Source organism: Vulpes lagopus, chromosome 18 (assembly GCF_018345385.1).
Source record: "Vulpes lagopus strain Blue_001 chromosome 18, ASM1834538v1, whole genome shotgun sequence".
NCBI lineage: Eukaryota > Metazoa > Chordata > Mammalia > Carnivora > Canidae > Vulpes > Vulpes lagopus.
In genome coordinates this window covers 4,986,184-5,266,673 of record NC_054841.1, presented here as the reverse complement: position 1 = coordinate 5,266,673, position 280,490 = coordinate 4,986,184, and the positions used below count along the sequence as shown (strand labels likewise).

The window sequence follows — 280,490 nt, the reverse complement described above, 5'->3', positions numbered from 1 at the left end:
GAGGCCTCCGCACCGTGTATTCCCAAGGAAATAAGAGTTAATTGTAACATGAAAGAATGCACAGACTTGTAGACAAAGAAAGAAAGAAATGCGGACAAAGCCCCTCTCCACTTTGATCAAATTAGGAAACAGTTATAAAGTGGTAAAACCCAGTGCTGGCAGGGATGTGGAGAAAATGACACAATCGGCTCTTGCTGTAAACACATTCCGACGTGGAAGGTCAATCTCCGTGCAAGGAACAAGGGCCGTGGAACCGCCCGTGCCCTCTGATCCAGCATTCTGTTGTTTGGCAAAATGTTTTGATCCTCGGGGACAAAAACATTTACAGTTGCCTTATTTAAAAGTGGGAGAGGGTGGAAAACAAAAACCAAAAACCCCAGATGCCCTGGGCCAGCCTTTGTGGAGGGGTCACACTATCTGAAACGCAGAACGTGTTTTACTTCTTTAGTCCTCGGAGAGTGGTGTGTTTTATGAGCCCCCAAGTCACAGACGAGGACCTGGGGGTGCAGGGAGCCGCCCCCTGTCTCTGCGGTCACTCGGGCAGTTCTCAGCCGAGCTGAGGTGTGAGCGCAGGCTGCCGGGCCTCACCTGGCTGCGGGGCGGGGTCGGGGGCGTCCCGACTCCACACTACGGTTCTCTAACCCGAGGGCAGAATTGTCCCCCAAAGAGAAGGTGACATACAACTCCGTGGGGGCGTCTGTCACCGGGATGCCACCTGAAGACAGAAGGGCTTCTTTCTGCTTTTGCCCGGTGATAAACGCAAGCCCGCTGCCTGGCAGGCAAGCTCCGGCCTGCGGTTCTGGAATGTGGGCGAGCCACCCCCCCGGAGGCCGGCCTGGTCGGCTGCTCTCAAGACGGAGGGTCCCAGCCCATGGACCCGGCCGGCAGCCCCACCGCATGTTGAACCCCCTGGGGAACCAAGCCAACACCCTTCACGCTGCCGCCTTCCTGGGACTTGAGCCGTTGAGCCGCTGCCTAGAACCTTTCAGGGTTGCTGCTGGGCAGAAATGCCAGCGGCCTCGTGGGCGGAAAATGCTGGAAGCAGAGTGACAGTCTAGGCACCTGCGGCGTCAGGGAGGGCACGACATTTTGGAGATGTACTTGGCACAGGGCAGAGCTTGGAGACCCTGGGCCTCCTGAGCAGGGGACAGGAGGGGACACATCCTGGTGGCACATTTGAGGCTGCTGTGGGTGTGGACGTGCCCCAAACTCTCAGGGAACAGTGGCTCCTGCTCTAGGGGCCCGGCCGCCCCATCTCTAAAGGATGGGGCCGGCCCAGATGGGTGTGTGATAAATGTGGCACGCAGGCTGCCACGGGGTGGGCATGGGGCCCGGGGACGAGGCCATTCCCTTTCTTTCTTTCTTTCTTTCTTTCTTTCTTTCTTTCTTTCTTTCTTTTTTTTTTTTTTCAAGATTTTATTTATTCATGAGAGACACAGAGAGAGGCAGAGACACAGGCAGAGGGAGAAGCAGGCTCCCTGCAGCGAGCCCAATGTGGGACTGGGATCATGCCCTGAGCCCCCCAGGAACCCCCAGGCCATCCCCTCTCACGGTTTTTCTATCCTTCTTAGTTCAGCTTGAGGCTCCGTGCGTCTTCACGGCCAGCAGCCCCTTCCGAACCCCCTTTGTGGCAGAGAAAGAGCAGCCTCAGGCTCAGGGCCATGGGCAAACAACAGTATTTAGCGACCCGGTTCTGCACCGTGCTCATGTTCAGGGGCATCTTCCCTTAGTGGCAGGTAATAGTGGTTTTCCATTGACCTCAGTGATAGAGAATTTCCTTTTGAAATAAACTTATTTAGGTAAAAAAAGAAAAATAATAAGGTGAGTCATTCTAAATACAGATATGAAGCAGCTGAAGGTCAGAGGGAGGTGGTCAGAGTCATAGAACCTGCCTCTGAAGGTCACAAGTTCGGGACCCACCGACAAGACCCCTTCCTGACCGCCGCCCCCCAAGATCAGCCCGGATGGTGTGGGTCTCGACAGCCTGGCCCCTCCTGGCCTCCCCTCAGTCCCGGTGTCCGGGGAGCCAATTCTTGGGCCTAGGGTCAAGCCCCTTAGCTCCCCACCTCTGCAGAGCACTGTCTGCCGCGCTGGGCCTGGGTCTGAAGCCAGATGGTCCCCGGCTCACATCCCTGCTCCAGTTCCCCGCTGTGTGGCCTGGGGTGGCTGTGTCAGTGCCTCTGGGCTTTGCTGTTTGTCTGCACAGAGTGAACAGCCCTTCCTTCCGAGGACGGCTCGAGCGTTCCAGGAGGTGCCGCCTGGCACGGGGCCTGCATTCAGCAAACCTCCAGCCGTGCCTGCTGTCCTGCGTTCCCATTTAATAAACAGGCCGACTGAGGCCCAGAAGATGCTCGAGGTCACAGAACCTCTGGGTTCACCGCAGGCCTCCTTGACTCTGAGTCTTCCCCTGGGGGGACCAGCCTGCCCTGCTAGGCCGGTTCCCGGGCCTGCTCCCGCGCTCCGCGTCCCTGGCCCGCAGCCCCAGCCCTCCTTTTGTCCTCCTGCCGCCCGCTGTCGGGGAGCAGGTGGTGTTGCCCTGGCGCCGGTGGGAGGCCGCGGCCTGCGAACACACCGGTTGCTATTTGCTTTCCTCTCTGCGGCCCCTTCCTGGTCTGGGCGGGGTGGGCGTGGGGCCAGGTGTGTGGGCGCGGCGGCCCTGGATGTCTGCGCCCCAGTCTAAGCAGCCAGTGGGGCCCCGAGCCCCCGAGGACAGGTGACCGACCATCCCATTGTGCCTGCAACCGAGGGATTTCCTGGGAAACAAGCGGGGTCCCCGGCTCTGCAAGGGGGCAGCGGGAGGGATGGCAGGTGGGAGGAGGTGGGGTCGGCCCCCCCTCAGGCTCTGCTGCCTTGCCGGGTGGGCATGTGGGAGGGTCTGTACTGCCCTGGCTAAGATGGAAGGCAGGATTCCTGTCCCATCCCGTATTAAGGACCCAGCGAGTCATTTCAGCTCTCAGAGCCTCAACCCACATCTGTAAAATGGGGGTAAGGATTCCACTCTCCTCGCAGGGATGTGGGGGGATCAGATGAGAAAATGAACATACAGCACTTAGCCAAGCGCAGACTCTCATGCACGGTAGCACATGTGATTATATTAGATCTCTACTTAAAACACAGCTTCCCACTGCTCGGGGGGTAAAACCCACCCCCCTCCTGACATGAACCTTTGAAGCTCCTGTGATTGCGACCTGTGACTGCACCTTCTGCCCCAACCACCCTGGCATCCTGGCTGGCCCAGGCCTGACCATGCTTCTCCCTGCCTCAGGGCCTTTGCACGTGCTATTTCCTCCGCCTGCGACACCACCTCTGTTACTCCCAGGACTGACTCCGTGTCGTCTTTGGGCCTCAGTTTAAAGATCATCTGCACAGAGAGACCTTCTCTGTGTACCTTACTTGACAGGATGTTTCTCTTGGGGACAAGCATTTCTTAGCTGGTTCACCTGTGGTTGCCCCAAGCCTGGGATGATGCCCCGCCCAGAGCCGAGCTCAGGACACGCTTGTGAACGTGTTTGTGAACAACGAGCATTGGCCTGATGAGGTCCCCACAGGGTTGGAGGAAGAGCCCAGAGTCCTGAATCCCCTTCCTTCTCTGGGCCTTGGCTTCCTCGTCCATCAGCAGGGACGACAGGAGCATCTGACTCCTTGGGGCCTGAGAGGCGTGGACCCGTCCTCTCGCTGCAGCCACACGCAGTGGGACCCCGGGCCCGGCAGCTCCCCGGTGGCGACATACCGGGCGCCCCTCCACGCCCCACCCCCCCATCCTCGGGGCTCCACTATACCCGCTGCACGTCCTCCCCGCCCCGAGCCCCGAGTGGGGCAGCCCCAGGCCCGCCGCTGGAGCTCACCCGCCCGGTGATGGGCCGTGTGCCCTCGGCCCTCGGGGCCAGGCTCCTCATGGAGACTCCAGAACACCAACACCGTCAAAACTGTCAAACAATTTCCCTGCCAGGATTGTACAAGAATCCAAGCCTCCCTGCCCGATGCCAAACACCCTCTTAAGACAATACCTCCGGGGCCCGGGGGCCCGGCCGAGCGCTGCCGCCTCTCCTCGGCCATATATAGGCAAAAGCCGGGGAAACCCTGTCCCCTCCCGGCTGGGAGCCCGGGGAGGCCGTGGTGGCCTGGGCCTGACCCTCGCCACCCCACACCCCCCGAGTGCCCGCCTCCGGCCAGGGGGCCCGGTGGGGAGGCGGCGCGGGGCCTCCCCGGTGCCCCCAGCAGCTCGGCCAGCGGCCGGCGTGGCCTCTGACCAAATAAGGCTGGGGCCGCGGGGCCTGGACAGGCTCACTGGGGGCGGCGGGCCTCCCCGTCCGCCCTCCCCGCCGTCCTGGCCACGCAGCCGGCCCGCAGGCTGATCCCCACGCTGTCCCCGGGCACAGGAGAGCCCGGCCTGAGCGGAGCCGGGGGTGCCCCCGGCGTCACCCAGGAGAGGAGGTCCACTAGGTCCCTTGGAATGTTCCATTTGGAACCTTCAGAAGCTCCATTTAGGATCTCGAGAGGAAGATTCCTGCAATTCCTGGGCAGCTACAGGGGGCCCCCCACTCCCCCTTCCCAGCTTGGCCAGAGCCGCGGCCTGCCCTCCCCTCCCTGCTCTGCACGTGCACACCTGCCCCTGCACCCTGTGGGGGGGGGTCTGCTGCTTCCCCTCCCCTGTGGCTCACCAGGCACACCCGTCAGCCCTTTCTGGGGCCTGGTCCATGAGGTCCGAGGGCGAGGCCAGCCAAAGGGCTATAGGGTGGGGGCAGCCGGGAACCCTGGGAAAAACTGACCCCTGCTTCCCCGGTCCCACCTGTGCCCATGGTGAGGTGGGAGTGGAGCCCCGGAGGGAGGACTCCATCCGTACGACCCAGCTTGAGCAACCCCCTGAGGAACAGGCACCCTGCAGACAGGGACCTGGAAGAGGGGATACACCTGCCAGAGGCACAGAGGAGGGCAGGGAGGCTTGTCCTATTTCAGGAGTCACTACGTGGCATGGAGCTCCTGAGCCTGCCCGCCTTGGTTCTAGCAAGCAACTTCTTCTCTTCTTGGAACCTCAGTTTTTCCATCCTGGAAATGGGTATAATGCACACCCTACATCAGGGGCGGCTGCAGGGATTCAATGGGATAAGGTGCAAAGGGCTTGAGTGGGATCCTGGGCCAGGGAGGGGGTGCCTCCTCTCCTGGGAGACTGGGGGAGGCAGGAGCTCTCTCCCTCTGTCCCCGATGCCCCCTCCCCAGCTTTGCACTGCCCTATCTGCTTTCTGGGTGTGCTCGAGTGGCACTTTGAGGTCCCCCGAGCAGGAAGCTTGTGCCTTGGTGTGACCTGCTGTTGCACATGTGGGCACACATGGGTGCGGGTGAGTGTGTGAGCCCCCATGAGCCCAGTTGTGCACTCAAGGAGGTTTGCAGAAATAGGGGTGGGGGGCACCTGGATCTCTAATCATGGAGAGCCTGTGTCTGAAGCCTCTGCATAAAATCTGAGAATCTCAGGAGGAAGGAGCTCACCTGCTAGGTCCCTGAGCCCCCTCTTCCGGGACTGGCTACAGAATTGGGGGCCTAGTGCAAAATTAAAATGTGCAGCTCCTATTCAGAGAGAAAGAAGCAAGATGCTCAAGACGGCAAGGGCAGAGCATTAAACTAAGGGTGGGGCCCTCCTGAGCATGAGTGGGCCTGTGTGACCGCTGGCCCCTGTCCCCTCCCTCTCCCTGGCAGCTTGGGCGTGTGGCCTTGACCAGGCCTGCTAGCCCCTTGAGCCTGGCAGCGCTGGTAGGATCAGCAGGAAGGGTCTGTAAAGTCTGTAAAAGTGCCCCTCGTTCCCACAGTCGTGGCAGCAGCCAGGAGCTGCACACCAGGGCATGGCACCCCACACAACGCACCCTCCCCACTGTCCTGTTTGAGCCCAGAGTGAGGCTCGCTCCCACAGACTGCAGGCAGGTGGGTGTGTGCGGTGCCTGCTTTCAGCCGGCCCGGCAGGTGCTGGCCAGGAAGCTGCGGGCACGGCTGTCCGTGAGCTGCACACCCTCTGGGTGCCCAGGGTGGGCTCCACTGGACGGTGCAGCTTAGCCGAGCTGGGGAGCCCTGGAAAGTGGAGGGCAGGGGGCCCCAGATGTCCTGAGAGTCCGCAGCCTCCCTCCTTGGTGTAGGAAGAGGAGGCTGCCATCTGTGAGTTCCTGCAAGGGACTTGGGGCCCCCCTGGTGGGTGCCACCTTTGATGCTGGCCCTGGGGGTGCAGTCTGCTGCAGGCACCCCCACCTCTCTGGAAAGCACTCTGGGATCTCCCGAAAGCACCCACCTTGGTGCTTGAACGTGCTCACTGGGAACTCGTGGCTGTTCTGTTGGAACCTCAGGAATTCCACTCAGATCCTTCTGGATTGCTGCCTCAGGGTCGGGGGAGTGGGCTCAGCTTGTCTCCGGAGTCTCTCAGAGCCTGGCGCTGTGCTGGCGCACAAGGGAGGAGCGACCGGCCTCCAGTGGAGGAGGATGGTGGGACCTTGCTCAGCCAGCCCCACAGAGCCGGGAGCTGGGATCACAACCAACGTGGCATCTAGTCCTTCAATGTTTCATTTTAAAGAAAGCTTCTCACGCACTTGCCTACTTTTCGATTAGAAAAGTCGGGTCTGGGGGGTCTGCACACAAGGGATCCCCCTTGTCCTTCCCCCATAAACCGCAGGCCCAGTGGCTCTCCTACCATTTGCCGTTTCTCTTTCTTTAACGTGGAGAGAGAAGAAATATGTTCCCGGAGACCATCAGCCCCAAGCTTCTGGGCAGACTCCTGTGCTCTAAAGTAAACTTGTCTTTTCAATTAATTAATTAATCAACAGAGATTTATTTGGCCCCGACTGCATGCCACAGCCAGCCCCAGGTACCGAGAAACCAGATGAAAAATGAGCTGAGGGAAATCCTGCCTGGGTGCGGCTAGGTTGGTTTCCCGTTTCACAAATGCAGAGTCCAAGGCTCAGAGAGGTTGCGGAGTTACCTAAGGCCACACTGCGCGTGCACGACTGTCTGGATTGGAGGACGTTGAACTGGAGACGTCAGCTAGGAGAGGTAGGAGAACGGGCAAATCATCGGCCGTTAAGACTCAGGCTTTGGTGCCAGTGAAACTGGGTTCGAATCCTGCCCGTGGGAGCTTTCACCCACCCAAGCCTGGGTTCCCTCAGCCTCCGAGGGTTGTGCTTTGCTACATGCTGGCCGCCCTCTCGGAGCCTCAGTTGCTCATCTGTAAAATGGGAATGGTGAGAATACGGCTGGATCCTCTGGTCCCTCAAGAAACACTCCTGGAGCACCTACTATGTGCCACACTTCACTCTGGGTACCGGGATTTGGCCAGGAACCAAACGGCCCCCCAGGGGTTGTTGTGAGAGTTGACAGGGTGGCGGGGGGGTGGCAGCGTGCCTGCCCGGGCTCCCCCTGCGAGCCGGACACGGGGCGAGTCCCAGCATCAGGGCTGGGCTGCAGGTGGAATTCAGTAAGACCGGCCCCGGCTCTGAGCCTGCCGGGCGGGGGGCAGGACAGGTGCCCGAGGGCAGCAGCCGGAGGACTGGGGGCCAAAAGGAGGGTAAGGATTAGGGAGAGAAAGAAAGGAGGGGTCACCATCATTGCCACCCTTCTCAGAAGGAGCAACATCTGCCAGGCACTGGCTCATTGGCCAGTCGCTGCGCCTGCCCTGTCTTCTGGACCCTGAGGACCACGCAGCGAGGCGTGGGCTCTGGGTGGCCAAGGAGGCTGAGGCTCCTGGGGTGAAGCCTCAGCTCGTGAGGATGGACCTGGGTGGCATCCCTCCACAGCCTGATCTTTAATTTATGGAGGCAATGAAGTGGGAAGAGAAGAGCAGAAGGGGAGAGAGAGCCTTGATGGGGGGCAAGATGAGGCCCCTGCTCTGGAGGACTCTCTGGGCCCTGCCTCGACTTCCCTGAGGAGAGGGCCTGGCTCCCTGTGCATGCCTCTCGGAGGGGTGTTGCTCCCAGGGACTTGGGCTCTGCTAGGCCCACCCGTGGGCAGGTTTTTGGGCCTGGCCCAGGGCTCTCCTGGGCATCTGACAGGTGTTATTCTCCCCAGAAGACGGTGCCCCCACCTTGGGGGTGATTCTTCTCCGCAGCCAAGAACCTGGCATCTCTGGCAACTTGGGGAGGCTATTTTTAGACCTTACAGCTGGTTTTTATCGCAGCTGCTGATATGTACGTGTAGAAGCCCTGGGTTCATTCTGCCAACACTCCGAATGAGCTTTGCAGAAGAGCAGGGGTGGTGTTCATCAAGCGGGAGCTCGGGGAGGTGGGGGGTGGGGGCGGAGGATGCAGGGCTGAAAGGAATGCTCTGTCCCCACCTGAACTCTGGGAAGAGGAGGAGGCAAAAGGGCCGGACCCAGCCAGGAGGTCTTGAGGCGGGTGACAGCAGGGATGAGGCATGTTCCAAAGAAGGTGTAGACTGACATTTGGGAAGCCAGAGTGGGATTTTTAGCAGCTTTGGGTTTTCTTACTTATTTCCCTTCTGGGGGAGGTGGCTGAGTATAGGGGTTGAGATCATAGAGCTTGGAGTCAAACAAACCTGGCTTTGGGTCCTGACTCTACCTTTAACAGCTGTACAATTATGAGCATGTCAGGTAGCTATTGCTGTGTAACGAGTGATCCCCAATTTTTTTTTAAAGATTTTATTTACTTATGCATTAGAGACACAGATAGAGAGGCAGAGACACAGGCAGAAGGAGAAGCAGGTTCCCTGCGGGGAGCCCGATGTGGGTCTGGATCCCAGGACCCTGGGATCACGACCTGAGCCAAAGGCAGATGCTAAACCACTGAGCCACCAAGGGGCCCCTGATTCTTAAACTTAGTTGTTTAAAATAACATGACTTGGTGAGTCAACAGTTTAGCTTGAACCATCACCTGGGTGGTCCTTGTGGCCTGAGCTGGTATCTCTCATGCACTTGTAGTCAGCTGCTGGGTCTGCTGGAGGCTCTGTTTCTGGGGAGTGGCTGACCATCATCCAGGGTGATGGAGACAGCTGGGTAGTGTGTCTCTCATTCTCCGGCAGGCTTGTTCTTCTGATGGAGACAAGAGTCCGAGAGAGAGAGAGAGAGAGAGAGAGAGAGAGAGAGCAGAGGCATGCTGTTTGAACCCTAAGCTGAGGTATGGTGCAACACCATTTCCAGAAATGATGGAATCCAAAGCAAGTCACAAGACCAACCCAGATTCCAGAAGTGGGGACATAAACACTACCTTTTTTTTTTTTTTTTTAAGATTTATTTATTTACTTATTTGAGAGAGAGAATGCAAGCGAGGGGAGGGGTGGAAGGAAAGGGAGAGAGAGAGAGAATCTTAAGCAGACTCCCAGTAAGCACAAAGCCTGATGTAGAACCTGATCCCATGACCCTGAGATCATGACTTGAGCCAAGACCAAGGATGGGATGCTCAATCAACTGAGCCCCTCAGGTGTCCCTAAACACTACCTTTTGATGGGGGCAGCTGCCAAGTCACTTGCCAAGTGTTCTGAATACAGAGAGGCCTGGATAATCACAGTGTTCTTTTTCAAAACAGTATATCACACCAAGCCCCGTGCAGCTCCTTGAGCCTCAGTTCTGTTACTTGTAAAGCGAACGACATGGCTGTTGGGTGAATTATGCGCGTGAAGTCAGTAGCATCGTGCCCAGTGGAGAGTGAATGCTCGGGGCTGGAGCCACCACAAGCCCTTGGAGGGAAGGATTGCTCCCTCCCCTCCCCACCATCTCTGTGAAGCATGCCTGGAGGGTGAGCTGCTTTCTGGAAGAACACTGTGCAAAATGAGAACCTATGGTTGCAAGAAACCCACCAGGGCCGGGAGCCTTTTGTTAACTCTTTCTTCCACTTCCCTTGTTCAGCTGGACTGAAGTTATTCAGACATAAGGACTCACTGGCCTCTGTCTGTCTGTCCCCCAAGCCATGTAGGTGTCCTCACTTTTCCATTCAACACCGCCAAGCACATTTGCACACGTACACTCCTATTCATGTGTGTGCATTCACATACACACTCACCTGCACATGCACATGTGCACACACACACTCGCAGGCACACACACCTGTTTACATGCAGACACAATTGCCATCTCTCACACTCACCCTTGCCCATGTACACCCTCCTGTACACTCACACTTGCAGGCACACTCATGTGCACATTTGCACACATGCATTCTGTAGCACACCCCCATGCTCTTGCAACACATGTGCTACACACACTCACACTCACACAGCTCTCTGGGTTTGAGTGTCCCAGCCTCAGTTGGCTGTAGCCCTGCAGGCAGAGAAGCTGTGCAGGTCCAAGGCCAGGGTCAGGAGACTCGTTTCCATCCAGCTCAGCCACCAGGGCGTGTGACCTTGAGCACATTCCTCTCCAGCTCTGGCCCGCAGTCTCCTAACAATGACACCCAGTGTTTGTTGAGCGTGCCTGACACATTCTTATCTAAAACTCACAGCAGCCTGACAGATGGAGAAACTAAGGCTCAGAGAGGGGAACAGTCTGCCAAGGTCACCCAGGCTGTAACCAGAAGACTTAGGGTTTGAACCAGTTCTGGTTTATCTGCAGAGCCCATCCTTCCAGCTACTTCACTACAAGGCCCCCGGGCCCAGTTCATCATCACAGTAAGTGAATGCCATTGTAATCTCACTTCACAGGTGAGGAATCTGGGGTTCCAAAGGCTTGGTGACGCCCCAAGTGCTCTGCCCTCCAATCACACTGGCCTTCGTTTGCTTCCTCCCTTCCTCAGACCAGGTCCCCTCTGGCCCCAGGGCCCTTGCATCTCTGCCTCCTCCCTTCCTGGGCCGATGTTTATTCATTCTGTGGGTCTCAGCTCAAACTCCACTCCTTTGGCAACCTCCTTCCCTGACCCCCAAACCACACTACACTATACACACTTTCTACTTCCCATCACAACACATTACCATGGTTTACATGTGTCACAGGTGCAGAGTCTCACCTGGCTCTGCGCAGGGTCTCACAAAGCCAGATGCGAGGAGCTGGCCGGCTGCACTCCCGTCTGGAGGCTCTGGGGAGCACCTGTTTCCTGCTCATTTGGGTTGTTGGCAGGATGCGGTGCCATGGCTCCCGGCCCCTTCCTCTGTCCTCAGGCCGGCAACTTTGAGGAGGTCCTCACTTGGCTGTCTCTCTGCTTTTAATTCTCTCTTCCCCGTCTTTTTCCTTGAGGCATAACTGACGTTTAACATTAAATATATGCTATCTTCCACTTTGAAGGCTCTTTGTGGTTCCATCAGACCCACCTGGATAATCCAGGGGAATGTCTTCACCTCTGGGTCAGCTGTTTAGATAAGTCCTGGGGATGTAATGCCCAGCACGGTGGCCAGAGTTAACAATACCACATTGCATATTGCTAAGTCGCTAAGGGAGCAGACCTTAGAGTCCTCATCACGGAAAAAAAAAGAAAAAACATTTTTTTGTAACAATGTATAGCCAGGGCCATTAACCAGACTATTATCGTGATTGCTTTGGGTGCACACGTGCATCGAATCATCACGTCACACACCTGAACCTCACATAATGTTACATGCCAATCATACCTCAGTAGATAGATGAATAAATACATAATTTTAATAATTAGATATATTTAAAACAATAGAGATTTCCTCAGTGTAGACTGAAAACGTAAAAGAAAATAAGGATTAGGAATGTAAAATTGAAAAGGAGGCGAACACCGTCTTTAACTTGCTCCCTTAGAAGTGGATTCATTCTAATTTGCCTAGATGTTCTCACTCTGTCATTCCCCGTGCCTTTCTTTATCCTGTCTGCTGCCTCAGTGACCCCGCAGCTTTAAGGCCTTCTAATCTATGCATATGGAATCGTCACAGATTGGGGCACCCGTGTGGCTCAGCGGTTGAGCACCTGCCTTCGGCCCAGGGCGTGATCCCGGGGTCCCGGGATCTAGTCCTGCATCGGGCTCCCCTGCATGGAGCCTGCTTCTCCCTCTGCCTGTGTCTCTGCCTCTCTCTCTCTCCCTCTGTGTCTCTCATGAATAAATAAATAAAATCTTTAAAAATTATCACATATTTAAACTGTACCTTATGTTTAAAATCAAGAAAAAAGAATCTAGTTGATACATAAAAAAATAAAAATAAATAAAGGTCAGCTGTTCAGTGACCTTACTTCCACGTGCAGCCCTAATTCCCTCATGCCACACAACCTAGGGTGTTCACAGGGTCTGGGGATTGGGGCGTGGACGGGTTTGGGAGACCATTATTCTGTCTTCCACACTCACCTTATTGATATTTTCCATCCCGTGCATGTGTCAAACTTGTTATTATATATTCATTTGTGAGATTCTTTGTTTTCCGTCTGTCTCCTTCCTGAGACCATCAGGCTCCATGCCTGGTGGTTGGAGGAACTGAGCACAAATTTCCTGAACGGACAGTGGGACCAGGAGTCGAACCTGCACCTTTGCATAGTTCTCAACAAAGGAGGTTGGATGCTCGTTCTCTCCCATGCTCCCATCAGGGCTGCTGGGTCCAGTTGCACACCTTAAGGACTGCACAACTGCAGGGCTCTGCTCACTCCCTCAGGCCGTGTGATCCTTGCAGTGAATGGGGCCCAGCCTTCAAGCCTGTGGGCCTCGGCTCTGCTCCTGAACCTGGAGCTTGTGTTCCCAACCTCTGCTGCCCCTGGAGTCATCCAAAGGGCTTCCAAAATCCTGATGCCTGGGCCATACCTAGAACCTCTGGAGATTCTAAGGCAATTTTTTGTAGGCTCCCGGGGTGACTCCAAGTGAGGGCCGAGGTGGGAGCTCCGTCCAGAAGGGCCGGAGAGAGAGTCATGTAGCACAGAGGGACGGGAGCGTCACAGAGGCCCGGCAGCTGCGATGACACGTGGGCCTCCCCCTACTGGCCCGGTTCCCCCACCCCGTGTGGCTGTGACCTGGCTCGGGGTCCCTGGGTCGGGCAGCCATAGGGCTGACGTACGACCGGCCAACACGTGGCTGTCAGGGAACAGGGGCACCCCTTGCCCATCAGCCCTGCTCCATCGAGGGTGGCGCTCCTTCCTCCTGGGCAACAAGCGGGCTGCAGAGACGGCGGGGGCACCCAGCGCCTGGCAGAGAGACCCCGGCGCCCGGGGACCAGGGCACCCTCACGGCCGTACTTGGGGGCCGCTGGCAGGTCGCCTAATCCCGACTGTACTTGGCTGCTGTCAGCCTGCTGGCAGGTCCCCCGGGAATCCGGGATCCATGGGCAGCTGCCTCTGGGGCCCATGGGGCGGGAAGGCAGCAGGGGCTGCCGGGGGCAGTGCGCCGTCCAAGGCTTCCAGGTCACCTCTGGTCTGCCCTGTGCTCCCACCAGCTGGAAGGAGCAAGGAAGGGGTGGCACAGCCGGGCCTGGGGTGGAAGCCAGCGAGGGACGGGCGCGGCTCAAAGGCCTCTGCTGTGGGACATGCACACGCTCCTCTTGCCCTCCCGTGACGCTGTGGCTCTCGCCGCCCCCCACCCCCGACAGCTCTGGGGTCACCACTTGGACCAGTGCGGTGTCGCACCAGCGCCACACAGTCCGTCTGCCCGGGGCCCAGCCACCGCAGCCCGTGGCCCGGGCCGTCTTCTTCTGGAACTCACGGCTTTGTCCTCCCCGAAGGGCTGCCGTCCCCTCGCCTCTTGGCTGGGGGCTGGGCATTCAGTCTCTGGCGGTGTCTTCCAGGCTGCAACAGGCAGTGGGGATGGAGAGACTCGGGGTCTGCTCGGGGCAGGAAAGGGGGTGCGCTGTGGCTTTGTCTGGGCAACTCCCCCCACAGAGGTGAGGCGGCAACATGATGAACCAACTCCCTCGACTGCTGACACGGCCCCTCTACCCGTGGCCTTGGACATCAGCGTGCTGAGCGTCTGTCGTGTGCCCTGCTCTGGCCTGGCCGCGCCCTCATCAGGCCAATCTCATGCCACACCTTGCCCCAAGGAGGCGGGCAGGGGAGGCATTGGTGGGAAACCACTCTCCTCCATGGCGCTGCACGCTTGTGTCTGTGCCAACGCCTGCTGGCTGGACACTTGCTGGAGCTGTTCTCAGCCTGCACGCTGATGTAGGGACCCTCCATCAGTCCTGCAGCAGCCGTGGGAGCCAGGTGGACCCTTGCTGTACCCATTTTGTAGATAAGAAGACCAAGGCACGGGGAGATCGGTAAACAAGCCCAGGGTGCAGAGCGGGGGCAGCGGGGGCCTCCGCTCGCCCGGGGCTTCTGGGGAGAAGGCCGCCGAGCCTCCTGTGGGCCTGCGCCGTGAGAGGAGGAGTCGTGGGGCCCTGGCCACAGGGGTCATGGGGAGTGCCTCAGCTGCTCAAGAGGAACCGGAACTTTGGAAACCGCAGCCTTATCTGCTCCCCACAAGAGCTGCAACTTGGCAGCACTCGTGGGCAATTGAGATGGTGGCTCTTCATTCACTTCCTTGTTCACTCACTCACTCACTCACTCACTCACTCATTTGTTCAGCCAGGGTTCACCGAGGCCGTCTCATGGCCTGTTTCTGGGCACCAGGGCACGGACAGGGCAAGGCCCCTTCCCTCGAGTTCCCGATCCCAAGGGGAGCTGGCATGGAATCAGCAAGCACGTGGTGTAGACGTGGTGGTGGGTGGTAGGGCCATGAAGGGTGTCGAGGCGGTTAACAGGGCGGTGGGTAACGAGACAGGATCCCCCCTGACACAGGGAGGTCGAGGAGGGCCTCTGGGGAGGTGACATTTGAGCAGAGACCTGCGTCGGGAGAGAGAGCCAGGCGAGGAGAGGTGTGTTCGTTTTTAATGCTGCATACTCCTCCCCTCCAGTCCTCTTCTCTTTTTTTTTCTTCGTTCTTTCTCTTCCTTCCTTTCTTTCACAGAATTTTCTTTAGTTTTCACACTCAGTGCCCCACACGGGGCCGGATCGCACCACTCTGCGGTCATGACGTGAGCCGAAAACGAAGAGTCAGACGCTCGACCTACTGAACCATCCAGGCGCCCTGGGTGCTGTGAAGCTTCACGAGCTCAGAGGCTCACACAACACCCATTTATTTTCCTAAGATCACCCAGGAGTCAGCACTGTTTTAGCTGGGTTCTCTGCTTCGGGTCTGACAAGGCTACAGACAAGTTGCGGGCTGGGTGGTGTTCTCACCTGGAGACTCAACGGGGGAAGGACCCACCTCCAAGCTCCGTCGGGCTGTTGCTGATTCAGGAGCGAGACCCCGTCGTCCCGCTTGCTCTTGGCTGGGGAAGGCGCTCAGCTTCTCGAGGCCGCTCGTAGGTCTTTACCAGGTGGCTGCCCTCCTCGGGCTCCCTCATGCTTTCAGCCTCTGATTTCAGGAGGGCCTGGCTCCTTTTAGGAGCTCACCTGATTTGGTCAGGCCCATCCAGGATAATCTCCGTTTTGGTGCGTTCCATGTCGCTGAATCAGTACCTTACTGGTGGGAGTGACCTTCAGTTATATCCACAGTCCTGCTCACATTCAAGGGAAGGGAATTCTGCAAGGGGCCCGCACCCGGGGCCCAGAGTCTCCCTGCTACGAGGGATGTAGCCTCTTCTGCGCTGCAAGAGAACACGAGAGCGCTCTTTGGAAGGACTGTGGGCCGAGCCACCTTAGAAAGAAAAACCAGTGTGAGGCACAGACTACTTTCCAAAGCATTCCTCTGGCCAGCTTTAGGAATTTCTGCAAGTCCTGGAAACTGTGTTGGGGAGCCAATTGTGGGTTCTAGTCATGCACAGCTGTGTCCTTCACAACAGAGGGAAGCTCTTTTTGGCATGAGTGGCACAAGACTTGACTCAACTGACTCAAGAAAAACAATGTTTGCATAACTGAAATGGTCTGTTCTAGCTTCAGGCATGGCTGGATCCAGGGGCTGTTATCAGGACTTGATTTCTCTCCAGCCCTGGCTCTGTCTTCTTCTCCAGTTGGCCCCTGATGGCTCAAGGTTTACATCTCCCCCCTTCCCTTTCCAATAGAAAGTCAGATTCCTTCTTCCCAACACTTCCACAGAATTAACTCAGATCCTATCAACTTGGGTCCCACTCTTCACCCTGAACCAGTCGTGGAGGTCCAAAGGGTAGAATGAGCTAATTGGCCAGGCCTGGCTGCATATCCACCCTTGGATTCTGGGAGGGGGGTTTTCTCTGCCCAGGCCACAGGGATTCAAGTGGGGTTGGCATCGTGTAAGAACATTCTAAGTGCTCTTTCCAGAAGATGTGGGAATGCACACTGTGGGAGATGGGAAGGAGGGCAGACAGTGGTGGCAAAGGTGACAGTTGTCTCTGCATTTGGTGAGACAAATGGAGGAGTGTAAATACCTCCCAGGGGCAAGCAGCCACCGTGGGAACTTCTATAGCCTGAGCATGTGCGTGCTCACATGCAGAGGGAGATGGGTGGGACCTCCCGGAGATGGATGGGTCAAGGGAGAAGCCTGGCGGGCAAAGGAGGTGCAGACATCCCTGAGAGAGCAACACTGCCTCAAGCCTGAGAAGGGGAGGGTGACTGGCCTCCCCTTGAAGTGGGGGGCTGAGGGGTAGACAGCAGGATGTTTGGGGGGACCATCATCCTGGGGCACCTAGTAAGGCTCAACTCATCTTGGGGAGCTCAGGCTGCAGCCAAGTTCCCAGCTCCGGCGCGGCCAGAGGCTGCAGATCCACCCCACTGGGGTGATTTGGGCTCCAATAATGAGCCCACCCAGGCACTGAATGTGGTCTGGCCAACCAGCACCTGGAATGTTCCACCTGGGCAGGACCCTGCCTTTGCACGACACCCGGGACAGTGGGGCAGGATGGGCAGCTGAATTTGTAGGGCCCAGTGCAAAATGAAGATGCAGGCCTGCTTTCAGAAACCATTAACAATTTCCACAGGTGCTTGGTGGCTCAGTCAGTGAAGCGTCTGCCTTTGGCTCAAGTGGTTGACCTCGGGGTCCTGGGATGGAGCCCCATGTCGGGCTCTCTGCTCAGTGGAGAGTCTGCTTCTCCCTCTGACCCTCACTCTGCTTGTCCTCTCTCTCTCTCTCTCAAATAAATAAATAAAATCTTTAAAAAAAGAAACCCACCCAAATTCTTAAAAGAAAAAAGAAAAATTCCCAGATGCTGACAGCAGAGCATTAAACCCAAGGGCAGGCCCTTCTGGGTGCACACGGTGGGGGGGGCATGTGATCCCCCCACGACAGCCCACCTTGGAAGCCCACCTGCGGTGGGGGAGGGAGCCCAGCATTTCCCTCCAAAACCCAAATGTCATTTGACTCCGAAGAATTGAGTCGAGTGATGCCTCCTGCCCCCACTGCTGCGTCCTTGTCACCCCAGGCTCTGCCCTGGACCCTGTCTCCTCTGGCTGCAGTAGGAAGAGGGACTCTGCTGTGTACGCTGGGGGCAGCTGGAGGGGGAAAGTGAGTGTGATTCAATCTGGGCGATTATACTGCTGCTGCCGTTGGCCAGCTGTGTGAGCCCAGAGAGCAGGTTCCTCTCTGACCCTAGTCTCCGCCTCTGTAGGGCATGGCTTTGATAGTGGCATGTCACAGAGCTGCTGCCAGCTTAGTTGAGCCCATGCGGGACAGCATCGGGGGTGGCTCTGTGGTTGGTCTCCGTGCCCGTGGGGAGAACCGTTGCATGGCATGGAGCATGCTTGGAGGGGGGTTGCTGCTGTCTGTAATCGCCCCAGAGTCTGGACACTCTGAGAACGGGGCCTGGTCTCTGTCTGTGACCACCTCTGCTGGCGCCGCTTCCAGTGTGAGGTGAGGAGTTGATCCCTGGGCCTGCACTCCCATGTTCCTCCTGTCACCTGGCCTCCGCACCCACAGGCCCTTGCCCGCTGCTGTGGTGACACCTCTACCAGAATCCTTCTTTTTCTTTTTTTCTTTTTAAAGATCTTATTATTTTATTTTATTTTATTTTTTTAAAGATTTATTTATTTACTTATGATATATATATATATATATATATATATATATATATATATATGTAGAGAGAGAGAGAGAGAGAGAGAGAGAGAGAGAGATTGAGAGAGAGAGAGAGAGAGAGGCAGAGACACAGGAGGAGGGAGAAGCAGGCTCCATGCCGGGAGCCTGACATGGGACTCGATCCCAGGTCTCCAGTCCAGGATCGTGCCCTGGGCCAAAGGCAGGCGCTAAACTGCTGAGCCACCCAGGGATCCCTTATTATTTTTTAAAGTAATCTTTACATCCACCGTGGGGCTCGAACCTACAGCCCTGAGCGTAAGAGTCACATGCTCCCCCGACTGAGCCAGCCCGGCACCCCCAGAACCTTTTTGCTTTGTTTCCTTCCCTTCCCCGTGTGCCCCCCCTCCGAAGGCCTCCAGAAGGTCCCAGGGCCTCAGGCAGGGGCCCTTGCCCGTGTGGATCCCCCCAGTCTGCAGGCTCAAGGCGTGTTCTCCTGGCTGCCACCCGCCAGAGGCCTCCCAGGGGGGCGGTTCCGGGAAGGTCCCCTGGGCAGTGTTGGGCTCCACGCAGCAGGGTGCCTAAGGGCCCGAATCCCGGGGGCCCCCACATTCGGTTCGTGCTCTGCACTCATGGTCTTGAAATTCTCAGAACTTTTCAAACAAGTGCCCTGAATTTCCTTTTTGTCACTGGGCCCTGCCCTTGGATTCGGGAGCTGTCGGCGGCCCTGGGGGTTGTCCCCACGGTGGGAAGAGCACTTGTCTCCACTTGTCTCCCCAGACCCTTGCCTGAAGCTTCCCCGCCCTCAAAGGGCAGGGGTCACAGGAGAGAGGGAGGGTCCACACCCTCCTCCCCAGCCGGCTCCGTCCCAGGGCTTGCTCTGTGCTGGAGGTGGCATAAATCCCCGAAGCCCTGGGTGTCTGTGGCTGCATCCCTGGGAAGGTGGGGGGCTGGGGGCGGGGAATCAGCCGCCCACGGGACTCACATGGGAGCCATGTGTGGTAGTACCAGAGGCAGCCCGGGGCCTCTGCATGCACACGTCCTCCGGCCCTGCCCGGCCTGGCAGAGTGGCCTCCCCAGGGACTCGAGCCACTGGCCATGCCAGGGTTCCCAGGGCTGGGTTCTAAGGGAGCTTTTTAAAGGCATTTCCTGGGCCGGAAAGAGGAAGATGCCAATTAAGTGCCTGGCTGAAGCGTGAGACCCGAACGTCCTTGAGCCGAGTCACAGAGCTCCTGGCACGGCTGTCCCCGCTCTCAGCACGTGTCCTGGAGTCCCAGAGCCTCTCACTGGAGTCCCTTTCAAGGGGAGAGGGTTCGAGTGGACTTCTCAGACTCTATGTGCCCACCAGTGCTCCAGAAGCTCCTCTGGAGGCAAGCCTGGGGCAGCTGGAGGCATTTGTAGCCAGCTCCCAGGTGCCACTGATGCTGCTGGTGTGTGGGCACCTGGAGGGGGAGGGGGGCATGTACCCCGGTGGGAAAGAAGCCCCAGGAGGTGCTGCAATGTGTGGGTTTGGCTACCAGGCTCTAGGCCCGAATCCCAGCTCCATCCAGGCTGGCTGTGACTCTGGCCCTCAGTCTCCTCTTCTTGGAAATGGGGCTAAGGACAGGCTCTGCTTGATGGGGTGGCGTGAGGAGGCAGAGGGCCTGGCGCCAGGGGGAGTCTCACACCACGTGGGTTTTATGTTATTTGAAATGTGACCAAGTGTGGATCTTTCCAGAGACACCTCCCACCCCACTTTAGGACTCTTCCACAAGGATAGGTCATCCGCCATTGGAAGAGTCTTTTAAAAGAACTCCTGGGAGCGACTGGGCGGCTCAGTGGGTAAGCATCTGCCTTCGGCTCAGGGCCATGATCTCAGGGTCCTGGGATCGAGCCCCATGTTGGGCTCCCTGCTCAGCGGGGAGCCTGTTTCTCCCTCTTCCTCTGCCCCTCTGCCCCCATCTCATGCTCTCTCTCTCTCTCTGTGTCTCTCTCAAATGCATAAAAAAATCTTTAAAGAAATTAAAAAGAAGGAAAAGAACTCCCAAAGGCAAGGAAAAACCACACGTCACATTTGAGCTACTAGAGAGGGGATTTGGGGCAGAAGGGCTGAAAAGGACGTTTGAATTTTTTGTTTTGCACATTTCTGTATATCCAAGCTCCCCGGGGCTCTCTGTGCACTTCAAGGATGCCCTTGAACTTTGAAGAAAAGTTGCAAAGACAGTACAGAGAGTTCCCATCTATTCCTCAGTCAGTTTGGATTTCCCGTAGTGTTATCCTCCATGACCAGAGGACATTTGTCCCAGCTAAGAACCTGACACTGGCACATTATTATCCACTAAATTCTAGGCTTTGTTTGCAGCTCACCGGCCTGTCCCTGCTTTTCTGCTCCGGGGCCTGGTCCAGGATGCGGTGCATCTAAGCCCCCGAGTCCTTGTTCCTCTGGGTCCTGACACTTTCTCCGTTATTCCCTGTTTTTGGTGATCTGGCCGTTTTGGGGGGAGCACAGCTCGGGAATTTGGTGACACATTGTGCAATCAGGGTCTGCCTGAAGGTTTTTCATGGCTGGACCAGGGCTTTGGGGTTTTGGAAAAAGACCATAGAGGTGAGGTGGTCTTTGTCACATGATCTCCATGTGGCATTGCTTGTACGTTCAAGTAAAATTCTGGAAGAATGTCCAGACTGCATGTCGGCTGTAGGAGATGTATCTTCAGAGATACGCAGAGGCATATTTCAACCACAAGTGTGGGAGGTATGTCGCACCTTCCTCCCCACCTCCCTTGCTACATGATTTTTGAGGAACTTTCCCGGACATCCTGCAATCTGACTTGGCCAATTTCCTTGCTGAAATCAGACCTCATCAGGCCGACTTCCCGGAGGCCGCGCCTCCCCGCCGGGGGCTCTTTGGGAAGCCGGTGGGTTCGGGTGGACGGATGGGCAGAAGGCTGGTTGGTGGGTGGAGGTGTGTTGTCCCGGGGGAAGCAATGTCTTCCGATTCCAAGGAGCCCTGAGGCCTGGGTCTTCCCTCACGACAGCCTCCAGCTCTCACAGACCTTTGGAGGAGCATCTTTTGAGAGGAATTTGGCCAAAAATGAGTCCTCTGGGGAAAAGGCCAGTGGGGAGGGAGCCGTTTGTTCTGGAATGGGCCAGAGCTGGCTGTTGGCGCCCCTCTACGGTGTATGGCTGGTGACCAATGCGCAGGTTGCGCCACCTGTCACCTCTCCGACCCCTACCCTACTCACCTGCCAGAGGGGCTAATCCTGGCGCTGACGGCACAGATCAAGGTGGGAAGCCGACATTCTACGGATGCCACAGGTTGCTGCCTCAGTGGCTGTGCCGTATGGCTCCAGACACCAAAGGAATGTGTGCGAAGGTGATGCCTGTGAGCTGGGGTGACTTGCTATGGTATAGGGGACCCCCCCCTGGGGACCTTTGGGGCATAATCACCTGGACCAGACTCTGCTTCTCCTGGAGGAATCTGCTGCTGTCCAGGCCAGAGAATGACTTGGCCATTCCTGGCTCCGTCCTGCTGCTCACCAGGACCTGCATGGGATCCCCATGGATCCGGAAACTCAGCATGTCGGAAGCCGAAATCTCTGAGGTTGCTCGCCGCTGGCTGCTTGTCCCCCACCCGCCCCCCCATGCCCATCACCAAATCCTCTGCTTCCTATTTTCAATTTGGTTTCCTGCGTCCAGGCCACCCTGCAGTCAGTACCTGCCTCCCCCCAGGCCTGGACCACCCTACGTGTAGATTGTCACCTCCAAAACGGCATGTGGCATGGGTGCCAGAGGAAGGGGTGCTGGGAAGCCTGGGGAGGGGGCTGCTGGAGGGGTGACTGCTCTCAGCTGCTCTCCCTGCTGGGCTGGGGCTTCTCTCTCACCGGAGTGGTGACAGGGGAGCTCCGTGCTGTGGTGCAGGCACACGGCCTCCCCAGCCAGGGCCTCTGCACTCTCAGCCACACTGCGTGGGCTGTCTGCTTCCAGAGCTCCTTCCTCCTTCCTCCAAGCCTTGCCCTCCAGGGGCTCCTGCACCTGAGCATCATGGATTTTCTCAGCCCATCCCTATCCTCCAGACGCACTGCAGAGTCATGGGCAACAACCCCACCTGGCCCGTCCCTGGCTGTCCCCTCATCTCCTCGGCCTCCGCACCACGGATCTGAATATGACTTTGCTTTCTAGTTGACCATAACTATTATTTACCAACCCTCCCTAAAGCTTCTGTGTATATCATCTCACTTAATTCCCACAATACCCCTGCCAGCTGGCGGTATGAGAACCATCGGCCCCATTTTGCAGTGGGGAGACTGAGGTCCCACAGAGCTCAGGCTGCTGCCCAAAGCCACGGAGCCAAGAGGAAACAGAAGTGGGGTGTAGACTCAGGGCAGTGTCATTTCTGGGCTCATACTTTTTACATGTGGCCACACGGAGCCCATCTGGCCCTTCCAGCAGGGCTGAGACTAGGGTGAGGCCAGGGAGGCACTCCCTCGGGCCCAGAAAATACTCATGGAGACAAATACTATTCTAGTGCAATTTTTAAAAAATCAAAATGCAAAAAAAAAAAAACCCCACAAAAACCAAGCTCTACTTTCTCCCCACGATGTAGAAAAAAGGAAGACATAAAACAAAGCCAGGCTACAGATGTGCCCTGGCCCAGTGCTGCCTCACCCACGGTGCCCTAAACCTGACGGTGCCAGTAAACGTCATCAGCACAAACAGAAGGCAGCCAGGGGCTATAGTTCATCGATTTGAATTTACAGAGAGAAGGTTCTGGTGGATGTGCTGCTTCCGACTCCACCTGCCAGTTTTTATTATGTAAATTTCCCAGCATGCAGAAAAGGTGAAAGAATTTAATGCAGTGAAAACCTGTGTGGCCTGGGCCTTTTTTTCTCTCCCTCTGGACCAGAAGCACCTCAAGGACTCAGGCACTGCAGGGGTCGGGGGGAACCCCAGGTGCAGGGGTGCAGTCCCCCCACCCCCGATGCGCCCCTCAGAACCTGCACTCCAACAGGCCCTGGCCTTCCGAGCATGCAGTGAGGCTTCGAAGCAAGTCCTGGCGTGAGGTCGGATGGCCCTGAGTTCGAATCCTCGCCCCAGCATTCTTGCCTGCTCAGTTTGACAGGGATTGTTAAGTGCTGGGGCTCGTGCCGAGTCCTTCACGGACATCAGCCCATCCCCTTAGTCTTCATTACAACCCAGGGGCCCTCAAACCAGCCTTCTGTCCCCCCCGGGGGTGCTTGGTGATGTCTGGAGACGGTCAGCTGTTGCACCTGGGAGGGGCGTGCTGCTGGCCTCTGTGGGTAGGGGCCGGGGAGGCCGCTGCTGCACCCCGTCCAGCGTGGGGCAGCCCCACAAGTAGAGTCAGTCAGCCCAAGGCGCTGTTGGCGAGGCTGAGACACCTGCCTGGTCGTCACCTGTTGTGCAGAGAAGGAACAAGGCTGAGGGGAGGCTGCTGCAGCCAGGCCCGTGTGGTATGTGGCGCCTGTGACAGCCCCGCTGACCACAGCCGAGGCCCGCGACCCTGCGGAGCACTCAGGCCCTCTCCTGGCCGTCCCACGACACCGTGTGTCATCCCCGTTTGACATTTCCTCGGGAGGCAGCAAGGTCCTCGGGGGGCGGCGCTGGGCTGGGCTTTTCTGCTCCCTGTCCCTAAGCTCTAGGTGTCTGCGCAGAGCCGGGCTGCCCCGGGCCCCCGGAAGCCCTGGGGTCCATGGGCAGCACCCCAGGCGGCCCCTCTGGGGAACAGACGTGCTGTTTGCAAACCTCCGCCCAGAGGCTGCGAGATGGGCTGGAGGGGCCCCGTTTGGGGACACGCTCCTCGCCCACGCACAGGCCTGCCGGGTCTGGCGACACTCGGGACATCCTTATGCTGAGAATTGATCCCTCGTTTACCTGAAATTCAAATGTCTTGTGTCTTATCTCAGCGCTACTTCCTGGACCCCCCCACCCCGCCCCCCGCTTTATTATTTCGTGTAAACGTTTTATCGAGGCGTGAAATACACGGACAGAAAGGGGCGCAAATCGTAACCGACCGGATGCGTGGGATTTCACAAAGCACGCACCCCGGGTAGCCAGCACCCAGATCTAGAGATGGGATGTGACCCCGGATGACCCCTGTGCCCCTCCGGGCCTCGCACCCCCCCAGAGCTAAGCACCTTCTTTATTCCCAGCCCCATACATGGCCCGAACTGCTTTGGGGGATCGGTGTGAGGAAGCACATAGTATGCTCTCGTGGCCTGGCTGCTTTCTCTTGACACCACGTCCCGAGCCGCATCCCTGTGGCCGGGTGCCTCATCTGTTCTCAGCGATCTAGAATATTCCATCACGATAGGGCACCCTTTGTTTCCCCATCCCAGGCTGATGGGCATTTCTAGTCTGAGGGTCTTATGAATAAAGCTGCACAGAATATTCTGGCACGATCCTGCTTTGGATTTTACCCTCACATTTGACAGACATCACCAGTTACTGCGAGGGGCACCGACTGTTCTGTACGGCCGTCCCCCGTGGGTGTAGGGGCCCGAGCCGTCCTGCCCTCTCTGGCCATCCAGCACGGCCGCCCCTGTTGCCCGCGCAAAGCCGGGGCTTAGTTTGCTTTGAGGGGTTGGAAGAACACCAGCTCCCTCTCCCTGGAGCGATCAGTTCAGGGCATCTCAGAGACAATGCCCGTCAAGGATTAACTTTGGGGCGCAGCACTTGGATTTGCATGCATTTTGACTGAGGACCCAGGCAACTGCCATGCAAATGTTTAGGGAAATGTCTCCCTTGGGCCCCGGGAGAGGATCAGATTGAGTGGATGTGGAGCAGGGACCTGCTGGGCTCCGCCCGTGTGGGGTGTCCTCGTTATAGCCACCAAAGGCTGCCTGGACCCCCCACCCCAGCAGTCACGAGTGGGACCATTCCTGGGCTCCTTGAATGACTCCAGCACCCCAACCCCGAGTCCCCGCAGTGCTGGATGAAAGCGGATAATAAAGGATTCCTGCCCTGGCCCCGGCCTGGCTCCTGGGCCCATCAGATCTGTGCTGTCAGAGTCCTGGAAAAAATAGCCTGCCTGTGGCTCTTTTGGGTCATGGGAAGCCTCGGGGAGATGCCGTGTTCTGAGGAGGACCAAGAGGGCACCCAGAGCAGCCAGCCGAGAGGGGAGGACGAAGGTCTACAGGCAGAGCTAGCGCACATGACGCTTCTAGCAAACAGGGATGTTTCTAAAAACTGCAAATTAGCGGCCGGCGTGTGAGGCTCCTCGGCGATGTTGACATGACAACGCGGGCTGCCGCTCTCTGCTGCGCATCCTGGTTGCCTCCCGGCCTGGAAGGTATGTGAACTGTGGCCCCGGGAGGGCTCGATCCCGGGCTGTCCAGGGGGCGGCCCTCGTCGTAGCCGGAGGACAAGCCCCGCCGCAGCCCCTCTGAGAGCTCTCCCTCCTGTTCATATGCCTCTCCTTCAAATGGACTCTGTCTCTCAAGTCTTTTTCTCCGTGGAACTAATGTTAGAATGTTTTTTGGAAAGTGAAAAAAAAAAAAAATTCAATCTGGCCGCTTCTCTGCACCGGCCCATACATGCTTTATTTCTTCCCATGCCACGACCACCACCCGCCCCACCGGGCAGGCCCCTGGCTTCTTTCTTTGGGGTCTGTTCCTGCCATTAGGCTGTAAGCTCTGTCCCGGGGTCAGATCTCAGCCTGTCTTGTCCCCAGACTGCATGCAGTAGGTGCTCCATAAATGTCTGTGGACACAATTGCCCCACCTGATAAATGGTGTGCTTCTTTGTCGTTGCTAATGACGAAAACACCCTCTGATCTTGCCTGTGGGGCTTTGAGATATCAGCATCTCCCCAGAACGGGCAAGGAAGCAGCAGCCCCGGGGTTTCCCACCCCCAGAACGAGGAGCAGAAAGGACCCGTAATCACTGGGAAAGCAGCCAGAACGGGCCTCCGGGGGTGTCAGGGGCCCATGCCCAGGCTCTAACATCTAGGGGGTCGGTGATGAGGACAGAAAGGAGCTACAGGGTCTGGAGTCCGCCCCTCACTGGTCTGAGGAGTCCACCCCAGTCACTTTGAAGGGCTGCGTGCCTGAGTGCTGGAAGCTTCCAGAAGCTTCCAGCCAGCCTTCAGGTATCTGTAGCAGGAAGTCGATGCTCAGGCAGCAAAGGCTCATTGTTAGAGCTCAGGCATTTCGTGAATGGTTTCGCAATGCTCACATTTGCCCTCTTTTTCTCTCTGAGAGGGACAGCTGGGGAGAGAGGTCTGCTCTGTGGCAGCACCGGGGACCATTGGAGGTCGCCTGAGCTGTGACAGCCAGTGTAGGTCTGAAAATGGCCTGGTTTTCTGACCCGGCTGCTGGCTGGAGTCCCTGGGGAGCTGTAGCAATACTGAGCTGGGCCCCACCCCAGAGGTTCTGGTGCAATTGGTCTGGACTCGAAGAATTTAAAAAATTCCCTTGGGAATTCTGATGCACATCCAAACAGAGAGGCAACATGTTAATGCATCTTTGCCAATAGGGGTAATATTAACTGCCCTTTATTGGGCATCTTCTGCATACTAGATTTTTGTTTTAAGATTTTATTTATTTATTTGAGGGAGAGATACAGAGTGAGTACAAGCAGGGGGAGCAGCAGGCCGAGGGAGGTGGAGAAGCAGGCTCCCCGCTGAGCAGGGAGCCCGATGTGGGGCTCAATCCTGGGACCCTGGGATCACAACCTGAGCTGAAGGCAGACGCTTAACCGACTAAGCCACCCATGCACCCCTTGTTGTTTTTTTTTAATGTTATGAACTGCAGACCCTGCAGGGAGCCCTCGTGATGGAAGCAGCAGACTGGGTGACAGGCGCTAGGGAATGGTGGGGCCTGTGGAGAGCTGTGGCTCAGTGCAGCCCACGTCAGCGTCCTAGGGAGCAGACCCAGTGTGCAGGAGCTTCTGTTGAGTCGAAAGAAACAGGAACTGTGAATTTTCATGCGGAAGTATGTCAGCGACTGATTCAGATGAAAGAGTGTGGGGAGGACCAGTCGTGTCCAGAGGTTGGATGGAGCCAGCAGGTGGCGGGGTTGGTGCCTTTCTTCATTGCAATATCCATGGGAGTTAGGGGGTTGGGGAGATTATTCCGGATTATTTGGATGAGCCCAGAGTCATCACAAGGGTCTTTTAAATGTGGAAGGGAGAGGCAGGAGGGCCAATGTCGGAGTGAGGAAGATAAGACAGGCCTCTCCTGCCTTTGAAAATGGGAGAAGAGACCATGCATCAGGGGGTTTGGGTGGCCTCTAGATGCCAGGAAAGGCAAGAAAACAGATTTTTCCCTAGAGCCTCCAGGAGGAACGCAGCCCTGTTGACACCTTGACTTTAGCCCAGTGAGACCTGTTCCAGATGTCTGACCCCGAGAACTGGGAGGGGACAGTTGTGGGCTGTGTTAAGTCACTGAAGTTGTGGCGCTTTGTTATAGCAGCCGTAGGAACCTCGTGCCAGCTGAGCAAGGGGTGGCGGTGCCGCGCTCTGAACCCAGGCAGCCTGACTCTGCAGCCTCAGAAGGCATGGACTCAACCCCAGAGCCTGGATTTCCTGCGACAGCCCTGATTTCAGTATTTGTCTCTGCATAAGAGATCGAGTTTGGGACAACCCAGCTCTGTCTGCAGGACAAGCAGGGACTTCTTCTCCCACAAACATTTTCCTCAATAGCTTTCAAACCCCCGTGTGGCAAGGACCTCAGTAACCCTAACATCCTTTCCCCCCATAGTAACAGACCCCTGACTATGAGCAGAGGCTGCCCCAATATGCCCCATGCTTCCTAGCCTCCCTGGGGCTAGGCATGGTCATGTGACTGGCATAGGCCAGTGGGAGGCACTCTTAGAGGCGAGAGATACACCGAGCTGAGCCATCCTGGACCAAGCAGACAGGGTGTCGCCTTAGGAAAGGGACCCAGAGTCTTCTCCCCAGGGCGGGAATTTGGAAGGGTCAGCAGTAGGCGTGGAGGGCACCAGAGGCCTTTACTAAAAAGCTCTCTGTGAAAGATCATGTTTTCATCTCCCAGAAAATCTGCTAATTGAATCCCCCCCCCCTTATCAGTTGACTTAGCTTTGGCTAGAGAGGCTTCACAAAGTTTTGGGGGTCTTAGATTTTTTGAGCTTGCAACTCTGCCATCCTCGTGCGCCAAAATCGTTGCTTGAGCTCCAGCCATCGATGTTCTTTCCAGCTGGGGTGTGTGGGGGGAGGAGGAGGAGAAAGGAGCAGATAAGGGTGTCCTCTGCTCCTTTTAAGAACACTTTCCGCACCGCTGTGTCACATGGCCACATCTCACTGCAAGGAAAACGTGTCTTTATCCTGGGTGGTGCTGTGACCAGCTGAAATTACAGCTGGGATGAGAGAGGAGCACAGGTACCACAGACAACCCACCCTCTCTGCTGTGTTCTTCCCAAATCAGATCTGTTCAGGAGGACCATCTGAGGATGGGGGGGAGTTTGACGTCACAGTGTTGCTCCATTTAAGTTGATTGGCCGTGTGGCCTTAGACAAGCCCAGGACCCCTCTGGGCCTCTTTTGCTCATCTTCAAAATAACTAAAGTGGAATAACATGGTGTTGAGCATGTCTTTCGGCAGAATCCTTGTCTACAAGGCTAAGAATCGTCTCCTTTTTAGGCACAGGATATATCATGATACACAAATAAAATGAGGGTAAGGCATGTGTGGTGCATCTTTGGTGTCCGGCCGCCCAGGCCTCCTCTCTTGGCCTTCCTGGCTTCACGCCCCCCACTGGCCCCCCGCTTCCTGGCCAGACTCAGATGCAGGTTTTGGACTGCAAAGTATGCAGCAAACCACACACTAACACCGGCTCTACCGGCCGATTAACATTTTGTTTGTTTTAAAGATTTTATTTATTTTTATTTGAGAGAGAGAGTGAGCAAGAGAGAGCACGAGCAGGGAGGAGGAGCGGAGGCAGGGAGAGAAGCAGACTCCCCGCCGAGCAGGGAGCCCAACGTGGGGCTCGATCCCAGGACCCCCGGAATCATGATCAGAGCTGGAGGCAGATGCGTCAGCCACCCAGCCACCCGGACGCCCCCCGCAGTGGTGACCATTTTAACAGGAATAAGGTAAGAACTGTGCCTGTTTCCTCTTGCTGCTGTAACAAGTGACCATGCACGTGGAGGCTCGAGCAGCACAGATTTCTTCTCCTGCAGATCTGGAGGCCAGAAGTTCCACACGGGCCTGAGGGGCTGCGTTCCTTCTGGAGGCTCCGGGGGACGGGGAGAACCCATTTCCTGCTCATCTGGGTTGTGGGCAGAGTCCAGAGCCACGTGGCTGGAGGCCTGACGCCTTTGGAAGGCAACAGTCTGCCTACCACAGGAATGAAGTCCTGGGTGTCCGAGAGTGGTGCGTAACAAATGGGGGCGTTTCCAGAAACCGAACTGTCACTTAGCAATGAGGGTTGCGTTCGGTCTGAGGGCTGTCAGCAGCTAGGTGGAGGCCAGGTGTGGGCAGGGTGGCCGGGAGGCCCTGGCCAAGCCGCAGGCCACGGTGTCATTCCCCCCCCCCCTCCCCCCGCTTCTGAGCTGTCCTGGACAAGTGTTTGTTATTTCTGGCCCCGGGGGTTTCCTGCCTCCCCGGCCAGCTCCTGCCCCCACGCACAGCTCGGGAGGCCAGCTCACTCTTTCGGGCACACGCTGCCCCATCCAACGATACCTCCTGAAATGCTGGGCCCGAGGCAGAGGGTCTCTCCTGTCGCCACCCACGGCCCGGCTCCACCAGGGGACAGCTCCCCTTTGGAGAGGTTAAGGACCGAGTGGCCACAGGTGGTCGTTTCATTGAGGCCCAGATTGTGGGGTGCTCACATCAGCACCCAGCTCTGGGGCTAGGGAGGCAGGCCGGGGAGGGGGTGGTGCTTGAGCGCCTGGGCTGCAGGGTCCCACTGCCCGGGTTCAGATCCAGGCTCTACCTGTGAGCTGTGGAGACTGGAGCGTGTTTCTTAACTTCTCTGTGCCTTGCTTTCCTCTCTTATGAAAGGTGAATAATGATGGCATTTCCCTCAAGGGATGGTGGATTAAGTGAGATAATCAGTGCCAACTGCTTGCTCTGGGGAGAGCCTGGGTTGGTAATCCCACTGCTATTACTGCCGTGGGGGCAGCACCTGCTCCAGCTGTGGGCTGGGTGGGCGACCCCTATCAGCTGAGGCTCTGTCTGGGCATCGTGCGTGCAGGGGCCTGGGGTGCTCGTGGGGGGGCAGGGAGCTGCCACGGGGTCCTCCCAGGTTTGTGCTTCCTGCAAAGTTCTAAAAGCAGCAATTCACCCTTTTTACTCTGGATTCTGTTACACTTTTATAGTTGGTGTGAGGCGGCTTTGACCTTGGATCTCACCCCGCTCAGCACCAGGGGTGTCTAGGCACAGCTCTGCCCAAATTTCTTTCTTTTTTTTTTTTTTTTTATTTATGATAGTCACAGAGAGAGAGAGAGAGAGGCAGAGACACAGGCAGAGGGAGAAGCAGGCTCCATGCACCAGGAGCCCGACGTGGGATTCGATCCCGGGTCTCCAGGATCGCGCCCTGGGCCAAAGGCAGGCGCCAAACTGCTGCGCCACCCAGGGATCCCTCTTTCTTCTTTTTTTAAAAGATTTTATTTATTTATTCATGAGAGACACAGAGAGAGGCAGAGACACAGGCAGAGGGAGAAGCAGGCTCCCTGCAGGGAGCTTGACGTGGGACTCGATCCCGGGACCCCGGGATCATGACCTGAGCCAAAGGCTGGTGCTTAACCACTGAGCCACCCAGACGTCCCTCTAAGGCTGTTTCTAAAGGGCAGATGCCATCCAGGACTACCCCTTGTGATCCTCAATGTCCCTTGCAGAAAAGGGGGGATTACCTGCAGTCTATATAGACAGTAATAACAGGAGATCCTCGCTTAGCACTTCCTGGGGACCAGGGTCCGTGCCAAGTATGATCTCAAGAATCCAAGAGGAAGGTGCACCTGGGTAGGACGCCTCAGCAGTTGAGCGTCTGCCTTCAGCCCAGGGCGTGACCCTGGGGTCCTGGGATCAAGTCCCGTATTGGGCTCCCTGCAGGGAGTCTGCTTCTCCCTCTGCGTGTGTCTCTGCCTCTGTCTCTGTGTGTCTCTCAGGAATAAATAAATAAAATCTTAAAAAAACAAAAACAGGGATCCCTGGGTGGTGCAGCGGTTTGGCGCCTGCCTTTGGCCCAGGGCGCGATCCTGGAGACCCGGGATCGAATCCCACGTCGAGCTCCCGGTGCATGGAGCCTGCTTCTCCCTCTGCCTGTGTCTCTGCCTCTCTCTCTATCTCTCTGTGACTATCATAAATAAATAAAAAAAAATTAAAAAACCAAAACAAACAAACAAACAAAAAAACAAAAACCAAAACAAAAACAAAAACAAAAAAGAATCTAAGAGGTAGCCTGTCCTGCAGAGAGGGAACTAGCTCAGCGTCCCTTACAAATGGGAGGAGGTAGCAGGAATCCCAACATCAGGCTGGTCTCACTCAGCCTGCACTCTTTCTTCTGTCGCCTGATTAAACAATAATTCCAGTTTTTTAATTTCCCCTGAAATGCCATCTTCCTCCGTGACACCGTGCTGAGCACATTTGGACGTGGGAAGACAAGGGGAAAAGTCACTGCTTCCTAGTCGAGGGTTGCTTGTTCTGATAGATGTCCTTGCAAAGCCACATCGCTTTGCAAAGAGAAGCATCGGTTGTACAAGATGAATGTTGTGCCCGTCTAGATCAGATTTAGAAAGCCCCACGCTGAGAGTTGTGCTACTTAGAAATATTGCTCATTATTAGCTTGCTTTTACCATTTGGTAAGAAATTGAAATCCCCCATCAAGTAAATGAATTGCTCTTAGTTTAAAAGAATAGCCTCGGATTTCCACTTTTTTCTTTTTCTTTCTAAATAAAGCCTCAGGAAGAGAAGAGGGACATGTGGACATTACGGGTTAATTTTGTTGTGTGCTTGTAAAATTCCAAGGGGTGTGCAAATGAGAACAAACTCGGGGATGCGGATATTAGCTTCAACTTGCCGCGCACGTGCCACTTCTTAACTCACTTTGAAAAATCCAATGACATTAAAAAAAAAAAAAATCTCTAGCACGCTGCTAGGGTAAATAGAAAACACTGTTACTTGCCAGAAGCAATAATCATCATTGTCGTTATTAGCTGGGACATTTTGAGCATTTACTCTGTGGCAGGAAGCGCCGGAATGCTTTCCAGACTGTGTGACGTGTTCCTCCTCGTGGATGTTACCCTGCGAGGCTGGCTCCATTATTCCCATTTTACAGATGAAGAAACTGAGGTCCAAGTGATCCAACAGGGGTGTCAATGAAGACATGCAACCTACTTCAATCCACCTTTTTAATGGACCTGAATTGCCATGTTCCCTTCTCCTCGACCCTGACTTCAACTCACCTAGCTTCTATCGTCCTTCAGAGCTGAGAAACGTCGCCCAGCATCACCCCTCCACCTGCAGCCCAGGCTGGAGAATGCCCTCGCCCCTCCCAGCTCTGTAGCTCAGAGGCACCCACGGGGGCCTGTGCATATGCACCCTTGTCCTCGAGTGCAGGCCGGCTCCTCCAGGGCAGGGACAGAGTCCCACCGCCCCCTCTCCCCAGCCAGGGCACGTGGTGGGTGCTCAGGGAACACTTGCTGAGTAGATGAGTGAAGGAAGCAAAAGCAGAGAGCAGGTCAAAGTCCGGCAGAGCTGCGGTGCCCACCCACGGGCGCAAGGGTGCTCGCGGTGATCCTTGCCTTGGGTTTCAGTGATGATGTGTCTGTTTTCAGGGCCGCTGCTCTGAGCCTCTTCCCTCACATACAAAATGGGATGATACAGGAAGGGAACCACACTATTGCAACTCATTATGTGAGTTAATACTCTAGAGTCCGGAGCCTCTCCTGGCGCAGAACAAATGCTCAAAAATCTCAATAACAGTAACGTGAGTTATTATCATGATATCTATTATCTGTCTACGTGTGATTTCTATTTACGGCAGGTGGTGTTGGTTTTCCATTTACTGTAGTGTTGTGAGGTTTTATTTAAAAATGAACTATTTGGCTTTTATTTTTTTATTTTATTTTTTAAAGATTTTATTTATTTATTCATGAGAGACACAGAGAGAGAGACACACACACACACACACAGAGGCAGAGACACAGGCAGAGGGAGAAGCAGGCTCCATGAGGGGGGCCCGATGTGGGACTCGATCCCGGGACCCCGGGATCACAACCCAAGCTGAAGACAGATGCTCAACCGCTGAGCCCCCCAGGAGTCCCAGTATTTGGTTTTAAAAAGTGAGTTGAAAAGAAGTAAGTATCAGTGGAGTGGTCCAAGTCCTGCAGTGGTATTGAGCGATGGGGTAACAAGACCACAGGGGAAGTAACTCAGTTTGGGGCAGCTTTTATAATCGCCCCCGGTCACCTGGAGGCCAGTGCCAGGCTGCCCTCTGCGCGGCCCAGGGGCGCTGGGTTGGCGGAAAGGCCAAAGGTCGGAGGAGGAGACTGAACAAACCTGTCCAGGATCTTGGATGTGCTGCCACGCAGGGCAGCCTCCACCCCAGACCGGGGCTGGTATTTTTAGCACACAGGCACCCTGCACAGCCTCCTACACTCTGACCAAATTTAGAAATCTCAAGAGGTCTTTCCACTTCCACGCCCTCAGTAGGAGCAATGAATGAAAAGGCCTCCAGCTGCCAGTCTGGCTAGAGCCAACCCTCACGTTTGCAGGGCTCTCTCTCTCTGTTGACTGGTAGGGAAGCCCCAAGATTTACCCGGCAGTGACAGAAAGCGAGCTGCAGGGTCACGTGTGTGGTCTGGGTGTACTTCCGCAAAAGCACAACAAAACCCCCCACGTGCGAGTGTGTCTGGGCTGTAGCACCAGGAGAGAAGTGGGGGAGGCAGCCCCCCTCTGCACAGGCTGCTAACCACGGGAATGGGGGTAGAGTGGGGTAGGGGGTGGCGCTGGGGGCTGGGGAGAGGAGGAACTGTGCTCTTATCAACGGTTTATATGTACTGGTTCCTTTGTAAAAACAAGTATGTGTTACTTCTGAAATGGGAAAACCCCGAGCATCAAAAGTCTAAAAACATCCCAAGGCTGAAAAGCCTCAACTTGAACGCTCCTAAGGAATTTCAGCTCATTGCTTCCCAGGCTTCCCAGCGGAGGACCCTCGGTGACTCTGACACCTGCACCCCCGCCCGCACCCCCGCTCTTTCCTGGTCACCCAGATGTTCCTGGGAGGCTCTGGCTCTGGGCTCTGGTCCCCTGGGGCTTACTCCACCCCCACCCCCCCAACCAGGCCCCAGGAGGGGGCATGGCCAGGGCTGGCCAATCAGAGCACGGCCTGTCTCTGGCTCCCTGGGGTTGGGCCTGGCCCCTTGCAGGGAGATAACTGCAGACGTTGCTGGAAACAGAAGACCCAAAACCCTTTGCTGCAGTTACTGTGGAAGCTCCCATCCCACGAACCAATTCATTCCCTGTTGGCAGAACTTGTCTGAGGCTTGTCTGAGTTGGGATTGGGCCTCTGTGAGCAAAGGAGGCAGTGCACCCACGAACCCACATGGCTGATGGCCAAACGCTCAGGAGTGCTGCTTGTCGGTTGTTAGACATGGCCAATGTTAAAGTTAAGTAATAGAAGTTTATAATTAAATGAGTTATATTAAAGCCAAAGGCAGTAAATACTCAGAACATATCCCTCCTTGGCTTATTTTGAGACACTGTACGGTTATCTATGCCCTTGGGGTTACTTACCTCTGTTGTCTCTCTATAGTGGAAATGCCACATGGTGATGTGCACCTGGTGGGGGTCTCTTCCCAACTCCACGCCCAGGGAGCCACGCTGGTGGCTTGGAACCTGCCATAGAGGGAGAACCAGCGCGGTTCTCCCAGCCAAAGCTCCCAAAACACTTACAAGCTGAAAGGAGGCCAGGCAACACAGCAGGGGCTCGTCTGTTCTTCAGGAACCAGAGAGATCAAGAGCGTAAGCATCTTCAGGGCGAGAACCATGCTTTATCTCATTTGGTTTTCCCAGCATCTAGTGGAGACATTTGATTTATGTGTGATGATTGACTTGAGGAAATGAGCATCCAAGAAGTCAAGGGCTTCGCCCGAGGTCACCGGAGGGGGTAAGGCCCTGGGCACAGCTACTCAAGATCCTGAGCCCCATCTTGGGATCTTTCGTACAGTGCTCTCCGACACCTCCCTGACTGAAGGGCCCCCACGGGGTGGCTTGGCCAAAATGCTCTGCCGCCAGCCACGGAGGACAGTCTGCTCCTCCCAGGGGTCCTGATGTTCAAGGCCTCTGTTTCCAGCGCTCACGTCTTGGCAGCTTGCAACTTTGCAAGGTGATTTCAGCAAGTTCCTGGGCACAGCATGTAATAACACGGAGTCCCAAGGTAGAGAGGGGAGCATGGCTTTTCAAAATACATGCAGCAGAAACCAAAAGGACAAATAGACAAATCCACAATTATAGTTGAAGACCTCAGCACTCTCCTCTCTAAGCTGTTGAAAGAACAAAAAGACAGAAAACCAGTAGGGATATAAAAGACTCAGATAACACGAATAAGTTGACTTAACTGACGCTTTAGGACATTAACCCAACAGCCGGACACGCATTTTTCCCAAGGGCACACTGTACCTTGAACCAGGTAGACCTTCCTCCGGATAATAACAAATCCTAACAAATTGAAGAGAATGACATCAAAGTATTCTTTGCTCATAATGTAATAAATCTGGAAATCACTAATGGAAAGGTTATCTGGGAAATTCCCAAAGATTTGAAAGTTAAACATACTTCTAAATAACCCATGGATCCAAGTGGGAATCTCAAGGGAAAGTAGAAAATATTTTGAACTGACTAAAAATAAAAAACACAACATATCAAGATTTATAAGATGCAAATAAAGCAGTCCTGAGAGAGAATTTTATAACATCAAGTGCTTAGGTTAGAAAATAAAAAGTAGTTTCGAGTGAATTACCCAATCTTCCACCTTAAGAAATTGGAAGAAGAGGGATCCCTGGGTGGCTCAGCTATTGAGCGCCTGCCTTTGGCCCAGGGTGTGATCCTGGGGACCTGGGATCGAGTCCCTCATGAGGCTCCCCACAGCGAGTCTGCTTCTCCCTCTGCCTATGTCTCTACCTCTCACTCTGTGTCTCTCATGAATAAATAAATAAAATCTTTAAGAAATATATTAAAAAAAAGAAACTGGAAAAAAGAGTTGCAAGTTTAATCTGCAGGAATGAAATGATAAGGATAAGAACAGAAATCAATAGAATTAAATCAGGAAAACGAGAGAGAAAATTAATGAAAAAAAAGATGCTTATTTGAAAAGATAAACAAAATTGATAAACCTCCAGCCAGACTGACCATGGCAGAGAGAAGACAAAATCTGCAGTGTTAGGAAGGAAGGAAGGAATTGCTATAGACTCTCCAGACATGACAAAGATAATAAAGGAATATCTCAAACAACTTTATTCCCTAGAATCTGACAGGTGAGATGAAATGGGCAAATGCCTGAAAGACATGAACTACCAAAGCTACTCATGCAAAAATACTCAGCCATAAAAAAGAATGATATTTTGCCATTTGTGATGGCATGGATGGATCTGGAGGGTATAATGCTAAGTGAAATAAGTTAGAAAGATAAATGCCATGTGATTTTACTTATATGTGAAATTTAAGATACAAAACAAATGAACAACAAAAAAAAAAGAGACAAACACCAGACTCTTAAATAAATACAGAGAACAAACTCTGTTGCCAGAAGGGATGTGAGTGGGGGAATGGGTAGGAAAAAAAAAAAGAATAGATAACCGGAATAATCCCATAGTTATCAAAGAAATGGAATTCACAGTTACAATGTTCTAATTAAGAAAACTGGGGATCCCTGGGTGGCTCAGTGGTTTGGCACCTGCCTTCGGCCCAGGGCGTGATCCTGGAGTCCTGGGATTGAATCCCACGTTGGGCTTCCTGCGTGGAGCCTGCTTCTCCTCTGTCTGTGTCTCTCTGCCTCTCTGTCTCTATCTGTGTCTCTCAAGAAAATAAAATAAAATCTTAAAAAAAAAAGAAAACCCCAGGCCAGGTGTCTTCACTGATAAATACTACCATACAAGGAGGAAATAATCTTAATTTCACACAAACTCTTCTAGAAAACAGGAAAGGAGGGAACACTTCCTAATTCATTTTATGAGGCTAGCATTACCCTAATACCAAACATATTACAAGGAAACTATAGACCAATATTGCTTGTGAACATAAATGAAATAATGCTCAACAAAATATTATCAAATCAACTCTGGCAAAACTTAAAAAAGATAATACATCATGACCAAGTCAGGTTTATCCTGAAAGGCAAAGCTGAGTCAACAGTAGAAAACCAGCCAATGCCATCCATCATATACTAGACACAGAGAAAGCATATAATCATCTTAATTGATGCAGAAGAAGCACTTGACAAAATTCAACATTCATTCATGATGAATTCTCAGCAAACTGGTAACAGAAAGAAATGGCCTCAACCCAATAAAGGGCATTTACAAAAAACTTATAGCTAACATAATGGCCTAAAACTCAATGTTCTTCCCCCAAATTGGGAGCAAGGCAAAAATGTCTATTCTCACAACTCCTGTTTGGGGTCATACTGGAGGTCCTAGCCAGTGTAATATGGCAGGAAAATAAAAAACATACAGATTGGAGAGGGAGAAATAAAATTGTCTCTATTTGCAGATGGCATGATTGTCTACAAAACATAAAGGGGTCTACAAACAGACCACCAGAACTGATTTTAAGTGAGTTTAGCAAGGTTGCGGGATACAAGGTCAATATGCAAAACTCAGCTGCACATTTCTATACTAGCAATGAATGATGAGAAATCAGAATTTCAGAAACGGTACAATTTACAATAGAATCAAAGCCCAAAACAAACCAGACAACCATGAAGAACTTTGGTATAAATCCAACATCTGTGCAAGATTTATATGCTGAAGATTACAAACAGTGATGAAAGAAACCAAAGACCTCACTAAATGGAGAGATATACTGTGTTCGTGGATTGAAAGACCATATTGTTAAAATGTTAAATTCCTTCCAAAAGGATCTATAAATGTATATCCTCCCCCCCACCACCAAATGTCTCAGCCACATTTTCTTGTACAAATCAACAAGTGTATTTGATGGTTTCTAGGGAAAGGGAAAAGATCAAAATTTAGGAAAAGAAGAACAGTGTTGGAGGACTCACATTTTCTGTTTTGATGCTTACGCTAAAGTTAGAATAATCAAGGCAGCCTGGTACTGTTGAAAAACTGGATCAGTGGAACAGAATGGAGTCCAGAAATAGATCCCCACATGTGTGGCCAATTTGCTTTGGGCACAGCTGCAAGGAGAATTCAATGGACAAAGGATAGCTTTTTCAGTAAGTGGCACTGTGACAATTGGGCATCCACGGTGAAAAAAAATGAACCTGGATCTACACCTTGCAAATTTGACTCAAAATGGATCACAGACTTGAACGCAAAGCATAGAATTACACAACTTCTAGAAATAAGCCTAGGAAAATATCCCGTGGCCTTGAGTTATGCAAAGCTTACACATGCCACTCACAGAACGATCCATCAAAGATAGGATAAATCGGATTAAATAAGATAAAAGGTTTTTAAAAAGTCTGCTCTTTTGAAAATTCCATTAAGAGAATGAAAAAACAAGACCATGAGAAAGTATCTGCAAAACATATATCTGATAAAGAACTTGTGTCCCGAGTCCGTGAATAACTCTCCAACAACCCAATTTTTAAAAATAGTTAAAAGGTTTGACCATTTTACCCAAGAAGATACGCAGATGACAAAGAAGCCCATGGGAGCATTTTCAAAATCACTAGTTATTGGTGAAATGCAAATTAAAACCACCAGGAGATATCACTGCATACCCACCCACGAGGATGGCTAAAAACAAAACAGAGCAAACTCTGACAAAACGAAGGATGGTGAGGCTGAGGAGCACTTGGAATGCTCATCCCCGGCTGGCGGGAGGCCAGAATGGGACACTCACTTGGGGAAACAGTTTGGCAGTTTGTGAGGAAGTTCGACATACATCTACCTTATGACCCAGAACTCTCACCTTGAGAGCAACGAAAATACATGTTTATGCACCAGTGTTTATAATGGCTTCATTCATAATCTTCCCGGACTGGGAACAACTTGCATGTCCTTGAGCTGGTGCACGGATAAGAAATTGCAGAGTGTCGTACAATGGAATGTGACTCAGAAATCAAAAGGAAGGAACAGTGATCCACACAGGAGCAGGGCTGAATCTCAGAGGCATTCTGTTGAACAAGAGAAGCCAGACCCAAATACGTAGTGTACGCTCCTTCTCTGTGACACGCGGGGAATGAAACCAGCAGTTGCTAGGGGCGCGGAGTAGGGTGTGGCTGGCTACGAAGCCAGATGGAGTGACAGACGTGATCTGAGTCTTGACCGTGATGATTTGTCAAAACTTCATCGAATTGTACACAAAAGGAGAATTACACGGTATGTAAGTTATACCTCAAAAAAAAAATACGTAAGAAAAAGGAAAAAAAGTGTCCTTGGACAATGGCACTAAGAAATCTGGTATCCATTTCACTTAGATAAAAAGTGTGATTGGTAAACGGATTTGCATTTGGCCGACATTTGAAGGCCCCACCTTCCCGTGACTAATTTCTGATTTTTCATGGAATTTTTTTTTAAACAAAAAAATTGAAAACCATGAGCAAGTATCTATCTATAGTACCCATCCATCCATCCATCCATCCATGCTGGGATCACCCTACCTGGCTAAATAAAAAGTAGGAATAATTTCTTTTAGAAGATTTTATGTACTTATTTGAGAATGAAGGAGCACTAGAGAGAGCAGAGAGCCTGATGGCCAGGGGCGGGGGGTGGGGGGGAGGGTGGGTACTCGATCCCAGGACCCTGGGATCACGACCTGAACTGCAGGCAGATGATTAACCGACTGAGCCACCCAGGCGCCCCTGAAAGGTAGGAATAATTTTTAAGAAGACCCAGCTGGTCTCTTTCTGAAATGGGTCTGTATGACTCAGAGCGGAACATTGCCCTGACATAGGACAGGAAAGCTTGCCAGGTCAGACAAATGCATTTTCCAGCGGTCAATTAGTCTTGTTCGTGCTCTACATGATACATGTCCTGTCAGCCTGCAAGAGTAACTCGTTGCCGACGGCAGATCCTGAATCTTCTGGCCATCTCCCTCCCCTTCCCACGGATTATGCTCTGTCACTGTAAAACAGCTGTCACACTCTCAGGTCACCTGAGTGTGTGATCTCAGTGCTAAACCATGGAGGAGGCCCAGCAAATTCCACAACACGGGTCACATGTCACTTCCAGAGCTCTGCCTTCTTCCATTCCTTCTGGAACAAAACCAGTTGACAGGTCACCAGAGAGATGCTGAGTCGCTCTTTTGGGGTAGAATCACCTAGAATGAGATGCTTAGGGCCTGGCTCCTTAAAGCATCTTCAGTTTTTCCAACATTTGTGCAGACAGGGAAGACACCAGCCTGGAGAGCAGGTGGCCGCCTCCCCATGTCCCCCCAGGGCTGGCTTTGCACCAGAACTGCTTATGGAAAATGCTCATTCTCAGGTGACAGCCTTGCAAGATTCTAATTCTGTGGGTCTTCAGGGGTCTGGTCCTGGAGTCTGTACTTTTCACAAGCTCCCTGGATAACACCCCCCCCTCAACCCAGAGATTCCTGAACTACTGTCACTTGAGGGCCTTGGGACAGCTGGAAATTCCCCCCAAGGTGATGGCATCAGGTGAAGGTCAGGTGTGTTGTGTGGCCAGACACAGGCAGAGCTGCACTTCAGGAGGAGCCCTGCTAAGCCAAAGCAGATGGAGTGACCAGGTGACCGGCACAATGACAAGGACATATCCAAGTGCCAGGTGACGCTGCTGCGAGCAAGACCCAGGCACTCGGTACAGGCTGCCGCCCACGCAGGAAGCCCCCCCACCAGACTGGGGAGCCCCTGTAGACCACGTGGGCGTGCCACCCCCTGACTCCTGCTGCCCGACAGACAGCAGGACAGACAGCAGCCCCCGCGACTCCTTCCTCTCTACCCCACGCTCCCACCTCCTCCAGCAAAGGCACCAGGCTGCAACCTGGCAGCGTGTGAACAATAGGGCTCTTTGCAGTTTCTTGAAAAACTACTTGCATTTAGATTTGGTTTGGACATTCAGCAGTCAAGACAGGGGTCATTCGTGCGGGATCGTGTGTCAACATTTTGGGGATCATGTTCTAAATTCCAGGCTGACAAAGTCAAAAAAAGATGGAGGTCACCCGTTGTGGCCACTTCCAGGGAAGGTCATGCAGGGCTGACCCCGTGGCCTCCAGTGTTGGCCCCGGGGGGCAAGTGTTCCAGGGGTCTCACTGCTAAGTGGGACGTGTCTGCCGGTGAAGTCTGATTTTCTCCACCTCCTCCAAAAGTGTCCTACTTTCAAATACTAGCTTTTTGAAGGAGGTGGCATCAGAACTGGAGGCTGGTTTAATGCTGCTCCATGGCTGGGACAGAACCAGCATGTTTATTCTTGGATTTCCCTTTTTTTTTTTTTTTTAAGATTTTATTTATTTATGCATGAGAGACAGAGAGAGACAGAGACACAGGCAGACGGAGAAGCAGACTCCCTGTGGGGAGCCTGATGCGGGACTCGATCCCCGGACCCTGGGATCACGCCCTGGGCTGAAGGCAGACACTCGACCACCGAGCCACCCAGGTGCCCCTTGGATTTCCTTTAAAATCAATTTTTGAACTCCTGAGGGCAGCTGTGTTTGAATCTTCCTGTACCAGCCGCAAACCCGGGCAGCATGCCTCTGCAGTGAAACTGGTTTCTTTTTCTGCTTAAGACAAATTATTTAACTGACAAAATGGTTGTTTTTATCTAATAGAGAAATCCTAGAATCTCTTTAAAAATGGTTTTGTCAGTATTCCTGGATAATTTCAACGCTGCCAGCAGGTTGCTCTCATTTTGGCAGGGGGAAAAGTTGTTCTCATGCGGAGCTTCTCCCCGCAAACGAGTGCATGCTTCCAGTCTTCGGGTGGCTGGCAAGGGACAGGGCTGCCTCAGGAAAGGTTAAACAGCCTTTTCTACCAATTTAGTGACTGCTGCTGATTGACTTAAGGTGATTCATTGTCTAGCATGATATTTGCCGCTGTTATTTGACCAATTCTGCTAGTCCAGGCCTCGGGATGTAATTATAGTCACTATCAGGATGAGTCTTTTAATCAGCGACCTCTGGACTCATATACAAACTGTCATATTTCATTAGCAGGAAGTGACAGCCACGTGCTGTTTCAGCTCATTTGCTTGCTCCTTTGGGGAATATTTCACCATGACAGCTATTTGCAGCCTCCCTATATGGTCTCCTGTGGCTGGCTTCCAGCCACGGTGACTCAGTTAAGAGGGGTTTTATTGTTGTTTTACCAAATTTTTGATCCTCGCAAGTGCAGTGAGCGTCCCACGCAGGATTCTCCCTGCGACCCCGTGGAAAAACCGGCATGTGAGTCTTTTGAAATCCCAAACCATGTATACTGGAGGACAATGATTTAATGAGACGAGGCTCATAATCATAGCTATGGCTTGGAAGTGACACCGAAGTGACCACAGTGGCATCATCAACTGAGCAGCCACTTTGAATCTGCATTTTGTCTGATACACTCAATTAATAATCAACTGCCAGAAGAAGATGGGGGGCACGTGGAAACAGTCGATTATTTGAGGCTTTGACCAGACGTGCTTAGTAGCACTGCCCATTAACGCTGGATCGGCACAGAGAGAATACGTTTGTAGGGGTTGTTTGCTGAGCTTCTCAGTGGTTATCAAGAAGTGTTAATGTTTCTGGGGCACCTGGGTGGCTCAGTGGTTGAGCCTCTGCCTTGGTCTCAGCTCATGATCCCGGGGTCCTGGGATCGAGTCCCGCATCGGGCTCCCTGCATGGAGCCTGCTTCTCCCTCTGCCTGTGTCTCTGCTTCTCTCTGTGTGTCTCTCATGAATAAATAAAATCTTAAAAAACAAAAAAACAGTGTTAACATTTCTAAAGGAGACACCACCTGGAAAATAAGCATCCCTTGGCATTTTCAGGAGGTGGGCACTTCATAATATGAACCGCTCCCTGCCCCGTCCCCAAGCCGTTCAGTAACTGACTTTGAACAATAAATGGCATCCTGTCAGGCCTTAGGTTTGTTTGAAAAGCATCCTTTGGACAGTAAAGCTGTTGTCAAACAATGTTGTAATCTAAGCACCCTTCCTCCTAGACAGAGACGTTAAATTGTGCAAGAGATGTACATTCCAGAATGGTTTCCTGCTGGATCTCAGAACCGTTTCGAGGTGCTCTGAAACGCAGAGCCGAGGGATGATGTGAAGGCCCCTTTCTGCGCCGCCCCGGGTGCGAGAAGCCTTCCTGTTCTTCTAGAAGGCGGATCGCTTTCTGTTCATCTTTCTGTACCGCACAGAACTGACCAAACTAACCGCCGAGACTTTGTTATACCTCCGTGTTCTGCTCAGTCTCCAGTAGCTGCCGGGGCTGTCCGATGTTGGAAAAGAAAGAAATGCCTGCCCTCTTGTGGGGACTGTTGTCCTGGCTCCTGTCACGGAAATCCCACGTACTCCTGGAGCACTTGAGGCCTCGTGCACTTGAGGAGGAACAGATGAGTCTCCCTTTCCCCCCGGGGTGTCTGTCTGGTGGGAGCCTGGGCACGACTGCATCAAAGCTGAGCGTGTGCATTTGGTCCTATGTAATATCTCCTCCAGGTGTGCCGCATGCAAAAAACCCCCCACAAAAAACCCACCGTAAATTACCTATAAAATACTTACCCCTCTTTTTAGTTTCTAGTAATTAAATATCCACAAAAGGTTATAAAATAATTTCAGTACATCATACCTGCATATCAATAAAAGGTTATAAAATAATTAACAAGCACAGCAATGACTAATATTCACTAATATTAATTAATTAATATTAATTCACGAATATTCAGAGCTCTTGGTGGAGTAGAGATACACACTGGGCTTGCATTTTTCAAACACGCTTCTTTTTAAATTAAAAGAATTTAATTGTAGTAAAATACACAGTAAAAAAATATTTGCTCTCTTCACCATTTCTGTGCATACAGTCCAGTGCATACAGTCCATTACATTGTTGTGCCACCAGTCTCCAGAGCTTTCACTGTCTTGCAAAACTGAAACTCTACCCCCATTCAACACTGACTCCCCATTCCCTCCCCCCAGCGCCTGGTAACCACTGGGCTACTTTCTGTAGCTTTGAATCAGATGAACTCCAAGCACCCCAGGTAAGTGGAATCCTATGGTGGTATTTGCCCTCTGGGCCTGGCTTATCTCATTGGGCATAATGTCTTCAATCTTCATCCCTCATCAGAGCTTCCTTTTTTTTTTTTTTTTAAAGATTTTATTTATTTATTCATGAGAGACACAGAGAGAGACAGAGAGAGGCAGGCAGAGACACAGGCAGAGGAAGAAGCAGGCTCCATGCAGGGAGCCTGATGTGGGACTCGATCCCAGGACTCCAGGATCACACCCTGGGGCAAGGGCAGTGCTGAACCGCTGAGCCACCCGGGCTGCCTGCTTCCTTCCTTTTTAAGGCTGAATTATGTTCTCCCATATGGAGAGAGCACATTTTATTTATCCATTCATCCAGTGACGGACATTTGGGTTCATTCCACCTTTTGGCTGTTGTGACTATTGTGCTATTGCCACATGCATGGGTGTGCAAGTAACTCTTGAGACCCTCCTTGCAATTGTTTTGGGTATATAACCAAATTGCTGGATCATGCGGTGATTCTATTTTTCATTTTTTGATCAATGACACTATTTTCCACAGTTTACATTTGGCTGCACCACTTTACATTTCCACCACCAGTGCACAAGGCTCCAATTTCTCCACATCCTCACCAGGCAAAGGTGAAGATTTATTTTTTATTTTCTATTAATTAATTAATTAATTACTTTTTAAAAAAGACTTTATTTATTCAAGAGAGACAGAGAAAGGGAGGCAGAGACACAGGCAGAGGGAGAAGCAGGCTCCCTGCTTCTGGATAGATCCAGAAGCAGGACTGGATCCCAGGTCTCTAGGATCACACCCTGGGCTGCAGGCGGCGCTAAACTGCTGCGCCCCCGGGGCTGCCCAGATTTTTTTTTTTAGAACCATCATTCATATAAAACAAAGAGCAACTTTAAGTCATTTCATTTTATTAAGTTATGCAAAATATCCTTAAACAACAAATAAGGTGTTATAAAAATTCAAATAGTCACAATAATAGCTTACAATAGGCTACAGAATTTAAGCCTCATTACGTGAACTCAATTAATATGCTGTCATGAAAAGAATATAATCCCCTTCCAGCTGGAAAGTGCTTCTACGTGTTCACTTTATACAGGGCTTTTGGACTTGGAAGACTGGCAGGCCAGCATTTTAAGAATATGAGAGATGGGGGGGGGGGGAGTCCTTACACAAGGTACCTGTGTAGCAAATCATCGTGAAGCATGTTTTTAATATCTCACAACTTTATTTGCCAAATAGATTTCAATAAAGCTGAAAAAGTGAAATGTGGGACCTATGGGTGATTTTATACCAGGAGGAGGAAAGTTCAGAGCAAAAACAACTGCTGAGGTAAGAGGAAAAGTATGAAAAAGATATCATTATAAACATGGGTACTAGTTAATTAGTTACTAGTTAATTAGTTACTAGTTAATTAGGTAATTGCTTAACTAGTTAATTAGGCACTAGTTAATTAGTACCAAAGAGGCATTTCGCAGGCTTCTCGACGCTGAGGAAAGTCTCTTCCACTGGCAAAGGAGAAATACTCACCAATTCTAGGGCATGACACACGAAGCACATTTCATTATCAGTACACATTTCATTATGTTTCTTCTCACTCTGCTAATTATTTAAAAAAGTATCAACAAAGTAGTTTTAACAAAACAAAAGAGTGATGAACTGTATAGTAGTAGGTGACAGTAGCTCACCAGGGAAATTTCACACCTGCCAGAAAACATAATTTAGGAAGAATACAAACTCAAAGTGAGCCTTGCCATACATCAAAGTAAAATAACTATGCATTACCATCTAATCTAGAAGATTCCATCTTCTACTCATTCCCACCCCCCACACTACTAAGATCTTTTTGTTGAATTTAGGACGAATTAAACGCATTACAGTAACTTTAAACTATGGAAAATCCATTTGTATTAAAAAGGATATAATATCAGTTTTTTAGGTCTAAAAAATGCTATTTGGAATAGAAAGGGTGTGTACAATTTAACATATAGTCTCCCAGCTTTGGCTGTTTGCACTGAAGCACTAAATAGTCTGTACGACAACTGAAATAACTAGTATCCCCCTCAAATCACTGCCCATTCATTGCAGGCCACCTTGCCAGTATCAAGTGAATGAATTCATAGGTTTGAGGTTTTATCCTCCAATTTAAGATCTAGGCCTTTTATAAAATACCTGCAATGTTTTTTTTGAAATATCCAGTGAAAAACACATGCAAACAATTCCTGGCACTAACCTCAAACTTTGGAAAAACTGAGACCATCCATTGTCATGAACTTAATTGTTTCACAGAGATTCTATGAAACTTCTAACTTGCTGAAGAGCTGACCCCTATAAACACGGGCTCTGAATCTCTGTCACTTATCCATCACAGGTCACTTTGTTCAGGCCCTGGTTTCCGGCCGTGACGCCCCTGCAGCCGACAGGAGCCACCTCTCCCGGGGACTGTTGCACTCTCACAGCGGACACCTCCTTCGCGGCATCTTCTTGGAGAAAAGGAACAGGGTTTGGGCAAATTGAAAATAAAGTCAAGGAATCAGTGCATATACACTTCGGAAATAATCACTTGGTTTTTAAACACAGCAAATGTCTTAGAAAAGGATTTTTTCCATTTATAAGACATTCATATAAGTATTCTGATGGCACCTATGTGCTTCAGGGGATTTTGCACCTCAGCCCTCTAGCTTTTAGGGCTGGATAATCTGCTGGGGGCTGTCCTGTGCATTGCACAGTGTTGGGAGCACACCCGGCCACTACCAGGGATGGGTGGATGCCAGAAGAATGTTCCTCCTCACTTGTGACAACCAAAAAATGTTTCCAGGCACTGCCATATGTTCGCTGGGAAGCAGGATCGCCCCCGGTTGAGCGGGCTGAACGCGGATCCTGCGGACCTATATGGTGGCTGAGCTGCTCGCCCGTCTTGTTTTGGTGCTCACGGAAGGACACCACCAGCCTGAAAAAAAGGCAGCTGCTCGCAGGGCACTTGTCCCTACTGCCAGCGAACACATGCAGAGTCAGTTCGGGGTTACGCGTTGTGCTAGGCACCCAGCGCGAGCCACTCCCAGATCCAGAACCATCCCTGCCCACCCTCCAGCGGCTTATAAAATAGTCAGCTCCACTTTGGGAGTTTAAAAATAGGTCACTGTAAATCTGATGACAGTCATCCCTCTACCCACTTCCCAAATTACTCCCCAGGAACACCCACGGGACTTCACCGCCTGCCCGGGAGCCCACCCTCCCCAGAGCTCCACCTCCTGTCGGGGCAAGGTTGGAAGATATGTTTGCTGGTGGTTTCCTGAAGCATCCTGCGGGGCGTCCGGGGAGAGCACTAAGCTGCGTCTCATGGATGCAAAGGCTGAGGCACTGACACAGCAAAGTAGAAGCCAGACCATTATCTGGATAATACAGGTCAAAAACCCTTGAAATGCAAATTAAGTATTTTTTGCCAACATAAGCCGGTGTACTCTTTCCATTCATGCTTTGTCTGGGGTGCGACAGCTGACCATCCCACATGCAAGATATGTTTTAATGCACCCAGTCTGATTGCTGTCCGTTTTTAAACCTCCGAGGCTTGCCCACCTCTGCCCTCTGGAAGGCGAGCAGCAGGGCAGGCTGCCTCCTGGGTGCTCTGCATGACCTGGTCCGAGCGTCGCTCCTGTTTCAGACACCGGTGTAGGTCCAGCGGGAGGGGGTGTAAACGTGGGTCCACTTTCATCCCTTTGATTTTGTTCATCATTAACTTCAGCGCCACTGTCTTGGAAGCTCAGGGTTGGCTTGGCTGAGGAGTCGTCACCCCGCCGCGGAGGCCCATGGCCAGCGTGGAGGCCCCTATGCTTTAACTCTGCTGCACTGCAAACAGGTCACCAACCAAGGGCGACACCTTCAAAAACTTTTCCGTCGTCCCCTATCATTCGGTCTCCTAGTGAAGGCTAGTCTTATTCAGACAGAATTTGGCCCAAGGTTTTTAGAGGCTTTAATAGATAATTAAAAGAAAACACTGCATTTAGATGTCAAGCGAGAGCCATCAGGTGCCTAATTAACCGGGAAGTCACACATTTGTAGGGACATTATAGGGTCCAGTTAGAGCATGGATCCCAGTAGCCTGGCCTCTGGATCCCGTTATGGTGGTTGGAAGATTTGAGGTGGATCGCACCTGTTTATTATCTTCTCCAATAAAGGGCTGTGTTCATTATTTGCTTGTTTGTTTTAGTGGGAATGAATGAACCCTGCTAACGCCAGGCCTGGTGTGGACTCGAGGGCCAGGCCCGCCTTGGACAGGAGCTCAGTGTGGGCGGAGCTGGCACTTACTGAAGAATCAGATAAATGTGACGCCGAGCACCAGGTGGGGATGTGCAAAGCAGAGGCACAGCCTTAGGGTGTATGTGAGATGGGGCTGACCGGTTCAGGGGTCAGAGCTGAGATCTCTGGGATCCAGAGGTGAGATCCTAGGGATCTGTGGGTGAGTCAGCAGGAATTCCAGGCAAAGATAAGGGTGAATCTCACCTGGCTGGGACGGGTGGGATGCTGCTAGCCACGCCCAAGGTCCCAGTCCTCAGAGCCCTGGGTGCACAGGGAAGGTGTTCAGGTGGTTGGGTAGCAGGGACAGAGGAGAGAGGTGCTGAGATGGGGTCCTGGGCTTTGGGGAGACAGGGTGGATCCTGTCCCGTGTCTGTGGCCTTGAGAAGTGGGCGAGGGTGCTGCCAGTGTGTCACATCTTCAAACACCAGCATGGATCAGGGTGGTGGGAGAGAATGAGGCTGAGGGTCGGAGCGAAGGAGAGAGGTGTCAAGACTTCAGTTGTAAATGGACTGAGATTGAGAGAGCGGAGAGGGGACACTCACCAGGCAGCGGGACACTCGCTCCCAGCCTGTGGGGGGTGCCTGGGGGCTGCAGTCCCAGATCACCAGGGACCTGCCACGGAGAAGGTGAGGGTCACCCAGGCAGGTATGGAAGTGGGTGCAGGTATGGACACGGGGCCAGGTGTGGCAGTGGTTACAGGTGTGGAGGTGGTGCTGCTGTGGATGCAAGGTGAGGTGAGAACAGCTGTGGGTAGGACAGGACAAGGTGAGGTGGCTGGGGAAGCCAGTGAAAACACCAGGAGGCTGGATGCATGCTGGGCAAGCGAGAGGGCAGAGGGTCAAGAGGGTGACCAGTCCAGGGTGCCACAGCGGCGGAACGTCATAACAGGGAGCTTCTGGTGAGCTCAGTGGTGTGATGGAGCAGAGTAGACGGAGGGGCCCAGCAGGGGCAGGACTGAGTCTGCCACGAACACGGTGGCAGTTTCATGGGCCAGGTGGGGTGGGCGTCGTGCAGGGGTTCATCTTTTCTTAGGACACTTGAGTGTGTTTAAGGCTGGCGGGCAGGAGAGGCTGGGTGCGGGCCACAGGCCAGCGGGAGAGGGAGGGGAAATGTGGGGTTAGGGACAGGAAGGCAGTGCCAGGCAGCGTCACCACAGGCCTCAGACCTCAGACGGGAACGGCAGGGGGGGCTCCTCCATAAAACTATGAAGAGTGGTATTTGATGACATCGTCAATGCAAAGACAAATAGGGTCCAGGCCGGAGTCGTCATTTTTATATGCGTATTGTCACATTCATTTCTCTTCTGGCTTCACCCCACACCCCGCAGGCTGACCTGTGCCTGGGGATGGGGAAGCCTGGGAGCTGGTGGAGGAAGGTCTGAACAGCTCATAGTGGCCCGTTCAGGAGAACTCCAAAATATGGGGGATTTAAGAATGAGGATGTCATGCACACATTTTCCATTTGTTTTCGAGGTAACGTCGAGTGGTTTCCAATCATGCTTTCCAGTTCTGAGACTCTCATATGACAGGAATGGAAAACACAGCACAATGCCTGCCTAAGAGTTAGGTCTGTCCCCTCATGGCGCAGAACCTTTCACAGGGCAGTGGGGATGCAGGCTTTTTGCCCTAATCTGGGAACCCACATCTGCCCCCTGCCCCCTGAGGCCGAGGATAAAGACTGTGATGCCCGTAGCGGCCCCCAAAGAGATATGTCCACATCCTAACCCCGTAACACCTGTGAACGTAACTTCCTGTGGAATAAGGATCTTTGAATATATATAATTAGGTTAAGGATCTCAAGATGAGACATCCTGGATCTTGCAGGCACTACGACCAGGGACAAGTGTCTTTGGAAAGAAGAGGAGAGACAAAATAGGGAGGGAGGCTCGGGTGATGTGTCCACAAGCCAAGAGATGCTTGGAGCCACCAGAAACTGGAAGAGGCAGGAGGGCATCTCCCCAAAACCTTCAGAGGGAGGTTTGACCCCCTGATGTAGGACGTCGGGGACCCAGAACTGCTGCAGCAGCCCCCAGGACACGCACATGGCACCGGGTGCAGGCAACAGTCCACGGGCTTCCAGAGAGGGCAGCCTTCAGCCTTGCTAGACCCTCCCACCAGGACTGTCCCCATCCCATGATGGGGGGTGTGGACGCCCCCTGGGGCTCTTGGCAGTTCTGGGAGGTGCAGAAACAATCGTCCCCGCTGTGCCAGTGCCCCGAGGTGGCAGGGGGCAGCAACAGAGCGGGGCCCAGGCCCAGGCCCAGGCCCAGGCCCAGGCCCAGGCCCAGGCCCAGGCACCTGTCGGGGCCCCGCACTTCGGGTGTCTGGGTGGGTGCCCTGCGCAGTAACACTCAGCACCCGGGGGGAGACACGGGCAAAATCACTCTCAAATTAAAATGTAGTTTGTTTAAAATGAGTTACCGTCTTTCTTTACTGCCGCCTCTCTCGGGACGGCCGGCTTGCTCTTCATCCTTCCTGTTTTCCCCGAGGCAGCCGGCTTCCCTGGCCCCGCACTGCACTTCGCCAAGTGTCTCTGCATATTACTCTGTCGGAGAAATGACACAGAGCACGCGGTGGAGTCAGCAGCACCGATGGAATGTCATTTAGAACCCCACAGGGACAGGCCCGGGTGCAGGAAAGCAGGGGACGTGGGCCTGGTACACTCTTTCTTTTTTTTTTCTTTATTTCTTTCTTTCTTTTTGATTCTTATTTATTTTAGATCGAGAGAGAAAGAGAGAGAAAGAGTGCTCCCGACAGCGAGGAGAGGAGCAGAGAGAGGGACGAGCAGGCTCCCCGCTGAGTGCGGAGCCCAATGCTGGGCTCAATCTCATGCCCCTGAGATCATGACCTGAACTGAAGTCAGGAGTTGAACACTTAACTGACTGAACCCCCCAGGGGCCCCATGCCTGGTATATTCTTAAACAAAAAACATGGCTTTTTATTTTTAAAAAATTTTTGAATTTATCTGAGAGAGAAAGAGAGGGTGCTGAGCAGAAAGAGAGTGGGCTGAGCAGAAAGAGTGGGCCAACGCGGGGCTCGAACCCAGGACCCCGGGATCATGACCAGAGCCAAAGGCAGATGCTCAACCACTGAGCCACCCAGGTGCCCCCAAAAGGTAGCTTTTTAAAAAGGGGGGGCCCTCTCTGTTGTGTTTAGGTCTAGCCAAAAGTGAGCTTATTTTGAATATATATATATATATGTTATTTTTTTATCATAAAAGTCAACGAAAAGACAACATTTATTCTTCTAGAATGCATCTACTTTCCAAAGTGAGGCTTGATATTGAACCAGAAATTCAACAGATTGTCAATTTTAAGAAAATCAATAATATACCATATGAATTTTCCTGCCCTGCCAGCCTGCCAGCTTCTCTCCTGACCTACCATGCATGGGGTTACTGACCGGATATTCAATATTCTGAATTTAACAGCAAAGTCAGAGGTTCCCTGGTCAAGCCTATTAACCACGCATTCTTACATAGGAACACTTGGGATGATTTAAACGAAGCTAGAAATGTTTCACCATTTGGAAAATTCAGATGATACAGTGAGAAAGTGGTGATGTGTCATTCAACTTGCTGAAGATAGAAGGTCTCCCACCTAACTTCCACTCTGGCTCCAGTGTGATGCTCTGTGGGCCTGTCCTGGTTCATGGGTAGAAGCGGAAGGATTCACATGAAAGTGGAGGGGAGGATGTTGTAAGTTATTGAAACTTGTTCCATTTGGGGTTGGCAAACAATGGCCCAGGGGTCAAATCCAGCCGGCCAATGATTTCGAAAAACAAGTCTTCTGGAACGCTGCTGTGTCTGTACATTTAGGAACTGTCTACGCCTGCTTTTGTGCTACAACATCACGCTTGAGTAGTTGGGTCAGAAACGGGTCTGCGAAGCTGAAAATATTACTACCTGGCCTTATACGGAAGAAAATTTGCCAACCCCTGATTTATATGATGATTATGCACAAACTAAACCTTTCGGGGCCAAGGATTCCTTGGAGGATATGATGATCGCAGTGGCTCCTTCCAGCAAACCACAGACTTATGCACACGGATACACAATCTCCCTCCAAATTCACAGAGCTCATGGCTAATGACTCCGGACGTCGGCTTTGGGTTAATAAACAAACAACCCTCCCCACCCCCCCCCCCACACACACATTCAGCCTTTAAAAAGTAAGTGTGTTAAGATCTTAAGTAACTGATGCGACATTTAGGTTGTTTGGGGTGCAGGAGCAGAGCTGTATGGCAGACATGTGTGTCGGAGGGACGCTTCTCAAGAGAGGAGGGACCCAGCACTCAGAATCCCGAGCAGGAGTCCTCACCAGGGAGGAAGGACGGCCCGACGACCTGGTATGGAGACACACTTGACAACTGTGTGTTAAAGAATGGGAGTTTGTGAATGATGTGCTTTCTAAGAATTTAAATTGGATTCAAGTATCCAGAAGGGCACGTATTTCTCTATGTTTCAAGGCTTCGTATTTTGGGGCAGTTTCAGGTTCAGAGCATAATCGGGAGGGAGGGACGGACTTCCCTTGTGCCCCCTGCCCCCCTGCCCCCGCCACGCACAGCGTCCCCCATCATCACATCCCCACCAGAACAGGGGGCACTTTTGTTACATTCGATGAACCGATGTGGACACATCACGATCACGAGCGCTCCTGCCGCTCCAGCATCCAGTGTCATCAGCGCTCTGGATTTTGGCCATTTTTGCTAGGTGTGTGGTGGCGTCTCGTTTTACTTGCATTTCCCTGCTGATGTACCATGTGGGGCATCCTTTCATGTGCTTACTGGCCGCCTGGACCTCTTCTCTGGTGCGGGGTCTGTAAAAGTCCCGAGCCCATTTTGGCATCGGGTTACGTGTATGTGTTTTCTTAGGTTTGCCTTGTAAGGGTTGTGTCTTCTGGACGACCGTCCTGTACCAGGGGGGACCTCCGTGTGTCTTTTCTTCCTGTCTGTACCTTGCCTTCTCAGGTCAGAAGCTGTGCATTTTAGCGAAGGCCAGCTTGTCAATGATTTCTACAGAACTTTGTTCTCCTCCCTCACTACTGTGTTGGCTATGCTGGGTTTTTTGTGTCTCCACGTAAACTCTAAAATCATTCTCTCGGTATTGGCAAAATCGTGTGCTGAGATTTTTTTAAAAGACTGATTTATGGGGGGGGCATGGGAGGGGCTGGGGGAGGGAGAGAGCTGCTCCAGCAGACTCCTCGCTGAGCGCAGATTCCCATGACCCTGAGATCACGACGTGAGTAGAAATCAAGGCCCAGTCACTTCCCCCATCTGAGCCACCCAGGTGCCCCCAACGTGCTGAGATTTTGATAGGAATCGCCCTGAATCTATAGACCCAGTTGTAAAGGAGTGACACCTCGACATTATTTTCTTACCCATAAACATGGACTCTTTCTCCATTTATCCAGGTTTTCTTTGATTCCATTCACCAGGGCATCTTTCATTTCCATTGTAGTAATTTTTTTGTGGTTCTTTCACAGGATTTCCATCTCTGCTGATGTCTGTTCTCGCGTGCCATCTGCTGTAGTCATTAGCGCCCTTAGCACATTAATCAGTTTTTTTTTAAAGATTTTATTTATTTATTCATGAGAGACACTGAGAGAGAGGCAGAGACACAGGGAGAGGGAGAAGCAGGCCCCACGCAGGGAGCCCGATGTGGGACTCGATCCCGGGACTCCAGGATCACGCCCTGGGCCGAAGGCAGGTGCCAAACCGCTGAGCCACTCAGGGATCCCCAATCAGGGTTATTTTAAATTCCTCGTCGGATGATCCCAGCGTCCCTGCCACACCTGGTTTTACTGTTCCCTCCCTTCCAATTGTGATTTTGCCTTTTGGTGTGCCGGGTCACGTTTTCCTGGTAGCTGGACCTGACGCAAGCTGCTGTGAACCAGGCTTTGGTTAGTGGAGGGGAGGCGCGGGGAGGGCGTGATCTGTGGGCCGTGGCCTGGTCTCACTGTTTCCGTGGCCAGGCCTCTGGACTGCGAGCCTCACAAGTGTTTCCCACTCGGTGGGACCGGATGGCTCTTGTGGGCTGGAGTTGGGTGTCTTCCTTCTGCCAGGTCTGTTAGGCTCTGATGACACCCCAGGGGGTTAGACTCAGGTGAACTGGTTTCCCCAGCGGGAGACGTTGTTAGGGAGAATGGAGTGTTCTGGGCTGTTTCAGATGGCCTCCTCCCCGTCCCCTGCTGGAAGGAAGCAGGAGGGATCCTTCTTCAGACACTCACCGTGGGAACCTGGTCGAGCTCCTGGTGGTAAAACTCACAGTACTGCGGGGGCCCCTCTGACTGGGCCCCGTTTTAACTCTCACACTTGTCCACCTGAGCCTCCAGCAAGTCCTCAATTCCGCTCAGGTTTCCCACCCCGGTGCTGGCCCCCTGGAGGCCTCCGCCCACCGAGTGTCTGCCCTGGGCAGCCGTGACTCTGTGTCCGCCTGTCTGTCTCCGTTCTTAGGGGCAGTGGTTGGCCCTGTGTCCTCTCCTCTCCCACAGATCCTAGAAGAGTTGATTTCTCAATCTATTCAGGTTTTTACTTGCTCTTAGGACAGACTGGAGACTTCCAAGTGGAACTGGAAACGGGTTCTTTAATTTTTTTTAACAGCTTCATTGAGACTGAATTTGAAAACTATATAATGCGTCCATGTAAATTGGATAATTCTGTTTTATTCGCAGAGTCGTAAAACTACCACCACAATCAATTTTCGAACATTTCAAAAAGAAATCCTATTCTCTTAGGAGGCACTCTCCGTGTTCTCCTCCCCCAGCCCCTGGTAACCACTAAGCTACTTTCTGCCTCTATGAACACTCTGGACATTTCCTAGAAAGGGAATCATATATGACTTCTTTTAAGGTTCACCACGCTGTTGAATGTACCTGTACCTCATTCCTTTTAATGGCGGAGTGACATTTCGTTGTATGGACACACAATGTTTTATCTGTTTATCAGCTGACGTACATCTGGGTAGTTTCTACTTTTTGGAGTTGTTATGAATAAGGCTGCTATGAAAATTTACGTACAAGTTTTCGTGTAGTCCTGTGTTTTCAGTTCTTTTGACTATATGCCTAGGAGAGGAATTGCTGGATCATACGCCTACGGTATGTGCCACTTTTTGAAAACCAGCCAGTCTTCCGAGGTGGCATCACCATTTTAAAATCCAACTGGCGATGTTAGGGGGCTCCGATTTTTCCACATCTTTTGTTGTTACGTGTCTTCTTTGATTGTAGCCACCCTCATGGCTGGCCCTAGGTGTTCTTCTTCTTCTTTTTTTTTTTTTTTAAAGATTTTATTTATTTATTGACACAGAAAGAGATGCAGAGACACAGAGGGAGAAGCAGGCTCCATGCAGGGAGCCCGATGTGGGACTCGATCCCGGGTCTCCAGGATCACACCCCAGGCTGCAGGCCGCGCCAAACCACTGCGCCACCGGGGCTGCCCGGCCCTAGGTGTTCTTGCCATGATTCCACTTTGCATCTTCTCCTCAGCAACTAACGATGCTAAGTACCTTTTCGTGTGTTTACAGGCCATCTGTATGTCTTGTTTGAGGAAGTGTCTATTTAGATCCTTTGCCCATTTTTCATTGGATATTTATCTTTTTATCATGAAGTTGTCAGAAGTTTTATATATAGCTCACCTCATTATACTGTACTCTGCTTTCCTGCACTTTGTAGGTATTGCATTTTTTTTTTTTTTTACAAATTGAAGGTCTATAGCAATGTTGCATCGAGCAAGTCTACTGATGCTGTTTCCAGAAAAGCTTACACAATGTCTCTGCATCACACTTTGATAATTCTTGCACTATTTCAAACTTTTTCATTATTATTATATTTGTTACGGTGATTTGTGATCAGAGATTACAGCTTCCTAAAAGCTCAAATGATGCTTAGCATTTTTTAGTTATAAGGTAATTTTAAATTAAAGTATATACTTGTTTTTAAGACATAACTCGACTGCACACTTAATAGACTAGAGCATAGTGTAAATGTAACTTTTATATGCACTGAGAAACCAAAACGTTCCTCTGACTCACTTTATTGCAACATGTGCTTTACGGTAGAACTAAGATGCACAGTATTTCCAAGGTATGCCTGAATTCTAGATGCAAGTCGAAACACACTTTCGTGAACGCAGGAAAAAGTTTCAAAACTACTGATTGGATGTTCCGAGGGATTCTATGAGGTGGATTCATTCTTTTTCTCCGTTTTCTGGCTCTTCACACCCAAGGGCACGTTCTTGGCCATGTTGACTCTTTGCAATGTTAACTCAGTAGGAACACGACCGTGTCTGGAGTGTTGCCACTACTTGTATTTGAAATGGTGAACTTCAGAGTATTGACGCTCCAGGACGACCCCACTACGCGACCCGGAAAAACCACAAAGAGGAAAGATAAAGTGTTCCCCCCAGAAAAAGTGTCACTTTCAGATAATTCAAAACTTGCATAAAGCCAGCAAGGAGCATGGACATCGTCTGGGGAGCATGGACATCGTCTAGGGACCTGGCTCATCATCTGTGGTGGTTTTTCTACAAGTTCTTCCACACGAAGAAGAACCTCGTGTGGTTCTTCCTTTAAAAAGGAACCTCGATCCCCGGCCTCTTGAATGTTGGCTGGACTTAGTGATTCGTTCGTAATGAATAGAAGTAAGGGGTCACTTTTAAAACTAGGTGACAAAAGGCACAGCGGCTTCCCCCTCGCTCTGTCTCACTTGCTCTGGCTCATGAGGTCACTGGAGCAGCCCAACGGAGAGGTCTATGTGGTGAGAATATGGCCAACAGCCATGGGAGGGGGCGTCATCTTGGGACTGGAGCCCCCACCCCCACCAGGCCTGGGGTGATGCAGCCCCCAGTGGACAACATGTGGACTGTAACCTCGTGAGACAGCGGGCCAGACCCACTCAGCTAAGTCCCTCCCAAATTCTTGCCCGAGAAAAAAAAATGTGTGCTAATAAATGTTTAAGTTACTACGTTTTGAGGTCGTTTTGTTATACAGCAATAGAGAACTAATACAGCGCCTAAAAAAAAAAAAAATAACACAGAAGACTAAACGTATTTCTTAGCAGAGTTCCAACAACGCTGTTCTAAGAACATCTCTGAGATGTTCCGAAAATTGCATTCTCTCTGTGAAGCAGCCTAAATCTAATTCACAGGAACAATGTTAAAATGTTACACTCAAAGCAGGGGTTCTTGCAGATTCTGGGGAATATGAGAATTCCTAAAACTGTTTGCGAGGTTTTGTTTGTAGAGTCGTTTTTTTTTTTTTTTTCACGGAAGGAGAGACCACACTTTCATAAGATTTTCAAGAGCTTTGTGACTCCAAAAAACTAATAAGCACTTCCCTGAGGCAGGGTAGATGCCATCTTCGGCCCCGGCAAGTTTCTATAATTGGGTTTGAACTCCCCGAGTGTGTCAGCGCCTGTGAAGCAGAGGAACCTCTTGGAGGAGGATTTCCTGTGACTTAAGTAAGCTTACCCAGCGGGAGAAGCCTTTGCCACACTTGGGGCATTCGTAAACGGTCGGGATGAAATTTGTATCATGGTATTTCTTGAAGTGCACGTTTAGAAGTTGCTTCTGTCGGAAACATTTATTGCAGGAGAGGCAGGTAAATGGTTTCTCGCCGGTGTGGGTACGTATGTGGACGGTCATATGACGTTCCTGGGAGGGAAGGGAGGGAACACAAGCAGTTTAGCTACTTACGGGGATTTTTTTTAGTCCTTGACATTTTCTATTATATGCCTTTCCTCCCTCTCCAAAGACGAGTATGTGATTAAGAAAAATGACAGCACATACACTGTCAGCCTGGGGCTGCTACGGTGACAGCAGTCTGGCCAGCTGTGACACAGACTTGCGCACCGTCCCTGCCATCAGGCCAACAGCGGGTCGTGCAGCCCCTCGGGGCACGTGGTGGAATGTTCCTTGGGGAGTGAAATGATAAACCTCTGTCGCTCCAAGAGAGCTCATGGATTTGCAGCCCGACTTCTATAACTATTTGCAATGACCTGAGTTTACGTAGGGCAGATAGAACCTGCACACTTAAAATTTAATGTCAGAGGGGCACTGGGGTGGCTTGATTAACATCCGACTCTTGGTTTCGGCTCAGGTCATGATCTCGGGGTCGTGGGATCCAGCCCTGCATTAGGCTCCCTGCTCAGTGGGGAGTCTCCTGCTGCCCCTCATCCTGCTCACGCTCTCTCTCTTGAATAAATACATCTTTTTTTTTTTTTTTAATAAATACATCTTTAAAAACTTTTTAAACAAATCCAATGTCAGAGTTTCAATTCAGTGGCTATTTGGGGCTGGAAGTACATTAAGCATTTAAACATTTCCCCTCCTGCTTCCTGATAAATATTAAGACGCATCTTAATATCTCTTTTAAAAGCTTAAAAGTGATAACAACTGTTCTTAGCAAAGAAATAACCAGAAGTTTTAACTAATATTTACATGAGTTAATAATTTAGAAAAAGCCGGGCGCAGATATATAAGATATATATATATATATATATATATATATATATATATATATATATATAAAGTCAAGCAAAAGTACTAATTTTATCTGTTTTACTTAAATGTTATGATCACACAAGGGAGACACACACTCAAGTTGACATCACTGTTCACAGTGGACTCGACCGTGATTCTCCAAGGCTCTCTCTCAAGAGCACCCTCTTCCCCAAACGCCTGTCCTCTCTCCCTCCTTCCAGGACAGCGTGGTGCCCCGTGGGACCGTGATGAACTCATACCAGGGAGGTATGAGCCACATTGTCCTGGGAGGAGGGGGAGAGGACAGGTGTGGCGGGGGGGAAGAAGGTTCTTTTTGTATTCCATCACATTAAAAATCCCCTGATCTGATACTTTGCATGAATCTTTTACCTACACGTGATTTTGTGATATAAGAGACCGATCGGTCATTTGGCAAACATCAGTTTACTGAGTTATGGAGAGCTTCTAAATGCTGACACATTTCATAACGCTCTATTAAAAAAAAAATGCTTTCTTAAAATCACTCCAATCTCATGAAAAAAGCCTTAAAGTGTTAGAAAGCTGTCGAACTCATGGTGGTGGCTACACAAATTTCTAATTGTTAGTTTTCTCTTGACAGCTGAAATCATATCCTCGGCAACACATTTTCCTCGAAGTGACGGACTCGCTGTATTTATTTTCAAGAAAAAGGCACGGAGTCCTGCCAAATGTCTCAGACTGAAGCAGTAGAGTCCATCACTTGCATTTTCAAGTGAAAACAGTGGTTAGTGAAAGAGTGGCTAGTTGAGCTGGCAACTCCAACAATGCCACTTGAGCTTCCCTCCAGACAACTGCTGACATTCTTAAATAAAACTGTCTTTTATCTTTGGTCCAGCACAGGACGGTGAGAAGAACACAGCCCAGACTAGTCCTGCCTGGTGTCTCTGCTCTGCTTTGTTCTGAGGCGCCTCTGCTGCTTTGGCACCATCAGGGCCCATGTCAACATAGTGAAAAGGGCAAATAATGCCCTGGTGTTAATTTATTAGCTAAAGATAACTTTGATCTTAGGGCCCTGACTGGTTTCAAGGACATGCAGAGGTCTGTAAGCTATACTTTCTTTTAAAAAGTATTTTATTTAAAAAAAAAAAAGTATTTTATTTAATTATTTTAGAGAGGAAGAGAAAGAGAGTGATGCACATGTGGATGGAGGGGCAGAGGGAGAGGGGAAATCCTGAAGCCAACTCCTCGCTGAGTATGGAGCCTGACATGGGGCTCGACCTCAGGACTCTTAAGATCATGACCTGAGCTTAAGCCAAAAGTCAGATGCTTAATCAACTGAGCCACCCAGGTGCCCCTGTAAACTACACTTTTAGGAACCGTAGCTTTGAAATATTGGCCCCAGACTGCTTACTGCTTTCTGGTTATTCTGAATACACTCTTTCAGGAAAGCATGACTTTTATCAGTATTTTTTATTTCTTTCTTTTCTTTTTTCTTTTCTTTTCTTCTTCCTTTCCTTTTCCTTTCCTTTTTCTTTCCTTTTTCTTTCCTTTCCTTCTTCTTTCCTTTCTCTATTTATTCATGAGAGACACACAGAGAGAGGCAGAGACACAGGCAGAGAGAGAAGCAGGCTCCTGTGGGGAGCCTAATGTAGGACTTGATCCCGGAACTCTGGGATCACGCCTGAGCCAAAGGCAGACGCTCAACCACTGAGCCACCTGGGTGCCCCTTTTTTTTCAGTATTTTCAAAATGACAGAGAATCCCCTTCCAACCACCCCTGCTTCCATATACCACTGCCTTCCTCCATCTCCCAAACCCCCTGAAATGTAGTACCTGCTTGCAGGCATAACTGCAGTGTTCACATTTGAATCTTTTCTCATTTTTATGGGTTTTCTGGTGCTGAATGAGGGCATAGCGTTCATGGAAGACAGAAGAACAGTAGTGGCACTTCATCTCCATGGCTTTGTAAGTATGCAAGTTGCTCAAGTGGACACCTAAAACCAGTGATAGAACGTTAGGCACTGAGACGGTATTATTTCTCTCCCGGGCCCTCTGTGTCAGGGCTTCTCCATCTCAGCACTATTAGCACTTGGAGCTGATTTCTTTTGGGGTGGGCTGTCCTGTGCCCTGGAGAAGTGTAGCGGCATCCCTGGGTTCCACCCACTAGATACCAGCAGCATCCTTTCCTCCCCAGCTGTGACAACCAGAATGCCTCCAGATAGTGTCAACTGTCTCCTAGGGAATGAAACCATTCCCTGCTGGGTGCTGCTCAAAATGTACCTCACGCTGACAACTCAACTGAATCCCCTTTCACTACAGAGTGAGACGGCATTGAAGGTGAGGCATGTTGCATTTTTGACCTAACGTGTTCATTTAACGAAGTGCCCTGAGAGCTTTATCACGGTGTGGGCAGGTCTTTAGGATGATGTTAAGGTGGTTTTGCATAACAGAGCTATAACGTCTCTATTTTTACTTAAAAAAATTCCAGATGTTCTGTTAGAATCAGTGCCCTGTTTGTTTGTTTTTCCTGTGTTGTAACTGACCTAGGACCCGTCATAATACGCATCAGGACCCGTCATAATACGCATCATAATACGCATCATACGGGGTATGCGGAGTGGGCCGCCTACCAGGGTGAGGTGTAACCTCCATCACTTTGTCCTGTTGTCAAAGTCTTGTTTCTTTTTTGGGCAACAGTCCTGTGGCCCTTGAGTCCTACAAGGTCCCACTGGGCTATGTTTTGTGGCATGCAGGCAACTATAGGAACATTGACAGAATGTTCCAAGTTAGAAAAAAAAATGTTAAGGCTTCATCAAACACCCTCACTCTTTCAGAAATGTTCTCAGAATGACGCACCTTGTCGCCAGGCTTTCTCCGGGCAAATTGGTGACTTGTATTTGGGCCACCGTGTTCTGAGCATCACGTGTTCCACACTTTGGAAAGAGATATAAGATCATGGAACATGGGAGGCCCGGGAAACCCCAAAACCAAGAGGCTCATTCATTCATGGTTGCTGCCACTGCTAGATCCTGCCTGGCTTTCCTGGAGGGCAGGATAAAACCCCAAACTCCTAAATCTGCCCTTCAGAGTCACTCACAGTTAGTGCCATTCTTGCTCCGTGCCATTGACGTGGCGTGCCATTAAGAGGGCGTACGATGTCACTGCAAGGATGTCAGGCCAGAGGCTGACCTTTTATCCAGGTTGAGTTCCTTAAGGGGAGGGCTGTTTTGGTGCTTCTTTTTGTAACCTCAGCTCCCTGAACTCTTTAGCAAGAGTCTAAGGAAGGTTTGCAGTGATAACTGGTGAGAAGATTCATAGTGTCGGAACTACTACCTGGCACCCGGGCACCTCCTAGCTTGCCTTGAGGCAGCTCACTCTGTGTCTCTAAGCCCCTTCATCATCAGTAAAAACGGGCCCGGTACGGAATAAACCAGTATCTGTGGACGCGTCTTAGGAGCTGAACTACCTGTGTGATTGCTTAGCAGGTGCACCCAGAACTGAGCGGCTCCGAAAACAAGCCATGAGACGGCACTTCTGCAATCTCGCCACTAGATGGGGCCACAAGACCTCTGGAAAAACCCACCCTTTCCTGTTGCTGGTCCCGCAGGCCAGCTGCCTCCTGGTCACCAGCCCCGGGATCCACAGGTTTCCAGGCTGTGCCCCGCCCCGAGAGATAACAGATACCGTAATTAAAAGAAGTTCATTAAGCCAGACACTCACGCAGGTCACTCTTCCTGGCGATGATGGTGTCACAGTGTGGACACTGGTATTTGGGGACATTCTCACTGTGCTTCTGTAGAATGTGTATTTTCATGGTGCCACTCTGGGTGAAGCGTGCGTGGCACACGTGGCATTCGTAGGGCTTCTCCCCTGTGACACGGATGAACAAAAGTGACCCTCTGCACGGTGGCTGCGCCCAGCAAGCCCTGATCCTCTCCAAAGTTCATGAGAGCCGAAAGCTTTTCTTTTATTCCCAGGGTCCTTTCTCAGTGCCTTCCCTGTACACTTAGCTCCATAATTAGTGCCAGATGCCTACATCAAGCCCAGACACCGTGACAGCAGGTACAGCCATGTGGACAGTCGTCCAAACAGGCAGCTCCCCGAACATCTCATGGCTACTGCTCTGTTAGCTACCCAGTTCCCTGGTATAAAGAACCGAGACACACACCTAAACATACTATATATATATATATATACACACACACACACACAGTAAAAGCTATATTATATAAAAATATAAAGTAAATGGCATATAGTCCACTAATTCCACTTCTGGGTATTTATGCAAAGGAAAGAAAAACAGTACTTTGGAAAGATATATGCCCCCTATGTTGACTGCAGCATTATTGACAAGACTTGAAATACGGAAGCAGCCCAACTCTCCAGCGGTAGGTGAATGGATAAAAAAGATGTGAGATTTTATATCTATCTATCTATCTATATGAGATATATGAGATATATATATACATATATATATAAATGTATATACACGCACACACACAAAGGAATATTGCTCAGCCATAAAAAAAGAATGAAATCTTGCCACTTGCAATGATATGGATGGACCTGGAGAGGATTTTGCTGAGTGAAAAAGTCAGGCAGGGAAAGACACCCTATGGTTTCACTTAGATGTGGGATCTACATAACAAAACCAACGAAACAGACTAATAAATACAGACAACTGGTGGTTGCCACAGGAGATGGGAGTTGAGGGACAGGCTGTCGGATGCAGGGGATTAGGAAGTATGAACTTTCCGTTAGATAACAAATAAGTCCTGGGGATGAACAGCACAGCACGGGGAATGTGGTCAATAGTACCGTAATCGTGTGGTAGGTGTCACCTCGTACGGTGGCAGAAGGTGACTTATCACGGCGAGCATCGCGTCAAGTATGTGACAATACCGTCACCATGTGGTACCCCTGAAGCTAGTGTCTATGTCAGCTTCAGGTCCACTAAAAATAAATAAAAAGTAAAGTAAGCGCATCACGAAAGCAGCACGCTTTACGTCTTGCCTTGCAATTGGAGGTCCCGTGAAGCAGGTGACTTTTAAAACCCCGACAACCCTACAGAGGCAAACACGTGGCAGCGTTCCACCTCTCCCCGTGGGGTCACAGCCGGGCATTCACGTGGGCTCCCCCAGTGCTAAGTACATGCAAAGGTGCAGACCCAAATCCCCACCTTGGAAAGGATGGAGAAACGCGCTTCGACATCGGAGCTTTAACTGTGCCGCGAGGAACCTTCTGCATGGCTCGCTTGAACCTGGGGGAGCCTGTGCTGCCGTCGCGGGGCCTGGGGCGTGTGTTACCTGAGTGCGTCCTCATGTGGCGCTTCAGCTTGTAGGTGTCCTTGCTGGCGTAGCTGCATAGGAGGCACTGGAAGGGACGCTCCCCGGTGTGCGAGCGGATGTGGCGCTTCAGCTTACTCGCCTGGCGGACAAATGAAGGGCATTGAGGGCCATCGGCACTTAAAAGTCCTAAGAGCCTGCAATTAATCAGCGTGATCAAAGATCTGGAAATTGGTCAGATGTTAACGTCAGGGCGGATTTCACACACTGAAAACTGGGAACCCGTCATTACTTTTTATTTTCCGCGGTGGATGTTGTTCTTCATTTGATGTGCGTGTATAAGGCCCTTTGTGGATAACGAGCAGTAATTTCGAGAGACTCTCAGACTCAACTTCCCTTTACAAAGGGAGAATTGAGGTCTAGCCGCTCGGAGCCGTACACGCGCTGATTTTCATTTCCAAGGCAACATACATTCAATAGTGCAAAGTTGGGATCACGCAGCAGCGCGCGGAGGCCAGGAGACTTCTGTTCGCATAAATAAAGCCGGGGCCTTGAAACGGCGGGTCTTTAATGGACCAGCATCCTTAAGAGGTGCTTCACAGTTCTGTGGACCCTAAATGGCCCATGAATGGAGGAAGGCCCTCGCCGTCAACTAAGGACAAGTTCTAGGTGTTAGGGGTTTCTTTAGAAGAAGAAACTTCAAAGTAAAAGGGAGCAAAGTCTAATTTGATTAATTACATATCCCAGGCAATTAATTAAAAGGCAAACCACATATTCCCTCTCGTTTGATCATTTTCTGCCTGCCTGTCTGATCACCTTCTAGAACTTGTTCTTCTTCTGTAAACACTTACAGCAGGCCCTTATCTGCCTGCAGCAGAACACAGGGCAATCAGCCACACTTGGGCGACAGATGTCGGAAAGCCTGCGTCAGCCCTGCCTTCGATCTCAGGAAGGCTACGCTTCGTCTGACTCCCCAGTATGGGACAAGCATACGTAAGCCTGGAGAACATTCAAGAACTGCAGAAGTCTTAGAATGGACGATGAGGTCCACACCGAAAACTTCGGCTTAGATTTTTAGAAGGAAACTGGAAGTCTTTGAGTATATAAAAAGACAAAATAAAAAGTTTTAACAACTCTAGCACAAAAGGCGTGATGAGCAGTGGGAGCAGCAAAGGCAGCTGTGCACAGATGTCCTCTGTGGCTCCGAAGGGAGCAGGGGACGAGGGGTGTTCACAAGCTTCCAGGAGTGTTGTGAGGTTCCCACAGCCTCTCTGCATCCCTGCTGGCCCCAGTGTCGAGAGATGGTGCTGGGGGAGCTTAGGCTATTTCCCCCTCTTAAAACAGCAACAGGGCAGGGCTTGGAAACTGTACAGAAAGGATGATGGCAGTGGCAGAGGGTCCCTACGCTGAGGCCGACCACCCCTCGGGTTGTGTGCCGGCTGCCCACCCCCCGAGGAGGGTCTCCGCCAACATGCAAGCCAGGCACCAACATGGGGGCCTCTTGGGGCCTAGGATTCTCAGGTGGCTTTGTACTTTGAAACCTTCACTGTGTGTTTCTATCCAGAGCCATCACCTTTAACTCCGAAGACAATTTTTAAAAATAGTAATAGTGGGAAAAAATTCTTGGAACCCAATCCTGACCCTGTCCGTGAGCTTCCCTCATTTGCGAAATATGGTTGCATCATGACTGCATTTAAACTTCAACCCTCCCCTTTAACTCCATTCGTGGGAGTGTGCGATTCCTTTCTCAACTGGGCTCGGACTCAGGACCCAGCAAGCGTGCTGACGGAGCTGTTCATTGTAGACAAGTGGCTTTGTAAAGTTAAGTGTCGCATTCGGCTGTCATTTCATTTGGGGCAGGGCCGAGCTTGCCTGAAGGTATAAATAAAACGTTGAAATGACCTTGTCACATCACTGACATTTAAGAAAGGTGGTCTTTCTGTAATTAAGGAGGAAATGGGCCCTGTCTGAACCTTCAAACAAGCTTTGTATCTGACCAGGTGCTGCTGAGGTAAGATCCAAACCTGCAGCAAAAACTCAGATTGGATCTGGGTTCTACGTTAGAGCAAATGCCTTTGGATTTTGTAGACCTGAGTACATTCCATAAAACGCCATACAGAACTTTTTAACACACTTGAGAGTTATTTCTCAAGTAGAAATGATTTTATTTATAATTTGTACACCTTTAAGTGTTGCTTTCGCTAATTGATAATCAAAGAAAAAAATCCAATTTTCTTTTCTTCTTCTTCTTTCTTCTTCTTCTTTTTTTCTGAGAGAGAGAGTGTGTATGTGAGTGGTGGAGAAGAGGGAGGGAGGATCTTAAGCAGACTCCACACCCAGCACAGAGCCTGACACGGGGCTCAATCTCATGACCCCAAGACCATGACCTGAGCGGAAATCCAGAGTCGGATGCTTAACTGACAGAGCTACCCAGGTGCCCCTCCAACTTTCTATGTTAAATTCAGAAACTAGAATGAGTTTTATTTCCTGCATAGATTTTGTACCAATAATACCTTTAGTAAAACCTACTTGGTAAGAGATTCTATGACGTAACTTAACTTATATGTCAACTTCTTAATAACTCCATGAAGCTTTAAGTACAAGAGTGAACTTACTTCGACACTGGCATACTTGCACATGGAACATTTAAAGGGTTTCTCGTGAGTGTGTTTATAACGTCTGTGTCGGACAAGTTCTCCACTGGTGACAAACGCCATATCACAGTCACCACACTTGTAGGGCCTGGTTCCTGTAAAATCCCATATTTATCCTATTAAACGAGACTTAACCACAAGTTTTCCTAGGAATTTATAACCTATAAATGAGCCTCAGTTTCAGAACACTTTAAAAAATTAAGAGGCCCTTTAGAGCATAAATATCCTAGACATAAACAAGAAAAATCCTTATAACATTTGATGTTTTTAGGCAAAATTGAAGACAAAACTAAAGTCATTAAACCAAACACATTATTTTGATGTGCAAACAGGTGGACTCACATTTATGTATAAACCTTAATACTCATCCTTAATGGCAAATATCCTTCTCAGCTGGCTTACCTGTGTGGGTATTGACATGATTCCTCAGTAGAGTGACAGTGCGGAAAGCTTTCAGGCAAAGGTGGCACATATGGGGCTTTTCAGCCGTGTGAATTTTCATATGACGATTAAAACTTGAAATTCGAGAAGAGGTGTACATGCAGATATCACAGCGGAAGGTTCGTTTTACTTCTGCAGGAAGAAAATACAGAGTTCACATGTTGATAAAAATCTTCTTTGAGATGTTTAAATTCCACTTCGATACATCAAAGTAACTCAGCACTTCTTTCTTTTTTAGCATAATGTGCTAATCCAATGAAAGACATTCCATGCAAATGGTACCTGGAAAAGCTGGGGCAGCTCTAGTAATAGATAATAAAACAGATGTAAGACAATAATTGTTACAAGAGACACAGGATGGTTACTCAATCCATCACATAAGTAGAACAATTATAAACATATATGCGCCTAATAACAGAGCCCCAAAATACCTGAAGCAAACAGAACTGAAGGTAGAAAGAGGCACTTCAGTAACAGCAGGAGACTTTAATACTCTATTATTTTTTTTAGAAGATTTATTTATTTATTTCTTCATGAGGGACACAAGAGAAAGAGGCAGAGACATAGGCAGAGGGAGAAGCAGGCTTCCCATGGGGAGCCTGATGCAGGACTTGATCCTAGGACCCTGGGATCATGATCTGAGCCAAAGGCTGATGCTCAACCACTGAACCACCCAGATGCCCCTCAATACTCTACTTTTAACAATGGAGAGGACAACTAGACATCAAAGAAACATAAGACTTAACACTATAAGCCAAACAGATATAACAGACATCTACAGAACATTCCACTGAACAACAGCACAATGGACATTCTTCACAGGTGAGTATGTTTTTCTTCAGGAAAAACCATGTGTTAGGCCACAAAACAAATGTTGATAAATTAGGGGCAGCTTCGTGGCTCAGTCAGTTGAGCATCTGCCTTTGGCTCAGGTCATGATCCTTTGGGCTCCCTGCTTCTCCCTCTCCCTGCCCCCTGTTCATGCTCTCCTCATCTCTCTTTCTCAAATAAGTATGAAATCTTTTAAAAAAATGTTGATGAATCAAAAAACATAAATCATATGCTCTCTGACCATCATGACATGAAATCAGGAATCAACAACAGAAGGGAATTTGGAAAATTCATAAATACATGGAAATTAAACCACACACTTACAAATGACCAATGGGTAAAAGAAGAAATCACAAAGACGTGGAATACTCAAGTTGAATGAAAGTGAAACAACAAAGCTTACTGAGTGTAGCTAAAGTAGTGCTCAGAGGGAAATTTTTAGCTGCAAACAGCTACGTTAAAAGAGAAAAAGCATTTCAGATCAATAACCTAACTTTACATCTAGAGGAACTAGGAAAATAAGAGAAATCTAAACACAAACCTAGCAGAAGGAAGGAAATCATGAAGACTGGAGTGGACATCAGTAAGATTGAAACAGAAAAACAACAGAACCAATGAAAGCAAAAGTGGTTCTTTTATTTTTTTTTTTTATTTTATTTTTTTTATTTTTTTTTAAAGTGGTTCTTTTAAAAGATCACCATTGACAAATCTTTACCTAGACTTGTAACCAAGAAACAAGAGAAAAGTCAGATGAGCAAAATCAGGAAGGGAAGGGAAGTGGGGGACAGTACTACCAACTGTAAAGGGTGAAGGAGCTTATAAGAGAAACCTTTGAACAACTTGGAGCAAGCCAATAAACCAAATGACCCAGATGAAATGGAAAATTTCTAGAAACACTCAAACTACCAAAACTGGCTCAAGAAGAAATAGAAAATCTGAATAGCCCTATTGTAAATCAAGAGATTGAGTCATGAATCAGAAACTACTCACAAATAAATCCCTAGCACCAGAAGGCTTCACTGGAGAATTCTTCCAAATGCTTAAAGAACTAACATCGATTCTTTTCAAAGTTCACACACGAAAAAGTAGGACACTTCCTAATTCTGGCCAAATTGGCCGGTATTACTCAGATACTAAAGCCAAAGACCCCAAAGGAAAACTATGAAGCAACATCCCTTATATATATATTTTTAATTTTTTTTTCAAGATCCCTTATAGATGAAAAAATCTCCACTAGAATATTAGCAAACCAAACTCAGGAGCTTATTAAAAAGATTGTGCACCGAGACCAAATAGAACTTATCCCAGGAATGGGAGGGTGGTTCAACATACGAAAACCAATCAGTGCAACACACCCTATTAGCCAAAGGAAGGGGAGGAAAAGCACCATCATCTCAATAGAGTAAAAAAACCGCTTCACAAATTCCAGCAGTCTTCACAATGCCACACCCAACAAACTTGAAATGGAAGGTTTATGGGTTGAATTGTGATCCCCAAAGAGATACACTGAAATCCTAAGGGTAAGTATCTGTAATTGGGACCTTACTTGCAAATAGGGTCTTTGCAGATGTCATTAAGTTTAGATGATCATATTGCATGAGGGTGGGTATGACTGGTGCCCTCAGAAGAGAAGAAACACAGGTAGAGACACACAGGGAGGGAGAATTTTATGTGACAACAGAGACAGAGACCAGAGATACATCTGTAAGCCAAAAATGCCACGACTGTGACAAGGCCTGAAGCTAAGAAAAAGCCCAGAATTCATTCCTTCCTAGAGCCTTCCAACACCAGGATCTCAGACTTCCAGCCTTTGGGACTGTGAAAGAACATATTCCTGTTGTCTAAGCCACCCAGTTTGTGGCATTTTGTTGGGGGCGGTGCCAGGAAATGAATACAGGTACCCATTAAAAAAAAAAAAAAAAAACAGGCAAAGGATTTCAACAGACCTTTCTCCAAAGACTTACAAACGGCCAATAAGCACATGAAAATATACCATCCTGCAGTTAATTTTTCACCACCTTCCTACATCATTATTAGCATCAGGGAAAAATGCAAATCAAAATCGCAATGGGATAGCTCTTTATAGGCACCGGGATGGCTCTAATATTTTTTTAATGGGAAATAAGTGCTGTAAGGGCTTGGGGACACTGGAACCCTCCCACATTGCTGGTGGGAGTTTAAGTTGGTGCAGCTGCTGGGGGAAACCGTGAGTTCCTCAAAAAGTCAAATATAGATTGACCACATGACTCGGCAGTTCCATTCCATTCCTAGGCACACACTCAAAAGAAGAGAAAAGAAGTGTGCAAACAAAAACTTGTCCATGAGGGCTCACAGCAGCATTACTCACACTGAGTAAAATGTAGAAACAGCCCAAATGGTGATGGATGGCTCGGAGCATAAACAAAACCTGCTATATCCACATGACGACTGACCACTCAGGGATGAAGGCATGAAGCTCTGATAAATGCTAAGTGAAGAAATGTGAAGGCCACATTTTATGTGTACGAGTCCATTTAGATGAAACGTCCAGAAACGACTGCTACGTGGGTACACTTCTCTCTCTCTCTCTCTCTCTTTTTTTTTTTTTAGATTTTACTTATTTATTTGAGAGAGAGAGAGAGAGAGAGAGAGAGAGAATGAGCACAAGCAGGGGGTGCAGCAGAGGGAGAGGAAGAAGCAGGCTCTCCACTGAGCAGGAAGCCCTACTCAGGGTTCGATACCAGGACCCCGGGATCATGACCTGAGCCGAAGGCAGATGCTTCACCAGCATCTGAGGGCGACTCAGATGAGCACTCCAGGCGCCCCATGGGTACACTTATCTTTGGGGGATGAAAGGAGCCTGGAATTAGTGGGGATGGTTGCATAAAACTGTGAATAGATTAAAAATAAAATGAACAGGAACTGGGAGTTTGGGGGGTATGTTCTCTCGATTTAAATATATGAGAGGCATCATATATACACATACATATTAGAGCAAAGATTGCAAACTCAGCCACCTGAAGCCAGACACCATAAACCTAAATTAATGACTCGAACCACATGTAAGAGCAGTCAGTGGTGGTGTGACTTTCGAAACTGAGTCACCTTCCAGCCCCAGCTACCTGTTGCTGGGAGGAAACAGCTGGGTGTTGCCGGGTGGGACTTTGTACCAATGAGCTGGAAATGGAGACCTGGGGGGGGGGGGGGGGGTTTGAAACTAGGATTTTCTAAGAAGCTAAACAAGTGATTTTTGAGGGTCACCTTCACCCCGTGGCTGCTGTGATGCAATCTCAATTTTAATATGACTTTGATTGAGCTTCACGGTCCTTGCAAACCTGGCCTCATCTCCCTCTTTGAGCACCCATCCTCGGGGCTCTCCCGATGCCGGAGAGCTGCCCACCCTCTCTGAGAAGCCACACACTGCCGGGGCTGCCCCCACAGGCCACTTCCTGCTGCCTGGAATGGTGATCCCCAGGCTTAATGGCTTCTAAGTCCTCTTCCCTGGCTTCACCTAAGCATCGCCTCCCTGGAAGATGCCTCTGCTGCCTTCTGGACTTCACTCCTTCTCCTGGCCCCGAGGCCTCGCTCTGGCCTCCATCAGCCTCACACCATCCCTCCACCCCAGGGGGCTGCAAACCCGGGGCAGATCAGGGGCCCACCTTCTACGTTCCTACACAGCACTTTGTAGGAATGTTTTTCCTCTGTTTTAAAACCCCTTGTGTCTGAGACACAAACTCTTTCAGATTTGACTCACAACACAGGACACTACTTTAAAATTTCTCCCATTTTCTGGCATTTTGAAAGCAACTAAAAGTCAACCACATAAAATTTCAACCACCATCTCGTTCCCCTAAAGGGAAACAGCAGCCCCCTCATACCCATGGTTGCCTAACGCTAAACAAACTGGCCTACCCTTCGCCTTTTTTTGGATTTTTGTAGAATTGGCTTTTTCAACATGTCCTTGACCGGATGCTGGTTTTTCTTCTTCTTCTTCCACGTTTAAGTTTGAAATGGTCAGAACAATTTCGTCTCTTCCTTCATCTCCCGGCTTCGCCTCCACAAAAAAGAGCTGCTCTCCTGCTTGTGCATCGAATCTTCCTTCGGCTGGCTGCTGGTCCTCCTCCTGACCTTTCTCGAGCTAATGGACAAAAGTGAGTATTCAGACAAATCCTCTATTAATGACAATCGACGAGACTCTGCCTTGATGAAACCATGGAATACATAAAGAAAGACAAGAATGAAGGAAGCTCTCTCTTCCTTCAGATGAACAGAAGATCATCTCTTGCACCCAAACACCATAATTATTAAGTAGCCAGGGTTTTGGGAACGAAACTTAACACTGTTCTTTTAAAAACGCAATGCACCTTGCAGCCTTCTGACTGGTATAACTTTTTAGACTCTTGGAAAAGAACATGAGGTCTCCCAAGATTTTCCTAGGGCAGTCTCTTTACTCTTTACTGTTTACTCTTTACTTACTTTTATTTCAAAGGCCATTTTTAAACCACTTGTTCATACCTAATATCACAAAGGGCAACTAAAAAACAAAAGCAGTCTGAGCTTTTTTTCTCCATGGAAAGGGTCTGTTTATTAAAACCCACCATACCTTGACCAATCCGGTGCTTTCAGCCGGGTTCACCACAAGCTTACTTTCTTCATTGGCCACGGCCACACTGCCCTCCAGAAGGTGCAGCTTCATCACCTCTATCTCCTGCAGGGAGTACACCTCCTGCTGGATGCTAAAGGCCATGCACTGCTGGGAGCCCTCGCCCAGCCACAGCAGAGACTGCAGCCCACCGCTGGCCTGCTGCACCATCACCTGCACCCCTTCCTGGTGCTGCGGGGTCAGCCAGCTGATGTCTTGCTGCTCCACATCTTCGGAGAAGTGTACCGTCTGCAGGGTCAGAATGTGCTTCTCGCTCTCCTCCGTGGTGACCGGCAGCTCCTGCTCGGCCTCCAGCACCTTGGCCTGGAGTGGCCCGTAGGGGCACTGGGCTTCCACAGCCCCATCTCTGGGGCTCAGGTGCTCCCTCCCCCTGCACACTCCACCTTCTTCCTCCTCTAACAGGATTTTTTCTGGTATCAGCTCCAGTTCTTTGATTTGGGTAAACTGCTCAGGAAGGACAGAGATCTCAGTCCCCGCCATTGTGAAGTGGCCTGTTTGAGAGAGAAGAGAGCAGTCTTGGTAGGGCACAGTGCGATTTCGTTAAGGAATGACAAGGTCCTGACCTCCTAGGAGTCAGGACTAAGTTGATTTGACCTAGGCTTAGGAGGGACTGGGGCTAAGTAGAGTTTAGGCAAAAGCAGGAGTTAGTCCAGAAGATTCTAGAAATAATAGGTTTGAGCCTGAATAAGCTTCTGGGAAATACACATTCTAGGCTTAGCAAGGTGGGACCCCAGCAGGGTCTGGGCCAGTACACACTGCCAGGTCTGAAAAGCTGGGGCCTGAGTGGGCTTGCAGCAAATGCACTAGGACTACCAAGGGGGCGCCTCTGCAGGGCCTGGGCCAGTGCACATAGCCAGGCCTAAAAAGCTGGGGTCTGAGTGGGCTTGCAGCAAAGGCACTAGGACTAGCAAGGGGGCGCCCCTGCAGGATCTGGGCCAGTGCACACTGTCAGGCCTGAAAAGCTGGGGCCTGAGTGGGCTTGCAGCAAAGGCACTAGGACTAGCAAGGGGGCGCCTCTGCAGGGTCTGGGCCAGTGCACATAGCCAGGCCTAAAAAGCTGGGGCCTGAGGGGGTTTTCAACAAATGCACTAGGACTAGCAAGGGGGCGCCCCTGCAGGATCTGGGCCAGTGCACACTGTCAGGCCTGAAAAGCTGGGGCCTGAGTGGGCTTGCGGCAAAGGCACTAGGACTAGCAAGGGGGCGCCTCTGCAGGATCTGGGCCAGTGCACACGGCCAGGCCTAAAAAGCTGGGGCCTGAGGGGGTTTTCAGCAAATGCACTAGGACTAGCAAGGGGGTGCCCCTGCAGGGCCTGGGCCAGTGCATATGGCCAGGCCTGCAAAGCTGGGGCTTGAGGGGGTTTTCAGCAAATGCACCAGGACTAGGACTAGTAAGGGGCGCCCCAGCAGGGTCTGGGCCAGTGCACATGGCCAGGCCTAAAAAGCTGGGGCCTGAGGGCGTTTTCAGCAAATGCACCAGGACTAGGACTAGCAAGGGGGCGCCCCAGCAGGGTCTGGGCCAGTGCACATGGCCAGGCCAAAAAAGCTGGGGCCTGAGGGGGTTTTCAGCAAATGCACCAGGACTAGGACTAGCAAGGGGGCGCCCCTGCAGGGTCTGGGCCAGTGCACATGGCCAGGCCTGCAAAGCTGGGGCCTGAGGGGGTTTTCAACAAATGCACTAGGACTAGCAAGGGGGCGCCCCTGCAGGATCTGGGCCAGTGCACACTGTCAGGCCTGAAAAGCTGGGGCCTGAGTGGGCTTGCAGCAAAAGCACTGGGACTAGCAAGGGGGCGCCCCAGCAGGGTCTGGGCCAGTGCACATGGCCAGGCCTGCAAAGCTGGGGCCTGAGGGGGTTTTCAGCAAATGCACTAGGACTAACAAGGGGTCGCCCCTGCAGGGTCTGGGCCAATGGGTATGGCCAGGCCTGCAAAGCTGGGGCCTGAGTGGGCTTGCAGCAAAGGCACTAGGACTAGCAAGGGGGCGCCTCTGCAGGATCTGGGCCAGTGCACACTGCCAGGCCTAAAAAACTGCAGCCTGAGGGGGTTTTCAGCAAATGCACTAGGACTAGCAAGGGGGCGCCCCAGCAGGGTCTGGGCCAGTGCACATGGCCAGGCCTAAAAAGCTGGGGCCTGAGGCGGTTTTCAGCAAGTGCACCAGGACTAGGACTAGCAAGGGGGCGCCCCAGCAGGGTCTGGGCCACTGCACATGGCCAGGCCTAAAAAGCTGGGGCTGAGTGGGCTTGCAGCAAAGGCACTAGGACTAGCAAGGGGGCGCCTCTGCAGGGTCTGGGCCAGTGCACATGGCCAGGCCTAAAAAACTGGGGCCTGAGGGGGTTTTCAGCAAGTGCACCAGGACTAGGACTAGCAAGGGGGCGCCCCTGCAGGGTCTGGGCCAGTGCACCCTGCCAGGCCTAAAAAGCTGGGGCCTGAGTGGGCTTGCAGCACATGCACTAGGGTAGGACTAGCATGTAGGGCCTCTGCAAGCTTCCCACCATTACGTGACTCTAGATTGCGCACCCTCTGCGCCACGCGGCCTTGGGCCCATGGCCTCCAGCTCATGCAAACTTGGCTGAGCACCCTTGCAACGCGGATGGCGCACCCTCAGAGCCCGGGGCACCCCCACTCCCGGTTCCTCCCCGGCCCGCCTCTCCACACCAAGCCGGGGCCTCTCCCACCCGCCCAGCCGCCCGCCCACGCCCACGGGAGCGGCCTGAGTTCTGCAGGGGGCTGGAGTCTAGTCCCTGGGGCGGCCCCTCACCCGGGAGGCGTGGCCTGGGCGCCCAGCCCACCGGGTCTTGGTGGCCTCCGCCTCGCGCCGCGTGCTGCCCGCCGCTGCCTGTCGCCCGTGAGCCGCCTGGGTGCGAGGGTTAAGCGCAGCAGTGCGCAGGCGCGGGGTGGGAGAGCTGGGGGTCCACGTGCAAGGGGCGGAGCCCGGGAGAGGGGGTAATGGGCGATGGGGGAGCTCAAGGGGGTGGGGCACCCTCGGGGGGAGCTGAGACCTGAGGAGGATGGCTATGGAGGGGAAATGGGGGGGCCCTGCGGGGTGCACAGGGACCTAGGGGATGGATGTGGAGGGAGTGTAGGGGCGCCCGCAGGGGGTGCTGAGATGGAGGGGGATGCCTGCGGAGGGGACCTGCAGGGGGCGCTTAGAGACCCTGGGGGCAGATGGAGGAGGGGAAGCAGAGGGGCACGTGCGAGGGCGGACAAGGTGGGGGAAGTGCCAAAGGAGTTTGAAGGGTGGAGGGGCGGAGGGGCAGGGGGGTGGAGAGGAGGGAGCCCTGGAGAGGCCCGTGGGCGTGAGAATGGCAGGGAGCCCAGGACACGGGTGGGGGTGGGAGTGGAGAGGAGAAGTGGGGAGGCGGACAGGGCGCAGGGCTGAGTGGAGCAGGGGAGGAGCAGGGCGCGGAGGGCAAGGAGGGTGGGGCGGGGTGGGGGGGCTGCAGTCCAGCTTTGGTCTTTCCCAGAGCTTTATTTTTTTTTAGTATTTGGATGTCTTTCTTTCTTTCTTTCTTTTTTTTAAATAATAAATTTATTTTTTTTATTGGTGTTTAATTTGCCAGCATACAGAATAGCACCCTTGCAATGCCCTTCCCCAAACATCCGCAGCGGGGTGGGAGAAAGGGGTTGGGGGGCACACCGCGGGACTGGTCACAGGCCCTGCCTCTTGTGCCGGTTGCACCTCTGTGCATGCTTTTTCATGGAAACTAATAATTTTGATGGTCTCTGGGAGGAGTTGGGTTGGTGTTTCCAGCTAGATGCAACATAAAATACAAGTTCAGAGAGCTAAGAGGGGATTCAAATCATTTGCAGGTCACTGATTTTTTTTTTTTTTAAGGTTTACAGGTTTACGGTTTTACAACATCCCAGCCAATCGCTCTATTCTGTTTTTACTTTTTTTTTTTTCCAAAATTGCAATGTAATTTTAATAGAATTTTCTTGTTTGATGATTGTGAATAGATTTATTTGGAAGATGGGGGGGGGGGAGAGGAGGAACCCCTCCAGGCAACTCGAGGAGAAAACAGAGTGTGAGGAGGAAGCTGTGATGGGGTTTCCCATAGGTTGATGGAGAGCTGGCTTTTGTTTGGTCTGAGCGTGTCTTCCAGCAGCTTGGGATGGGTTTCTCTCTGGGTCCACAAAAGTGCTTTCCACCTGCCAGGCCTTCTCTCCCTCACGTTTGCTTCGTGTAGCTCTCTGGATTCACATCCTTGTGCAGAGTGTGGATGCCTTTTTTTCCCCCCATTTTCAATGATACAAAGAACTAAATTCACTTTTTAAAAGAGCCTCATGTACCCGCAGTAATGCATTTGTTAGCTAGATGGTTGGATCTGTGTCTGGGGTTTCTATTACAATCTGTGTACTATATGGGAGAAGATAACTATTTGAAGGTCACTGGGAAAATAGTGTGTTCTAATAACTTCTTTTAAATCATTTAAATGAGTTTTTCTGCTTGAACAATCACCACCTATTTAGTGCCTTCTCTGGTAATTTTGCATTTATTGCTCCAACACGCATGCAGCTGGAAAGTTCTGCTGCTATTTATGTTATAAATTTGTGATTAGAAATTTGAACTACCGATTAAAAACAAATGTGTTAAAGGTGATATAAGGCCAACGGGAGAGGCTGGAGAGGGGAACCGAGGTGCACTATGAGGGGAAAGGTAGGGGATTAAGGGGAGAGAGGGGGATGTGAGAGGGGAGTGCCCAGAATGAGGGGTTGGGGGGGAGAGGGACATGGATGAAGGAGACTGGCAGGAGGAAAAGCAGATTTCCTAAACTTTGCTCCTGAGGTGGGAGGTTGCACTAAAGATTGTTATGCTTACTCTTGGCAGATGTTCCTGGGAGTGATTTTGGGACGCAGCCATCTCGGGACCCACTAGGGGGCCTGCCCGTGAAAGATGTGTCCCTTTGGAGCCTCTGAGGGGCCCTGTTTGAGCAGGTGGGGGTGGTGGGGACACCCCAGAAGGTCATCTTCCCTCGAGAGTGTCCAGGCAGCCCCACTGACTGGGGAAAGGAGAACATTTATGAGTGGATCATGAAGAAAAGCCATCCTCAAGGCTGTGAGGCAGCCCATGTGGCAGCAGCATTCCCGGGCCAGGCTGCCAGCCTAGTTGTGCCTGTGGATGGCTTTTTTTTTTTTTTTAAGATTTTATTTATTTATTCATGAGAGACACAGAGATGGAGAGAGAGGCAGAGACACAGGCAGAGGGAGAAGCAGGTTCCATGCCGGGAGCCGATGCGGGACTCGATCCTGGGACTCCAGGATCACTCTATGGGCTGAAGGCTTAGTGCTTAACCGCTGAGCCACCCAGGCGTCCCTGTGAATGGCTTTAAAAGATCTGGGTGAGTGGCAGTATTTGGAGCCCTCATGTAGGCTGGCCTCGATCCCAAGGCAGCTGGCATGTCTGACAGTTTCTGGAAGAATCTGGAAAGTCAGGGCTTCGTTTCAGCAGTGCTGCCTGCCCAGCGGGTTCCTTGAAGGTTCTCACAACCCTCTAGCATCGTCATCTTAGCGTTTAAGGCGGTGTGGTGTTCCTTGGTGCTTCCATGTCACCAGCTTTTGATCAGCCAAAGTGGCTCAAAGTAGAGAAGGGCCCTGGCCAAGTATATGGATGGTGCATACCACACAAAAGGGAATGACTGGGAAGGCCATTCTAGTGCTTGGCTGCCGAAAACAAATGTTCTAGTACCTTCTACTCAGCCCACTTGGCTACCAGCCTTCCCTCGGGGCTCCGGGGCATGGTTTTGACCACGTAGGCATAGGTTTTGTGTGGGACAGATAGGATCTATAATACCACTCAGAAATGTGATGGATTTAGGAACACCTGGGTGGTTCATTGGTTGAGCATCTGGCTTTGGCTCAGTGTGTGATCCCGGGGTCCTGGGATCGAGTCCTGCATCGGGCTCCCTGCAGGGAGCCTGCTTCTCCCTCTGCCTGTGTCTCTGCCTCTCTCTCTGTGTCTTCATGAATAAATAAATAAAATCTTAAAAAAAAAGAAATGGAATAGATTTAAACAGCGATAGATACATGGCCAATATAAAACTAGTTTGAAACTTAAAGATAGGTGAGGGTTTTGCAGGGCAGCAGGGAACGAGGTAGGCCAGCAGGTGCTACTGCCATCTTTTCAAAAATCCTTCTGACTACTCAGTGCTTCCAGAGTGAAGTGTCACGAGCCTTAGCACTTCATAGTACCCTGACCCCCTAACTTGAGTGCAGAATCATTCCAAGGCACGTGGTAAGCACATCAGTGTTTGAAGCTCCCAAGTGGGAAAAGAGTTCAATAGTGAAATGGTGCGAGAAGGCCGGAATTGTCAGCAGGTCTGCATCAGGAAGCGGGTGCGAGCTGAGCATGCTAAGCACTTGGTGTGAGTTCTCTCTCGCAGCGTCCAGAGAGCCTCGGGAGGGGGCAGTGTCATAATCCCCTGTTCACAGAAAGAAACAGAAGAGCTAAGAAACTTGCTCAAGTGATGGGAACTGTGATTCAGGGCATCTCTACCTTAAATACTGTGTAATTGGCTCCTTTCATCTGTGTATTTATTGCCACATGAGGGTTGACCGATCTGTCTTCCATCTGTCTGTCTACCTATCTACCTATGATGTTCAAAGACAGGAGATCTTTGTTTTGCTGGCCCTTGTACCCAAGTGCCTCGGACAGAGAGGGGCCTTGACAGCTCTTTGTGGCCTCACTGGATGTTGGAGTCCATAGCCCTTAACTATTCTTTTTCTTTTTCATTTTTAATTTTTTTAGTGAGAGAGAGAGAGGGAGAGGAAGAGAGAGAGAATCTTAAGCAGCTCCACGCTCAGCTCAGAGCCCGATGCAGAGCTCGATCTCACGACCCTGAGATCGTGACCTGAGCCGCAATCAAGAGTCAGATGCTTAACAGAGTGAGCCACCCAGGCGCCCTTTAACTATTCTTTTTCAGAGCCTCTGTAGCATTCAGGAAGGGTGAAGTTGATTTTTATATCCTAGAGTCTTAAGTAAATGTCATGGTGTTTTCCTCTGCTGCTCTACAGTGATATTTACCCAAACGGTATCTTTGACCTCTTCATTTCAAGAAACCTTCCCGAAACTTTTTTTAACTCACACAAAAATTGTTTGTTCATGCTGTACGTATTTGTAACGAACTCAGTTGTCTCCCCTGTTGGAAAATAGGTTGCTCAGAGGGCCTTTCTAAAGACGGGATGAGCACTGGGTGTTGTTATTCTGTATGTTGGCGAATTGAACACCAATAAAAAAATAAATTTATTATAAAAAAAAATAAAAGTAATCCAGTGCCCAGGATTTCCAGCTTGTGCACTGGATGTGGCCTTTCCCAAAACGGACTGGGCCTGCTCGGAGTTAGAGAGAGTGGAACATAGACTAGGTAGTGCTCTATGGTACCGGGGCAGTACTAAGGCCCCGTGGTACTCCCCAAGTACCCGGGCTGCCGTAATCAGCTCAATCCCAAGGAACGGAGCCGAAAGTTAAACACTACTTTGTCCAATGTTAGGATCAGAGAGGAGGCAGCGGGTTTTTCTTCTGCATGGCTGGTTGTTCTGTATTTATTTATATTGCTCCGGGGCACGATAGCAACCGGCACAGAAACCGAGATTTAATCCACTCTTAATGATTAATTGGACTTCCCCAAGTGTCATAAAGATAACTTGTTCCAAAAAAGTATGTAAACAGGCCAGCTCTTTTTGCTTAAGGCATGATTGCTGTCACTGATTTCAACCGATGGGTTGCAAAGGAGTGTCCATTTTCAAACACGCCTAGTTAGTCTGTTAGGCAAACAATTTTTTTTTTATACAGATCATTATACTTTGAACTTTGGTATGAACACAGAGTGTATGTACTTATATTGAATGAACAATTCAGAATTGCTCATGGACTTGGCCACAGGCGTGAGGCATCTGGGGACAAAGGAGGCACAGGGGGGTATTCTTAAAATCATTTGGAATGTTTATGAGAAGGGAAGAGGCAGGGTCCACACATGGGAATTTGACTATTGTGCAAAAGTGGACCAGGTGTTCTGGAACTTTCGAGAATGTTATCACTATAACCTCTTCGTTGTCCTGCTTATACAAGAAGAAGCGTTTGGAAAATAAATAGATCATAAATAAAAGCTTTATTACAGTTCATCTGGAGTCCAGAAACAAGCATCTGGGGGGAGAAATCTGGGTCTGTGTACTCCAACCTATTGATGGTGGTTCATTTGGGGGCTGGAGAGCCAAAGGAGCCAATTTGGAGGATTTCTATCGCTCTACATAATTTCTTTCGGTAGTACATATAGCTAGTGCAACAGGAAAGGTGATCTATCTTTATGTTGTTGGGAAAGAAATCTTGGAGGATCAAGTGTCTACGATAAATCCTGATGGTTTATGGACTGTATTCCATTTGTCCCTACTTCCCGAGCTTGCAGCTGCCATTTGGCCGCAGGAGACAGCCTGCCAGGTCAGAAAAATGATTTCACCTTCCCAGCTGTGTGGCCGTCAGCGGGCCACTCACCCTCTGTGAGTTTTTCTTTTCTCATCTGTAATTTGAACCTAGCAATAGTACCTCCCTAATGTTATTATTGTGAAGAATAAATGCAATAATCCGTGTCAAGTGCCTAAAAATAACACATTGCCTGGGATATAGTAGGTGCAGAGTAAATGTTAACTATTTTATTATTATTTGCAGTCAGGTATATAGCAATTGTTTCTTAGAATAGAATTATTTAGCATCACTGAAATCCTACAAATCTGAATTTCGCTTTCTAGATTTCTTTTGCCGGCTCCAAAATTAAATCATCCTTAAAAAAAAAATGGCTTCCCTTGATCTTCTGGCATAGGACAGGTCAGGAGGTATTATTTTACATTATTTTACATTTTTGTATTTCTCAAATGGGGCTAGCGTTAGGGAACAGTATGGATTCGGTGGCATAGTTAGATCACATCTAATTATATGCTAACCAGAGGATACGCCGAGAACTTGAGAAGGATGATGCTCGACGTTGTCCAGTGCTGAGGACGGTTTGGGAATGTCCTGCTTTTCCGCAGAAGCTGGTCTATTCTTGCTCTTGCCGAGGTCAAAGGTGACTCCAAACTCATGGATCCATGTTCAGTTCCCAGGACTCACCTTACTCGACCTTTTGGGGCATTTGATACTGTTGGCCGCTTGCTCCTTTTTTTTTCTTTTCTTTTTTTTTGCAGAGCGTGCATGCACGAATTGGGGAGGTGCAGGTGGAGAGGGAGAGAGAGAATTTCCGGCAGACTCCATGCACAGCAGAGAACCCAACGTGGGGCTCGATCTCATGATCCTGAGCCAAAATCAAGAGTCAGACGCCTCATAGACTGAGCTGCCCAGGTGCCTCAGTCACGCTTCTCTCATGCACTTCCTCCGCTTGTGCAAATAGGTTACATGGCGAAGGGGACTTTGCAGACGGTGAAGGCAAGGATGTTGAGACGGGGAGATGGCCCTCGTCTCTGGGTGGGCCCCGTGTGGCCGCAAGGATCCTTGTAAGAACAAGGCCGGAGGGGCCCAGCCAGAGAAAGGGACATGTGGTGACGGGAGCAGAGAGAGGTGGGTGGGTGCCGCACTGCTGGCTTTGACGGAGGAAGGGGCCCGAGCTAAGGCATGCCGGCGCCCCGGGAAGCTGGGGGAGGCCAGGAGACAGATCCTGCTCTGGAGCCTCCAGAAGGGGCGTGGTTCTGCTGACTCATTTTAGACTTCGGACGTCCAGGGCTGTAAGAGAACACATGGGTGTTGCTTTAGGCCACTCGGTTTGTGACAATGTGTTCCAGCAGCAGGGAGAAGCTAATACTCCTTGTACCCAGGATACCCCACCCCTCCAGGCCTCTCCCCACTCAGGGCTGCCCCTTGGTCTACCGGGCTGCTCTCCTGACCTCCTAGTGAGAGTCGGGGTCCCAGGGCGCAGTCCTTGGTCTTTTCCTCTCCGTGTCTTCTGCCTCGGGGGGTACCAACATTTTCAATGCGCCGCTAGTGCAAGATGTCTCCCAAGTGTGCGTGTGCAGACAGGAGACTCCTTCGCCCACCTGCCCACCTTCCGTCCCCATCACGGCAAACCTGACGGGCAAACCTAACTTGTCCAAAGCAGAACTCTGGAGCCCCTTCATCCGTTCCCGTTTTCCTTGCCTTCCCACCGCAGTTAATGGGATCCTCTTCTAGGTGCTCCAGCCAAACACCTTGGGGGGCGGAGGGGATCATCCTCTTTCTCTCACAGCTGCATGTAGTCATCAGCAGATCCTGTTGGCTCTACGTGAGAATATTCCCAGAACTGGCCCCCCCGCCTGTCTCCGCAGCCCGCACCCCAACACAGGCCGCTGCTGTGGCATCACACCTCCCCTCAGAGCGCCACCAGGCCCCACGCAGGACCCTCCGGGCCCCACGAGGGCTGGTGCGCCCACCCTGCTTTCTCCTCTCAGACGTCGGGCCACCACCATCCCTTCCACCCTGCTCCCATCACATGGCCCCTTGCTGCTCCTCACCTGCCAGGCAGGCTGGTGCCTCAGGGACTTTGGACTCTGAAGGGCAGCGGAATGTGTCACCCCAAATGACGCCACCTTGGCAAGCGGATTCTTTTGAGGCGAAGGCAGTTGAAGAAGAGCAGAAGAGCAGTCTGACCTCTCCCTATCGTCCTGAAAGTGGGAGGTGAGAGCCTGCACGGATGATGGGCTCCAGGGACCAGGGAGAGAGTGACGTTCCTGTCACCAAGGACGGGTCGTCGAGGCCAAGAGAAATCCGCCCACACAGGCCTTGCTAAGATCACTCCAGTCTGCCTGCCGTCTCCTGAGTCTATCGCTGCTTTGCACCGGGGCTTCCCTCTTCGCTCAGCTTGGCCTGGAGACGCTCGGGCCGGGCCCGTCTCCCCTCTGGGGCGGGCACCTGCGCTGCACACGAGCCTCCTGTTCCTCTGCCTCGGGTCGGCTTCATGCTTAGGCCCTGCCGGAGGCCCTGTGAGGGCAAAGGAAACGTATCGCCTCCCCGTGCCTCCGTGTTCCCTTCCCGTGGAATGTTCTGGAAGTGGAAAGTAGGATGGCTGTTCTTGCAGCCCCGGCAAATCTCCCTTCAACCCTCCCTTCTCCGGGGCCTTCCTGACTTCCCTGATGAAAACCGAAGCCCCCTTTCCCCCCCAGCCCTCCGTCAGCGTAATTTTCCTCTGCATGTGAAGGCGGCTGGGCCCTCGGCCCCGAAGAGCGCTCGGGGTCTGCCGACAACACGTGTTTCTAGAACGCAGCTCCCCTAGGGCAAGGGTCCTCTCCGTGTCACCTTCGGCCTGTTTGTTCCCTCCCCGGGGACGGGATCAATGCCCGACGGCTTCCGAATGAACGAATGCGAGTGAGCGGTTGTGCCATCCCTGGACGCAACAGTTTCACCCGGTTCCAGGAGCCGAGCGTTCAAAGTGGACGCGTTTGGTTGTCTATGGTGTCGGACGTCACGGGCGTCTGACGCTTCTTCACGTCCTCCGTGTCTGAAACTCCGAAGGCCGCGGGCCGGGGTAACGCAGCGTAAGCGGCATCCGGGCGGCTGACAGGGCTTCAGCCTTTCCTTGCCCACAGTGGCTCTGGCCTCATCCGCACGGTCCAGAACGCGTCGTCTACGGAATTAAACGTCAGGATCGTTCCTCTGGCCGCGGGGAGGGACGCCGCTCATCTGGAAGGAAGCTCCCCGTCGAGGGTGACCGAGGACGCAGGACGCGCGGCTTTGTCCTCCGTGCCTGTGGGCGCCGGCCCCCTCCACGTTGGGGTCCTCAGGCCTGCGCTTGGCATCTGTGGGGGGAGGGGGGGGCCGCAGCTTGGAAAGCAGACTCGGGGCTCTGGATGTGGGGGGCTGGCAGGAAAAGCGGGGTTCCTGGCCCCGGAGGGTGACGACTCTGAGGAGCGGCTCCTCTCGTACTTCTCCTGAGGGTGGAGCCGAGCTGACGGGGCGCCCCCCCCAGCTGCCGGTGGCGGGAAGGGAGACCCCGACCACGCTGGAGCGGGCCTGCTCTGCTTAGGAAGGGAGAATCCACTTGCTTTCGTTTTGGTTTTTGTTGGTTGGTTGGTTGGTTTGGAAGGTGGGCGAGGGAGGGAGAGGACGGAGAGGAAGGGCGCAGAGGCACGGCCAGCAGCGCCGCGAAAGGGCTCCGACATGGCCTACGGGGCTGTGTCCGCAAACCAAAGGTCCTGGGACTCTCCTCCAACCTCCAGGGAGCTCCGTGTGCACACCGAGACCTTGGAGCGTGCTGTGCGCGTTGCGTGGAGTGTGTGTGTGTGGTATGTGTGTGTGTGTGTGTGTGTGTGTGCTGTGTGCGTGTGTGGTGTGTGTGGCACGTGTGGTACGATGGAGCACACGTGTTGGGTGTGTTGTAGGTTGTGTGTGAGGTGTGTGTGGTGCGTGTGAGGTGCGTGTGTGTGTCTGTGGTGTATGGTGCTATGTATGGGGTGTGTGTGTGAGGTGAATGCGCATGTGGTGTGGGTGTGTGTGGTGTGTGTGAGGTGAATGTGTGTGTCTGTGGTGTGTGGTGTGTGTGTGTGAGGTAAACGTGTATGTGGTATGTTGGTGTGTGTGGTGTGTGTGAGATAAATGTGTGTGTCTGTGGTGTGTGGGTGTGTGTGGTGTGTAAGGTGAATGTGTGTATGTGGTGTATGGTGCTGTGTGTGGCGTGTGTGTGAGGTAACTGTGTGTGTGTGTGTCTGTGGTGTGTGGTGCTGTGTATGGTGTATGTGTGAGGTAAACGTGTGTGACTGTGGTGTGTGGGTGTGTGTGGTGCGTGTGAGGTAAACGTGTGTGACTGTGGTGTGTGGGTGTGTGGGTGTGTGTGAGGTAAACGTGTGTGACTGTGGTGTGTGGGTGTGTGTGGGTGTGTGAGGTGAATGTGTGTGAGTCACAGAGCAGGCTGGGCTCCACGCGTGTGAGCGCCGTGCAGCATCTGCAGGGTTGGGAGAATGATCCAGACATGAAATCAACCTGCAACCGGGCGCCTGGACGCAGAGACCCCCACACGGACTTTGGTTTTGTTTTGAATTTCTTTTCTGTCGAAAATAATCGTAGCTGCACAGAACGCTGCCAAGAAGCGGCCCCTTCAGCACCCGCCCTCCGTGGTGACGTCCTCCGGCCCGACTGTGCGCTCTCGGGCCCAGCGGCTGACAGAGGGGCCGCTCAGTCGTCCCGACGGTCGCCGTCACAGGCGCTCCGTGGGTCCCACGTGAGGACCTGCGCGAGCATCGGGACCCCAGGGGATCGCGTGTGCTCCCGCCCGGCGCCGCCGGCCTCCTGCGGGGCGCTGGACCTTTCCACAGGCCGCTGGGCTGGCGGAGGCTCCCGCCGGCTCATCTGGCTACGAAGGCCGCCGGGCCCCGGGGCGCAAGCCGGCAGCTCGCGGGGTTACTGAGCCGACACCGATTTGGACCCCAAGAGGCTCAGGCTCCCAAGGCCTCTGGGCTCACAGAGTCCGTCACGCCGGGAGCGGCCTCTGGCCCCGGAGCGGGGGCGGCACAAGGGCCAGGGTCTGAGCCCGGGATCCCTGCCGACTGGGAACCGAGGCTTCGGGGTGCTGAGACCCCCCGAGGCTCCACTTGGTCAGATTCGTGTCCCTGCGCCCCAGAACCCGACTTGCTGGCCCATGGCGGCGACCGCTCACGTCAGGCGCCCCAAGACTGTGGGTACGTTGTAGGTCAAGCATGTCTATTGACACGTAGGGAGGGGGCTGCAAAGCCTGGGCCCTTGGGGACCGGCGAGTCACTGGCCCTCAGCAGCCGGAGGTGGGGTGCGGGTGGCGCTCCCGGCTCCGCGGCCGCCAGCGGCCGGTGCGCACTTGTCTTCTTTTTCTGCAGAAGCCGAGACGGAGTCGGGGAAGTAAATTCTCCTGATTTTTTTTCTTTTAATTTTTATTTATTTACTTATGATAGTCACAGAGAGAGAGGCAGAGACACAGGCGGAGGGAGAAGCAGGCTCCATGCACCGGGAGCCCGACGTGGGACTCGATCCCGGGTCTCCAGGATCGCGCCCTGGGCCAAAGGCAGGCGCCAAACCGCTGCGCCACCCAGGGATCCCAATTCTCCTGATTTTTAAACGGCGGCAACTAATTTAAAGACCATGTGAAGTCCTCTTGTCAACCGAACAACAGGGATGCTGGAACCTGACTTGGCCCAAGCCGGCCGGTGCCCCCGACTCTGGGACATCTTCACAGAACGAGAAAACACAGAAAGAGGAATTGGCTGGTTGGCGCCTTGGTGGCCCTTGGTGGCACTTGATTAACTCATGAAGTCGTTGTGTTTCCCAAATGAGAGCTCTGGAAGGACAGTGATCATCGTGTGTGTAGTGCCCGACAACTCACCAAAGCCACGCGTGGGATCCTGTCCCGGGGGGCCGGGGGGGACGGGGCACGGATAGCTCGTCCGAGGGCGCAGGCCCGGGGGGAGGCACAGCCCGCACTGCCACGGCAGGAGTGGCCGGGATCAGGGTGGCGCAGGGCACCCGGGGGCGCCCACCCGAGCCCCCACCACTCCAGCAGCCAACCGAAGACGCAGTGAGCTTTTCCCACTTGAGAGGAAGCGTTGGCGATGCCGGCCCTGCCCTGTAGACGTGAGGTCAAGAGGCTGTCGGAGCTGCTTGAGGGGCTCTTGCATGGAATTTATTTATTTACTTATTTACTTATTTATTTATTTATTTATAATTTCTTTTTCTTGTCTTGCATGGAATTTAGACGACCGTGTCAGCTACCGAGCCTGGGCGCTCTCCTAGAGCAAACTTCTCAGCACCCTCAAACAAGCCTCGTAGCAGCCATTGCCCTCCGTGCACGCCCATAACTCGCCCACAGGTGAATTTACATTTTACAAAGTCCTTTCCTCGCTTTAATTCTTGTCTCGTGGCTTTGTCTCCTCTGGAGAGCCCAGGACAAGTGCTTTAGACTTCAAAATTGTAATTGCGATCCCCGCGGATTTCCATCTGCTTTGAGGGATGATGGACGGCAAAGTGTCGCCCCGCGGAGGGTGATAGCCGGACTGGCCAAGTGGAGGCGACGCAAGCCGCCGTCCGCGTCTGCAGTTCTGAGGCGCCCCCACTGCTTTCCCATCCGTCGGGCTACGCTTTGTGGGATCGATTTAGCCTTGACTGTCTGAAGCAGCGCGGGCCGAAGCGGAAGGATGTTAGTCTTTGGTTCGTTGACCTGGAACATTTGATCTAGAAGGAGGCCAGGATGTTGGCTCCTTCTTTTCGGTTGGCTTCCCTTTGGGATATGGCCCTGGGAGAGCAGGGGCCCCATCATCCTTGTCCCACACAGCCTTGAACCATACCCGGCATTCATTGGCCGAATGAACCGGAAGAGTCCAAATACCAACGTGCTTTTAACTCCGGGTTCCTGCGGTGAACTGGAGTCAAGGCACGGTTGATGCTCTTGACCTCGACAACAGTCTAACAGGCCCAGCTCACTCTTCCCCTCGTTATCCCTGTGTGAGCATTTCGCTCGGGCAAGCGAACCCTCTCCGACGTGCAGCTTCCCAGAGCCCATAGTTAACGTGGACCTACACGTCTTCTGTCCCTTCTGTCCCTACAGTGCCCGAGTCCTGCTTTCTTCCTGAAAGTTGTCTCTGGCCTGCCTCCAGCGATCTGCCAGGAAGTTACAGGCTACGCACCCCTTCAGCAATGCGACTGAACTTCCGTTGTTTCTGGAAGATGAATTTAGAGGTGCTTTTCCAATTACCAGCGGTGGTCAGGGAGACGGAGACAAAAGACTGCTGACTCTTCGCCTTGGCACGCACGGGCCCTCGCGCCAGCAGGAGCTGGTTGTTGTGTCTTAGTGATGAATGCAGGGAATCAGCAGCTTAAAAACCAATTAGCTTTCTGCTTCTTTCGCTCATGCGGGACGGCGCTGCGCGGGGTTTGGCTGCTTGAGAGTGGAGTTCAAACCGGGCCAGGCGTGGAAGTTAAGCTAGCAGAACTGATGAAAGGAGCCGGTTTCAAGGACGTCCGTGCTCTTAGCGCCATCAAAATGTTCATCTCATTTCATGGAACGCTTCTGAGTCGGAATCGTCAGTACAGACGTTAAGGATGCAGCAGCTATTGACGCCTGTTCTAGGTCATCACGCCTGAAGACACCCTGGGGCTTTAATCTGAGAGTGGAAGTTTTTCTGTATAGTTGTTGCTATCTGCAAAAGTGTCAAACGTATACGTGCTAATATTTATAAGGTGGCGTTTGTGTTTTTTCTGCAGTTGTTTGGGTGACATTCGGCTTTGTTAATTGCTGTGTTTTGTCATGGGTGGATGTCCTGGGGTGACTGATGGCACAGGGTGATGGGGGCGGGGGAGGGGGGTCACCCTGGACCTGTTGGGCTGGCTCAGGATCTGACTCGTAGCCTTGAATGTCCAGAAATTTGATTGTTAGGACTCCATAGTGGAACAATCTAGACTCAAAAACTATTAGGGTATGGATCAGGATGCCAAGGTCTTTATTCACAATAAACACTCCTTTTCTAGGGGGACAGGCCTCAGGGCGCCCGATTCATCTCAGCTGTTAGGGTGAAGAGACAGACTTAGAACAGAAGCCCAGCTCCGCGAACGGCTTGGGGTGAGCCAGACCTTTCTGAGCCTCAGTTTCCATAGTTGTAAGGTAGCCACGTGCATCCCATCCTCAGAGCAGGGGGCGGAGATTAGTGGAGAATAGGTGTTAACGCACAGGGTCCAGGAAGAAGCATGGGAAGGTTTTGATGAGACAGCCGGATGCGGTGGTGATGAGCATAGACGCGGAGCCGGTGTGTGGACTCCTAGCCCAGCTGCAGTCCCCTGAAATACGCTGCTTCATATTTCTGAGATTCAGTTTCCTCATCTAGACATTGGGAGCAGAATGTTACGTCCCTCGTAGACTTGCTGTTGCGTTGAATGAGACACCGTGTGGAAAGCAGGTGGCATGTTGACCATGGCGAGGGCTCTGTTGAATGGAGGCCATTGTCATCAGGAACATGAGTAGCTGGGGCAGTAGAAATCGTAGCAGCTGTGTAGCACCACCGGCAACAAAAGCAAAGCGTCCCAGAGATGAAGGTCACTCAGTGAGAACAAAACCGAATGGAGGGGTGGACAGTCTAGGGCAGAGCTCTCCAACCCTGGCACTCCTGATGTTTGGGCTGGAGGATTCTCTTGGGGGAGGCCGTCCCATGCATTACAGACAGCTTAGCAGCATCCCTGACCTCTGCCCACATGCAGCCAGCAGCACCACCCAGCTGTGACCACCAAAGATGTCTCCAGACACTGCCAAATGTCACTCTGCTTGAAAAGCACTGAGCTAGGTGACCACTTCACCCAGACCCTGGAGAAGCCTGTGGTCCTCCATGGATGCTGCATCGCCCACACCCGTACAGACTCCCACCTGCCGGTGTTTTGCTTTGCTTCTCCTGTTCGAGACTTAACCTGTCCTCTCCTTTGTCCACTTTTGCTTCTCCTGTTCGAGACTTAACCTGTCATCTCCTTTGTCCACTTTATGACAAATTCCAAATGCCTATTATGAGCCAAGGATCTGGGGAACAGGCTCAGCCTCCACCCTCAGGGACATGCCCACAGACCTCTTACCTCTACTGGCTTCCGTCAGCACTGCCCTTGCTCACGTGCCACAGACTAGACCACAGCTTTCTGAGGCTCACTGCAGTCTGGGCAGGACACCTCTGGGCCCCATGGTGACAAACCTTCTCTGCGTGGATTCATTTTCTTTAGAGGATTCATCGTTTTCCTTGTGTAGATGGCCACTACAGGTACTGGCGTTGTAATCTCAGGGACGTGACTTAACCATACTGGATCACAGATTCCCGCGCAAAATGGGGACGATGACAGATCACCCGAGTTGGATGCTTGCAAGCCAATTAACTGAGATTCCATGGTTTCTTACCTCTTTTCTCTCCTTTCCAATGATAATCTTATTCTAAATTGCAGCAGCACCTCATCTGGCCTCTTGATATTTACCACAAAATGGTTTTTAAGGATAGAGTCTAACTTAATGTGTCTAGGCTTCGGTTTTTTTTTTGTTGTTGTTCTATTATCCCAGTGCCTATATTTGTCTGCATTACTGTCCAATTTAAAATGTTCCTTACCAGCGGAACTCAGTGGTTTGTAAATCTCTATATCATGACTGGAAGAGTTTGTCCCATTGTAATTTGGATTAATGTCTGAGCAGGCCTGGCTCAATGAGTAAAATTTTAAATTATTTTCCAATTAAAAGAAGATATTTTATTACCTTCAAACCAAGCAAGAATTGGCCTAGGAAACCATGACAATAAAATTCTTTAGGGAAGTATTAAGTAAACAGATAAGAATGACTCAGAACTTCATTTTGCGAGCTCTATATCAATTGCTCATTTTATGTCCAGCTACAATACCCACCAAGAGATAAGTGCCTATGTGATCCCTGCTGTGCTTTAATGTGTTTGGAAACAGCTTGTGCTCTTAAGTAGTTTCAACAGTCAATAGGAATCTTGTTGACACTTTTCATTTGCTTACCAAAACCTTTCTTAAAAGATCTTAAGAGGTAAACTTTAACCCAGCGCCTGTCAGAATGACTAGCAGAGGTCTAGAGCTGATGTGGTCTGCTAGCTCACTGCTCACTAGGGGCGATCACTCCACATGCGTGAGCTGGGCAACGTTCGTATCATGACACCGTCTTTATAGATGCTTCCCATCACTTAGTTTGGGGTATCCAATGTTATTTATGTCCCATTTTACCTATTGATTTTTCACTGGAAAAGAAATGAATTTTTAAAAAGAGTTATTTATTTGAGAGAGAGAGAGAGAGAGAGAGAGAGAGAGAGATTGAGAGCATGAGCAGGAGAGGCAGAAGGAGAGGGCAGAGGGAGAGACAGAAAATCAAGCAGACTCTGAGCTGAGCGCAGAGCCTGACACGGGGCTCGATCCCATGACTCTGGGATCATGACCTGAACTGTAACTAAGAGTTGGATGCTTAGCCAACAGTACCACCCAGGCACTCCTGGAAAAGGAATGATTTTATTTTTATTTTATTTATTTTTTTAAGATTTATTTATTAAAAAAAAAAGATTTATTTATTTATTCATTATACACACACACACACACACACACACACAGAGGCAGAGACACAGGCAGAGGGAGAAGCAGGCTTCGTGCTGGGAGCCTGATGTGGGACTCGATCCCGGGACTCCAGGATCGCGCCCTGAGCCAAAGGCAGGCGCTAAACCGCTGAGCCACCCAGGGATCGCCAAGGAATGATTTTAAAATGAAATGTTAATTCCCTTTCACACGTACCAGCACTCTATTGGTTCCTAGTGAGTTGAATCATCGCTGCGGGGTCTACTGGAAAGCTCGCGGGAACTGAACACTAACAGACCCTGGCAAGGACCAGGTTTTGTCTCTAATAAGCTATGTTCATGTCTTCGATATTCAGCTTCATTATTTTTGCACAGTCTTTGATTTTCCTGGCTTTCACTGTTGTGAAGATTGGCTTCAGGAAGCGAGGGGATCTGAAGACCGAAAGCAGAAATGTTCCATACAAAACCCTGTCAACAGGGTCTCACGGATCTGCGAAATGAAAATGGATGGGTTGGCATATCAGAATTTTAAAAAGATCTTTAAGCAAGTGTACAGAAAGGGAGCTGTAGAGAAAAACAGAAATGTCACAAGGGACATTTCACAAAGCACATTGCCATTTAGAGATAATGTCAAGTTTAAGACAGGAGACGCAGCGCCTGCTAAGGAGGACGGAGTGGGGAGGGGGTCAGCCCAACGATATTTGGTCTCTGGTCACATCATGACTTAGTGCCAGACAGGCAAGATTAGGAGAAGGCTGGGCCAGCTGCAGTTACTAAGTAAGTTTATGGAGCATCAATAAAAGATAAAAAGAAATGGTCAGTGGCATGATCCATAACAGCTCCCAATGGAAGCCACCCTAGTGTCCACCAGCAGAGGAACGGATAAACGAAATGTGGCACATCCACACAATGGAATACTATCTGGTCATAAAAAAGTTGAAATACTGATAATGTTTTACAACATGGATGAACCTGGAAAATATGATGCCGAGGGAAAGAAACCAATCACAAAAGACCATGTATTATGGGATTCCATGTACATGAAATCTCCAGAATAGGTGAAAGTCTCCATAGAGACGAAAAGTGGATTGGTGGTTGCCAGGGACCTGGGGGGAGATGACTGGGAAGCAACTGCTATTGGGGAAATGTTTTCTTCTTGGGGGATGAAATGTTCTAAAAGTGGTTGGGGTGATGGTTGCAGAATTCTGGGAATATAGTAAAAACCACCGACTTGTATACTTTTAATGAATTTCAGGGTGTATGAATTGCGTCCCAACAAAGCTGTTATGGAGAGGGAGGGAGAGGGGAGAGGCACCCCATGGACAAATAAATGAGAGAAAGCAAAGAGAGTGTGTGTCATAGGATGTTATGATCATAAAAACTTGAGATGGGAATTAAAGGAAATCAATAGAAATTCTGCTTCCAGGTACTGAATTGCTGGGAAGAGTTTGGGTTTTGGAGCTCAGAGATCTGGCTTCAGTCTTCAGGCAAGCTTCTCAACCACCCGGGACCTGTTTCCTCATCTGAACATTGGGGAGCTGGGGGAGATGATTCATGTGCTCCTTTCCAGCCTTTACCACCCGTCGACTTCCAAGGATCTCTTGCTGTCTGTCCTCTTTCTTTCTTAGCATCCCCCTGGAACATCCCACCCGACACCTTGTTGCTGGCACCCGTAGGAACAGAACGCACTGCCTTATGTAACTGTGATGTTTTATATTTGGGGTCTGCTTTGGGTGGGGCATCCTTAAACCAACAAGATTCCTCTTTTTTCTTAACCTGTCACATTCAATTCTAAAAATAGTTAGAAGCCCCAAGTGGCGGATCATCAGGATGATGATCCTGGACCTACACTTGTGTGACCCTCTGGATGCACCTTTGAGCAAGTTCAGGGGAAAAGCAGGAGTGTCTTGACTTTTGTCTTGGGTCCAATAGGTGCCTGTGGGACCAATTGATCACCTTATTTTCCTTCTTGATTCCTGTTTATCTCTTCCGATCTTATTCAAAAGGACTTGAAAGCATTAAGTACAGCACTTCATTTGATTAAACTGATTGCTCAGTGAAAAACAAGACTGTCAGCTGGGAGCTGCAGATAAGAGTGTTTTTCCAGGCCTTAACTGAAGCTGTCATCTGAAAGTTAAAGGTTGAGGGGGCTGGTGAGGAGGAAAGAAAGAACACCAAAGGAGTTACGTTATAGTCAGTAAAGGTTAGAAATGAATCACAAGATCAGGGTAGGAAACCAAATAATAAAATAAGTGCATAATAGTGGGTTGCCAGGCAGACAGTGGGCTAATACTGAAGTGACAAGTGAATACAGCGGGGGCTGAGCCATGGAGAAAAGCAGGCGAGATGGAAAACCAGAGGGAAAAAGGCTAAAAGCCAACACAGAGTGCGAGAGCAGGGGAGGCTGTCACTCTGTCTTAGGAGAAACGAAGAAGCCAGACAAATTATAAGTGTACTTTCCTTTGGAAACGTGATCGGAGAGCCTGAGATCAGCACTGCTGGGAGGGTGGGTGGCGGGACGTGGTGGGTGGGGTCCTGTGGGTGCCCACCCCTCGACTCAGCTCGGGGACAGTCCGGACTTGCCAGTTTGCAGGTGTCCATGATGCAGGACCAGGGTGATGTCTGAGGTTTTGCTGGATCTCCTGGCTTCTCCACTGGGAAAGAGATGCTAACGTGATGGAGGGCCTCTGTACACCTGGCATTGGCTGCCACGGGTGACCTCCCGCCTGGGCCCTGGGCAGTAGGTACTATTCTTATTCCTCTATTTCAGACCAGGACACTGAGGCAGCTTGCTTGCTCACACAGCAGGGACTGTGCTTCTCGCCTCCCTGACAGCTCCCCCGCTGGGCATCCTTCTGAAGCCACTGCATGAATGGTTAGACCTGCCTTTCCCCATGAGGTATGGAGCATGGTTTCCAGACCCAGGGAGGGGTTTTCATGGACCACCCAGCCTTGGACAACATTGATTTCGTTTGTCATGTCACCAAAAGGGAAATGGGCAGGGCCGTTCTGAGCACTTTACCTTCTTGGCATTTGGTTGCCTCTGGCCTCCCTTCATGGACAGTGGCTTCATCAAGCTCTTGGTCAAAATAATGCCTTGCAAAAAGCGTGCCCCAGTGCGTCACGGAAACAAGTTGCACAAAGAACCCTGTACGCTCAAACACTGGCACTGCCCAACCAGCTGGGTGGATCTGGCAAAGACCTGCAGTCCAGATGGGCGTTGGGTTCACAGAGCAGTTCAGCTCTCATGTCCTGGCAAGAGTGGGGGTGGGTCTGGAGAGACTGGGGCTCCTCTGTCAACCTGCCCTCAGGCCCACACCGGGATGTGCAGCCATCGTCAGCCACGGTGGCCTCTGCTGATGGAGGAGGAACTCAATCTCCTTCTCGAAGTTTCTCTGCAGTTCTCAAAGATCGTGATCAAATGAAGAAAGGAATGCTGACTTCAAAATTATTGCCAGCCTCTTGGCCAGCATCCTCAGAGGGTGGGTCTGCGGGACCCAGCTCAGACCCCTCACTTATTCCTCTCTACCCCCAAGCAGGACCTCTGAGCAATTCTGTGGCAAGTCCCCACTAAAGGAGACTCACGGCAGAATGAAGGAAGTTTCCAACGGACTGCCCAGGCCGAGCTAATGTTTCATGAGGATAATAGAAGGGATAATTTGTTTCCGAGTATAATTTTATTATATCTTAATGCAAAAAAGGTAAGATAGATTCCCTATGATTTTATAATAACCCTATTATTTTTATAATACCATGCTATTATCATAACTATTTTACTGCAAATGATGAAGTAACTGCATTTCTTGTATATTATCACATTATCATTTACCACCAAAACTTGGCTTTCTCCCCCACCCTTAATTTTTAAGCTTTGACTATTGAAAAACTTAAAAATATTTTCTAAAGTGGCTCATTCAGGTCTTATCCTGTAGACTTTCTACAACACACCTATACTTCTGCTGTCATCTCTCTTTTCAGATGGTAAATTACCCTGAAAGTTTTAATGAATAAATGAATAAATTAATTAATGATGACCAGAAAAAGGTCCTATTAAAACAGTGTGCGTTTGGGGTGCTCAGCTGACATCTGGTGAGCAGTGACTGATCATCTTATGATAAAAGGTGAACTCAAGGACCCCCCCCTCCCCACTTCCTGACTCATAAGAGTTTTTACCAGCACGGTTATATAAAAGAACAGAGCATAAGGGAAATTATTGTTTAATTTCAAAAACACAAATGAATCACTAATACAAAGTGCGCTTCTGCTTCACGCTTTCATGCCTGAGGTGACTCATGGCACAGGGCTGTGTTTTCAAAGAGATGAGCTCAGAACAAGTTTGCATGTCAGGGATTCGGCAATGTAACAGGTAGACAAATGAAGACACAAATGTCACACAGTTCTCAGTGCCAGGAAGGAAACACAATTAGGGGACCGCGTGTTGGTGGGTGCCGGGAAGCGCCGAGCCCCTACCGACGAGGAGGCCCAACCACGCACCAGCCACGTGCAGTGCTCCAGGCAGAAGTGATAACAGTTGCAAAGGCCCCGAGGTCCGAACAAAGGTTGCTCGAGAATGGGACCAAGTTTGCCATACAGAAGGGAAGCTGGGTTTGAAGGGATGATCCTTGCAGCTCCCGAGGACTGAGCCAACTGGCCGGCCGCAATCTGATACCGACGACGACGGTGGGGTCAGCAGCCGGAGCAGGTCACTGAAACAATAGACTAGAATGTTCAGGATTCTTCTGGTTGCTCTGTTGCCTTCCCACGCCCTTGTCGCTCCTCTCAAGTCAGCCAGCACAGCGCCTGGCCCTGCGCAGTGAGCTCACATACGTAGCAACTAGTGTCCCAGGCACCGCAGAAGGTACAGTGGAGCTGTGGTGGGGGAGCCTGCAACGAGTAAGTGGCTTTTGGTGAAAATGCCTGCAGCCAGAGGTCATGAGGTCTCTGTGCTTGCGGAGATGCTGTTCAGGCCTCCCTTCCCGCGGTAGGTTTCACCTCCAGTCTTGAACTTTCTTTTCCCGAGGAACAACATATGTCACACGCAACCTTCTTTTGACATGACAATACCTGGAATAATGAGATACGTAAAGAATAATGAAGAGCTAAGCGTTTCTAAGTGTATTTTGAGCAGGCATTACCTTCCATCGATGCTTTTCAAATGTCACTCGCGCAGTGTTCTGTTTGTAGTGAAGCACGAAACTTCTTGGCTGATCGTCTTCAAAGTACCTGAGAATCTTTTAACTCTGTGTTGAACTCTGGCAAGTCGCTCCAAAATTAAAGTGCTCAAAACCTTTATTTTGAAAAGCCCAAGAGGTGCCCATCAAAGAGGCGAGGCCATTCCCTTTCCAGTACTTACCGAGTACGCTCCTCTGGAAATGTCAGACATGCCCTCATTTAAATAATGTGACAGCTCACAAGAAGACATCTGACGAGCATCGCATTCAATTGTTAAAAGTACAACAAAGAAAGTCCAAGAAGTTTTTTCCCAAAGAATTCATCATTAATAATTCACATGAGCTACTTTATATGTGGTCGCCTACTGAATGCAATTATTTCCTTCCCGTCTCTCTGCAAATGGAGGGAGGCTGTGAAGACTCATTGGAACATGAAGGACACCTGGGATTTTCACCTGAAAGAAAAAAACAAAGCTTTAAGACTGCTTGAATAGGCTCCACACATCCCAAAACGTATGCAGAAATGTCTAAACGCAGAGGTACTTGATATAAATCATCAAACACACGTATTTTAAAAACGTGTTTTGACCCAAAGCGCCTGAATTTTTCATTTACCACCACAGGGCAGCTCACTGAAAATCCAATCTCGCTGGCTGATGGTGCCTCACGATTTTTTTTTTTTTTTTTTGACAAATGCTCCATGCTCAGTATGCTTCTGGAGCTCTTTGAACTTTCATCCTGAGGTTGTAGGTTGCTGGGTAGAAATAAACATTGATGTAGGAAAGACGGTAGGGTTCGAAGCCGACGGCCAAGAAAGAATTCTTGAGACATCTGTGGTGCAAAAAGGTGGTTTGATTAAAACACAGGGACAGGACTCATGGGCACAAAGAGCTGGCCTGGGGTCGTGAGGTGATGAGCAGTGGCCCCTTCTATGCTTTCAAGTTGGGAGGCCGTTGGGGGGAGCATAAGCCTCCCAGGTATTTTGGAAGCAAGGTTTCTAGGGTCCTGAGGGGGCTGACCATTGTTAGGAAAAGCTCAGTCCTGAGACCCTTCAGATGTAGATCAGTGGGTCCTATGCTTGGGGGATGATTGCCAACATGTATCTTGGAGGGGTAGAGATAAAGGAAGTTCCCAAAGGAATTTTTATGTGTTAAAGTAGACTCGCAGGATCCTGGGGGTTGAGCTAAGATTGCCTTCGACTACAAGGCAGTTGAGTCCCTAAGGGAAGGTCACTCTGCCTGTTTCAAGGACTTGTCAGTGGGCTGTAGATGGTAAGGAAATTTGATAATTTTTTTCCGCCTTTGTTTTCCATATCAAACAGGATCCTCCAGAGGGCTGCTCCGTGGCCATCGTCTTATTCCCAAGATCTGGGTAGACGAACATCAGGCTTTTCAGTCGGCACTGTTCAGGTTGGGTTGGCGTGGCGGGTCTCAGGGAAGGGTCCCCGAGGAATCTGCTAGGGTGCCTGGAGGTGAGCCTTTCCCTGCATCCAGATCTTTCCATTCCTTTGCTCTTCCCCCTTGGGCAAGAACGTAGAGGTCACCTTGCAAATGGCTCACCTTGGTGTCAAGTGCATTTTTGAGACCGTGGCAGCTGAATTTCGCCCATAGACCATCCCCACCCCACAGCTCGGCTCCCACATCACCAGGGCCTGCGGCCACTGCCACGCTCCTGGGGGATGAGGTGGGGTATGGAGAAACCTGTGCTAGCAGGTTGATTAAGGTTAAGCCTTAATTAAGCAGCCTTGGTGCAGCCCCTAGTAGAGGAAGCGGCTCTCTGAAGGAGAAAGTGTCCTCTGTGGGAGGAAGTCAAGTCGGGCCGGGCTGAGTCACTGTGCATATTTGTGATGCAGTGAGTGCTGCAGAAGCCATCGGGGAGGGGACTTGTAATGAGCTGCCATGTTTCCTCTCGCCAGGCTTAAATTAATTTCTTCAAATGTTCCCGTTAGTTAACAATGATTGATAGAGTGAAGATATTATTAATAAAAATTAGGTACCCAGCTCGGGAATGGACTTTTGTTCGTGCCTCAGCACTTAGCAAAGGGCAAGTGAAAAAGGGTATTTTCAGCATCTTGTGGTTGGAATGAGTCGGGCAGGTGGAAAATGATTCGAGCCATTCATCAAAGCTGTCAAGACCCGTCTCCCACCAGAAGTGTTTACCACTATTCACAATGAGCTCCCGCGTCCTGCTAATAGGAGCCTGTTCGGCCGTAACTCAGGACTTTTAGGACGGCTCGGGCTACGTAGCACACCTATTTCATTGAATGTGGGTACGTCTTGCGGCTCTTGATGCTGGCAATTATGAGAAAGCACCGTGGGACTTCCGGAAAAGTAAACAACACAGCTCAGAACAACGCCTGTTCGGGGTGGCTTCGAATAAGGCCAAGCGGTACGTGCTCTGGGGAGCCGATGAGTGGGGGAACAGCAGCGTCGGGAGTGAAAAATGAGCCGGTTATTCCACACACATAATAACATAAATCTGATTCAAGGAAATGAGAGCGAAGACGAGTAGACAGGAAGGCATATGGAAAAAGTTAAATAGAAACCCGAGGTGATACTGCCATCACTCTATGGTTAGGGATTTATCGGGGAGCGGGTACATTTATTGATTGGGTGTATTTACTGTCTGCACACCACACTCGGTGCTTAGTCGTCTGTGCCTCCAATGTTTGCAGAACCTGTCTCCCCAGCGGTGGGGGAGGGGCTTCCTTAGTGCATGTTTGCTGAGCACCTACTACATGCCAGGTGTGGTTTGAGGTGTGGAGGATGGTGAAAGGAGGGAGAACCCAGATGACTAGAAGTCGAGGACTTTGCTTTTGCTTTTTTTGTCCCTTCCCTCCTGTGCCTAGTATGAACCCATAGGACTCAATGGTCGAGCAAATAAAAGAATTTGCACGCATAGAGAACGGCGCTTTTTTCCTTCCAGTACTTCTGAGCCTCGGCTTGTCAAGTTACCAGATCTGATCCTCATAACTTCCCTAGGAAGCAAGTACCGTAATTGTCCTCAGCTAACAGCAGGGAGACCTGAGCAAGCAAAGAGAGGGCATGAGCTGACTAGGGCCACACGGTCAAGACACAAAGGCAAGTATTTGCCTGTGGCGTGCATGTCTTCGGCTACCTTTCGCTGCCTCCCCTAAGGACACCGTGGGCCCTATCTGCAGATCTGAGGGTGGGGCCAGTCCCTGTTTCAGATGACCTTAATGGCCAGATAGAAACAATTGCTCGGTGAGGTTGATTTGCCTCTGTACAGAAGTTGGGGTCTGAAGGCCCAGCCCGTCCCTGCTCCCCAGCCTGGAACAGAGTGGGCCCATGGGGCTTGGCAGCTGAAGCCAGCCCCTGAGACGTGTCCAGCCCTGGATCCTGCCGGCACTGGCCGTGCCAGCTCTGCACAAGGCAGACAAGGGTTCCGAAAGAGGACTCTTACCTCACAGCTTCTTTGCGCAAGGCAGGGAAAGAAAATGGGCATAATCTCGCCCGCTTTCAGCAGAAGAACTGCAGGACGGAAGCCAACCTGGTTGGAAATGAAAGAATCACAGAGCCTCCTGCGTGTGAGGGTATGGAGGGGGCCCCCAGTCACTGCTTCCCATGCTCCTTCCCCAGACACCCACCTCCTGACACCGTGAATTGTCCCGACCCATGTTGGCTTGGGACTCCGTGTGCCCATAGCAGGTTTCTCATGCCTCCAACCATCACGCTTTTACTTTAAATATCTAAAACACAAAAACAAAAATTTATTTTCCCCTTCACCACTTATCTCACTTGGTTGTCTCCTCAGAGCAATGCAGGCCAGTTTGGGAAAGGGGGCCTCCGGGTAAACCTCTTTTGCCACCGGACTCTGTGGTCCTTGTTCAGACCAACTGGATTTTCTGCATGTGTGATGTCGGGCTTTGCTTCTGTGCCAGGCTATGAGAACAGCAGTCCTGAGGGGCCTCAATTTTGATATAATTCAATGTGGAAAGACTTTAGGGTTCCACGGCTAAGTTAGAAGCCCCCAAGCTCCTGATGAGACATGCTGGCTAGACCCCCACCCCAGGGGGCTGTGTCTTTGAGCCTCCCTGGTACGAATCCTACCCCCTACCCCCACCCCGTGTGAGAAGCTGAGAGTGTATTAAGATTTACTGAGTTCAGGAGTTATTCCCAGCACGGACTAAAAAAGGCATTTGTGTTCTGAGCCGCCACATTATAGGCAAGGGGAAGAGTTTGCATAGTTATCAGTGAGCATCGGGGGGTGGGGGGGCTGTTCAGTTCCAGAGGGACTACCATTATTTCCAATAGAGTTAACTGCGTCGCAAAGTGGATCCATTTTCTTGCTGCAAAATAAGTGCGTTGGATTGTTTTTGTGGTAACTATGCAATTAGTTCTCTTTGCCCCGTGCTTTGCCGGGTGCGGCTGTCTTTCCTCGGTGAGTGTGTTTGGAGCCGTATTTCATGGCAAACCTGTTCTCACTCTGCGTGCTGCAAACTCAGAACATGGGCTGGCTTCCTCTGCGGGACCTGAAATCAAGGCCCTGGGGAGTCAGAAGGGCCACCTCAGTCTAGAAATGAGGAAACTGAGATTGTAGAGGATGAGCCACCTGTCTGGGGACCGCTGAGGGCCGGGCCTGGGGGCAGCTGTATCCTCGGGGCATCTAGAATGAGCTCTTACATGGGTCAGTCTGGAGAATGCACGAGAGTACACAGGGCCCCGGGGCCTTGCCGCACCTCTAGCACTTTCAACACCAAAAGTCTGATGCAAACAAAGCTTTGGAACAAAGGGAATGGTGGGACGTTGGTGGTTTGGGCCACAATGTGGGTCCCCTCCATCTACAGCATGGGGGGAGAGCTAAGGCAGGGTTGTAAAAACTTAGGGCCAATGTGAGTTTTTAATTTTGTTTTGTCTCATCTTGATTAGCTCTTTTTCCCACCCAACATAGTTGTGCTCCTACGTCACCTGGCCCCTGACTCAGACTTCACATTCTAATGGCAATAAAGCCCTCCTTGGTCTCCGACAAGAAGAGAGGCTTAGCAAACACACTCTCACCAGTCTTCCAAGGCAGGCGAGAGAGAACTACTATGACACCAAAGCCACCACGGATGGTGCAGTGGATGTGAGCAGCGATAAACGCGCAGGACTTTATGGATGAAAACAGCCTTGGCTTGTATCTTATCTACCTCCACCCTGTGCAGGTAAAGAGAGTGGGATCGGGTCAGGTTTCCAGAGAATCTGGGACTGGAATCAACCCAGGGTTCCTGAGTCTGGGTCCTGTGCCGACTGGGTGTGGGATCCTTGTCTCACTTAGGAGTGTGTTTGGCTGCAAACTACAGGCCCCCCCACCCCAAATGGCTTAGGCAAACTGGTGTCATTATGTCACATTGCCCCCGCTAAAAAGCAGGGCTGGGCGCATAATGTGAGCAGTTCTCGAATCTGCTTGTCCTGACTTTGAGGGCGACTCTCTTGTCATGGCCCAATGCCGCAGCCTCCCTATAAGCTGCCGGCATCCCACAGAGGTGACACTGCTCTCTGAAGGGTGAAGTCATTCACGGGATGGATGTGGCATGTAACGCTGGAGTCCACCAACTGCATCATTTCTGCATGGCCAGAGCTCCTTTATGCCTCTCCATAAACCTGACAGAGAAATCTCCAAAGAAAATAAACAAGATTTTATGGAGTCACTATTTCCATGGGTCACTAATGATTGAAACAGGAGATAACCAGCCCTCTAGAAAGGTTCTAACACCTGGTTATTAACATTCATTTTAACACGTCTCATGTGCACATCTTTGCAGCAAAAATCATGCTTTATTAACATGCACCGAGCAAAGTGTCTTACTTCTAGATTCATTTTTATTTCTTCACTGTGGAAAGAATACGCAAACAAAATCGAGACCCCCTCTCCCCGCCAGGGAAGATTCCCAAATGATATAAATTGTCCTCTCTGATGGGTGAGTGCACATTCAGCCCACAATCAAGGTCTTAAGACATCGCACGGCCATTGAGAGAAGTGGAAAGGATTAGGTCAGGCTGGTGGAGGGTGTTGATACCTGCCTGTATCCTAGAGAAGGTTTCTGATAAGCCTCCCCTGTACACCTGCTCCCTACAACTTTCATTGTTCCCACATCTTCAAAATAAAAGATTGTACTACAGAATCTTTTTTTGTTTCTTAATTGGGGTAAAATGCACATAACATGAACCCACCCATCTTAAAATGTACAATTCAGTGGCGTTTAGTACATTCACAGTGCAGTGCAACCAGCACCTCTGTCTAGTTCTAAGACATTGTCATCACCCCCAAAGGAGACCCCCTACCCATTAAGCTGGATTAACCTAGTATTTTAAGGACCCTTTCAATTACACGACGCTACAGCTCCAAAATAGAAACTCAACTCATTCAACTCTGTAAGAATACCCTCCAGACTGCAAAGATATTAGGATTACCCCATAAATGTAGAACATATAAATATTTGTCCTTAACAAACACAACTGGGATTGCCCTGGCAAATGATTTCATGGCAGATCCTTGCACAGCTGAACATGTTTTCTTGCTGTTTGGAAACTTCCATGGCGGGGCCAGTCCATGCCCATGGAGCGGCATCCTGGCAGTGGAGACCAGGATTGACTTGCGCACATACCTTTAGCTCCAGAATGATATATAGGATTTACACAGCTAGTTTCTTATCACCTTCTGGAAAACAACTGTCCCTTTCCATCTTTACCAAGAAAGGGTCATGCTTTCCTATGAGTTCAGATGCCCGAACTGAGGGGCATTTTTGTGGGCACCCCTATCACTGGTGGGGTGGAGAGAGGAGGCCACGATCTTGTAGTTAAGAGCCTCAGCTCGGGAAAATGTCGCTTGCACCCTCAGGGTCTCAGCTGTTTCACAGCTCCAAGGAAGGAATGGGTTGTGATTGGTGGATTCCCAATGCGTTGTGGCTGTCCAATTCCTTATTTAAACAAAGATCCAAAATGGAAGCCTAAGATATACCACAGATGAAGTCAGGAATGTTGTGTGTGAGAAGGCTCTGAGCCCGTCTCACTGGGCCTTCCCCACTGTGCTGTGAAGTGGCTCAGTGGAATCCCCCTGAATCCCTCAGAGCACAGCACCTGAAACCATCTCTTGACTCTGTAGTAGGTCCACACACTGGTGTTGATGGTCTTTGGAATTTCTGCTTTGTTTTTTTTTTTTTTAATTGGTTCTCAGGAAACCAAGAAACCATCAATATATCTCTCAATCAAACTGTCTTCAGTACCCTTTTTGAGATCCCACCTAAGTTCATGGCTTCCTTTCCACTGTTTACCTGGAAGGCAGCTGTTCCTTGCCCCCACTCTCACCTGCTCACACCTTTTGAGTCTTGGCCATTCTAGACTGCCCTGCGGTTTCCATGGTGCCTTCTCAGCTTCCCTGCTCCACACAGGCTTTCCAGAGTCCTGCTCCCTCCCTCCCTCGGATCCTGAGGACACCCAGCCTGCAGCTTCAACAGCAACAAATGTGCGTGGAACCTCACAAGGAGAAGTGAAGACATTAATTTTGGAGTTGGAAACTATTTTTTTCTGTGTCTACTGCCTCCTTCTCCTTCTTTCAGCAAAAACAATTTTGTCTGGGTTCAACTTTGTATACGGTGTTAAAAAGAGGAGCAGTCTTACATCTTAAGCCAGCCTTGAGAAGTTAGGAGGTCCCTATGGCATTTATTGCAGAAGTGACAAATGCAGCCCATACTGGGAGACCATTACCATTATGATTTACGCAGTCCCCGTTGGGCCCTAAAACACTGGGATAGGAACGCCGGGGTAGTTCAGCGCCGGCCTTTGGCTCAGGTTGTGATCCTGGGGTCCAGGATCGAGTCCCACATCGGGCTCCCTGCAAGGAGCCTGTTTCTCCCTTTACCTATGTCTCTGCCTCTCTCTCTCTGTGTCTCTCATGAATAAGTGAATAAAATCTTTAAAAAACAAAACACTGGGATAAGCGAACTTTGTCCATACTTCTGCTGTGTGTCCTCAACATCCTGGCTTCTGTCTGCATCACTCTTTTCCAACGGACTCAGTACTTTCAGGTAAATCTGCAACCCGATGTTTACCTTTTCATGTTATTTTGAGGGACAGTTGCAAAGGAATAATGCCAGCCTTCCCTGGGGTCAGTGTGAATAATTAAGCAATTGGCGGGGGGCAGTGGTAGCCTCCTGCTCCTACATTTTAATCGAGCTGGCTATTTCTCTCCAGGAAGACTCCAAACATAAACACCTTGAATTTATGGGTAGCATTTAGAACCACAGATAAGTTCTGGTTTCTCATTTTTGTTTTCAATCTATGTGCTCTTCGAGGGAATGAAACCTATCACAGTTTTATCAGCAAAATGGGAATCTCTACCCATTTGGTGAGATGGGCCGCACTGGCATAAATGTGTGTGTTGCGTGTTTATGGCTGTGCATTTGAATGGCTAATTTCACTGGTGTCAGATGCTAAGACATTGTCCCTCAGCAACTGAACATTACGTCGTAGTTGAATTTCGACATGACACAAACTTATATGGTTGGCAGCGCCACTAAGAATGAAATCTGGGGACCTAAATGGGAAATAATTTTAAACTAAATGAAAACCTCTGTTTATACTGAAAGATTCAATTGGTTAAATACGAATCCGGGTAAATGAGACATTGGAATGGGTTGGCGATTTTGGTGGAAGTTGGTGATGTGTGTATACCTAATGTCGCAATGGGAACCAAGGCTTAAGGGGTAGTCCTTCAGATATTCTTGGTCTGAGATTGCCATTCCCAAAGCTTTGTATTCCTATAGCTCCTTACGGACACAGTCACAGAATTATCTCTGCACACCCCATGTGGGAGGCAGGCAAATCCCTACCCACTGTCCTCCAAAGCACAGGGTGCCCACTGGCTGCACTGTTGGGTTGCCTGTGAAGAGTGGGAGCCTGGCCCCAAGCTCCTGACTTCTCACCCAGTGCTCTCAAAATGCCAGCAAGTAGCTCCAGAGTTCACTGAATTGGACTGAAATTCTTATGGCTTGCAAAGCGAATTCTTTACAGCTGGCATAAAGGTCTCATTGCTCAAGTGTAATCTAGCAAAACCACCAAGCCCCCTCCCCTCCCCAGACGCTCAGACTCTCAAGGGCATTGAGAAGTGTGCAGTCATCTTTTTGGGTAGCTGCATCCAGCCCAGAACTACTTGGAGAATATATGGAAAGTTCCAGAAAAGAGAATGGCGCCTCACAAGGGACAGCATGGTGAAGTGCTCCAGATCCTCAGTGGCTTATGTTCCAATCTTCCCTCTATCACTCTACAACCAGGAGTTGGGAGTAGCCGCTTGGCCTGCACGCATTCAGTGCCTACCGTGTGCTAGGAACCGTACAGACAGAAAATAACAGGACGGGCAGAGATTCTTGCCCTTGTAGAGTTTATATTTGGGGTGGTGGGCACACAGGGGAGACTCAGTAAGGTTATTAGCCCTCCGTGAGGTCTGGACTTTTGCTAATGAGCCAAATGTTTATTTATATTTGGGCACATCCTTCCTATAGGCCTTGGCTGTGTGGTGACACCTCACCACTGCTGTGTTTTGTCAGCCAGCAGCCATCAGTACACAGAATGTGCTGCCAATAACCCTTGATGTCCGGAAGGTGTTCCCGCCAGCCTTGCAGGATCCCACCTGCCTGTCAGTGGAAGGACGGAGTGTTTTACATCAGCAGTGAACTGGGTCAAAGTTTAGTCAATCACAGGTTGTGTAAGAACTTGCTGTGGCTGGTCTAAGGACAAAGGCCTCCCAGCACTCATTAACAACTATCTGTTCAATGATTATCTCCCTGGGGCTTATTGTGGTGAGCCCGTCCAGAAGCATGACGGACAGTGGCCATGATCCAAAGTCCTGCCCCTGACGTCAGAGACGAGCCTCCCCGGGTGTAGCCGAGGGGTGGGGCCTTTCTCCTCAATGGGATTTAAGACCAGGAGGCTCTGGGACCCAACAGCGAGCACGGCCTTCCCACTGGGAACGCACGGCTACCAGCAGGAAGAACCGCGAAAGAAACCCTTGGATCTCTCATTGAGGTCATCCCAAAACAAGAACAGTAGGTAGAGATTTTTAATTTACGTTTCTAAAAATTACAGAGGTAACACCAACCCGTTTCCTTTTCTCCTTAGACCTTCGGCTGTCTCGTGATGTGTCACCCGAAGAAGCATGTTGAGTTTCTTTGAGGGTGTCTGTCATTTTGTTCAAGGAGCCTGTGTTTTCTGTTTCAGGAAGCCTTGGTGTCCGTGGCCCTTAGCACAACCCTGCAGAAATGCCTCCTCAGCTCCAGAATGGCCTCAACTTCTCAGCCAAAGTCATCCAGGGCACCCTAGACAGCCTGCCCCAGGCGGTGAGAACATTCGTGGAGAACAGCGTGAAGCTGTGCCAGCCTGAGCACATCCACATCTGTGATGGCTCCGAGGAGGAGAACCAGCAGCTGCTGGAGCACATGGAGGGACAGGGCATGATCAAGAGGCTGCGGAAGCTCAACAACTGGTAAGCCGGCGCCCAGCCCTAGCATTCACAGCCTCCCCTCAGCTCCTGCAGTGCTACTGGCAAGAGGTGGATGGAGACCCAGCAGCGGCTGGGGTGGGTTGTAGACTCTTTTTTTTTTTTTTTTTTTTAAGAGTCTTAAGTCTTTTTCACTTAACGAAGTGGCTGGAATCATACAGACTTCAATTTAATGATATTCATAGAGTGACTCAAGTCTGCAATGAGATGGTACATACAGACACTTTTTGCCAGCTAAATCCCTGATAAGAATGACAGACAGACCTGCCCTGTCCTAAAAGACAAGCTCATAGCCTAGTAAATGTCTCCTTGACTTTGCCCCAGCTGGTGTGGTTGTCCACAGTCACGGAGAACCGTCAGTATGGTCGGCATCAGCGAGGTGTGCAAAGAGCACGACAATGAATGGGACTGGCCCATTCCTACATGATGCTTGACTGAAGGGAATCCAAGGTACAGATGCAATGCGCAATGGTGGCACTTCCCTCTCCATTCCTAACTTGTGTATTTTTTTTTTAATTTTTATTTTTGCAGCTGGTTGGCTCTCACTGACCCCAAGGATGTGGCCAGAATTGAAAGCAAGACAGTCATCATTACCCAAGAGCAAAGAGATACTGTGCCCATCCCCAAAACAGGCCTCAGCCAACTAGGTCGCTGGATGTCAGAGGAGGACTTTGAGAAAGCATTCAATGCCCGATTTCCAGGGTGCATGAAAGGTGAATGAGACATTTGTTTGACCAGGAAAAATCAAATAGAGGCAAAGGCAAACCTCTCATTATTATATCTTCCCAATGGTAATTGTGACAGCACTGAACACTCCCGTGGCCTCAGATAGCTTTAAATTCATGTATGAAACTGGCAGCGGATTGAAAATGTATAGCTCACTTCTGAGATTGAGGATAGCTCAGCAGAACCCAGTGGCACATTTACGAAAACTTTCATTTTGGCATTCTGTTCACTTTTCAGTGCAGTCTTCAAAATTAGGGGGGGTGCTGGTAGCCAGGGCCTGATGTTGCTAGCGGGGACCGTGAGAACCAGCTCACCTGGTCTGTGGTTGTGGGGTCATTTCTCACCAGTTCCCACTGACTGGCTCCCCCAGGTCGCACCATGTACGTCATCCCATTCAGCATGGGGCCCCTGGGCTCGCCTCTGTCAAAGATCGGCATCGAGCTGACGGATTCGCCCTACGTGGTGGCCAGTATGCGCATCATGACGCGGATGGGCACATCTGTCCTGGAAGCGCTGGGTGACGGGGAATTCGTCAAGTGCCTCCATTCTGTGGGATGTCCTTTGCCTTTAAAAAGTAAGTGTATTATTTCAGAATCAGAAGTTCGAACAACAAATCAGGTTGGCCTTAAACCCTGGGCCTTTGCTCTGGGGATCCCCAGGTGGGGACAGGGCCCACTCACCCTGGATGTGTCCTCCTGCGCAGAGCCTTTGGTGAACAACTGGCCGTGTAACCCGGAGCTGACACTCATTGCGCACCTGCCCGACCGCAGAGAAATCATCTCCTTCGGGAGTGGGTACGGCGGGAACTCACTCCTCGGGAAGAAGTGCTTTGCCCTCAGGATGGCCAGCCGGCTGGCTAAGGAAGAAGGCTGGTTGGCAGAGCATATGCTGGTAAGGGGCCAGGAAGTTCTGCACGCACACGGTGGGATGTGGAGGTGGGAGCATGGAGGCCCGAACATGTGTGGAAGGGCATCTCCCATCGGGCAAGACCTGACCAGGGAGGACAGATTTAGAAATTCCACCAATGATTGTCAATGCTCTTTTGAATGCAATGGAACCAATAGAGCTCCTTTAGACTTTATTATGTAAAATGTACCTTTTGCTACCAAAAGACATAGATCTTGGGAACCTTCTCTTTGGGGGGAGGTGGGCACTCTCCTAGACTGAGCCACTGACCACCAGGAGGACAGGAAGGAACAGATTAAGGAGGAATCTTGTTCCCAACAGATCCTGGGCATAACCAACCCCAAGGGCCAGAAGAAGTACTTTGCAGCAGCCTTTCCCAGTGCCTGCGGGAAGACCAACCTGGCCATGATGAACCCCAGCCTCCCCGGGTGGAAAATAGAGTGCGTGGGCGATGACATCGCCTGGATGAAGTTTGACCAACAAGGTGACTCTTTTAGGCCTAACTGTTGACAATAAGAATTGGACCCAAGTGAGCTTTTGGCTTTCAAGGCGTGCCAAATCCTCCCAAATCCAGTGTTTGGATTTTTCAGTTAGTTATTTCACATCTTGCAAAGCCTTAGGAATATGTATTCTGTAAGCATTCTTTAATTTAATATAGAATCTGGATTGAAATGGGGCCATATGTTGCTGCTTGTTGACACAATAAATTTGTTAAAATAGTACTGGAGGAAAACGGACAAGGAAGAAAGGGTTGTAAAAGTGTCAAAGTGGAAAATAATGCTCAGATGAGACAAGAGAAATCTCTTTTAGGAAGGAGGGGGGAGAAAAAAAGGACTTGAGAATTTGGTGCAAAAATTAGACTGGCCAGAGCTAAGAGTATTTGCTGGGTTTTGCTCGACATTCACTTCTACTTCTCTGCTTTAAAACTTTCCAGGCAATTTAAGAGCTATCAACCCAGAAAATGGCTTTTTTGGTGTGGCTCCTGGAACCTCCGTGAAGACCAACCCCAACGCCATCAAGACCATCCAGAAGAACACCATCTTCACCAACGTGGCCGAGACCAGTGATGGGGGCATTTACTGGGAAGGTATCGACCAGGCACTGGCCCCAGGCATCAGGATCACTTCGTGGAAGAACAAGGAGTGGACCCCCCAGGATGGTGAGCCCCCTCCGGAGGCCCCAGGGCTCTAGCCTGCAAGCACTGCTTGTTTGGGCCAGATGCTGAGGGGCCTCTCCTCTCTTGCTGTTGTAGGGGAGCCTTGTGCCCATCCCAACTCACGCTTCTGCACCCCTGCCAGCCAGTGCCCTATCATCGACCCTGCCTGGGAGTCTCCGGAAGGGGTGCCCATTGAGGGCATTATCTTTGGAGGCCGCCGACCTACTGGTGAGCCTCTCCTTTGTTCAGGTTGGGGACGTGGGTGTGTTGCCTAGCAGAGGACATCCCTGGAATCTCTTCTTTTTCATGACCTTGTCAGAGGGTGCCAAAGAGCTCCAGTTTCCAAAAATCCCGGATAATTGGCAAGGCACCTGGACCCTTTCTGGATCCTTGACCTAACGTAGCTTTATCCAGTTTACCTTTCTGTGGCACAGCCTTGGTGATGTAACTCTGACGACAGTTTTGCGCACTTCTGCTTTAGGGGGACAAAATTAGCTCAGTTAGAAAGATACCGTCCTGCCCTGTCTTTCCATTTTGTGGGATGCCATCGGCAGCCAACGGGTCTGGACCAAAGCCTTTAAGGGACAATTCTTTTCTCCTGCTACAGGTGTCCCTCTGGTCTACGAAGCTCTCAGCTGGCAGCATGGAGTTTTTGTGGGGGCGGCCATGCGATCAGAAGCCACAGCGGCTGCGGAGCACAAAGGTAAATCAAATGGAGGATCCGAAGCCACAAAGGGGGATGGTGTGCTCTGTGACTCTCTGTCTCTGTCTCTCTCTGTCTCTGCCTATCTGTATGTGCAGTGAGAGAGAGAGACGACACCCAGCATGCTGATGTCAACGATATATGGTACCAACATCATCCTATGAGAGCACTTACCAACCCAATTCTCACCCCCCTCCCCCGCTCTGTCCATAGGCAAGGTCATCATGCATGACCCCTTCGCCATGCGGCCCTTCTTTGGCTACAACTTTGGTAAATACCTGGCTCACTGGCTCAGCATGGCCCAGCGCCCAGCAGCCAAGCTGCCCAAAATCTTCCACGTGAACTGGTTCCGGAAAGACAAGGAAGGCAAGTTCCTCTGGCCGGGCTTTGGTGAGAACTCCAGGGTGCTGGAGTGGATGTTCAATCGCATCAACGGGGAGGCGGGCGCCAAGCTCACACCCATAGGCTATGTCCCTGAGGACGGCGGCCTGAATCTGAAAGGCCTAGGTGAGATCAACACAAAGGAGCTTTTCCACATCTCCAAGGAGTTCTGGGAGAAGGAGGTGGAAGACATCCAGAAGTACCTGGACGAGCAGGTTAACACCGACCTCCCCTACGAAATCGAGAGAGAGGTCCTTGCCCTGAAGCAAAGAATCAGCCAGATGTGATCAGACCCGAGAGCGTCATCTTTCCAATCATCCCCTTTTCTAGTCCTTGAGATGTACCGGGAGCAGGAGGGAGCGCGATGTCCCGAGCGGACGCAGCCTATCCCACCGTGATGACCACACTGATGAGCCGATTCATTTTCAAATGAAAAATGCTTTCATTTTTCAGATCAGACTGCAGATTCCAGGCTCGTAACTATGAGATCAGGAAGGGAAATCATAGCAGGTCTCCAAAATTCACTACCTGATGCACATTTGTTCAATCCTGAGGACACTAGGCAGTTAGGCTTTCCCATTCTTATCACTTCAGCTCTATCAGTTAGCCGGAATGCACAGATAAAATACTTGAGCTGTATATATGGGTGTGTGAGTGTGTGTGTGTGTGTGTGTGTGTACTTCTCGTTATCTGAGGTGTATATAGTACCTTCGGAAAAATCTTGGGCAAGACGACCTAGTTGTTGCTAGAAAGAAATGTTGCTTTATTATTAATATGTGTGTTTAAATTATTTTTATATACTCCTGTTACTTGCCTTTACGTAATTTCAGTGTTTTCCCTGACACTTCTTGGAAAAATTGCAAAATAAACTTTTGTAGAAAAGATGAATTCATTTGCTTGGTTTTTCTCATCCGAACCGCCGAGAAGCAAGGAGCCCTCTGATGGAACATCTTGTGGTCCGAATCGCCTCCAAAGGAGGTCGGGGGCATCAGGATCGTCCCTAAGGATGGAGTGAGCTGGGGGAGGGGGTGTGGAGGAACAGAAAGGAGCCGGACGGGAGGTATGAGCAGAGAGGATGTCACCCCGGGGTGACGTGGCACCACAGTTTGGGTTTCTGAGTTAACCACCAGTTACTGTCTAGAAGCCACTAGTGAGTGTCTTTAAACGATAAGTCCTGTGTAACCGAGTGGGAGAATTTCAAATGTGCTTTTTGTCAGACAAAAGTTTGGGTCTGGGGGCTCAGCTTCCACATTACACTGAGGCCAATTTCACGGGCTTTGGTCAGTCAACACTTCCTGGCCAGCACTTTTCTCATCTGTCATCCACGACGGAGGAGAATAGAGAGAAAGCCAAGCGGAGTTCCATGGCGCAAGCATTAATGGAGCGCCTTCTGTATACAGAGCAGTGCGCCAACAGTGGGCTGCCCTGATGAGAGCAGGTGGAGTGATTTGGCCTCAAGCCCTCACCTGATCCCTGGGCTCACAGCGTTGATTGGGTGTTTGGGAACAAGGCAAAGAAACCCGGAGCTGGGCAGGGCACATGCATTCAGCAGATAAGCGCGGCATCTGGGCTTGCTGTGTCCCCGTCTGCGCACAGGCGGTAGAACGGCTTTACCCCTCACCCCTCTGTGAGCTGCGTGTTCTCGGATTAATCATCACACCCCAGCACCTCAGCTTTCCTTGATTTCACCACCTGCAAACTGGCTCCTTCCCCTAAACTCCTTTGTGCCTTGCTCCACGTGGAAGGCGAAGCCGAGATCACCCCAGTCTCGCAGCTGGGGAAACTGAGGCCAGGGGCGTCCATCGGAGCTGGGAAATGGCAACCAGAGTCTTCTTTCCCTTTAAAGAGCTGAGAGCTGACCCAGCTCTCCCGCAAAGTGTCATGTTCTACTGTCAAAACCACTGAGGGGGAAAAGCCGTTTAATGGAATTAAATGTTATCTGCTGTATTAATTTAAATCGGTGGCTTTCGAACCTGTTTTTTTCTTTTCGCTACAGAGCCCTTGCTTGACATGTGCTCTGACTCAGAAACCGAATGTCTGAGGGAGACAAAGCAGGGGAGCGTCCACGCCAGGCTGGGGAGAGCGGGGACCCGGGCACCGGGCTTCTGTTTCTCTGCCCCTGCCCCCTGCACTGGCTTCCGAGGCGGTTGCCTGGATCCCTGAGAGGGGCTCCCAGGTAGTTTGGGCCCCGGTGTTAAGATGCAGGCCCCAGGTGTCCTGTTCTAGGCCATCGGCAGGCAAAGCTGGCCATTCCAGAGGTTTTTACGCTCCTATGCGGCATCATCCATGCGCCCGGTGGCCTGGTGTATGTATGACCGTGTGGCCTCCAGGCCCTGGAAGTCTGGGGAGCAGCCTAGAGGAAATGCCTTGAACAGAATAAATGTCTCCAGGGAACTGCAAACCCTTGCCTTTGGTCCTTGACTCATTTTCCTCAAACTACACCAACAGAGTGCTCCCTCCACCTCCAAGTCCTGCCTTCTGTGCCGGGACTGTGGATGCAGTAATCAGGACACTCTGCCCTGAGTTGCCCACAGTACCGTGTGGTGCCTCAGTCTCTGCGAGGCAGAAGCACTGACAAGGCCAAGTTGGTTTGCAGGTGCGACTCCTGCTCAGCTCCCCCCCAGCACACATGAGCCCGGGGCCGCCTCGGGCTGAGATCTCCCACTGGATCCCAGCGTGGGTGCCACCCTCAGGCCCCCAGAGCAGTGCTGGAGCCTGGGTTAGAGCCCAGAACACAGTAGGTACACAGCAAATATTGAAAAAGGAAAATAAACCTGCCTTTAAGCTCACTCGAGGCATCCAGGGGCAGCGGGGCAGGCAGGCGGGGTGAGGCAGGGGTGCGTTTGGGGGTTGCAGGTGCTTACACGTTTTGCCCTCTCTCCTCAGGCCCAGCAGCCCCGAGGTCCCCAGGCTGCCCACTCACCCCTCTGGGTGCCACACAGCATGTTCCTCCCAGAGCTTTAAGACCACTGGGCACAGGCTCCGGAGGCTCCCTTGACCTCTCCCCTGCAAAGGGCACCGGATCAGTGACCTCTGCCATCACGGTCAGCAATTGCAGTAAATAGGGCACCAGGTTCCATCATCTATGGGAAAGGGCCTGCCTCACCCCACCTGCCCCTGCCCTCCTGCCTTTCCCAGGGGGCAGTAAACACTGGCGACCTTGGACACATCCCAGCTCTGCCTCTGGCCAGCAGTGTCACCCGAAGGGACACTTATCTGTGTCGTAGGGCAATAACATGCCTGCTGGGGTCTGATGAGGATAAAACAAAACAGCCCAGCTCGGCATAGGCTCTGGGGTCCCGGGATCCGGGTGCGAGTCATCACCCTGTGCCTTCCTAGGAGCATACTCTTGGGTGATTGCACAAAACTGGGAGCCTCATTTCCTCAAGTGTAAAATGGGCATAACAGCCATATCTTCTCAGGGGGTTGAGAAAGTCAATCGGGATGATGTGAGTAAGGAGCCTGGCACACAGCAGGACACGGTTGCAAGGTCTGGGTCTTTAATGCGACTATGCTTGCACGACATGGGGGGCGAGGAGCTCACTGTCCCTCAGGGCAGCTGGCCCACCGATGACCACCCTGGGCTCCCAAGAGGCTCTGGGGTGCTGTGCCTGGGAGGGACACAGGGTAGAGGGGGGCAGGGTAGGGGGAGCACACACTGACCCAAGCAGCTCTCCCATGAGGACGAGGGCACACAGTCACCCAGACCAAGGTGGGAAGAGCACCAGCCCTCCCCTCCACTTGGGGCTGATATTACCATGGCCGGCCTGAGGTGAGAAGCTGAAATCACACCACCTGGCCCCCCAACTACCCCCGGCTCAGGCATTTGGGATGATGGCATCCACCAGACCTTGTTCCACAGCTGAGGGGCTCCCAAACATGAGTCTGGATCGCCTCTGGCAGTCATTGCCCCTACTGGTGGCCCCTGTCCTCCCCCAGCACTGATGCCTTCCAGCTGCATAAGCACCACCCAGAACTTTCCTCCAAACCACGGAGCTGGGTGGGGGCGGGGGGCAGGTACCCTCCAGTTGAGAAGACCCTGAGTCAGCCCATGTTACCCCGGTGAACTACAAGGAAGTTTTCTGCTTGGGGTGGAATGGGAGCTTGAGATGGTGACAAAGTCCTGACTTTCTTCTGCTTTTCTAGAGTTTTGCCTTGAGTTTTCCTGCCCCGGCGTGGACAGGAAACTGAACACAGTGGGGCCCCTGGGGGAGGCTGCACCCCGGGGTTCTTGTCAAGGACCGCCCCCCAGGACCACCGCACAGAGGCCAGAAGAACGACAGGTGCATGATGGACGTGGAGCTGCTCCACGCATGGTGCTCCCTCTGCCTTGGGCACCCCCCCCACGCCCAGCAGCGGGACAGAGCCCAGAGGTTTCTCTGATGCCGCAGAGCTGGGCTTTAGGGCTGCCGCAGAGGAACAGCGGACGTCATTGGTCCGCGGCAGCACCGTGGCGGGGCCAGGAACACATTTGCTTGGCTGACACCTGTCACCGTTTTCGCACGACGTGCGTTCCTGGGGGCTGGCTTGTCTGGCACCTGCTCGGCGCCGAGGGCCCCCTGGTAATGGGCTATGTAAATGTGGGAACGCGCGCCAGGCGCGCCAGCCCGCTCGGCAGAACCTTTCTCCAGGCGAAGCAATTTGCAGCAAAATATGCTGTAAATATTTGTTCAGCCCAGGAAAATGACTTTAATTGCATAATTAAACTCGTTGTAGATGCTGCTTCTGGACAAAACGACCGGAGAGAAGCTGAGACCACAGCTGTCCCTCTGAGTTTGTTGAATGGAGGGGACTGAACATTTGTTTGCAAAGACTTTGCTCTGCGCCCTCCCCCCACTGCCTTCGTGCAGTGGGGGTTTTTAAAGCAGTCAGGGCGGATGGAGGAAGGGGCTTGGTGGCTGTGGGAGGGGCAGGTAAAGTTCCCCCAATCTGAGAACCAACAGCAAAGGTGCCCCCAGCGCACCCACCTCCCCCCCAACAGGATTTGCACTGTGTTTTCCAAAAGTTCTAGTGAACGGCCCACCTCCCATGGATAACTGGTAGTAGCTGGAGCAAATGATCAATTCCCTTAGTTGGAAAAAAAAGACTAGATCGAAAGGCGTTTGTTTTAGAAGAAATCATTGCATTCCAGCCATTAGTTAAAAAAAAAAAACCAGGCATTCCTGGCTAAAGCAACCATGCCAGCACGACATGAAGTGAAAGAAACTAGCCACAAAAGACATGTCCGTTGTGCAATTCCCTTTATGGTAAGTGTCCAGAATGGGCAAAACCACAACAAGGAATTAGATTTGCAGTTGCCAGGGGTCGGGTGGGGAGAGGCATCGAGGAGCGAGGAGCGGTTGCTAACGGGGATGGGGTTTCTTTTCGGGGTGCCGAAACCACTCTCCAATTAGATTGTGGTGAAGGTCGTACAACTCTGCGAACATATTGAAAACCATTGAACGGAGGATTTTAAGCAGATGGATTTGACGATATGCGAGTTATAGCTCTTAAAGTGGTTGGAAAAGGGAATAAATTCAACAAAAACAAAAGTATCTCTTCACTGGCTTTAGAAACCTGTCGTCTGCCAAAGGCTCTGAGCTGGACGCCTGCGCTCGCCTTGTCGAGAAGGCAGCGCGAACTGAGGGGTGAGGGAGGTGGCGGGGCAGGTGCAGCCCCCTTGAGATTCCCTCCCAGAGACAACCAGAAGGCTTCGGAGAAGATGGAAGAAGGACAGACCTTCTTATTACGGGGTTCAAAGTCGTCTAACGGCAGGCCCGTGAACCTCTCCCAGTCGTCATGAGCAGCACCATAAAAAACATCTCAACCAACTGCTGGGAGAATCAGGCCTGAGAGAAGAGACACCTGCAAAAGTCGTGAGCCCAGCAGGTGGCAGCGCTGGGACCACCCGGAGCCTGGGACTCCAGGCCGGCTTGCATTGGCATCGAGTCTGGTGCTACAATCCCAACCTGGTCCTCAGCAGAGAGAGAAACCCGGGAGTCAGGAGGCCAGAGACCATCCCAGCTCTGACACTGGGTTGGGAAATGCACACACACTGGCTCAGCCGTGGAAGGGAGGGTTGGGCTCATGACACCACATAAGGGCGGGTCTGGACACGGGTGCTCTAAACAGCAAGGGCTCCCGCCGTGCAGGGGGGTCCACTTCCCTATCCCCCATCACCCTGTAGCAGAAGCCTGGGGAGTGGGATCGGGGATATGAAACTAGTATCCCCTGCAACCACTAGAATCCTGGCAGGGTCCGGGGACGGGCTCTTCCTCTCTGAGCCTCAGTTTACCCAGTGGTACCCGAGTGCCCTGCCTTGCCCCCTGGAAGTCTTTTCACCTCCAACCTGCCATGAAGTTGGAACCATGTGGCTCTTCGGTGAGACCCTTAGGTCCAGGTGCAGGGAGAAGGACGAGGTGGAGAGGGTGAGCTTCATTCAGGGCCGCGAGAACACACTCCACTCACGAACAGCTCACCTGCTGCTCCTCAGCATGCCTGCGACCACCCCGGAACGCCCCCCACCCATGTGTGTCCCACCTGATGACACCATCCGCCGCTCACATATTGCTCAATTCCGTCAGTGCCATGTCCCCAGGAAGGACGGTGTGGGACGGAACAGGATGCTCTCCCACCCCGACACGTCCCCAGTTCCCCTCCATCCTCCATCTGGGACCAGAGCCTGGCTTCCCTGCAGGCCAGGAAGGAGAGAGAGAGGGAGAGAGACTCCTGACCTGTGGCTGCTTTGGTCTTTAAGGACACGGGCAGTGGGGTACTCAGCTGGCCTTGAGAGAGGCCCTCCCATCTCCTGGGAAGATGAAAGGCACCTGCTCCATGGCCCAGGGCAGCTCCAGGCCCGCAGCAGCCACGGGAAGCCAGCCCCTAAAGGCCTTGGCTGCCATTCAAGTGCTGGCTCCTGCAGGGCTCAAGGCTGCTGTTGGGGTCTGGGTGAAGGCCGCTCCCTGAACCCAGTGGGGCCCCCTGGCTGGCGGTGAAGCTCTCCACCAGGGCCTGAGGCTCTCGCATCTGGGCGAGGGGGCACACGCATCTCACGGCCCCAGGGGACCGACCAGTCTGGCCAAACTTCCCCCGCCGGTTTGGCATAGGCCCCGCACCCCGTGGTCCCCTGGGTGAGCAGCACACCCCGCCCTCAGAGGTGAACTCCGGTCTGGCCTCAGTGGGCACAGGGGCTGTGGCTGTCGGAGGCTCAGCGAGGGCTTCATCACCATTAAGAGCAGAGACCAGGGAGCCAGAGGCCCCGGTGACTCATGCGGCAGCTGCTCCCCGTTATGTAAAGCGGAGCTCAGAGCCATTAGCCGATAGGAGACGGAATTTACATTTTGAATTAACTTGGATCATCAGAATGTTTCCTCTCGACCCGAGGAAATTAAACATAAAGTCAGAGGGGCCGTGGGCTGGGGAGGTAGAGGCTCGGCCAAGCATGCCACATTGGCTGTTTCTTTTTCTTTTCTTCAACAGGCTGCAGACAAAAGGGGACGAGAGGGCACTGCCACAGAGCCAGCCTCAGAGGCAGAGGGAGATGGGAGCTGAGATACTCTTTCCCTCTTTCTCCCCGGACAGAAGCACAATAGATCCGTGCAGCAGAATTAAATTCTGATCTGTCCGATTGCCTCCGTCTCTTCCTCCCCTAATAATGGTTATTTATCGAGCACTTACTATGTGCCTGGCACTTAGCTAAGCACTTTAAGAGATAAGGGAGGGTGAATTCGTCTTCCCCCTGCACCCCCTTTTCTGGTCCCCTCCCCACGTCCCTCATGGGGAGGGAGTCGGAGGGAAGAAGTAAAGAGGGTTTTATTAACAACCCAAGGCTCCCTAGATAGGTTAGGAAGTTTGTTTGTCTTGCAGATTCACTGCTCAGGAACAGGAGGCCCGCTCGGCTGCCCTCCCCGTGTCTATGCAAGAGCACCCCCTGGGGTCGCACAGTGCCCCTTCCCTATGAGTGTCCAAGACCGAATAGACCTTGCGGGCTGAGATGAAGACTCAGCGGGAAAGCTGAAGACGCTTGCACCTTCCTGTGGCCTCTGAGTGTGTCTGTGACCAACGCCCCGTGAGATTTGTCCTTCCCCAGAAAGGGACGTTTTCCAGATGTCCTTCTTGCTTCATGCTAGCCCCCCAACAGCTCCGGGGAGTAGGGCCCTTATCTATAGGGTCTTCCTGGGTGAATTGGGTGGATTGACTCCCAGAATGGACCTGTAAACCAAGTGGCTTTGGGTTGACTAGCTCCAATCTGATCTTCCTTGCGTCCCCAACCCCGATGGGTTAGAGGAAGTTTGGCCTCCCCTGTACCACGGGTGTGTTGGTGCTTTTAGGGAGGCATGTGCCCCGGGCCCCTCTCTGGTGTGGGTTCTGTCACCGGGCAAACATGGAAGCAAGCCTGAAGACTGGAGGCCGGGCGGCTTACAGCAGGGTCAGCTTTTCCTGCTGCGGAATATGAGAGAGAGAGAGCGTGCCTCTGATGAGCAAAACGCCTGTGTGCTTCCCAGCTGGCCATGCCTCCCTAGAATGGCAGGCCTCCAAATCAATCCGTCACTTTCCAATGAATAGTTATTGAACGCCCTCTGACTGCCTGGCACTTAGAGTCGGCCCAAGTGCTTAGGTGAGCTGATCAGGACTGTCCTTCCTAATGAATTGGTCCCACAGGAGCCTCTGTCCTTTTCCCAGGGTCATGGAAAAACTTCAAGCCTCAAGTTATCAGAAGCAATATTTCCTGTGGACAAGAATCCACTTTCCGCCCCTTCCAGAATTCCCCGGTGGTCAGCCGAGTGGTCAGATTTTGTAATTGCTCCTGGGCAGCTGGAGGCGTTTGCAATCTACCTCCACCCCCCCCGCCCCCGCCGCATCTCCCCTCTCCCTGCTTATTTGCATCCATCAATCCGACCCCATACCCTTCCACTTAATTATCCATTCCTTTATCTTCCAACCATCTATGCTTCCACATGCCCTCCATCCATCCACACATCTCCCCAGTCGACCTTCCAGCCTCCACTTAGGGGCGCATCTCACCGCCATAGGGCCCATCTATGTAAACCCTTCACTGACCCTCAATCTGCCCTTCCATCTTCTCACCAGGGCAACGCAGCTACCAACTATGAGGGCCAGAATCCGAATCAGCTCCCCCTGATTTCCCACTCTACCGAGTACCTTCAAGGCAAAATAACCCCTAAGCTGGGCAGAGCAAGAAGCTGGATGTTCTCGGAGGTGTAGACAGATCACTACAAAGGTTCAGAGGAAGTGGCGTGTGAGCAGTGCTTGTAAAATGACGTCAAATTTGGAAAGCCAGGACCTAGAGGGCAGAGGTTAGAGATTGCGGGTGTAGTAAGGGGCGTGAGCCAGGATCAAGGTGAGCTGAGGGTGGAGTGTTTAGGGTGGGAGTAGGTGTTGTCTAAGATGGTTGGAGGCTGAGCCGGTGGGAGGCTGGCTCGGTCAGAGGACAGCGTGGGGCTCGTGGGAAGAGGGCAGAGTTGGAGTAGGTGCCCCAGGTTGGAGCAGATTATGAAAAGCCAAGTCATGAGCTGGGATTCATTTTGTCGGCACAGAGAGGAGTCAGGGAGCTTCCAGATGAGGGAAGTTTTGAGTGAGAGAAGCTTTGATGGAGAGCAGACCCTGACATGGTGTGCTTCCCGCTTTGGGGTGCGTGTTGGTGCCATCCTTCTCCAGCTGGGGGGTCGGGGGTGGGCCCAGACCACTTGGCTGTCCCAGGGGCCTGTCCATCGAGCCCATGGTGCAGAACTCAGCCGGCAGGGATCTCGAACAACATGAGTCCAGAGAACAGGTTGGTTGGCGTGGGGAGTGCGACGGGCCACAGGTCAGAAAATGTCACTCCCCACGGTCACTCCCTAATGGCCACGGCCGTCTCTGCTTATCCACCAAGAACAAAGTGACACAGGAAATTGAACAACTTCCCAGGCTCTTGCCTCTGGCAGGGGAGAAATCTAGGTCTTTTATGGTTTTAGACATAAGTGCTAGCCTGCTGTTATGCTAAAAATTTCAGCATCTGAAAAGTTCCAAGCTAATTTTCAGGGGGGAAATTAGATGAGAAGTGGCTTTAAAACTCAGAGAATCTTGTGTTTAAAAACTTGGTTGCCAAGGAAACTCTTTCTCCAATACTTCCTCGCCACTATGTTATAAATGAAACCCCCTAACTGAAGGGTAATTAAGGTAATTGGTAGCACTGCTGCAGAGCGACAGTGTGGCAAGGAGGTTGAGGGGGGGTCGGAAGGGGGCCCCCAACTTTTTTAGGGCACACCGCCCCCCCCCGAGCCCCGGGGAAGCTGGGCCCATTACTGCACCCGGGGGGCTTGAAGGCACCTTTGGAGCAGAATATAAGCCAGCGAACAGCTGCACGCTGTGTTCTGTGAAAGGCCAAGCAAGTGATTGCTGAAAGGAAATCTTAAATGTCACGCTGCTACCCCGTCGGTTTCGAATAGGTGAAAAGCACCGTGAGTCAGTTAATGAGCAGATTGTGGCGGCTGCAGTGTTCCGGCCCCCCGTGGCCGTGGTAATGTATGTGGTACCAGGCAGGAGCTGAAGCAATTGTTATCTGCCACCTTCGGGAGGGAGGCAATTTAGCATTTAGTTTCTGGTCCCAGCCATCCAGCAATCCATCTGTCCATTCATCTATCTCTCCATCTGTTCATTCATCCAGTTGTCCACTGGAACATCCATGCACCCACCATCCATCCATCCATCAGGCCAGCCAGCCCCCCGTTTATTCACTCTTCTACCCACCCGTCTGCGTATCTGTCTTTCTATCTGTCCCTCTCTCCATCCACCTAGCCATGTGCGTATGCACACATCCACTGAGATAGTAGGAAGGAAGGAGGATGGAAGGATGGATGGATGGATGGATGGATGGATGGATGGATGACGGGATGTACAGATGGACCAATAGATAAATCAATGGATGGATGGTGACTGCACATCCACTATCCACGTATCTGCCTTTTTCTATTTGCCTATCTAGGTATCTGTTCACTTATACATCCATCTGTCTGTCCTCCACTCACCCACCCATTTATCCTCTCCTCCCTCCATCCGTCTAGTTAGTAAACGTTTACTGAGCACCCATATGGCTGGGGACAGCACGTGCCACTTCCTGAGTGCTTGTGTGTGCAGGCACATTCCAGGAACCTTTCCTTAGTTCCTCCTCTCAACCTAAACACGTGGGTGTTACTATGATCCCCACTCTATAGATGAGGCAGCAGGGGAGTTCTTCTAGCTAGCGAGGGTGGGAGCTTGGATTTTTTAGCCCTTGTCTCCATCCTGGGTGCAAATCCTCAGAAAGGTGGCTGTGGGTTTGGCATCTTCCAGCCACCAGCGTTTCAGCCCTAAGAGCAAGAGTTGAAGGAGGAGAGGGGCAGAGCAAGGATGAAAGACCAGAAGGGGAACCTACACCCGAGATTCTGGGGGCTCCAGAAGGCCTGGGGCCCGCTGTCCTGGCTCTGCCCTTCTGCTCCAGTGCACATGCACACATACCCACACCACCTATGTGGCTGCTTCTTCCTCCCTCAGGGTAAATACTGCCAACGTGGTCAGGGAGCTGGTGCCAAGGTGAAAAGTCCATAGATCAGAAACTCTAGCAGTGGAGGCTGAACCCCCCGGGAAATGTTGTTCTCAGAAGCTGAGACCTTTTCCCCAGTGAGCTTCAGGCTCCTCCACCCTCCACCCTCCACCCCTCTGCAGGCAATGCCAAGTAGGCAAGCTGTGCCCCCAGCTTTGGCCTCTGCCTCCCCCTTCACCTCCTTCCAAAGTACCCTTCTCCCAGAGTTGGGCTGGCTGTTGGTGGACTTCTGACACAGGGTGTGTACCAGAGTGGCGGGAAGTGGAGAGCGGGTGTGTTTGTGGGGCTCTACCCACGGCCCCGCACCATGCTGGTGCTTTAGGTGCCTCTTCACAGTGGGCCTGGCGAACGAACATTCCAGCTGGGAGTGGGCTCACTTGTTCTCATTTTGCAGAAGAGGAGCCTGAGGTTCAGAGTGTTGCCGTGACTCCCCAGGTCAGATAGTTGTTTTCAAGGAGCGGAGTCTCACTACATCCTGACACTGCCACGCACACTTCCTGGGGCAAGGAGCCGCTGCAGGGGGTGAGAGTATAGACTCCGGCGTCAGCCACTTCTGGGTCTGTGTGACCTTGAGCGAGCCACCTCACCTCTCTACGCCTCTGCTCCCTCTTTGGTACAAGAGAGATAATAACAAAGCCTGCCTCTTGGTGAGGGCTCAAAGAAGGGGATGCGTGTCAGGTGTTTGGAGTGTAAGTGCCCAATAAATGTCAGCTCGTTTCGATGGTTGCCTCCTTTGTGTACGGGGGCTCCGCCGGGGAGAGTGTGTTGGACGAAGGAGCTGAGCTGTGCAGCCTGCGCTGGGATGCTGCAGTGCACGCGGCAGGACCTCCCGCGCCCGCGGAGCCGCAGCACCCTGCGGAGGGGAGGACCCATCTGCTGTCATGTTGATCTGCGAGGGGCGCCTTGGAGGCCGCTGCGGCGAGCCTCAGTCCCCGGGGACGCTGCCACTTTGCAGGGACTGGTGGGAGCCGGGACTCGGGGAAGGGCCGCCCCTCAGTGTGTCAGTGTGTCCTTGGGGACAGGCATTACGAGCTTCTTGTGGTCTGAAGGGACTGATGAACATCTGTTGATGGAGCCACCGAGGAACAGGGCTGATCCGTACTGACTTCCCCCACCCCCACCCACTGGTGCCCCGCGCGGTGCCCAGTGCCGAGCAGATGTTGGGGGACACCCCCTGGAGCCGACACTCCCACGGGCTCCCCTGTGGCAGAGAAGGCGCTTGCAGCAGGCCGCCCCCCTGAGCCCCCAGCCGCCATGCCAAGGCAGCCACGACACCAAGGTCGGGCTTATGGGTCACAGGGGATAGTGACTTGCGAGGTCACTGGATGCAGGGCAGGGCTTGAACCCCAAGGAGTCCGAGCCCAGAGGGGTTGCATCCATCACTCTGCCCTCCAGCCGTCTATCGGCCCAGGTGGAACCAGGGCTTTGCAGACGTTACCAATGATGGAGTGAAAGTTGGAGCAACCGGGGAGCATTTGCTCAGGGCTATCCCCACGGGGGACTCGGGGGGCTCCTGGGCAAGCAGCCCGGCGGGCCCTAGGCTTCGGGCAGCAGGCCTGTGCCAGGGGTCCGAGCCGCTGGGTGGGCTGTGCCAGCACTTCGGAGCTGCCTCCTGGCCCAGAGCTAAGCCTGTGACATTTGCTCCTTCCCCAGACAAACCATCCTCACCCGCCGCCACCCCCTCAAGTGCTTGCCGGGTGCACAGTCCCGAGCGGAGTCCTTTCTCGGTGGCCTCCTGGGGTCCCCTCCCTCCCGGAAGGCCTGGAGGGAAACGCCGCCTTCATTCTCCCGCCGTGGACGCGCACGAGAGATGGAGGGGGCTTTGCTGTGAGCCCCACGGCGTCTCTGGTTCCCGCAGACCCGGCCAGACGCCGGGCCACCGCCCGGCCACCGCCCGGCCACCGCCCGGCTCACACGCACCCCCGGAGCCGGGGACGCGGGCAGAGGCGCTGCCGCCACCCCGCCCCGTCTCTCCAGGTGGGGAAACTGAGGCTCGCAGGGGGGAAGCGGCGGATCTGAAGGCTCCCAAGTTTCCCTTGCTGGCCGCAGACTCGGAGCGAGTCATCCAAGGTCACCCAGAGCCGCCGCTGCCGCAAGACGACAGCCGTGTTTTGACTTCTGGTCAGGCCCCGCTCCATCCCGCCGCCGCGCGGGGAGGGGGGCCTGGGGGCCGCCGGGGGCCTCTTTAATTCATGAGTTACTGGCAGAAGCACAATCTCGGGGGAAGATTGATGACCGGCTGCAGGTATTGGTGGGCGGATTCATAAAGCTGTCGGCAGCGGGCCGTAAATCAGATGAATATTCAAGATTCGGCCCCGGGAGCAATTCTCGGGCTCCGGCAGCAGCAAGATGGATGTGCCGCGGGAAGGCGGGCGCCGTGGCCTCAGGAGCCCCCGCGCGGCTCTTTCCACTCGCCCAGGACTTGTGCTTTGCCTGGGGAGCTCGGGCGGCTCCAGGGGGCGCAGATCGCCCACCCGAGCCCGGAGCAGACCCCCTCTTAAACACGGGCCTTTATTAGCGGATATTTACATGCAGTGAAATACACACGTCTTCGGTGGCCGGTGGGACGGGGTCTGGAACCCCGTGTGTAACCACCTCCCAGGTCAAGGTCTAGAACATTCTATCATCACCCCCAGAAAGTTCCCCAGTGCCCTGCCCTATTAATCTCACCTCCCCGAGCCCCAGGCAACCACTGATCTTCTTTCCATCACTAGGGGAGACGTGCCTTATCCAAGAGAGGCGGACTGCTGTGACGGACACGGTTCATCCTCCTAGGCTGTGCTGCCACGACCCTCTTCCGCGTGGCCGTGTGCCTCCCCCCCGCCCCCGGAAACCTGGAGCACCGTGGGTTGAGCTCGTCCCCCATCGTGGCCAGCTGGCCTGTTTACAGCTCTGCCAGTTGGGGGAAGGAGACTGGGAATGCCTGTTCTGGTTCTGGGTACTTCCTCTGGGTAAATACCTCTGCCTGGAGCGGCTGGGTCCAGGGCAGATGTCTGCTGAACTCCGCAAGGATCTGCCACCAGATTTCCAGGCGCCTGTGCTGTGGGCACGCGCCAGCCCAGACCAGCGGCCCCTCCCCAGTCTCGCCAGCCCTCGATGGGCTACTGGATTTGTTGTAGCTGCTTGGGCAGGTGTGTGGTGGCACCCGCACGGGGAAAGCCCCCCACCCCCACCCTCTGTTTCATTCAGAGTCCCCGCTGGTCCTGCAACAGGACAGCTTTCTCCTTCCCTTCCCAGCTGCTGGGGAAGGCAGCTCAGCTCTGGCCGAGCTCAGGAGCTGCATGCCTACGATCTACCTTGCAAATGAGGCTGAGGCTTGTTCCCAGGGCTGCTGAGGCTCAGCTCAGATATGTCCCTCCCAAAGCTCCCCGGTGGCTGCCCCCTGCCCCCAGGCTACAGCCCCAATACCTCCTGTGGGTGGCCACGAGGTCCTGTGGGATCCGACCCTGGCCAACCCTCTGCCCTCATCTCGGACCACAGTCCCTGCAAACCTGGCTCTGGCCTACCGGCTGGGGTCAACCACACTGGCTGCTCCTTCTGCCTGCAGAATAGTAGAGGGGAGGTCTGTGTTTCTTCCTCTCTCACCCCTGCATCCTCGGTAGCTGCACCATTTTGGGGCCCCACAGGCTCATTTGGGGAAACCCCCTGAAGGTGCAAAGGCTTCAGAGAGTCCCATTGCCCTCCCATCGACCAGTCGCATCCATCAGTAGAGGGGGGCTCCTGTGGGAGGGGTCACCACTGCCTTCTGCAGCAGGGAGCTTGCTGGCTGTGGGTCAGGCGCTGGGTGCTGTCACTGTGAGTGTCACCACCATGAGCCTCATCTGACAGACCGGGAGGCTGAGGTCACTGTAATGCCGAAGGCCCCCTCAGTCTCCAGCCTGTGGGATCGGCCTCTCTGGGGGGGGGGGGTGCAAAGTGGGATGCTCTGAGGGGTCTGGCACCTTGCCTGGTAGGAGCCCTGCGCTGGCTTTGGGCAGAGGCCAGTCTCCATGAAATGCCTCCCTCTTGGGCTTCACCTCTTCCCAGTAAGGCAAAAGGAAAGCTCTTGCCTTTTCTTCTGGAGAACATTTCCTCACTCCCCGGCTCCTGAGATGAACTTCTCTGCTAATTCTGGGCTCTGTTGCTTCATTGGTATCAGTTGGCACCACAGGGAAATATTCCATGGAGTTGGGAACCTTTAGAAGTTAATACACGAGGGACCTCTGCAGACACACTCTGCGTCTCCCCACGTGTCCATTCCCCCCTCCACCCTGGTGCAAAGCCAGCCCCAAGGACCCATCCATCAACATCCCAGAGGTCAGAGCCCCGGGGTGGGAAAAGCCAACAGGCACTCTGTCCACAGGACCTGCACCCGCTATTCCCCACCGTTCCGTCCTGGGGCAGGGGTGTTGACAGAGGACCCGGTCCCCCACCTCCCCTGCCCCAGGGAGCTCTGCCTCCGGTCCCCAGCGCTGAGAGCACCAACAGCCTAGTCCTTGGGGAAGGGGACGGTCCCACCTTATCCCTCAGTGGTCTTGCCGGTGGCCCCTATTTCTGTTCCTGAACCCAGGTGCCATCCACCAACCCCTCAAATCAGCTCCCCCAAAGGCAGTCACCCCAGATTTTCCCCCACCCCGTTGAGTTAAAAGTTTCTTGTTCTAGACTTTCAAAGTCCGAGAAAGAGCCTTAGCAACACAGGCACGTCCGCTGGCAGACATGTGCGTCATGGAAAGCCTGGAGCCTGGTGATTGGATCGTCTTTGCTGCAGCGAGTCAGGCCCCCGAACGCTTGAAAAACAACATAATGTATTCCTGTCTGCAGCTCGGAGCAAAAGCTCATTTCGTGTCTTGTGTTTCCATTTCCTGAGGATTAATAAGTGTGGAGGGGGACTCGGGCTTCGTGCCGAATATTTATTTAGTCAATATACACATCAATTTAGCAAATTAGAGATTGCAAGCCATTTCTAAGCAATGCTGTAAAAATAACAGCTGTACTTTAAACTGGTAATGGATTTTGGTGTGGGGGGCGGCGGCTACGTGCCTGGTACTTTACAAGCACATAGTTTAGTTCCCCTTAAACTTTAGCAAATGTCTGAGTCATTGTGGCTGTTTGTTAAGAAAGCAGACATCTAAACCCCGTCGTCTGGGGTACACGGAAGGGGCCTGGGGTGGCGGTTCTGGAACACGTTTGGAGGAGACCGAGGGGGCTTTGGGTGGAGGGACCCCTCGCGTGTAGACCCAGACCCCGTTCCTTCTGGCTGGGTGGCCGCAGAGGGCAGGTTTGGGGCTGGATGACTTGCTGTTCTGGGCCTTGTAGGATGTTTCCGGCAGCCCCCCCACCACCCCGGCCTCCCCCCACTGGGTGCCCACAGCAGCAGCCCCCTCCCCAGTTGTGATGATCACAAACGTCTCCGGAAATGGACACTCTCCCCCCGGTTGAGAACTACCGGTGTAGAGCAACGTCCTCGGACCCTCTGGGCCTCAGTTTCTCCACGAAGACCCCGTTCTGCAGCCGAGTGAGTGAGTGGCTGCTGCCCCCGAACTGTGGGTGACGGAGGGGGCTCGGGGAGGCACGGAGACCCACCCGGGGGCACTTGGCGGCACTGGGGTGTGCAAGCCACTCCCTGCTGCTTGGAAGGGTCCATGGCTCCTTCTCAATCCTTGAGCCTCTATGCCAATGCTCCTCCCCGGAAAGGCCTGCCCCGTGTCCCGTGGCCAGGGTAGTTTCCACCCCTCTGCCCCCGAGGCCCTTTCTCAGCACTGCCACCCTCTTCCCAGGGCCTCGCAGGTGATGAGGGCTCGGCTGTCTCCCTGGGAGCCAACCCTTGGGGCTCTTCTCTCTCTCTCTCTCTCTCTCTCTCTCTCTCTCTCTCTCTCTCCAGGTCCTTGCTCTTTCACCAGCACCTGGCACAGGGCACATGGTCAGAATGATGGAATGGTTCCCCCTGAAAAGTTGCCAGGGTGGAGCTGCTGACTGCCCCCCCTCATCTGCACTCCCCATCTTCTCCAGGAACAAGTACCCTCATTTTTAGCATCTTGATGATATGGATCCAGACTGAGGGCTGGCCAATGGGATGTGAGTGCAAGTCTGGTGTGGGGCCTTCTAGGAAGTATCCTTACCGAGAGTGAGCAAGCCCTTCCTCACTCCTTGACCCTTCCTGATGGCTGGAATGGAGATGTGATGGCTGGAGCACCAGGCAGCCACCTTAGTCCATGAAGTAGAAACTCTGTGTTGATGAAGGGGCAGGATGAAGGGGCAACGAGGTAGAAGGCACCTGGGCTCTGGGGACTTCTGGTTTTATTTCTCTGTTCCATGTACCACACCGAATCCTAAGCAATGTTCTAGGCTTTTGGGGAGTGCCCAGGATGGAGGAGGGAGCCCACGCTATTCATTCTGTTCAGGCTGCTCCCACCTGCACCATCAATCAGTTCCCCAGCTCCCACGGTCAGAAGGGTTTTTGTGGCCCTGGGACAGAGGCAAAGCATTGAGGAGCAGAGGGAGGACCTGGGAGTGAGAAATGATCTGGGCTTCCGGCTTTACCATCCCAGTGTTTCCTAGATGACATTGCTGCTTCTCTGCCTCCCACTCAAGTACTTCATTCATTCATTCATTCATTCATTCATTCAGTGAATGCCACTCTATGCCTGCTAGAGGCTGGAGCCTGGATGATAAACATTATAGCTTCTGGAATCCTGGAGCAGAGCCAGCAAGCTGGGGGAGACAGACCAGACCACGAGCCATTGAACGGGGAAGCGCACGTGCAGATCAGCGTGGCCTGCTTGGCTGGGAATGAAGGGAGGTGCAGTTGAGAGCAGCTGAGCACGGTGGCATCGGGTGGGAGAGACAGGAAAGTGCTCTCTGAGGGCTGAGCGAGAGGGGAGTGAGGGCTGCGAGGGGCCAGCCTGTGCAAAGGCGCACCCACGGGGTGTGTGTGGTGGGGACAGGAAGCTAGGGGTCCGGGGGTGTGGGCTGGGATGGGAGGGCCAGACTTGCAGGTGGTTCGGTGAGGGGCTCAGGTGTAGTGGGCCCATGCCAGGGAATCAGCCAGGGGTCTGGAGCCGCACAAGCTCTTACCCGGTGCTTTGCATGCTGGGGCTGGTTTTCTCCATAGCTCCTTAGGTGCCCCGGGCACTTGCCCATGGCTCTGGAGGACCGCTGGAGTGGCCCTGCTCCATGTGGGGCGGGCTGTCTGCACTCTGCTTGCCCCCAGCGGGCGCAGTCCTCAACCCGTGACTGCCGAGGCAGGAGGATAACTACCCCCTGTCCCCTGCCTCCCAGCTGGAACAGACTCGATGTCAGGGTTATTGATGGTGTGTCCTGCACCGGCTCCCGGAGCTCGGGCTGCTGCCCGGGGGGACAGCGTGCCCTCCTCAGGCCCCTCCCACAGGGCTTCCTGGGGTCACGCACACCCCTGCCTCCCCACCTGCTCCTGGGAGACCCCAGACTCAGTCGCAGCATCAGCTTGTTTCATCCTCATGACAAACCGGAAAGGAGACACAGTCATCGCTCCCATGTTACCAAGAGGAAAATCGAACTGAGACACAGAGAAGCGAAGTCATTTGATCCAGGACACACAGGCAGTGGCAGAGCCAGGACTTGAATCCAGACAGCCCGTGTGTCAGCACCTGCCTGTGGCACAGTTTATGTTCGGTTCTGATTTTGACTTGAAGGCAGCACAAAGCCCAGTGTAGACCTGCATCCTTCAGCTACGGCCTCATGCTCGCCGCAGCCCTGGGAACTTGTTGCAAAGCCTGCGTTTGGGGCCCTACTCCAGAGGAGCTGAGTCAGAAGCTCTGGGGATGTTCCCCCCCGGGGATTCCGGGGCACACTCCTCTTTGAGAACCACTGGTGTAGACCCATGGTGTAGACATGACCTGACCTAGAGTTTTAAAGGCTCCCTCTAGCTGCCATGCAGGAATGGATGGGAGGCAGCAGCGGGGTGGGGGTGGTCTCCATCTCAGGGAAGAGGGGCTTCGGGGGAAAGCTGTGCACCACGGGGGTGGAAGGAGGTGTGAGATTCAGGCCACATTGAGGGGTGGGGCCCACAGACCTAGAGATGGATGGTATGTTGTGAGGCAGAGAGGACGCAAAGAGCCCCTTTGTGTCTGGCTTCAAGCAGCAGGTGGGAATAGGTGTCGGTGTGGGGACCTCTGCCGGGAAGCGAGGTAGGCGGAGTGTGAGTGGGGTCCTTGTCAGGACGCCTCTGAGGGGGCTTCACCTTGCAGTTGTGTCCCCCTCCTGACCTGGCATCTTCCAGAATCCAGGCTCTCTCTGGGAACCTGGGTGCTTGGGAGAGAGAGCTAGATGGAGCAGCCTTGGGGAGGGGGACAGGGAGGGACGGGAGGCTGCAGCTGGGCTGCGGAGGAGGGTGGGTGGATGGTACTCTCACCCCCAAGTCCAGCCCGAGGCCTGCGACAGGCAGAGATTGGGGTGCCTGCAGCTCTGCCCACAGAGGCTCAGCTCCCAGCACATAGGGCTGAGATCCAGCAGGAAGGGGCAGCTGGAGCTGGGCCACCCCCCCCGCCCCCTGCCACGGAAGGGTCTTGGTTCTGATACTGTAACTACAAAACACGAAGTCCCCCGGGAGTCACTAGCCATGTTCCACTCTAGCATTCGAAGCTTTAGAACAACAGTTGCTTCCCTGAGCCTGGAACTCTCCAAGGATGCCACATCCTGGTGTTGCCACAGGGGCCTGGCGGGGGGCGCCCGTGGGTTCACCGCGAGCGTCCGCAGGAGGGAACGGCTATGCTCACACCAGAAACGGACTTTTAAATGAACGATCAGTTTTAAAAAGCAATTTCAAATAATGCCCTTGTGTGCACGCAGTATTTGGGTGCTCAGGGAAGCAGGCTTCAACGCGGCCCAAAGATGCTCATGCAGGATGGGGTGGGTGGGGGGAGAAAGGAGGATGTTTAGGGCTTTTGGAAGTTGGGAATGAAGTGGGAGCTGAGGAGGGAAAGGGCTTGGAGAGAGCATGCCGGGGCGGGGGGATCGATGTAGACGAAGGGCTGGAGGTGGGGTGACCATGTCTGGTTACTGGCCGGTGAGGTGTCTCTCTGAGCTCCCCTAGAAGATGCCCTGGGAGGGGGTGCCGAGGTAGAAGCCAATCAGGCCGGGACAGGAAATACGGGTTCGCGGAATGCAGAAGCATGATTCCTCAGGGATGACAGGTAGGGAATGAAAACCGATGCTTACCTCTCAAAGGGGCTTTGATTTTATTAAATGTGATCCAACACATGGTAATCGAGGACCCATCACGGACAGGAACTTTGCACACGTGAAGGCACGATGGGGAACCAGACGTGACATGGCCCCTGCCCGTGGGACCCACCCAAAGGGCACATGCTCTGGTGGGGCGGCCAAGGGACCATCATGTGAGGTCATCCTTGAGCAGACACTTCTGGGAAGCAGGCTGAGGGGCCCTGGGGTGCACCTCCATCCAGCAAAGGGCAGTGAAGTGGTTTTCCCCCTCTCCCCCCACTCCCCAACATGGATTCTTCTGGAAGGAAGACAGACACATTCTTGCTGCCATAGGAACCTGTTTGTCTCCTATCCTTCTCCATCCAGAAGGGGATTCCTCAGTTTGGGATTGACTCTCAGAGGACAGAGGGGCCCCAGGCAGCGCCCCCCCCTTGGGTGTCCCTCTGCATGCAGAAGGCAGCTGCCAGGACCTAACCTCCTTCTTCATCCTCGGACTCCAGCCCAACCCGCTCAGCTGAACCTCGGGAGCAAGGCTGCACTTCCCTAGAGGGCGCGTAGGGGGAGCCTTGGGCCTCGCGAGCTTGTCTTTGGGGACGAGGTCTCATCCCCAGAGCAGGTGGCTTGTCCAGAGATTTCTTGCAATCACAGACACACTCTCCCCAAGAGGAGCTCTAATAAATATGAATTTCTCCAATTTGTCACATTTCCACGGGTACTCCGCCGCTGGAGCAGCTGGGGCTCACGAATGCATGCAGACTCGCTCCTTAATTGGCCTCTAACTTAATTCTTAACCCTTCAGCAACTTCTCGCCTGGTGCTCTTCCTTCATGCCGTGCACATGGGCATACAGACAAAGCCACAGGCTGCCGCAGCTTAGGACCGGGAGGGGCCTTCACAGCGTAACCGGCGAGCGTTGGGTTCCGTGAGCCAGACACTGTTCTCAGTGTTTGACCTGGACTCACTCACTCCCCACCCCCTTGTCCAGCTGTCCACCCTGCAGCCGGTGGGGGGGGGGCAAGCGTCCCCAGGACCCCAGATCAGGGGATGCCCACACCCACTTGATTTCCTCCAACAATGGGGAGCTCACTTGCCTCATGCAGCTGCGGAATTCCTCTGCCCGACGGTGCCGACAGCATGAGCCTCTGTCTGAGTCATCATGGGCTTTGAGTTTGTCTCAGAAAACACTTGAAGGGACCCTCCACGTGATAAAAACAGCCCAGCATTCTTTTGTGGGTCCTGCAGTGCTGGGACGTGTTGCTCCACACTGGCTTTACCTAACCTGGTGCCTGCAACAGATGTGCTGTTCCAAGGAGGGTCCTGGGGTTTCGCCTCCAGAACTCCTGACGTTGCTCAGTATTAAGCAGGGAGAGAGAAGAAGCAGGAAGGAGGGAAGAGTGCTTCCCCCAGGGGGCCTGGACCCTCGGGCTGGCTCTGCAGATGCCAGGATGTCCTGGGGAGGCTCCAAGCGTCATGGTCCCACGTGGGAGTGGTGATGAAGCTGCCCATGCACGGTGGTCCCTGTGGGCCAAGGGTGCTGCTGTGTTCTTCCCTGGAGCCCGGGGAGGACTGAACCAGCTGCCCCACCCCTGCACCTGACTCATGGGGAGTAAATGAGCGGACACACATGAAGAGCTTAGAACAGGGCCCAGTACTTGGTAAACACCTGAGAAAGGCAGCCTGTTGTCAGTCCCCCATTTAACAGATGGGGACATCGAGGCTGGGGAGGATGAGTGATCAATCTGGGAGTGATGATGGGCCCCCTGGCCCTGGTCCAAACCCTGGATGTTAACCCTGGATACCAACCCTGACCCTCTGGGGAATCAGGTAAATGATGCGAATGATAAAAAAGAGATGCTCCTGGAGGCCTGCCCTCTGGAGGTGCTTTTTGAGCACCCTCCGTTAATGACTGGCTGTCTCTGTTCTCCTTATGGATGGGGACAGTCTGACCAGAGAGACGAGACCTTGCCTGAGGCCACACGGGGGAGCAGGATTTGAACTCGGATCTCTCAAACAGTAGAGTATGAGTGTTAGCAACCACACAGTACCATCCTTACTGCTTCTGCCTCGTGGGCAGAAAAGGCAGGCTCTGACCCTTTGCCCTGACACCTCGTGACATGCCCGGAGGCGACAGTAGCTCAAGCAGCATCACCAGACAGGACAGGGCCAGCGGGGGTGGGAGCCACAGGGAAGTGCGGGGACCCCAATCCTGCAGCGCTGCTCTCCAGCCAAGTGACAGTGACCAGTCGCCTACCTGGCCTGAGCTCAGCTCCCCAATTGGATGACTGTGCCTATTGTGCGGAGACCCCCGTGGGTGAGGCTGAACCCAGCCCGTGAGGCTCCCAGGCAGTCCCCGCTCCCTCTCCCCACCCCACCATCCCCCTGCGGCTGTCGGCTGTCGGGAAGAGGAGCGGGGCGATGCCGGCACCGCTCCCGGCCCAGCTGGGCATACAGTAGGCGGTGGCCGGCTCCTGACCCTGCAGGGAGTTCTGACGGGGGCCTGGACCGGGACAAGAGCCTCAGCTCACGGGAGGTCTGTCTAGGGCAGAGGTCTGAGCTGGGGCCACTGGCCTCCGTGCGCTGGGGCCTCGGGCTCCCTGGGCTCCCAGGCTTGCCTGGCGCGAGCAGCCACTTCTCCAGGAATGCCTCCAGGTCCAAAACCAGCCAGGAAGCAAGGCCAGGACAGGGATAAATGGCACACTTGACAGGAGCACCGCCCGCACTTGCACTTGGCCTCGGGGAGCTTTGGGCAGTTTTGCTGTCCTGGCAAGTGGCGGGGAGGGTCAGCCCGGTTTCCCCTTCGCTGCCCTCCTCCCTGCTTGGACAGGGCTTTCCAGGGCCTGGCTTTTCTTTCCCAAAGTCATGAGCGGTGGGGCCAGAGCTCGGACAGGGTGGGGCTGCCCCCGCTAACCCAAAGCCAGTGTCTCTGGCAGCTTGGAAGTTTCTAGCAAGAGATCCAGCCTGAGCTGGCCCTGTTAATCATTCCCTGTGGAGCTGACTCTCTGTCTGAGTGAATTTTCCAGGCCACAGGAGAGCCCAGACCCTGGCCGTGAACATTACAATGAGGGCGCCTTGGTGACCTGCCCGAGGGAGGAGGAGGTGCCAGGTCTGTGGGGCAGGGGTGAGCTCTCCTGCCTGTAAAGCAGACTGGGGTCTCCTCGGAGCCCTGGGTGCCGCCGTTTATTAACCAAACATTTACTGAGCACCCGGCGGTATGGGAAGTGCTGGTTGCAGACACAGTAAAAAATAAAATAAAACCATGATATAGGATGGTGAGATAAAGAGAGAAGTGCTCGTGCTCACGGAGGGAATTGGCACCCACCTGCTGGTTAGTCCCTCAGGCAGCATCCTGAGTGCTCAGCACCTTCCAATGTAGTGCTCGGCCCATCTGAGTGCTAAACACAATCGTCACCTCCACGTCAGAGCAGGGGGCATGGAGGCTCAGCAGGGTTAGCTCCTTGCCCAGGGCCCACACTAACAATGGCAGAGCAGGCTTGCACCAGGTGTCTAGCTCCAGGGCCTGAGCTCTGAGCCCTTCAGCCACCTCGAAGCCAGGCGTGGGACAGGCTTGTGATGCAGATGGGGAAGGACATGTGGCCCTCAGCAACCCCAGGCCTATGACCGGTTCCCCCATGATGTGGTGCATGGGATGGCTGGGGACCCTTGGGGATGTGCAGAACCTAGAGGCCACCTGGGGGCCAGGACCCAGCTGGAGAGGACAGGGGTGGGGCTTCCCAGGGAGGGGCTGCTGGGCAGCAGGTGGGATATGCCCCGAGGAGAGCTAACTGGGGAGCTGGACCCACCTGCTGCCACAGCCTCGGTCACCCCAGGCCCACGATGGCCCGACATGGCAGTCTCCCATGGGGACTAACCAGCAGGTGGGTGCCAATTCCAAAGCCACAGGCTGTGGGGGTTCGAGCCAGTGTCAGGGGAACGAGAGGTGTGAGCCTCCTGCCGGGAAGAGGGACACCTGGGCTGCACGCTGGAGCCCCCCAAAGAAGCGGGAAGGGCGTCCCATGAGAGGAAATGTGTAGAAGCCCTGGGGGCCAGGGCAGGGCCGAAGCACACCCAACAGCAGAGGAGCAGCGCAGTCTGATGTGCAGAACTAGGTGCGGAGAGCAGGGAAAAGGCCGGGTTTGGCTGGTCCTGGGGTCAACGGTGAGCTCCTGCGGGATGCAGCGGGGGGGTGCCTGGAAGTGCATTTTTTCCCCAATGCCCAGGATGCTGTGGAGACTGGAAAGGGGGTCAGGGGAGGCTGCTTCAGTGTCCAGGGAAGGATGGTCGTGGCCAGACCGGGCGTGGCTTTGGAGGTGGGGAGGCTCTAACGAGTGACCATTAAGCACCCTCCCCGGGAGACTCCTCCAAGGAGATCTGCCTGAGTCCTGGGGAGGACGGGGATGAGCAGGTGTTGGGGATGCCCAGAGCCACCTGGTCAGGCCCTCCCCTGCTCCTGGGCTAAGGCCCAGACCTGGTTCTCGCTTCTGAGGACTTCTTGTCTCACCCAGGAGGGCAGCGGGAGGGCAGCGGGAGGTGGGGGGCCGGGCTAGCAGAGGGCGGGGGGCGTGCTTGGCGCGTGCTGACGGCGAACCTGCAGTTGGGACCTGGGGGCTGAGGGCACACAGGACGTTTGGTCTGGGCCTCGAGCGTCAGCAAGGGAGAGGGCAGGGCAGGGCCAGGAGGGCAGCCCCCAGCTGCGGCAGGAAAACCTCTGGACCTGGCAGTTCCCCTGGATGTGCCCTGCCTGGAATCCAGAATCCGCCGGAAAAATCAATGCTTAACCTGGTGACTCCTACAGGGACATTGGCCACCACGTCAGCATGTGGACTGAGACCCGGGTCTTTGTAAATACCCCGGCCCGGAGTGAGGTCCCTGCCCGTCCACTCGCAAGGCCGTGCGCCTGTCTCCGTGTGGGGCACTTGGCAGTGGCCCGAGGGAAGGCGGTGAGGACAGTGAGGGGCCCGACCGGGGCCCTGGGGGAGTCCGAGATGCAGGCCGGCTGAGGGGGCTGCACCAGGGGGGTGACAGTCCCCTCTCACAGGAGGAAGGGGACCGGGGGACGAGGGGGCAGGGCCAACGTCCTGGAGCCCCAGAATGAGGGCGCAGGGGTGACGGCACAGCCAGGACACTTAGGAGCTCACAGTGGGATGGCAGGGACGGGCCGTGAGCCGGGTCCCTCACCTCTGCCTGCGTGTGAGGCTGGATGGACCAGACCCCGTTAGTAAGCGGGAGGCCGAGGGTCACCTGCATAGCCGCCAGCTCTCCCGACACCCCTGTACCTGCTGAGGGGGTACAGCGCCCGGCTCACGCGCTCCCTCTCGGCTCCAAGGCCGACTTCTCCGACAGACGAGCAATTCTCACTTCTGCAGGGCCTATCCAAGGGCGTCAGGTGTCAGGGTCCCTGAACAACCCCCCGGGCCCCAGCAGCCCACAAGGTCAGGGTGCAGGTGGGAAAGGAGGCACAGGGAAGGTGCAGACTTGCCCACAGCGGCGCCGCCTGGGGAAGGGTTTGAACCACCACCGAGGCAGCTCTGGGGCAAAGCCTCTGCCCTCAGGACGAGGTGGACCAGGACACCTCGAGCTGCGCCTTCTCGGTTCCGGGCCTGCCAGCCTGCATGGGCCCTGGGCTCAGGTGAGTCAGAGTCCAGCCCCTGCAGCCTGCATCAGTGGGCCGGGGTGGGGAAGGGGCTGCAGAATGCCGATTCCCGGGCTACATCAGTCCCTACGGCCATGGCATCCCTGGGCCAGGGGCCCTGGAGCCGGCCGGTGTCTTTGGGAGTCCACTCTGGCATCTGGGAACGGTAGGGACAGGCTGGGTCCCAGCGTGGCACTGCCCTTGGAGAAGACAGCAATGGCCTTGGGCTGAACCCTGAGGGACCCATCAAGCACAGGGTGGAATTTATAGGACAGAGAGGTAAATGTTGACTCAGGGAGGGGACTCGGAAGGCTTCATGCAAAGACGGAGTTTGGGTGAGGCCTTAACATAGGGTTGTGGGCAGAGTTGGTGGGGGGCATCCAGGGGGAGGCCACTACCCAAGCTAAGGCCCACAGGCTGGAACAGGGATGTTCCTGGACTGGAGTAAGCACATCTGGGGGACCATAGGGGGTGGGGGGAAGGTGGAGCCAGACCTTGAAAGGGTCGGAATGATAGGCTACTTGTCCAGGTCTCCAGCCCTACTGGACCTCGGTCACCTCTGGGAGCTCACTCATTCATTCATTCATGAAACATATACTATGTCTCTACTTGCTGGCCAGACCTCGCTCAGGTGGCTGAAGAGACAACGGACAGATGAACAGAGGACACACACCTCTGGAGCCTCGTGTCATCCAGGGAGAGAGATGAATTAAGGGAAGGAAACGATATATTGGCAGATTGCTCGGGTGCTCAGGATGTAGCTCAGGAGCTGTGACAGGTAGCGCCTGGGTGACAGGGAGGGCTTCTCTGACAAGGAAGCATTTGAAAGGAGACCCTGAAAATGAGCCAGCCAGAAAAGACAGAGAAAGGAAGCCACAGGGAGTACATGTGCAAAGGTCCTGGGACAGGAGGACGTTAGACACTGGACACTGGTGTGTCTAGGGCTAGGGAGGGAGGCAGGAAGGTCGGGAGGTGAGGAAGGCCAGCAAAGCTAGGCCAGTCCTCCATCCCAGCTTAGGAGCGATTCTGGGCTGTGAACTAACCACATAGAGTTTTCAGCAGGGGAGAGTCTGCTGAGGTTTACATGAAATGCAGACCTCCAGGGCCCTACCCAGACCCATTGGATTGAATTCTGCAGGGGAGGTGCCTGAGAATCTGCCTATGCAAACACATGGGTATTTGGGACTTTGTTGGAACAAAGATGTCATCCTGTAGGAGGGGATGGTGAGGGGGAGACAGAGACAGAGAAAACCAGAGAGACGTAGAGTGACAGGCAGCAAGAGACAAGAGCTGTCAGGGTCCCAGGCGCTGCCCTGGGGTGAGGGGGTGGTAGGAAGAGTCAGGAGCCCCATGGGAGCAAGGGTTTCCCCAGGACAGAAGGAGCCTGGGCAGGTAGACGCCAGTGACCCCTGCAGGGACTGGACAAGAAGGCACCCAAAGGTCTTCTCGAGGGCGCCTACCTCTGGGCTGGGGGTGACAGATGTGCAGCGTGGTCACCACCACACTGTCCACAGAGACAGGGTGGGGATGGGGTGGAGGGGTCTTCACATGCAAAGTTCCAGCCCTGGAAAGGACTCCAGGAGCTGACCCTTGCCCCAGGGGCCCTGGGCCCAGTTGAGGCAGAGACGTGGATCCTGTGACCCCCTGTCCCACCGCCCAGTTAGTTCCAAGCTTGAGCTCTGTTTGCAAAAAAAAAAAGAAAGAAAAGAGAAAAAAAAAGATCGGGAGTGCCACCTGGTGGCCAGAGCCATGGCCCCGGCCCTGGCCTGGGCCTGGCACTTCTGGGGTGCAGGAGGCCCGTCTCCACCCGCGTCTCTACTCCTGTGGGTGTTTGTGGTCACCCACGCAGCACACGCGCCCTGCAGGTGAAGTCTGAGACCCGGTAGCGCCCGGAGAAGCTGACCACGTGGAATCCCACACCCAGAGCGAGCCGTTCCCGGCCGTGCCCGGCCGCCCCCCAGCGTGTTCTCCAGCCGCCAGCCAGACTCCCGTCCAAGAAGTGAACCGGCCCTCCCCGCCACGGAAGGTTCGCGGCCTGCTCGGCTTGCTCCCCGTGAACGGCTGGGCGGTGGGTCTCATGCTGCGTCAGTGAATATTCTCGTACAACAGAATCCGAGCAGCCGCGCACACCCTTTGGGAGTGGCCCCGGCTGACTCAGGGCTGCTGAGCGGGTGCGTTTATAGGAGCAAACCGATTTTTCTAGAATTTGTTTGGTTTTGCCTTGCCTCCCTCAAAGAAGGCTGAAACCGCAAAGCCTTTGGTGCTCTGATGCAAAGGGGGCCTTGATAAACCCATGTTTGGAGGCAAAGGTCATGGCGCTGGGGACCGAGCCCAGTTTGGCCTCCTGGTGTCGGCTTGAAGTCGCCCCGTGACCCACCCCAGGCCCCCTTTGGAATCGGAGGGCCCTGACTACCCGTAATGGGCACACAGGGGTTGGACGCACAGTGGGGGCCAGTCAGATCTCCCTTTAATCCTGGGTGCCAGGATTACTCCCCACCCCGAGCCTCAGTCTCCTTGTCTGTGAAATGGGCAAAATCTCGGCTGGTCCATGTCACAGGGCCATGACGAGGGTAAACAGGCGACCTCCGTAAAGCACTGCCTGCAGGCCCAGAGGGGGCAGCCGCTGCCCGCCAGGCCCGGACGGGCCTCACAGGGGGCAGGGTGGCTCCCCGTTTCATCCCTTCCCGGCCGACTGTCAGGGAAACTTAGCAGCTATAGGGGGACTCGGAGGAGGAAGAAGGGGTCTGGGAGAGCAAGGTGGGGGCGGAGCTCCAAGGTGGGGGCGGCTGGGAACGTGGTGACCAAAGCACACAGTGAGCGGGGACACTGGTACGGGGTCTCCTGTGAGCCAGGTTTCACCCCAAGGTCACCTGGCTGAGAGCGCGGGGCTGGCTCTGACCCCAGAGTGGCCCTGGGCTGCTTCACTTCAGCCCCACCCTGTACATAGACGCGGGGGCTGACTGTGCCCTCGGCGGCGGGGTTGTCACCCCCAACCCCACCTGCCCACGACTCCGCCGAGAGGCATCTCCAAGCGTGAGGTGGCCTTCGGGGTCCAAAGGATTCCTCTGGCTCCCATCAGGGCTGTCTTCCCTCGCTGGTCCCCTGGGTGTAACCCTACAGCTCGTCCCTGGCAGTGTGCTCTTGGGGGGGGAGGGTGGCTTCACCTCGTCTGTGCTTCAGTACTTCCACCGCGTGGGAAGGGCAAGAATCCCTCTCCCCGTGGACTGCACGGAAGGCTTACGTGACTGTACCAGCAGGAGTCTGAAAAAGTCAGCTACGGTAGGGGTTCGGGGCGGCGAGGTCACGGGCATGGTGGCAAGTAAGCCCCTGGGACTCCCGCGGGGGCTGGGGGCTTCTAGGGGCCCCAGCTCACAGGGGTGCTCCCCGTGGGATTTGGGGTGCTGGCTTCGGTGGGAAGGGAGAGCCAGGTGAGAAAACAGAGCAGGAATTTAGCCTGGATGCTGGGCACTGCGCCGGGACCACGTGCAGAAGGCCGCGTCTGGGGGGGCAGGGGATGGGGCTGCGGCCTCCCCACCCTGGCCTGGTCCCCAGACTGGATCCCCAACGGTCCCAAGCCCCGCGCGTGCGGCCCGTCCGCGGCCAGCAGATGGCGCTCGGCCCAAGGCTGTGAAATGCTGGCCTGGCTCAGCTGGTGGCGGCCGCGGGCTCCTGTCCTCCTGTCCCGGCCCTGCCCTCCTGCCACAGGGGCCAGCGAGTGCTGCAGGGGTCTCAGCGATGGCTGTGGCCCGCTGGTGTCCAGGGAGTGCCCAGCTGGGGGCGCCCTGGACATCTCAGTGGGGAGTGGGCTCCCTGAAACCACAGCAGGAGCTTTGAAAAATACACCTGCCCAGGCCCGGCAGGGTGGTGACTGTCCTGGCGACTGTCCTCGATGGGTGTGGGGTCAGCATTTGTTAGACGCTCCTGGACTGAGGGTCACAGTGTAAGACCTCATGATGAACTCGGAGGATGAGGTGCTGTCCTGATTCCTGCCCGTTTTACAGAGGAGGGCACCTAGGCTCAGAGTTGCTGGGACTTACCTGAGGTGACACTCGGGGCCCACGTAGGGCTGCGATGCCACACCCCACTCATTCATTGATCTTCGTGATGCTAATGATGAAAACAGGATCGCCTGTCGTGGGCTTTCTCACCCTGGCTCTGCAGGCATTTAGGGCTTTGTTGTGGGGGGCTGTCCTGCTTCAGGGTGGTGAAGCCCCCCCAGTAGTGTCCATGTCCCTGGAAGCCGTGACTCCACACCCTCCTCGGACACTCGGACCTCAAAGACATGCCTAAGATCTGGAGGTAGGGGGTGGTCCTGCGGTGTCAGGTGGACCCACAGCCTCACAAGGGTCCTTGTAAGAGGAAGGACGGCGAGAACGGGATGGAGTTTGGAAGATGCTGTGATGCTCGATTTGAGGGTGAAGGACGGGCCATGAGCAGGGAACGCAAGTGGCCTCCGGAAGCCGGGAAGGCCAGGAGACCGACTCTCCCCCGGAGCCTCCGGGAGCAGCCAGCCCTGCCAACGCCTTGACTTCAGGCACCGAGGCCCGTGCGGGACGTCCGGCGCTGCGAGATAAGTTTGTGTGGTTTTAAACCACTTGGGGGCAATTTGTTGCAACAGTAACAGGAAACCATTTCCACCCTCTGCCCCCATGACATCCAAAAATGTCACATGTCACTGGCAGTGGGGAGATGTGGTAACATGGGCCCTGATGGGGGACCACGGGCCACATCCTCGACAGGGTTTTCCGGGTTGGGCTGCTTCTCCGGCAGCTGGTGGCCCCCTTACCCACCGTGGATGGCAGCAAAAGCCACCGGGTTCCAGGTGAGGGGGAGGGAGGGAACGAGGGCGTGTGTCCCAGAAAGTGAGGCCAGGCAGTGAGAGCCCGGCCAGGTTTTGACTCTGAAACTGCTTCCTCAGCAGCAGGTGTCCGAGCACTGGCTCGGGAGCCCCGTGGCAGGTTCAAATCCTGTCTCGTCCCCTGGGCCAATTGGCGAACCTTCCTGAGCCTGGTAGCCTCTCTGGGCAGGAGGCTCCCGAGGACGACCCAGGGCGGCTACTGTTCTTCTCCAGTTTATTTGCTCAGCAAACTCTTAGTTCACAGAACCTCTCGCAGGACCTTTTCACAGAATACACAGTGCTGGTCCCGTCCGTCCTCTCGTCTGATACGGCTTGGCTGCCCGTGGGTGGGTGGCATCCTGGTCTCACCCATCAGAGCGAAGAGGCCGCTGGATGTGAGGCTGCCTCCGGACCAAGGGTGTATCACTGGGGCTGGAGAAATCTGACTCGGAATCTGGAAGGCTCAGCCCCGTGGAACGGGCTCCACTTACAAGTTTGGGCAAGCACGTGGCCCACGCTTAACCAATCAGAACCCTCCCCGGGACACTCTACCAGCAGCGTGTGGCTGCACCAATTCTCTTTCTGCTGGGGTTGCTAAATGGACAGGCCCTAAGCCTTGCACAGCTGGCAGCGACAGAAAAGAGTTTCTCAGAGAGATGGGGAGAAAGACGCCTGAAAATAATGCTTGAGCCCCTGGAGCCAGCCATTCCTGAAGCTAAGTATCGATTTCCCAGGTGCAATAGATTCTTTTTTTTAAAGGCCTAAGTGAGCTACATTTCTGTCACTTGCCCCCAAAATGCTCCTCAGTTACTCCCGAGACTCTTTCTTGCTCGAAGCCTCTCGTCTTGGCTGCCTGCAAAGCCCCATGGGCTGGGGGGTCCCACCCGGGCTCATCCTGAGACAAGCAGAGGCTGGGATGAGAGAACAGGGTTGCATTTGTGAGCAGGTTACGGTGGTTTGGGGAAAACCACCTCGGACTCGCAAGCAGCCAACGGCCTCCATTCAACGGAGCTTGCAGTTGCAGCCCCGTTTGCACAAAACGTGGCAGAGGGGAGGGAGGGTGGCTGGGGAGCGAGCAGGAACAGAGGGCTGGGGGATGGACGGACTTAATCATTCCCTGCTAGCTAATGGTAGCTACTTAATTTCCTTCCTGAAAAGACCAGCGGTGACCTTCACCTCCAGCCCCCATTAACTGCTGGCAATGCTTTGTCAGCGTGTTTATGACAAATTAATTATACGGAGAGGGGAAATCTCGCAGGGAGATGAGTATTCCGGCTTGGGCTGGAGGTGCGGGCTGAGGCTGAATTCAGAGCTGCATTTGGAGCCTCCCCTGACACGGCCTGGTTAACCACAGACCTTGGGCAAACTTTGAGGCGAGCAGTGTTGAGTTCACCGCGGAGGAAAGACAATGCCAGGAGGACTGAGCCCGACCCCATTTCAAAGCCCCTGATACCTGCTGGCATGTTGCAAATGGGATGTCCCATGAGGGAAGAAGGATTCGGGGGCCCCGGTCAACACGGTGGCCGAGGTAACTTAGCCCCCAGGAGATGGGCCACCGCAGCCCATGGGACAAGACGCCCCCGTCCTAATGAATCCAGCTTCCTGGCCGTGTGCACCTGCCCAGTCCTCCCTGGAAGACGCGAGCAGGTGCGGGGGCGCGTGCTTGTACAGAGCGCAGCGTCCAGTGCAAACTCCCAGGCCCACGAGGTCTGGCGCCTGCTTCCCTCCGGCCAACCTCCCGCTGGTTCTGTCGCACTGAGCTTCCCCCTGACACCCAAGCGGCTGTGGGGCTGACTGGGTCATCCTGCTCTGACCATTGCGGCTGTGCCCCTGCCCTGAACAACACCCCCATCCCCCTGGGCCTCCCTCTGCCGGATGTGGGAGAATGAGCTCTCGGGCTTTCTCCTCCCCTGGAGCCTCGTGGACCCTCCGGGCAGCGTGTGGGCCCCTGTTCCGTCCTCCCTTAATTCCCTGGGACTAGTCCTGCTCCAGACCCACGTCGGTGCCCACCTCCCGCCGACGGTGACTTTTCCCCCAGGCGCAGGGCTCTCCCTCGTCAGCAGGCCCAGGGCCTGGCCCGCAGGCCTGTCCAGCACGCATGGGGCAGGGAGGGGGTACATGCAGAGTGGAAAGACAAGGCCTCCGTGCCTCGTGAATTCACTGGCTGATGCTGGGGGGAAAGCAGGGGACTTCTGAGCTTCCTGCCTGTCTGGCGACATCCTTTTTTGTAACTTTGGAGAACTTCCCATCCGTTGCCCTCAAGCCAGGTGATGGGGTGACTGACCCCATCCTGGTTCCAGGGAAAGGGCATGTGATGCCAGTCGGCCAATCACAGCATTCCGCCACTCTGGCCGGTGACCAGCTGAGAGGTGGTCACGGGCCCAAAGCCATGCAACCTGGCTTTTGCCGCTGGGAAGAGGTGCTCTCCTTCCACTGAGCAGCTAAGTCAGCGGCACGGTGGCCTGGAGCCTCCAGGGGCCGTGTTTGCCCGCGGAGGAAAGCAGAGCAGAGCGACGGAAGGAGGGGGGCTGCGTCCTAAGACATGGTCTGACTTCCTGGATGGGGACATTCCTGAAGCCAGATTTATACGGGGACGTGACTCTATCAGAAGAGCCCATACATCCATCCCCTTTTGTGCAGAGAGGGTCCCAGCTTTCTTTCTACCTACGACAAAATGAGTCTTGACGAATACGGAGGGACAGACAGGTAACAAGACAATGGCAGGGCAGCGAGACACGGGTTTGACAGGAAAGCACAGGAGCCTCGGGAGCAGAGGGAAGCTTTCCGGGACGAGGTCATGTCTCAGCTGAGACCTGCTGGCATCGAGCTAGGGAACGGGGGTGACAGACATGAGAGAGATGTGCCACACTGGGAGACTGAAATCGACTGGAGCTGGCCTCTGCACTGAGGGGATAGACCAGCTGCTCTGATGGACCGACGCGGAGATAGATCCTGCTTCAGGAACGACTGGATCCAGGGGCTCAAACAATGCCTTAGGACTCCCCTTTAGGGACATACCCTAAATGCAGTGCATTGGTCCAGGCACTGACCGTCCTGTCAAGGATCTCAAGATCCTCTCAGACACGTTGAAAAGAGATAAAATGTTGTCCAATGACATTCTTTACTGAGGCTCCGTGATGAGCCAGCCCTTCCTCCACCAAGGCAGACACTAGCCCCAGGGCACGTGGGTCCGGGACACTGGACATGCAGGGTCCGGCGGCAGAGGAAACACAATAAAGAGTGAGGTGCGGGTGTGGCATTGGGAGGGGCCGTGGGCATGTAGCTGCGGGTGTGTTATGGACACAACAGGTGGGGGACGTATGTCCTCTTCCACAGTGGCCCTGCCTGGCTGACCACCACCTCCCTCTTTCTCTATCTTCCTCCCATCGTCCCTTCCCACGTGTCTCCCAGGCCCCACCCCACTCCTTTGTTCTGGAAATGCCGCCGTGCCCCCCACCCCTCCGAGGGAACTCAGCCCACCCACCAGCCCACGTTGCCGTATGACAAGCATTCCCTGAGGCCACCTGACCCACGAGCTGGCCGGTGACTTCCGCCGGGCCCGGACGGGAGGGATTTGTTCTCTGGAAATTCAGCTAAGAAATCCTGCGAGATCAGAGTGGAAGTAGGAAGGTTCTAGAGAGGTCAGGCAGGAAAGAGGTCAGGCAGCCATAACGGGCCTTGAGGAAGTCAGGTCTTGAGTGGGAGGAGAATGGGCAGCCTTGCTGGAAGGTGGGCCAAGGAGGCAGCAGGGACAGGGGTGCCTTGGCCCGTCCCCACGCCGGGCCAGATGCCGACTCTCGCTGGCCACGTGTCAGGAGGCAGGAAGGTGGGAATGACACTTAGGGGACACAGAAAGCACAGCGGCGAGGGGTCACTGGTGCTCGTCCTCTCCTCCCGAGAGAGCCTGGCTGCTTGTCCTGGACTCCCCCTGCCCCTGGGGGTCCTCGTCTGCGGTTCTGTCCACCCGGCCGCCGGCTTCGGCAGCTTGGGGACCCCTGCTTTCAAGAGTCACAGCTTCCAGGTGGGAGATGAACTCAGTGAAGATGTTGCCGTTGCCGGGGGAAGCCTGGTCACGGTCGTGGGGGACGTGGCTTCTGGACTCCGCACCTTCAGAGACAGGATCCCGGGAAGAGGAGATGTTGCCAAAGGAGCACAGGGGCCCCCTCGCCTCAAATAACCCAAGCGACATGGCTCACGGTCGCGGGGGCCCTGTCCTGTGTCACTGGGACCGAGCAGGGGCTCCCACCTCCCCCGGGCCCGCCTCCCTTCTGTGCCCTGCCTGTCTTCGGTGACATTTTAACACTTGCTTCTGCTCAAAACCCACCAGGGGCTCCCTGGCGCCCTTAAAACAAGATCCAGACCTTTCCTCTGGGTTTCCCGGCTCTGAGAGGCGCAGCCCTGGCTCACTGAACCCGCTCCCTGAGCTCCCTAGACTCCTGTGCCCCATTCTGCACATGGGGGCCGTGCACCTGCTGCGCCCTCCTCCTGCAGGGCCTTCCCCGGGTCTCTGCTGAGCTGGCTCCCTCCCCCTCGGGACTCGGCTCAGGTGCCACTTCCTCCTGGAAACTTCTCTCCTTGCCCCGCCACGGCAGCTCCTTGCCCACCCCTCCCTGGGTTTTATTGTGGTTTTTTGTTTGTTTTTACAGGGCCGGGCTCTCTTCGAAAGGCCTGATTGCTTTGTGAGCTGCCCCTCCTCCTTCCTGGACTATTTTTCCGACTTGCTCGTGGCTGTATGTCCAGGTGAGGGTGTGTTTCAGGGCAAGGACGGGGCCAGAACTGGCCAATGACTGGGGCAGGGGGTACGGCTAGGGGAGGGGTCCTGCTCCAGAAGACCCCAAGGAGGGCCAGCTTCACGGGCACGTGGCCTGAGCCCACAGTCAGAGGGACCCTGCGCTCAGTGCAAAGCTCTGTTCCGCTCTTGAAATTCCGATGAAGCAGAATCAGGAACCCCACTTTTCCGTGTTGCACTAGGCCCCCAAAGTCGTGTCGCTGGTGCCATCGGGGTGTCTCAGCAGTGAGCCGGGCAGGCGGGCAGCGGAGGGCCCCCAGCACCCCTGTGAATCCGCCCATCCAGGCGCCTCAGCTCACACGGACCCCGAAGAGGGTGCCACACTCTATAGTGCTGACAGACCCTGACCCATCATTTCCCCCAAAAGGAAAACCTGCCAGGCCTTACAGGTCTCAGGACGGGGTCCTGCCCATCACCTGAGTAAGAAGTTAGGTGTTGCTCAGCCCAGCGAGGAGGGTGGGTAGGGGTGCGGAGTGAGAAAGGCCACGTTGGCGCCACCTTGTAGCCCCTGGGGAGGGACAGGGGAGGGGGCATCGGCGATTTTTCAAAAGCAGAGGGCTGTGCTTCTTTCCCTTCAAGAGGAGTCTTGGCTGGTCCCACCTAAGACCAGGTCAGGTGGTGGGGCCCATGACCCCGGGGTCCCTGCCTGCCTCCTGGGAGGTTTCTGGGAAGAGGGGAAAAGGGCGCCCTCTTTCTCCGGACTCTTGCTGTTGGGAGTTCAAGGTCATGGCCATCAGGATGGGAGGACACTCGGCGTCCAGCACAGATGTCCATGGGCCTTCAGGCGGCGGCCGGTGGACGCCGGCTGGGTCCCCAGGCTAGGTTTTCTCACCACAGGGGGCCTGGCATGACTCCTTTGTGCAAATCCCAGAGAGTCAGGACCTGCATCCTCGGGCCGGTCCCGCCTCCACACGGAAGGCAGAAATCCCTTCACACCCTGTCCTGGTCACGACCCCCGCCAGCCTTGGGATAGACGCCAAAGTCCCGCCCCGGGGTGGAGCTGTGCTCTGGCCCCTGCCATCCTCGAAGCACGCATGGGTCACACTCGCACTCTGTCCACCCACCGTCCTGGTCTCCCCTGTCGCACACACTCGTCCACCCGCAGGATGCACCCCCCACCTGCCGCCACCACCTTGCTCCTGCCTGTGCAGCAGAGTTGGAGTCACCTGGCTCCGCCACCAGAGGGCAGGAGCTGCGGCCCGGTGGCTAACCGCACCCCCAGTGTCCTCCTGTTGGCCTTGGGGCCTCCTCCCCTGAGGGGGAGCTGGGCTCCAGTGACATTTCCCAGCTCCTCTTGAGGCCAAGTGCAGGTCCTCGGGCTGAGATGAGGAGCGTGGGTGTGCCTGGTGGAAGGGGGCCGGCCGGCCCTCGTAGCCTCTCTGCCCACTGATGAGTGCAGAGCCCTGGGGATGGCCCAGGACCAAGCTGGAAGAAACCGGGTCTGTGCCTCCTGCCAGCCCCAACAGTTGCCCCCCTTGCATGTGGGCTGCACCTCCGGCAGGTGGGAGCCACCCTGGGTAGGGGGTCTCTTTGCTGCAGCAAGTGAGTTTCTCCCTGAGACAGAGCCTCACTCACTGTGGCACCTCAGCACCTCCCATGAGGCCTCAAATAACACCAATGGTAATGACGTGTCAGATGCCTGGAGGCACACGCAGGGCCAGGCACGGTGCCGAGGCTTTGCCTGCACAGCTCACCCAGTCCTCGTCACAACTAGGAGCTACAGGCAATTATCATCCTCATGCCCCAGATGGGGAAACAGAGGCTCAGAGCTAAATGCTGGGCTAGGTCACTTGGCTAAAAAGATTGGACCCCACACATTAGCTCCTGGGCTGCTCTCTGCTGTGACCCTCTACTGCCTTCCAGACTCCGGGAAATGGGAGATTCGAGAATGACTATTGATGGGTGGATGGATGGATGGATGGGCAGGTGGATGGATGGGTGGGTGGGGGGGTGGGTAGATGGATGGATGGGTGGGTGGGTGGGCGGGTGGGTGGGTAGTTGAGTGGATGAGTAGATGGATGGATGGATGGATGGATAGATGAATGGGTGAGTGGATGAGTTGGTGGGTGGATGGGTGGGTGGATGGGTGGATGAGAGAGAAAGGGAGGGAACACAGGGCCCACGTTGCCCCAAGCTCACCTGCATCCTTGCCTGGCTCCCCAGCATCCTCAGGCCTTGCAACTCCTCCTGGACCATCTGTCCCTGAGCTGACAGTCATTCTGTTGCTGTTGCCGATGGCAGTGTCCTCAAGGATGCACGAACTGATGTGGACTCTCTGGGCCACATCCCCCTCGGAGGAAGGTCCTGGTTTGGGCATTCGAATTTCGAACGAAGCCTCTGTGTCACCAGGGGTGGCAAAGGCTGTCAGGCAGCCAAAGACAGAGATGTCACGGGGGCCGCACGGGCAGCTGGATGGTGGCCTCGAGCCTTGACCCCCAGCCTGGCTTCCAAGTTCTCCCCGGCCAACTCTCCTCCCTGAAGCCAGGCTAGACTCGGTCCACGGCCAAAACCCTGCCCCCCTCAGCATCTCTGCACATGGCCTGGGCTGCCGGCCCTCTCTGCCACCCAGGTCAGCCAGCCTGAGTGCCACCTCTTCACAGGCCCTTCCCCTGGGCTTCGGCCACCTCCCTGCCACCTCCCTGCCACTGGCTGCTCCCTTCATGCCCCTGGTTTGCCCAAAGCTCTGCAATACCATGTCCCCCTTTGGTTAAAACCTCCGCGCAGCCATAGCCGGTCCCCAGCCCCTGTCACCTGGCTCCTTTCCCATCCAAACTTCGGACGAGAATTGTGCAGTCTCCCCTCCTACTACTCCTCTGTCCCCTCAGCCTGTCTCGGACCCCTCTTACTGGACTCCATGGAGCTCCCTGACCTCATCGGCTTCTCCTTTCTGGAAACTTTCCTCCTGGTGTCCCCGGCCTCCCTGGTCTCCCTGCTGTTTTCTGTCCCCAGCTTGTCTCTGGGTTCCCAGTGCTGAAGAGGACTTGGCCTAGGCTCTCTGGTCACTGTCGACAGCACTTGGTAGGTCACCAGGTACTTAGATGTACCCTCCTTAGATGCCATTCCAGTCTGGCCATCTCCTCTGACCCTGCTCCGGCTGGTCCCTGCCTGTCATACAGATGAGGACACAGGATCCCGAGGGATGACTCTACAGCCCCACCTGCTCTACAGCGTAACAGCCTCCAGGTGGAAGGAAAGGAATTTCCCATCATGCATCTCTCCCTGCCAAGGCCAGCTCAAGTTCTGTCCAGGGAGGAGATGAATGGGGTGGGGTGAGGGCAGGGTGGGGTACCTGAGGAGCTGCCAAAGGGGCTGCAAGCGGCAGGGCCCTTGGTTGGCGTGCTGTTGAGGTTCATCATGTTGTCATGTCCCATTTGTACCCGTCTGAGCATAGTCTTCTCCAAGTGGATGTCCTGGGGTCCCCAGGCTGCTGCTGGGGAACCCTGAGTGGATGGATCAGCTGGCATCACGGGAGGGAGGGGAGCCATGGAGCCTGGCAGGGGACACGGCAACGTGACCTCTGAGCCCTGCCCTCTGACTTCCCCTGGGAGACAGGCCTCTGGGACTGGGGATGAGTGTTTCAGACTATTGATGGGGAAGCAGAACAGTGAGGGGGTGTCTCCCAGGTTTTTTTTTTTCCCAGGTTTTTATGACTGGTGCCTGGGGTGTCCCTGGGGTGCCCAGAAACCCAGTCAGCGAGCACAGCCTCTGCTCCCTAGGGCCGGTCTCCTTGGGCATGAGCCCTCAACCGTGAGCATTCAGAGCCTTGACATCCTTTTCTCTCCTCGGTGTTTATTTTTATGGTAAGCCTCCTGGTTTTAAACTTAAGACAATGCTAGTAACCTGAACTTTAAGGTAAATCTGAGTAGAATAAAAAGGTAAATAGTTTAATAATATTAAGTAAATAATCAGACATGGGCACGGCCCAATTTGGGGAACTTGGAACCCAGAGGATGAAGGATGGGGAACCATTGATCTAGATTCTAAAACAAAGCTCCAAAAAAAAAAAAAATTAAAAAATTAAAAAAAAAAATAAAACAAAGCTCCTCGCTTCACTGCTGGGGAAACTGAACCCCAGAGTCAGGGGTGGGGGGTGGGAGTGGGGGGCAGGGCTCTCCTGAGGTCACAGGGGGTATTCCAGCTTTCGAGCTGGTGCTGTCACTCGTGCTCCAAGGCTGGCCCCTGTCCCCTCCCGCCCCAGTGCCTGGCAGGGAGTAAGCACCCCTTTGCGGGGCTGTATTTTGACAAAACTAGGGCGTCACTGGTTATGCCCAGTTTCCAAGATGTTAAAATGTGGGGGAAGGGCATGTCTCAGAACAAACAAAATACTACAGTGACCCCTTGAGACGTTCTACTGAGGGAACCCTGAGTTGTTTCTCAAGGCAAAATATCAGGTCGCATTGGAAGCGAGGCAAAAGGTATCAGAATGAAGGGAGAGCAGGAGAGGTTTGATCCAGCCATGAAGGAAGACGTCCTCATTCTCAGGAAGGATCTGAAAGCCGCCCTGTGTCTCGGAGCTTGAATGTCCCCCTCCCTGCTCCCACCCAGCTGGAGCACATACCCCTCCAGGGGGCAGGTGTCTCTCAGAGGACTCACCGTTGTCCCCAGAGGCCACCTGTCTCACCATGACGTTCCCTTGTCCAATCTGGATGTTTTCAGAATTGTCAATGGAAATGTGGTTATGTGGTCCGTTCTGACAGATCATGTTGATTGGATTTTTCTGGTAAATAATTGCGGTGGCCCGGTTTCCTCCTCCCAAATCTGCAAAATCATATTCCACTCGAGCCCTCGGTAGCTCTCTGGGCACAGGGGGTCCACCCACCACACAATGGCAATAAAATCTGCTGCAGAGCTTGTTAAGGCACAGGTGCTCGCCATGGGGGCGCCAAGTCTGGGGGTCCAAGGTGGGTCTACGAGGAGCCCAGATGAGCCCTGCTTAGAAGTCACCGTGGCAGTCACCTACTCGTGTGTCCTCTGCCACCCCAGGGGGATCCTGGGCGCCTTGCTGCTCACCTTCTGTCCCTGGTCAGAGGCATCCCCTGACCACTGAGCCCCAGGACCCCTCTCCTTTAGCGGAGGGAGAGGCTGCAGGGTGGCCGTCCATGGGCTGCTTCTGGCCACCAGAGCAGCTTGGTTTGGGCTCAAGTGGCATTTTTTAAGAATTTGGATTTTTTTCTCCAGTGTTTAAACCTGGCCGCCGTCACAGGTTGCTATCAACCCGCAATGCTGAGCCCGCCTGGGCGCTGTGAGCTTGTGCGTCATCCCAAGGGCCGGGTGAGCACCTGCCTGGGGCTTTGCCGGCTCCACACACAGAGACACGTCCCACCTTTTGTGCTTTTGTGGGTCCCTTCCTCCATTAAAAAAATATTCAAAATTACCTTTTATGACACTGTGGGGATAAAGACAAATGCAATCTAGGTGGGAGTCACGGTTAACTCTTCACCGTTATTATAATATTCATTTTTTCTTCTGATTTTAAGAGAAATTAGAACATTTTTGTAGACCTCTGATGCCAGGCCCCGTGCCTGCTGCGCCTGATGGACAAGTCACCTGGGACCCCACCCTGCGGGTGTCTGAGCCCAGCCTTCTCTTCCTGCAACTTCCAAACTCCAAGTTGGACAAAATGCTAACAGTTTTGTGTCAGCTGAGCTCCGCATCCTATGAACACCTCTTATCCCAGCCCTTTGCCTTCTGCAACTACAGCCTTAGGCCACTCCTCCAGGAAGCCCTCCTTGGTTACTCCCACCAGCACACCCGCCCTCCTGGTACCCCCTTTTAGTGACCCATCGGCAAGACTGCTGCAAGCTACTGTGAGGGTCTGACGAGGAAGGTGGAGCTGGCAAAGTGCCTGGCAGGGCGCCCAGCAAGGACCAAGCGTTAGATGTTGCAGCTTCTCTTCGTAGCCCTGCCCCATCCAAGCATGGGCAGCAGGTCAGCACCTACCTACCTGGTTGATAAATTGCCCATGTACTTGTCTTCTCATCAAAGTCCAGCTTGTGCTGCTTCCTCATATCATACAAGTCGCGGTTGACGTCTTTCGCTGTCTTCTTTCCCACCCCCTTGGCGATGTTCAGCGCCTTGCAGGGCCCATGGGCTTCCAGAAACCTGTAGATGGCTTCCTCTGGGAGGCAGGGTGGTGGATGAGGAGGGAGGGCCCCGGAGTTTGAATCTGCTCCTCTGCTGGCTAGCTGTGTAAGCTTGGGCAGCCCCAGACCCCTGTGCTCAGTTTCCCCATCTGAAGACTGTGGGACGTGAGACTAGCACCCCGCAGAGGTTGTTCTAAGGTGCTAGGTTGTTCTAAGGTTGTTCTAAGGTGAGCATACGGCGCTCCCAACAGCGCTGGGCACACGGCTGGTGCACGAGAGATGCCAAGCACTGTCAGAGAGAGGATTTCTCAGCCACTTAGCTTCTCCCACTGTGCAGACTGAGTCTCGCCCCTGGACACCTTGTGGGGGCCTCCGGTGGGTGGGGCAAGAGTAACATCTCGAGTGGCCAAGGAGAGTTTGGGGAAAGCGGGATGCTTACGCTGGCCAGTGAGCTGAAGCCCGGGCTCCTCTGGAACTGCAACTATGTCTTGCTGGCACCTCCCTGCTGGAGGAGGAAAGATGGGTCAGGGGCTATGGGGGCGGCAGAGGGTATGGGGACTCTGCTGGTGACGGTGGGCCACTCTACGGTGGCCCCCAGCGTGTGGGAGATCCGGACTCGGAGTCCACAGGTAGACGCACCTGCCTCCAAACCTGCCCCGCTGCTCCCCAGCTGTGCAGCTGAGCTGCAGACTCACGTCTCCGGGGGAAGAGGAAGAGGGCCACCTACCTACGTCCAGGTTGTGTGCGGGCACCGCCGGCCACCGGGAGCACCTGACAATAGCTCTGCTGGTCTCTGCGCTACAGAACTACGAAGGAGGACCCAGTGCGAAGCCGAGTCTGTTCCGTTGTCACCACTAGGTTGCACTGGCCAACAGTGTTATTGCTAGTGCTTTGCTGAGCGCCTGCTGTGTGCAGGCGGGAGGCTGCGCCCTCCGCATCTCACCCTCTTGCAGCCCTGGGCTGCAGACCTACGAGGCACGGCTTGGGGATGCCACGCACCCTCAAGGGGCAGGGCTCATATTCGAACCCAGGCCCGGACCCTCTTGTCCACTGCCAGGCCTGCTCGCCTGGGTGCCCCGCCCCTCCCCCGGGGAGCAGGTTACCCTGGTTGGCCTGGGCCGGCTCTGCGGGCACCACTCTTCCCGTCCTGCCGGTGCCCAGGGCCCACGTCGCTTGGCCTTCCTGGGAGACTTTCGACTCCTTCATCAGCCGGTAGAGGACTTGGTTGAGTTTTTTCTTGGGCACGTGTAATTCCTTGGCCAACTGGATGGACTTGATGGGGGAGCCGGTGTCCCTCAGCGCCTGCAGGATCCTCTGCTCGAGGTCTGGGTGGAGGAGAGAGTGGCGGAGAGGGGACTGATTCTCCCCTGGATTGAGCCCGGGCCGGGGACTCGGGGGCAGGGAGGTGTCCCCGCGTGAGGGGTCCAGACCAGAGGGAGGGGCAGAGACCCGAGCAGACGCTAACAACACGGCTGTCCAGGGAGGGACACATGGGCTGGTCAGAAATGACCTTGGTGACCAGAGGAGGTGCCCCAGCCTCCCGAGCATCCTCGGCCTGGTGTGAGCGCTTGAGGGTGAGGTGGGGATGCTCAGGCCTCAGATGTCCCAGAGCAGAAGGGAGCGGAGGGTGGCAGCGTGGGGTAGATTGAGTGCAGGAGAGCAAGGGGAGGGAGGGAGGGAGGGAGGGAGGGAGGGAGGGAGGAGGCCAAGTGGCTGCAAGGGAGGCCTGCGGTCCCCGCCTCCCTGCGGCACCTGCCCCTCCTCGGGGGCTCACCATCCACGCCAGTGGTGCGTCTATCCATCCAAGCCAGAAAGCTAAAGACGCTCAGAAACAGGCCCTCCTCCCCGCTGCCCGGTTATGGAGAGTCCTGGGAGCATGGTGCCTGGCTCTCTGGGATCCCACCTTCTCCCCTCTGTGCCTCCCCCTTCCTATTCTTCACCACCACCTCCGTGACCACAGCAATTCCCCCCGACGGCAGTCGGGATCCCTCCAGCCCACCCTCCACTCGGCAGCCAGAGCCTCCCTCCGAGCACCAGCCAGCGGTGTGCTCCTTCCAGCCCACTCACTCCTGGGCCTTTGCACACACTGTTCCCTCCATCAGGAACACTCTCCCCCCCACCTCCACCTGCCCAACACCTACTCAACCCTCAACCTCCACCTGCCCAACACCTCACTCAAACACCATCTCTCTTGGGGAGCCATCCTAGGTGCCCCGAGTGATCGGGGTGCCCTGTGTGTGAGGGGGGCTGCAGAATGTCTCCAAGCTCCCCTGCTGTGATTGCCTGGTCCACTGTAGTATCTTTGGTGTCTAACTCAGTGCTGGGTACACAGTAGACGATCAGGAAACAGCATTTGAATGAACGAGTTTCTGAGTGGATCTGCTCACCACTGGGACAGGTGTCGGCCCAGACGACCCAGGGCAGGGCGTGGACAGCAACTAGGTCTCTAATTCTCCACCTGAGGTTAATGACCCTAAACAGAATCCCAGGAGCTCTCTGAACACCTCCGTTCCTCTCAGACAAGATCCCACAAATCCAAGCCAGCAGCTCTTTGGGGAGCGGAGAACAGGGCACAGACAGTGCCTGAGGAGCTGGAGCCCCCCTCCCCAAAGTGGGGCCCTTCTAGGGAAGACTTGGGGCACCTGGTGGGACAGCAGCCCAATCCTTTGCCTTCTGGGTTTTCCCTTAGTGGGGGAAGGGATAAGGCATTTATTTGCTGGCTCTGCAGCTGGGCTCTGAAGCTTGCCCTATGATCAGGACATGTTCATCCTTGCTGGGTGCAGGTGAAGTGCAGTTAGGACGCCTGGGGGCATCTACTCCTTCACCCCCAGCAGCCGGGGATCCCCATCCAATCAACTGCAAGCCTGGCTTTGCCTCATCTTGAAAAGAGTTCTGGTTCTTGAAAAGCCTGCCCCTGCCCGCGGGTGAGCCTTCCCCTCCCTCCTCCTCCATTCCACTCCCCCTCCACACCGACCCCAAAGGAGCGGAGGGGTCGTGGCTCAGAGATCAGAGTGAGGGCCAAGCCCATAGGGCTGGCTGGCCTCGCGCGCCGAGTCTTCAGGCTGATGCGTCTGTAAATGGGAAGTTGTAAACTGGACGAGGTGTAAGTGACAGGTTGGAGAGGAAAACCTCAGAGGGAGAAGTTAAATTCAGCCACTGAGCAACAAGTACTTGCACCTCCCCCTTGGAGAAGCAGAACAGAAACCAGGGAACCTGCCCAGGCCCTGGGCGCACCCCGATGGCACCCCTCCCCAGGCCACCCCTTGTCCTATTTTCTGTCCCCTGACAGTGGCTCTCCTGGGTTTGAGCCCCCTCCCTGCCATCCACTGGCTATGTGACCTCTCCGTGCCACACTTTTTCCATCTGTGAGGCGGGGATCGGAGCAGCTATCTCAAAGATTATAGTGAGTAGTAAACCAGCTAGTGATAGCAAAACCAAAAATCCCCAAATCAGAGCCATCGTCAGCCCACAGCCCACACGTGGCCCACAGCCCACAACAGGCTCTCTAGAATACACAGCCCTGGCCCCATACACGGCTCACTTTTATGGGTTATTCGTCCGGGAGTGAGGCAAAGCAGCTTCTCTTATTTCTTAAAATGAGTGTGAGGCCAGGTGTTCGGACCCCAGCATCAGCTGCGAGGCCCCGGGTCCCCCTTGCGGGGCCTGAGGAATCTCATGTATAAAATGGAAACAGCATCACGTGTGTCCCCCCTGCTGCCCCCTGAGGGTTCCTAAAAGGCGTGCAGAGGGTGTTGGCAGGTGCCCAGGGCAGAGCCAGCCTTCCCCACCAGGCCCTGGGCTCCCATCTATTCTCGGGGCCCCTCTGGGGTCCCCACAGGCCATCACTGCTGTCAGCTAGCCCAGGAAAGGAGCTGGGCAGAGGTGCAACCCGCCCCGGGAGCACCTGCTGTTCCTTGGGAGGAAGAGGTACCTCTCTCATCAGGGTCGCCCGGGGCCTGGGCCATCCCGGCGGCAGCGGCTGGAGGCCTGGAGCCGCGGCCCCTGCTCTGCCCGCGGCGTGGAGGGGATGGGCTGGTGCAGGCAGCGAGCCCTTGCCCGGCTGGACTCGGTGCTCTGGCAGCTGTGAGAGGAGGCGGCAGCCGGTGGGTGTTTGCTGTTCACACTCTAGAAACAGGCCTCGTCAGCCTGACCTGACCAGCTTTCGGGAGAAAAAGAAAATGAAACTCCTGTGCGTGGCCTCAGAGAGAAACAAAATCGAAAGTAGACTTGATGAGCAAGGCCCCTGACTATGTGTTGGTTGGAAGGAGCATTCTCTGGACCCATAGGACTTCCCTGACCTTCTGGGCGCCCACCACTGCCCACCCTGACCCCCCACACAGGCTGAGGCCCCCCGAGGGGTGGGGGTGCTGAGGCCTTGCAACCATTGTGTGTCAACATGACAGCTGCTTTTAGTGAGCACCTACTGTGTGCTTTCCGATCTTGAATGCCCCCCTGACTCTCCTATGAGGTCGGGGCTAGGACTGATGGCTTCTCTCGGTGGGGGGGGGAAACTGAGGCTTAGGTTGGTGCAGGCACTTGGCCAAAACTGGGTTCTAACTCAGCCCACAATTTGCTGGCTGCGTGACTTTGGGCAAGTTCTTTAACATGTCTGTGCCTCAGTTTCCTTATCTGTACAATGGTGCTAATAAAAGGAGCTATGTCAGGAGGTCCTGGAGAGGGTGGAGGGGGATAATCCAGTTGGACAGCCTGACCAGACCCTCCCCCAGCAAGTGCCAGCTCCAGCCGTGAGCACAGTGGGGCACCCACACACCTGGAAGAGGCACCTGCCCGGTCCACCTGGTCTCTAGGGGTCATGACCCCGGGGGGGGGGTGCTCAGAGCTGCCGTTCAGGAGGGGACACTGGGGCCTGCCGCGGTGGAGGGCTTCGGGCCAGGCAGCCGCGAGGGTCCCGGATGCAGCCCTGCAAGTCCCCGGGCTCGGGGTCCAGGGCCTCGGAGGACTTTGCCAGGTGACAGGCTGCTTCAAATCCAGGTGCGGCTCAGGCACCCAAAGCGTGGGGCCTGCAGGATTACCCTACCGGCCCACTCTAAGGACACAGGAGCCGAAACAGCAGAATCAGGTCTACGTAGACAAGCTGATAAAGCAGAAGCACATGTGGAATGATGAGTTCTGGGAGAACCCCTGGGACCAGGGAGGCCTAGCAGTGATCGGCTTATTCATCGTCACGATCCTGTCTCTTGTTATGTTTGCCATCGTATTTGGTTTCTTAAGTCCGGCTGAGAACACCAACCACTGGCCTTTTGGGGCTCAGGAAGGGGCCCACTGTTAACTCTCAGAACACCATGTACCTTTTCTTCAGAGACCTTTTAAGAATCTGCAATTACACATCCACGTTCGCATAACTAATGTGCTTATCTGATAAGTCCCCGTCTTCCCCACTGGGCCAAACACCAAAAAGGCAGGGGATGGGTCTCCTTCTGTTCACCACTGTATCTCCCATACCCAATGTGTCTGGCACAGTCAGTTTCAGTCAATATTTGGCGGTTGAATAAACGAATGAATGAATTTTTTTTTTTCAGCAAAAATAAAATTTAATTGTGCGCCGCAGGTGTGGGAGTCCATCCTTCCTTGGGAAGGCCCGCCAGCCTTCTGGAGGGCAAGCACCCCTGTTCTTCCTGCAGACGGGCGCCTCCAGGACCCGGATGGCTGGCCCTGGGGTGGGCCACCTCAGCCCGCAGGAGGGGGTTGGATCCGAAGAGGTGAGGTGCACAGTGGGGGCCCCTGGCACTTTCCGTAGGCCCTTGGCTCCCTCCTCGCTGCAGCGGGCTCCAACCCTAGGCCAGCCAGGAGCTTCTTGGGTCCTGGCCCAGAAGAGCCACCGCGCCCTAAAATACCTTCCGGGGAACACAGCCCTCCAGCTCCAGCAGCTCCGGCCAGCCGTCATATTTGTTGGTGCCTGGGTTGTTCTTTAAGAACTGCTCAAACGGGGGATCCCTGGGTGGCGCAGCGGTTTGGCGCCTGCCTTTGACCCAGGGCGCGATCCTGGAGACCCGGGATGAGTCCCACGTCGGGCTCCCGGTGCATGGAGCCTGCTTCTTCCTCTGCCTGTGTCTCTGCCTCTCTCTCTTTCTCTGTGACTATCATAAATAAAATTAAAAAAAAAAAAAAAAAAAGAACTGCTCAAACGGGCTTTTATCCTTGGGCCAGGGGAGGGGCCGGCAGGTGTGGAGCAGTGTTTGCAGAGCAAGGGGGCCAGGTGTGCACCCAGTCCGCCGGGTCAGTACCCAGGCCGCTCACAGCCCAGCCCCTGGGGGGTCTCAGGTGGGGTCCCAGGTGGGGTCTCAGGTGGGGTCCCAGGTGGGGTCTCAGGTGGGGTCCCAGGTGGGGTCCCAGGTGGGGTCCCAGTGCATCTGCTCCCCAGGCCGCCGGGCCCACAGCTTGGGAGCAGCAGGAAACCGCTTCGTTTATCTTTCATATAAAGCCGAGAAAACGTGTTTCTCCCTCTGATATCAATTTTAAATGCGGGGTAACGGGGTGGGGGGAGCTGCTGGGGACACTGGGAGGCGCGGGGCGGGCGGGGCGGGCGGAGACCCCGCGGAGCCTGGGGGGCGCGTGCCGGGACTGGCCGCCAGGGGGCGCCCGCTCACCGACCGGGCCGGGCCGCCTCTCCGAGGGAGGGGACCTCGCCCATCCCCGCCCTGCCCTCCCTCCTGACCTTTCTGACCCTGGTTCCTTGTCCCCTTCCCTGCTCGCTGCTGACCCCTTGGGGTGGGGGGGGGGATGAGGCCTTGGCTTTGACCCAGGTGCCCGGTAGGCTTGCAGCTCAGCCTGAGCTTAATCCCGAGGTGCAGATCCTTTCTGGAAGGACCAGTGGGCGGGCACCCTCATGGCAGGTGTCTGTCTGGACAGTTCTGGATGGCCCCTTTCTGCCCCTCTCACTCCCTGCACCTTCTGTGTCCCAGTCCGCAGCTCCCCCCCATCCTGAAGCCACCTGGGGCTTGTCCCCTGGCCTCGGAGCCCGCGGCATGAACCACTAGCCGGGAAGGCCAAGGGCCCCTGGGAGGTGCCACCTGGACACGTGCTGCCTTGCCTTCCTCTCCAGGGCAGCCCTGCCCCCTCCCTAGCTCTGTGTCACCACCTCTCTGAGCCTCGGTTTCTTTAGTGATTTAACAGAGGTAACAAATAAGGAAAATCATGCCCTAGTCGGTGCTCACAAAAGTGGCAAACTTTGGAAAACGTGATACAAAGCGTGTTCGCAAAAAGACCCGGAGACAAACAACCCAACAAGACCCCCAAAGCATTCCAAAGCATTCCGTCACATGTCTGGGATATATGGAAGCCATGGACCTGCTGTGAGTGCCTCACCACACTGAGTAGGATTCAGTGGGATTCAGCACTTTTAAAGATTTGGGTTATCCTGTATTTCATTTCTCAGGTTAAGAGATTTTCAAGGTAATTTTGACCGTAAGGGTTATCTTTGACCCACATAATGGTGGCTTAAACAACGCAGCTGCTTCTCTCTTTCTCCCATAACGGTGTGGTAGGCGGTCCAGGTGGGGGGTGCTGCACCTTCTATCTTGTTGCTCTGTCATTTGTGGCCTTATGTTCCGGGATGGCTGCACAAACTCCAGCCCTCACATCTGCATTCCTTCCAGCAGGAAGGAGGAAAGAGAAGGGCAGTGATCTCCCCGTTTAAGAACACTTATAAGTTGCACACACATTTTACTGACACCCCCGGGGTTCCATGGCCCAGCCAGGAAGGTGGGGGAATGACGGTACTTGTTCTGTGCCACAACAGACTGAGCTAAAACAGGAAGTTTTATTAGTTTGACGTAGAAGACAACACATATTGGAGGATACGAGCTGTCACTGCCATTTCGAGACTCTGCTGTTCCCCCCCCCAAGGGAGGAGCACGGATCCTTCCTCTGTGCCTGCAGATGTGTCCACTCACAGGAGCCTGTTTACTGAGCAGATTCGAAGGCAGCGTCCACGTTCCAGGGGCCTCCTGCCCAGCGTGGAAGGCAAAACAGCAGAGGAAGGGGGTAGGTGCCTCCTTCCTCTGCCAGGGAAGGGCCTCAAAGCCACAGGAGATCCAGGACGGGGCCACCGCCTGCCCGAGCCCCAATCTCTTTTTGCCTTGGAAAGCACATTCCTTTTCCATGGTTTGTGTTTTTCTGGAAACTATTAGAACTCTCCACCCAAACCAGATGATAATTACACGTTACTGATCTCCAGTCTTTACATTTCTGTCTCTCCCTTTTAAAGGAGAGATATTTTTACTGCACATTGTGTTGGCAAAACCCGGTCTCCTCTCCACCAGGCAGCCTGGATGTTATTTTCACATTTTTCTCTGTGAATTCACCTCGGGGGAGGGCGCGGAAAGGCCTGACGGCGCCGGAGCTGGGTACTAATGTGTCTTGGGTCAGGGGCAAAGATCGGAGACCCGGGGGTGGCCGGAGGAGACCGGGATTGCACGTGGTCGTGAGAGCTGTCGACAGAGGGCAAGACACAAAGACGGGGAAAGCTGCTTCGTCAGAGGCGGCGGGTCCTGGGGTTCCCCCCCCGTGGGGACCTGCCCTGGCTCTGTTGGCAGAGCTCGGGGGGCTCTCCCATGGTCACTTGTGTCCGCTGCAGTTGGACGGACCTGGGGCTCCGCTTTGGACACCTCTACCTCCTAGCTGTGGGCCTGGAGCGAGTCACTAGTCTTTCCGAGCCTCAGTTTCTCCCTCTGGGAAAGGAGATCACCTGAGAAAGCAGCTCCTTCTGAGGTTATTGCAGAAGCTAAACGAGCTCATGCACCGAGGTCCTGCAAGAGCAACGAGCATATATACGCGCTCGATAAACAGGAGTGAGTCACGTCGTCGCTGCCGGGTCCCCAGCCGTCCCGCTCCCACATGGCCGAGCCGTCCCATTTCATCTGGTCTCTCATTGAATAGAGTTTTGTGATTCCTTTATCCGGACCACGAGCTGGAGCAAGTAGTGAGGGTGGAGGGAGAGCTCTCCTCGCTGGTCCCTGGATCCACTTCTCTCTCCAGCTGGAGAAGAGGCCACACTGCCCAGTTCGGGGATTGACAGGTGGCTCAGGCTGAGTCCAGGGTGGCCCATCACGCCCAGCTGTGCTGGCCAGTAAAGTGAGCCCCGGGGATGGGCAGGGGCCGGGGCATGGATGGCCGTGGTAGAAACTTGAGATCTTTGGGAGCAAAAGAAGGGCCACTGGGAGATTTTCATCCAAGGTGACTTGGGTAAAGGCAGCCCTGGTTGAGGAAGGTTGGCAAGAGGTGGGCAAGGGCGGGTGGTGGCCAGCACCAGGCTGTTTCTCTTCCTCCCCACCCGCCAACTCTCTGTAGGGGGCCCTCCCCCACATCCCAACAAATGTATTGAAATGAATTCACATCTGATTTTTATTTTTATAATCAAGAGCTATATTTCTTAAAAGATTTTATTTATTTACTCACGAGAGACACAGAGAGAGAGGCAGAGACACAGGCAGAGGGAGAAGCAGGCTCCACGCAGGGAGCCCGATGTGGGACTCGATCCCTGGAACCTGGGATCACACCCTGAGCTGAAGGCAGACGCTCAATCACTGAGCCACCCAGGCGTCCCATAAAGAGATATTCTGATGACATTCCCACCCGAATTATTTGCCTATGAGACATTCATTAATTACAACTGGCCACAAGTTCTTCCCTGAGCATTCAGGATTCTTGGGAATTCTGGCAAAATGAGATTTCACCTATAAATTCGTTTCAAATATAGTGAAGTGTAACGAAATTTTCGTGACGACTCGATGAAACGATTAATGAACCCGACATAACGTTAGGTTTCCTAGACATTTCATTAAACATTTATTGATTCTGATTTTGCGACATCTTGCCCCCCAGCCCATATTTTGGAGCTCACACATTTTCAAAGGCTCTTGAAACATCCATAGGCCTGAGGTGCTAAGAATCCTGTACCTAGAAGGTACGATGGGGAAATGGGGAGACACACATCCCAAGGGCCAGGGTCCTTGCTCTTCTGCAGCTGTGGCCCCGCTGAGTTGTGGGTGAGGGTGTTGCCGACTTTGGGGACAGGGACAGGTCCAGAGTAGAACAATTTTACACGTCAATTTGTAACTTCTTTTCATTTTAAATGGATATCCCGCTCTAAAACTTGACCCAAAGGTGTTTCTTAAAAGATAGTAGTTTCTTAAAACTACTATCGACCCTTGAACAACCTCTTTGAACGATGTGGGTCCACTTATAAGTGGATTTTTTTTATATATAAATGCGGTACGATACTATAGATGTGTTTTCTCTTCCCTATGATCGTCTTAACATTTTCTTTCCTCTAGCTTACTTTATTGTGAGAATACAGGATATAGCACACATAACATACAAAACACACGTTAACCGACTGTTTATGTTTTCTGTAAGGCTTCTAGTCACTAGTTGTATTTTAGGGAGTCAAAGCTACACATGGATTTTCGACCTCACAGGATATTCCGTGCCCCTAATCCCCGTGTTGTTCAGAGTTCAACAGCATTAGTTAGAGCTTATTATGGACTCCGTTTCCATTATTTCACCGATTCCTCCTAGCAAACCTGTAAGGTAGGTAAATAATATTAAATCTGCATTTTACTGGGATCCCTGGGTGGCGTAGCGGTTTAGAGCCTGCCTTGGGCCCAGGGCGCGATCCTGGAGACCCAGGATCGAATCCCACGTCGGGCTCCCGGTGCATGGAGCCTGCTTCTCCCTCTGCCTGTGTCTCTGCCTCTCTCTCTCTCTCTCTGTGTGACTATCATAAGTAAATAAAATTTTTTAAAAATCTGCATTTTACTGACAAGAAAACGGGGTGCAGAGAGATGGCTGGGTAAAGTGGTCAGGACCACGGAGCCAGTGAGTGGAAGAGAACAAGTTCAAGCCCAGAATGTCAGGCTCTAGCATCCAAGCTCTTGGCAACTATCTCCATCACTGGGAACAGGTGCGTGGTCCCAGCGCTGCGAGAAGAGGGAGCAGGGGAGCAGTCCTTTCTCTGCTCAACACCTCTACGTCACCTCCACGTCATCAAGCCTGTCAGCAAAAGGAAAGTTGATACTTGCTTTGCAAGGTTTCTTCGACAGAGTATGCCTGCCTTCAGCAGTTCAGCGGCGATGACCAAAGGGCTCAGACTGGGCCGGGGTGGGGGCGGGTGGGGGCTGAAGCAACAAACATTGTTCTGGAGGCTGGGACGTCCAAGGTCGAGGCTAGTGAGTGGAAGAGAACAAGTTCAACCCCACGTCGGTGACATCTGCTTCCCGGTTCCTAGATGGCCACCCCCTGGCTCGGTCCGCACGCGGTGGGGGAGGCCCTGTGACTCTTACAGGGCGCTGGTCCCACCGTGGGCCCCACCCCCTAATACCGCCGTGTGGGGTGGATAGGGTTTCAGTGTATGGACTTAGGAGGGCACAGGCATTCAGTGCATACCAGGGCCCAGATAAGCAGGGCACCGTGCTGAGTACTCAGGGGCGTGAAACCTGGCAGGTTGGAAGAGAGTCCAACACCTGAAAGATTTTTTCTCATTAACAATTTTTATACCGATTCCATGTAGAAATGATATTTTGGATATATTGGGTTAAAAAAAAAAAGACAGTGAAACAGGTGCACACAGCCCTGAACCCACATGCCCGTGCACACGCATGTACTTACACACACGCGCACACACGAGCCCACCTGTGCCCTCTGCCCCGTGAGGGGCTCTATCTCTCACTTTGCTGACCACCACTGCACGTCCGGCCTGAGGCTGGGGGCCCCAGAAGCACGCCCGGAGGCAGAGATCAGAGTCCAAGCTGTTTATTTGGAAGGTGATGCCAGGAAATGCTGGGAGGGCAGTGAGGAGGCGGGCAGCTCCTCGGGGCTGTGCCATCAGGCAAGTGACCTCAGTGGGTCTCGGGGCTCGGGGCTCGGCGCCTCAAGCTCGCAGGAACACTGGGAGCCTGCGGAGAATCATCTCAGGGCCTGCTCACCCCGCCCCCACCCAAAGGCGAAGGAGCTGGGGTGCTTATCCCCTACTCCCATCACCCGTGGAGGCTGCTCCCAATGGCATCAGTTCCCCGCACTTCTGGTCTGCTACATAACAGGCAGAGAAGCTTCCGGAAGCCAGAGGAAACCTCAGGCAGCAGGACACAAGTGCTTTTAGCTAGAAGTTGGGCCCATGTGGACAGAAGTGAAAAGGGCCAAGGCAATATGGGTGGGGCCTGGGTGACATTTCCTACTGCTCTCTGCACACCTTCCTCCTCTCAGGAACTGAGGTCCGAGGGGTTAACTGGCCAGAAAGGTGACAGAGGAGGATTTGAATCCAGATCAAATGACCACGACCAAACGACCACGGAGCCTCTTCGCCTGCATCTGCCCATGTCTATAACAAGCAGGCAGGAGTCTAACTATGAATTTTAAAATTTCATCTTAAAACTTGTTCACTCAATTAAGTTGGATGCTTTAAAGGCAAATTTAATTATTTTGAGTTCAATAAAAGCCTTTTAATAAGATGAACATCATGATTTTGGGCCCCCACTTCCAGGCTTATCAGTTATGGTGAGGTGGGGACCCTGAGGGAGGGAGTGGAGGGGGGTGAGGGTCTGGAGGAAGGGAAGGGTGGTGAGGGCCTGGAAGGAGGGGAGGGGGTGAGGGCATGGAGGGAGGGGAGGGGGTGAGGGCATGGAGGGAGGGGAGGGGGGTCGAAGGCCTGGAGGGAGGGGAGGGGGCTGGGGGCCTGGAGGGAGGGGAGGGGGTCAAGGGCCTGGAGGAAGGGGAGGGGGGTCAAGGGCATGGAGGGAGGGGAGGGGGTTGAGGGCCTGGAGGGAGGGAAGGGGGGTGAGGGCCTGGAGGGAGGGGAGGGGGTGAAGGCCTGGAGGGAGGTGAGGGATGGTGAGGGCCTGGAGGGAGCGGAGGGGGTCAAGGGCCTGGAGGGAGGTGAGGGATGGTGAGGGCCTGGAGGGAGGTGAGGGATGGTGAGGGCCTGGAGGGAGCGGAGGGGGTCAAGGGCCTGGAGGGAGGTGAGGGATGGTGAGGGCCTGGAGGGAGCGGAGGGGGTCAAGGGCCTGGAGGGAGGTGAGGGATGGTGAGGGCCTGGAGGGAGCAGAGAGGGGTGAGGGCCTGGAGGGAGGGGAGGGGTCGAGGGCCTGGAGGGAGGGGAGGGGGGTCAAGGGCCTGGAGCGGGGGGGTCAAGGGCCTGGAGGGAGGGGAGGGGGGTCAAAGGCCTGGAGGGAGGGGAGGGGGCTGGGGGCCTGGAGGGAGGGGAGGGGGTTGAGGGCCTGGAGGGGGGGCGGCGCGTGCCAGCACACACACGCACACGCACGCACACGCGTGGATATTTATTTTAAAATTTACTCGCACATCCAAATGCACCATTTGTTCCAAATTATTTGCGAAGCCTCTAGGGTCTTGTGTTATCTCGGCAGCAGGGGTGAAGGCAGCGCGGCGCGCCGGGCCCAGGCTCCGCGGGTCGGGTCGGCTCCCGCCGGCCTCGCCGTCCCCCGGGGACCACCGCAATCCCCGCGACTGGAAGCCGCGCGAGCCGACCCCGCCCCGGGCCCCCCGCCCGCCCCGCCCCCCTCACCGCCCGGCGGGGCGGCTGCTGCCTTCAGGGGCCTGGAGCCGAAGCCCCGCCCCCCGCGGCCCCCGCCCCCCCTCGCGGCCCCCGCCCCCCCCCCCGCGGCCCCCCCTTCGCGGCCCCCGCCCCCCCTCACGGCCCCCGCTCCCCTCCTCCGCGCGGGGGCTGGCCCCGCCCCCGTCCAGGTGGGGCACGTGACGGAACCCCGGCCAATCAGGGCGCACCTCCCGCGGCCTCAGTGATTGGCTCAGAGGTGGCCACGTGGTCTAAGCCAGGCCAATGGGATTCGATTCTGGGACTTCGGCTGCGGGCGTCGGGACCGGCTTCTTCCCTCCTGCTCCGGGGCAGCTGGGCGAGCGGCCGGGGAGGGGGACGTGCGCGGGAGGGACGTCAGGGGAAGCGCGTTTGACGGCGGGGGCCAGACGTCTCGGTGACGTCACAGTTGCCCGTCCAGCCTGGTGGCCTCGCCCGGCCCCGCTCCACCTGTTGCTTTTCAGCTGCAGGAATCCGCAACCCCCAGTCCTGCACCCCCGGGCGAGCTGGCGTTGGCTCGCTGAGCGGAGGAAGAGCCGGTTCCAGGGCGGGGGCCGCCGAGTCTCCTCCAGGCCTTTGCTCGTGCAGGGCCCTGGTTCACTCTCTCCCCCCTTTCCTCCCTGACCTCTGGGGGGACTGGAATCCAGCCTCCCCGCCCCCCGACAGCGCGGGGTCCTGCCCCCGAGGCATTGTGCTGTGCTGCCGTCTGTGAGTCTGTCTCGACCACCAGAAGGTGGGTTCCTTGAGGTCAGAGGTCGGGTTCAGGCCCTGGGACCCCGGAGCAGAGCCCAGCATGAGACCGCGTTTAAAAACCAAAAAACAGAAAACCAAGAGGCAGATGAATGAGATGAGATGTCCCCAGACAAGCGGCCAACCTCAGTGGAGACCTTGACATGGTGCTTGGCGCCTAGTCGGTGCTCAACAAATAGTAGATATTCCGATTTCCGCCTTTATTCCGGACCGATTCAGTGATACGTGCTTGAGCCAGGTCAGAGGAGCGGGGAGGGTCTCCTTTTCAACCCAAAATGTCCTTCAGGCAACCTCACAGGCACTGCGGCAACACTTTCTACAGTGACAGGCCAGCCAGGAGAGTGGGCGCTCATGAGAGGTGGGGGGGCGGCTGGAGCCAGGCTGGGGAGCCCACCGTGGGGTCCCACTGCCAACACCGGAGAGTAATGAGCTCCTTTGGTTTCTCATCAATTTTTCTTTCTTTTTTCTTTTTTACTCTGAGGTTTTCCTCCACCAGAGAGGGAGAAAGCAAGACCGATGTGTGCCTCACATTCTGCCCTGATTATAGGGCTCTACTCCCAGAGCTTACAGAACCGTGGGGTCGAGGCTGCGGGATGGTCATTCCCCGGGAATCAACTGTTGGGGCGCTGGTCTTTAAAACACCTGGACCAGACGTCAAAGATGGTTCTGTTTAGAGAAATAAATGCGAGTTTCTGTAGTGGGCACTGCGGGGAGCCCACTTGGAATCGGGGGATCCCTTTTAGACTCCTGTCTCCCCTTCCTGGCTTCCACGGGCCTTGCAAATGGCCGGTTCCTAGGAACATCTCTGAGGGCCACCCTGGGGCTTGGGAAACTCCTCACTGTTGTGCTCTCACACCCAAGAAGCCAGAAGCATCTCAGAGTCTACTTCTCACCCAGAAGCACCTCACACCCCAGAGCTCCCCACAGTCCCTTTGGGATCTTTGGGATCAGGCTGTGGCAGGGACTTTGCCTAAACCCTGTCGCTATTTTGCTTCGTTTTTCCTCCTCTGTCCTCTCCCCAGTTTCCTTAACCGTCTCCCCTGGGAGCGCTCCCTTCATACATCCCTTCTTACAAATCCATGCCTCAACGTTTCCTTCTGGAAGGGACTCACGTAAGGCCAGTTTCTTTCTCGCAGACCTTATCAGAGCCTTAGCACGATTTTTCCAAGAGGGAAGAAAAGTAGGTTAACACCTTACAAACTCTTTTAACCCCAATTAACGAAAGAGGGGAGTTAATTTTATTTATTTTTTATTTTTTTTATTAAAATTTTTTAAGAGGTGAGTTAATTTTAAACCCCTTCGTTAGAACCACCTGCCTGAGCTAATGTTTTCACTGGGCTCCCGGGATGCTGCTTGAACTGGAACAGAGGTCTCGGGCCCCCCAGCAGCTCCGCAGGCTCCCTCCCTCCCCCCTAATGGGCCCTGTGACGACGTTGCTGAGAGCGGTGGGGGACAGGGGAAGGCAATGCAGCCAAAGAAGTAAAAAAGCCTCGTTCCAAAGAATTGTAAAATTTATTGTATAAGTATTGCAGCTTTTCAGAATGTCATCATTGCCACTAATGATTATTGATACACAACAAGCGATTTCATCAGGCCTGTGGATTGGCATCCAAATACAGAGTCTTACGCGGCAGCGACGTGGGCGCCGCACCCAGCGTGCCACGGAGAATTTACATGAGTTTAACTTGAACAGAACTTGGGAAAACAGGGCTGCAAAGGTGAGCGGTTCCAACGCCAAGAACGCAACAGAAAAGCGTGCCATCAGCACACCACCATGGAATCAGGCAGGCAAACGAGAACGCGTGTCCTTCTGGGCTCTATAGTACAGCAGAATTTGAAGCGCAGTTTCCAGGAAACAAACAAACAAACAGAAACAAAACAAAAACACTTTTATTTTTTCCTTATCATCAGGATGTTTTATGGATCTGGAAGCTTTGTGTGCGTGTAGAGAACGATTTCTGAAACATACAATTCAGAGAGGAGACGAGGACAGGGATTGGACTCGGTTCTTGCCCTGCCCTGGGGTTCGCTAGAATGGTGGGGGGTGGGGGTGGGCTGGGGGGAGTTTCAGCTCGTTGCAAAGAACACCGGGGCTTCGGGGGGACAGAGATGGCTTAGTGCCCCTTCCTAAGTTGGTCTGCGGAGACCTGGCCTTTGTGGGAGAAATGCTCTTTTTTCCTCGGGGGGGGGGTAGGAAACGTGATGGACAAGCAGGGAAACGATGAGGAGTAGAGGAAGCCCAACCTGGTCCCCCTCCAACCAGCCACAGCTGAGGACCCCCAAACTTTTTACTGGAAAAAGGAGGTCTCCTCAGGGGTGCTCGGAATCTTTTCAAAGATAACGGCACGACAGCCAACATCCAGAGGAATGAGTGCACCCCCAGCTCTGGGGTCCAGCAGAGAAACCAAGAGCTTAGCTGTTTCCAGAAACACACACCCCAGGTTTTCTGGGGATGTGTCCCGACTTGGACAAGCTGCTCTGCCCTGAGCCTCTGCAACCGGCATCTGCCGGGCATGAAGCCCAGGGGCGCTGCAGCATCGAGCCCTGGACTGCAATCCTGGGGTGCAATCGGAGGGGTGTGCTCTGCCCTCAAGCCAGCTGAGGTCAGGGAGCCACTCCCCCGCCTCCTTCCAAACAGGGCAAATGCAGACCACACCGCCAACCAACGGGATTCCAACAGCTTGGCTCAAGACCTGGGGACCCCCAGTCCAGGGCCACTTCTAGGCTTACAAGTCACATGGGAGTCAAACACCACATCTGACAAGACGGTGGTGGGTGGGTGCGTGGGTGGGACACAGGAGGGCAGGGCAATGGGGACATTTGAGAAGCGGCAGCCCTTTGTTGACCTAGAGTGGAAAGGTCAGTCCCCGGGGGGCGGAGGGGAGGAGGGGGTGGGGATGGGGGTTGGTGTCACTGTCCAGGGATGCCCCCATCTGGTGACAAGAGGGCACTCCTTCCTCAGTAAGGCACTAGGGAGGCTCTTCACATAGAGGAAAGCTACAGTTTTTAAAAATTTTATCTATAAATGTGTCCCTGTACCTTTTAGGACAAATTAATACCGATGTTTCTGCACAACTTCTGAAAAGAATCCTCTTTGAGAAGCAAAGTTTAGGCTGAAGACCCCCCCCCCCCCACCACCACCGCCCCGACCTCGCCAAGGAGGGGCAGGTGTTATTGTCAAAGTACAAGAACTTTCCGCCAGGCTGGCCGGCGGCCACTCAGACCCCATGTTTATCTGTTGGTCACTGTGTTGGGGAAGGGTACGTAGAAATAGAGTCCAAATGGTCAGAACGTCAAAACTGTTCTCAGGCGTTTAAGTAATAAAAAAGTTGCTTAAAAACAAGAGTTATTGCCCGGATGCCTCCTCTTATGTTAGTCTGCTAGTTAGTGTTCTGCCAAAATGAAAAGACAGCTCTGTGCGGAGGGGCTTGGGGGGGGCGGGGGGCTGCTCTTCCATCTGGGGGATCACCCCATGGAATGTGAACAAGTCCTCAGCGGGAGGAAGAACCTGCAGCTCCAGCCACTTCCCTGGTCGACCCCAGGGACCCCCACTCCATGGCCCGCCTGTCGCCACCGGGCACACACCTGCGCCGCTCACGCGCCCTCACCTGCGCACCACCAGGGGATCCCGCCACACTGCAGCCTACTCAGGAAAACCCTGGTAGACAAGACTTGTATCCGCTAAAGAGGCTGTGAAAACACAGATAAATAAGCACATCGAACATGATTGTTTCCACGGGGAGAGGGAACGAAAATGCGGGAGAGCAGAAGGTAAAGAATTGTGCTTTGAAAACATAAAAGCACAGGTTCGACTGCTTTTTTTGTTGTCGTTTTAACCCTTTTGCATGTCCTGGGAGAAATCGGGGCATGTCGCTTTTTCATCTCCGGGGTTCCGTTTGTTGGCCTGTTAGGTGAGAATTGCTACGGAAAGAGAAAGACAGGAACGAGGTCAAATTCCTAATACTCCGGGCCTTTCTGACCTGTCGGTGGCCTCCACCGACCGACCTCAGCTGATAAATCCTGGAGCCAGCGCATCGCCCCAAAGCGCTCTGGGCAAAGCAGCCACCCAAGCCCCCTCTGGGGGGCCAGGGAAGGGGGGTCCCCGGCAACACGCGCGGGGAGCAGCTGCGGCTGGAGACGGGTGGGGGCGGGGGGAGGCTTCATGCTTTAAAAAAAGAAAAAAAAAAAAAAAAAAACCAGGAGGAAAAACTAAGATTCTTCCAGAAGTTTATTTTCATCTCGGGAAAGGCAAAGCCACCACCTGCAACTTGGTGCCTAGAGTAACTTCCCTATTGGGTTTGCCATCCCAAGGCTGTTCTGGCCCAGAGGGGGAAACTGTCTCCTTCGGTGGGGAATGTATAACGAGGTAACAACCTATCGCTAGCCAGAAGCTTCCACTTCGCAGGAAAGCGGCCCCTCCGGAAAGCTCTCCAAACTCCGTGTCGAGCCCGCCCTCTGCCTGACGCCGACTGTGAAATTTCCACATTTCTCCCTTAAAAGTCTCGACAGACATGATAGGAGTTTCCATCAGACAAGCACTGACATATTTATATTAAAAAATAGTGCAAAAGCTCAACATTTATATAAATAACTCTAAACCCCTGCTTTGTACTTTTTTTTTCTTTACAAGGTAATACACGCTTTCTGAGTTGGCACTCAAAAATTGCCATTTTTTTTTCTCTTCTAGTTCAGAAAACAACTTTTTTTTTTAATAGGCCTCTTCTAATACAAAAATACTCCTGCCCTCACAATACAGTTTCTCTTATTTTATATATATTTATATATATATAATATTGCAGATCTTTAAACAAAGGTTTTGTGCAAATATGTCTTTAAAGTTAAGTGAAATCATCATAAACAAACAAAAGAAAAGAAGCATTCACGCACGCAGCTCAACTAGAAACAGAAAAGACTAGGGTAGATTTTGTGTGTGTGTGTGTGTGTGTGTTGTTTTTTGTTTTTTTTTTTTCTCTTTTGCCTTCAAGACACAGCTCAACAAAGAAACGTGGTTTTTTGCAAGCTTTCTTAGCTTGTGCATTCAGACCACACAGAACATGTAAATATTTATACACAGAGAGAGGGGGAGAGGATGGTTACGCGCCGCGTGTGGTGGCTGCCGCCCGGTCCTCCTCTGTCTTCTCGTCTAAGAGGTGCGGAGCGTGTTGTCTTCTCCCTACCGCTGCCCCGGCCCCGGGGTGCCTAGAGAGGGTGCCCTTTCGGTTTATCCTTTTCTTTGCTCCAGGCAGCTGTGCTCTCCAGGGGGGCGATGTGTGCGTGGGGGAGCCGGGTCCCCTCCAGCAAGGAGGGCGGCCCGCTGCTCTGCTGGTGCTGGAAGGCCGGGGACCCCGGGTAGTGGCCGATGACCTCGCTGTAGGTGGGGGGCGGCCCCTCCATGCGCCCGCCGCCCCCGTAGCACGTGGCGCTGATGCCCGAGTTACTGCTGGGGGGGCAGGGGCCGCCCAACATGGCACTGTCCATCAGGTCGCTGTCGAAGATGGTTCTGTTTGGGGGCGCGCGCACCGACTCGCGGTTCAGCTCCAGCTGCTGCTCCGGGTCCCGCAGCTGGAGGGTGCAGGGGCCCTGGTAGGGCGGGGGCTCCTCCCCATCCGACAGCGAGATGGTGGGCGGCAGGTCGATCTGGTGCTGCAGGTACGGGTAGGTGGGCTGGAAGCGGTGGAAGCGGTCCCGCTGGGTGAAGGGGGGCACGGCCAGGCGGTCGGTGGGCCTCGGAGGGGCATAGACCTGCGGCTGCGGGGGCAGAGCAGAGTGAGGGCCCCCACCCCGAAGCAGCCGGAGGCGGTGGGGTCTGGCTGCCTGGGCGGGGACCCTCTGCTCTCTGGGGGTGGGGGGGAGGGAGGGGTGCACTGGGGAGCCCTGGCTGGGATCCTCATCACTGAGTTGGAAGAGGGGCAACTTCTGTCCTCCACGCTGCGGACCCTGTGGGCCCCCCACTACGGGGTGGGAGAGGGTGAGCAGCCGGCATGGGCAGTGCCAGCAGCCAAGGACAATTCTTCAGAGAAGGGCACGGAGGTGAGCCTGGCAGCCACACTCCTGCGGCCAGGGGAGACGCCTCCGGCTTGGAGAGGGGACTCGCCGGGCGGATGGCCAGAGGCGTCCACTACAGCACCCCGGGGGGCGGGGGGCAGCAGGCAGGGGACCGGGGCTGCACGGGGGGCTCACCTCTGGGATTCCGCTGCCCGACACCGTGCTCTCGGAGGGCCAGAGGCATCCTTCCTGTGTGGGGACGAGAGGGGCAGGGTCAGCAGGCTGAGCACAGGTGAGCACACACAGGGTCAACTGGCTTTGAGCCTGACATCTTCTCTTTGGAGTCTGGCAGCTGTCGGCCACCCTCAAGACCCACCCTGCTACCCCGGCCTGGGGCCCTCACCACTTCCCAGATGTGACCCCAACCGCCTACAGCTGACCTGTAGGCTCCACCTTCGTAAGACCCTCCAGCAGCTGCCCGCGTGCCTTAGGCTGATGAGGAAGCCTGGCGAGACCTGGCCCTCCCGACCTTGACCTGGACCACATGCTTGCAGCGTGATCTTGGCAAGTTACTAAACTTCCAGAACTTTTGAGAGGTAAACTATGCCAAGGAGCGCACGTGGCCCTCTGTGACTACACGCAAGTGCTGGGGGCCAGGCTGACGCACCTTCTAGTGCAAAGGGTCATGCATGTACCTCAGGGCCTTTGCATCGGCCACCCCATTGCACCGGCAGCCCCGCAGACCTCCTCTGACACTGCCGTCTTAAGGGCCCGCCCCCATTTACAATCCTGGCGTGGGCTAACTTCCTTCCCAGCAGCTCTCTTACCTGTAACCAACTTGTCTCTATTTATTTACCTCTTTACAGCCTGTCTCAACCTGTATACCAGGAGCCCAGTTCACGGGTACAGAAATACTGGACAAAGTTAGTTAATGAGCTAAGTGCCCCCATGCAGCTGCTCTGCCACCAAATAATGATGTGGTCAGTCAACAAAGGCGGAAGGTGGTACCGCTTCCATACCAAGTGTGTAGCTGCCACCTCAGGAAGCTCACACCCTCTTGCTCTGAGATTTCCCCATGGGTGGCCGGGCCGCATGGGCTGAGTTGGGGACATGCCACCTGCCATCTCAGGCCTCGGGGAGAGACCCAAGGGATGTGGGACCCCACACCAGGATCAGTTAGTCTGAGAGGCAAACCCAGACAATGCTGGTTATGTGGTGACGGATAGCCCTGGGCCCGGGGGGGAGGATGTCGCCTCTGAATTTCACAGCTTTCTAGAGATGGAGATAAACTGTACGTAGGGACGCCTGGGTGGCTCAGCGGCTGAGCCTCTGCCTTCGGCTCAGGGCATGATCCCGGGGTCCTGGGATCGAGTCCCTCACTGGGCACCCTGCAGGGAGCCTGCTTCTCCCTTGGCCTGTGTCTCTCGTGAATAAATAAATAAAATCTTTAAAAAATAAATAAACTGTACATATTCAAAGTATGCAATTTGGTTAAGTTTTGGTATGTGCATACACCAGAGACCCGTGACTACAATCGAAATAACTATCTAGCGCTCCAGAGGTTTCCTCGGGGCACGTTATCCTGGGGGTTCCCGTTCTCACCCAGTTGGGGCCGGAGGGTGACCTGGAGAGGGGGCTGGTTGCCCAGGGAAGTGCAGTTGCCTACATGGCCACTGGGAGGCTCTGTGGCTCTCACAACGGTCCCACCGGGAAAGCACCCATGAGCACTCCTCCTGGTCTCTAGTAGGTTCCAGGTGGTAGGATGCAGCAAGCGGCCACACAGCCTTGCTCTTGGTGTGGTCAAAGGCCGTTTTGTTACTGATATTAGTCATGTTATCAATCGTTGTCTCGGTGCCAGACGCTGCACCGAGAGCTGAGTGGGCCCAGCTGGTAGGAGGCCGTGCTGGGATCCAAACCCTCACCTGCTCGCTTCCAGACCCACCTGGGCTCAGGCCAATCCTGGCTGTGTAGCCCCGGGCCGGGCCACTGGCATGGCCCATGTGCGTGCCAGGAAGCCGATGGGCAGGTCCACCCGCTCCTCACTAGGGTCAGGGGCCCCGGGTGGTGGATGCATGCAGCTAAGGCCAGCTTGGATGAGAGGTGACCCAGATACACTCTTGCCTAAAACCTTCCCACGAGCCCCTCTGTCCCGGGCTCTGCATGACGTGGCCAACAACCTCTTCCCACCACTGTCCCTGCCGCTCCCAGTCCCAACAGAGTGGTTGGCTATCTGGCACCACCCAGGAAGCTTAAGGAAACACCCATCAACACCCCAGGAGCCCCACCATAGAGCCCCAAACCACCCACCAGCCTCGTCAGCTGACTACCTCCAACGTGTGCACCTGGAAGTCACTTCCTCCTCCAGGGAGCCTTCCAGGAACCACCCACCACCACCCCTGCCTCCCAGGCTCCCATGGCATCTCAGCTCCTATATCGGCCTGGCTCGCTGTACAGTAATCGAACGTCCAGCTGGCTGCCCTGTCCCTGATTTAGAAGCCTTGTGCCTGCAGAAGCCGCTCGGGAAGCGGGAGACCCATCCCAGGGCTGATTTGGGGACAAAATGAACAAAGGGTTGCCCCATCCAATTTCCTGGCTGAGCCTCTAGTCTGAATCCATCCTGCCCCATGCTGAGCAGGCTTCACGCACAAACCGTCTTCCAAGAGACCTATGGGTGACGTGACCGTCGCTGTTCAAGATGCATAAACTTTGGGGGAATAATTAAAGCTGCTAAGGGGAGGAATTCAAAGCAGGGAATGTTTGAAAACAAAGCTCAGGGACCCAGGAGCAGCTCAGAAATGAGCAGGCGGCTTCCTGGGTGGGGCTGGTGGCACCTATAAACCTGCTTACGTGTGCCAGGTGGCACCGTACCTGCCTCACAGGGCACATCCCCCCACCCGCCAACTCCAGGACAAGCCCCTGCAGACCCATCTTCCGTGCCGCCGTCAGGGCAAGATCACCACTGCTGTTACCACAACACAATATAGTGTGGCTTCCCTGGGAACAGCCCCGGGCGGGGAAGTGACGTTCTAGGGCCAGTGGCGTACCTGCACTTGAGCCTTATTCTCGGACAGATGAGCAAATGGGGTCCCCCTGGAAAGGAACCGAGGCAGGACAGTCAGGCCAGGGGCAGGCCCAGCCCCAGGCAGAGAGTGCCCAGGTTTGGGGTGTCTGTGGGAGGTCACGGGGCCCTGAGACTCCTGAGACGCACGCTGTCTGGCAGGGAGGGGTCCCCAAGGGAGCTGCCACACTTGCTGCAGGCCTAACGAGGCTGTGTTTACCCAGCCGGGCATCCCCAGGGGCCCATGCAGGTGGCTGGGTAGATGGGGCGGGGACTTTTCTGTGGCTCCAGGTGTCTGGGAATCAGGGCCAGGATCTTAACCCTCTGTCTGGGCACAAAGTCCCAGGTGCTGCCCACGGGGCTGTCTCCCTGCCCCCGGTGGCAGCAAGGATCCTTCACGCTGGAACATGCGCCATGCCCCCAGCCCGCTGGGCGAGCGTCCTCCTCAGTGACCACACCCAGGGGCAGGCAGCAGAAGGGCCAGCTCCACCCGTCTGGCAGAGTGGGGCTCAGAGGGCGAGAAGGCCCACCCCGGGCACGGGCCACCCGGCTCGCATCTTCTCCTTTGCCCCAGCATGTGAGGTGGCACAAGGGGGCCGGGGCTCTTCGCACCGCCGCTGACAAGCTGCGCGGCTTCAGGCCAACACGCCCACCTGCCTGGGCCCCGGTTTCTCCCCCGTGGGATGGGGTTTCCGGGCTGCCGTGAGCCGGGGAGGCACACCCTCGGCACAGCCACCTGGGGGACAGGCACAGCAGACACATGGGTGAGCCCTGGCTGGAGCAGCGGCGCCCAGTGCCCTCCGGATGCCTGCTGAGCCTCGGGCTGGGGGACCCAGGGGAGGCTCCTCGCCCTGGCCACCTGCTAACCGCCCCGCCGCGCCGCAGCCTGATTGGGGGGACACGCCCAAACCTGCTGGGGACCCGGCTCCACCCGGCTCAGCCCCGCAGGCTCTGGGCACCGCCACCAACCCCAGGCGGCCATCCCCCAGACCTGGGAGGCCACCCCCGGTGCCGCCCCCCCTGCTGTCGCTGTCCTCCCAGGCTCAGAGGTGTGCTCAGGCCACGGCCCTGGGGCCACCCCCGTGCCAGCTTCTCCCTGCAAATCCCAGCCTGCCCTTCAGACAGCCTGCTCCTGCCAGGCGAAGTCACACAGCGCCCGTGTGGGGGCAGAAACCACTCGGGGGTGAGCTGGGCCCCCACCTCGGTCCACCAGCTGCAGGGCGCCGAGCGGCAGGGCACAGTGCAGCGCCCAGGGCGCAGGGAGCGGGGGCCCCGCGCTCAGAGCTGCAGAAAGGCAGGCCTCCCCTCCCCCGCCAGGCCCCTACTTTGTGGAGTCTTCAGGGGTAATTTCTGGGGCAACTTCTGGGGCTTCCAGGATGCGGGTGAAGCTCACCATTCCAGTAAGATACCAAAATGCAGTATTCACAGCAAGGACGCTCCCAGCCCAGCGTTTGCCTCACCTGCCTGGACCCGTCGTCACTCTCCTTTAGGGTTTAGCCTAAGAGGCTCATCCTGACCAAACTCGCCCCCCTGGCGTTCTCGGGGGGCAGGGACGGACGGGCGGGTGAGGGATGGATGGACGAGCGACCGAGGGGACGGAAGAGCCTGCACTGTCCCGGCCCGCAGTGCTCGGCCTGTCGCCCCGCGCTAAGCCTGCAGCCTCCGGGGAGCGGCACGATCGGGGCCCCTCTCGCAACGGGTGGCAACGGGAGCCCCGTTTCATGGGTGGAGTGGCCAGGCCCCCTGGGGCTGGAGGGCCTTTCGGGGGTGACCTGTGGTGTCCAAAACACTGTGCGTCCCCGGCCCAGATGCCTGCGAGCTGTTGAGAAGAGGGAAGGGCCACCTCCTGCCCGTCCCATCGGGCCTGTACCTCGGACGCCCTCCCGTCCCCACGAGCACCCTGGCCCGGGGCTCCCCGTGCCGACGGGAGGGGCAGGGCACTTACCGAGGAGAGGGCGTCTTCTCTCCTCCTGCCCTGGCTGTGCCGGCCGATGAAGGAGCGCGCAGACAGCTTGTAGTGGCTCAGCAGGCACGTGATCACCACCACCATCACCATCACCACCACCACGATGATGGTGATCTCAACAAACTCCAGCTCTGCTGCAAGACGGGGGGAGACGTGTGAGCCTTGGGGGACCCCGACGCAGGCCACGGGCTCAGGGCCCAGCCCTTGTGAGCGCTCGCTCACCCTCCCTGCACACCCACCGCTCACACCCCAACACTCATCACTGACACACAACGCTCACACACACCAATGCTCACACTGCAACACGCAACATCCCAATGCTCACATCCTAGTACTCCCTTCCCAACACTCACACCCCAACGCTCACACAACCCAATACTCACACCCCAACACTCATCAAGATACAAACTCCAACACTCACACCCCAACACTCACACAACCCAATACTCACACCCCAACACTCATCAAGATACAAACTCCAACACTCACACCCCAACACTCATACAACCCAATACTCACACCTCAACACTCATCAAGACACAAACTCCAACACTCACACCTCAACAGTCATACCTTGACGCTCACACATACACACAGCCCAACGTTCACACACCCAACACTCACACTCCCACACCCCAACACTCACACACCCCAATGCTCACATACCCCAACACTCACCACAGACACACACCCTAACGCTCACACCCCAACACTCACACCCCAACACTCATCACAGACACACATCCTAACGTTCACACACCCAACACACCCTAACACTCACACACCCCAATACTCACACCCCAACACCCACACGACACACACCCCAATGCTCACACACCCAACACTCACACTCCAATGCTCACACACATTCACTTACCACAGACACACACCCCAACATTCATACCCCCACATTCACACCCCAATACTCACACACATACACACCTTCCCCCAAATACAAATAAACACAGATAACACACAAACATAAACACCACAGATACCCCCCAACATATTTATCACGAACACACCGCACCCCCCAACAGGATAGGAATGTGTGAGGATGCCCCCCCCGCCCCGGCCCCCAGCTCTCAGGAGAGAAGCCTCAGAAAAACCACATTCTGGGTGCCTGCAGATGCTGCCATTCTCTTTTCTTTTCTTTCTTTCTTTTTTTTTTTTTTTTGATGTTGTTTTGTTTTTCCCCTCGAAGGCGGAAAAACCCTCAAGTGCTGGAAAAGGAAGAAGGTTATTTTGATCCTGCCAGAGCCGGGGCGGTTTCTGCTGACTCGAGCGGGTCCGTGTCGAGGCGGCTCGGCAGCTGGCCGCGGCCGGTGCCAGCAGAGCCCCCAGCCACGGGCGAGGTGCCAGCACCCAGGGCCGCTGGGGACCCGGGGGGTGACGGGGCAGACGGGGCAGTGGCCGGCAGCACTGGGGCCCGGCCCCACCGGCCTCGCCCAGCCCACGGCTGCCCACGGTGGGGGCAACGCCCCCCACCTCCTGCTGCTAAGGAGCAATTAGCTGAGGGCTCCCGGGGGCACAGGTTCAAGCTCAAGGTCACGGATTCAGCACTTCCTCCTCCAAGAGACCAGGGCTGGAGGGGTGGGGTGGGGGGAGCAACAGGCTGCATGTGGTGTGGCCTCAAGGGCTCTGGGCCCTCACGCTGGACCACCCAAACTCCACCCGGGCGAAAGCCAGCCTTTCCTGCCTCAGTTTCCCTATAGCTTCCAGCAGGAAAGCAACGCATCCTAGGTGGGAAGATTACTGTTCGCAAAACGGTGGAAGCTTCTCCACACCGAACCCCCCAACACACACACTTCAACTTCCTCTCCGAAGCCCTGGCCACCCCATCCCGGCACACCAGCGCCCCAGGATGCCCGCCCTCTCGTGCCACGTTCGGTGTGCCCGGCTGGACCGGTGTTTACGGATTACGCCTCTAATACCTACGGCTCTTATGAAGTCGGGTGAGCCTGCCCACCGGGCGACATGGGACGACTTCTGGGCACACTGGCGGCTGTCGCGCCTGGGGGCCCTCGGGCATCTACTGGGTGGGGGCTGCTACAGCGCGGGGGATGCCCCACGACAGGCAGTGACAGGTCCACAGCGCCAGGGCTGAGAATCGCTGTTCAGGGCTGAGCGTACATTCGGGCCCTTTCATCTTTCTATCTCACCGGCCAGGAGAGCAAGGTCCAGAGGTCGAGTGACAGACTCTCAGCCCAAGGGCCCTACGTGCCAGCTCCTCCCAGTCAGCCATGTGCTGGCCGCCCTCCTCTGCACCCAGGAATTCAACCTGGAGCCTAGGCCTTGGCTCTGGTTCCCAGGTGGGAGTGCGACCCACCTTGCCCTGGAGGGCCCTGGAGGGCGGACGAACCGGCAGGGAACTTCGGTGAGACTTCGTGAGTGCTGAGAGGGCTGGGCCCTGTCCAGCAGGAGACGGATCACCAAGCCTGGACCCACGGGAGGGACACCCTCACCTTCCTGCCAGGAGGGCGGGCAGCAAGGCCTGCATTAGGCCTCAGACCCAGGGACCGTGGCCACACCTCCTGCCTCCCCAGACAGTTTGCTCCGGGGCCTTGGCGGCCTGGTCTGACTCCCCAGGGCCCGGCCCTGCCTGTTAGGGCCCAGGATAAAGCCGCCCATTCAGGGGACACACAGGCTTGCTTTGTGCAACCCCCACGCCCTCCCTCCTCAGAGGGGCCTATGATTCCCCTCCCCGGCCCTGTGCACTCTTCACCCCAACCGGGACCAGGGCGGTGGGTTCCCCTCTGCCCCCTCCGGCTGCTGTCTGGGGGCCCTGCCCACACCAGCCCGGAGGAAGGAGGTGCCTGGAGGAAGGAGGTGCCTGGAGGAAGGAGTTGCACGACCGGCTGTCTTTGTCCTTGTCCCTGGCCGGGTGGGGCAGCAAGACAGCAGCTGTGGCAGGACGGCAAGGGGGCAGCGGAAGAGGCCCCAGCGGGTGTGACAAGCTCTCCACCGCTCTCCTGACCCCACCAGGCCGGACCAACGGGGCAGGAGAGCACATTTCACCCCCAGAAATGAGCACGGCATCCTAAAAGCACTACTGTGACCACCCCGGGCCCTGGGCCACAACCCGGGACGGCCAGGACCCAGGAAATCCACACGGGTGACGGGAGGGAGAACTTCTCAGAGGAAGAGACGCTACGACTGATGTCTGGGCTGCACTTGGGAAGCCCAAGGCCTGGGTGTAGGACCAGAAGAGGAGGGAGGCCCCCGAGGGTTCCTGGGCCAGCTCCGTGTGACCCTGGACCTCACTGCCGGGGCCCCCCCCAGCCTCCCCACGGGAAAGGAGGCAGAGGGCACCTGGTGGCAGAGCTGCGTGTGGATGACGTGCTCGGCACTCGGGAGCACTCCCTCAGCGACCACGATTACTGGGGGGCTCCCAGCACTCCAGGACGGCAAAACAAGGGAAGCCCAAGCCCCTACGCCGACCAAGAGAGGGTTAAGTGGGCCGTGCTGGATACTCCAGGCCAGGCCCGGCCAGACCCCGGCATGGGTGGGTGGAGGTGCTGAGGGTCCAGGAGAAGCCTCCGGCCAGCAGCTGGTTCACACCAACCCACAAGGCAGAGCACACCTCTGGGTGTTCTGGCCTCGGCCATGGGACGAGGGCGTTGTGGTCCTGCCGACAGCACCTCCGTGTGCTCTCATTCAGGGGGCTGCTTCCAGAAGAATACACCTTTGGGGGCCGAACACACCTTCTCCAGGAAATGTGCCAGGAAAGCACCTGCTAGAGAGGCGGCAGACGGCAGGTGCATCCACAGCGCTCCCCCCCCGCCCCCCGCCACGGGAACAGAGCTGAGGGGGGCTGCCTTCCTTCTACAGGCTGGTGCTGACTGCTGGGCCCCGGCGGGCGGCTCGAGCCTGTGCACCCCCTGACTCCTCTCTCCTGGGCCCAGGCAGGATTGTGAACTGAGCATGAGCTCCCTACCCCTGGATAGGCACGACTCCTTGGAATCTCAGCTGCCTGAGGCAGCCGGCCCTGTGCCGTCACACCTCCCGATCTCTCCAGAACCCAGAAACCACCCGTGAAGCTCGCTGGCCTTTCACTGGCAACACATGCAAGAGTTTTAAAAGCACTGGGCGGCCCAAGCCTGCAGGGAGGGTGGCCTGCGGGTTTCCAGCCATGAGACGGGCCCAAGTCGCTCAGCTGCTAAGGGCAGATATGGGGCCACCCTGATGCTGCCTGTTTCTTCACTCCGACAGATGCCCCTGCACCCGGACATAGGCCAGGTGCCCAGCACGGTGCACGCAGAACGGGTCCTACCACTGCCTGCCCTCCCCCTTCCCTGCCATCAAGTCTCCCGTGACCAGAGGAGTCACAGCCAAGGCCTGCTCACAGACGGAGTGGGACTGAGCAAGAGGGGTGGGCGGGCTGGTCAACAGCCCCTGGAGCCGTTACTATGATCCCAGCAGCGAAGACATCCATGCGGAACCCGCCGCCTCCCCCGAGTCTAGGAGGTGGGGGCCGCCTACTCTGCCATTTTGCAGATGAGCACACTGAGGTGCAGGGAGAAGGCACCAGCCCACGCGCCTAGAGAGAGCAGGGCCGGGACTTCGGCCCAGAGCCTCCCTGAGGGTCTTGCTGCACTAAATCCTTAGTGCAATAAAGCACTTAAAGCAATCCTTAGTGTCCCCTCCCCACGTCCCGAGCACCTGCGAGGAAGGCTGGTGCTGCCTCCCTGCATCTGCCAGCTACAAGCTGTGTGACCCCGGGCACGCAGACCTCCGGGAGCCCCAGTTACAACCTGGCGTGGCGGACATGAAGCAAACGTTGGAGCTCAGAGGGGGCAGGACACAGGGGGCTCCCCTGTCACCATGTCTCACATGTCACCGACACCCCTCAATCAGGCTGATGCTCTAGAAACGCTGTTTGCCTGGGGCTGGCGTGCCCGACTGGCCTCTGCCCAGGGGTCGGGGGTTTGGAGTCAGGTGTGTCCAACGTGGTCACCCTGGGTGGCAGCCAGACTCAAGGTCACGAGGGACTCGGGGTGCCTGTCCTGCTCCTGCTCCTGCTCCTGCTCCAAGGGCCTGGCTACAACAGGAGCCTCCGGGAGAAGAACACTTTGTTCCGGGTGCCGGGTCTGCTCGCCGTGGGGAAGGCGGGGGAGCGGCTTTGCCATTTTTCTTCCTAATTTCCCCCTTGGGGTGGGTGATAGATGCAGCAGGCTCTCGGGGGTGGCCAAGCCCATCTTCCACATGCAAAGTAAGGTCACTCTAATTTAATTTAGCGTCTTCTTTCCTGGTGAATAATTTCAAATTAACAGGCTCGTCTGCCTCCTCGGAGTGGCCTGACCCTCCCTTTTGTCTTCTCCTCCAGAGACGGACACAGTCACTTTGAGATGTTTGCACGCCCATCGCGGGTCCTCTCCCAGCCCGCCTGACACTGGGGAGGCAGCGTGCGCCCACCGCCCCCTAAATGCCAGGTGCGTCCCGCACGCTCATGGGCATCGCCTCAGTGGATCCTCACCGTCCTTCTGTAAAGCAGATGCCAACATGCCCACGGCCCACACCTGCTCTACGGCCCAGGAAAAGTGAGGCTGACAGAGGAGATGGCTGGCCAGAGGCCACACAACGCCGAGGCCCGTGCTTTCTGGGCCAGGCTCAGCCAGCTAACCACACCCGGCGGGCCTGAGCACCAGCACCGCGGCTCCAGGTCAGGAACAGCCCGGGTTCCAGCAAAGGGCTCGCGTGGAATGGAACTGGTCACCAGGCTGGGTCAGGACTGCCGGGAGCATCACCTGCCACGGGGTCCCTGTGGGCAGGATTTGTGGCAGGTGGTACCCACTTCCCCTTCCCCTGCCCCTAAAGTGGAGAAATATCACAGGAGGGTCAGGAAGGCCACCCCAGGCACTCGGCGGAGCTCTGGGCACGGAGCAGAGATCCTAACGGCTCCCATCTCTTCTGCCGCTACCTGCGCGCCAAGCGGGGGGGGCCAGGGCAGGACGGGACTCCCCCTCTAATTCCCACAACAGCCCCCGGCGGGGAGGGAGCATCAGCCGAGCCACAGGCCAGCAGCCGAGTCGGAGCGCAGTCCTGGGCCCAGGCCGAGCCGGGTTCTCCTCCTCCCTGTGGTGGAACCCCAGCAACTGGGGAGGCCGGGACGCCCTCTCACACAATATGGGTTTTCAATTAAGACTCAATTAAAGTTAAATTAAAATGAAATACAATCGAGGCTGAAAGAGGAAGCCCATGGCATCAACACCCGTTCCCGAACTCTCAACCAGATGCGTGACACGGCAAGAACGGTCGGAGTTGTTCTTGTGGCTCGGGCATAGGAAGGTGTGAAATAGGACCTGGAGGATTTCAAGGGGATACGAGATCCGTGGTTTCCACCTGCGACCACGGGGCGGGGGTTGCTGAGGCCTCTGCGGTCCTCGTTCCCGATCCGGTTAGTGAAGGTAAAGACGCGACTGTCTGGCATCCAAGGCTGTGGCCCCCCTGTTCTCGGCGACAGAGCCTCGACCGGATGGAAGCTCTGGAGCCTGGGCGCAAAGCCCGGCTCAGCCACTTCCCAGCCGGCCTGGGGAGGGGCCCGGGCGGACCTGGGCGGACACGCGACTTCCCTCTGCATTCTCACAATGCGTGAGAACCACACGCGTCCCCGTACAGGTACTCGTAAGGGAGTGTGACTGTCACTAAGTTTTCGATTAATCATCGGAGTAGCAGTTGGGTGCTGGAGCTCATTTCTCTTTCCTCAGCTGGAGAGCTGGGCCAGAGTCCACCTGGCTCCCGCCAGCCCCCAGGAGGTTTCCAGACCAGACGACCCCCCGCCGCCCGCCCCCCTTGTGTCTGCTCCCAGCGGAGGGGCAGCCAGTTTGCTTCCTGGTTAACAAGCAGCCCATGCAGGCGGCCCTGTCTGGCCTCCCGGCCGCACACCAAGGAATTAGGAATTGGCACTGTCTGAAATTTATGAAAATCTAATCTTGTTAGACCTGCCTGGATGAGACCCACTGGGGCGGGCTTCATTGTCATTCAGCAGAGCCCCGGCCTGCCTGGGGTTCCAGCCACATCATTACGGCCCCCCCTCCCCCACCCTGCATTTGAATAAGAACCCAGCTCCCTCCCCACCTAGGATGTCAAATAAAATTGAACCAGACGTCAAAGGAATAACTTTCTGATCACTCCTGGTGCCGTTTCAAACACCCCCAACGGTACATTTATTTCTTAGGGTAAGACCATTTATAGGGAAAAGAAAAAAAAATGAATCTGTCTTTCTTTTGAGGTTTGAGAGGTGGGCAGCAAATCTAGGCCAGTATTCTCATTTTTAAAAACAGACCGAACCGCTTACTAAGTGCCTACTCTGTGCCAAGCACGCGGTTGGGTGTCTGGCACCCGCTACCTGAACATGTAAGCCCTGCGATACTGTCTGGTGTTGTCTGGTGGCCTCAAGAAAAAAGTCACATGCTGGCTAGCGAGGGGGTGAGGACTGAGGCTCCCTGCCCTGCCGGTCACGGTAAAATCCCAGGGTACACGTTAAGAACATGTTTGACCCAAAGGCCCCTGGGTTCGAGTACCAGCCTTGCCACATACTGTGACCCTAGGCCTATCACTCAGAGATAAAGAGAGGGGTAGCCTCGTCCCTCCTTCCCATGGCTGCAGGGAGAATCACCTCAGCTAATTTGGAGCCAGGAGGGAATCCCTGGGACCAGGACCTGCAGGCCGAGGGCAGTGCCTGCCCCGTCTCCTCACACACACCTGGCCTGGGGCACCCTGAATCCATAGCGGCTGTGGGTCAACCAGGTGAGTGTCCCCCCGGGTGTCCCCCACCCCCATTCCCCCAGCCACCAGCGCTGTAGCTCCTGGACGGTACAAACTGGAAACACTTCCGTAGAGTCAAACTCACAAGCTCTCAAAACTTTCAAGTGCGAACACTTGACCTGGCATGTCAGCTTCTGGGCATGGATCTCCACGTGCATTTCTGCTGGGACTCTCTGTCGCACTCACAGGGCTGTAATCACGGGTTCTGTAAAAGGACCAAGCACAGCCCCACCTCAGGGCCTTTGCATGTGCCCTCCCTTCTGCCTGGGATGATCTTTCCCCCTGTGCACATGTCGGCCGCCTCCCTTACCTTTCAGCCTCTGTTGCAATGTCCCTTCCTCAGGGGAAGGGTGCTCTGCCCCAAGCCCCAGGACCCTATGTCCTGTGCCTGCTTTCCTTTCCCCAAAGCACTCCTCTGGAATGCTATTTGTGACCTGTCTAACCATTTACTTCCTGCCTCTCCCTACTAGAAGGTCAGTGGCACCGGAGGTGACTCTGCTTCTCCTATGTCCCCGGCACATTCCCATGATAGCACACACAAGGAATATGCTGAATAGATGATCACGTTTGTTCTCGTGTGCACAGATGCGTGTCAAGAAGGCCCACTGCAGGTTTGCACAGAAGGGCAAAAAATCACCGGGAACCACCCCAGAGGGGCCGACACAACCCAGGAAGCCACAGCCAGCACATCTGTATGTATTGGCACCAAAGACGCCCGGATGAGAGAAAGAGGAGAAGCCACCAGCTAGGACAAGTCTGTTTTTGTTTAAAAGATGAGAAACATAGATATTTTAAAATAAAAGTAAATCAGAGTCCCTGGGTGCCTCAGTCAGTCAAGCGTCTGCCTTGGGTTCAGGTCATGATCTCAGGGTCCTGGGATCAAGTCAGGCTCCCTGCTCAGTGGGAGGGTCTGCTTGTCCCTCTCCCCTTCTGCCTGCCGCTCCCCCTGCTTGTATGCTCTCTGTGTGAATCTTTAAAATAAAAGTGACTTTTGGGATGCACACCTATGGGTGACTATCTGTGTCTGCACAGACCGGGGACCAGCAGGCCACCTGCAAAATGAAACGGACTGGCATGGTGACCCTGGGAAGGACCCACAGAGGGGGCGAGGGGGGAGTCTAGAGCTGAGCCCTGCAAGCCCATCCTGAGACACAGTTGGCCAGAGGGCAGCCAGAAGGTGAGAGTCGGTGGGGGACAGCTGCGTGTTCCGGACCCTGGTGGGGGTGGGGGTGATGGCAGGGGGACATGCCCGGCAGGGAAGTGTGTGCAGGTGCACATATGACCAGGGAGGGAGAGAGCCAGTTAGCCGGGTGGGGGAAGGCCGGAAGTAGCCTCCAGGCCGAGGGAATGGTGTGAGCCTGGACCATCTCTTGTCTCAACAATACACGTGCCAAAAGGACACTGGTCCCTGGAGTGGCCACCAGTTCCGTCCACATACCCCGCTGTGGGTACGTCTCCTTTTCACTGGGAAGGCATCTTGTCCTAGTTTGTGAAGGATCACCCAGGTGAGGGGACAAAGTGCTTCTGCTGCTCAAAGCAGCAGAACTGTGCGGAACTTCACCCGTTTCTGGGGCTTCGCCCCACGCATCCCTGCGTCACCTTTTTGGGGTGGCCTCGGAGAGGCTGCAGCTGCCCAACGGGCGAGCCCAGGGCTGAGAGCATGGGAACAGGACGTGAGCTGAGAACCCCAGGGACAGCAGAACCTCCTGACCCGCGGCTCCTTCACTCAGAAAAGACAAAGCCGTGCCTTTTATCTTTCTTTGCTATTAACCAAATGGAAAGAACTAATGAGATTTTTTTTTTCTGTTGTCACTGACATCGAACATCTTTAAACACCCACTGTCAGCAAAATATCAATCACCGTTCGAGAGTTATTGGCAGAATGGAGTGGGTTCACGGGGAGAGACCGTTTCTGCCACTGGACATGTTGGAGGTGCCAGGGAAAGTTATTTAAAATAAATCAAACGCGTCTTGTTAATTGAGGAGAACAGGAAACAAATGGGGAGTGGGTCGCACGGGTGAGTGAGTCTGTCTGCCGGGGGTTGTGCTGCTGGCCATAATCTTCTCGGAGGGCATTTTGGCAATACCCATCAAAATTAAAAATGCGAGCTACCCTGCAACCCAGCAATTTTAACTTCCAGGATCGAGTCCAACGGAAACATTCACAGAAGCCCTGAAAGCATATATATGAGGCGATCTCTGCAGGGTATTTTTTTTTTTAAAAAGGTAAATAATCAGAGAGCGCCTAAATCCCCCTAAACAAACCCTGGTACATCACATTATGGAATCCAATGGGGCCATTCAAAATACACCTCAATCGACCAGAAGGTTTCTCAACCTTGGCATTACTGACGTCTTGAGCTGGATAATTCTCTGCCGTGGGGGCCGTTCTGGGCATCGGAGCAACCCTGGCCCGCACCCGCTGGATGCCAGTCACACCATCACCTCTAGGTTGTCACAACTAAAAATGTCTCCAGACATCACCCGATGTCCCCTGGGGGTGGGGGGTGGGAGGCAGAGCACCCCTGGCTGAGGACTACTGGTCTAGGTCTGATGTTGGAGGGATGTTCACAGTTATTCTCGAGCAGGAATAACGAAACTGGAACAGCACATATAATGCGGACCCATTTTCATTGCAAAAATGAGGATAATCATCAAACTGTCAACAGGACTACTTCTGGAGGAGGGAGACTATGCGTTTTGTTTGTTTGTTTGTTTGTTTTACTCTCTGTGTCCGTATATTGTTGGCATTTTTATGGCAAACGTTGACCGTTCTAATTCTTAAAACCTTCACACACAACAACAATTCAGGCACGTGTGTGCTTGTGGGCGTGTGTTGCCGAGAGGCTGACAATGCCACTCACGCCTGCCCTCGCCACTTGGGAGGCACCGTGTGCTCCTTGAAAACCAGCAGATGTTTCTCTCAATTACCAATTTTCAAGAGCCTGGTGTTTCCCGACGGGAGCCGGGACGGCAGCCCCAGGAGAGGGGAAGTGAGCCCAGAAGTGAGCCCAGGCTCCCTCTCCGAGCCTCTCGGACAAAACCGGGAGCCGCAATGCGGGTGCGTATTTAGCCACTTGTCACCGGCTCTTCAGTCACTCCGGCCGCGTGCCGGGGGCCCCGTCGGACGCAGCCTCCGCGCTGACCCGGGGCCTGGGCAGGGAGGTGGCCTGCTGGCCAAGGTCAAGCCCAGGCCTGGCCGGCCCAGGGCGACTTCCACATCCTACGACGATGCCGCAAGCCCAGGCCACGGTCACGCGGGACTCTGGCTCCGAGGACAGAGCGTCCCCTTGACTGGCTTCTCTCCCTGGCGTCCGGGCCACCGCAGTTCTCAGGCAGCAAAGAAACTAGAGGCCACACACCAAGGAGCCGGGTAGCCCGGGTGTGGACCTAGACACCACACACAGAGTCTCTGGGCCCTTTCCTCCCCCTTCAGCCCCCTCACCGCCATATGGGGCTCATTCCTGGAACCAACCTGGGGGTTGAATTCCCCGGAATACGGGCCCCGGTGGTGCCAGGCTCCCGGTGAACCCTGCAGGAGACAGCTGCCGCGGGGGCTGTTCCTAACCCAAGAGCCTGCGGAGCGGGCGGGGCTCAGCGGCCTCCCCAAATCCCCTGGGTCAGAAGGGGGCCTCCTTGGGCCACGGACCGGATGTCTCCCCCCAACCTTATGTCCACGCTTTCACTCCCTGTATTTGGAGGTGGGTCTCTCAGGACATAAGGAAGTTTACCGGGAGTCGTAAAGGTGGGGCCCTGGGCTTATAGGATTAGTGTCCTCATAAGAGACAGCGGAGGCGACCCCTGGGTGGCTCAGCGGTTTGGCGCCTGCCTTTGACCCAGAGCGTGATCCTGGGGTCCTGGGATCGAGTCCCGTGTTGGGCTCCCTGCATGGAGCCTGCTTCTCCCTCTGCCTGTGTCTCTGCTTCTTTCTCTATCTCTCACTCTGTGTCTCTCATAAATAAATAGAATCTTAAAAAAAAAAAAAAAAATGAAGAGACAGCGGAGAGCTCAGCTCCTCTCCCTCCCACTCACACGGGGGAGGCGGTCACCCGCCCACCAGGAAGAGCGCTCTCCCCATCAACTGAACTTGCTGACCCCTTGAACTTGGACTTTGAGCCTTCAGAACAGAAAGAGAAGAAATTTCTGTTCTTTAGGCCCCTGGACTATGGCTATTTTGTTAGAGCGACTCTGGCTGACTAGGACACCTTGACCACCTAGAGGAGCCGAGTGCAGGGAATTCAGCCACCAGTTGTGCAGGTGCCTGTCCAAGGTGGGGGTAAGGACCTAGGGAGGGAGACACAGTCCCACATGCACCCCCCTCAGGACAGGACGGCCCGCAGCCGGGCCTCGGTCTCCAGGCACGACAGCAGGGGCTTCTCCCATTCGTTCACTCGAGCAGCACACACTCTCCGGCCCCCACCATGTGCCAGGGCCACCTGGAGCCGAGGTTCTCCAGGGCCGCAGGCACCTCAAATCCCACTGTGATGTGTCCTTTCTGCGGCAGAACAATTTGATTCTGTGCTCCCCGAAACCTGGCTGGATTTGTATGTGGGACAGATGGACGCAGACCCAGAAAGCCCTTCTAAGTGAAGGCCTGCCAGGAGGGCACACACCTGCTGTGCTTCCTGCCCCTTCCCGAGGCTCTCCGGGGTGGCCCTGGTCCTATGTCCTCCTATTTTAAGGATGAGGGATCTGAGGCTGGGAGAGGCAGAGCCACATGCCCAGTGCGTACAGGTTTGTGTGACAGGGCCCGGGACACTGAAGCCTGGTGTCCTAACTACTCTTCCCCTGTTGGAGCCAACAAGAGTCAGTACGACAGCCACAACCTCAAACCGCCACCTCCTGGCAGCCCCGCCGCCCTTCACTCCCTCCGGCATCTGGTCATCTCTGAGAAGGGGCAGCAAGACGGCAGAGGCCTGAGACCAGCAGAAGCCAGGCTGGCCTTGGAAGGTCACTAACTTGCTGGTTGCAGGAGGGACCCTGGCACGGGACAAGGCATTCCTTGACGCCAAATTGTTTTGAAGCCTCGCAGGGGAGGTTTGAGGAAACAAGGCTGGACCCGCAGACAGTGGGCCACTGCATGGACCACCTGGCTGGGCAGGGCCTGAGCCTGGGAGGCGCTCAGGTGGGGAGTGACATCACCCCTGCAGCGCCACCCCGTCCCCTGCCCCAAGCAGGTGAGACAGAAAGAAAGTCAGTCCCTGCTTCTGCCCGAGGGTCCGGGAGTCTGGGTGTCTGGGGGTGTCTGTGTGTCTGCCTCCCACCTATGATCATCTGTGTGCTTGTGTCTCAGGATGTTGTCTCTGTTTCTGGGTGTTTCCTGCCTGTGCGTGTGTGTGTGTGTGTGTGCACAAGAGACAGAGACAGAGAGATAGGGAGAGAGAGAGGCTGACCGTGGTCTAAATCTGCTGAATCTTTCCCCGTGACTCTGAACGAGCTCTTACTCTTTTTCAGACGACAGTCAAAACACATTCCCAGCGGGCAGTTACAAGCCTCCCAGACGCCTCTTCCGGTCCCCGCCCCACAGGCAAGGCTATCTCAGCCGTCAGTAGCGTTTCCTTTTGAAACAGCATCTTCTAGAAGCAGAAAACCCCAATGGCTGGGAAGACCGAGGTCCTGAGCAACTGCTCTCTGAAGGAGGAGCTCAGGGAGGTGCTCCTTTTCTGCACTCCGAGATGGGGACGTGGCAAGGCCGTGGGAGGCCAGGCACCCGGCTCTGGATTCAAATCCAGACGCGGCCACATCCTGTACATGTGACCTCAAGCAGTCACTTGGCCCACTTTCCTTAGTTTCCCCGTCACAAAGATGGATCAGTAATGTGTAGCGGCCCAGGACAGCTGGGATTAGCTGAGCTAGGAGAGGTCCACTAGTTCTCTCAGCGCTGGCCAGCACCCAGCAAGGGCCTCACAAATGGGGGCCATCATTCGATTAAAAAGCAGGCGACTCACCTGACCGGGCAGGGCATGAGGGGTACAAAGATGTCAGTGCTCGTTTATTAAATGATCTGGAGTGGCTGACACTGAGCATGTAAATTCAATTTGCATGATGACAGCTAGTGTGGAGACAGGGAGAGGAGAAACAACAAGAGAAATCCACTGGGGGACACATGTACGTAGGAGCCCAGACACCCAAGGGGGGTGGCTGGCTGGGGTCCTGCCCTCGTAGGGCAGCTCTGGGGGACACCCAGGAGTCATCCCTCAAGACCAAAGCGTTTGCCTACATGTCCTCCTCATTTCCCCGCTTCCTCCATGGCACGTGGACTCCCCTCCCCAGTCTATTCTGCACCCAGCAGCCAGAACAATTTTTAAAAACATGGATTGAATCACTGACTCACGCTCAGATTAAAACCCTACGAGGCCTGCTCAACCTCTTCTCTGTACCTCCCACCTCCTTCCCTCGTTCACCACACTCCAGCCATACTGGCGTCTTCCCTGTTCCCACCCCAGGACCTTTGCACATGTGGTCTTGTCCCAGGATCTTCGCACAGCCTTCCACATTACCACGTCAGGGAGGCCTCCCAGCTGCCCCATCCCAAATACGCTGCACCTCTGACCTCTGCATCCCCTGATGGCCTGTGTCGGCCACGAGGGGCAACACAGTGTACTGACAAAGGCCTGGATTTTCCTGGCTCGTCTTGTTCTGGCTCTCTGTGCCTCTGCTTCTTTATCTGCACCGCGGGGCGAAGGACAGCCCCACGTCACCGGCCTGTTGGAGGATCGCAAGATACCCAGAGAGCCCGTGGCTCGAAGGGAAGCACTGTGTGAGGGTCGGCGGCTAGGAGTGCCTATCTCCTTTATTAAAGCATCTGTCTATCTGTTGGCGATTTCAACTCACCAGCAAGGGAGCCCATGAGAAGGCCCCTGCCGACCCTGGTCTCACCGCATCCCTGGTGGCTAATGCCGGCCTGGCACAGGGCACGGCCCACAGTGACCCCCTGAAGCAGGAAGGCATTCATGTCCAACGCTGTCCTGCAGGAGTCTCGCAGCTCTCCCCCGAGGCCGGAGGACACAGGGGAGTTGATGGAAAGGGAAGGATCTTTCACAAAACTAAACACACAACCACCGGATGACCTGGCTGCACTCCTGGGCTTCGATCCCAGAGAAATGAAGACTCACTTTTGCACGAAGATCAGTGCATGACTGTTCACAGCCCCAACCTGGAGGCACCCCAGGTGCTCTTCAACAGGTGAATGCTTAAACTCACCATGGTGCGTCCACCTCCCAGAAGGCTATTTGCAAGGAAAAGGAGCCAACTGTTGGTACACAAAACCACCTGGATGCATCGTCAGAGAATCGAGTGAAGAAAGGTCGCATGCTGTATGGCTCCATTTATGTAACACTTTCAAAGTCACAAAATCATAGAGACAAACAGACGACAGGTTGCCACCAGGGGTTGCAGAAGCAGCGGGTGGGAGGTGGATGTGGCCACAAAGGGAGGGGCGAGGGGGTCCTCCTGATGGGACTGTTTCGTGTCTGGACAGTGGGGGGGGCTTGCACAAACCTCCACATGTGATAAAACTGCGCAGAGCTGAACGCAGGCAAGCACACGCACACATGTACCCACAAATACACACTCGCTCCGATGTGCGCACGTCAGCTGGGGACATCTGAGGGAGGTCGATGGGTTGTACCAAATGTTGGTCTGCGGGCTGTGGCACTGTACTATAGCGGCGTAAGTCATCACCACCGGGGGAGGCTGTGTGCCGTGGACACGAGCTCTCTATTATTTCTTGCAAATGCTGCAAATCTATAATTGTATCAAAACAAAAAAAGTTCTTTTTTTAAAAGGGAAAAGTATGGGGGCGTCCTGTCCCTTGGGGCTGTAGCGTTGGGTCGCCCTGGCAGAGGGCAAGGCCGGCAGCCCCAAGTGATGATCCCCGGGGCGCGGCCCAGGCCTGGCACTAGGAGGGTGCTCTGCTGCAGTGGGGCGGCGGCGGGGGGGGGGGGGTGGGGGGCAGGAGCCGAAACAGAAGCCGCCTCCCCTCTCCCGCTCACAGCATCTGCCATCTGGCTGCTGCAGCCAGCCAAATGAAACCATCTCTCGGCTGTCATCTTTCAACTTGCAGGTCTGGCTCCCAGGTTTGAGGATTACGTTTGAAACATGCCATTTAAAATTTAGAAATGAAGAAAGAAGAATTTAAGTAACCTCTAGGTGCCGGCTGCTAGCGGCTTCCCCCTAGCAAAGGGCAAGGAAGTGCTGGCTTCTCTCCCAAGGCAGGGACAGCAGCTTGGGTTCCCCCAACGTAAAGTATCACTGCACCCCCAAACGATCAAATGTCCCCAATACAAGGTCTCAGCAGGTCACTGGTGTCCCTGAGGTAAAGTATCATGGTAAAGTGTCACCGTACGGCCAGCGACTGTGACTGCTGCAGGGACCATGACTCAGGCCCAGCCACAGGGACCTTCGAATGACATGGGCATCTCTGAAGACACCTGAGTGTCCTCCTTCCAAAGACGCTCACCTGTCTGCTCAGGAACCCTGAACTGAGGCTGCAGCTGGTCCTGCAAGGAACGTGGGTCCCTCCACATGAGACGAGGCCAGGTCAGCCCTGTGCTAGCTCAGCAGAAGCCAACCTCTGGCCCCACGGGGCTCCCGCCACCTGGGGGGACCCAAAGCCGGGCCGGCAACCATGCAAATGAGCACCCACAGCTCCCCACGCTACGCAGAGAACACAGGAGGGTGGTGAGCCGAGTGCTTGGGAAGGACGGTCCCTTGGATGGGCGTCAGGACCACCTGCCTGAGACCTGACAGGTGAGGACAGCTGGGGGAAGACGCTGCCGGGCTGAATGGCTGACCTGTGCAAATGCCCCGAGGTGGGAACGTGTGTCACCTTCAAGGACAAGAAACACAGATGGAATGCGGGTCTGATGAGGGGTGAGCTGCTGGGGGCCTGGCAGACGCACGCAAGACCCCCGGGTGCTGGCTGTGTGCGCAGAGGCAGCATGGAAAATGCGAGTTTGAAGACGATTCAGGTACCACTCTCCAACGCGATGGTGCAAGCGAGGCCACGTGTCAGAGGTGTCATGAGAGCCCCGCGTCCCCCACGTCCAACAGACCGAGTCAATGTCTTGCAGGGGTGCATCCACGACCTGCACCTCTGTCGGGCTTTCACTCCTTTAGCAGGCAAACCGCTTGTCCAAGTAAACTCTTAGCCGACGTCCCAGATGTAAAAACAAATGCTGGAGCCTAATATTTTACTGATTATGGTGCAAGAGACGAAGAGGCTGGACAGTTGGCACCTGGAGGGGTTCAGAGACACCCCCACCTCAGCCCCCGACCCCCGCCTGGAAGCCTGAATGCGCCGAGGGGAAGGAACAAGCCTCCTGGATGGGAGAGCCCCAGCGTGGGTCGCATGCAGGAAGGGTGGACCGGAGAAGAGAAAGTCACCCTGGCAAAGCGGGGAGCCGGCGCCGGCCTCCCGGTCTTCGGGGCACAGGCCGGCCACAGTGGTGTGCGCGGTCAGGGTCGGCAGGAGGCACCACCACAGAGGCTGAGCGCCAGGGGCTGCCCGTCATCGCAAGGTGGTTCTAGCAGGCAGCGTGGAGCCAGGCTCTCGCCCACCGTAAAGCCCAGGAGCCCGGACAGATGAGTGGACTGAATGACTCCTGCCCATCAGACAGGCCGGCGGGGAGGGTTTCAGCTGCTGGGCTCCACGGGGCTCCAAGAAGAGCTTCTGGTGTGTTCATCATTCAAGGCTCCCAACCAGCCACTGTGGGGACTCCTGTCATCACCTGCATTTGACAGACAAAGAGACACCAGGCCTCCCTGCACCCGCTCAGCTACCTCAAGGGCAGACCCTCCAGGTTAGAGCCATGGTTCTTACTGGGGACATTTTTGCCCACCAGGGACATCTGGCAGCACCCGGAGATGTCTGTGGTCATTCCAGCTGGAAGGGGTCCTCCTGGCATCTAGTGGGACCAGGGATGCTGTTAAACACCCCACAGTGCCTGGGACACCCCACGGGCAAGAATGATCCCGCCCAGATGTCGACAGTGCTGAGGCCGAGGAGCCGTGGATGAAGTAGGCAGCAGGCGACCCCAAAAAGCACAGTGCCTGGTGCACAGTAGCTGCCCAAGAAGCGCCGCCAGGCACCAAGAGAGTCCTAATTAGGCCCCTGTACGGAGACAGCAGCAAAGACTTAAGTCACACATGATCGGTTTGAAGAAAAATAAAACAACTCAGTCTAAAAACTGGATTTGAAAGCACAGAATTCGGGGAAAGACACCGACTGTACATTTCCGAGGGCCGGAGCCGCCACAGCCAGCCTGATCACAGAAGCATCGCCTGCGCCAGGCACACAGTAGGTGCTTAACGAACGCGTATGAAGAGAGTACGAGCGAGTGGGCAGGAACAGCAGCCGCTGTTTACAGGCCTGTCTCTGGAGGCAGGAGAAGGAAGCCAAGCATCTGTGGGGTTCAGGTCAATGAGAAAAGAGGGGGGAAGGATTTCTGAAATGGGAGTGTCCACCCGTAAGAAAACCAGGCTTTGCGACAACCTCCAGCTTCCGCCTTCTGTGCAAAGGGTGGTCACCATCTGAGAGCCCGTTCTCTCAAGCCCACGGGAGGCCTGGAGCTTGGGGGCCTCTGAATGACAAAGATGTGCCCCCTGACCGGCTGGGGAACTCTGCAGGGCTATCTTCACCGCCGGCTCTCCAGCTACAAGGCTTCCCCACAGCCCTGCGCCCGGGAGCCCCCACCACGTTCACCCGCTCATGGGCCAGTGGGACACACTCCATCCATTCGAGGTGAACAACCACAGGGGATAACGAGACACTGTAGCCTCCAGAAGTCCTCGCTGCCATGGGGATCCCCCATGCCCCCCACACACAAACCAGCAACCTGCCCAAGACCATGAGGGCACCTGGACCCCAGCATGGGCCTCCTTCCTGCCAGGGCAATAAAGGGCCCTGATCCCCTGGACCCCCACTCATAATCTGCAGGTGAAAATGAGAGAGGTGGTCCAGGGTCTTCCCATCCTGAGCCACAATGACAAGGATACAATCTGCTCCCAGGTGGTCCCAGCAACGAGAAGCAAAAAGGCCCTCCCAGACCTTTCACCTTTTTAAAAAAAAAAAAATTATTTATTCATGAGACAGAGAGAGACAGAGAGACAGAGATACAGGCAGAGGGAGAAGCAGGCTCCATGCAGGGAGCCTGACATGGGACTCGATCCCGGGTCTCCAGGATCATGCCCTGGGCTGAAGGCGGCGCTAAACCAGAGCCACTCGGGCTGCCCACACCTTTTTTTTTTTTTTTCCAAAGAAATTTTATTCTCAGATAACTAGATTTACATACGTCATAAGAAATCGTACAGGAAGATCTCCAACAACTGAGTACCCCAGTTTCCCAATGGTAGCATCTTGCAAAATGGTGCCACTTGTGTCTGTTCCAGAAACTTCCACACTGTGCACTCAATTGCTGTTTTATAGACCAGGGGACTGAAGCCTGGGCAGCCCCTCCTCCAGGACCACAGCGAGAGGAGCTGCGTCCCTCTCAAATCCCCTCCCCGAGATTCTCTGCCCCCGTCTTGGGCATGTGTCAGCCCTCGAGGACCTTTGGGATCATGACCCCCTGCATTACATGCACCCCCTGGCTCACTGAACTGACCCTGTCTCTCCTCCTCCTCCCTGGCATCACCAGCATCTGCAACCACATCCTCTGTCTGTTCCCCACTAGGGTCTGAGCTCCGGGAGCGCAAGCATCTCCAGTGCCCCCAGCTCCTCCAGTAGGAAAACAGGAGCTCTGCTATCTGAGTGATGAACAGGTAATGGCTCTTCCCCATGCAGGACCCATATCCCTGTTTATGCAGCTACCATGAGCTAGAGATTACGACAGCTGTGCTTGGGGATGAAGGCTCGAGCAGAATCTGGACAGGTCGAGTCATTTCTGGGCCCTGCCTTGGAGGCAGGGCCCCACCTCCACCATCAAGTCACCACGTGGCTTCAGGCAAGCTGCTTTTCTCCCAGCCTCGGTGTTCTCATCCCTAAAATGGGGGAGGGGGGATGACTCCCAAATTTCCTTGCAAACCAAAGCACAAGCTCCCCACCGACTAGGGACCCAGGTCCTGGGTCTTCTTGGAGCATCAGGGGAGCCAGCTGCTTGCCCTGGGGGGGTGGGGGTGGGGGTGTGGAATGTCTGTCTCTAAGTCCAACCACCAACTGCCCCCCTGACAAATGATGGGAAACAGAACGCCTCAGCCAACAGCCCCCCGCACTCGGAAGACGAGAGGACCCACCGATGAGGTGAAGCACAAGGTGCTCTGACTGGCTGGGGCCCCCGACTTCTCCTTGTTTAAAATTAAAAAACAAAACAAAACACACATCCTTGCAAGAGCGCCCATCATCTATGGAGAGCCCACGGTCCCAGTCCCAGCCGCCAGCAGAAACGAACTCATCCTGGAGGAAAGAAAGTTCAACTGACGAACTATAAATATTTCTGCTAAATGCTGCCGGGAGTGGGGCTTTCTGCATGAGCGGGCCCCACTGAAAAGGAAGGCGGCTCACCAGATTTGTTTCGAATTATGAAAATAGATGTTGTCTCCTCGCCACATCTGTTTTGCCTGACAAATGAGCAGCAATTCGCCTCCTAAAGAAGGCAGCACACCAAGGCCGCCTTGAAACCCCGGCCTCTCCAACTCTTCAGAGGGAGAAATAAGGTCAGGCCTCCCAGACTGGAGCTCTGAAAAGTCGACTTTAAAATCCCATCTCTCAAGCTGCGGGCTCTTAGGGCGTCTGGGCCACGCACACGCTCCAGCGGAGCTTGCAAAGGCTCACGTGTCCCTGCACGAACCGAAGTTGCTCTTATCCGGGGGCAGGGGGTCCTTCGCTATTCTTTAAGAAGATTGGGGGACGTGATCGATTATTTAAAAATGCAGGAAAAAAAAAAAGCCCCCAAGACTCAACCCAAGAGCACATTCCTAATGCGCTGGGAAAGGACAATTTCTGGAGGGGAATATCAACGCTGGTGCCACTCATCTCTCTACGCCACGCTGGCTTGGTGACTGGGTTAATATAATCATCTGCCTTTAATTACCCCAACACAGACCCAGCCACAGACGCGGCTGCCGGCCCTCGAGGCCCGTTCTCGCGGGGGCACCTGGCGGGGGCACCTGGCGGAGGGAGCGGGGCCAGCGGACTGTCTGCACGCGTCACAAACTTGGTGATGCTGCTCTGGTCTCTCTCTCCCTCTCTTTTAAAGAAAGACCTCCTTTTCTTCAGTTTGGATTTTTCTCCTTAAAGATGGACATGCTGGCCTTGGGTGGGGGGGGAGGTGGAGGGTAAGCTCGGAGACATGACACACTCAGGCACCCGACCTCTGCCTTCCAGGGAGAAGGGAATGACAGGTTCTGGGTGGGGGGACGAGGAAGAGCCCACAGCTCCCAGTCTCTCCCCGTAGCTCATTGTGTCGCTGCCCAAACAAAGCCGGTCATAGTAACAGACCCACAGACCCGTGCGGGCACAATGGGAACAGCGGCGCAACACACCGCTCCTGCCCTGTGGGTGCGATCCGTCTGCGGAGCAGGAATCAAAGAAATAAAAGGATGGGGCCAAGAAGCCCAGCGCGCTGAGACGTGTTTTCCCCGTGTCCTATCTCCTGCAGACGAAATGCCCAATCCCCCAGCCCCCCACCCCCAAGGAAGCAGATTGATACGCTGGATTTGCTTGGCCTGGCAGAAATGAGATGCAGTTTCGGGATCCCAGGAGACATCTGGTCGGCTGCCCGCCCCCAACCCTCTCCCCACCTTTTGTGCCTCCTACCATGTAAAACCCTGCGGCAGATTGATGACTGCTGGGCGGAGGGTGGAAATTTATGGCTTTGCAGCCGGGTCAACAGCAATGACAATAGTTTTCAGGGGGCTGGGCGGGGGGTGTAGGGCACGCAGCCTCCCTGCCTCTCCATCCTGCAGCCCCCACTTCAGAAGGGGGAGCGCTGCTGTCTGCCCCCTCCCAGCGGCCCTAACATATAACGGGACCGTAACTCAACTCAATTTCCTAAATCCACTGGCTTTGTGGCCGCCTCCAGGGGAGGGAGGAAGCTGAGCAGCCTCCCCCACACATCACCGAGTCGGAGAAAGCCCAGAGTGGCCCACTTTCCTGGTGGCGGGCAGGACAATGCCGTTTGCAGGGATGTTCCTCCAGGGATGGCAGCGATGAGTGGCGGAGGGGCTGGGGGGGCCCCTGGCGCCCCCACCCTCTGCCCCCTTTCCACCCCACAACAATCACCTAGTCGCTATGGCAACAAGGTTAATGAATGCATCTGTTGGGTGTAACTACAACGTGGGACCCATTCAAGGTGCCCTGATATTTCCATCCTTAAAAAGCCAACCTCCGGCGTTTTATTTGCCTACGTGTGCCACCAAAAGAAAAGGAAAAAAAAATATGCAAAAGTGATAAGAAGTAGCGAAAGTTGTGGGCAGGGGCCGCAGGGGGTTTCTGGCCGCCCGCACAGGGGAGGACGCACGCCTGGAATGTCACTTTCTCTCTCTTTTTTGGTGATGGTATAAAATTAGCACAGTCAAGTAAATGTGTTATAAACACAAAGACGCTGCCGGGAGGCGAAGTGCCTCGGTTTCAGGGAGGGAAGAATCGAGGAGAACAGTTTGGGGGGGAAGGGGGCGGGCGGTCAAACGGCCGGAGGGGGTGGCGGCCGCAACCTGCCCACTTAGTGTCCCGTAACCAGAGGGAAAAGCCATTTCCCTGCGAACGTCCATCTGCAGGGCGTCTAGACAGTCATAAAGAGGACAATTAAAGAAAGAAAGAAAAAAAAAAAAGCTGCAAGCCGCGGTCACCCCGCGTCTCCTCCTCGCCAGGGCATCGGCTGCAACCTGCGAGAACTGCCCGAACAGGCGAAAAATTATATAAAACAAGAAAAGCCAGTGTGGGCTAGGGGGAGGCTGGGGCAGTCTGGGCCGAAAACAGTTTATGAGCAAGTGTTTTGAAATTCTGCTTTAAATAAGCCGGTAAATGAATTCAACCTTGTCAGATCTCTCTCCCTCACGCAGACCAAATATCCCGCTGGCGTGCTGTCTAGACACAGATAACAAAGGACTTTTTACAGCGCCCAGAGACGCGCTGACAAAGTAGCCAGTTAAAGATGCAGTACTGCTTTCTCCGTCTAAAACGATTTGTCAGATGGACTTAAATGGAAATGCTAAGTTATCGGTCTGGTTTGGGGTCTGCCGGTGGACGGGGCCGGGTGGGGGGGACGTCGGGGGGCCGGCCGCTCCGGAGGAGTAGGAATCGAATCCTCTCTGATCGGGCTACGCTCCAGGCTGCTCCGGGCCTGTACGTGGCTGGCCGGCAAATAATTCTCGCCCTTGTTCTGAGACGCCGACACTAGCATGTTCCCGACACCTGGGGCGGGCCATTTCTCCGCAGCGCTGTTCATTTAAAGGGGGTGGCAAAAGGGTTAAAATAAGATGCGTGGCGGGGGGGGGGGGGGGCAGGGCAGAAATTCGGTGTCACCTGCGACTAATGTTTTGCAGGAGGCTCTTGGACCTGCTTTCACAAAGGGCTGCTGCTCCCTTCCCAGGAAAGGACAGTGGCGGGGGTGGGCTGGCCGCAGGGGGCATCCCTGGGACGCACTCAGGGTCACCCAAACAGATCCTAAACCCGGGGCCGTGCCTCTACTCAGCTAGGCCAGGTCAAAGGGAGGAGGAACCGCCCCAAGAGGCGGTGGGCTGAGCACAGCGCGCGTGCAGACCCCTCGGCCAGGCTACCCCCTGGGGCGGCCTGACAGGCCTGGGTCCCCTAGATGTGGGTCTCTGGTCTCTCCTGTTCAGGATTGCCAGCTTCTGGAGCAAAGCCTTGTGCCCGCCAGGTGTCCAAAGGGGTCATGCTTTCTGCCAACCTTCTCGGCCTTCCCTGCCAGGGTGCTGGCCAAACAGCCACTTCCTCTGCATGGCTGTCCCCGCCGGAGGCAGCTTCTATTTCTGAGACTCGCCTGCCCTCCCTTCCTGCGTCCCTCCCTCCCGTCCTCAAATGTTGTGGAGTCCAGACACTGGAGCCAGACAGCCACAGACCAAACTCTAGCTGCGTGCCCCCATGAGCTGTGGGGCTCCAGCCTCAGTTTCTCCAATCGTGAAACAGGGTCCCGGCCACGAGCCCTGAAGGGCTGTTGTGAGCATTTAATGTGACTGGCCGCTGGCCTGGGTCCGTGTACTGGCCTCTGCCCTCAGGAGGCGGGAAGAGGGGGCCGCTTCACTCACACGCAGCAGGAAACGGGGCCGGGGGGGGATCCACACTCTCCGAGCTGAGCCCAGGGCTGGACACATGGCCAGTCCACTGGGAGATCACCGTGCTGGTGACATAAACCCCGAAACCTCCCCAGGGGGTTACAGCAACCAAAAACTGCTCACATAAAGGGGGGCATCGCAGGCTATGCGCTCCCCCTTCCGCACGCTCATTTTTAATAAAAAGCTGCTGCTAATCTCCGCTCCTCCCACGGGGAACGGCCCACGGCTCCCCTGTCTGTGGGCAGAGCCCCTGCTTTCACCCAGACACGCGGAGTGGAGGCGCCGCCAGGGACAGGACTCGGGGAGTTGGAACAGTGTTCTCGCGGGTCAAGGGGGTCCAGGCACAGTGGTGGGCGACGGAGGTCCTCACGGTCCCCGGGCCTGGGCTGGAGCTTCCGAAGCCAGCCGAGCCGGTGTGCCATCTACCAGCTGGACCCCAAGCCGGGGCCGAGCCTTGCCCAGGTGACCCAGTCAGGCCCAGAAAGAACCCAGTTAGTTCCTTCCTGCATGTGGGACTCCCCCAGGCCCCCAAGACCTGCGGCCACTCTCACCTGGAAACCAGGGCAGACGGGAATCAGCGACCCCAGAGCCCAGCCCCGAGCTCCTTCTCCCCAGCCACCCCGTGTTGGCCAAGCCAGCGCATGAAACGTTTTTGCCAACATCTCCCCCACATGCAGTGCTGGAGAGTCCCAGGCCAGAACTGGAATGAGAGAAGTCCTGCAGGGCGGGATCAGGGCCCTGGGGAAGGCACAGAAGGGGCAGGGCAGGGCACCAGGGGGCACCACGAACAGCCACCAGAGGGTCTGGCACTTCTCAGCACCTTTGTGGCCGGCCCTTCTCCACCCTGCTCTGCTTTTCCCAAACTCCTCTCAAACCCACAGGGCCTGGTGAGCTGCTCCTGAGAGATGTTAGGGGCTCTTCTGCTTCTCCTTCCCCACGGCTGGGCCAACAGGTACCAGGGCCCGAATGGGTGATGAGCGCCACCTGCCACCCCAATTCTGGGGGCTCTTCTGCACCAGCTGGGAGGGGCCCTCCAGTGGGAACAGGCCATTCAAGGAGACAAGAGGTGGGCAACATCACAGAGCACCAAGTGCAGGTCAGAGCATGCGCCCCCACCCCAGCCGCAAGCTTCCACGGCTGCCCACGCCGTCAGCCCGGCCTCAGCGGCCGCCCCCCATACTCCCTCCTGGCTCTGCATTCACCAGGCGAGGGGGCGCCTGCATGTTCCCCCCCAACCCAAGAGTGACGGCACTCACTCCGTCCCCGGCTGGGAATGTGATCATCCCACCAAATCCCCACAATGACTCGCCCTGTGAGGAATCACTGTGGCCGCTCACGTCCCCATTTTACAGATGAGACTCTAAGAGGTTATAGACCTCGCCGGTCAAGAATGGGTCTGGAACCAGAGCACCAAACTGGGGGATTTCGTGTCTCTCCTTGGCCAGCGCCAGCTCCCAGTGTCGCCCCACCAGTGGCACAGGCGAGATGGCTTCCAGGGTCGCATCTCGGGGCCGTGTGCATCCGCCCTGCCCTTGACGGAGGAGCACCCAGACATCCCCTAAGCGGGGGAGGCCGAGGGGACGTGGCTGGGCTGCATCCCTTCCCAGTTTGTTGCGTTCGGGCCTGGCCGAGCACTGCCTCTGGCCCTGGGGTTCCCGCTGGCAGCCTGGCACAGGCCTCCTGGCACAGGCTGTGGGGTTTTATTTAGACGGTGTCAGCTAAGCGGCTCCGGGCGCGCAGGCCTGAGGGGGCGTAACTCGATTGGGTTTCACAGCGCGTTTGTCGGGAGCTGCCTCCATCGTCACAGAGCAGTGCGTGCTTTGCTGGGAGGGCTGGTCACTCGACGGGCAGGCGGGGACAACGGGCTGCCCCCTTCGAAGCTCACTCCCACCCCCTTCTTCGTTTAGGGAAGATTTCTTCCTGCCTGGGCCCAAATCCCACTCTCTGGGGCCGCTCCCCAACCCCTGACCCTGCAGAACAAAAGGGAGCGTGAGCGTCTAGACCGCCAGTCTGAACGCGAGAAGGGGGCATTGTGTGACCGGGACGGAGGCCTGGCCTCCCAGGCGGAAAGGTCGGGGCGCAGGGGCGAGGAGAGGGTGGCTCTGGCCGGGCCCGCCTCTCTGGTCCCACGCACCTCCTGTCCGTCCCGGAGAAGAGACGTGGCCAGAGCTCTGCACCGGGAATCCGGCCTGGGTCGCTGCCAAGGCTGGACGCGCTGCCTCCAAGTGAAAAGTGGGGAATCCCTTGGCTCATCGCTAAAGGAACAAATCCATGGGAGGCCCTCAGAACGGTGCCTGAGACCGGGCAGCACCCGTAAACACGAGCGGTCTTTCGGGATGACCCGTTTAGAAGCTTCATGTGTATTCTGGGCTGAGGTGACGCGGGGGGAGAGGCCCCCTCAGGGACCCTAGGGTCTTCCTGAGTCTGGAAGACCCTGCTCCACGCGGAGGAGGGGACACATTCCTGGACACTTTCCTGGCTGCCGGCTGTGTGACCCCAGTCCCCTCTTCACCCTCTCTGGGTCTCAGGGACCCCCATCTGTATAAAGAGGGGCTTGGATCAGATCTGTGGTTTTTCAGGATTATCTTACCAGCAGAAGCCTTTGGCTTGGAAGGGCGGACCTGGGAGCTCCAGGGATCAAACAGAAACAAACAGCCCTGCTAATACTGCCATGCGGCCCCGGGGGTGTGAGGCTCTGCAGCCAGTGGCCGAGGGTTACTGGGCACTTACTACGTGCCGGGTGCCGGCTGAGCCTCCTCTAACACCTGTGGGCTTCGTCCCCTTGCCTCTGAGACTGAAACTGGGCATCAGCCCATTTGACAGACAAGGAGCTCAAGGCTCTGAGTGGCAGAAGCAGAGGCTCAAAGGCCAGGCCACCTGTCTGTAGAGAGCTGCGCCGGGGGGGGGGGGGGGGGCAGCAGGAGGTCCCCACGTGGGCCTCCCACCCCACACGTCCCAGGGAAGAGATGCTGGGCAGCTGTGCAAGAAGAGACAGCCGGGGGCGGGGGGGTGGGAAGGTGACACATCCTTCCCCCTCCCCAAAATGCTGGTGTGTGTATGGGGGTGGGGGGGTGGACCTGCACCCATCTCCCCAGCCATTGCTACCAACTCTTTATCAGCCGTCGCTGCAAATGCCTGGAGACGGGCCCGCAGAGCACTTTCAGCAGCATAAACCTGTCTCCACGTGATGGGATCACAGGCATTTTGACTTTTGTCTTGGTCATTTATCAAATTCTTTGAATTTTTGTTAAATAAGGGGCACATATCACCTCTTACCATCAGAAGAACTGCACTATTTTCACGGCAAAACAAAAGGAGAACTGCCCATTCTCCCCGGCGGGGTGGGGTGCATCGTTTCTGGGCGTCCTCAGGGGTCCTGGCTGGAAATACACGGCAGATGCCAGAAAAGCGGGCACGCAGGTGCGCCCCGTGATCCCCGGCTTGGAATCTGTCCTAGGAAGCACTCAGAGAGGGAACCAACGTCTCAAGGATGCCCCCACCCACCAGAACTAGCAGTCTCTCTTCTGCCCCGGCTGATTGGGATCTAGGACCCGCGTTCCTGAATCCCTATCTCCTTACAAGAGAATTGCAAAAATGCAGGTTCCCGGCCTACGCCAAGCTTCTGGACCAGCACCCCCGCGGTTCAGTTCCATATCTAAGTGAACCGTTGCACCTGATGAATGGGGAGGCATCTTCTGGCGGCCACAGTCGAGTTTCTCTTTGTCAGGGTTGTATACTTCTAGAACGTTCAGCCCAACACATAGTAGGTATTCAATAGATGTGGTGAAGGAGTTTGTGAACGAGGGAGTAAAATACGGAGGGAGATAACCCACCAGGAAGGTTCCTACGTGAGCGCGAGATTACAGATAAGACACCCCGCCCTCGCCTCTGCCCCCCCATTAGGATGTCACAAGGGGACCCTCCTTCCCTAGCTCTTCCTCCTCAGGAGCATATCCACAGAGGTGCCTCCAGCAGGGGGCTGGGCTGGGGTCCCCCCCCACCGCAGGCTCTGGAGGGGGGGCGCGGTAATGCAGGGCTGAGTCACAAAGGGTCTCTGGGCAGGTTGTGGCAAGGGTGAAGTTGCTGCCCGCGGGACCACGACTTAATAACAGAACACGCTACAGTTCTTGAGCATTTACAAGGCACAGAGCACTGAGCTAAGCACATATTCCTCATTTGATCCCCACTATGATCCTACAAAATGACTGACTCTTAGGATCCCCACTTTACAGATGAGGAAACAGAGGCCCAGAGCGGAGAAGCAACCGCAGGGACACTCCCCTGGTGGTGGGGATCCACAGAGGCCCTCGCTGCCTTCCCCTCCTTGGGTCTGGGTCCGCGGGGCCGCTCACTCCGACACGGGGGGCTGGCCTTTCCGAGGACCTCGCCAGGCTGCAGGCTTCAGGGCCGGGACAGAGGGCTGGAGCCCCCAACCTCGGCGTCCCTGGTGCCTGGTGCCCCCGGGCCTGGTCCTTCTCCAGAAGACCCCTCCTCTGCTCAGGCCGCTGCTGCTTCACAGCAGCCTGAACCTGCACCTGGCCTACAGCCAGCGGAGGACAGGACGGCGCGGCCAAGGCCACTCCTGGCCCCAGGACGAATTCCTTGAGGGCTGAGGCTGCCAGATGGAGAAGAGGCAGAGTGGCCTCTCCCACACCGGCTGGCGCTGCTGGCTTGGCACCCACTGGCAGGGCGGCCCATGGAAGCCAGAATCAACCTGGAGCTCCAAGTCCTCTCCAGGGTGCAGCCCCCATGTCACCTGGATGCTCTTCCAGGCAGAGAGGAAGAGCTCTGGGAGCCCTGAGCCTCCATCTCCCCCAGTGACTGGCAAGGCAGTTCCGATCCCTAAGAGGCCATGAGGATCCATCCCTTGGTGGAGCCCGCAGCCCACACTCAGCTAAATGCGTGGGCCAGGGAGCCAGGCTGCTAGGGGTTCAGGTCCTGGCTCTGCCACTTACCAGGCATGCGACCTAAAGCAAATACCCTCTAAACCTCGGTGTGCACATCTGCACAATGGGTCTAACGGCAGCAAAGGCTGCCAGGGAGCTGGGAGGATTCCACACCCAGGGAGGAGAGTGCTGGGCAATGTGCTCAGGGGCACAGCGGGGCTGCCCAGGAGCCGTTCCTCTCTCAGGGCTGTCTTCCGGACTTTCACATCTCATCGTCCTCAGCTGCTACTTCAGGCCCCGCTGTGCATCGAGGTCTCAGGGGAAGTGGTCAACCCCGAATCTGACCAGAACCAACCAGGCAGACTGAGGGCACAAAAGACAGCACAAAGCCCAGGCAGGCCCCAAGGCAACACCATCACAACGTCCACACTCCTCTTGTGAGCAGGCCAGGGGCCTCCGCCTCTGCATTCCCACCCGTGCGGCCAGGACCTTTCACATTCCAGCCAAGCTGCAATGCCTCTGTGGGTTGCAATAAAAATTCCTAGACAGGTAGTCAGGTAGGAGGCCGGCTCTGGGATGAACAGAGAGAGGGGGCAAGGGGGCAAGCGCCATGAGCTCTCCTCGGCCTTACCCAGTGTGGCCGGTGGGGTACCCTCCTCGCCTGTGCCCCACGGTCCCCTAGGACCAGACCCAGACCCGGGGTCTGAGGCCTGGGCTCCAGGTCCAAGAAGGTCAGTGAGTCAGGAGCCCCCTGGGAAGGAGCCTGCCTCACCCCTGCCAGACCAGCCTCACAGGGTGGGTCCCTCGAGGGACTCTCAGATCTCCGAGGAGGTTCGACTGTGGTGTCACTGTGGGGTCCTCAAACAGCTCCCTCCAGCACCTGTCACACGCCAACTGTTTTGAAAGTAGCAGAAATAAAGCACAAGCTCTGCCAAAGCCTGAGCCAGACAGGCAGCAGAACTTCCCCCAACACCTCTGCCACCCGAGCCTTTCCCAGCAGTGACCCGGCGACGGCGGGGATGATGCAGCATGGTCGGCAGACGTGCCCATGCACCCCTGAGAGGCCCCAGAGCTACGACACACCTAGGCCCTTTGCTTCACTTGCTTCCCACTGTGTCCCCTTATCCCCAGAGCCAAAACTGTGCATTAGGAGGCTCGGTAGTAAATCACAGATCTATTCTGCAAAGCATCAAACCATTTCAGGCACCGTAGGACAATTAAATTAAGGAGGTTTTTTTCCATTACAGAAAAAGAACTTAGAGATCTCGGTTAAAACACACACAGAGATCCAGATGACACACAGCTGCGACAGGCACTCCCCTGCAAACTGCGTGGGGTGCATCAAGAGAGCAAGGGGGCAAAGGCTTGGCTTCCCCATCATCGGCACCATCCCGAGAACAAGCCTGGAGCCCTGTCACCTGCCTGATGCTGCCCCAAGCTCTGTGTCTGGAGGAAGGATGTGGATCTCCCCTTCATCCTAACTTCCCACCCCCGATCTCGCTCCCCCACCTTGGGTTCCCTTCCTGCAGAGGACCCCGCAACCCTGAACCTTGATCTCATTAGAATCGAGCTGACCCCAACCTTCAAATAGCTGGGTGACCTCAGAAGACCAAAGGGCGAGGTGCTTCCATTCTGCAGGAGGTGCCACCTGTCTGCGGCTGCTAGTAGGGACCCCCACGGAGTCCCTGGCAGGAGCCTCTTAGAATGTGACTCTCCCCTAGGCTTCCTGATTTTGGCTACTTCCAAATACCCCTTAAAGGAACTAAAAATCCTAAATATTTTAATTTTTAAAATTTAAATTCTAGCCTATCAACTCACCTTCACTACATACTCTGGTCTTAAACAGTAGCCCTCATGAAATCAGGGCCATGCTTTTTCCGTTTTATCCTGACATGCATTTAACATACATCAGCCTAAGTGCGTAACGGCGAAATTTAAAACGCCCATCCACATGCCACTGAAAGTGGTCTCCCGGGCTCCTGGTTTGCCGTGGGCCTGTCGACGTCTCCAAACTTACAAGGTAGGGCAGTGAGGACACAGGTGGTTTCAACGGAATCCAGATGTAGCTCCGTCAATTCATGGTGGGCACGCGTGCCCTTGGGCAAGCGCCTTCTGTCCTCCGCACGTCAGTCTGCCCATCCGGAAAACAGGTCTAGTCACAGCGGCTCCCACGAGGGCTCCGTGTGACGCGGCGGCTGGCATCAGCGACGGCAGGACCGAATCGTGTTGCCACACACAGCCCCAGGGAGCCAGAACACTGCAAACACCCCCATTTTACGGCCGAAGCAAGGACCAGGGGTGCAAAAGCCACAACAGCGATGCCACCACGATTCTGAAGCGGCCCCGGCCTCTGAAGCCGTTCTGCGGGGTCTGTTCCTCCCGCAGAGAAGGCGAGCCGGGGCCCCCAGGGTGCCAGCCCCACACTCCCCGGTGGGGCCCGCTCCAACCCCCGACCCACAGCCCCATTCCGAGGCCCCAGCCCTCCGTCAGCCGGCAGGAACGCGGCCTCACTGCTAGGGCCTCTGAGTAACCGCCTCCCCCAGACATGATTCATACCTGTCTGGGGTCACCCACATCCTCATTCCCTGCAAAGGAATGCACGCCAGGTGAGGCGAGCAGGCGGGCTGGCATGGGTGCCAGGCGGCGCCAGAGGTGCAGCCTGCAGAGTCCCCCCTGCCTGGGGCTGGAAAGACAGACGTCCGGGTCTGGGGTACCCATCTACGAGGCCCAGATGCAGGTTATCAATGCTCCCCCCCACGGCAGCAGCTGGCATTCCACCAGTGGCCAGTGATTCTCTGGGTCCAGCGTGGCCCCTTACAATACCTTTGCCTTGGTGAGCGCTGCCACCCCAAGCTTCCCCTGTGCTAGGGAATAGGACGCACCCATAAAAAGGCATCACTACGGATCCACATTACACGATGGGGCTCAAAGTCGGGAGAATGAGCGGGAAAAGCCAGTCACAGCAAACATACGGTGTGATTTCATTTATGCAAAGTTTTCCACTAGGAAAGACCGACCGGCAGTGTCTTCTCCAGGGGGTGGGCACAGACCAGAAGGGGGCCGGGGGACCTGTCCCGGGATGGGGGGCTGTCGGGTCAGTCTGGACGAGTGTCCCATACACGTTTGCCAAAACTCATCACGGCCTACGCTATGTCTGTGCACCTTGGTACCTGTAGTTATACCTCAATAAATACATCAGAGCAGGGAAGACATGGGTTCCAGGGGAAGGCTAACAATTTAGGGGAAGAGAAGGGACGCGCAGGTGAGGTCCAATGGGCTCCTTCTTCTTGCAACGGGCTAGGTTTGACTGCGCCCACTTGACAGAGAAGAAAATGGATGGGAGGAGATGATAGGAGAGACCAGCACGGGCTCTTCTGGGGCATCAGGGCCAAGAAAACCTCCTGTCCAGAAAGCCTTCAAACGGGGGCCCGCCAGTGCCGTCTCTGCCTGTCTTCTCCCCCTCTGGCACCTTGTGCCAAGAAACCTTTGCAGAGAAGCAATGTGCCACCTCCGGCGAGGCAGAAAGCCTCACACAGGTTGCCAGAAATCGAGGTCTCTGGCCAGCCACAGGGCGCGGAAAGAGAAGTCAGGATGCCAAGGGCCCATCCCGACCATGGTGTCCATCAAACCCGAGGTAATCCCCCCAACCCCGAGGCTGGCCAGAGGCCTCCGGGGTCACTCAGTCGTTCCAAGCACCTGGTCCAGAACACAACACACAGGTGAGCCCCGTGCTGGGAGACAAGGCCGCCCGGCGTCCTGCTGCTGCCTCGAGGACGGACGCACATGAGTGGGAGCACCAAGCCGGCACACCCAGAGTCCCTGCTGGTATGACGTATCCTTGTGATGACAACAGTATTAGTAGCAGGCCTCGTTTAGTAACTGAGGGGCTCTGGGCTGAAGACTGGCCTTGGTTTGCTCCTCTCCCTTGCTGGAGCAGCCTTAGCTGTGGCCACACGCTGGAATTACTCGGAGGGTTCGCATCCTGGCTGCCTGCCCTGTCCCCAGTCATTGGCCTGGGGTGCACCTGAGTGCCCGACTATGAGCCTCGAGGCGGACCTCCTGTGCAGCCAGCACAGCAACGGCTGAGTGCAGAGGGTGCTGCAGGAGCACCTTCCAGCCATGAGGCTCACTAAGCTGTCTCCACCCCCTCTCGGGACCCCAGGCCTGCCCAGCACTCCAGAGGCCGCAGTCACCCCTCTCTCCCTTCAGCTGTGGCTCAATGCCGGACAAACCCTTGCTATCTCAGGCCTGTGCCCCAGGCATCGCCACCAGGTGACCCTTCCAAGGAGGGATGTGGAGAGGTGGCTGGAGAAGCCAGAGAGCAAAGGCAGGGACACCAACACCCTTGCAGTGGGGGGCGGGTGATTCCAAAGTCTAGAGGATGGCAGGCCAAGCACAGGCTTCGGAGCCCCATGGCCCAGGTTCAAATCCTGCTCTGCTCCTCGTGATCTCCCACACCGCAGCACATGACCTGGCTTGGCCTCCTCAGGCACACACGAGGGGCACCCCAAGGACAGTGAGGCAGGGCACGCACAAGAGGAAGAGCGGGGTGTGAAAAGCCACAATGCCACTATGGGTGGACACAGAGAAAATTGCTCCCAATCCTCATCTCCCCTCGTCCGAGTCTATTCTGGGGAAAGGGTCCAGAGCTCATTCTCACTAGAGTGTAAAGGAACGCTACAATGTGTTTAGCATAGGCCTCAGGATATCCAGGGCAAAGAGGCTGTTGAGGTAAAGGGGAGGCTTCTGTGACATGTAGGCTTGTGACCCCAATTTTAAAGACAGACAAATGAAGTGCTGTCAGGAGTCGGGGAGTAACAGGGATGGGTCTTTCTGCAGATCTCACCTTGCATGAGCTTGGAGGTCTGGGAGGCACCCAAGCCTGAGAGCTGAAGGCAGGGGCCTGGGCCACTCCAAGGTGGTGGCACATTCCTAGAACTCACAGAAGGGACGAAGTCCTGCGGCCCTGACGCCTCTCCCGGCCGGACTTCCCTGCACAGACAACTCTCAGCTTCCTTCCTGAGGATCGTCGACATCACCGTCGAGCCCTCCCCGAGCCCCGCCAAGAGTGGACGCTGCTATGCAGGAGCAGTGTCTGTCACAGGGCAGGAAGGACAGTGCGGGACCGGCAGCCACGCACTCATCCCTGATCCACACCCTGGGAGTCACAAAGCCACTCAATGAACACCAGCTGGGCTCTCCTAGTCTAAGGAAAGGGTCACAGGAGCTGGGGATTCACAAATTCGCGAGCCAGACCGCAGGATCCAGCGGAGTGAGTTATTAGGCTGACGGAGAGTCACCAGAGAAGCAGACTGCGGGGAGAAATATTCGTCAACTCCACGTAAGTGACTGTGGGATTACGCACTCGCAGGCAGGGCCTGGATTTACACGGACAACTGGAAGCTGGACTTGTAATTACACCTCTGGGCCATGCAGCGAGCAACTCTAATTAGCCTCTAGATGGGAGGGTAGTGACAATTTTATTTAGGGCCAAAAGTAAGTAATAAAATTAGGCAGAATGAGCCACTCCACGCGTTAAGTCCCCACACTTTGCAGAATAACGAAATGACAGGCTTGACAATTGCAAACATCTAATAATTGTGTCGTTGTTAGGAAAACCGAAGGGACGATGGGGAATGGCCTCTGACTCTTAAGCCTGGACATTTAAAATGTTGCATGGTGGACACCCCCCTCCAGTCGATGTTTTTTGTTGTTTTTTTGTTCGTTTTTTTTTAAGACAACATTCTCTGCATCTGTACCTCTTCAACAGTAAAGGGCTCCAGGACGCCGACGGGGGCGTCCCTATGTGCCAGCCTGCTCGGGAACCGGGATCCATAAACACGGGCCAGATACAGCCGAGATAGGAGCGTATTTAGCTGTGATCTATCGTAACGATCACCAGCAGCAAATGGAGTGGCGTTTAAAGGGCCTGTTGGTGTTATTTAATCGGTTATATTCACCAACGTAATCGACACCCTCTCCATCATCTCAATACACCCACCTCTCCCTCCCATACCATAAATAGATTAGAAAAAATAGTTTCCTGCTATGGCCGTGACCCCATCGGCTGCCAAGCTCAGCCTGGTATGAATCACTCCGGGCTCACCGCGACGGCATTTCAAATGACTGAATGATAACGGGGCGGTACAGACACCAATAAATGAATCATGCCTTCCGCAAGACCAAACCTTTGGCTTTTACAGACACCAATTACAAAGTAGAAAGAAAAGAACAAAGAAATTACTCAGGGTGTTTGCGCAAAGTTGATTCATGGGTTTACAGAATTATTACCGACGAAATTGTTTTTAGGAAGGCAATTAGAGCTATGACCTGCTCCGGCACCATCATCAGCCTGTCGACATGGGAATGTGCAAAATGGGGCAGAGGAGGGCAGCCCCCAAAGTCTCGCAGGGCACCCGGGGACCTCCCTTTCTGCCTCCCCCTGGCGGGTTGTTTAAGACTTCCGTGAAATCCTTAAAACCTGTAGCCACACCAGCGACGTAGAGGAAGCAGGCACATTTACACACAGTTCCTGTAGAAATTTTGGTATCAACTTTTTTTTTTTTTTTTTTTTTATCCTTTAAATGCAGCAGCCACAGTAGAACATAGAGATCCTCTCTTCTGGGACCAGGATTTGGAAACACATCATCTACCACAACCAAACGCTCACACCATTTCTCCATGCGAACCGACTGCAGATAGCTCAGATCAAAGCTATTTTACCTACTATAAAACTTGGGGGTAGATGAAGAAAGAGCATTCGCTGTGGCCACATGCAAACCCTGAGCCTCTCCGTTAACGAAGTGTGACCTCTGGGATGAGTCAGCCCACAGGCCTTGGGTTAGGGCTTGCTGGCCAGGCTTCCTGGACAAACTTCTGCAAAGTGTAGAAGCATCGCCGTCAGGAATGTCAGATCCTTGTGGGCAAACCGACGCTGGAGAGAATAACACCGAGCTTACACCTGGCTTATGCTCTCAGGCAGCCGGCCCTCTAACCACCGGCTCCCTGGACCGTTCATGGGTACAGCAAGCAGGTGCCCTGGGCAACGCCAGCCCCTGGTAGTGGCCAGGTCGTGCAGGCCACTGGGGCAGAAAAACCTCTTTTGGGAAAGGACTGTTTGCTTTCCCCAAAATTTGCTAGAAATCTGACTCAGCTCCCTGCGTCTCTTTCTTCTCAAAAAGGGGCCTGGGAACCCCGATTTCACCCACCCTGGTGGACCCGGGCATAGCCAGGGGAAGGCTCAGGCTCAATGCTGGGCACACCTGTGGGAGGCAGGGTCCCCACAGGGGCCTCCAGTCAAGGGACCTCAAAAAAGGCTTGGTGGGTGGAACACACACATTTTAAAACATGCGTATTTTGTATCATGAAACATTTATGTATCTCTCATAGATCCAAAGATATGTGGTTTTATATATTAAAGCACACATTGCAGTATTTTTAACCACTGACACCCAAACAAATCTGCAGCTGGATTTGTCACTTTTACCGCCCCCCCCCCAAAGCCAGGGATGGAACCACCATGTCCCGGAGACCTAAGGACCAACAGGGACTCTCGGACCCCTGCAGCCTACGTGATGTGCATGCCAGGGATCGACGACTCCCCATCGGTGACAGTAAAGGACGGTGGCTGCTCCCGAGAGACCCCATCATGTGTCAGCAGTTCACAGGATATCACCCACGCACCCAGTGGTCACAGGGGCAAGTGAGGGACATCGTAAATCCATCCCCTCGCCAGCTGCTTCACTGTTTATTGAACACCTACTCTGAGCCGAAGAGCATGCAAAAGCCGACCAGGACTCGGCACCACCGTCCCTGTCTCCATCACCGCCAAAATCTCCACGAGGGACAAAAGACACAGGACAAGGTCTCCAAACGTAAGAGGCAAGGTGGGATCTTGAACCTGCGCGGCTGTTCAGAGGTGTAGGTGTGTCTGTCTGTCCGGCCCTGGGGGGACAGTGCTGCAGGCCAAGGAGAGCTGGCAGGTGCTTCTGTGGGGGACGGAGGAGCCTTAGGAGCGTTCAGAGCCGGCTCCTAGGGGCCAGAAGCAAACTGTATCCAGCTTCCAGATCCCAGGCCACTGGGGATGGTACACTTGCTACCAAATAATTAAAACTCTTCTGCTAGTAGAGCTATTTCCCAAACCCACTGGCACGATACTCATGGATTTTAGTTCCGATACGTCTAAAGGGAAGAAACTCAAGACTCCAGGTTCCCTGAGGCTTCTGACATCCTCACCAGGCACTGCAGGCACCAACTCTAAGCCAAAGGACCCACCCCTTCTTCTTCCCACCCCCGACCCAACAGAAAACAAATACATATTAGAACCTGCTGGGACATCAGGAAGATCCCATGATCCCTGATACCTCCGCAGGTGAGTCACGGGAGCCACCCAGGCTCCTTTCAACACGTGGCGTCTCACCGTCGCCTTGGAGCGACCTCTAGCTCCGCTCGCGGGTGACAATGGGTGGGACAGTAACCCTCCAAAACACCCCGGGTCTGAAGCAGGTCTGTGCAGAAAAGAACTGCCCTATACATTCTCCTGCCAGGGCGGGTGGCAATGCACCTTTGTCATCTCGATACTCTGAGGGCTGAAGCAATAGGGAAGAGACCTCGACCTCGTGGGACCACCGTGGCTGAAGCAGGGGAGGCAGGTCTGCAGCAGGGCATTTCTCCGCCTGCCCCTTAGTGCGGCTTTGACCTTTCCCCGAGGTGACGGTAGCCCGGAGGCTGAGGCACCTTTCCTGCCCCAAAGAGTGGAAACTTCCTTGATGGTTCAGAATACTACTTGGTGCCCAAGGCACTTTTCATTGCTCAGGCCAACCTAGGAAGCAGGTGTGAGCCTTCTCTCCATTTCACAGACGTGCTAGTGGAGGCCCGGGAGGGACTCGGCCCTTGTCCCAAAAAAGATGGTTTTCAGAGTCTTTATCTTGACCGCGTCCTGTCCACTCTGGACTCTTCTTCCAGGCTGCCCACTGCCCTGCCCATGCCCACTTCCTTCCCCACCTCATTCACACTCAGGGTTTCCACAGGCTCGGGGGATATACTGAGCAAAACGGGCACGGTCCCCAACCCCTCAGTGTCTGGGGACCAGGAGCAACACAACGGACAACTAATCGAACGGAACCCCACACAACACGACAAGTGCAACAGGAGAGCCCGGCGTGCTCTTGGAGTCGAAACCGGATGACGGGTCTGAGATCTTGGGGGGGCCTGCCTGAGAGAGGCTTTGAGAGTCGCCTCGGGTTCATTCCCAATCGGCCCCCTCCCTGGAATTAACTCACTTTGCGTCTGCTCACTAGAAGGGCGGCTCTCAGAGGGCAGGGTTGTGTCTATAATGGTCGGTCCAGGCATTCTGCACCACAGTCACTAACTACGTGACGAAGCGCTGGATGGCTGAGCACCTAAAGGATGCCACGTGCCCCACACCCGCCCCCGGAAAGTCTGCATTTTCCTCACCTGGCAGTGCAGACCCCAGATGGCCTGGAAATCAGGGTAAGGTTAACAGACATGGTCCCTCCGGGAACATCCCTGGGCCATGCAGCAATCTCCTGCCCCAACATCTGACGGTGGTGGTGGTAGGAGGGGGGTGTAGACAGGGATGCCAGCTCCTGGCGCAGCCTCCTAAGGGACACCTGCCTGGGAGACATCTCGCCAACGAAAGATAGCTAGTGTGCGGCCAGAGTGGAATGGACCCGACCGCACACCCGAGATCTGTTCCCATTCTTCCCTAGTGAACGGTCCTATGGGCACTTGCAGTCTCGGGACAAAATCCAAACTACCACTGCCGTGTCGAGTCTTGCAAAGATCATGCTGGGGCTCAGGGAGTCGATGTGGTGTTGTGGGGTTAGAAATCAGGGGAGCCCGAGCATTGGGGGTCAGGGAGCTTAGGTCTGAATTCCAACAGATCATCAGTTCCTGGCTGTGTGACCTGGGGCAAGTGTCTCACCCTCTCTGGACCCATTTTGGAATCTGCAAATTGGCGACAGCGTTAGCTCTCGCAGAGCTGTTTTGAAGATTAAGAAAAATGCGTCACTAGTACCTGGCACATAATAAGTTCTCTATATCCAACTAGGAAAGGGAGTGGAAGCAAAAATCCATCAGTCACCCTGGAAACAGAAGAGAAACGCCGTTCTGTGGCTCTCGGAAAGCCCGGGGATGCCCCAGCCCTCTCCAGGCCCATCCCAGGGCACCGAAGCCCCCGCTCTCGTCAGCAAGCCGCTCTGGGACTTTTCCCAGCGTGGTGACAGGCACTCGCACGGGTACCTGACAAGGCCCTGACGAGACACAGAGGTGTCACAGATTGGCTCTGTAGTGTCACCCGAAGGGAAAGTGAGGTTGACTGTCAATGCTCCGAGTTGTCATGACTTCATGGAGGGGGGCAGCCCACCTCGGGGAGGGGGCAGGGCAGCACAGAAGACACAGGTGCTCGGAGACGAGGAGCAGAAGATGTGCCTCCCCCACCCCCGCCCCCATCGGCGAAGAAGATCAGGCTCTTATTTTGATGGTTCACGGCCTGTACACCCTTATTTGTTAAAAAAAAACTGACATTAATTTTCAAAAAATGTTAGCCGCAAAGCATCACCAGTTCCTGGGCTTTGTGCTCTGGGTCTTCTGCGCTGGACCTAGTGGGGAGTCTGGAGGTTGGGGGTGCTGCTGACTTCATGGGTCTGTGCCTCACAGCCCCAGCTGGCCCCCAGCCTCCAAAGGCAGCGGACTGTGGGAACCCGAGGGGGTCCCTAGGAGAGCCTGGGGGGCTTCCTGCCCAGGGGTGGGCATGCTGGGGGTCTCCCAGCCAGGCCTGCGGTGGGCCTGGCAGGGACAAGGAGAGGGAGATATTCAAGCATCTCCACCTTCAAGGTCACGGTCCCCACGTGGGCCTGCCTATTCCGGCGTCCCCGGCCCTGCCAGCACCCCAGCCACAGGACGGGGAAACCTTTTTCCAGGGCAGACCTCCTCAGGCAGCGACCGCCGGGGGGGCAGGACAGAGTGAACAACTGAGACCCCCCCCCCCCTCAACTGTCACCACCAACCCCCAGGAACACAGAGGGTTCTCTGAAGAGACACAACCCCCCAGCACACAGGAGCTGTCGGTACCCTGTTTCCATTCGGACCACAGGACAGCCAGAAAGTTCTGGGCTTCCATCTCCCTGGCCCCCAATCCCACACTTAACCCACTGCAACCCACAGGGAGATCAGGTCTGTGGGCGGGTTTTGCGGGACCCTCGAAGTGAGAGAAAAAAAAAAGAATTGCCAGTACTTAAAAACCAAGGGTTTTCCATCAAAATCCGGCTGTTCAGGTCCCGGAAATTGAAAGGTCTGGCCTCACTGGGCCTGCGTGGCAGCTGCCCCCAACCACGGCAGGACTCACCTCCCCCCCCGCCAGAAAGCTGAGTTTGCCACCCCGTGCCACGCTTCGCCGGCCTCGGGAAGCCCCGGGCACAGCACGGTGCCATCCTCATTGCTCCCGGGCACCGAGAGAAGAGTGGGCACGTGCCAGCACACAGGGCCTCCACACGTGCCCCTAACTGGGCATTGGCACGCGCATGCACACACACACGTGCACGCCTGTATGCACACGACACCTTTTAAAAAACACAAAACAGGCCCCTGGCTTTGATCACCTCCTCAGCGTGTGCCCCATGCAAGCAAGACCCCAAGGCTGGCAGGAGGACAGCCTGCCGACTTCCACTGCTAGGAGCTCCTTCTCCTTGGGTAGCATCCCAGACCCTGAGATGCCTGCAAACCTGGCCTTTGGATGATAAAACCCGAAGAGGAAAAGCCACGTGGGCCCTCCAGCTGGGGCCCTACCACCAGTAACCTCCTCCACAACACATTCATACGTTTGAACCACTGACCAAACCAGGAACGTTGACAAGCCACGGGCCGGGACTCGCAGAGGGAAGATCCGGGGGTGCACCTGCGCCGGCAGCTCTGGGGCTACTGTGGGGCAAGCGCTCCTGGCTGTCCCAGAAAAACTGCTGCCACCCCCGCCCTCCCCAACAGCCTCCTCTCCTGGGCAGCTGTGCACACCGCTCCATTTCCCTCTCCTTCCAAGGGAGAGTGCATAAATCTGCACAACTTAAAGGCCCAACTGTGTGCGTGTGCACTTTTTCCCCCTTTTTCTTACGTGCCCAGAAGGTAAAGCCATTACCCGAAGAGAAGCTGGCAAAGACATGCAGCAGTGGAACATGTGTGTGCATACGTGTGTGCATGCACTGGCCGTGTGTACACACACACGGGTATGCACGTATATGTGTGTGTGTGCGCGTGCGTGCATCTGTGTGCATGCACGCAGGAGGAGCAATTATGTACTCTCTGCCTTGACAAACACTCAGCTCACCCCTGACCCTGGGTCACACTGGGTGGTGTGGCTGGCTTACCCCAGACCTCCTAGGGAGCTGTGGCCAACTGTCTGATCTGAGATCCAGTCTAGGATTTGCACCTCAACCTAAAACCCAGACAGTCAGAAAACATGTGGGTTAAAAGTCCCCGCTCAGAGGGCCCATGGGGGAAATAGCTCCAGCTAGACAGCCACAGTTTAAACCAAATCCTAAAATACAAGCTTACATGGTGCCAGAGTCTCTCCTCCTAATAAATGCAAATCCAAGATGAAAACTGGGAAGTTCCTGAAGACGGAGCCCCCATCCTTCCTGCGTGGTGCACAACAGGCGCTCGGAGGCCCCATCCTTCCCCATCCTTCCTGCGTGGCACACAACAGGCGCGCAAGAAAGGCCAAGGGAATGACAGGCAGGCGCCAACTTCGAGCGCGACCACGGGTCTTCCCAGGGGCTGATCTCTGAAGGAGACTGAGGTTGAGCTTCTGGCAACTCACCTCCACCCTCCCGCCCCCCAGCCCCTTGGAGAAATAATGGATTAAAACAGCAGTTCTCGGCCAGGGCAATGCGCTCCCCAGGGGACATCAGGGGAGGTCTGGAGACAGTTACGGGTGTTGCGACTTGGTGGAGGGGGAAGCAGAAGCCTGCTCCAACGGTCATCTAGCAGACAAAGGCCAGGGATGCTGCTAAATATCCAGCACAGCACACAGCCTCCCCCTCCCTCCCAACAAGGACGTCCTAGTGCCATGGGTGAAATGCCCCGGATTTGAGACATGGGGCACCGGGCATCCTGGGAGTTCCTGCAGCTCAGTCTCTAGTGTTTGGGAATATCTCTTTGGAATTGGGTTTGAAGAGGAATCAGAGACTCAGTGACACTGGAGTGTCAGGAAGCAAAACTGCCACCAGAGATACTGGCCGCAGGGGTCCAGGGTGGGTCCAGCGCAGGGTGCGCCGCCCAGGGCCCTCCAGAAATGGGGCACGAGCGCCAAGAGCCGTATGACACAAGTCAGTCTGTCCAGGCAGAGGCAGCATCCATCTGCCCCCCCCTCCCCAAAAGCCTCAAGCAGCAGCTGGAAGAAAAAAAGCAGGGGCTAATTTCTAAGAGAGACAGATCTGTAAAGAGGTCAAGAGAACGCCAAGAGAGCGGCAGGCCAAGAAGGAACCCTTTCCTGAAAAGTTGCCCGGCCAACTCCCCACTGTCAGCTCTGGTGTCAGCCAGCTGTTTTTAACCCCAGGACCCCTGGCTTTTCTAAAGAACAGCCTCTTTTTCTGTGGGGTATCTTGGGAAGAGTGAATTCTCATCAGGCAGCGTCCCTCACCCCTTGACTCTCAGAGAAAACTGGGGCCCCTGGAGCGTGCCGGCATGATCTCCTATCTGGCTTCCTTGGAGATCACCCAGTTCCCGCCCTCCCAAGCGCAATGGGGATACTGCTGAGATCCTCCAGCTCAAGACGGGCCTACTGTGGGGCCAAAGTCCCAAGAGACAGTGCGTGCGACGCTTCCTGAGAAACAACCCTGGGTTTGGGTCCAGTGTGCGCTGGAAGAGCTGGAGCAAAGCTTTCCATTGCCACCTTCGCTCATCTATAAAGCCGGAGCCGGCCAAGGCTCCACCCAGCTCTGAGATTTGGGGCAACTGTACACCACCCCAGGGACCCAGCACCGTTCCGGGGGAGGGGAGCCCACCGGCACGGAAGCCTCCAGCCAGACTTGGGAGGGCAGAGGCCCCATCTTGAAAGATGGTAAGCTTTTTAAATTTCAACCGTCCAGACCTCATTTTTCAGATGAGGAAACTAAGGCGATTTAAGGAACCAACCAAGGGCCACCTGGACAAGGCCCCGCAGCCCAGCTCCAAATCCATCTCTGACGTTCTGCTTGCGAACAACCCCCCAGCTCGAATCACATGAAATGTGGCCTTCCTTCCTCACTTCAAATTTTCCTCCCCATCTTTTTTGTGTAAAGAAACTCCAGGCCTTCAGGCTTCCTCACCAGACCCTTTCGGGGAAATCTGATTAGCACTTGTAACAAACTGTTACATTATACCTGCATTTTAAAGATCATTTCCCTTCCTGCCCTGGGCTTTCTTCCAGTAAGTAGGGGGCCGTGTGTAAAAAATACACTGCGCGCGGTGACTCATGTACCACCCTGGGGCCAGCTGGAGCAGGCCAGGGTTCCAGGCCCTAACCTCCAGGGCCCAGCTCAGATGCCCGCCTGGGGGAAGCACACGGGTTGAAGGCGATGGATTTAACAACACCTTGGTGTCAGCCAAAATACCATCAGGGCTGAAGAGCCTAAGGAGGGACAGGAATAAGAATGAATTTTTTTTTTTTTTTTTTTAAAGTCCTGAACACAAAGGAAGGACAAGAGCAAAATGCCTGGGCCCAGTCCTCCTAAAGACAGATTCCATAGGTTCAACACAATAGCGGAGACCCCTGGGGCGGGGAGCGCCCTAAGGCGTCTTTACAGAATAGGGAAAATGAGGCACCTCGGGTACTTAAACAGCAATCCGTTTAGCACCGCCGAGGCTCTCTCCAAACATGTGCGAACATATTTTAATAATATCCTCGTGCATTTCATTAGCCTCCTGAGTTCATAAAGGGCCTTTGGGAAGCAATCTGGTTTAATGCAACTCAGTTCCGCACATGCTGGCTCTGGGCAGGTTCTCCTGGCACCTCGCTGGCCTGGCGCAGGGCGGCTTGGGGGTTGGGGGTGGGGGGTGGTGGGGACAAGCAGGCTTTCCATCCCGGGGCTGGAGGGAGGGGACACTCACGGATGGAAGGACCCACCACTCAAGCTGGCCTGCCTGCCCCGGCAGGGCCGGTCACGGGTTATTTTTACCTCTTGTGCCTCACTCTACAGGCTCAGGGGCCACGCACTGTGGCAGCCGCCTGCGGAAACTGGCTTATGAGTCACCCAGTGACTGCCCTGCTCAGTGGTGGCCGCCTCTGGCTCCTGGTCCCAGCTGGAAGAAGGCTGGCCCTGGCAGGGGAGGGCTGTGTGCTCCCTTGCCTCGGTGCTTAGGGGTGAGGGTAGGGAAACCGAAGCCCAGAGAGGTAAGAGCCCCCCCCCCCACACCAAAGGATGGGCTGGGGGTGGGGGTACAGGCTAGACAGCGGCGCTCCACCCAACCCAACCTCTACCCGAGTGGGGTCCCAATGGCGGAAGTAGAGGCTTATTTGTCTCAACTTCTGGGTGCACAGGGTGAGTTGGTGCCAAGCTGCCAACACCCCCTCCCCACCCTCGGTCTATCTCCTCCTTTCAGGGCCAGGCGGTCCCAAACACAGACAGCCCCAAACTTTGACTCATTTGTAACCACGGTCCCAGCCAGGCTGAGCCAAGCTGTCCAGACAGAGGCTATTTATAGGTGCGTCGGGGACACAGACACTCACACAATGAGACACACACTCCAGATCCACCTTGGGCCAGACCCACCGGCGCGGAGCCCTGGATCCAGACACCTGGGCACAAACGGTCCCCAAGCCCCCAGCACGATGCACAGGCTGGGAAGAGGCACCCGACCGGGCCACAGGCAGGGGCGCAGGAGGACGACATATGCCCGGGACAGACTGCGACCCAGACACACAGACACAGAGAGCCCCGGAGACGCGCCAGACCCAGACAGACACACACAGACACGCGCGCTCCACAGACGCGAGGAAACCCGCTCGCACAGACCGAGACGGAAGCGCCACGCACAGTCCAGACACACGCCCGGGGCCCCAGACACCCCGCAGGCCAGACGGCGTCTCACACGCCCGCCGCCCCCTCCCCTCCCCCCCCCCCCCCCCCCCCCCCCCCCCCAGCCAAAGTTGATAATTGCTCCACCGAGGCTGCCCCTCGGGGAAATAAAATGGGAACTTGGCGGCCCCGAGCGCCCCGGCCCTCCCGCGCCCCGCGCCCCGCCGCCCTCCCGGCCGCTCGGCCCCGGGTCCGAGGCCCCTCGGGCGGGGCGCGGGCAGCGGGGGCCGTGCCAGGCTCGCCGCGCCGCGGGACAAAGCCGGGCCGGCCGCCAGCTGCCGCGAGCCGGGAGGGCGCGCCCGGGGCGCAGGGCGCACGGCCCGAGGGGCGCGCACGGCCCGGCCCCCGCCCCCGCCCCCGCCCCCGCCCCCGCCCCGCCCGCGGCTGCCGCTGCCCGCTGCGGCCGGCCTCGGGGTCCCAGCCCGACGGGGCCTCCGGGGAGGGGGCGCGGGGTCACTCACTGATCTCCATGCTCTGGAACAAAGAGCGTTTGCAGTTGCACGTGCAGGAGACATTGGGCTGCCCGGCGGCGAGGGCGGCGGTGCTGTTGGCCCCCATCAAGCGGTGCATGGACGGCGCGGCGGCGCGGCGCGGGGCGCGGGGGGCGCGGGGGCGGCCGGGGGGGGGTCCGGCCGGCGCCCGGCGCTCGGGCCCCGCATGCAGGAGGCGCGCGGCGGGGAGGGCGCACCCCGGCTCGCCGGGCTCGGGGCGCCGCCAAGTTCCCGGGGCTCCGCGGGGCTCAGCGCGCGCCGCCGCGCTCCCCTGCGCCCCCCGGCCGGCCCTCGGCAGCCCCGGGGGCGTCGGCAGCGCCCGCGGGTGGCGTCCGGGAAATGGGCCGGCAGCCGGGGCGCGCGCGGCCGCCGGGGCTGAGCCTCCGCCGCTCGCTTCCCGCAGCCGAGCGCCTCCGCCGCCGCCGCCGCCTCCTCATTCAAGTCCAAGGAGATCGGGTTTCGCTCCGAGACCGCGGCCGGAGGCAGGCAGACGGTCTGACGTCAGCGCTAGACGGGGCTGCCGGTTCCCACCGCGCGGGGGCCGGGGAGGGGGCGCGCGCTGCGCCAATCCCCGCCGAGGTTCCCCCGCACCCCCTTCCCGGGCCGCGGGGCGGGGTGACGGGGAAGGGGGCGGGCTCTTAAAGGGCCAGAGCGAGGCGGCCCGCGTAGACCCGGGGCGGGGGGCGGGGGGCCGCGCTGCGCCTCCGCGCCTCCTGGGCCGGTTTGGAGCGCGTGGCCCGACCCGCGGGCCCGGGGGAGCGCGGCTCGCAGGCAGCCTCGCCCCTGGGTCCCGGGGCCCTCGCCCCAGGTTTAGGGGAAGCCTGTCCGCTCCCGGAGCAGGTCCCCGGACTCAGGGCGCGGGGAACTGGACAAGACGAGGGGCGTCCCCCATCACCATCACCTAACATCGAGGCCTCGAGGCCCCTGGCGCCCCCCGCCGCGCACTTTACCCCGACCCCTAGGAGGTCGCCCGGGGGAGGCTGGAATTCGTGTCGACACGCCCCGGACGGCTCCGAGAAACGCCCGGGAGCCCTTGTCATGTAAATACGTGTCCTGGGACTCGAGATGCGACCCAGCCGGCAGGGCCCGGGGCGAAACCGCTGCCGCCGTCTGCTGCCCCAGGGGCCGCCGGCGGGGGGGGGGGGGGGGGGGGGGGAGGGGGAGGAAGTGCGGGGGTGTCCTTTTATTTCATTAAGTTTTAATTACACGAGTGTTACAAGAACACATTCTCCTGGTTTTAGAAAGGAATGGGGGTATTACGTCAGAGGTCCTCTCCCTGGCACACCTGCAGACTCAACAATGTGGTGTGGCCCCTCCTGGACCTCTGCTCCAGTCTCTATTCTGTATGCGCTTGGGGAGCGCCTGCCTAGTGCCAGAAACTCACCAAATAGGACCTCAACCTGGTACCTACTCCCCGAGACGGGCATGTTGGGAGCCCCATTCTACAGACGTGGGAGCTGGCCTGGGGAGTTGGTTGCTCAGGGCCTCGCAATGGAAGAGCCTGGTCCTCACCCAAGGCTGTGCACCCCCACACAGTTTCCTCCTTCTTTAAATATCCACATATCCAGGCAATGACTGGGGTTTAGGAAGGAGCAGAGACTCCTTTTGTGTTGGGCAGGGTGGGAGGGGTGTTTAAAAATTATTCCCTTTTAAGAGACTGTAACCAGACCAGAGATTCGCAGAACTCAGAGAAAGCCGGCCCAGGAAGTGGGTGACATCTCTCCGGGCAGCTGGTCCCAGGGCTGCCCCCTTGCTCTCACAGAGCACTTTTTGTGAAGGAATTCAGATTCGGGGGTGACTGGGTGTTCCGGGTTTACGGAGGAGCCCAAGGTGCCCACACAGAGGGAGGTTCAAAGGTTCTGACCCTGATTTGTTTGGGAAGAGAGGCTCGCTCTCAGAGCTGTGCCCAACCCCAGGGACCAGGAGGAGGGGGGAGCGCTCAGGGCCTGGATGCCTGGACAGTCTCAGCCCCTAGCTTGAGGAGGGATCGATTTCACCCGCAGGTCTGGGGTGAGGGAGGTCTTGCTGCAATTTGGCCTCTGCATCTTGGAGGAAAAACTGGGGGGAGGGTGTCCTGATGGTTGCCTGGGGAACCCTAACAATGGAGGTTGGGCCTGGGGATGACGGTGGGTCCCACTCACCTCCTGGGCCGAGGAAGACCACCATCACAGCCCCTCCTTTCAGCTATTCCTTCTTTCAGCCCATCGACAAACTCTCGGGAGCTTGGACCCTTTCTGCTGGGCACTCAGGATGCCAGGAACAACCCCTGCCCTCTAAATCTCTCGCAGAGGCTCCAAGGCTGTCTGGCAGTGAAAAATCCCGCACTTCGTCTTGGAAATGAAGCAGCATTTACTCAATCAAGACTGAACCACCAGCAGACAAAAATAACCAGTGAATTCAATGGATAAAAAAAAAAACCGCCTTAGCCACAACATTGACCTCTGGTTGATCTGCCTGGGACAACAGCACCGGCCACATTTCCTGAGCACCTACAGTATGCAACCACTGCTCTAACGGAGGCCCTGGGACTGGTTCGTGGTCTGTGCCCTGGTTCCAACGTTGGTTCTGCTGGGGGTCTGAAGTGGGGTGTCGGGCACGGTGGCCAAAACCGCATCTCTAAAGATGGGTGGGACACGTGACCTTGGCAAGTCCTTTCACCTGTCCCACCTCAGTTACCTCCTCTGCAAAATGACCTCCCTAATGGTGTCCTTGACCGGGGTGATGGTGAGTGACGAATAAAGGAGTCAGTGCCGCGAAAGTGTGTAAGAGGCTGAATATGTGCTGGTGGTCTCGTTGTGCAATCCTCATGGCATATTGGGGAGGGGAGGAACTGGCGTCATTTTATCCTCCTGTTTGCAGATGAGAGGATCGGCAATCGGAAGGCTTCACCCCATGACAGCATCCTTGGCTAAGGTGGTTAATGGGAAAGGACAGACTTGCTTTGGGAGAAGCATACGCTTGAGAACCCACACTCATGGGAGGCTTTGCGTGTGCCTAGGGCTGCCAGATAAACGCGAATTTCAGATAGATCACAAATAATTTTTGGTGTAAGTATATCCTGTGCAATATTTGGGATCGACTTATACTAAAAATTTGTGTGTTGCTTATCTGAAATTCAAATTTCACTGTATGCCTGTATCTTTATTTGCTAAGTCTGACTGCCCTGTGTGTACCAGGCACTGTAGTGCTGGGGATTCAGTGAGGAGGAACAGGGACCAAGGTCAGGATCCTTTCCGGGGAGCCAAGGTGTGAATGGTGCAGTACGTGTGGGAGCACTCCCCCTACTGGGAGTGTGGGTACGGGAGGATGGGCCGCCTCTGCTGGACCAGCTTGAGTCCATGGGAGGGAGGCCATAAGTCAGGGAATGAGATTTCCTTCATACATTCAGCAAACACTGTGTTCCTGTTCAGTGCCAGGCTCTGTGCTGGGTACCAGACGCAGGGCAACAAACAAAACAAAATCGCCCCCCTCATGTGACATGGGGAGGGGGTGTCACATGGGATAGGGGGCAGGAACGGGAGAGATTATAGACTCACACACAAACCCATAGTTAAACTTAGGTCACTTCAGATATGGTCATGATGAGCTAGAGGCCAAGTTGGAGATCAGGAAAGCCCCCCTGAGGAGGTGGCATTTTATTCAATTCATATTTACTGAACATCTACCTAGAGCCAGGTACAAACCCCTTCTTCCCTCCTGGGGCTTCTGTTGCTTGTAGGTGAAACAGACAACGAATATGGAAACATATACGTCCAGGTGATGATTGAGAGGGTCACTGAGTTCAAAGCCAGAAATGTTACAAAGGGACATGGTCTGGCTATAGCTGGAGCCCACGAAGTGGCCTCTCTGGGCAGAGGGGACAGCAGGGCGGGAGTCCCAGGCCGGGAGCAGCAGGTGCCCAAGTAAAACCCTTGAGGGGAAGAAGAGCAAAGAGATCTTCATAGTCCTATGAAGTCTGGGGCTTGAGATGCATTTCCCAACCTGGTTATAGGGCATAGGATTGTGAAATGGGTATATGTCCTCAGGTGACCGCCAAGACAGGCCTTTCAGGGCCTCCAGACGGTACAGTGCTGCTGTCTGTCCTGATCACGGGTTGGATCTACCACAGGAGGATCTTTAGAGAGAAAAGATCCTATCCGTGCCAGCAAGGAGGGCTGGCTCCTAGTGGCATATCCCTGCTGGCTGGGTTTAGGTACAAGGCCAGCTTCACGAATGTGCGATCCATGAAGGTGCCAGGGCTCCTCCCTCGAAAGGGCCCCAAGCTTGGGTGAATCCTCTACTGTCATCATCTTGAAATTCTTAATAATTTTTGAACGAGGGGCCCTGCATATCCTGTAGTTGCTCAGGTGCCAGGCCTGCCTTGGCAGCCAGCTGGGAACCCAGGGAAGCCAGCGTGGGTTTTGGCTGGGCCAAGGGTGGCTGGCCGTGTCCTGACTCTGTCCCTTGGGCATTGTGGAAAGTGTCCCACTGAGTCAACAAAGGGCCTGCCCTGGCTGGCAGATCCCAGCCTCCGCTCCGCAGGTCCAGCCCTGCCCCTCACCTCCTGCAACGAGGCCTGCCGCACAGATCTGCCTCTGCAGAAGCAGCTTCGGCAGCCAGGGGGGTGGGTTAACAACCTCTCCTCTCAACTGGCCACCTTTGGAAACCCCTTCTAGCTGGGTCTGCTTGTCCCCAAATCCTATGTGTGTGGCCTAATCAGCCTGTCCAAGGTTCCCAGCTTAGCATCTTTGGACTTTGTGTTTTTCAACTTTGGGGGGAGGGGGTCTCTTTTTGTGTCAAAACACTAATAAGACCTAATGTTTATTGGACACTGACTGTGTACCAGGCCCTGTCCTAGACTCTTCAGATTCACTCACTTAATCATTCCACAAACACACATCCAGGTCTACAGTGAGTTCATTGGATCCCTACAGCAGCCCTGTGAGGTCCCAGCTAATATGATTCCTGTTTGACAGATAGGGGCACCGAGGCTCAGGGTGCCACCTGTGCGTGAGGTGGGGCAGGATGTGGATGCAGGTGCCTGGGCCCCAGAGCCCACAGGCAGACCTCAGCAGATGGTGCTTCCTGCTCCCCTCCTCTATCCTTACCACCTCTACCTGGGTCCGCCTGGGAAGGGTGCTGGGTTTGGGCAGCACCCTTCCTGGGCTTCCTGGAATTTCCCCCAGCTCCATCTCCCCTCGGAGGATAAAGAGCAGCTGCCTTCTGCAGGGAGCCCAGGCATGGGGGAGAGGGGAGATGAAGACCCAACTCAGAATCCCACACAGGTGACCTTGGCAGGTGGTTTCACCTTGCCGAACCCGCATCTCCACCCCTGCACGGGGGGGTGGAAACAACGGTATTTCACAGTGCGGGGTGGTGTGTGTGTCAAGGCCTCAGCACAGTGACCAGCGGCAGTGGACACACACCTTGTTCACGGCCTGTCTCCCCTTGATTGGCAACCGTAGACAGGCAGCTCGGTGGGCGTGTCACCGGATAGGCCCCTGGTGCACGTCTGATGGGGTCTGGCCTGCAGTGGGCGTTGGCAAACCTCTGTGGAGTAAATGACTGGCACCACAGATAATAACGTGCAAGTCACACTTGGGCTGCCTTTGCTACTTTCTGGCAATTCTCTCCCCCTTGCTCTCTCCCCCCCTCCACGCCCACACTTCTTGTCAGTGCTCTGGATGCCCATCTCATGACAAACTTCTAACCAAGCATCTGGAAGCCAGAAACCAGGGCCAGTATCTACAAAGAAGTACTTGCCTGGTACCAGGCCAGAGCCAGAGGTCTTAACCATAAAGACGCATGTGTGTGCGTATGCATCGTGTGTGTGTGTGTGTGTGTGTGTGTGTGTGTGTGTTGTGGGTTTGTGGGTGCATGTGTGTTTTGTGGGTGGTATCATGTGTGCTTAGGTGTGTCACATGGTTGAGCTCTCCTGCAGCAGCAAGCCAAAGAAAGCTGGCTAAACTGGTCATAGATGCACCCCCACCCCCCACCAAGGGGGACATCTCTTTTCTCTGATTCTGTTTCTTTATTTCCAGCAGGAAACTGGTTTCTATAGAGAAGACAGGGCTTTGGGACCAAGGCAGGAAGATAAAGAGTGGAAAGGATAGAAGGAAAGGACAGAAAGAAACATTAGAGCCAAATCCTGTCTTCTGGCAGATGGGTAAACTGAGGCCCAGACAAGACAAGACTTGGCTAGGGTCAAGGTGCTGGTGAAGGGCACAGGGGAGCCTGACTCCAGGCTCAGGTCGCAGGGTCTTTGGTTATCGTAAATAGCGTAGTATGCAGACCTTCCGCTCACAGGCTCATTCAGACATGTTCAACTCCTGTCTGAAACACTTCCAGAAAGAACGGTGCGTCGTTCAAGCTGGTTTCCCAGGCCAGACACACCAGAGCAGAAATGTTCTGTGTCTCTGTTCTCGTGAAGGGATACATTCTACTGTTGTCAGGAGTGATTAATAATGTAAAACCGTGATTCTCGGTGGCGTGAAAGGCATTTGGAGCCAAGCTGGGCTGCTGCCTCTGCTGCTGGTTTTGAGGGGGACCTGATGCAAAGGGGGCCGGATGTGAGGGAGGGCTGTCTGTCCAGCGAGGGGCATCGCACCCACACCTAGTTCACACAGACTATTCCATAGCCAAGCACCGGGCCCTGGGGGCACATGGTGACCAGGACAAGCTGGGCGCTGCCTTCACAGAGTTTGCCCTCTGGGGAGCTCACTTACTCATTGACCTATTATTCCCCAAACATTGAATTCTGCATGCCCAAAACTGAGAGTACACATCGCCATTGCTAACTTCCTGATCTCGATTGGGAAAGTTCATTACTGATCCTAACCTCAGTTTCCCCATCTTTAAAATGGGGATTAGAAACAGACTTGCTCAGAGAGCTATAGGCCAGATGAAACAGGGAAACGTTCTGGCTGGCACTCAGCACAGGGCACGGGCAGGAATAAGCTCTTGAAAAAAGCGTGTTATTACTGCGTGCTCTGTGCCCTGGCAACTCGCAGTCTCATATAAAACATAAACCAACCCTAGAATCGTCCCTTCGGAGAAGTTACCCCCAGTGAAATTTCTCATGACTCTTTAGTTGCTTTGTTCAGCGTCTTTCACCCCAGCTGGACTGTGCCCTGTGTGTTCTCAATGTCTGGTTCTGGGAACAGATGCTCAGATGTCCCCAGGGCCTCTAGAACACCAGACAAGCGCTGTGGGGCTCCATGGGGGCCCTGACAGTCCCCACAAGGGAGTGGCAGCCAGAAAACACCCTGTGCCCTCCCTCTGCAGGCCCCCACTAGCATTGGAGATAGGGCCCCTTCCCCTCTACACAAGGAGCCCTGTGCTCATATAGGAACTTGGGAACACGTGTCCAGCAGCTGGCTCCAGAGGCAACCACGGGGCTACACCTGTCTGCTTCTTTGCTGCATCCATAGCTCCTAGCATCAATGGGCTCCTAGCATCAGTGGGCTCCTAGAATGCAAATCCACCGCATGGGGGAATGCAAAACAATTTTGCAACGTGTATTAAGGCCTTAAGATATAGGTATGCTCAGCCTCTGATTATTAATGGACCAGAATATTGATCCTATCTTCACTTTTAATAATAAAAATGCAACTAAATTGAGCGGGGGCGGGGGGGGGGGGGGGGAGAGGGGATTGGTCAAGTAAGGTCAAGAAGACCAAAGAAAACGCATTAGTTAAAAATGTCTCCCAAGATGATTTGATGGTATTTTGAAAAGTCCTTTACAAAATACATTTAAAAATAGGCTGCCGAACTGATCTCAATTTTGTACAAATAAAATTGTGTTACTAGAAAAAAGACTGGAAAGATACACGCCAGAATGTTAACAGTGGTTAGCTTCGTGGAATGGATTGCGTGGAATGGACCTCACTCCACTGTTCGCTGCATTTTCTACAACGCACGTTAATTTAAATAAAAAGAAAATTTTTTTTAAGGTTACTTCCAAGGGCCGCCCCCCCCACCCCCCCCAAGCCACTCTCGCGTCTTCCGCCCGCGGCTCCTTTAACTGCGAGTGCGGCCGCGGAGGAGGCGGGGCGTCAGGCCGGCGCGTCACGAGCCGCCCGAAATGACACAGCGGACGGGCCAATCCGAAGTTCGGATTCCGGGAGCCGCGATTCGATTGGACGCAAGTGCGGGCGGCCTCGTCCAATGGCGGGAGGGGGGCAGGAGCCTGGCAACCGCGTGGGGTTTAAATCCACGTGGTGAGCGGAGGGCGGGGCGGCGCCCGGGGCGGGGGGGGGGGCTCGCGTCCTCTCAGCGGGGGACCGGGAGCAGGTGCCGCGGGGGGTGGGGGGGGTGGGGGCAGGGCTCAGCCTCGCCCGGTGCCCGGGTGCGAGCAGGTGCCTTCCAGGGGAGAGTGCGGTGCCGTGGCACGTGCATCCAGTGATAGACGTTTACTGAGCACCTACTAGGTGCAGGTGGGGGCGGGGACACCCACGCTTTCCCCCGTGTAACCCCCCGTGTAACCGTGTGCAGGCGGCCTCACCTACGGCCCCCACTGCTCTGCTCCATCATTGCCCTTAACGCTGTCCCGGCTCTGCAGGGGAAGAGGTGACAGGGGCAGGTGTGCCTCGAGGAGGGTCTGCACCAGTTCTTAGCACAGCACTGAAATTTGAGAGATGCGACTGTTCCCTGTGCTAAAGACTGACAGCTAATATGGGGTAAATGTCTATCATGCGCAAGGCGTTCTGGGGATTTTGCATGTATCACCTAATTTAATATTCTCAGAAAACCCAAGTTAGCTACTATGGTCATTCCCGTTTTACAGGCATGGAGAGGGCGGCCCAGGGAGGCCGGGTAAGTAAGATCCTGCGGCTGGGGCATTGTGTGGCTGGATTCAAACCAGGTCTGCTTGTTTCCAGAGGCCTTGGTCTCAACCAGCGCACGATCCCAATATTGATCCAGTGCTCAGCCTTTCTTTCCTAAGACAATCCTCATGAGTCAGGCCCCTGCTACTGGGAAGGGAGAGAAAGGGGAGGGAGTAGAACCAGCTGGGTGAGGCACAGCCAAGTGAGCAAGGGCCCTGCCACCTACCGCCTGCCCAGCTCTGGGGGGCAGAGGGGTGTAGGGAGCTGGGTAGCTGCCATGGGGCTTGCCAGGCCCTGTTGCTGGGGTACGGGGACAGACCTGTCCCGCGGGCTGGTGGTCTAAAGCCAGCAACCCTGCTGGTGACCTGTGGGTGGCCTGCCGAAGTGTTTTCGGTTTTGCCTCCATAATGTTTAACATTTTTCTAAGCTTTTTTTTTTTTTTTTTTGCCTAAATTGGCACAATTCCCAAGGCTCCTGACTGCATCACACATAGGTAGCTTTATTTACGTGTCTCAGCCACACCTGAGTGTCCTCATCCCCTGGTCTGACCAGGAAGGAAGCCCTCAGGTGGGGCCAGGTATCCTAAGACCAGTGTCCTCAGGGCTGGCTCTCAGATGAGCCCCCTGGACACCCTTCGCCTTGCTTGCTGTGTTTAAAATCCCAGAGTGTCTACCTTGAGCCCTAAAGTCCAGCCCCTCCCAGAGCCAAAAGCTCCTTCTCTGGCCCCTGATGTCCTACAACCCTCAGCTGGGGTGTCTGAAAACCCTGGTGGAGGATGCTAACTCTGAGTCAGTCAGACTTGGATTCAAATCCCAGCCTCACTGCTAACCCAGCCGAGGGATGCTTGGCAATAAAAGCCTGCCTCGGTTTCCTCCTCTGCAAAACAGGGATGGTAATAGTTCCCTCCTCATCCGGTTGTTGCAAAGAGTCAGACGAAGTATGGAAGACGCTTGGCACAAAGTAGGTGCTCATCTCATGGATTGTTGGTGCTTCTTCGGGATTTAGGTCATCGAGAGCCACTGTCATGGGCAGCAAGCTCTTCCTTACCTCAGGCTGAGGCCTGCCCGCCTGGAACTTTCGTCAATTCATGCGCCTGACACCATAAATGAGCTTCTCTCTCCGTAGAACAGTGCTTCAGAAAGTGAGGACCCCTCCTAAACGTCACGGCTTCCCATTCGAGACCTGCTACATAATTTGTGGAGCCCAGAGCAAACCAGAAATGTAGGGCTCCTTGTTCAAAAATCATTTGTAATGTCCAGGCGACAGCAGCAGAGCTCAGAGCTCCTTCTCGGGCCAGAGTCCCATGTGACACACGTCCCCCAACCCATGAAGGGGCCCTGCTCCCGCTCGTGGTCCACAGGCCTGCGATGTCCCCCAGAAGCGCACATGGCTGGGTGCGGTTGACCCGGAGCAGATCAGATCCGGAGAGCTTCCAGCTGGGCCCGAGGAAAGGCCCCAGCACCTGGTCTGTATCTCTAACTCCCCCAGAGAGTCCTGCTTCCCAAGATCCTATCTTGCACCTGCTACTGTAGCCGCTAACTCTATCCCTGCTTTAACGTTTGTTATTGTTATAGAATCTCTCTCTGAAGTGCACAAATCCGAAGTATATAGCTGGGTGACTTTTTACGTCACGTGCACCTAAGTAACTACCCCCCAGGTTGAGATAGAGAACATTTCCGTCACTCTAGAAAGTTCCTTCCTGTTCCTTCCCACTACGACCTCCCCCACCCTGTTGCAGAGGTAACCACCATTCTGACTTCTTCCACTGTGGGTTTGCTTTGCCTCTTCTCGAAGTTCGCAGAGACAGAATCACAGTGTGTGCTCTTGCGTGTCTGACTTCTCGCGCCGTGCAGTCTGGGAGACACGTTCTCAGTGTGGTAGAGGTTTGTTTCTTTTCATTGCTCTGGAGCAGTCATGACATACCACAATTTAGCCATTCTCCTGCCGATTCTCTGGTTAATTTTGTTTTTTTTTTTTTTCCCCCAGCTGTTGGCTGCTTCAGCTGGGGCTGTCGTGAGCATTCTGGGGCTTGTCTGTACGTGCTCCCTGCACACGTGTGCACTCATTCCTGCTCGGGCTTCGCTGGCAGGAATGGGAATGCTCTAGCAGACATGGCCAGGCAGTAATCGGGGGGCTCTTACTGATTTCCCCCCCGCCCCTGCCCCCTGGCAGTCCTCTGAGCCATCCCAGCATTTCATCCTATCACCACTCTTGATGTCACCACTCTTGATTGCAGCTTTTCTGGTGGGTGTCGCCCTTGACTTTTGCAACTCACCTAAGGAAGCCGAATGACAGGACTCACACTTGCTCTCCCTTTCTGACCGTTGGTGAGAGATCTTCTCGGGCCCTGGACCTTCTTCACCCCCCAGGCCAGAGCTCCCCCTCCCTCTTGGGGTCACTTGCAAATTTCACAAGCGTGGGTTCTCGGACTTCACGTGAGTGCTCGGTGAGGATGCCCACCCGGACGGACCCAGCACGGGCAGGGCCCTGGGGCTTGCTCTCGGACAGCGCTCTCTTGAACGGAGTGTCCAATCTTTCATTAATCTCTTTTCCCAACATGAGCGTCACGTACATTATATTTCCACACCTTGAACAGGAAGCTCTCTGAGCTTCAACAATCTGTTGAAAAACAACTTTTGGGAGAAAAAAGCAGAACAGTTGTTTGATTGTGTTAATTTTACGTGGTTGATGGTAGGTTGCATCCAAATGTCTGAGTGATTAAAATATGAAAAAATGCATTTCAGAAACACAATAGTAATAATGCTCAACCCTTACAGCACATTCACGTCAGGAGGCTCTGTTCTCTGGGCTTCCTGCCCTGAGCATCTCAATAACCACTTCCCAGTGGCCAGAGGAAGTTGGGCTTATGGCCCCATTTTACACATAAAGAAACCGGCACTTGGAGATTTTAATGTTCTTGAGGTCCCACAGCTGGTGAAGGATGGATTTGAACCCAAGTCTCAGCTGTTGGCCTTCCTCTCATATGCTTCAGAGAAGATCTTCCCAGATGCTGGCTGGATTCTGATAGACTCTGTCCACCGCAGACACTGGGAGCTGGTGGCCCGTTGGCTATGTCTTGCTTGATCTTCAGAGGACTGTGAATTTTAAAAATTAGTTGCTTATTTAATAATGAGGATATTTCACATTAAAAGATTTTCATTTCTGGCTTTTCCTGGTAAATCAAAAGATCAGACCATCCCAGGTGGGAACCGAGTGGGCTCTGTCCCCTTTAGGAGAGGACTTGGGCTGTAGCCTGCCTCAGTTTCCCCACTGCCCACTCTCTTCATTGACAGTCTTGGCCTGTCCTGAGAGCACTGACATGGCCTGCAAGGTGGGCCTCCTGGTGGGAAGTGGAAGTGTCAGTTATTCTAGGTGAACCTTTTCTGGTTCCCAGGACTCACTGCTTTCCTTTCTGGGCCCTTGGGGCAGAGCCTGCTATGGATATAATTAAGTCGGGGGTCTGGAGTTAGGAAGTTACTGGATTATCCAGGTAGGCCTGCACATGTCCTCATCACACAGGCAGAAGGAGGTTGACCCAGAGAAGGCCGTGTGACAGCAGAGACAGACTCTGGAGTGATTTGGACAAAGCCAAGCCATGTGACAGCCACCAGCAGCTGTTTTGCGGGAGCCTCCGGAAGGAGGGTGGCCAACACTGTGATTTTGGCCCTGGGATACTGATTTCAGGCTTCTGGCCTCCAGAACCGTGAGGACAGGTATTTCTGCTGGTCCACACCCCCAAGGTGATCATTTGCAGAAGGTCTGGAACTCTCTTTTTCTGATGTCTGGCTGGCACGGCTGGCTCCCGATTTCAGCAGCCACAGTGGGCAACCGTGAGGCAGGCACACGCATAGTCAAGCCGCAGATCCTTGCTCCTGGTCTTTGGGGCAACTTAGAGCAACAGAGATTTATGCTGTCAGAGCTCAGGAGGCTGGAAGCTCAGCACCAGGATGTCAGCGGGGTTGGTTCCTTCCCGGGCTCCAGGCCGCTCTCCCACTTCTGGGGTTGCTGGCAATCCTTGGCATCCCTTGGCTTGTATACATCCAATCTCTGCCTCTCTCCTCACGTGATCTCTGTATAGAGACAGCAGCCACTGGATTTAAGGCCCACTGAAATCCTGTGTGACCTCATCTTAACAAATGACACGTGGAAAGACCCCGATTTCCAAATATGATCACATTCTGAGGTTGGGGATGGGCCTGAATCGCCGGGAGGGGGACACTACTCAAACAGATACCTTCCCGTTCCCAGAAGTCAACAGTCCTCAGTTTCTGAAACAGGGACAGAAGTCGCAGTGGGCAGGCACATTTAATTCAGGGCTCACTCCCTTTCCTGGAAAAGTTACTGAACCAATGGCATGTCGATTGCTTCTTAGAATCTAGGAAGGACTATGCAAGTTTTCTCTGAAGAAAGTACAGCCGCAGCGTCCACCAGAATTTTCCCATTCATCCCTTCGTTCTACTTGCTTATTCAGCGTTCGGGCCCCTGCCGGTTGGGTTTTGAGCAGAGCGGCTGCAGCCCCTGACCTCAGGAAGCACACAGTCCAGTGATCACAACGGACTCCTGAGTCCCCCTGAGTCTTTGCTCGTCGCTCTGGGAGCAGAAGTTGTCAGGGAAACAGCCAAAAGCACAGATGCTCACCCTGGACCGAATCGCAAATCTCACACCTTTCTTCTTGCCCAAAGCCGAACGAGGCAACCTGAAATTCCAAACCTGTTGACCCTGGACAAGAAGATCACCTCTCTCCCACTGACAACAAATCAGGATTGCCTCAGGTTGAGTCTCTGAGACAGACCAGACGTCCTGTCAGCCAAATGCCTCCAGGTGAACCAGGTGAGGAGTCAACTGGGAGGGGCAGTTGGAATCTTTAAACACCTCCCCCTGCTTTTGACTAAAGTCCAGAGCCCTGCACAGCCTGCCCATAACCCATCTGCCACCTGGCCAGCCCGATTTCTTCCTGCTTCTCCTCTGTACCCAAAGCCGTATGGCCTTGGACCGTGACCCTCACCCCCACCCCCCCCCCAACCCCAGGGCCTTTGCTCTTGCTGTCCCCTGTGCCAGCTCCGTATCATTCAGGACTCAACAAATGCTCCCCTTGGAAGCCTTTCCCCCGCCCCTGCCATGACCCACTCCATCACCCTGTTTCTTCCCTTGGGTCCCCAGCAAGAGCCGTGAGGGTCTATGTGAGTCTTTGTTTCCTGGCTGTGAACTTCGCCTCTCTGAACTGTAAGCTGCGTGAAGACAGGGACCTGTCTGGCTTGTTTGCCCAGCACAGAGAAGGAATGTGTCAGCCAAACTGAGCCCTCCTCCCCAATAGGGAGGTCATCACGCCCCAGGGTAGAGCACCATTTACCTTGGTCCTCTCTGGTGTTGTCTCAGGGTTCACAGTGACCGGGATAGCCTGTGTAGGAGACAGGAAACGAGTGTCAGAAGGTGAGAGGGCAAAAAAAAAAAAAGTTGAGAGGGCCCCATATGCTTCCCTGGCTGGGACCAGCCTTCCCCGTTGGTCCGGTAAGGCTCCAGCGTCTAGAAAGATGCAGCCAGCAGCCAAATTGCTTCCCTGGTTTGATATTTGGGGGTCTTTTTTCTTGTCCTGCTGGGCAGATGGACAGGGCCTCCTTCGTTTCCTGGCAGATCTGGTTACTTTTGGGGAAAGTCTTGATGGGCCATCCTGGAAACAAGTCGACGCCCCTGTGTTCATGGCCCAGGATAGCCTGTCACTCTGACCTGCTGGTCCGAAAATCACTTGGGTGGGGGGCGGGGAAGGGGGACAGGAGGGCAGAGGGGCAGCATGGGAAGGGGGCAGGGTCTGCAGTCAGCCAGCGCTTCTGACAATCACAGTGATTCAGACTGGTTCCTACTACTTGCTGAACGCTGTTCTGAGGTCTTCAGCTGAATTATTTCACAAGATCCTTATGAGAATCCTCTGACCTCACTGTTGTCCCCATTTTACAGACATGGAATCTGATGCCCGGAATGGGTAGGTCATAGGCCCAGGTGGTAAAGGCAGGATTTGAATCCAGACCGTGGCATTTTAAAACTGATGCTCTCACTCATGAGTCAAAGGACTTTGATTTGGAATCAGAAGACAGGACTGGAGTGGAGGGGTAATGATCATGACAACAACAGCAACGGCAGTAATAATAGTAACACAGATGCTGCAAATCGCCCCAGCTGTGATAACGGCCGCTTGTGAGCCTGTCTTGAGAGCTGAGTGTCATCCCACCATCCCGGTGACGCCCTGTGGCCAGTGTCACCTGGGAGAAGCCATGGTGTTAGGGACGTGCTTGTCAGCTCGCTGAACTGCTCTGGGCAGTACTTGGGAGAACTGAAGTGCAGGTAGCAAGTTTGCCTGGTGACTGTCTACCCAGGACTGGCGCTGCCTCCGGTGGGGGGGGAGGGTGACATTGCCATCAGGCCACTGTGAAAGGCCCCCAGGGAAGGGGCGTGAACTTTTTGCAAAGATGGAGATGTTTTCCGTTTCGCTGGCATTAATGAGTTCTTTCTTGTAGGAAATGATGCTGGTCGCAGAGAGTCATTTGCAAGATGTTTCCGGTTGGCATGTTTGAAGTTACTGATGGAGGGTGGTCTCCTCCCAGCCCCGGAAACGAGTTGTGCCCGTCCGTGAACTCTGCACAGGTGGGTGGTGCTTGCCAAGGTCATGCCGTCTGTGCCCCTAGAGGTTGGGCCCAGGCCTGGGGGTGTCCACACACCCTCTGCCACCAGTCAGCCCGCAAACGGAAGGTGGGTCACCCCACTAGGCTCCACCTCTGTTGGCCTCACCGGCCCTGCAGGGTGTCGCAAGGACCCACCCTGACGAGCTACTGAGAAGCCGGATGAGGTGAACTTGGAAATATTGATATTTGGGGGTCTTTTTTCTTGTCCTGCTGGGCAGATGGACAGGGCCTCCTTTGTTTCCAGGCAGGTCTGGTTACTTTTGGGGAAAGTCTTGATGGGCCATCGTTTCGCCCTCTCCGCGTTTTGCACTCGTGCAATCCCAGGACCCACGCGTGTGAGCGGGGCTTTGAAACGCCCCAAACTGACCCCGAGTCAAGAAATGGAGAGGGAGGGAGGAGCAAGTATGTTTGCCCAGAGGGAACGCCCGTGGGGTGGAAGACTGGAGACAAATATAGAAGCAGAGGGCTTATACTTCTGGCAACGACAAAATAAAGCAAAAAATATTGATGTACGTGAGCGATTTGTCATTGAAATGTTCCAACACTGAAAATAAATAAGACTACAGGGGAGGTCTGTGCTGGGCTCTGGAAAGGCACCTCGGGGCTGGCTGCAGGTGGAGGGGGCAGGCCCAGCCCCAAGGTGGGGGGCAGCGTGCGGGCTCCCTGGCTCTGACCATGGCCTCACTTGTTTGGAAACGATCATTTCAGCTCCCTCAGTGGGAGCTGCTCTCAGGAACCCACCCAGGTGAGGTCATTAGGCACATGACTTCACGTCTCTGGGCTCAGCGGTTTCCTCTGTAAAGTGGGTAGTAAAGTAAAAATGATTTCTCGGGCAACGCTGAGAAGTTCAAGGCCTGGGTTCAGGGCCCATTCTCCTCCGCTGGAGGGAAGGAGCTGAACCGTGCTCCCAGTGTGTCCAGTGCCAGCATCCCCTCCAGGGCCGGGCACACAGGGGTCAGTGAGGAGGCCAGTTCTGAGGCCAGTTCACAAAATCTGAGCTGTGGTCTGGATTTAGTCTTGGCCTGACTGCCACGGGGCCTCTCATAGCTGGTGGCAGTGACACTCCCCAACCTGGGTTGTTAAGAGATGAAAATGTGACCCCTCTTACTTATACATAAGAGACTTTGTGGTCTCTCCTGCCGCATCCCTGGGATCTGGCCCAGTGCCTGGTGCATGATAGATGCTCAATGAAACAACTGGAGTTAAAAATTCAACATAGTTTCTTCTAGACCAGGGGTGGCTAACTATGCAGCTCATGGCCAAATCCAGCCCAATATTTGAAAGGGGCAGGAGCTGAGAATGGTATTTACATGTTTAAGTGGTCGGAAAAAAGTCAAAAGGAATAATATCCTTTGGCACACGAAAACTACGTGAAATTCAAGTTCTGTGTCCATAAATAAAGTTTTATTGGAACACAGACACACTCATCATTCACTTACCATCTGTGGTGACTTTCCTGCTCCAGCAGAGGTGAATAGTTGCGAGAGACCTTATGGCCCAACCAACCCAAAATATTTCCTCTCTCGCCCTTTAAGACAAAATCGGCTGACCCCCGGGCTAGACAATGGGTCTTAATCCTGACTGCACCCTGGAGTCACCTGGGGAGCTTTAAAAATCACATGCCCAGGGTCCAGCCTCAGGTTCTGACTGGTCCCCGATGCCGCCCAGACATGGGTGTGTGTGAGAGCCCCCAGAAGGTTCCGACGGGCGGCCAGGGCTGGGAGCACTACCTTAGGTGCTGGCTGTTAATTGTGACTCCTCCTTTTTGCTATCCTAATAGCCAGGAGTGTGTGCAGAGCATTGGAGCACTGGTGAGACCAGCACCAACACCCCCCTGCACCCCTCGCCGGTCCCGGGGAGAGACTGGGCCCCAGCTTACAGACTCAGGCTCGGAGGGCCTCCAGGAGGAGGCAGAAATGTGTGAAGCGGGCAGGTGAGGCCGCAGCCTGTCTAGCAGCCTGTGTGCCTCAGCTGCAGCCGGGTGGGCTTGGGAGGATGGGGTGCGGGGGGGGCTCCTCCTTGGCTGGCTGGCAGCAACCAAGCCGGGCCTAGGAGCATGTTTCCATGCGTCACACACCGGCTGTCCGTGCCCGGCCCCTCGAGCAGCGTAGGAAGGCGCTCCCGGGGGTCGGACCCCGCTCGGCACCTGTCGAGTGCCCAGCACCTCGTACTGCCCCACGAGGCGGAGGCATCTTCCCTTTTGGTGAGCAGAGGTGGCAACCTCTCTGGGGCTTGGGCAAGTTAAATAAGGTCCTTAGAATGCCTGCCGGGTGACGGTGCGGGTCAGAATTTGAACTCAGACCCACTGCGTTTTGTGGCAATAGGAGGAAACCCAGCACTTGTCCCTCCCTGGGGCCCAGGCGAACGCTGTAGCAGCGGCGGCAACGTCCTGTGGCTTCTTTCTCGAAAATCTTTTATTTTTGGCCTGAGACAGCTAATGCTCGGCCAACGTATCCAAGGAAACCAGGATGCTTGGAGCAAGCTGTACCCACTCTCCATGCTAAAACCATCAGACGGCTAATTCGGGCTTCTCTAGTTATTTATTTATCTTTAGACCCCCGTGTATCATTTTACACCCTCTCCCCACAAATGCGACCGTCTGACACACGTGTCCAAGGCACACGACGATGGGCCTGTTCTTTCCGGGGGTGGTTGGCTCTCTGCTTCTCGTTTGCGAGCTTCCCAAGTGAGGCTTGATCTGGCCTCGGTCTCCACTGCCACCACCCCGGCCTCTTCTTGGCCCACAGGGAAGATCCAGAACTTCAATTCCCCCGCCCCCGGCATGTGGCTCTCGGTCAAGATTTCTCAGTTCTCACTATTGACATCTGGGGCCAGGTAACTCTCCGTGCTGGGGGGCCGTCCTTCTAGATGCCGGTAGCGGGGTCCCTTGTTGTGACAATCCGAAGTGTCTCCAGACATTACCACGTACCTGCTGGGGGTAGGATTGCCTGATCAAATACAGGACCCATTATGTTTGGATTTCAGGCAAACAATGAATTATTTTTAGTGTGAGTATGTCCATTTGATATTTAGGACATAAATGAAAAAGTTACTTGTTCAAATTTAACTGGGTGTGCTGTGGATTTATCTGGTAGCTGCCAACCCTATCTCGGGGGCAAAAATCACTCCGGGTTGGGAACTACTGCTCTAGAGCCGGGTTCTTAACCACCACACCTGCTTCCTCACCTGTAAGATGTGGACACTGCCAGTAGGGACCTTGTCAGGGTGTCCGGGCACCAAAGGAGCAGAGGCAGGTAGGGTGGCAGCCTGTGGGGTGGACCCGGCCAATGCCAGCTGCTGTTCTTCTTGACATTGTGGGGGCTCCGGTGAGGCAGGCTTCCCGACTTTCTTCTGTTCTCTGTCCTGGTCTCCCTGGGTGACTATTTAATGGAAATGCACGGGAGCAAACAGCCACCCCCCCCCCCCCCCGGGTGGGCAGTGGGGCCAAGCCTTGCAGCCCACACACATCTTTAGCAGAGACCACCCTCTCCTGGGCAAAGAGCACCCCCCCCAATTACAGGTCCTTCGTGGGGCTTAGCCCTGTGCTAAGGACCGGGGGCCAGTGGAACCCAAACACAGACAAGCCCTGCCTTCCAGGAGCCTGGGGTGGCATGAAGCAGTAGACGATGACCGTGACACAAGGTCCCCCTCCTTCACTTCCTTGGTCTGAGAGTCAGCAGGTGGGTCCCTCTGATCCCTCCTCCTGCCCCTAATCCCCACATCCCATCCATTTAAAAAAATAGCTTTATTGAGGGGTTGACATACATGAAATGACATGCACATATTTAAGATGTACAGTTGGATCCGTTTTGACCTTGGCACAGCACTCGTGAAACCACCCTCGCGATCACGATACTGGACACTCTCCATCACCCTTAGAATTTTCCCTGCGCCCCCTGGTAACCTCTCTCCTGCCCCCACCCCCAAGGCAGCCATGGATCTGCTTCTGTCACTATAGATTACTTTGCATTTTCTAGAGTTTTGTATAAATGGAATCATACAGTATGTGCTTTTTTTGGTCTTGCTTTTTTTCACTCAACATAATTATTTTGAGATTTGTGCATGTTGTTGTGTGTAGCAATAGTTCACTGCTTTTTATTTCTGGGCAGCTTTTCTCCATGTGAATATGTGCCAGCTTGCTGATCCATTCACCTGTCCATAAATCTTATTATTTTTTTTTTACAAAGCGATAATTTATTGAGGTGTAACATACGTACAGAAAAGTGCACAGATCATACATGGCCCGACGAGTGAAATCTCACCGAGTGAACACACTAGCACCCAGAGTGAGGAATGGACATGACCAGCACCTCAGAAACCCCTGTGTCCCATTCAGAGGGGACCCTGTTTTGCAACTCATGGTTCAAGCTGGTGGTTCTGGAACTTTGTGTGAAAGGAGCATACAGCACGCCCTGTTTGTGTGTCCAGCTTCTTCACTCAACACTACGATTGTGACATTCCTTCCTTCCTTCCTCCCTCTAAGCCTCCCTCGGTCTTCCTTCCTTCCTTCCTTCCTTCCTTCCTTCCTTCCTTCCTTCCTCCCTTCCTTCCCTCCTTTCTTTTTTCCTTCCTTCCTCCCTCCTGCCCTCCCCTCCTGCCTTCTTTCCTTCCTGCTTGCCTCCCACTAGACCATAACCCCTTTGAGGGATAAGACTGTATCTTACTTTTGTTAAGTTGGTGTCAAGAACTGCAGAGTCTCTGGCCTTCGACCAATCTGTTGGGAGGGGATGGCTTATTTCCATGAGAAAGGAGAGCATGAAATGTGAAGAGCTCCAGCCCTCCACTGTCCTTTGCTGGGAACCCTGGAGGCATGTCCCAGGAGGTGCTGGCCAGGGAGAACCGAAATGCAGGGTCCCTTCAATTTAGGGCTAGTGAGATGGTGCTGGAAATCTGGGGTTACAAAAGAGGAACTTGGGATTTGGTTCTGGTCTTTACCAAGCTGGCCTTGTAGAGTTGTTTTCGGGGTGTCCCCTGGGTCCGCAGTATGGGCCTTTCTGGCAGAGCTAAGGTGTGCTCGGCTCTCTGCTCTGTATCTTCTTTGCGAGGTCAACTAGTAGGGTTGCCAGATAAAATAAAGGATGCCTCGTTAAATTTGAATTTCAGGTAAACAATGGAGAATTTCTTGGTATAAATATGCCCCCAATATTGCATAAGACCTACTTATACTAAAGCATTCTTCATTCCAAATTTGAGTAGGAATCCTGCATTCTCATCTGCTATATCTAGCAAACCTATCTAGCAGAGCTGAGTTGGATGAACGAATTAATACATTTCTTTTAGTTGTCTATCGTCGTCCAACAAATTACCATAAACTTAGCGGCTTAGAACAACACACATTCAGGGGCACCTGGGTGGCTCAGTAGGTTAAGCATCTGACTCCTGATTTTGGCTCAGGTCATGATCTGAGGGTCATGGGATCGAGCCCTGCATACAGTTCTGCCCTTAGCGGGGTGTATGCTCCAGATTCTCTTTGCTTCTCCCCCCACCCCATCCCTTATGCATGCACTTTCTCTCTCTCTCTCTCTCTCAAATGAATAAGTAAATAAATCTTAAACACACACACACACACACACACACACGCACATTCAGTAGCTCACAATAGCTGTGGGTCAGGAAGGCAGGCATGACTCAGCTGGCCAAAATCAAAGTATAGACTGGGGCTGCGGTCTCATCTGAAATCAAGGTGTGGGGCTGGAAGAAAACGAGCTTCCGAGTCCCTCAGGCTGTTGGTAGAATCGATTCTCTCGGGACTGTGGGATCTTTGGCCATTCACTTCTTCAAAGACAGTGGGAAGAGCAAGAGTCTAGAGCAAGTCTGTAAGCAGGGGCGTGACGGTTGTCAGTGTGGCCACATCCACAGTGAAGCACAGAGTGACATCTGTCCCTAGAGGAATGGCCGGCTCAGTAACGATGCCCCCATACCACAGAATAAGCACAGCAACAATAGAGGAGGGTGCGACTCCTATCTGAGGATGGAGAGAGGTGCCCGTGATTTATCTCTAAGTACAGAAAGCAAGTTGTACATTTTTCAAAACGAAAATAGCTAAATCGTTTTTTACATCTCTACTCGCCCCCAATTATAAAAGCAATACATGCTCATGGGAAAAAAATAGAGAAAACAGAAAATTATAAGGAGACAGAAAGTGGAAAGAATCCAGAATCTTACTGCCCAGAAACACTACTTTTAACATTTTGATGCCTTTTCTTCTAGCCTCATTTCTATGCATATTTGCACACATGGGGATATATATATATATACACACACACACATATATATGTATATATAAAATACACACACACATATTTCAATATATTGAAGCAAAAATAGACTCACACTAGGAATGCTGTTTAGTGGCTTGCCTTTCTCCACGTAGCTGTCACGCCTTCCATGCTAATGAATATAGATCTATCCTCATCTCTCCTGGCGGCGGAGCATCCATGCTCGATGCGCCATTCCTTATTCGAGCAATCCCCTGTGAATGGACATTTAGGTTGTTTCCGGGTTTCATCCCTGGCACACGATGCTGTGGAGAACACTCCTGCACGTTGCCCGTTGTGTGATCATCTGATTCTTGCCTTGAGATAAGTTGGCACAGGAGGGATGGGTGCCTCAAAAGGTGTACCCAGCAGGTGGTGCCTCATGAAGCCATGAGGGCTGGCCCTGAATTCCATGGCTCTTTGCCTCACCAGCTGTTTTATCTGGAACGTGTTTCGTAACCTCTCTGTGCCTCAGTCTGCTCGCCTTTAAAATGGGGATAATAACCCCTGTGCCTCCTGGGGCTTCTAGGAGGAGTCATGAGTTTGGGAGTGCTTATGACTGGTGCTGGCTCTCCCTATGGGGAAGCCAGAAATCCAGGTTGGATTTGCTGTCAGGAAGGTGCTTTGGGGATCTTGGTATTCGCTGGGAAGTGGAGGATTATGATGACATAGCAAATAGCTAACGCATGTGTCTGTCTACCCTGCACAGGGCACTGTGCTAACCTCACAGACTCAGCCAATGCTCGACGGCCTAGGAGCTGGGCACTGTCACCCCGTTCTCAGCAGAGGGAGGTGAAATACGCAGGCAGAGGGAAAAAAAAAACCACTGTGGGGGAAGGAGCTGGGTTCAAATCCTGGCTCTGTCCCCTCACAGACTGAATGAGGCCATTGCAGGTAGTGGGGGGTGGGGTGGGGAGGAGACAGAAAAGGAGCAAACACACAAATAATATCAAAGAACCACAGATCCTTGTACTACTGGGGAGGATCTGAGATGGGGTAGGAGGGTCTGAGATGGGATATGAGGGGGGCTTTTGGTTTGCAGGTCTGGGAGCACCTTCCCATGGATGAGACCTCCGAGCCGAGACCAGAGAGATGAGTTGAGCAGTCTCCTTGGGGAAGGAACTGAGGGCCAGGAGCATCCAGCCCAGGTGGGGCCTGAGCTGGGCAAGACCTCAGTTGAGTTTCAGGAGCCCGGAGCAGCCTGTTCCGGAGCCGGAGAAGGAGGAAGCACGTGCTTTAAGTACCACCGCGTTGTTGCAGAGGACGAAGAGGTAAATACCTTATTCAAGTTCCTGGGGCTGGGACACCAACCCAGATGGTCCAACCCTTGCCTGAGGGACATGGGCTGCATTCGCTTGGCCTTCCAAGTGTTCAAGAGAAGCCGAAATCCTGATTTCTATGGGAAAAGTCCTGATGTTTACATTTTGGTAACCAGTTAAAAATAAATTAAAATACACGATATGGAGATATGAATCCACGTGTGGGCCATGACTTCGTGTGGGCCATGACTCTGCCATCCTCTTGCTGAGCCTCTGTCCCCTGATCCAGCGTAGGCCACACTGACGATGGAGGACTGTTAGAATTGGGTCATAGTGGACCGAACGGGGGCTGTGTCCGTCAGTCCAGAGCTGAGCACCAGCTTGTGAAATATGGCTCCTACTTGCTCTCTCCCCCCCACCTTGCCCAGTGACCTTCAGGAGGTCATGTTTCTAGACTCCTTTCTGTTTCTGCTCAGAAAACAAATTCCCTCAAAGTGCCTTTTTACCCTCACTTTGCACCACGTAGGCGTCCTGTGTTCAAAACACAACGTGGTAACATTCACGGGGTACCGCCTCCATCACCAGGCAATCCCAGTGGGAGAAATTCATCCCCTGGCATCGGTGCCCAGAGGTCTGGGTGTGAGACCTGGAAGCATTGTCTGAAAAGCCAAACTTGACAAACCACCTAAATGCCCCATAATAGAGGACTGGGTGAGTAACAGTACCGCTGCACAGAGGTACCAGGGACCTACTCACAAGGGTGAGGCTAGGAAGGTAAGCACTCTGGCCAACTGCGGCCCACTGCTTGTCTTTGTAAATAAAGTTTTATTGGAACACAGCCATTTGTTTGCCTATTGTCTATGGCTGCCTTCAAGCTATGATGGCAGACTTGGGTAGGTTCAATAGAGACCAGATGGCCTCCAAAGCCTAAAATATTTATTATTTGACCCTTTCCAGAAAAACTTTGCTCCATCAATAAACACTGAGGTAGAAGTCTCTCCATGAGTTATTGCCTCATGAGAAAACACCAGAAGAGGGGAGGAGATGCACAATAGTATAAATAGGACGGTTTCAGTTTTGTAAATAACAATGAACAACAAAGTTGGAGAAACCTCCCTGCAGGTGCACTTTATAGGTGCACAAACTCGGCAAGGATAGACCCCCATCTGCTAATAATGTTACCGCTGGAATTTAAGAGGTAATAGACCTTATTGAACATTAATTAGGTGCTACACACTGTGCTGAATACGCAGATCCTCTCACTTAATTTTACAATAATAGGGTAGGTGCCAGTCTGATGCCCTCTTTACAAGGGGGAAAATGAAGGCACAGAGAGGTAAAGTCACTTGCCCAAGATCACACAGCTTTCAAGTAGCAAAACTGAGATTCGTCAATGGGGAGAAAGGCAACACTTTTTACTTTAGAAATGCCTCGGGAGTTGGGCAAGCATGTGGAAGATAGAAACGTGCCTCTATTTGCACAATTGCATCAGATACCCTACTGATCTCAGGCCCTGCTTACCTACCAGCATGTTCTTCCAAGTGGGTCTCTTGGGTGATTTTTTTCAAAGAAGGTCTTGAGCAGGATCCCAGATCTGTTCTAGTGATGGGTGGAAGGATAGGAGACAGTAGACTGGGGAGCAGATTCTGAGCCCCCAGGCAGGAGGCTCACCCCCTTCTAACTGGGGGCCTGCCAAGCTGAGGACATGTGTTTGTGGGGGAAGCTGGGAGCTCACCTGTTCTGCCCAGAAGGCACTGCATTTCATGAGTGTTATCAAATGGTGACATTTTGGAGTGCAAGTCGCGGGGTTGTTGTTAATACTGATTTAATGGTGCTAAAATGATTAAGCATGGTAGGCTTTTAAACAATGAGGTTCATAAAAGGTGTTAATAACCTCTTAAGTGCCTCAGTAATATTCCCGCCTATCATAAACGCCCCAATTAGGCCTCTCCACTTCTCTTTACCCAAGGAATGAGGGAGGAGGTGGCCGGAAGGCTAGAAGGAGCCTTCTGGAACAGAGGGGCTATGCCTGGCTTGGGAAAACTCAACAGCAAGGCTGGGGAAATGTGCACGCACATTCGGGCTTCTCAGAAAGAGGAACCTGGTGGAGGAACCGCCAAGGACGTGGGAGAGGGGGTGTGGGGCTGCCCGGGGTTCGAGAGGCCGTTGGCAGCTGCTTCCGGCGGGCTTCTCTCAGCCACAAACCCACACGGCAGAGATGGGGCCCGGTGTCGGGGCTGGTACCCTCCCCTGGATCGGTGTGGGCAGTCTGGCTCCTCTGCGTGCACCACTGTAGAATGCGAAGGCCTGGGCCCTTGTTTGCAAGTTGAGAATTCCCAGACGGCAGGAGCAGGAGCGTAGCATCGGACCAAGTGCCTGTGTGACTGCGTGGGTCACACTCCCGTGACGCCAGCACCCTGCGGGTCCTTAGTTTCCTTCCCTATCTATAAAATAGACTTAGACCCGTCTAGAAATTTCTAGCAATCCCATGAGAAAAAAGCAGAAACAGGTGACATTAATTTTAACAATGTATTTAAAAGTTAGGTTTAATGGACTATATCCAAAATATTACCATTCTGACATGTAATCAAAGGAAAAAATTACCATCGGGATATTTTACATTTCATTTTTCATGTCAAGCTGTGGAAACGCAGTGTTTTGCGCGTAATGATACACATGGTGTATCTCATTTAGGACCAGCCACGTCTCAAGTGCTAGATAGCCACACGTGGCTTGTAGCTGCCACGTTGGGCAAAACAGATCAAATAAACCACTGTGTTTGCAGTTTGCAGGCACTCGTTAACTTCAGAGTCGTGCTCATTTCTTCCTGCGTCTTGGTTTTCTCAGTTACCAAGTGGTCATCATATAACAGGAGTCTGACAGGGCCCTTCTCAACTCTCTGATGTGTCACATGCAGTATGTGGCCCAGGGGCCAGGAGTCTGTCCACCACGGCCATCGGGTTGGAATTGCTGCCTGGCTGCTTGCCACCTGGGTGACCTTGGGCAAGTCCCCAGCCACCTCCAGTTCAGTGAGCCAGGGTGTCTACTGACTGCACCCCTTCATGAGGAAAGAATAGGGCACAGTATGCAGTCGGCGCTCACTAAAGGTCAGCTGCATGGTTCGTGTACCTGGGTTTTCTTCTCTCCACACCCTTTCCCCTCCCTCTTCCATGAGTGCCTCAGATTCCTCATCTGCAAGTGGAGGTAATGAAAGTGTTCTAACTTGGCAGTGTTGGGACTCTCAGGGAAGCGTCATTATCCTTCTGGTATTTTCAGCTTCTAGAACTATCCCCAGTATGCAGTAGGTGCTTCATAGGTGTTAGTTAATTAACTTAATGAATGAACACATGCATACATGGATGCCCACAAGAAGGAGGGCATTTCTCTGTCTGTGCTTTGAAGTTACAATTGGAGCCCTGCTTGCGTGAGGCCCGAAGGGACTCTGGGTGGGGACTTTGAAGCCCCTCATGCCTTTGTCTGATGGGTTCAGGGACTCTGCTCTGTGAAGTCCCTTCTGGCCAACTGCCAACGCCCAGAGCCTCTCAGGGTCTCTCCTAGCTGCCCCGAGGGGGTGTAGCCTTCCTACTGCTGGGCTCTGGGTAGACCAGCAGGCCCTTCCACTCCTGGTTCTCACAGCCTCTGAGCATGAGGTTCTGTGGGTGGGGCCTGCAGCATGGCCTGGGAATGACCCCAGCACAGGGCCCTGCAAGACCCCCCTTCCCCCATCCAGGCCTGTTCACTCCTGATGCATTTAGATTTCCAGATGGCAATCATTTTAGCAATACTGCACTTTTATATCATTGAAGGCAAAAGATAAAAAGGCAGCGCTTCCCTCCCGCCCTCCTTCTCAAGGTCTATAAGGATGATGGCAGATCGCCGACCTCACCAGGGGCCCACCTCCAGCCAGAGGGAAGAGGTTCTGGATGAGGTTAGGGGTTTTTACCTCCCCTGGCTCCCCAAGAGAGGAAAATAAACTTGTAAATGTGGGAAACATTGCCTACCAGCATTCTGCATGCCTTGCTCATTTGCACTTCATCGTCATGGCTTTTGCCATATCTGGGTGCCACTTACCTAACCATTACCTAACCATTACCTAACCATTTTTTTTTAAAACGACTTACTTAAAAAAAATTTATATACCATTAAAAAAAACCCTTTTTATTATGGAGAATTTTAACAAAAGTAATCTGGATAATATAATGCAATACATCTATATCATATAATATATAATGTAAAATATGTATTATATATATTTAAATATATGAAAATATGTAATATGTTATATATAATTTAATATAGCATTATATACAATTTGTAATGTATAAAATTTTATCTTATACATGATATTAATATTTTTATAATATAAATGCTGTATAATATAATACCCATCAGCTAGCTTCAAAAAATTTCGACTCATGGCCAATCTCGTTTCCTCTCTATCTCTACTCACTGCCCCCTCTCCAGATTATTTTGAAGCAAATCCTAGACATCATGTCATTTCATCCATAAATATTTCAGTATTTGTCTCTAAAGGGTTCGACTGACTTTTAAAACTGAGTTTATCTTAAAAGTGAACTCTATGTCACTATGTTAAAAGGAAAATCTGGGTCACTCTCCATAAAGAAGGAAAAATAAACACAAAGGGAACAAAACGGTGTTATTGACTTCTAGGCGGGCGCTTGCCCGCTCTCTTGGCTCAAAAGGGGGACTAGCGAGAGCTGGGGGGTGAGTGTTAAGGACAAACTAGCACCCGCGGAGACTTTCTCCATGACAGATCTCATTGGAAAGGTTGAAAGAGAAAGCAAAGGGGAAAAGCTTCTGTGTGCAGCCTGTTATTTGCTGCTGGGTCCAAGGACCCCTCCTAGCTTTACACCTGTCCCGACCCCTGTCCTGGGTGACACAGGCCATGCCTACATGGCACTGCGCCTGTGATGGACAAGCAGAGATGGGGCTGCTGTCAGGGAGATGCTGCTGCAGAGGGGGGTCTGGGCCTTGCAGGAGCCCCACCTGTGTCCCACCCGTGCTGGTCACCTGTCTGAGCATGTGACTCGCCCGAGTCCTGACCCTGCTGGACACCTCTCTGAGCATATGACCCACTCTGTGTCCCAACCTTGTTGGACACCTCTCTGAGCATGTGACTCACCTGCGTCCTGACCCTGGTGGACACCTCTCTGAGTGTGTGAACTTGGGTGTGGGAAAAACTCCCAGGCCTCAGTTTCCTTATCAGTAGAACTGGGACCGAGTGGCTTATGCGCACAAGGCTGTCATGAGGCTCAAGTGCGGTCATTTGGGTAAAGTATACAAAGCAGTGATGGGCTGAGCGAAATCTCCCTTATTTTCTTGTCGTTTTACGGATTTTGTTATTTCGAGCAGCTAAGTGTGTCACCTTGATCAATTCCCGAGTGTCCCCCTGAGTGGTGGGGCTTGGGCTTCCTCTTTTCTGTCACCTACCTGGCGGGGGCAAAGATTCACTGATGGCAGGACCTCGCCCCCCCCACCCCCACCAGGCGTTCGGGCCCCCAATTCCCAAAACTTTGTGCCACATCTGGGGCTCTCCCGCACCCCCGAGCCCATCCTGCAAGCCCATGAGTCACTTCTGCCTACCGGGGAGAACCAACCAGCCCAGAAAAAAAAAAAAAAAATCCAGACTCCCATGGGCGTCCCCAGCTGCCTGCTCCTGACATGAGCAGCGCCACCCCCACCCCCGTGCCTGCCAGACAGTTGGGCAGACTGCCAGGTCTGTGATTCACACCCGGGAGGGCAGCAGACAGCCCCCGCCGGGCTGGGCCGGTGCGTGCGCGGCTTTCTCTCCCCTCTCCTCGCAGGGTTGTTTTGCTCTGGGCTGCAAATTCATTTTTAGATCCCGGCCTCCGCCCTCCCCCACCTCCCGCTTCTATTCTTAGAAAGCAAACTGGGATGTGCTTGGGCTTCGCAGTGAAGTCAGACAGAAGTTTGCCCACGTGCTCCGGCCGCCTGAGACATGGAATTAATTAAAAGGAGGCTCTGAGCGGCAGGTTCATTGGCCGGAAACGCAGCTGGCTGCCGGGCCTGACTCCGAGGGGATGGAGGGTGCTCCGGTCACCTGGGTGCTCCTGCCCGGCAGGGGGGTGCTCCTGGGATGCGGCCGCCCGGCCTGCATGGGCCGGGCCCGCCGCGTGGTGGTTAGACACCAGCTCCTCCACCTGCCGGGCTCCCGAGGGGTTTAGTTAGATAAATACATTCTAAAGGTCTTGAGAGGTGGATCGCCCTCAGGAACCTGAGCGGCTGAAATGCGCTTTGTCGGCAAAAAGCAGCTGACCTTCAGCGCCAGCCCTGCGGCAGGGGAGGCCAGGAGGGGAGAGAGAGGAGGAGTGCAGCGGGGGGAAGGACTTGGGGCCGATGGGGGGTGTGGGTGAGCACCCGGGAGGACTCGCAGCCAGTGAGAGGGGACGGGTCTGCGTGGGGTCGAAATCCTGGCCGTGCCACTTTCCGGCGGCGGCTTCGTGACCTTGGGCCCGTCACTTGACCTCCCTGTGCCTCCATTTCCTTACCTGTAAAATTGGAACCTTGATCATGGTAGTACTCCTCTCTAAGTTAAGACAAATAAAGTGCTCCAGCAGCACTTGGCACAAAGTGGTGATTATTAATTCACCTGCATGTATTATTGTAAAGGAGGCAGGAAAGTGAAGCAAGAGCCCCCAGGCAGTCAACCGGCTTCTTCATTCTGTCTTGGCCCCAGCAGGTGTCAGTGGTGTTGGCTGGGGAGGGAGAGGCAGGTCCTCCCAGGGGGGCAGAGAAGCAGGTGAGAGGAAGCAGGGATGTCCCCTCTAGGGCACTCTCTCCACGACTCCAGGAGAGACATCCTCAGAGAGCTCAGATGCCTCCTCCTCCTCCAGGAAGCCTTCCCTGACCACCAGCAACCTCTGCTGCCCTCTTCCAGGCTTCCTGTCGCCCTGGGCTCCCCCTTTGCCCATATCATACTGTTATGTTTGCCCATATCATACTGTATATGTTGTTTATATATGTTTTCTTACCCAAAACATTTTCTTAAGCATTTTTGCAAAGACTTTCATCATAAATTAAAAAAAAAAAAATCCAGAAGCATGGGGGCAAAAAATAAGGTCTCACCCCACCTGATCCTATGCCCCTCCCTACTGTTTGCTGTGTATCCCTCCTGACCTGTGGGAGGGAGGTCGTGGGTGGGTGTGTATCACCTTGTTTTGTGTACAAATGTGGTTGCAACGTGCACATAGGTGCCCACTGAGCAAAGCAAGCAAGCTCTTGGACACTGTCTTGGCATCTCTCCCCGGAAGTGCTAATCTAATTATTCTCTTATTTTTAATTTTTATAAATATTGATATTAAATATCAACATGTATATTTATTTATAAATGTTTTTTATAAATATTGTGTCTATGACACAGGCACCCGGCCAAGACAAGTTGCGCACAAGGAAGGAAAGTGCAAACGGAGTGTCGGCCCTCGGGAGGTGCCCCAGCCCCACCTCCCCGCCGCTGTCCTCCGCGACCTCGCCTGGCAGAGACTGTCAGCACGCGGAAGCTCCGGAAGCTCGGGGTCAATCTCTAGCCTCTTTCCTTTGCACATCGGTGGTGGCACGTGCCGCACACGCCGCTCTGCCCTCCCTGAAGCCGCCCCTCACGGCCCAGCTGCCTCCTTCCCTCCACTGGGCTGGTTGCTCGTCCGTGGTCCAGCCACGAGCTGCTCGGCGGTAGGGACGGGCGTCGACATTGCAACACGCGCCCCTGAATTCTCTGCTGGGGCTCCCACCGAGAGGCGTGGCATCGGTCCCCTCCCTTGGGTGCCGTGGGCTTTAGGACTGTTTCAGCCAATGGCCTTTGGCTAGAGTGATGCTACCGACCCGGTGGGGACCCAGGTCCCCATCCTTGCCAGGCAGAAGGATGGGAGTGTAAACCCGGGCTTTTCCAGGCCCCCCCGTTCCCACCTGCTCCCTGTGGCTCTGTCTCCACCACCAGAGAAGTGGTGGGAGCCTTGCCATCCCAGCGTGGGTGGGGCCTGGTTACCCTGCCACGTGGGGCAGGACCTCGATTCTTCCCAGACCCCCGCTGGGGCTCGGGGTCCCCTTTGCTTGCATCCGCCCCCCTCCCTGGGCTGGAGCTCAGGGCTCTGCCAACGCCGGATCATGCCATGGTTGGGTGGCTTGGTCTGGGATCTTGAAGACAAGATGGGGATCCCCCTCCCTGCGGGGAGGAAGGCCTGGAGCCAGGGGGCAGGTGGGCTCAACAGGGTTTGTGGGGGCCTCTGGGAGGGAAGCGCAGCTCGAGCTGTGGTCCCCTGGAGCTGCACCGACGTGGGGGGGGCCCTGGGCTGCTGTGAGCTGGTAGGAGTTGGGGGCTGCAGCCCAGAAGAGGGCGAGGGGACGGGCCTTCTCAGGTGGGGTGGCCGGTCCCTGCAGGAGGGCAGACTCGAGGATGCGGAGGTGGCCCAGGAGACGGAGGGCTAGAGCTGCCACTTTTTTTTTTTTTAAGTACTTTCTAATTGAGGTTTAACAAACCTCGAGTAGCCTTCTTTAATTTTATTTGTACGGCTTGATGAGCTTTGGCTTGTGCGCCCACCACCTCCCGGAAGACCCTCGCGCCCCTTCCCAGACAGCGACCCCTCCCGGATAACCACGTTCCTACTGAATCACTGTCACCCAGTTTTGCCCAATCTTGAACTTCATATATGCAGAACCGCACGCTGTCTGGGTCCTTTTCTGTGTCTGGCTTCTTCTGCTCCGCGTCTTTGAGATTTATCCATGTGCTTGCCGGCAGCGTCGCTCCCCACACCCCACCTTTTGCTTTTCATTGTTCGGCAGCAGTGCTTCTCGGTGGGGGGGTGATCCCTTGCCAGGGGACATTGGGCAATATCCGGAGTCAATCTTGGTTGCCACATCCAGTGGGTAGAGGCCAGCGATGCTGCTAACACCCTCCAGTGCCCAGAGCGGCCCGAAGCAGAGGCTGATGCGGCCCAGGGCCGGTAGTGCAGGGTTGAGAAGCTCTTTCCCTGCTGTCGAGCAGCATGTGGGGTGTGTCCAGCCATTACCCACGGTGCCGCTGTGAGGACCCTCGTATGCACCTCTGGACTCCTCTGTGTGCCGTTCTCCCGAGCACGTTCCCGGGATTGGAAACAGCAGACCCTGCCGCCCCGTCCTCCGAAGTGGCCTTACTGCTCGCACTCAGCGCTTGTATGCGAGGCCCAGCGGCTCCACACTCTCGCCGACACTTGCTGTTGTCTACCCTTTCCATTTTAGCCACGTGCGTGGGTACACCACACGTATTTTTCAGATGCACAAGCTTCTTGTCCCAAACTCCTGAGTCCTCACAGGGGGCTGTGGACATGTGTCATATTTTGACTGCCCAGAGTCTGAACCTCGTCTTACATTGGAGGGTCCCCCACATTATAAATCTCGGTGGGAGGCAGATTCCACCTTCCGCTTTCACACCCTACGACCAGATCCTTACTTCCCCAGCTTCCTTTGTGGCTAAATTGTGATTATTTACTTCTCACAGGGTCACACTGGGGTGGAGCCCAGTATCAGCTCCATCCTATGGGTGACAAGACTGAGGTTTGGTGGGGCTGGGCTGTCCACTCAGGGTCACATGCTGGCAGGTGGTGGATGCCACCGGGGGACGCAGGCCTGTCTGGCTCCAAAGCTTGTGCTCAGGTCCAGAGGTCCTTAGTGCCACTTGTCAGTCTCCTCTTTGGGGCTCTTAGGGGCTCACTTATCTCTGTGTCCCCAACTCCAGCACAGTGCAGGCTTATTAGGCAATAAGGGTGTTTCTGGTCTTAGGTCATCCCCATAGCCATGAATTTTGGTCATGACTGTGGTCAAGGTCGCTGAGATGACTTTGGCCTCTCACCCTCCATTACCTTGGCACAGAGTGGTTGCTCAGTAAACCTTTGCTTAAATGAAGGAAAGAAATCAGCAACCTGCCTAGAAATAGAAACCCTGAATAAGACTTAAGTGAAAAAAGAGATGTGGTATCTACAATGGGAAGGCCAGAAGGAGAGCTTCAGGCATGATGTGATCAAGGCTCTGCTTCCGTTATGCACCATTGGCTTTGCCCTCCTCCACACATTGGCTTTGTTTGCAGGCTCCCCTCATACATGGGAGGCTACCAGTGCACCAACTGGTGGCAAGGGAGGTGGGATGACCTTGACTGGCTTAGTTAGGCCAATCACCACATCGAGGAAGGAGTCAACTTCCCCCAAGAACAGAGGTGCCTGGGAATGGCAGATACCTGGACAAAATTAAGATTTTGTTAGGGAACAGAAAAGGGGCAGTGGAACTTGTAGGCAGCTGATAGCGCCCACTGTACCCCTCTTTACATTAAATCTCTTATTAACATGGAAGAAAAAAAACCAACATTCACTCATTCAGTCAACTGAAGGCCTCTATTAGTTATCTAGCTGTGGAGCAAATGTTTCCCAAGCTTCCCGGCTCGAGACCACAGGCATTTATCATCTTACAGTTGGGGTGGGTCTGGCTCAGGGTCCCCACAAAGCTGCCGACAGGACGTGATCTAGGGCTGCCTGGGCCGGAGGCTCTGCTTCCAAGGTGGCTCACACAACGGAGGGAGGCATGGGGGGCTTCAGGTCCTAATCACGAGGACCCCACCCTGGGATCGTTTGAGTGTCCTTAGGATGTGGTGGCATTTTATCCAAGACTGAGCGAGCCAAGACAAACAGCAAAGGGAAAGAGTGAGGCTTTTGTGCCCCAGAGACTTGGCCTGTTTGCCGTCTGCTGGGAGAAGTCACCACGGCCAGCCGCACTCGGGGAGAGGAAGGCGGCTCCTTGTTGGTGGAGGGAGAGTCCAAGAGGTCTGTTCAAGCCGCCACGGACTCCTCATCTCAAATCCTTCTGTGCCGTGGCCTATGGGACAGAGCAGCACTTCCCCGCTCTCTGCGCTCAGCGTGGGCACGCGTGTCCACGCGAGGCCGGGGCTCCCTCTGGCTGGAGGGGCTTCCTGCCTTGGGTTGTCTCTGGTCAGGTAGAGGGCAGACGCCGAGCACCCTCCATGGGGCTCTTTCTGGAGACGTTCTTGTGCAAGTTTGCTGAAAGTCCAGCTCTCCGCTGGTTACCTCTTTTGGGAAAGCTCTGAAGAAATTATATAAGGAAGCACCATCCTGTGCTTTGCACGCTGACCCCTCACCCTGCCCTCAGGGGGCATTGGGATCATCCCTTAAGGGACTGGGACACAAGCCAGAGGGCCCACCCAGAGCACTGGGCTGTGTGAAGCCAAACCCACGTCTTCTCCCCACATTGCCCCCTTCACGGAGAAGGTTTCTGTTTAGGTGGAAATGCCCTAGAGGAGTTGAATTTTGTTCATTCAGAGTAGCATTGTTGTACCTGGACTTCTGGGGGCCCCTGGGGATGGGGGGACCCACAGACCACTCTTTCACCGAAGCAACACGAGTCACAGCTACCGTCGGTGACGGACTTACGCTGTGCTCGCGGAGCGGCTTGTCCATCATGTGTCATCCCATCTAGTCCCCACACTAGGGTTTGCTGAGGCAGGGCTTTCGAGAACCCCCTACCAGAGAGGAAGTATTTGAGTCTCACAGGTGTCCAGCAGGTTGCCCACAGCCTCACAGCTGCTGAGTGGCCCAGCCACGACGTCTGTCCAGGTCGCCTGCAATCTGGGCCCCAGGCGGGCTCCCAACTGCTGCCCCATGAGCAGGTTAGCAACTGTGGAGACCCCGGCACGCTGTCTCTCTTCGTGAGGCCATGTGACATCCGTCAGCGGCGCTGTGGCCGGTGCCCGGCGCCAGCATCAGCTGGAAGCAGATGCGGGCCGGGGGAAGAGCGGCTGCCGTCAGCTCGCGGACGCGCGCTCCATCAGCTCTCAGGACTGAGAAAAGGTTGCCTTCCTAGACCACATCTATATTAATAATGTGACTGACAGGCCAGAGGGGGAAGTTCTACATCTTTCCTTCTGGGTTTTCGCTCATCGCCCGTGATCTATTTCATCTCAGTGGAAGGCAGGGGTTCCAAGCCCCCGTGGAGAGGCAGGCGTGCTGTGGCTGGGATCGGACTTCTGGACACCTGTGCTCTCTGGACGGGCCGGAGGGAGCACGGCCAGACACAGCGGGGCCTCGAGGCACACAGGGGGGGCCGGGCTGCCCTTACGCCTCATCCTCCTCCTGTAGACCCCCAGCCCTGCCTCTTTCCTGAGCGCTGGACAAGCACCGTGCCATGGAACCTTCTGTTAATGAAAACGCTCTCTTGTCTCTAACACGGTAGCGACCAGCCACGCAGGCCTACTGGGCGCCGACACCGGTGCAACTGGGAGCTGAATTACCAGTTTTATAGATATTTTTAAATAACCTACACACAAAGACCAACAGCCGCGTGTGGCAAGTGGCTACTGTGCTGGGGAGCAATGTCCTCCCCCTTTGGTTTCACACTCGTGCCCTTGGCCCCAAAGCAAGGATACACACGATGGGGTTTTTTTGGGAAAGCACTCCAGGAGCAACCGGGTGGCGAGTGGAGACAGAAGTCCGGAAGAGAAGCCCAGCCCAGGGGAGTGAAGGTTGTCACAGAGGAGCTCCAGCCCCGCCTGATCTGAGTGTAGACCGTGCTTCTGAGCTTGTCCTGTGGAGTGTGTCCCGGGAGCTAGACAGCAGTGAGCGCCACAGGCAGGAGCCAGGCTGGGCCATTTCACGTCCGGGGCAGAAGGCTACCTGGGCAGGAGGTAGCACGCAGGCTTCCTAAGGAAGAGCCTAGGGGGGTGCTGGGCCTTCATGAGGAAGGAGCCCCTGCTTAGGATGGAGATAAATGGACCCTCTGCAGAAGAACCTCAGGTTAGACCCCCGGCAATTGGAGGCAGGGAGGCAGGGGTGGTCCAAAGGGCCACTGGGGACAATCAGGTCAAACCTCTGTCTGTCCAACGGGGCAGTGGGGCTGGGCTACCAGGCCAGTGAGGACGGTTTGCTCTTCGCTCTCCTCCCTGCATCCCTACCCTGGAGGGCAGAGCCCGGTGGGCAGGTTAGGAGGAGATGAGGCCACACAGGTAGGAAAGAGGCGGGAGAGGAAGACCCGCTTCAAGGGTGTGGACTTCCCACCTGCAGTGGACTCAGGGCGAAGGAGTGTGAAGCTTCGCGTGCAACCAAGGCCAGAGTTTGACTATTACATGGGTCCTGGCGCTTGAAGTATAGGCAGGAGGATCTGGTATCTGGTCACATGAGATGACCAGAAAGTCACAGGGTCTGTCCAAGTTTTCACCCGGGGTGAAAAACGGCGCCACTGAATCCATTCTTGCAGACAATGGGTGACGAAAATGATACAATTTATGAGTATATCTCGAGCTGCGCTTGTTCATTGTGAAAGTTGCACAAAGAAATAAGTCATCTAGGTACTGAGGGACTAGGACAACAGTTTTAAAAAGGGGGTTTCTGTGATGGTGGGATGGAGAGGATGCCTCAGCCAGGGTGGCCAGGGAGAGCCCCTTTGAGGAGGTGACATTGGAGTTGAGGCCTCAATGTTTGTGGGAGGATCCAGCCAGAAAACGATCCAAGAGGAGGAAACAGTCTATGCAAAGGTCCTGAGACAGGAGCAAGCTTGTGGTAGGAGAGAGCGAATTAGAGGGGGAGGAGAAAGTGGAGGTACGGAGAGGTGTCGGAGGAGCTCGTCAGACAGGGTAGGAGGAAAGGATTTTGTTCAGTGTGATGAGAAGCTGTTAAAGGGCTTCTAGTGGGGGGTAAGAAGGGGGGGTGGATTCATGCCTTTTAAAGGTCAGGGGCTGCTGGGTGGAGGGTGACTGGGGAGTGGGCAGGAGTGGCTGCAGGGAGTCGGGCGTGTGGAGGTGGTGAGAAGGGTCAGTTGTAGATCCTAACTTGGGGGTGCAGCCAGCAGGGCTTGCTGGTGGCTCACAGGTGCCACATGAGAGGGTTAAGGATGGCTGCAAGGTCCGAGCCGTGGGATGCTGGCACCACGTCGGAGATGGGCGGGCCTGGGAGGAAGCAGGTTATTCTGAGGAGGGGAGTCAAGGATTCTCTCTGGCTGAGGGCGGTGCCCGGGCAGCCCCTCACTGGCTCCACGGCACGGACAGCAAGGTGGCCGAGAATTAAGGCTCCGGTGTCCAGCGGTCTGGGTTTACCTTGTGTCATCTTCGACAAGTCAAAAAGTTTTCTCAACTACAAGACAGGGACAGAAATAAGAGTATCTGCCTCACAGGCTTGCTATGTAAAGGGAAGCTCTGCGTAGTGGGCCTGGCACATAGTAGGAGCGCAAGAAATGAGAGCAGTTCTTATGCAATGTTTGTCTCTGATAAATTTTTAGTCTCAGAGCCTATTTTATCTGAGATTAATAGAGTCATGCTCTGACGTTTATTATTTGTGTGTCGCATATTTTTGGTGTCCATTTACTCTGTCACTGGTAGCATATTGGGAGTCTTGAGGACAGCATACAGTTTCATCTTTTTTTCTCTCCCCAACTGATTCTGATGCTCTCTGTCCTTTTTTTTTTTTTTTTAAATAGGCTCCATGCCCATTGTGGAGCCCAATATGGGGTTTGAACTCATGACACTGAGATCGAGACCTCAGCCGAGATCAAGAGTCAGATCACTCAACTGACGGAGCCACCCAACTGCCCCTGATGGTCTCTGGCTTTTAATTCAAGTGTTTATTACATTAATATTTAATGTAAATACAGATAGAGTTAGATTTGTGCTCACACGTTTTGTCATATTCTGTTTTATTTGGTTTCTCTGTTTTTTTACTTGTTTTTGCCATTGTTTCTTTGCTTCTCCCTTCTTACTTCTTGGTGTTTGGATTATTGGAGGTTTTTTTTTTTAAGTCTTATTTATTTAAATAATCTCTACACCCTATCTGGGGCTTGAACTCATGGCCTCGAGATCAAGAGTCACACGTTTAAAAAATGTTCTCCTGTTGATTTTTAAAGCCATACTTCTTTGCATTATTTAATAATTTTTATTGATTATTATTTTTTTCAGAGAGAGATAGAGCATGCAAGTGTGTGAACAGGGGAAGGAGGGGTAGAGGGAGAGGAAAGAGAGAATCTGAAGCAGGTTTTGCACTCAGCACAGAACCTAATGTTGAGATCCATCTCACAACCCTGAGAACATGACCAGAGCTGAAGTCAAGAGTTGGACGCTTAACCAGGTGTCCCTCTTTGCATTATTTTTTAATGATTTCTGTAGAGATTAGATTATGCATCCTTAACTTTTCATACCCACAGTTAATATTGCACAACTTCATGTAGAATGTTTTTACATTTGCATCTACATCTTGCAAGGGGCAAGCCCATATTTGCACCTCCTTTATGTTTTAGTTTATATATTCCACATACACACATTTTATTTTATTTTTCATACATACGTATCTAAATCCCACAAGACAATGTTATAATTCTTCCTTTAAATGGTTCTCTGATTTTTAAGAGGAGAAAAGGACAATCCTTTGCAGATACCCTCATATTTATCAAAGCTAATTTCTGAGGATCTGAGATCCCATTGGGCATCATTTCCCTTCAGGATGAAGGACTCCCTTTGGCATTCCATGTAGTGAAGACCTGCTGGCAGCAAATGCCCTTGGTTTTCTCTTATTTGAGAATGTATTTATTTTGCCTTCATTCTTGAAGGATATTTTTACTGGTTGTATAATTCTTGGTTGACAAGTTTTTCCTTTAAACTTACATCACCTGGAAGGTATTTTTCCATACCTCCTGGCCTCCATGATTTCTGATATGAGGTCAGCCTTTAATTGAGTTATTGTTCCCCTGTATGCAATGTGCCGCTCTCTCTCATGGCTTTGAGGTTGTAGTGTTTACTCTGGCTTTCAATGGTTCCGCTTTGATGTGCTTTGCTCTGGGATTTTGCTTTTGCTTGCTAAGTTCATTGAGCATCTTGATTTAGTACATTTCTATTTTTCACCAAATCTGGAAAAATTTTGACTGCTGTTACCCCCACTATTATTTGTGTTCTATTTTCTTTCACCCCTCCTTCTAGGATTCTGTTTGCATGTATGTGAGACTCTTTCGCATCATTTAAATGGGTCCCTGAGGCTTTATTCCCTTTTCTTTGAATCACTGTTGTCTCCACATTAAATAATTTCTATTAACCTATCTCCAAGTTCACTGACTCTGTTCAAACGTCTCCACATGGCTGTTAAGAGTCCAGCCCTTGCATTTTTCATTTCAGATAGCATACTTTTCAGTTCTGGAATTCCCATTCAGCCCTTTTTCTATTGTTTCTGATTCTCTACAGAAATTTTCTATTTTTCATTACTTGTGAGTACATACTTGTACTCATACTTGAGTACTTGTGACTTTATGAGAGCTATTTTAATAGCTGCTGTAAAAGTTTTGTATTCTAGTTCCAATATCTGGTTGATCTGAGGATTTTTCTAGGTTAACTTCATTTTCTCTTGATAATTTCATCCACTTCTTACTTTTTTATTTTCTTATTTTTTAAAAAATATTTTATTTATTTATTTCAGAGAGTGAGAGGGAGTGAACATGAGCAGGGAGAGAGCAGAGGGAGAGGGAGAAGCAGATTCCTTGCTGAGCAGGATCCTGGGATCATGACCTGAGCCAACGGCAGATGTTTAACCAACTGAGCCACCCAGGCACCCCCATTTCTTATTTTTTTTTGTAAGTTATATTATTTTTGGATTGTATTCTGGTGTGATAATGGAATAATGCCCCTTCTACCCCCAGAGGTGTTCACATCCTCCACCTGGGAACCTGCGTGTATGCTACCTTGCATAACAAATGGACTTTGTAGATATGACTGAGGATCTTGAGACGGGGAGACTTCTGGATTTTCCTAGTGTCCCCTGTGTAATGACAAGGGTATTTACGATGAGATTTAGCAATGGGAGCATAAGTCTGAGTGATGCCAGGAAGGGGCCATGAACCTCTAACAGCTGAAAGGGGGCCTCCAGAAGGAACCAGCTCTGCTGACCCAAGTTTGGCTTCTGACTTGTGCAGCTGTGGGATAATAACAGTGTTTTTTAAGCCACTAGGTTTGCAGAAGGTTGTTACATCGGCAATAGCAAATGAATAAACCTGAATGTAATGAACCCTGAATTGTGAAGATTCTGGGATTTTGTTATTTTTCTCTGATGAGTGCCTTTTCTTGGGTTTTAGCAGGCAAAGATGTGAGTGAGTTTGAATTTCAAACTGTGTTCCTAGGGTGGCAGCTGTACTGTCAGCTCATCCCTTTATCTTTCCTGGGCTGCCTTGGGTCTATTACAGGTGCAATCAGGAGTCAATCAGAGATGTGGGTGAGCAGAATTCGGGGGTCTCCTTTCTGAATCTTTCCCAGCCAAGACTCCCTGCTGTCTTCAATAGCCAAGGTTCCCTGGCTTCTGTATTCTGTGTCCCTGGTGTCCCTGTTGTCTCGTGCCCTGCACTATGCCCATCACACTTAGCCTCAGGCCAGAGGCTGCAAAGACAAGACTTGCTTTGTCCAGACCCTTTCTCCCCTGCAGATCCACTTCTGTTCACTGTCCAGAACCTTCGGGTGTCGGTTTTTTACATTATGTGCAGGTTTTGTCATCATGTCCTGCAAGGCAATCGTTCCCTCTTCACTAGATGTGGACATCTTCTGGTTGAATCCCAGGGTCCTTTGAGGGGCCTTTTATCTCCTAACTGGTTTTTGGAAGGAGAAGGAGAAGAGAGGACAACTTTTTCAACACTGGGTTCCAGCTGGTTCTCTTCCTTACTACCTGCGTGTCCTAGGGCAGGTGACCCGATCACTCAGTTTCCCATCTTCGGAGCCCAATGCTGCAGGACCACTGGATCCATGAGGAAAGACGTGCATTTTTACAGTGCTGGGTCCCAGCTTGGTCTCATCACTGTTTCCACAAGCAAATCTCTGGTGCTCATGGAAGGAGAAACTCAAAGCTGGTGCCGGCCAGTTTTTCAGCCCCATCAGTTCCTCCAAGTGGTTAGCTCTGGGAAAGGCATCTTTTCATTTCCTGCCAGGAAAATGAAACATTAAAACCTGATGCAGTGCTGAGCCACAAGTTGTTATTCAGAATCTCTACATTGGATTTCCCTGAACCAGCCCTGCGAAGTAGGCTCTGCCTCTAAGCCACTGTCACAGCGAACAAGGAGGCACCCGGACTGCCCGCTGGGACGTGGCAAAGCCATGGAGCCTGTGCCAGACGCAACAGAATTGGGCCCTGGACTCAGGCGGGCTCCCACTGCAGCTCCAGTCTCTTGCTTCGGAGACTGGCTCATTTGTTTATTGGACACTTGTTTACTGAGCATCCAGCATGCCAGGCTCTGCGCTGGGTGCTGAGGCCACAGCAGCAAATAAAGCAGACAGGTCCTGCCTTTACAGAGTGGGTGTCTGGTTAGAGGTCTGGATGTGAGCATCCCCTGGTGTAAAACCACAGATGTACCAAGGGGGCGGGAGGGGGCATGACATTGTGTGTGCAGGAGTCAGGAACTCGGTTTGCTCAGGGAGGCTAATGGGATGCCCTGGGGAAGTGACATTTGGGTTGAGGTCTGGAGGATGGGTGGAATTTAACAAGGATGAGGCATAGGCCCTGTGGTGGGTGGGACACGGTAAGTTCCAGGGCAGACCTGGGGTGGGGTGGGAGGATGCTGTGGGGAGGTGGGCAGGGCAGGTGATCTCATAGAGGGGCGCACCTGACTTGCCAGATTTAGCAAGAAAAAATACAGTTCAATTTGAATTTTAGGTAAGCCAAGTAAATTTTCTTGGTATAAGTATATCCCAAGTACTGCATGGGACATACTTATGCTAAAAATAATTATTTGTTGTGCATTTGAAATTCAAACTGAACTGGGCGTCCTCAATTTTTCTGGCAAGGCCTCGCGGATCAGGCAAGGAACTTGTTCTCAAACCAGGAGCAAAGGGAGGAGGTGAGCCATGAGCAGCAGGAGCAGCAGGAGCTGGGCAGCAATCGGCCCGTCAGCTGGTGGCTGAGGGAGGGGGGCCTGAGTGGGCACGGGGCAGCGGGTGGCCCAGAGGGGTCACTGCAGGGCCCGGGGGAGCCGTCCCGGCGCCTGAGGCTTTCGGAGGAGCAACCAGGAGCTGCTGCCTTGTCCTGGGAGCGTCTTCCCGCCAACCCCCCTCCAGGGAGCACAGAGCACAGCCGCCTGCCACCCCCCCCTCCCCCGGGGAGGAGGCCCTTACTCACTGGGTGTCAGAGGCAGCTGGGCCAGAACCCTTGCTTCTCGTCCCCAGGAGCCATCACCCCGCACAGCGCCCCTCCCCACCCCCAACAGGGCACTGCTTGGCCCAGACAAACATCTTATGCTCTGTTTGTTTTTGTGATTCAAAAATGAGTCACCCCCTCCAGGCAAGAGTGAGCTCAGGGCTTTTGCCCAGGCTTGGTTGGGGGGAGGGGAGGTGGCTGGGAGGGGCGATGCAGGGGTGGCTGAAGGGGGGAAGCTGGGAAGGGGGAGGTGGGTGACTTGGGGGGAAATGGTGGTGGCTGGGATGGGGTGAGGTGGTGGTGGCTGAAGGGGGGAGGCAGGGGTGGCTGGGAGGGGGTAGGCAGGGTGGCTGAAGGGAGGAGGTGGGGGTGGCTGGGAGAGGGGAGGTGGGGTGGCTGGGATGGGGGAGGTGGGTGACTGGGATGGGGGAGGTGGGTGACTGGGGTGGGAAATGGTGGTGGCTGAAGGGGGGAAGTTGGGAGGGGGGAGGTAGGGGTGGCTGGAGGAGGAGGCAGGGGTACCTTTCCCTGAGGCTGCTGGGTTCAGAGTCCACCTTCTGTGTGCCCCTCAGTTCATTCAAGTGTAAGAGACCTGGGGGCCTTTGAGCCACACAGTCCTGGGTGTGAATCCTACCTCTTGGTTGCTAATTATCTCATCTTTTTGAGACTTAATTTCCTCATTTATAAAACAGGGATGATGACAGTCTCCTTCAGGAAGCTGTTTGAGGATTAATGGAGAGAGGCTTGGGATCCAGGAGTCTGGGACATGCTGCTCGTATCAGGTGACACTGGCCAGGGCCCCTAACCTGCTGGACCAGTGGTGACAGGGACCCCCATTCTCCCGACCTCTGGGGCTGGCGAGCAAGGCAATCTCTGCGATACAGAGATGTGCTGTCTCAGAGCACGACCTGTCTCTGTTCAGATCATTCTTTGTTCAAAGTTCTCCGCATACGGCTCCTGTTACTTTCCTGGTATAATTAATTCCTAGATACATTCTGGAGTTCCTTGTTTGTTTGTTTAGATTTTATTTATTTATCTGAGAGACAGAAAGAGAGCAGGAGCAGGGGGAGCGGCAGGCAGACAGAGAGGGAGAAGCAGACGCCCCGCTGAGCAGGGAGCCCGATGTGGGGCCCAATCCCAGGACCCTGAGATCATGACATGAGCTGAAGGCAGACACTCAACCGACTGAGCCCCCAGGCGCCCCACTTTCTGGTTTGTTTGCTCTTGTGAAGGATACCTCTCTGGTTTCCAGTTGTTAACTGGTGGTGTAGAGGCACCCTTTTGACTTTTGCTTGCTTTTCTGATTCCTGTTATTAGTTCTGGAAGTTCGGGAGCTGCCCTGTGCCAGCTGCTGTGAGGAGCCCCTTATGCACTGTGTCCCCACCCTGGGCCTGGGAGCATCCCTGAGGGAGCTGTCTATACCTGCAGGATCACCTCCAGATAAAGAAGGGAATTCATGTTGTTGAGAGCACTCAAGCTAGAGGGCTCAGCGCGAAAACCCAGAGAGCCAGTGTTCAGAGAAGTGGGAGCGGGTGTCAACTCGACTACAAAGGGCTGCAGGCAGCTTGGACGGACCCTCACTGGGTTCCCTTGCCCAGGAATTATGTCCATCCCCAGATCCCAAGGCTCTCCTGCTCTAACGCCAGCTTTCCTTCCACATCTGGGACTGCATGTCGCCCCGAGCCCACCTATGTGCAGTTAGGCAGAAACATGATTTCATCCCTCTTTGGAGGGAGCCAGTTTTCCCACCACCATCTATGGAACTTGGGGCCCCCGTTTGGTTTCTTCAGGTCACCCAGGTGAGGGTTTGTGGCTGGGGATTCCTGCCATGTGTGTAGCATTTTCCCAAACAGACCCTCCGCTCCACACCGGGAATCATTTCCTCTTGCTCCCCGATGGCCGGAAGCCCACAGGGCAGGGCTCTGTTCTGTTCTCCTGGCCCGGCCCGGGCACTCCACTGGTGCTTAATGAGTCCTGGTGAACAGGAGACTAAATGAACCAGTGAGGCACTGGGGATGGATGGCCCCGGTCACAGTGTCAGCACGTGGGAACAGGTAATTGCTTTTTGCTCGCACTCCGAGCCCCGCGTCCCTTGCGTGCCATTTGCAGGACTCAGAGCCTCTCCTCGTCCCTGGGCTGCAGGGACAACCAGCTGGCATGACGGGGGAGGGAGTTTGGACAGTGCAGCTAGAGCTCATCCTCACGACAGTGTCTTGGGCTCCAGGGACTTTCTTGGAGCTGGCATTGGCTCTCACTGCGGTGGCCAGTGCAGGGCGGGCCCTCGGATCCGCTGCTCAGAAATGCCACCCCGCAAAGTGGGGAGAACCCGAGCGCCTCTCCCCGGTGCTCCTGCAGCTGGTGGAAGCACTTGAGATCTGCCTGGCAAAATGCAAAAGGGAAATCAAGGTTCTGTGGAATCTGTTGTGTGAAAGAGAAAAATCTCCACATTTTCATGGAGATGGGGGAGCAGAACCTAAGGAGACAATTAGCACTTTGGTGGAATTCAGTTGACAGGTATGCTTGTCATAAGTGCCCGGGGAGAGGCCTCCACACACCAAGGGCGAGTCACCGATACCCACCTCAAGACGGCTCTGCCTCTCAAGATGCGGCGGCTGGTAGGATGGGAAAACCATCCCCAGGTTTCTGGCCTGATGGATGTGAGAACAATAACCGGGGACGCCTCCGCTCGCCTCGAGGTGTTGCCTTCCTCTCCTCCCCGCACCCACAGCCCAGGTGAAGGCCAAGCTGTCTGGGGCTCAGCTGGCAAAAGAAGGCTCATGGGGAAGCAACCACTTACTTAGCAGAAAAGGCCCTGAAAGGAAATATTGACATTAAATCACAGCAAGAGGGCAATAAGGGGATAAGTGTGTCCTGCGGTGGAGCGAGTGGGGCGGGGGTGCTGCAGCTGAGGGCCCAGGAGCACAGGCAACACAAAGCACAGGAGACACTGCTGTGGGACTGTCCCTGTGCGAGGGGGAGCCCCCCTCCATCAGCAGAGACCAAATCCACAAACTTACAGTTTGTCTCCACTTGTCTGTTCACCCATGTAGCTACCTACCTACCTACCCATCCCAACATATTCATTCATCCGTCTATGCATGCATGCATCCATCCATCCATCCATTTATCCATCCATCCATGTATGCATGCATGCATCCATTCATCCATCCATCCATCCATCCATCCATCCATCCATTTATCCATCCATCCATGTATGCATGCATGCATCCATTCATCCATCCATCCATCCATCCATCCATCCATCCATCCATTTATCCATCCATCCATGTATGCATCCATCCATTCATCCATCCATCTTTCCATCCATCCATCCATCCATCCATCCATTTATCCATACATTCATTTATCCATCCATCCATCCATCCATCCATCCATCCATCCATCTATCCATCCATCCATTTATCCATACATTCATTTATCCATCCATCCATCCATCCATCCATCCATCCAACCATTTATCCATCCATCCATGTGTGCATGCATTCATCCATCGATCTATCCATCCATCCATCCATCCATCCATCCATCCATCCATCCATCCATATATCTACCCAGCCAGACTTATATCCATCCATCCATCCCATTATCCATACTCCGGAGAGGAGTGAGTGAGGATGCTTGATGCAGGAGTATAGGAGCTGACACTTGGTCTAGTCACAAGTAGCTGTTCCCAGGGGGAAACTGAGGTTAGGGAAGGGAACAGATTCTTTCTTTGCTCTGTTTCACCCTTTCCCAAATACTATACTCATTCATCCATTTATTCACTGTTTCATTGGAGACCTGCCACCCCTTCTTTCCCCCATGCACCATGCTAGGCATTACGGGCATGGAGTGAGGCTGACACCCTGTCCTGACCTCGTAGACTTACACCGTACCCGAGGAGACAGATAAACAGACTACGTGTACAGTAATTGCAGGTTGAAGTGGCTACCTTGCAGGAAGCAAGCAAACGTGCATGGAATCCATTTTTAGAGAGCAAAGTCTGGAAAGGGTTCCCTGAGGAGACGAGAGTGAGCAGCTCTGAGGACACCTGGGAACAGAGCATTCTATCAGTGGGAACAGCATGTGCAAAGGCTCTGAGTACCCCTAGGAGCTGTGAGCGGCTCTGCAGGCAGTGAGTGCTCAGCCGGGGTCATCCTGGGCTCCCAAGTGGTGCCTCCAGCCCCTATTTCCCAGACAGCCCCCCTTTCCCATCTCCCCACCACAAAGAGCCATTTTTTCATTAGGAGTCCAGTTCAAAGGTTTCCCAAAACATCATTAACGCTCAACAAAGGGAAGCCATCAGGCTGCCTATGCAGGAAGGTTGTGGACAGCTTGCCAGTTATCAACTGGAGATAATTAAATCATGAGTTCACAACAGCCCCCTCAGGACCAGGCATGCTTTTTCTCTTCCCTCCCGGTTTGCTGCCTGCAACATGGAGAGGGAAATGGGTTTGTCCCCAGGAGAGAGAGGGAGAGCAAAATACTCCTCATCGGAGGAAAGTGCAGGAATCAGGAGGAGCAAGGAGCCAGCCCCCAGGGCCTGGATTGATTTCCTGATCAGTGGGAGCTGCTGCCAGCCACCGAGGAGGGCCTGTGTCATCGGGCCCGTGGTCCCACACCCCTGTCCCCTGACCGCTGCTGGCTTCTCTGAGAACAACGCGGCTCCCACGGCCCCGGGGCTCTGGGTGGTCACCACGGCTGCGCCTCTCTGAGGGATCAGCACTTGGTCAACACTAGCTGAGGCTTGTTCTCCTTCATTCTCCCAAAGGCTCCGCAATGCACGTCCCAGTCCATTTGATAGACGAGGAAGCCGAGACCCAGAGAGGGAAAGGGATTTCTCCAAGTCACAGAGTTAAGTGCTAAAGCCAAGATGCAAATCCTGATTGGGTCAGCATCAGGCCCAGGCTCTGGCCTTCTCTGTGATATTCCAGTGTGTTCCCCGAGTAAAAGCAAGAGCCCTGGGCTCTGTGTTAGCTTGATTGTGTGCCAGCCCCATCATGGGTCACTTGCCTGCCTCTGCCAACTTCCTCTGCGAGTCTTTGGGAGCTATTCTTCTGAAAAACAAGGCTGGGAGCCTCCCAGGGCCCAACCTATGTGAGCAGGAGGTCAGGAATGGCTGGATCAAGGATCCAGGGCCTGCCTCCCCACCTGGGGGAACATGCCAGTTTCCTGCTGCCCAGCTGGCTGGTGCTCAAGAGGCTCCAGGAACACGGGATTCTGGGCACCCATGCAAGTGGGTCATCGTGTTCGGCAAGACTGCCGCAAGGACGAGGTCATTGTGTTCTGTCTATGACATGGACCTCCAAGAAGTCGTGCTTTCCCCCTGAACCAGAACTCACTTCTAACACAGAAAGAAGACAAAGTTGTTCCAAGAGACAGTGACCACCAAGGGACCCTGTCCTGTGACTTCCCTGTACCTGCCAACCAGCGACGCTGAAAATAATACCGTAGGAGGAAACGGAGAGAGAAGACGGCTACAATCCCTTCTCCTCCCCGTCCTTCCTGACGCAGCAGGAGCCGGAGCCGGAGCCAGGTAGGACGTGCACGTGTCAAGAAGTGAGATCAAAACGGCCGACTTGGGCAGCCCAGGTGGCTCAGTGGTTTAGCGCTGCCTTCGGCCCAGGGCCTGATCCTGGAGACCCAGGATGGAGTCCCACGTTAGGCTCCCTGCATGGAGCCTGCTTCTCCCTCTGCCTGTGTCTCTGCCTCTATCTCTGTCTGTGTTTCTCATGAATAAATAAATAAAATATTTAAAAAACAAAAAAACAAAAAAACAAAACGGCCGACTTAGTTCCGGGCAGTGTTTCTCCTGTTCTGGGAAGAACGAGCTAGGAAGCCCAAACTGTATAAGTTTGGTGACTCTGCATGCACATTAAATGCTCTTATATTTCCATTTAAAACTGACGTCGTGTGATGTGAAGGTGAATGATCAAATTCACGGCAATAATTGGAGACCTTTCCCTTACTTAGGAGCACTGCGGATGGCACACAGACAACACCGTGGCGAGTCGAGGGGGAGCACCCGGTGTGGCCACTTTAGGGCACGTTGCCCCGGCTTTGGGACGAGGTGGCCACAGCTTTATTTCTCACTGGCTCTGGGCCGAGGCAGGGACCTGGCTCCTCCAGGCCCAGGCCCCTGCCCCGCGTGCTGTTGGACACCAGGCAACGGGACGTAAGGCTGGAGAGAGGCAGCTCTCGCTGCAGGCCCTGGGGCTATAGCACCTGCTCGGCCCACATCTCCTCACTGAATTTTCCCAAGAGCCCCAGGAAATGCTGCCGTTATCCTCGATTTACGATGAAGAAACTGAGGCTTGAGAGGTAGGTGGCTTGTGCCAGCGGGTGGGGGCCAAGCTGATGCTGGCATGCAGACCCGTCTCGAAACCCCAAGGCTTTCCCTCCTGTCCCGTCACCCCATTTGGCAGGTGCACGAAATAAAATCATGTCCTGTGGGCTCTTGGCTTTGCAAGGTCTGCTTCGTCTCAAACTTTGGTTCCCAAAGCCCCCGGCAGCCTGTCACCCACCCAGAGAAGTGTCCACCTAAAAGTTCAGGGAGATACTGGGTGGGGAGGAGAGATGGAAAAGAAGCAGCCGATTTTCATGGCTTATTTATTGTCAGATGTTTCGTTGGGCCCTTGTGTCGGCCCGGCTTGACCCCGTTGGCCTCGGCCGCGCGGGTCGCAGCACACCTGGCCGCCTCCCCAGGACTGCGAGCGCCCGTGTCCGGGCTAATTATATATTCCTGTCTGCCCATACGCTCCTGTTTGCGACAACCTGGGTACTCTCGAAATAAATGGCAATCTAAAATTGAGAACAGCTAGCATTCCTGAATCAATTTTCACATCCTCCAACTTTGAAGCATAATTCATCTCTCCGTCTTGTGCTTGCGTGGAGACGGGACGGCTTCACGTTTGCCGTGTAATTTCCCGAGGAGCAAATCAGTACTCTGCAGCGTCTCCGTGACTCCGCGCCCCCTCTGAGCCCTGAAATAAAAGCAAGAAATGCCAAGTCTCCCCGCTTTATTAAACCATGTGGGCAAAGGAGTGCAGGGAAGATGTATAATTTATTTGCTGAACTGCAAAGACAACCGCAAAGAATCCAACCTATAATTGTGAGGATAATCACTCCCATTACTGAGCGGTGCTTGTCTGCTGCGTGGGGAGGGCGGCGGGGCGCCGAGCTTGCACGTGTCACAAGTGTGACACCGAGCAGAGAAGCGTGCTTTGCTGCCATGCTACTGAGAATTGGGTTTTCTGGAAACGCACATAGATTTAAATATGTAGCCAGCGCAGGTCTTATAAAACATGCCCCTCGATGCATTTTTGCACCTGGCATGTGCACATTTGCTATTTTACACATATGCGTGCCTGTCTGACCCCCACCGTGAGCAGGGCACCTGCCCATACCTCCTGCCCTTGTTAGGGCTGTTCTGCAGATAAGTTTTTCTTGCTTTTGAACTTTTCATCAAGGGAACTGTAAGGCATGTGGCCTTTGTCATCTTTTTTTTTTTTTTTTTTTTTTTTTTACTCCCTCCCTCTTATTTCTCTACAGTGCTTCCCAGTCTGGAGCGTTATGGGAGCTTCCTCTTTTTCCTTACTGTGTAGTACTCCGTTGTGTGATTAGGCCATAGTTGGTCCCTCCATTCTGCTGCGGGTGGTCATTCCAGTTGTTTCTGGTTTTCTGGTGGCCGTGAACCTCATCGGGAGGTCTGCATTGCTTGTACTGAATGCGGGCTCCTCCCCTGTGGATGTGGATGTCATGCACACACACACTTATGCACACACGCCTGCACCTGGAGTCCTCACCAGCACCTTCTCGATCCTTTCTCCTCCTCCTCAATTTTGACTGCTCAGGAGGCCAGAGAGCAAACACCCACCGTGCCCAACTGGAAGGCTTGGGCCTGCTTCTTTCAGGAAGTGAATTCATCATTTCTAACCCAGTGGCTTCTTATTTTGCAGCTCCTCAGAAGTCTGTGTGGTCCCGGGAGACTTCACTTCCCTTCCCGGTTCCCGGCAGCACGTTGCCTTTATTCGGAGTTAACTACTAGACCTAATTAAACAGCATCATCTCCTCAGAGTGGCTGATTTTCTTCCCTTCTGAATACAAATTAAACTTCCATGCCGTTAACATTCAGGTCAGTTTATCAGAATCAACCTCTTCCAAAACTCCAAGGCCAAAGTGACTTCAAAGTCAGCCCCGCGCCTCCCGGCTGCCGGGGAGGCCCCGCCGCGCCCCCCCTGGTGCGGGGACTCCACCCGGGAGCCGCTGCGTGAGGAGGACTCGGTGCACAGCCGAGTCCGCTGGGCTGGGGTCGCCCTGGAGGGTCCGCGGCGATCAGACCCCACGGTGCTGGCCTCCTTTGCTGGCTACGGCATTCACTCCCCGGTTCATGGAGATTCGAAATCTTCCTTATTCTATTTGTCTAGTCTCGTCAGGGGGCAACTGTTGATTCAGCGCCTCTGTGTGCCAGGCACGGCGCTGGGCTCTGCGGAAGCCTCGGTGCGCAGGACACACGCGTCGGGGAGACGGAGAACGGGAACCCCCAGCTCTGTGTGCACCTGTGCCTGCCGGTGGGGTGCGGTGCCACGGAAGTGACAGGGAGCCACGACTGCGGGATTCCAACTGAGGCCGAGGCTGGGGGGCTCGTGGGGACTTACACGAGGCTGGGGCCTCTCCGTCATCCTTGGAGTGACACAGCTGGTCGTGGGACCGTCAGGCCTTGGCAGGTAAGCTCCTTTGCCAGAGGGTCTGGGTGGTCGAGCCTCAGGCCATCCTTCACAGGTGTGTGACCCCTCACTGGACCCGGAAACACCGGACAGGTGCCTGGCCTGTAGTGAGCTCCATATCTGTGCGAACGAGCTATTATCCTTACCAAGGTCCTAGCGTGTGCCTGTGTGTGCTGAGGGTTGGATGAGAGAAGCAGCCGTCTGCCTGTCTGTCTGTCTGTCCCTGCCTCCATCTATCATGGTTGAGGCCTGAGAGGAAGCTGCACCCTGCTTTGACCTAGGAAAAGTGTTTCCCTATTTTGAAAGTGCCCGGCCACTGTGATTAGTTTTTGGAACGTGGCTGACACCGTTTGGGACTCGCTTTTGCTTTCTGGCCGGAGGCGGTCGTTTCCTATTTACTTTGCAGGCTTGTGACAGGCTAGGCCGGCGCTCTTCCTCGGGGCCGGGGCTCTGTGAAAGGGTTCTGCTCTGTCCCTGGCGGGGGGGCCCCCCTCGCGTGCTCAGGGGGGAAGGTCCTGCTCAGGTACTGCGAATAAAGAAACAGACTTGAGATGGGGAGGATCAGAGGGTAAACCTGCAGGAGCATGTGTGTGTGCATGTGTGTGTGTGTGTGGATGTGACTGTGTGAGTGAGCCTATGTGGATATGTGTGAGGGTGTATGGATGTGAGTGTATGGGGTAGATGTGAGTGTGTGTGTGTGGATATGTGTGTGTGTGTGGGTGTGGTGTTGAGTGTGTGTGGATGCGAATATGTGGATATGTGAGTGTGCAGATGTGAGTGAATGTGTGCAGATGTGTGAATGTGGGGATGTGTGTGGGTAAAAGTGTGGATGTCAATGATGGTACAGATGTGAGTGGAGTGTATGTGTGTAGATATGGGAGTGTGTGGATGTGTGTGAGTGTGCGAGTGTGTGTGTGTCGATGAGAGCGTGCATATAAGTGAGTATATAGGTGTGAGTGAGTTGTGTGTGAGTGGATGTGATGTGTGTGGATGAGAGTGTGTGAATGTGTGAGTGTGCGAGTGTGTGGATACGAGTGTGTGCGTGGGGGGAGGGCCGAGGGAGGGTCTGCTGAGTGAAAGGAGGGGCGCTGGCTGAGACTGGGAAAGGAGAAGGAAGAAAAGCAAGTGTGGCTGCTTTTGCATGCTCATTGTTAAAAAAAAAATCTTATGTTTAAAAAGCCTTGAAGAAGAAAATAAAAACTACTAGGACTCTCATTAATTGGAAAGGGCCACTAGCATTATTTTAGCGTTATGTCTTTGCAGAATTATTTCGTGATACATTGAACAAGAAGAAACAGTTTTGAAGAGGTAATATATTCACATAGTTTAAAACCAAACTGTACGAAAGGCAAGAGATGCAAAGTCTTGCTCCCACCCCTGGATTCCCATCCTACCCCCCCGCTCAGTTCCTTCTACCCAACCCGGAACATCCTTTATTTATTTTTATGGCAAGGATCTCTATGTAGTTACAGGCAAATGCAAACACGTATTCAATCCACAAAAGGCATCATACTTGCACACCGCTCTGCACCTCGCTGGCCACACCAACAATGCATCATAGAGACTTTCTCAGGTCAACTCTCAAGAGTTCTCTCATTTTTAAAAACAGCTGGATGGGGGGGGGCACCTGGGTGGCTCAATGGTTGAGCGTCTGCCTTTGGCTCAGGGCGTGACCCTGGAGTCCTGGGATCGAGTCCTGCATCGGGGTTCCTGCAGGGAGCCTGCTTCTCCCTCTCTCTGTGTCTCTGCCTCTGTGTGTCTCTCATGAATAAATGAATAAAATCTTTAAAAAAAAAAATAAAAATAGCTGGATGACATTCCATCATGTGGCTGTACCATGACTTATTTAATGACTTTTCCTAATACTTTCCTTTGCATACAGAAATACCCATTTTAAGCCATAACAAGATTATCCTACCCATGTGATATTATTAACTCCTTTTTTTTGCACTAACAATCTACAGTGGACATCTTTTCATGTTAATCAAAATTTGATCACATCACCGTTGTTAATGATGTCACACGATCCCATGGTGTGGATGGTCTTACGTTGTTTTATATTTCTCTACTCATGGGCAATTAGGTAGTTTCTGCTTTTTGCTCTTCCAGAGGGGACCGGTAATGAATGTCCTTGTATACATTTATGGATTTTTTTCCTTTATTTTTTAAAATAAATTCCTGCCAATGGATTTTTGTTGCATTAAAGGGCACGGGTGTTGCTGGGGCTTTTTGCCAGTTGCCCTCCCGGACAGCTGTGCCAGGCTGCCGTCCACCATGGGTGGATGGGAGGACCCATCAGGAGATGGGCTGCTGGTCACCAACCCTGCATGCGACCAATCTTTTCTACCTTTGCTGATTGAACACATGAACCATGATGTGATTACTTCAAGGGGTATAACCCTACACTTGTCTTCTTGTAGAAATCAAGGTCCTAGGACACAGTTTAAAGAGGGATGGCACAAACTTCCAGTTATAAAATAAGTAAGTCACAGAGAGGAAAAATACTGTACAGGGAATTTGGCCAATAATATTGTAATAACGTTGTGTGGGGACAGATGGTGACTCCACCTACTGGGGTGAGCACTGAGTAACATACAGAATTGTTGAGTCACTCTGTTGTGCACCTGAAATTAATACAGTATTATATGTCACCTGTGCTTTGATGATAGTTTTTTTTTTTTAATGGGATGGATTCCTGGGGTGGCCTGGCCATATGGTGGCCCCAACCAGCCTGTTTCTCTGGAACACTGACTTTGGGTCCATGAGCAGGTTGGGAGATGCTGAGGCAAACCTTCTGTCCTAGAGGATTATTCTGTGCTTTCTGGGTTTATCTGGACTGGGTGGCTTTTTTTTTTTTTTAAAGAATTTATTTACTAATTTATTTGAGAGAGAGAGAGGGAACGGAGGGTGGAGGCGCAGCAGGAGAAGGAGAGAGAATCCCAAGCAGACTCCCCGCTGAGCATGGAGCTTGACACTCAGCTCAATCTCATGACCCTGAGATCGTGACCTGAGCCAAAATCAAGCTGGATGTTTGGCCGACTGAGCCCCCCAGACGCCCCTGGACTGGGGACTTTTGATTAGCATAGAGGGTGTTTCAGTTCACTGCCTTCTGATGATGCGGATATTTTGCATTTATTGAGTGCTTTGAGGGGCCATGCATTAAATCCAAGATTTACATGGATTGTCTCATTGAATACTTCCAAGAGCTTTCCGAAGATGTGGTTTCACTGTCTGCATTTGATGGATGAGGAAGTGGCGAGCCACAGCCTTCAATGGGCTTTCTCAAGGTTCTCTAGAGTCAGTGTCAGGGCTGGGTTCTTACTCCATTTTTTATTATGAAAAATCGTCAAATATACAGAAGAGTTGGAAGGAGAGTACTCACCTCCTAGATTCAGCAAAGGTTAAGTTTTGTCCAAGTTTGCTGTTTCTGTGAGTGTGCGTGCATGTGGCTGTGGGTTCATATGTGACTACGAGTGTGTATGGGTGAGTGTGTGTGTGTGTGTGTGGGGAGTGTCTGTGGGTAAGAGTGCACGTGGGTGGGTGTGTAAGTGTGTGTGCACGTGGGTGGGTGTGTCCATGTGCCAGTGTGAGTGTGTGAACTACTTGAAAGTGTGGCCACTTGGAGAAGACGGTGGCCACTAACTATCCCCCTGTGAAAAGTTCTACTTTCTCTTTGAAATTATTCTAGACGGGGATACTTTGGTCCCTTGCAAAGCATCTGCTTTCCCAACAACCTGTCACCTTGTGGTTTCAGTATCCACTGATGAGTCTTTTATGAATCAATTATTTTACCAGGAGTTGCAAAAGGTGAATCTGCTAATGCTCTTTCCTCTTGCATCGAATAGACGTTCCGCCGCAGAGGAGAATATTCTTTCAACCACGGGGACAAGCCAGTCCCTCCTGAAAGGGCTGGGTCAGCAGGACCAGGATTTGAGCACAAACCCCTCAACGCCAAGATCCAGAGTGGACACTCTTCCCCTCCCTCCCCATAAAGCATATCAAAGTCTTAACTTTTCCAGATTCTGGAAAGTCTTCCAACATCACCCCCTTTTGTTTCTCCTGGATTAGCAGGTGGTCACTTTGCCTTTTGGGAGTCCTCTCCCTGTCCCCAACAGGAAAACTGTCAGGAATATTCACTCCAGGGCTGCTTCTACAGGGGGACCTGGGGTCTGAGGGAGCGTGGTGCCAACCCCCACTGGGCTAGCTGTGTGGCTTTGGCTAGGTGACTCAACCTGAGTGTCAGTGGCCCTGCCTTTGTCATGGGGATCTCGATGGCGATGCTCACCTGTGAGGCTGGGATGATGACCCCATGCCATCGTGTAAACGAAAGGGCCCAGCAAATGGGAGGTCCACATCCTGTTGTAGCTCTGTTAATACAAGGAACGTCAACATCGGGAAATGTGTTCATGACAGCATTGACTTTTCTGGAGTTTTATGAGAATTAAGTGAGCATTTACTGGCACGTTACAGCGTCTCACATGTGAATAGTCACAGAGGGTCACTGAAGTGTTTGATGCTGTTAATAATAATAATAATAATAATAATAATAATGGGAAGGAGGACAGGGGTTAAGCTGGGAGGCTCAGTGAAGCTTGGGCTGGGGCCCCTCCCTCCTCTAGCAGTGTCACAGGATATGTAGTGCTGGTGTGGTCGTGTGACCCCCGAAGGTGCTGCCTCTTGTCCTGTGTCCTGAGGGCCTTGCCGTGAAGAGAGAAGTTGGATGGAAAACAACTTTGATTGAGCACGCAGGTGTGCCAGGAACTTTTCCTGTTTATTTCTCGAGTTCTGTTTTTGTTTTTTCCTTCACGACCACCCTGCCACGATGGTTCTGTGGTTTTGGTAGAATCAAGACTCCTGGCGCCAAGCAGTGGAAAACCTATCTCACTAGCTTAAGCAGAAAGAGAATTTACTCCTGCAGAATGGCTCACGGAACTGGATTAAGCTTCAGGTGCGGCTGGATCAAGAGCCTCGGGGGATGTGGCTCCCACTCAGCCTCTCCCACTAACCCTGCCCCCGGGCCCCGCTTTTCTGTGTGTTGGCCTCAGCCACTACCCAGCTGCCTCCTCCTGGTGGCGAGATGGCGGGCAGAAGCTTCAGGATTTCCTCCAGAGAGTGTCCCTGTCCTCCCAGCCCTGGCAGGAGTCCCAGAGAAGTCTCTCGCTGGCCTCTCTGGGTGACAGGAGCACCCCTGAGCCCATCGCGGGGGCCACAGGGAGACCCAGTGCTCTGATTGGTCAGGTCAGGATCGGGAACCACCCTTAGGCTCATATTTGGGGTCAGCTCTACTCCCCAGAGGAAAATGGGGTGCTATTGCCACAGAAGAGGGGATGGACGCTGGAAGGACAAAACTGCCCTGGGGCCTGGGGGTGGCCTGGGTGACGAGCACCCACAGGCCTGGCCACCGGGAAGTGGAAGAGGACAACCGGCCCGGGCGCTGGGGCCGAGGACCACCGGCTCACAGTGAACTCTCGGCTTAAAACGTGATTTATATTTAGCACGAGGAAAGCTGTCAAGCTCTTAAATATGCATGGGGTTGGAGGAGCCAGGAGGGAGAGAAAG

General features: G+C 54.2%; 6 protein-coding genes and 3 long non-coding RNA genes across 22 annotated transcripts; 6 read left to right on the top strand and 3 right to left on the bottom strand.

Moving 5' to 3' along the window:
* The first annotated feature begins 52,550 nt into the window (after positions 1-52,550).
* Positions 52,551-88,960, top strand: LOC121478259. Of its 2 annotated transcripts, none has more exons than XR_005984443.1 (3): positions 52,551-52,721; positions 72,020-72,166; positions 87,341-88,960. It is a non-coding gene; the product is annotated as an uncharacterized LOC121478259 (long non-coding RNA). The 2 variants fall into 2 exon arrangements; XR_005984442.1 differs by having other exon boundaries at positions 71,955-72,166.
* Positions 57,202-73,466, bottom strand: CTCFL (CCCTC-binding factor like). Its single transcript, XM_041733202.1, has 8 exons — positions 72,619-73,466; positions 71,928-72,153; positions 67,167-67,337; positions 66,726-66,859; positions 64,132-64,252; positions 62,546-62,695; positions 60,659-60,819; positions 57,202-58,019 (listed from the first exon to the last, which is right to left on the bottom strand). Exons 1-8 carry the CDS (start codon positions 73,156-73,158, stop codon positions 57,774-57,776), a joined length of 1,749 nt encoding a protein of 582 aa, XP_041589136.1. The 5' UTR covers positions 73,159-73,466; the 3' UTR covers positions 57,202-57,773.
* Positions 88,961-95,233: 6,273 nt separating the features above from the next.
* Positions 95,234-102,927, top strand: LOC121478260. Of its 2 annotated transcripts, none has more exons than XR_005984445.1 (3): positions 95,234-95,797; positions 98,169-99,235; positions 101,759-102,927. It is a non-coding gene; the product is annotated as an uncharacterized LOC121478260 (long non-coding RNA). The 2 variants fall into 2 exon arrangements; XR_005984444.1 differs by lacking the exon at positions 95,234-95,797 and adding an exon at positions 97,597-97,693.
* Positions 102,928-106,732: 3,805 nt separating this feature from the next.
* Positions 106,733-112,101, top strand: PCK1 (phosphoenolpyruvate carboxykinase 1). Of its 2 annotated transcripts, none has more exons than XM_041733259.1 (10): positions 106,733-106,889; positions 107,062-107,326; positions 107,873-108,054; positions 108,438-108,641; positions 108,771-108,958; positions 109,295-109,457; positions 109,908-110,132; positions 110,226-110,357; positions 110,737-110,832; positions 111,046-112,101. In XM_041733259.1, exons 2-10 carry the CDS (start codon positions 107,103-107,105, stop codon positions 111,498-111,500), a joined length of 1,869 nt encoding a protein of 622 aa, XP_041589193.1. In that variant the 5' UTR covers positions 106,733-106,889; positions 107,062-107,102; the 3' UTR covers positions 111,501-112,101. The 2 variants fall into 2 exon arrangements, with proteins under 2 accessions (XP_041589193.1, XP_041589192.1); XM_041733258.1 differs by having other exon boundaries at positions 106,736-106,893.
* Positions 112,102-123,493: 11,392 nt separating this feature from the next.
* Positions 123,494-133,688, top strand: LOC121478307 (WAS/WASL-interacting protein family member 1-like). Its single transcript, XM_041733256.1, has 3 exons — positions 123,494-123,651; positions 124,125-124,750; positions 125,488-133,688. Exons 1-3 carry the CDS (start codon positions 123,494-123,496, stop codon positions 126,078-126,080), a joined length of 1,377 nt encoding a protein of 458 aa, XP_041589190.1. The 3' UTR covers positions 126,081-133,688.
* A 3,144-nt stretch (positions 133,689-136,832) lies between these two features.
* On the top strand, positions 136,833-157,219 carry LOC121478399. 3 transcript variants are annotated; one of them, XR_005984468.1, is made up of 5 exons: positions 136,833-137,578; positions 139,447-139,607; positions 147,065-147,158; positions 149,371-151,007; positions 152,685-157,219. It is a non-coding gene; the product is annotated as an uncharacterized LOC121478399 (long non-coding RNA). The 3 variants fall into 3 exon arrangements; XR_005984466.1 differs by having other exon boundaries at positions 149,371-157,219; XR_005984467.1 differs by lacking the exon at positions 139,447-139,607 and having other exon boundaries at positions 149,371-157,219.
* Positions 145,531-157,440, bottom strand: ZBP1 (Z-DNA binding protein 1). Of its 3 annotated transcripts, none has more exons than XM_041733455.1 (8): positions 157,222-157,440; positions 154,394-154,615; positions 153,730-153,795; positions 153,152-153,325; positions 151,801-151,965; positions 150,497-150,697; positions 149,347-149,568; positions 145,531-146,525 (listed from the first exon to the last, which is right to left on the bottom strand). In XM_041733455.1, the coding sequence occupies exons 1-8, from the start codon at positions 157,253-157,255 to the stop codon at positions 146,290-146,292; spliced, it is 1,320 nt and encodes a 439-aa protein (XP_041589389.1). In that variant the 5' UTR covers positions 157,256-157,440; the 3' UTR covers positions 145,531-146,289. The 3 variants fall into 3 exon arrangements, with proteins under 3 accessions (XP_041589389.1, XP_041589391.1, XP_041589390.1); XM_041733457.1 differs by having other exon boundaries at positions 149,347-149,511; XM_041733456.1 differs by having other exon boundaries at positions 153,730-153,792.
* A 561-nt stretch (positions 157,441-158,001) lies between these two features.
* SMIM6 (small integral membrane protein 6) lies at positions 158,002-158,771 on the top strand. Its single transcript, XM_041733458.1, has one exon. It carries the CDS (start codon positions 158,104-158,106, stop codon positions 158,578-158,580), a length of 477 nt encoding a protein of 158 aa, XP_041589392.1. The 5' UTR covers positions 158,002-158,103; the 3' UTR covers positions 158,581-158,771.
* A 13,043-nt stretch (positions 158,772-171,814) lies between these two features.
* PMEPA1 (prostate transmembrane protein, androgen induced 1) lies at positions 171,815-224,494 on the bottom strand. 7 transcript variants are annotated; one of them, XM_041732654.1, is made up of 4 exons: positions 224,031-224,494; positions 178,593-178,744; positions 173,785-173,838; positions 171,815-173,352 (listed from the first exon to the last, which is right to left on the bottom strand). In XM_041732654.1, the coding sequence occupies exons 1-4, from the start codon at positions 224,137-224,139 to the stop codon at positions 172,804-172,806; spliced, it is 864 nt and encodes a 287-aa protein (XP_041588588.1). In that variant the 5' UTR covers positions 224,140-224,494; the 3' UTR covers positions 171,815-172,803. The 7 variants fall into 7 exon arrangements, with proteins under 7 accessions (XP_041588588.1, XP_041588587.1, XP_041588594.1 ...); XM_041732653.1 differs by having other exon boundaries at positions 178,593-178,747; positions 224,031-224,492; XM_041732660.1 differs by lacking the exon at positions 224,031-224,494 and adding an exon at positions 186,691-186,745 and having other exon boundaries at positions 178,593-178,747.
* Between the last annotated feature and the right edge of the window lie 55,996 nt (positions 224,495-280,490).

Excerpts from the sequence above, each read along its gene's own strand:
- CTCFL (XM_041733202.1), bottom strand. The coding sequence starts at position 73,158 with ATGGCGGGGACTGAGATCTCTGTCCTTCCTGAGCAGTTTACCCAAATC. Across the intron at positions 67,338-71,927 it reads AATCCAAAAAAAGGCGAAGG|AAGTAAAACGAACCTTCCGC; the intron begins GTAGGCCAGTTT and ends TTCTTCCTGCAG. Across the intron at positions 60,820-62,545 it reads CGCCAGGAAGAGTGACCTGC|GTGTCCACTTGAGCAACTTG; the intron begins GTGAGTGTCTGG and ends CACTGGTTTTAG.
- PCK1 (XM_041733259.1), top strand. The coding sequence starts at position 107,103 with ATGCCTCCTCAGCTCCAGAATGGCCTCAACTTCTCAGCCAAAGTCATC. Across the intron at positions 107,327-107,872 it reads CTGCGGAAGCTCAACAACTG|CTGGTTGGCTCTCACTGACC; the intron begins GTAAGCCGGCGC and ends TTATTTTTGCAG. Across the intron at positions 108,055-108,437 it reads ATTTCCAGGGTGCATGAAAG|GTCGCACCATGTACGTCATC; the intron begins GTGAATGAGACA and ends TGGCTCCCCCAG.
- LOC121478307 (XM_041733256.1), top strand. The coding sequence starts at position 123,494 with ATGGTTGCCTCCTTTGTGTACGGGGGCTCCGCCGGGGAGAGTGTGTTG. Across the intron at positions 123,652-124,124 it reads GAGGGGAGGACCCATCTGCT|GAGTCCGAGCCCAGAGGGGT; the intron begins GTCATGTTGATC and ends TTGAACCCCAAG. Across the intron at positions 124,751-125,487 it reads ACCCCGCCCCGTCTCTCCAG|GGGAGACGTGCCTTATCCAA; the intron begins GTGGGGAAACTG and ends TTCCATCACTAG.
- ZBP1 (XM_041733455.1), bottom strand. The coding sequence starts at position 157,255 with ATGGCCCAGGCCCCGGGCGACCCTGATGAGAGAG. Across the intron at positions 154,616-157,221 it reads GGGCGACCCTGATGAGAGAG|ACCTCGAGCAGAGGATCCTG; the intron begins GTACCTCTTCCT and ends TCCTCCACCCAG. Across the intron at positions 150,698-151,800 it reads GGTGGCCTCTGGGGACAACG|GCTCCATGGCTCCCCTCCCT; the intron begins GTGAGTCCTCTG and ends GTCCCCTGCCAG.
- SMIM6 (XM_041733458.1), top strand. The coding sequence starts at position 158,104 with ATGACCCCGGGGGGGGGGTGCTCAGAGCTGCCGTTCAGGAGGGGACAC.
- PMEPA1 (XM_041732653.1), bottom strand. The coding sequence starts at position 224,139 with ATGCACCGCTTGATGGGGGCCAACAGCACCGCCGCCCTCGCCGCCGGG. Across the intron at positions 178,748-224,030 it reads GTTCCAGAGCATGGAGATCA|CAGAGCTGGAGTTTGTTGAG; the intron begins GTGAGTGACCCC and ends CCCGTCTTGCAG. Across the intron at positions 173,839-178,592 it reads GAGAAGACGCCCTCTCCTCG|GAAGGATGCCTCTGGCCCTC; the intron begins GTAAGTGCCCTG and ends GTCCCCACACAG.